The sequence below is a fragment of the Pinus tabuliformis genome, chromosome 6, assembly GCF_031772625.1.
Source record: "Pinus tabuliformis cultivar Carrire ecotype Pingquan chromosome 6, CPIR1, whole genome shotgun sequence".
In the NCBI taxonomy this organism is placed as follows: Eukaryota; Viridiplantae; Streptophyta; class Pinopsida; order Pinales; family Pinaceae; genus Pinus; species Pinus tabuliformis.
This window is the reverse complement of record NC_142292.1, coordinates 1,065,628,951-1,065,917,308: the sequence shown is the minus strand read 5'-3', so window position 1 is coordinate 1,065,917,308 and position 288,358 is coordinate 1,065,628,951. Positions and strand designations below refer to the sequence as shown.

Genomic DNA, 288,358 nt, shown 5'->3' with positions numbered 1-288,358 from the left:
GGACATGCTTCTTCTCCCAACTAAAGACATCCTCATCATCAACGAAGCTTCCAAGGGAAATGCCCGTTGGGGCAAGGCCCGAGACCCCATTCTTTATCCTCTTCTTTACAAGTTGTCCAGTCCTCTTCCTCTTTGCTTCCATGTGCTCACTCCCTTCGCCACTCCTAGGCTCTACAATTCCAGTTGCCACATTCTCCTGGGTGGCCGCATTCTTGTGTGTGACAGTAATCCCAATATTGACTACAACTTTACAGACCTCAACTTGGAAGCATTTTCTACCCCGTATCTGGCACCTGAGCATGATGTGCATCAGCCCTTTATCCTTTCATTTCCCTCTACCATGGGCTATGGTCATCACTTCACCTTGAGTTTTCACGTGGAAAGCTTGGTCAGTCAAGAAAAAGAGAGGATCTATGTCACAATTATGGCACCCTCATTCAACGTTCATAGTTATTCCATGAACCATAGGCTACTCAGACTGCAAATCATTGAGGTTGTGATAATTTGCAATGACAATTATGAGGTTAACGTTAAGGCTCCACCTTATGCAACCTTTACGCCTCCCAACTTTTAACTTCTATTCGTCATGCATGCTAGAATTACCCGCAGTTCCAAATGGGTGCAACTCATGTCTAAAGAAGTAATTATATTTGATGGATAGACAATGCTCGCGACACCTCCAATGCTACCCATGTTGTTATCTCTTATATATGTCAAATTTATATGCCGCACCCTTTTATTACCATGATGGTGCCTGACCCATATGTGTTTGATCAGGTTCTACATAAAAATAATCCAATGCCCAACAAAATATATACAATGTTAAATATGTTAACTTTTTCCATGGAAGTTTTCAGCAGAAAAATAGTTAGTCAATGATATATGCAATTGTAAATATGTTTTTAAGTTTTGCCCGCAAAACTTCTATTTGTTGCGAAATAAATTTTTCCATTTCCATGAAAACTTCAACTTGTTGCAGGAAAAAAGCTTTGGAAATCCTAATGGAAATGTTCTAATTCAAGGTTATTACTAAATGGAATATATTTATCTTCTTCCTCAAAACTTTTTGAAGATGGTCATGCACCACATATTTCAATCACATGATTACATATGAAATTAACTTTATGTTAAATAAATTTGGGAGATAAATAAATATTGGAGATTAACCAAATTTTTTATTTATATTTATGTTTTCAATCTTTTAGTATAATTTTTGGTATTGTTGTGAATAAAAATATATATAATTTTATTACGAATAATTTTTTTAAGGTAAAAATGTGATTAAAATTTTTGATATTATTTTATTATGATTAATTAGAAATATTATATTTTGTTAAATCTCATATTCAATTTCATCATTTTATTTTAACAAGTGCTACTTAGTAGCTTGTCCCCGTCGCTTAGTAAAAAAATACATATGTAAGGTTGATCATTATTTATAAACCTATGAACTTTACATAGAAAGTAAATATTAGATATTAAACAATTGAGATCTCTACACAATAGGAAGCACCAAAAGAATATTGTATATGTTCTGATTAGTAAAGCACATATCTACTTAGCATAGTTTGTTTGCAAAATGCACACAAATACTAATAACATATGATTCTAGGTTATAATGCTACAAATTCATTTTGTCTTTTTAAATTCTGATTTGAGCTTTCAAAAATGAGCCATATGAGCTTAGAAGGATTATAATATATATTTGTGTGTTTGGAAAAAAATAATTTGGGCTCTGCAGATGTTATGACCATAGAGAAGTTGTGAACAAGCTTGATGTTTTTGGCCTAAGGGCTTATCTACATTTTTAGTGCTAAGCCATACAACCTTAGGTATAGGCCTATCATGTTGTCATCCCCTACTCAAAGCAACTTGAATAACTGCCATGTCATAGGCTCATTTGGAAATTCTGATACCATAATACATTAACATTTTCTTATAATGTGTGATGCATCCTGCTGGTATGCCTCGCTATGGTCTAGGATATCTGGAACAACTTGATGAAATAATCCCTCAATCTAGTTTTGACAACTTTGTGCCTTCTAATTGTAAGAAGTCGTCAAAACCATAAATTCACAAGTTCTTTTCGGTTATGGAAGGATGTAGGAAGCATGCAATTGATCATCAATGGATGAAAAATATGCTTAATTTGGATTTATACACTCATCCCGAGGCTAAAAGTTTTGACCTTACCACTCCATACCCAAAAAAAATCAGATTATCCCATGAATGGAAAACATACATGCAAAAGAAAAACGTATGGTTGTATTTTTATGAATGGAAGAGGAAGCAAGAAAATACAGATGTACAAATGGCAGATGTTGAATCATCCTTAGCAAAACATTCTTGGACTACCATATATGGCAGTAAAATTGAAATTCCTACCACCTTCCCTCCTTACAAAGGCATTGTATTAGAATAAGAACACAACAGTGCTAAAGCCATTCCGTTGGTCATAAAAGATGACAGTGCCCTTAGCGTTGGTGGTAGGATACAAAAAGCCAGTGAACGGATAAACTGGACAAATACAGCGGTTAAAGGGCTAGAAATGAATTGTGCAAAGTCCATTGAAGTTAAAAAAGATTTTGACAGTATATAAGTCTTTGTAAATAGTATTAACAGAACTCTGAATGATGTGAACTATTCCACTACGGCATTGAAAATTTTTGTTAAATAATCCTTAACAAGGATAGAAGATGTTGAAAGGAAAGTAGATATGGGAAAACAATCTACTCAGGAATCTATTGAAGAACTGTATGAAAAAATTGATAAACTTCATATAGCCCCCAAAGACAAACCGATTCCTGTTTTTTCTCTATTCAAGAGATCTGTAAATATTCAGCATCCTGTTAAGCCTATTGATATATTTCCTTCTCTCTTCCCTAAAGAAATGGCCGAAGAAAAATATGAGCCAATGATTATCTCCTCATTGTTTAAAGAAGTAGAGCAACCTTAAATCTCAGAACCACGTCTGTTCCCTATCTATGAGCCTCTCCAAAGTCAATATACTAGGTATCCAGCACCTGATCTCAGTGGAAAAGGGAAACTTCCAAAAACACATAACTTCCATCCTGAATCACACAGAGAATGGAATATTGACAATCTAAGTGTTGCTCAGATTTGACAAATGATAGATCTTATGTTTACAGAATACAAGCTCATGTGCCTAAGGGGAAAAAATGAAATAGAAGCTTGTAAATCTATTGTTCAGTGCTTTACTGGAACTTTGTTGAGATGGTGGGAAACAGAGTCATCACCAGCAATAGTGGAAAAAATGGAAAATGAAATCTTGAAAGATGAAGTGGGAGATATCATTCATAATTCTGATGGAGATCCACAAAGCAATATGATTGGGGCACTAACTTCATTCATTTTAGAACATTGGTGTGGAGGAGAACTTGAACTTGCCAATAAGCATGAGATAATTCTCATGAATATTAAATGTAATAAAATGTCTCATTATGAAGATTTTCATAGAGACTACATTTTGAGAATATATGAGGTTAAAGATAGCAAAAATCTCTTGTGGAAACAAATCTACTTAGTAGCATTTCCTTCAAAATTTGTAGATTATCTAAGGAAACAAGATGCTTTTCAGTTGCATTTTGAATCCTTTACTTGGGGAGAAATATACAACATCAGAACAAAAGTTCTGGTAAATTTATGCACTAGTATGAAAGTTAATAAATCTCTACAGAAGATGTCAAGATTACCAAACAACAAATCCATCTGTAACAAGTATGGTCTTGCTATAGATGACCCCATAGTAAAAATAAGAAAATCTAAAAAGAAGGCTAAGAAAGAAAAAATACAAGAATGCGGAAAATATCCACAGAGGAAAAGAAAAGGGACCAAGAAAGGATACTATAGATATGTGCCAAAAACACATTACTATGAACCCAAGGATATTCATCTGCAGACACATAAGAAAGATCAGTGGAATAAATTGATTTGTTGGCTCTGTGGCCAACCTGGACATACCTCCAATTGTTGTCCTTTATCAGAAGAATCTAAGAGAAACAGAGGAAAGAAATCCTTTGAAGTTGCAAAGAAGAAAAGGACAGTAAAAACAGAAGGCATGGTGCCAACCCTATGTTATAAATGTGGTTCTAAGAATCACAAATATGAAAATTGTCCAAACATCTCATTTAGAGAACAAATACAACAACGACAACTCTGTTCAACATCTGAATCCTCTGAAATTTCTTCTTCAGAATGCTCTGATGAAGAATTAAACATGCACATGAATGAATGTGATTGCATTGATTCAGACAACTATCAGTGTGAATCAAGCACTAAATCAGAAATCTCATCTGATGAAGACCATGTTTCTCAACCAAAGGAGAAGATTCTCATGGCACAAACCATGGATGATGCAGAAGCAAAGCTACTTGCCCATATCAGAATATTGGGAGAATGAGAAATGAATGAAAAGTTATTAGAAACTTTTCTAAGCACAATGCAAAAAAATCAGGGGAGCAGTAGCAAGACTACCTCTAAAACCAAACCAAAGGCATTATTCATCGATGCCTTATTTGAAAGAAATACAAGATCTTTCCAAAGAAGCCAACAGAAATCTAAGACAAAATCCCTCACATTAGGAGAAGTCAGCCAAGAGATCCATCATCTTCAAAAAGAGATTGTCTCTCTAAAAGCATAGGTATTTGAGTAGAAAAAGGGAAGAAAACTGAGGATGCATATGATGAATACTACACTAACCCAAATATTGAAATATTTGAAGGAAAAAAGGATGATACTATAGGATTCACTGACATGAGAGTAATGGTTATCTAGTATCAGCAACATCATGTTATGCTATATATCTGTATAAATGGTGAAATGTTTTCCCTAAGAACACTTATTGACTCCAGGGAAGATGTCAATATTCTGAACTCAAAAATAGTACTTGCAAAGTATTGGGTAAAATCCTTTAGACAAGTGATTAGGTTAGGAAACAAATATCTACTATATGAAGTCCCTCGGGCCTCTATTTGCTTTAAAGAGCATTGCATCAAATTAAAATTTGTTGTTGCAAACATTCCTGTTGACTGTATTTTGGGGAATGTATTTTTAGCAGCTGTGGAGCCACATGGATTAGCCAGATTGAAAAATGGCAAGGTTGGTTATTTTATATCTGTACCAAGCTCAGATGGAAAATTACAAACAATCAAGTTACCCTTTGTCTCTACTCCCAGAGTGTCTACTATGGTACAAGCAATGCAACAGATCGAAAAGGCAAAAAATAAAATTGAAGAGCTCAAGGAGCTAAAGACCACCATAAAGATAGGAGACTATCTTCAGACTCCTATAATTAAACAAAGGATCTCAACTCTGAGATCACAGATAGAAAAAGAATGTTGTGTTGAAGAACCAAATGCATTTTGGCATAGAAAATGGCACTATGTAGAATTTCCCTACAAAGATAAGTATGAAGGGAAACCCTGCAAGAGTGGAGCAATCCCTATGAACAAAGAATATAGAGATTTCTATCAAAAAGATATAGAAAGTCTCCTGGAAAGAAGATTGATTAGAGAATCCAGTAGTCCTTGGAACTGTTATGGTTTTTATGTTAATAAACATTCAAAATAGTTAAGAGGTATCCCAATACTGGTCATAAATTATAAACCTCTGAATACTGTCCTCTCATATGATACTTACCCCATTCCTCACAAAGGAAATCTTTTAGCAAGAATAGCAGGTGCTAAAGTATTTTCTAAATTTGATATGAAATTGGGATTTTGGCAAGTGGCAATTAATGAAGATGATAAGTTTAAGACTGATTTCAGTGTCTCAGTAGGACACTATGGATGGAACATCATGCCTTTCAGACTAAAGCATCCCCCCTCCAAATTCCAAAAGGTTATGGATAATATTTTCAAGCCATATTTTGATTGGTTACTAGTATACATTGATGATATACTTATATTTTCTAAAAACATCCATGATCACTTTAAACATATCCATAAATTTGTACAACTTGTCAAAACCAATGGATTGGTTCTTATCAAGAAAAAGATTGAATTATTTCAGACAAGTATCAAGTTTCTTGGCCATACAATTAAACATGGGCAGATCACTCTGCAAAAACATGCTTTGGAATTTGCTGATAAATTTCCAGATATTATCACTAGAAAAACTCAATTATAGAGGTTCTTGGGATGTTTAAACTATGTAAGCAACTTTTATAAAGATTGCGCCAAAGATAGATCATTACTCAACAGAAAACTGCAAAAACATCCAGAACCTTGGTCTCAGACCCACACTGAAGCTGCCAGTAGAAATAAAATGAAGGTAAAAACTCTTCCTATTCTTCATATCACTGGTGAAGATTCTTTCAAAATTGTTGAAACAAATGCCAGCAATGAAGGGTGGGGAGGAATTTTGAAGCAAAAGAAAGAAGGATAAGAATAAATAGTTCAGTTTGTCTCAGGGACTTGGAGCCCACCTGAGAAAAACTATTCTACTATAGAAAAAGAGGTCAAAGTAGCATGGAACTGCGTTGATAAATTTGATATCCACCTGATACAAAAAACATTTCTCTTAAGAATAGATGACTCTGCACTAAAAAGAGTCCTTAGTAAAGCTATAAAGAAATCAAATGAAGCTAAGTTCGCAAGGTGGTAGGCTCTATTTGCAAATTTCGACTTTTATGTCGAACACATCAAAGGCGAAAAGAATTGTCTGCCTAACTTCCTAAGCAGAGAATATTTAAATCAAAAAGACACTGCCATGGTGATAGTAACAGAATGGGACCCTTCCAAAGATACAGAGACTCTGAGAAGTATTTCTGAAACACAGAACTGGGAAGAATATTGTTCCAAATGGAAACCAACATGGCAGCTAAGAAACACAAAAGTGCTCGATGCAAATTTGCAACCTCATTCAGATATTCAGCACTTAGTACCTGAAAGGAAAGTCTACCCCAAAGGTAGCAAATGGATACATGACATGGTGTATCAGAGGAGTATGATGGCCGCACATTTCGCTGAAGAATCCCTAAGCCAAAATTTTAGAGATATCACTATGATCTGGACAGAAGGAAGCAACCAAAGGAGAATCTTCAACAAATATCTTGCCATAAATCGGACCAGATGGCTGGGATGGTACGACATGCCAGAAATGTGGCCACAGGGTAATCCAAGCATTATCTTCCCGGATACCATTTACAACTTTTTAGACTACAAAAATTTGTGGTGGGACATCATGAATGTAGATCGAAAAAACGAAACTCACTACATGAGTAAAATTTGGGGCCACGGGAACGACACAAAGACAACGACAAGGTGAATGGCTTCAACAATGGTGGAACGATTTCAGCCTCAACAAGATTGCTATGGATCCTCTTTTCTTCCAGCGTGACTTTCGATATGAATGTGACACTTGTGGATTTTTAACTGAATGTTGGCATTCTCCATGTAAAACTGTTGGAGATGTCAATAATTATCAAGACAGTTAAATTCTTGGTTATTTTATGAAAAGACACCATGAATGGTTAGTCATGACTAATATTAAACACCAAATCGTCTTAAGAAAGCCTATGATTGTACAAAGAATTTATACAAAGGCTTGGGATTCTTGTTGATATTCTCAGATAATATTTCCAAGGGCCTCACCCTTGGGGGGACTAATGGTTCTCGTGGGCTTGTCCTTAAAGCTTTCACAGTGTAATGATGATGTCTAGTCACAAGATCGAACGTGACCAATTTTCTCGTGGGCTTTTTTGTTTAAAAGCATCCACTATGTAAGATATATTTACAGTATAATGTTTTCCATGGGATTTATTCAAATCTTCCATAGTGTAACCTAGTATGAAGATTCTTCAGTCACGAGACTCGAAGCACTTCTTTGAATTTTAGTGAGCTTTGAGCCACATCTCTTCGACTGATGAAAGATAGTGCTGAATCTTTCTGCCTGACTGTCGGATGTTTGTCCCCTCATTTTCCTGTCGGCCCTACTGATGTTCGATAGATTATTATAATTGTGTATCTGTGTAAAGTGCTCTTACCCATAGTATTAATAGTCCACGTGGGTACTGACTCCAAATCGTCCATCAAAATCACCTAATGTAATAATGGGAGAGTCTAACCTTGAGGAAATTGCTTTTTACTCATGGTTTCCAAGGTTGTATGTTTGGCGAATAACATTTAAAAAATATATATGACATTGTCTAACTATGGTGTATCACTGTATCACATTGGAGTCTGAGCGAAGTTAGAGAAAAGTTACATGAGATTTTAAAGTTAAAAGATGAACGATATAAAATGCCTCGTAGTGTATTGTATTGTTTTGTTTTATATTGATATTGAATTAGTTAATAAATGGAATGAAAATTTGATTAACTTTTAAAAATAAATTACATATAAAGTTCTCTAAATTTTGTTGTTTTTAAAATTTAATTTATTTTAAAATAATTATATAAAATTCTACAAATAAATAGATTAGCACAAATATCTACTTAACTCTAAAAAAAATAGCATAAAGAAATTTGTGAGTGTAATTGACTTTAAAAGAATTAATTATCGATTCATGTATACAAGTAGAAAACATCATATTTTGAAGTATTACTGAAACTCAAAGAAAAATACATAAATGAACATGTATAAAAGAGATCCACAACATGTACATAAATATTAATAAGCATTAATGGAAAAAAACACATGATGATTACCATCAAATCCCTACATTAAAGCCCACCCAATTATCATAAATATTTTAAGTTTTGTCATGACAATGCCCAAAACGCGCCTTAGAGAAGACCCCCTAGGTGACAACAATTTGCTTTGCATTTATCTTATGCTTAATTTTGGCTTTCGTGATACTGATGAACAAATATGTTCATATTAGAGGAGACACAACATACTCTAAAAAATAAAATAAAAAATTGTATGTTACAGTGTAGGGTATCAGCGTACAGGAAGTATGCAGTATAGATGGAGACAGAAGGAAAGACCGATGTACCATCGGATCATACCTTTCTATTAGCCTAGTATGATGTGAAATATGTACTCTTGGCTCACTAGGCAATGACATGTTGAATTTTATAGCCAATCAGGTTTGAGAAAATAAATTAAAATATTGTTCAAAAAATACTGAATTTCAATGTGTAAGGATGAACTATGGAAATTTATGCGAATGGTTTTGGTCAAACTCAAATAATCTGGGTTTGACCAAAAATTCAATGTAATATCATCTACCTATGACAAGCATAATAATAATATCATATCATATATCTAATATTATATATACAATTTTTTCAAATTTGAATTATATATATTAATTAACTAATTAATTAATATATTTTATTTATATAATAAATTAATTATTAATTTAATAATATAAATATTTTAAAATTTTGATTACCCAATTAAAATTATTTTATAATATTTATCCTAAGGAAACAAAATTTTTCTCTATATTCAAGTAAGTACAATGTGATTGAAATTTGGAGAACCGATTCAAATGCGTAATAAAACTTCCGTGAATGCATTTTTATGTTTAGATATTTAATTTATAATATTTTTTTGAGATGAGTAAAAAAACACTATTTAAAATTATAAGTTAAAATTTTTATAAATTTATTTAAAAAATATTGACAAAATTCTAATTGGTATGAGAAATAAAAACTTATTTATATAATTTTGATAAAATATATTATTTAAAATGATATAAATAAAATTGTTTTATATTTGTTTATTTAATTATTTACAAAATGTGACATAATTCATAACAAAATTATTTATATATATATATAAAAGCATAAACATACTTAAAAAAATTATGAGATGAAATATAACTATTGTATTTTGTTTAACTATAAATTACTAACATTTTTTATTTAACAATATGTAAAAAATATTATGTTATATAGTAATTGAAAATGAATTTTTATAAATTAACGTAATCGTTTATATATATATAATTTTTTTTAATAATATTTAAAGAATAAAATCAAATTTATAATAATAAGTGATTTAAGTTGGTTAAAATTAAAATTAAAAAAAGGTAAGTTATTAAATTTAGTTGAAGAAATTAGTTAATAATAATAAATTAATTAAACTAACATCAACGTTATTATTATTAATAGATAACATATTTTAGAGTTGTGAATGTTTTTAGGTATGGATAGGTATTCATTTAATAGAAATAATTCAAATCTACATGGAAATAGATTTTTAAATAAATAAAATATGAAGATCCATAAATTGATAAATGTTATCAAATGGCGGTGGAATTAATTTTTGTTTTTGGGAATGGAAGACTTGGTCAAGCCAAGTCAAATAAATAGTACTTTTTGTGAAGCTTATATAAATTGGATGTTTGAACAGGGCTAACCTCAATTGTTCGAAACAAAGCAAAAGCAAAGAAGAGCTCTGATGTACATGTGTACACACATTACATTGCATTGCAAAAGGGTGTTTGATTTGATTCTGAAGGGTGTTTGATTTTATTTGGGCATCAATCAATATGAAAGAACGTTGGGGAAAGCTAATTTCTCTGATGGTGTTGTGGTTATTGTTGTTGTTTTTTATGATTTCAGTAGCGACGGTGGTGGCAGAAGCTGAAGGTGGAGATAGGAAATGGGAGGTTGTGATGGAGAACTCGGGTGTGTGCACCATGCACATGGCCCTATTTCCCAACAACAACAAGATGATCTTTATATCTGACAATACCGATTTCGGGGCATCCAACATGTCTTTACCGACTAATTCCATTGGGTGGGACTTTGATAGGAATGAGGTCCCCCCCCTTAAACTTGAGATGTACAAATGGTGTTGCTCTGGGGCGATAAATCCAGATGGGTGCTTGATCTAGACTGGTGATGCTAACGATGAAGATCAAATAGTGAGAGAATTAGCAAGGACCTGACCCAGTGGTCCAATTGGATCAGCTAAATCAACAGGATTTGGGCAACTGGAAAATAGAAGAAGAAGAACAAGGCCTCATCAGAAGATCAGACCAGCCTCCTTACTTCCATCCTCACTGATATTTTTGGCAGGAATCTCTGTTTATTGTGTATATTTTCAATATTTTTGTACTGCTTAAAACATTTCAGCAAAAACTATGCGGCCATATTATGTACAGCGATGGGTTGTTTTCCTCACCACTGAGGAGACCCGATTTTTGTTATTTGCTTTTTTCACATGATGAACAATACATAGCTACAGCTATGTGTCTTTTTGGCTTTTAAAAGCTACTGGACAGCACATATCAGAAAGAGTGACAGCACCTGAAGGGAGCAGCCTACAGGTATAAAGGCAGAAATTTTTGATATTCAGTTTTGACAGAGCTCAGTTTTGAGCAGTGATGCCACGGCATATGCAATGTAAACTTTTTATATACTTAATAAAAAGTTTCGTTTTTTCCTTTGGAAAAAAAAATATATATATCTATATATATATATATATATATATATATATATATAATATTTTTTTTAAATATAATATTTATAAAATAAAATAAAATTTATAATAATAAATAATTTAAGTTTTTTTTTATATTATATAAAAAAGTAAGTGAAAGAAATTAGTTAATAAATAATAAAGAAATTAAACTACTATCATTATTATTATTAAATAACATATTCTAGAGTTGCCAATGCTTCTAGATATGGATAGGTATTTATTTAATAGAAATAATTCAAATCTATATGGAAATAGATTTTTAAATAAACAAAATATTAAGAGCCAAATTGATAAATGTTATCGAAATGGCGGTGGAATTTTTTTTTTTTTGGGAATAGAAGACTTGGTCAAACCAAGTCAAATAAACGGTAATTTTTGTGAAGCGTATATAAATTAGACATGTGAACAGGGCTAACCTCAATTGTTCAGAACAAAGCAAAAGCGAAGAAGAGCTTGGATTTGCGTGTATACACACATTACATTGCATTGAAAAAGGGCATTTGATTTGATTATGAAGGGTGTTTGATTCGATTTGGGCATTAATCAATATGAAAAAACGTTGGGGAAAGCTAATTTCTCTGATGGTGTTGTGGGCATTGTTGTTGTTGTTGTTGTTTTTTTTTTTTTTTTTTTTTTTTTTTTTTTTTTTTTCAGTGGCAACGATGACGGTGGAAGCTGAAGGTGGAGATGAGAAATGGGAGGATGTGATGGAGAACTCGGGTGTGTGTGGCATGCACGTGGCCCTAGTTCTTAGCAGCAACATGATGATCCTTATATCTGACGATACCGATTTCGAGGCATCCAACATGTCTTTACTGACTAATTCCGTTGAGTTGCACTTGGATAGGAATGAGCCTCCCCCCCCCCCCCCCACCCCCCAAACTTGAGACAGACACATGGTGTTCTTTTGGGGCAATGGCACCAAACAGGCGCTTGATCCAGACTGGTGGTGCTAACAGCGAAGATCGAACACTGAGAGAATATGCAGGGACCTGTGTCGATTAGATGGAAATACCAAAGGGGCTGGCAAATAGACGATGTTACGCCATGGATAATATTCTGCCAGATGGGAGAATCATCATCGTCAGTGGGTGGGGGTAGTTCAACTACGAGTTCGTCCCAAAGAACCAAATCAGATTGGTCTACATGTTTCCATTGGTTGAGGATTTAGAGGATGATCAGAACAATCTTTATCCATTCGTCCACCTTGTGCTTGATGACAATCTGTTTATATTATGGCAATACAAGTCGGTTCTCTTCGACTATGTCAACAACCGTGTGGTGCATCTTTACCCGGACATGCTTGACTACTCCAGGAACTACCCCACCTCTGGCTCCCTGGGTTCTCCTCCCACTAGATCTAGGAGCTAGAGATGTGGAAGTGTTGATCTGTGGTGGGGGAGTTGAGCCTTCCTATTCTGATGCGACCCGAGGGAATTTCCTTACTACCTCTAACAATTACGAATGTCTGAGGTTCACAGATTCAGATCCATGTTAGCAGATGGAGAGCATGCCCATGCCCAGGGTAACAGGGGACATGCTTTTTCTCCCAACTAGAGACATCCTCATCATCAACAAAGCTTCCAAGAGATTTGTTGGTTGGGAAAGGCCGAAGACCCCGTTATTTATCCTCTTCTTTACATGCCCTCCAATCTTCTTCTTCTTCACTTCCTGGTGCTGACCCCCTTCACCACTCCTAGGCTCTACCATTCTTGTTTTCACATTCTTCGAGATGGTTACGTTCTTGTGGGCGAAAATAATCCAAATATTGTCTACAACTTTACATACCTCAGCTTAGAAGCACTTTTTCCCTTGTAAATGGCACTGAGCACTATGCACATTGATCCTTTATCCTTTTCTTGCCCTTTGCCATGGGCTATGGCCGTCGCTTCACCTTAAGTTTTCACATGGAAAGCATGGACGATCAAGAAAACAAGAGGATCTCTGTCACAATTTTGGCACCCTCGTTTGATGCTCACATTTATTCCATGAACCAGAGGCTCCTCAGACTACAGATCATTGAGGTTGTGCAGCTTTTCAAGGACAATTATGAGGTTACTGTTAAGGCTCCACCTAATGCTTCCTTTGCTCCTCCTGATTTTTATCTTGTATTCATCGTGCATGATGGAATTCCTAGTGATGCCAAATGGGTGCAACTCATGTCCGAAGAACTAATTATATCTAACGAACAAACAATGCTCATGGAGCCTCCAGTGTTTCCCATGGTGTTGTCTCTTATATCCCTCAAATTTCTATGTTGCGCCCTTTTATTACCATGATGGCGTGTGACCCATATGTGTTTGATCCTATTCAACATAAAAATAATCTAGTGGCCAACAAAATATATGTAATTGTAAACATGTTGAGATTTTCCATGGAATTTTTCGACAGAAAAATAGTCATCCAATGATGTATGCAATTGTAAATATGTTCTTAAGTTTTTCCCGCAAAACTTCCATTTTTTTGCAGAAGAAACTTTTTCATTGATATAAAAACTTCAACTTGTTGCAGAAAAAGAACTTCAAACATCCTCATAGAAATGTTCTACTTCAAGATTATTACTAAATGACATATATTTATCTTCTTCCTCAATACTTTCTAAAGATGTTCATGCACCACATATCTCAATCACATAATTGCATTTGAAATTAACTTTATGTTAAATAAGTTTGGGAGATAAATAAATATTGGAGATTAACCAAAGTTTTTATTTATATTTATATTTATGTTTTCAATCTCTTAATATATTTTTGGTATTGATGTGAATGAAAATATATATAAAGTTATTATGAATATTTTTTTCCGTTAAAAATATGATTAAAATTTTGATATTATTTTATTATGATTAATTCGAAATATTATATTTTGTTAAATCTCATATTCAATTTCATAATTTTATTTTAATAATAATATCAAATCATATATCCAATAATATATATACCATTCTTTCAAATTTAAATTATATATATTAATAATACTAATTAATTAATATATTTTATTATATAACAAATTAATTAATTTTTTACTAATATAAATTTTTTATATTTGATGATATTTATCCTATCAAATTAAATTCCATGAAACAATTATTTTTCTTGGTATTCAAGTAATTAAGTGTGATTGACATTAGGAAAACCAATTCAAATGTGTAATAAAACTTCTTTGAATGCATATTCATATTTAGGCCTTTAATTTATAATTTTTTTGAGATTAGTAAAAAATAAAAAACCAATATTTAAAATTATAAATTAATATTTAATAGGAAGTAAAATTTATATAATTTTATTTTAAAAATATTTATAGAATTTTATTTGGTATGAGATAAATAAAAACTTTATATAATTTTGATAAGATATATTATTTAAAATAATATAAATAAAATTGTTTATATATTTATTTGTTTAATTATTTATAAAATGCGATATAATTTATAACAAAATTATTTTTTTATATATATAATGAAATGAAATATAACTATTGTATTTTGTTTAACTCTAAATCACCAACATTTTTCTTTTACAATATATAAAAAAGACTATGTTATATAGTAATTGAAATTTAAAAAGTATAATAAAAACTAAATCTCTTTTTAAAATATAATATTTAGTAAATAAAATAAAATTTATAATAATAAGTGATTTAAGTTTGTTAATATTAAATATAAAGGTAAGTAATTAAATTTACTTAAAGAAATTAGTTAATAATAATAAAGAAATTAAACTATATTATTAAATAATATATTTTAGAGCTTCCAATGCTTGTAGGTATGGATAGATATTAATTAAATAGAAATAATTCAAATTTATATGGAAATAGATTTTTAATGAAATAAAATATGAAGAGCCATAAATCGATAATTGTTATCGAAATGGAGGTGGAATTAATATTTTTTTTTGGGAATGTAAGACTTGGTCAAACCAAGTCAAATAAACAGTAATTTTTGTGAACCTTATATAAATTCGACGTGTGAACATGACTAACTTTAATTGTTCGAAACAAAGAAGAAGCAAAGAAGATTTTGGATTTACGTGTATACACACATTACATTGCATTGTAAAAGGGTGTTTGAATTGATTCTGAAGGGTGTTTGATTTGATTTGGGCATCAATCAGTATGAAAGAATGTTAGCGAAAGATGATTTCTCTGATGGTGTTGTGGGCATTGTTGATGTTTTTTTCTTCTGATTTCAGTGGGGGCGGCGACGACTAAAGCTGAAGGTGGAGATGAGAAATGGGAGTTTGTGATGGAGAACTCGAGTGTGCGCACCATGCACATGGCCCTAGTTCCCAACAACAACATGATGATCCTTATATCTGACGATACCAATTTCGGGGCATCCAACATGTCTTTACCGACTAATTTCGTTGAGTTGGACTTGGATAAGAATGAGGTCCACCCCCTCAAACTTGAGACAGACACATGATGTTCTTCTGGGGCAATGCCACCAGACATGCGCTTGATCCAGACTAGTGGTGCTAATGACAAAGATCGAATAGTGAGAGAATATGTAGGGACCATTGCCGATTGGATGGAAATTCTAGAGGGGCTAGCAAACAAGCAATGTTATGCTATGGATCATATTATGCTAGATAGGAGAATCATCATCGTCGGTGGGTGGGAGCAGTTCAACTACGATTTCGTCCCAAGGAACTAAAGCGGATTGGTCTACGAGTTTTCTTTGGTTGAGGATTCAAACGATGATTAGAACAATCTTTATCCATTCATCTACCTTGCACCTGATGATAATCTATTTATATTATGGAGATCAAAATCGATTCTCTTCGACTATGTCAACAACCATGTGGTGCGGAGTTACCCAAACATGCTCGAATAGTCTAGGAAATACCCCACATCTGTCTCCTCAGTTCTCCTCCCACTAGATCTGGGAGCCAGAGACACGAAAGTGCCGATCTGCAACAGGGGAGACGAGTCTTCCTATTCTGAGGCGACCCGAGGGAATTTCCTTACCGCCTCCAACACCTGTAGATGTCTGAGGTTCACAGATTCAAATCCACGTTAGTAGATGGAGAGCATGCCCATGCCCAGGGTAATGGGGGACATGCTTCTTCTCCCAACTAGAGATGTCCTCATCATCACCAAAGATTCCAAGGGTTTTATTGGTTGGGGCAAGGCCTGTGACCCCATTCTTTATCCTCTTCTTTACAAGTCATTGAGTTCTCTTCCTCTTCGCTTCCAGGTGCTCACCCCCTCCGCCACTCCCAGGCTCTATCATTCCAGTTACCACATTATCATGTATGGTTGCATTCTTGTGGGCAACAGTAATCCCAATATTGACTACAACTTTATATAACTCAGCTTGGAACCACTTTCTCCCCTGTATCTAGCACCTAAGCACGATGCACATCGGCCCTTTATCCTTTCCCTTCCCTACCTTTCTGACACTCACTTCTACAAAATTCAAATGGGGTTGGGAAATGGAACCAAAACTTTTGCTGAACTCATCACCCTTAGACATCTTCTTTAATTTGCATTAGAAAAAAAATGTAAACATTTACAAATTTTTGGGGATTCCAAGATCATAATCAATTGGTTCAATAATATATCTATTTGTCATGCATATTCTCTGAGGCATATATTGGATGAGGCACTTCGTTTAAAGGCACATTTTGATTCCATTGTTTTCCATCATATATACAAGGAACGTAATCAAATTTTTGACCAACTTTCCAAGGAGGTTGTGGTCCGGCCTAGGGGTACATGGATGATTTAGGAGTAGAGAGACGGGAACCACTACCAGTACTACAACAGACCTTACATGGACATCAGAGCATAAGGGCCCGATGGGCATGTTTTTGTTTGTTTTTTTAATTCCATCACAGTATATATTCAGATAACGTTATGATGTATATATTGACAGATACACTATCAGCACTCCCACTGGGAGATTTTTTATTTGGAACACTATATATTTTGAAGGGCGAGTGACCCCAACTTACATCATATACTTTTAAGCATCTACAACATGTAATTTTCTTATATATTAATGAAAATTACGATTTTTCCTTATTAGAAAAATTGTTGCATCTAGGCACATATTTTAATGGAATCCTTACTTATATATATATATATATATATATATCCCAAAACATTTTTCTGATTAATCCATTGCACTTGATAATTTTAATTTACAGTAAAAAAACTAAGTTAACATACTTTCTTTATATATATATATATATATACATTTAACTTCAACCATAACCAAAAACATTTTTCTAATTAATCCATTGCCCCTGATAATTTTAATTTACTTTAAAAAAAAATAATTAAACTTGCTTTCCTTAAATATTTTTTATTCATATCAAAAAAAATCTGAAATATATAAATATTTTGTTACTTTTTTTAATTGTTTTTTAATATAAATTATGTAAAGTGTTTAAAAAATAAAGTTTGAAATAATTCTACTTAGAGGATCTCTCTAGTCAAGTATGATAGAGATGTTGTAACATAATGTAAATTAATGTAATTTGAAACATTTGAATTCCATCAAAATGAAATAAAAATAAAAATAATCCTATAAAAAAAATTAATAATAAAAATAAAAATGACCCTTGGTATTGAGAACTCATGGTATTCATGTGCTATATAGCCTATTTAAAGAGGAAAATTAAACCAGCCTAGATCCATCTTAACTCTAGATCTACCAAGCGTCGAGAGGGATCAAATCCCTTGTGATGCAAACCTCTTTTAGAGTGAAAAGAGATGTGATCCTTCTAGTTGCTTGGAAGATCTAGAGTTTTAATGGATCTAGATTGGTAATATATAAGAGTATTAGATAATAAATTGTGTAATTTTTTTTGAAATAAAATTAAAATAATAAGTCATAAGAATATTAAATTATAAACTATGTAAAAAATTGAAATAAGTTTGAATTAATAATTATATTGAGACGCATTTTTAAAATATAATATGAAAGTTATTTTGTCATATATATATATATATATATATAATTAAAAGTTAAAAATTATTATTATTTGTATTAATAATATTAATAATAAAATTAATTTGTCCACGGGGTCTTGGATAGATGGTTATCTAGTGCTCTGTTAAGGCGCTCCATGATGTGAAGTCATCGGTTCAATTCCCCGCCCTAATCGAGATGATATATTGGACATGATGAAGATGTAGTCCCACCAAGCTTACAATATATATATATATATATATATATATATATATGGAAAAGAGGGAGAGTTGATTAATTATTTTTCAATAATAATAAAAAAGTAATGAAGATTTGCTTATAAATTATTAATAATATAGGTGTTTTACACTTTACTATGGAGAAAAATTGTCACATAATGTTAAATAATTTATATTTACAAAATCTTTAAAAATGAAAAAATAAACCTTAACCTAACAAAAAATTTGAATTCAAAGTATATTTAGATTTGCATTTTTCAATTATAACTAAAAATAAAAATAAATAAATAAAATGTTATTTTTTTTGTAAAGAGAGATGATTTGTAATTACAATTGGAGGAGATGTTACCTAAGAATGTTATATTTAAAAATAATAAAACATTACCATTTTTTCCATGGAAAAAGATGTGTGATTTCATTCATAAAGAAATGAAGAAAAATACATTTTATATATAAACTTTGGAAGTGTATTTTGGAATATAATTGTATATTACTACATAGTGATAACTATTAAGTGGGAACAAACAATTTCCCAAAAAAAACACTACAAAATATATCATGCCCAAACGTAGAAACATCAAAGTGTGGCATATCAGAGGTTTGTATAAAAAGACAAACAAAAACTAGAATATTGTATGAGTCATAGAAAAACCCAAAACCATGCCACAGGCCCCAGAGAGTTATCAATAAAATTGTACGCCGTGTACAGCAGAGATACGCTAGAGATGAGAACAAAAAAATTACAATGTCGTGCATTCACAAGGCAAGGAAAAAATGCATGTCCGAAGAGTGTATGATGACATTTTTAGAGAGAACAAAATACTAATGCCCCTAAATGTGATCAGAACTCCACCATCTGATCCTGATCCTGCTCCACTATGACCCAAATATCCTTCTCTAGATGAAGTTCATCCTTAGATAATTTGTTTACACCATTGTTTGTTTCCCTGTAAATGTGTGAGCAAGAAAAGGCATCAAATAATCAACAACACAAATAATCTCCTCTATAATAGGGCAATGGTAAATATTCCTACAAGACATAATGTCAATGAGTCAGTTGATGGATAACTTTGAGTCCCCAAAGATATGAATACACAAACAACCCTGCACTTTTGCAAAAAGAAACATATTTATGCGTGTAAGAATATTTTCTCTGTTTTAGTGCACGAACCCAAATCCATCTTAACTTTAAGGAAATGTGAAGGATAAAGATACAGAATAAAACCCCCACCACGTCATTGACCATTAGAAATGGATGTTCCATCAAACTAGCCCCACATTTTTGCGTAACCAATACATTTTGTAGAAACCAGGCTGAGGGTCGAACAATACTTTTCTTGGGGAAAAAGGATTAAAATGGCCAACACATCATCAACTATGTGAGAAGGGATAGATATAATATCCTTGAAATTTGTTTGGTTCCTAGCTAACCATACCCCCTAGCATATAATAAGGGGAAGCACTTTGAAAGGACATTAGATGGGTTTTGAGTGCCATGATCGCAAAGCACCTTCTAAGTCAGGACCAGACCAAAGAATGGAGTGTCCAAGAGCATACCCACACAACAGCCTAACTTTCTGAAAGAAAGGACAATCCATGAATAAATGGTGGGCACTTTCCCAATTATTTTGATAGAGGGGACCATCCAAGACCAATCATAAAATATCTTTGTAGGACATCCCAAGTACAGATCTTATTCATGATTAGGAACCACATAAAAAAAAAATGGCAAACATTTTTCCTTCCAACAATCTTCCACCACCATCGCTCCACCAAATTTAATCTATTGACAATTAGAGATACAAAACCCAATTTAGGTGTGTATATTCCAGCAGGGGAAATGCACCAAATAAGTTCATCTAGCCTATCCAAAATATGAATATGACTATCTCTGAGGGGTTGTGTAATCATTCCAGCAAGCTCTATACTCAGCCTCGATACCCAGATCAGTGGTCGAGAGTCATCCTTTGTGCCAAAAAGAGGAAAGGATTGGGTTAGCTACATTATCCAACTTATAGAAACCACAATCACAAAGCTAAAAAATCAAAGGGAGAGGCAACATGTATCTATGATAACAACCCGACCAAGGGTCCAGACCAAGATGAAGCATATCTCCCCTGCCAAACCCCCAAGCAAGTTCACTTCCAATGATGTCAAATGTGATAAGAACAATGTGCCGAATAATGGATATGTTAGATCGAGATTTGACCAGTTTCCTAAGCCAGTATTCTAGAGAGGAAGGTGCTTGTTTAACCACTGAATTCCACATACTGTCTATATAAATCAACCACCAACCACATTTTGTGGCGAGGGATTTTGATAACATAAAAATAATTTTAAGATCCCATCCACCCAACGCTTTTGGTCTGGCTATTAGTTACCACTTGACCCACGTCAAGACCCACTTTTAATTCTTTTTGGACCAAAGAAAAAAGGAACATAGTCTCATGGTTTTTTCTAGAATACATTTAGGAATCCAAGCCAATGAATCAAAATAAACCAGAATGGCTTCCAGAATGGACTAATTAGCACCAGAGGACCCGCTCTGGAGAGCCACTTGTGACCAATGATTCAACTAACTGTCCAAGAAGAGAGATAATAAGTCAACTAACATCTAATATTATCTAACATCCCCCTTGCCAAAAATAAGGATGTCATCGACAAAAAACAAATGGGTTATAGCCAGGTTTCAGGCAATGGGAACTCCATGTAAATCCCCCCTTATCTATTCATCACTGAGAAGACGACTCAAGCCTTCTACCACCAATAAAAATAGAAGATGAGATAAAGGAAAAACTTGCTTCAGGCCCCAATGTGCATTAAAAAGGGGAGAAGTAAAACCATTTATCAACATAGCGAAAGAAATAGATTGAATGCATGGCATAACTTAGTTAATGAAATCAAGGCAAAAACCCAGATGAATGAGAAGGAATCTAATGTAAATCCAATTTACATGATCAGAGGATTTGGAAATCAATTTTGATAATGGCCCTTTTTATATTTTGAGATTTTAGAGTATGCAATCCTTCTTGAGCCACACCAATGGCTTCATGAATTTTATGACCCTTGAGGAAAGAAAATTGTTCAGGAGAAATATATCTAGAAATAATAGGCTTGAATTTGGAAGAAATAATATTTGCAATAATTTTCTATATAGAATTCAAAAGGGTAATAGGTTAGAAATTGAAGAAAGAAGAAGGATGGTTGGATTTTTGAATGAGTGCTATAAAAGTAGAGTTAAAAGTAGGGTATATGCATCCATCCTTTCATGATTCATCAATGACATCATGCAAAATCTTGACCCATAAAATCAATAAGGTCAAGAAAAAATTATACACCCCAATCATCCGATTCAAGACTTTTGTCCATCTAAAAATTGTGTAATGCCAATTTAAGCTCCTCCATATAAAATTCCTCCATTAATTCCCAACTTTCCTCTCCATATATCATTCTCAGGAAGAATTGGGCTATTTGGATGAATTCAACAATAGATGATACCTGAGGGGCTTTAAATTGGTCCTCAAAAATTGGCTTTCCCATATTTTCCAGACCATTTAATGAAGAGATATAAGAAACTTGATTGCCCCAAAGACTCCAACCGGTATTCATAATTTTTATATCCTTTGCATATATCTAAAAAAATGTATTTTCATCCGCACTTTTTAACCAAATATCTCTACTTTTTAATCGCCACTCCTCCTCCATTGATTTTAAGAGGTTGATCCTTCTGCTTTCTAGGGACCCTCGAGAGGCATATGAATCTGGAGAAGAAAAACCTTCCCCATCAGAGGAAGAGATAGCTTCCAACTCTTTTTCAATTGCTTCAATCTCTTGGACCTCCAACATTTTTTTTATTTTTTCCCACCCCCAAATCTTTTATTTGGTCCTTTTTAGATTTTATTCAAACTATGCATCAATTGAAGCCTCTAACAAAGGGGAATACGAGGACCAGTTTGACTTTATCAAAGAGATGAAATCCTCATCACTTAACCAAGCAAAGGTTAATTTGAATGGACTAGCCAACTTTTGGGGAAAAGGGCCTTAATTTCAAGGAAGATATGGGGCTAGTCTGAGATGCCACGTTCACCGACCCATTGTCTAACCAAAGGGAGAGAGTCAAGTAAATCTTCAACAATAAGAAATCTATTAATATTTTTTACAATCCAATCATCCCGAGAAGGCTTGTTCCTCCATGTAGGATATTAATAGGTTCAATGTCCATTAGGAAATTATGGGCAACCCAGCTTCTAAAGAAGTCTGTCAGGGGATCAGGATGGGCCTAGAGGCCCCCAGATTCATCAGGGCCAAGGGATAAATTTAAATTACCACCAATAATAAAAAATTTCTGATGGAGAATTTTATTTTTTATGTCAATTCCCAGAAATTAGGGAAAGTCTGTAAATGGCCATATATGTTGATGAAAGAAATACATTGCCCCAAAACCAAAGGGGAAGCTACAAACACATAATCGATTCTAAGCCCCAAATGTTTGAAAGGATGACTTTCTAAGAGATCCATCCCACAGTAAGACCCCATGATCAGCTAAATGCATCCACAACCGAGAAGGACCAACCCTTCAGTAAACCTTCAAGGCAAGAAGAAATATATGTGTTATTACCAAGAGTCTCCTAGAGAAAAATTATAACTAATGAATTAACTTCCAAGAGCCGTTTAGGAGCAAGTATTTTGGAGGGACAAGAAAAAATTGTACAATTAAATGACATAATTTTCATTGAGGGAGATTCGCAGTGGTTGGGATTTCTCTAAGGGCCCCTTGAGTATACAATTGTTTACCTGCAAAAAGGTTGAATATGGCTTTCTCTTTTGCAATAGAAGGAATAAATTTATGCCCACACACTGACTTTCCCCAGCCAAAAGTGAAGTTGCCCTAAACCTCACGAAATTTCCCCCTGTGGAGGATCACAAGACAAGATATGCGTCTATCTAATGTGATAAAAGAGGAAGATAATGATGAGGAGGATAGGTCACCCGATGCTAAGGAAAAAGGGCACAAAGCAAGACTGGATAAGAGGGAAGATTTGACATTAGAGAAGACAATGTAGTTTTGCATCAATCCACAAAGGACATACAATAGTAGACAGAACAAAGAGAAATAGAAGAACAATCATAAAAAGAACAAAAATATGTAAAAGAAGAGGAAGAACATGAAAAAGTACCTTCACATTCTAAAGTTGAGGCAATAGGAGGAATGGTCTCAAGGTGTGATCCTTCATACAACTAGAATAGATCCATGATCCATAGAAACCGCTTCAAGCGAAACCGAAATAGAGGCTAAGGACGAAGATTCCATAGAATATGATGTCGAACCAGAACCACCCACTATGTTAGCACTCGAGGGCCTGTGGACCTTCCTATTCACAGGAAGGACACAATCCTTCGTGTTGTGGCCATGCTTGTGACAATGTTGGCACCGAAATGGAATTCCCTCATAATCTAGGATGATAAGGTCCATCCTAGGCCCAAGATCCATAACACCGGGAAGCCCCCATGATATCAACATTGATGAGAATATGGAACATCGAGGTATCACCTATAGATACATATGATGAGTCATGCTCCATATAGGTACCAATATGATTACCAATATGACGAAAAATGTTCTCATGCCACAAGTGCGTCCAGAGACGTGAAATGTGAACCCATACTAGAATATAGTCAATCTTCTTGTGCCTAGCATCAAAGTGGCAAGTACACTTATTGAAAATAGTTGGAGAGAATTCAAGTTTCATCACCCTACCTTCAATTAGTTTATCATCCTCCTCATCCTGGAAAATCTATGAACCCATACCTTAGCGAGCACCTGAACAGAGACGGGGCACATTTTCAAAGGCTACACCAAGGATTCTACCCATTCATGGAGAAATGGGAGGCCAAATTTCCGACCACAAATCCTTAAAACCAGATATTTGCAACTAAAATATTCAGCTTATTGGATGGCCACATCCAAGCCCAGAGACGAAGAGATTTGTAGATTATCGTTTACCTTAACAAAGTGAATTTTCTTTTGTTTACCCCAAGAGGGACCCCCTACTTTATTTGAAGGGCCCTCATCTAAACCATTCGAACCTGCCTTTCCAAATCCATGTGCCTCCATACCCAAAAAATGAGACCCGTCCTCAGGTTCTTGAGAGGCCAAAACCTTCAACATGCTACTAGAGAAGAGTAACTCTAGAGGGATGAAAGGAAGAGGGGCCCCCAAACAAACCCCTAGATTTGGAAAACCCTCACAAATGGCTTTACCCTCAAATGATATGGAAATAGGAAATATGGAACCAACACTAAAGTCCACTGGATTTGATGGAAAAAAGAGGTCACTGGTGGAGGATGCAAACCAAAGATCTAAGGGAATGCTTGAAAACCCTGAAAAACATCTAATGCTAGAGGGAAAAGACAAGGAATCGATACCCAAGCTAAGGATAAACCCCCTAAACCACTAGACAACATCGAGCCCATGGGGGAAAGCACTGGAAAGGCCAACGAAATATACAGTGACAAATCAACTTAGCAATTAACAGCTATGCTAGGAGAAATAGCAGAGACCGAGAACGCATGGGCCTGAACTTCATGAGAATCTGAGGATGTCAAGGGTATGTCTGTAAATGTCCCCCCCCCATATTCAATGCCAAGTCAGCACCCTCTCAACCAAAACCTCTCCAAGATGGAGCCACATGTACAGATGAATAAGAGTGGTCCAAACAAGACAAAGCTCACCACAGATAGCGAGGAGAATAGAAGAATCCAATGCAAAAAATGTGATAGGCAAATAAAAAACCATTAAGAAAGGAAAATGAGAACTAAATCTAACTAAATGTCATGGGAAAAGACCAAAACACCCCTAAGATATAGCGAAGCGACGGCCATGACTACTTGCAAGAACCCTAGCCCAAAACCTCGCTCCAGAGTCCCAATTCCCCCAACTTATATTATTTATATTCATGCTTGTATGAATACATAATGAAAAAATAAATAAGCAAATAAAATGTAACAAATTAACAAATTAAAAAAAAATATATATATATATATATGAAAATAAAAATAAAAACATTCATTTTTTTTTGGTAAAGAGAGAAACTAAATAACTCTATATATAGGAAATTTAAAAATAATAAAATAATACTTAATTAACAAATTAAAAAATAAATGTGAAAATAAATTATTATTTATGTACAAATATTTTTCTAAATTAATAAGTTAAAAAAACTTCATCCATTAACGACCATAAAACTATATAGTGAATTGAGAAAATTGTTGAAAATTGATAGCTATGGGATGAATTTCCTTGAATAAAATTTCATTTCCGACCTTTCTAAAGTGACTTTCTAAAAATAGAAAGTCATGTGTATCTTTTGCAACCATGACTTTCCAAAAATTGTAAATCACTTTCCATCAATTTGTAATCATATATATATGATGGAAAATCACTTTGCTTGTCCTTAATCAATCTCAATTGTTTAATTTTTAACTTAATCATCAATATTATTATTATTAATTTATTACTATTATCCTCTTTATGATATTATTATAAAAAGAAATTCAAGTCTCTAAATCATGAGACTCAATCGTGTCATATGTAACTCCCCTCAATTAATGCATATGTTATTCTCTCTGTCTCTCTTAATGGATTCATTCATCTATCTCTTTAATGCTCTTACACACCTCTTACACAATTTAATGACTCGTCATAAAAAATTATCTTACACCTCTTTAATGCATAAGTTACACTTCTCTCCTAAATGCATAAGTCACACTCCTCTTCTTTATGACATAAGTTACACTCCTATTTCGGCATATGTAACTCCTCCTCATGGCATAGGAGTTACTCCCTCATGAATTCGACCTCCTTTCTCTTCCTATATATGTGTGCCTCTCATCCTCACTTGACACACTTATGCTTGTGAGAGGAGAATTCGAACTTGAGAAAGAGAGAGTTGGAGTCTAGAGGAAGATTGAGAGAGAGAGAGTAGATCTTGGAGAGCCAAAGTGATTCAGTGTTTGCATCAGCTACTGGTGTCAGAGATCTTCTTCATATTTGGGTGAACTTCTTCATTCTCTCATTGTACTATGTATCTCTGTTGAACAATTGATTTCTAATAGAAGAAGAATTTGGTTGGGTTTTCCCCTGGTCATTGACTTAACTTCTCTGTGTCTCATTGATTTCTTGGTTGTCTTCAATTGTGCATACGGTTTATATGGTTTATGTTCTATCTACAATTACTTAACTTATTTTGTAGCATAAAAAAGTTCTAGATTTAAGTGATTGTTACAACATAGAGCATCAAAATTTAAACATGGTATCAGAGCTTTGGTGAAGAGAAGCTCCATTTCCAGCTCTCTTTTTGTTGGAATATCTCTTGTTGTATACTCCATTTTCAACTCCTTTTCTGTTGAAATATAGTTTGTTGTCCGCTCCATTTACAGCTCTCTTTCTGTTGAAATATAGTTTGTTGTCTGCTCCATTTGCAACTCGTTTTCTGCTGAAATATAACTTGTTATCCGCTCCATTTGAAGCATTCATTTTCTGAAATATCTCTTGTTGTTTTTTCTACTTACTATTCGTTTTCTGTTGAAATTTCTCTTCCATTTTGTTGTTGAAATATCTCTTGATGTCCATTTCTTTTTGTTGATGAAATTTTGAGTAGATCAAGATGTCTTCCTCCTACTTTAAGAATGAACAGAACTTGGTTGATGCCTCAAAATTCTTCCATTCGAAGGCCAGATTGAATATTACTCTTAAGGAACATGATGTTCTAGAGTATGTTGAAGGAGAGGTAGTAGAACCAACTGAAAACTCCAATGATGTTATCAAGGCCAAATATAAGAAAGGAGAAGTCAAGGCTAAAAAGTGTTATGTGACCAACTCAGAAAATATAAGAAAAGATAGGTAAACGACTTCAAAAGCATCCTCTTCGAGGGGGCAACCTCCTTTACATTAAACAAATGAATAATTATTGGATGATTCAAATGAAGAAACCTCCTTTGTATATATAGGAATCTAAGGGGTCACAATATAATCAAAGTCAACATAACAATAATAATATAAGGGCACAAAAATAACATTAGTGGGATTCTATGGGGCACAATAATAACAATGTGGGGACAACTAGTGTTGAAAAGTGTGCAACAAGAAATGCTTGTTGAGAATGCAACAAGATGATGGAGCTTAGTGAAAAGAGTCGCCTTCACTAAGTGGGCCCGCAGGAAAATTATGGCGCAAGTTCTATTTTTGACCACAATGTGGGTGACCACAGTATGAGTGATCACAGTGTGGATGATCACAGTATGAGTGATCACAGTGTGGGTGACCACAGTGTGAGTGATCACAGTGTGAGTGATCAAAGTCTATTTTTAGACTGGCTGTCAAAAATAGAAAAGTCAAATATTATTGTCTCATAATAATATTTGGACTATAAACTTGATCTTATTCTCTTGGAGCACTTCAAGATGAGCTACGGATGTGGTACATGAAGATCCCAGAGGGAAATACGTGGTTACCTATGGGATGACTAATATTTGCATGCAGGACTTCAGTTAGAACTCAAGTGAGTTGAGTTTAGTGGACTGGAGATGCAGTTAATGGAGTTGTGTTCAGTTTAGCCTTGTTAAACTAGTTGTATTCAGTCTAACTGATCAATAGACTAGAGATGAGTTGGGTGAATTAGTTATTAATTAATTCACAAGTTATTAACTCATAATGCAACTATAGAATACATCAGTTAACTTAGTTGCATGTCAGTGCATGTTCAGTTCAGCAGGGACAGGTGTTAGAGGATCAGATTGCTATCAGTTGTGACTATAGCTGTGCATGATGACTTGCACGATCAGAGGGATTGAGTATGCCAATGAATTGACCAATAACAAGAATTGTAGCCTGTGCTCACATCCAACAGAGTGTGAGTGATTATTTGCAGGTCAAATATGAGTTTGGTAAGCCATTCTCATCAATTCTTGAGCAGGTATTGAGCTGTGGAGGCAGGCAAGCAGCGGGGGAGATTTGGAGATCAGATCTGAGCTGTATTGTGTGTAGCATGAGGAGATAGTACTGAGTACTTGGGATGAGTATTGTACTATGTATTTTTACATGATTCAATCACTATAATATACAGATAGTTGGGGTTTTTAGCGAGATGCTTTCCCCGGGAAAATACAGTGTTGATATGTGTGATCGATACTTCTATGTGCACCTGTGAATGCTTCTGCTTCTGTAAATTGATGATCAACGTAGAGGAGATTATGTATTATACATGTTCCGCTTATAATTGTATGATCAGGATAATCTCTGTGAATATATGTTAAATTATTCAAAATTTCTACATGGTATCAGAGCTGGTTGATTTGTAGAAAAGTTCTACATGGTATCGGAGCGAGCTAGATAATTGTAGAAAAAGTTTCTACATGGTATCGGAGCTGCTTGATTTGTAGAAGAGATTTTTACAGGATATCAAGTGAGGATTGATCATCAGATCTACTATTCAGGAAGTGTTTACATTTTATTTCTTCAGGCAGAGTATGTAATCGGGCCAGGTAGCCTCTGGATTCATCCTTCTTTTGGAAGGTGAGATATCCGGTGAATGCCCATACAGTCAATCTCTGTACGAGAAATGCTTTGTTCTCACGAATTCTAGATCAGAAGTGGTTGAGTTTTGAGCTGGTGGAATTCAAATTTAATTCCAAAGCAAGAGATAAAACTCATAAACATTCAGTGTGAGAATGGAGACAGTATGCCCCAGTATCTCACGAAGTTCATCCAATGCCGGGATGAGCTGGGAAGTGTGGGGGTGACTGTCGGATGAGGATGGTGAGTCTAGCACTCCTTGACCTTCCTAAGAGTTGGCATAGCTACCAGGACTCGGTGAATGGAAGGGAGAAACTGCCAAATTGGGAACGACTATGGTCGGATTTGATGCAAGAGGAGATTAGACGGAGCACCAGAGATAGTTCTTCATCTATGCATGATGAGGAGAACTGTGCCTTAGCGAGTAAGGTGAAGAAGGGGAAGGAGAAGGTTTCTCTTTCCGAATCTAGTTCTTCCAATGATGGGAAGAAGGTTGACAAGTCGAAGGTGAGATGCTTTCGTTGTCATGAGGAGGGTTCACGGGTCAAGAACCTGTATGCTCTTGAGGTTCAAGATGCATGCAAAGCCTTGAGCAGCGAGGCAACTGATGGAGACTTGGTGGTTGAGAGGGAGTGTATATTACCTCTCAACATGCAGAGCCAGAAGAAGTCTCAGACGATTGTGGAGGAGCCACGATTGGTGCAGCAGCTTCAGGAGGTTGTGGAGCAGCCACAACAAGGGAAGCTGAGAGGAGATCGAGTAGAGACATCTACTCATCCAGAGACCTCCAGTAGCAGGAAACTTAGAGCCAGGTGGGCTGAGGGATCGCATGCAGCCATACCTCCAGGTAGGAGGTGGGGTGATGTGGATTGATTGTCCTAAGGAGGAGGGGCAGGATTCTTAAGGTACCCAACCTCTTGGATGAGACCTTGCTACAGGAGCCCCAAATATGTAGTAGCAGGAACTGACTGATTGGGTAGAGATAGATGCGGATGGAGCGGCAGAGAGAGCGACAGTGCAGGGAATCCCAGGACAGTGCATAGCTAGCAGGCTACAACAATGTGAGAGGCACAAGTGTTTTGCACAGTGCTAGGTGGCATAGAGAGGTGTGCAATGGTGCGAGATGCATGGAGATGTTGCAATAGCGCAGATGTCAGAGAGGGAGCACTTGTCAGCAGCATGTAGAGCTTCAGCATTAGAGGATGTTTCTAGTCCAATAGGGAGTTCAGTTGGGAGGTGCAGTGCAGATGCAATGCTGGGAGATAGAACCAGCAGCAGCACGGATGCAGTCAGAGATCAAAGTGACAGAGGCTAGAGCAGTCAGATACTGAAGATCACAGAGATGCAGAGTCTTCAGTCGATAGAGGCAATAGCAATCAGAGACTTTGATGACAGAGCAAGTGGACCGGCCAGATGTGTTGCATGGAGAACATTCCAGAGTTTCAGGATCGGGATTGAGAGGAAGCCTTTCTTGTTGAGAGGGAGTGTTGAAAAGTGTGCAACAAGAAATGATTGTTGAGAATGCAACAAGATGATGGAGCTTAGTGAAAAGAGTCGCCTTCACTAAGTGGGCCCGCAGGAAAATTATGGCGCAAGTTCTATTTTTGACCACAGTGTGGATGACCATAGTATGAGTGATCACAGTGTGGATGATCACAGTATGAGTGATCATAGTGTGGGTGACCACAGTGTGAGTGATCACAGTGTGAGTGATCAAAGTCTATTTTTAGACTGGCTGTCAAAAATAGAAAAGTCAAATATTATTGTCTCATAATAATATTTGGACTATAAACTTGATCTTATTCTCTTGGAGCACTTCAGGATGAGCTACGGATGTGGTACATGAAGATCCCAGAGGGAAATACGTGGTTACCTATGGGATGACTAATATTTTCATGCAGGACTTCAGTTAGAACTCAAGTGAGTTGAGTTTAGTGGACTGGAGGTGCAGTTAATGGAGTTGTTTTCAGTTTAGCCTTGTTAAACTAGTTGTATTTAGTCTAATTGATCAATAGACTAGAGATGAGTTGGGTGAATTAGTTATTAATTAATTCACAATTTATTAACTCATAATGCAACTATAGAATACATCAGTTAACTTAGTTGCATGTCAGTGCATGTTCAGTTCAGCAGGGACAGGTGTTAAAGGATCAGATTGCTATCAGTTGTTACTATAGCTGTGCATGATGACTTGCACAATCAGAGGGATTGAGTATGCCAATGAATTGGCCAATAACAAGAATTGTAGCCTGTGCTCACGTCCAACAGAGTGTGAGTGATTATTTGCAGGTCAAATACGAGTTTGGTAAGCCATTCTCATCAATTCTTGAGCAGGTATTGAGCTGTGGAGGCAGGCAAGCAGCGGGGGAGATTTGGAGATCAGATTTGAGTTGTATTGTGTGTAGCATGAGGAGATAGTACTGAGTACTTGGGATGAGTATTGTACTATGTATTTTTACATGATTCAATCACTATAATATACAGATAGTTGGGGTTTTTAGCGAGATGCTTTCCCCGGGAAAATACAGTGTTGATATGTGTGATCGATACTTCTATGTGCACCTGTGAATGCTTCTGCTTCTGTAAATTGATGATCAACGTAGAGGAGATTATGTATTATACATGTTCCGCTTATAATTGTATGATCAGGATAATCTCTGTGAATATGTGTTAAATTATTCAAAATTTCTACAACTAGGGCATAACAATAACAATAAGGGGCTACAATAACAATAGTAATGGAGGGGTCACTAGTATTATAGGGACCTAACATGTCCCTCTCCTTCAAAAAAGTGTTGTCCTCAATGCTTGAGTAGTTCTTGATGCTTCTATATAAAATTCCCATCCTCCCATGTGGAATCTTCAGCGGGTAAGTTCTTCCACTTTATGAGATACTCTGAAATTGATCGATTTCGTAGCTGCTGAGTTCTTGTTTCTTTGACAGCTTCAAATTCCAATATGATTTTTCCTTCCTCGTCAAGTTTTGGAAATATTGTCTGAACTGGGAGCTTGTCACCTATAACCTTCTTTAAGCATGAAACATGGAAAACTGGGTGCACTAGGGAAGATGCAAGAAGTTGCAATTTGTATTCCATGGTACCAATATTTTGTAACACCTTGTACGGACCATGATACTTTGGTGATAATTTATTATCCTTCTTATCTTTCTTGAGCGACATTTGTTTGTATGGTTGTAGTCGTAGAAATACCCAGTCACCTACATCAAAACTTCTTTCGCTGCAATGTTGATCTACCCATTGTTTCATTCTATTCTACGCCAGAGTAAGGTTATCCTTTAAGAGTTGGAGAACCTGTTGTTGATGCTCGATGTGATCTTCTACTGCTTAAACCTTAGAATTTTCTCTTAAATATGTTGTGATGGACAATGGATGATATCCATAAAGTGCCATAAATGGGGTCATTTTTGTTGCAATATGGAAGGAAGTGTTATACCACCATTCAGCCAGAGGCAACCACTTGACCCATTGTGTTTGTTTATTAGATAAAAAGCAACTAAGATATCATTCCAAACATTTGTTCACTATCTCAGTTTTCCCATCAGATTGAGGATGATAACTAGATGAAATATGAGCTAACTAAGTACCTAGACAAGAAAATAATTCAGTCCAAAATTTCCAGTGAAAATGGGATCTATATCGCTTACAATAATCTTTGGGTTTCCATGTAGCTTTTGAGTTGTTTCCATAAATGCAGTAGCAAATGTACTAGCTTTAAATGGATGAGATAATGCACAAAAGTGTGCATACTTGGTAATTCTATCAACTACCACCATAATGACACTCTTCCCTTCAGGCTTGGGTAAACCTGTGATAAAATCCATTGAAACCTCCTCCCAACATTGATTTCGAATGGATAAATGTTGTAACAGACCCGGGGTCTTCATTGTCTCAACTTTATTTTGTTGGAAAACCAAGCATTTTGCCACAAACCTTTGGTAATTTTTTAAAAGTCCAGAGTGCTCTCCTAAGGGAGAGGTCTACAATTCCAGAATAATCTTTTGTTTGAGTTGGGAATTCTTATAGAGGTATAAGCGATCTTTGTACCATAACAATTCATATTTCCAGCTAAATGTATCAGATGTACTAGGATCTTGCTGCAACTTTTGAATGAGTGCCCACACTTCTTCATCATTCTTTCATTCATACCTTGCTTCGTTTATCCAATCTGGTTGGATGATAGAGATGGCACAAAGCAATGCTTTCACATCCTCATCCTTTCTTGAGAGTGCATCTGCAACAACATTTTGCTTCCCTTTTTTGTAGATGATTTCAAAGTCATAACCCAACATCTTTGTGACCCATTTTTGTTGTTCTTATGAAGATAATCTTTGTTCTAAAAAGTATTTAAGACTATCATGATTTGTTTTTACCTTGAAGTGTCTTCCCATTAGGTAAGGTAGCCATTTCTTAAGTGCATGTAGTATTGCCAGCATTTCCTTCTCATAAATAGCTTTGTTTAAATACTTTTCTTTGATTGGACAACTTTCAAAAGCAATGGGTCTTCCTTCTTGCATTAAAACAACGCCAATTCCATTTCCTGAAGCATCACATTCCACAATAGAAGTTTTAATGAAGTCTGTCGTAGCTAAGACCAGTGCTTGGCACATTTACTCTTTAAGATATTCAAAGGCCTTCATTTCTTCAGGAGTCCAAGAAAATGCATCTTTCTTCAGTAATGTTGTTAGAGGTGTTGTTATTTTCCCATAATTCTTAACAAACTTGCTATAATACCCTGTCAACCTGACAAATCCCCATAGATTCTTTATGGATGTGGTGATTTTGCATTCCTTAATGGCTTTAATTTTGCTAGGGTCTACCTTAACACCTTCATGAGATACAATATGACCCAGATATTCCACCTCATGTACTCCAAAGAAACATTTGGAGGGTTTTGCATATAATTGTTTCTCCTCCAATAGTTTGAGCACCCTGTCAACATGTTGAACATGATCCTTCCAAGAATTGTTGTAGATTAGTATATTTTCAGAAAATACTATCACAAATTTTCTAAGCAAGGGTTTAAAAATGGAATTCATCAAACCTTGAAATGTAGAAGGTGCATTGGTAAGGCCAAAAGGCATGAACAAAAATTAATAATGACCCTCATGAGTTCTAAATTTTGTTTTCAGAATGTCTTCAGACTTCATTCTGATTTGATGATATCCTGAATGAAGATCCAACTTGGTGAAGTAAATTTCTCCATGTAATTCATCCAATAATTCATAAATGACAGGAATGTGAAATTTATCTTTAATAGTGAGCTTTTTGAACTCCCTATAATCCGAACACACGTGCCATGATCCGCCCTTCTTGTGCATCAATACTACTGGAGCAGAGAAAGAACTTTGACTAGGTTCAATTATACTAGCCTCTAGAATTTTTGCAACCATACATTCAATTTCACTATTTTGGGCATAGGGATATCTATAAGGCCTGATGTTTGGAGGAGCACTTCCTAGAATCAAATGAATAGCATGATCATGATCACGAATAGATGGGAGGCATTTAGGAGTCTCAAACACCTTGGAATGATCATCCAAGACTTTTTGGAGATCTCGAGAAATGGATGATTTCAATTTGGGAACGTCTAGTGAACATAATTGTGCAATTACGCCTCGTTGTTCTTTCTTTAGAAGCTTTGTCATGTCGTTAGAGTTGATTATATTTCCTAGTTTCCATGTGATACCCCTTAATTCAACTTCCTTTCCTTCCCAACAAAATTTCATGAAAAGTTCTTGAAAATTAAAAGCTATCATACCCAAAGATTGTAGCCATTAGACTCCTAGTACAACATCAACACCACTCATTGGAATAGAAAGCATAGGACTATTCAATACATATTCTCCCATGGATACCTTGATATTATGGCACTTTCCAGAGCAATTTATGGTTTCTCCATTTGGAACCATCACTTTACACTCTAGTTCTCGATATAAGAATCAATTCAATTCCTTGGCTATCTTATAATGAATAAAATTATAGGTAATACCTGAATAAATCAACACTATTACCTTTTTCTTCTTGAGATGTCCTTCTATCTTGAGAGTTTGAGTAGTAATTCCTGCCAATGCATTACAAGATATGGTTGGATTCATTTCTTCTTTCTCTAGGATTGGTTCCTAATGTATATCCTCTTCTTTTGATGTTTCTTGTTCCTTTTCTTCCTCCTCTTCACAATCTATGTAAATAATTTCTTCTCAGCACACTTATTACCTTCAGTGTATTTACTATCACAACTGTAAGAAAACCTCTTTGCTCTTTTTTCTTCCAATTGTTGTGGTGTCAACCTTGTAGGTTATGGAAGGCTAGGGGTAGCAACGCTTCCATCTTTATAGTTGTGACTGGTAGGCTTCCTTGTTGCCATAATTTTTCTTTCAGTTTTTCTTTCCAACTTGAATGCCTTCTCCAATTAATCAGGTTCCCAAAGGCGAACCTCATGTTAGATGTTATCCTTTAAATTCCCTATGAACACATCAATCCTATGCTCCTCTGGAATATCATTTACCCTTATATTCAATCTTTGGAAGTCCTCAATGCGCTCCACCATTGAACCCTTTTGTTTGAGATTTATCAGTTGGCTAAAGAAGGTGTTTCTCTTTGTATCTTCATAATGTGTTATCATTTCATCCATAAAAATTGACCAAGTGACAATTTTTCTACGAGAGCAAAGTCATCGATACCATACAAACTGATTGGGTTCCAAATATAAAGTTTCAATGCATACCTTTTGTGTGTTTTGCACATTATGGAGATCGAAATATTGTTCCATATATAGTATCCATGTTACGGGATCCTTTCCATCAAACTTCCTCATATCAATCTTTGGAACATGGTGGGTATTTATTCCAAAGTTAGAGTCTATGAAATCATGATTAAAATTTATTTTGTTCTCATCATGAGTTTCCTCTACTACCCTTTTGCCATTAGGAAGCCTTTCTTGTAGCAACTTTGTCAAACCTTCCACATCTTTCTTCAAACCTTCAATGTTTTCCTTCATCAAATCATGATTAACATTTCTTTTGTTCTCACTATGAGTTTTCTCTACTACCTTTTCATCATTAGGAAGCCTTTCTTTTAGCAACTTTGTCAAACTTTCCTTCCAACCGTCCATGTCTTTCTTCCAATATTCAATGTTGTCTTTCAAACCATCCATCTTAGCTTCTGTTACTTTTTGCGAGAGAGAAATTTGTTGCACTTTGTCTCATAATTTTGATATATCATGTTGCATTTCTTCCTCTTCTTCATGTGTCATAGTAGAGATTTCGGGTTGCTTACTAGTTGTTTCCATTTTCTTTCTTCGGGGAATCAACTAATGATACTTTTTTTCACTATTCCCTTTTAATCACTTCAAACTAAGTTTTCAAACAAGACTTATGCAAATTTTTAAAACGACTACACACCTTCTTCTTTTTTGTAGGAGCTTGATATTGAATCTGATGTATCTCCAAAATTTCGGATCTCCAAGGTCTAAAATTGCGAACAGTGGTTGTCCTTTGTGTCCTCTTTTCAACACCACCAATCTGATTGAAATTTAATTCTCCAAGAAAGATTTATGCCCAATCTCCCAAGATGACCTATTTTACACTTTTTCAGTAGAGAGAACTTGTACGAAGTTCCACGTGTCACTGTTTCAGCCTTCAGACCTGAAAACAACGCAAAGAAAACTACAGTCTGTCCTGTTTCTGTAACTTTGTACGAAACTTCAATCTGATACTCAGAGAGAAAATTATGATGATTTTCCCAAGGTCACCTGTTTGAGATGTAATTCGGGATCCTGCAAAACCCTAATTTCCTTGGATCATATCTCCGAAAATATAGCGATACAAGCTCTGAAAGCCGGACCCGAGAGTCATCAAGATTTCAGCTCAAATGGGATTTTTTTAGGCTTCTGAAACATCATCTAAAAAAAATTATAGCAAAAATTCCACAATGGCCTCTTTGGAGCAGCAAAACCCTATAATCCAAAGCTTTGATACCAAATGTTATGCAACCAACTCATAAAATAGAAGAAACAATAGGTAAATGACTTCAAAATCATCCTCTTCGAGTGGGAAACCTCCTTTACATTATGCAAATGAACAATTATTGTATGATTCAAATGAAAAAACCTCCTTTCTATATATAGGAGTCTAAGGGGTCACAATATAATCAAAGCTGCCATAAAAATAATAATATAAGGGCACAACAATAACAATAGTGGGCTTCTATGGGGCACAATAATAACAATGTGGGGACAACTGGGGCACAACAATAACAATAGGGGGCTACAATGACAATAGTAATGGGGGAATCACTAGTATTATAGGGCCCTAACAAAAAGATTATCCTTGGCTCTCTTTTCAACCACCTCATCACTTATGTTTCCTATTTGAAGAAAACAAAATAAATGTATGACAAGCTTATTAAAATGTATCAAGTGAACAACTTGATTCAGATTCTTGCTCTGAAGAATCAAATCAAGGATGTTAAGATGAAAAAAGGAGAAACCATTCAAGCATACTTCATGAGGATATCAAAAATCAAAGATCAGTTGTCAATTTCTAGTGAAGTTGTTTCCGATAAAAAGTTGGTATTGATTTTGCTTGGAGGTCTTCTTTCTTCTTGGAAAAGGTTTAATACTACTATCAGTAATAATGAAAAGTTTCCTACATTTGATGAGCTCCTGGAAAAGTGCAATCAAGAAGAAACCATAATGATTTCCAAAGGGAGAATTCCCAAGCATGAGGAGGGAGAACCTACTGCCTTTGTTGTTCAAGGCAAAAAGAAGAAAGGAAGAAGAGGAATGCACTATTCAAGAAAATTTTCTCCCAACAGCTCCTCTCAATGGACTAGATACTTATCAAAAGTCCAATGCTACAATTGTCGCAAGCATGGCCACTATGCTCGTGACTGTTCAGAAAATAAAAGAGCATCAAAATTGAACTTCAACAATCGCTCCAACAATTTTGATTGCAGAAGAAGAAGATAAGCTTCTTCTACTCACAAAGGAAACAATCGTTCCTCAACCAAATGTATGATAATAATGCAGTTGAGACTCAATCATAGTACTTTCTTGTTTCTTCTCTTTCTAGTTCATCTCCTGCAGATTCTTGTGATAGCTGGTTGGTTGATAGTGGTGCTTCAAGGCACTTTACTAGTTACAAAGAAGTACTCCCTAATCTGGTTGAGAGGGAGACAGATTTGAATATCATTCTTGGAGATAACTCTAGATATCCCATAAATGGATCTGGTTCCATTTCATTCCATGTGGATTAAGGTAAAACTTTGAATCTTCAAGAAGTTTTATATATACCTAGTTTAAATAAGAATCTTGTGTCTATATCAACTTTAGAAGATAAAGGAATGAAAGTTTCTTTCACAAATGGTAAAGTTCTCACTTGGGCTTCGAGATCCAACATGAGAGATGCCCTCACTCTAAGATCTAGATGTGGAGGTCTATAAAAAATCAATGGAAGACCTATTCATGCACTAATCCATGACATCAATCATCCAATTGAACTTTGGCATTGAAGGTTTGCTCACTTACACTACAAAGCATTACCTCATGTGAGAAAGATGATTTATGGAATGCCAAAAATCAGATTTGATCATGATGGCGTTTTCCAAGGATGCGCAAGTGGAATGCAAGTGAAGGGACCATTCCCTTCAAGCAAAAGTAGAACCAATCGATTATTGCATCTTGTACATTCTGATTTATGTGGACCAATGCCTATAACTTCTCTTGGTGGTTACTTGTATTATATTATCATTATGGATGATTTTTCTCGCAAAACATGGATTTATTTTCTGAAAAATAAACGTCAATATTTTAACATGTTCAAAGATTACAAAGCTCTAGTAGAAAAACAAACTGGAAAGCAGATCAAAATTTTTAGATTTGACAATGGAGGAGAGTTCACTTACAATGATTTCATTGACTTCTTCAAAGAAGCTAGAATCAGAAAAGAGACCATTGTACCATATAACCCAGAACAAAATGGTGTGGTTGAGATAAAGAATAGAACTATCATGGAAGCGATCAAAGCTAGGTTACATGATCATAAATTGCCAAAGTTTCTATGGGGAGAAGCTGCAAACACAGTTTTCTATGTTCAAAATAGATTTCCTCATTGTGCCCTAAACAACAAGACTCTTGAAGAAGTATTCACTGGCGAGAAGCCCAAATTTTGGCACCTAAGGATATTTAGTTGTCATGTCTACTTTCATGTACCAAAAGAGACAAGGAACAAGTTGGAATCTTCAGGTAAGAAAGGCATGTTTGTTGGTTATTGTGATAATTCTAAAGATTATAGAATATACGTACATGGTCAAATAAATATAAAATTTAGCAAGGATGTAACATTTGATGAAGATGCATCTCTTGGAAAAGCAAGAGACACTTCTCTTCCTCCTACTAATGTTGATATTCAAGATGATGTATTTGAAATACAAAAAGACCTGAAGCTAAAATTGATCTTGTTGATGAACCCATGGAGCCCATGGATCATTTGGATCCTCCTCCATGTGATCCTCCTTCGAAAATGAGACCTTTATGGCTTCGTGACACTCTTCAAGATACTGATAAACATGTTTCCCCCAAAGGAACTTTCAGAGAAAGAAAGAAGCCTTGTTGGTTCCAAGGATATGTTGTAGCCATAAGCAACATTATTCAAGCTGAACCATGCACTTTTGAAGAAGTTGTAAAGGCCCAAGTGTGGAAATATGTAATGGCTGAAGAATAAATCCATCAGTTATAATGATGTATGGGAAGTGGTTCCAAGACCCCAAGTTAAATCTGTTGTATCTTATAAATGGTTGTATAAAATTAAACATGGTGTTGATGGCAGTACTGAAAATATAAAGCTAGATTTGTGGCTAGAGGCTTCTCTCCGAAAGAGGGAATATATTATGACGAAATTTTTGCACCTGTTGCTTGTTACACCACCATTCGATATATTATTGCTCTAGCTACTAGCCAAGGATGGTCTCTTCACCAAATGAATGTGAAGACTACTTTTCTACATGGCTTCCTTAAAGAAGAAGTATTTGTGGAGAAACCACTAGGCTTTGAAGTACATGATCCAAAACACATGTGTGTAGGTTGAAGAAAGCCCTTTATGGTTTGAAGCAAGCTCCAAGAGCTGGCATGCTCGCATAGATAGCTTCTTGATGAAGCTTGGTTTTACCAAAATCAATGCATATCCAAATCTTTACTTTAAGGAAGTCCAAGGTATGCTTTTCATTTTGGTATTGTATGTTGATGATTTATTTTTGACCGGTAGTGAACCTCTTATTCTCCAGTGTAAGAGGGAGTTAGATTCTGAAATTGAAATGAAATATCTTGGTTTAATGCACTACTTTTTGGGCTTGGAGGTATGGCAGAAATCTGGTAAGATTTCCTTTCTCAAGTAAAATATGTTTTCAAACTACTAGAAAGGTTTGGCATGACTTAGTGTAAGTCCATGAATACTCCATTGGAAATGAATTTCAAGAAGCTTAGTGGTAAAGTTGCAGGACCTGATTTGGCTAATCCTTCTGAGTACCGTCAACTAATTGGGGCACTGATGTCCTTAGTGAATACTAGACCAGATATATGCTTTGTAGTCAATACTCTGATTCAATACATGATTAAGCATGCTCATGCACACTGGGTTTCTACAAAGCATGTGTTGAGGTACCTGCATGGGACCATCAATCTTGGATTGAGATATACTTCCAAAGATGTAAGGATACATGGATACTCTGATGTTGATTGGGTCGGTAACTCTACTGACAAAAAAAGAACATTAAGGTGTTGCTTCAGCTTAGGATCTGCCATTTTTTCTTGGATGAGTAGAAAGAAAAAGTTTGTTGCCATTAGCATGGCTTAATCATAATACATTGTTGCTAGCATGGCTAGCTGTGAGGCAGTATGGCTAAGGAATCTCTTTTGAGAGTTTTTTGAGAAATTATTGGATACTACAGTAATTTACTGTGACAATAAGAGTGGGATTTGACTTGCTGAAAATTCGGTGTTGCATGACAAGTTCAAACACATTAAGATCAAATATCACTATTTCTAGGATATGGTGCAAAGAGGAGCAGTAAGACTTAATCATATATCGACTAATGATCAAATCACTGACATTCTTACCAAGCCTTTTCCGAAATAAAGTTATTGGTTTTCATAGAATAGCTTGGACTAATAGATGTGACCCTTCCTAGAGAGGGTGGTCATGGATGATAAGCCTTGGATGTGCGAGATCCTTGTCATGTGTTGACAAGTGGACCCCCCCAAGCAATGATGAGCGTTAGATGTGTGAGATCCTTGTCATGTGTTGACAAGTGGATCCCCCAAGCAGTGATGAGCCTTGGATGTGCGAGATCATTGTCATGTGTTGACAAGTGGATTCCCACAAGCAGTGATGAGCCTTGGATGAGCGAGATCCTTGTCATGTGTTGATAAGTGGATCTCCCCAAGCAGTGATGAGTGTTGGATGTGTGAGATCCTTGTCATGTGTTGACAAGTGGATCCCCCCAAGTGTGTATAGGGTGATGGATGTATCTGCCCTATGATGATTCTTCTTCATTAGATTGTAACATCATTGTTCCAAAGTAAAGATATCCTTGTATTAGAAATAAATTCCTCCCTAGCTGAGAGGGAGTGTTGAAAATTGACAGTTATGGGATGAATTTCCTTGAATAAAATTTCATTTCCGACCTTTCTAAAGTGACTTTCTAAAAATAGAAAGTCATGTCTATCTTTGCAACCATGAATTTCCAAAAATAGTAAATCACTTTCCATCAATTCGTAATCATACATATACGATGGAAAATCACTTAACTTGTCCTTAATCAATCTCACTTGTTTAATTATAAACTTAATCATCAATATTATTATTATTAATTTATTACTATTATCCTCTCTATGATATTATTATAAAAATAAATTCAAGTCTCTCAATCATGAGACTTAATCATGTCATCTGTAACTCCCCTCAATTAATGCATGTGTTACTCTCTCTCTCTCTCTCTCTCTCTCTCTCTCTCTCTCTCTCTTAATGGATTCATTCCTCTATCTCTTTAATGCTCTTACACACCTCTTACATTCTCTTACACAATTTAATGACTCGTCATAAAAAAATTCCTCTTACACATCTTTAATGCATAAGTTACACTTCTCTCCTAAATGCATAAGTTACACTCCTCTTCTTTATGACATAAGTTACACTCCTATTTTGGCATATGTAACTCCTCCTCAAGGCATAGGAGTTACTCCCTCATGAATTCGGCCTCCTTGCTCTTAGAATTCGAACTTGAGAAAGAGAGAGTTGGAGAGTTTAGAGGAAGATTGAGAGAGAGAGAGAGAGAGATTCTTGAAGAGCAAGAGCAGATCATGGAGAGCCAAAGTGATTCGTTGTTTGCATCATCTACTGTTGTCAGAGATATTATTCATATTTGGGTGAACTTCTTCATTCTCTCATTGTACTTTGTATCTCTGTTGAACAATTGATTGGTAATAGAAGAAGAATCTGGTTGGGTTTTCCCCTTGTGGGTTTTGCCTTGGTCATTGACGTAACTTCTCTGTGTCTCATTGATTTCTTGGTTGTCTTCAATTGTGCGTATGGTTTATGTTCTATCTACAATTTCTTAACTTATTTTGCAGCATAAAAAAAAAAAAAAAAAAAGTTCTGGACTTAAGTGATTGTAACAGCGTAAAGCATCAAAAATTAACATTTTAAGGTTAATACAGTTGCAAATTAAATTAATTGATAAATGCTAAACTTTGAAATCATTAAATAAATTAATAAGTAAATAAATTTATTGTTAAGTCACAAATTAGCATTTCTTGAAAAGTGGTTTGGAAAGCCCAAGTATGATGGACATTATATCACTAGTTACAAGTACTTTATCCATGCAAACCATTATCACATTAAGCATTTGATGAAAAAACCTATTACTAATGGTAGAATAACAATATGGTTATTATTGATGTAGGAATTCAATATCACTGTCATAGATCCACCTAGAAGGGAAAATTCAGTGGAAAATTTTCTTTTGCAACTTAACAATATTGGTGAGATTGTTCCAACATTTTATACTTTTCCAAATGAACATTTATTTTCCATAACTATTAAAACTCCATCGTTTTCTAACATAACAAATTATTTATCTTCTGGAAAGTTACCACCACATTTTACACCAAAAGAAAAGAAAAATATAATTAAACAAAGTGCTAGATATTCATGAATTAAAGGAGATATTTTCTACACAAGGCCTGATTTTATAATTAGAATATGTGTTAAAGAATATGAGGTTTTAGTTATTTTAAAATCTTGTCATGATGAACTTTGTGTTGGAAATTTTGCATATAAGAGAACCACTTAAAAATACTTCATTTGGGATATTAGTGGCCAAAGTATTTTCAAAGATGTCAGGAAATATGTCATAAGTTGTGATAGATGTGAATGAATGGACCAACCAATAGCTTCTGATGAAACACCCCTACAACTACAAATTCTTATCGAGCCTTTTTGAAAAATGGGCTCTTGATTTCATAGGTCCTTTTGAACCTCCTTCGAAAGAATAAAAGTACATCTTAGTATACATTGACTGTGTTACTAAATGGGCATAATAAAAAGCATTATCTAGAGTAATAGAACATACAATAGTTAATTTCCTCTCTAAATACATTTTTAAAAGGTTTGAAGTGCCGAGGAAAATTGATACCGACCAAGGAGCACAATTTACCTACAAACTTGTGCAAGGAATAGTGGGAGTATAAAGAAAAGGATTGGAAATCTACTCCCTATCATCCACGGGTCAATGGTTAAGTGGAGTCAATTGATAATATTTTGGAGACAATTATAAGCAAAACAATTTGACTCCATAGTAAAAATTGGTCAGAAAAACTTCTTGGGGCTTTATGTGCTTATAGAACAACCTCGAAGAGTACTATTGGCTTTACTCCTTGTTTGCTAGTCTATAGTAAGCAAGGTCTTATTCCCATTGAGTTTCAATTTCAAACATTTAGATAAGTAGATGAACTAGGATTGGATGTAACAAAGACATGGAAACAAAGAACTATGTTGTTGAATAAATTAGATTATCTTAGACAAGAAGCCTTACAACAAACCACTTTAATCCAGCAACAAAGTATTGAATGACATGACAAGTTTATAAAAAATATTTAGTTTAAAATTGATGACTAGGCCTTCCAAGTTTAGGGACTTCAAAGGCAATTTTACCACTCACTAACTCGGTCCTTAGGAGGTGGAAGGAATCTTCGATAATGGGTCCCTAAATATAAAGACTATGGATGAAGCGGGAGTTTATTTTGTGGTCAATGGCCATAGATTGAAACTCTATAAAAAAAACCTATCAATCAAGACGATTGTACTTCCCTAATATTTCAAAAAATCATGATGTAATTTGCAAGTAAAGGTAGTGATACTCCTACCCCTGTTCCATCTTGAATTTACTTTCCAATAAAATTATAAAAACAAAACAAAAACAAAGAAACACATATATGAAAAATAAAAGAAAAATAATAAAAAGCTTAGTTGTGAAAATGATCCAGGTGGATCTTCAGATACAATGGCATGGAAACTCAGAAATCAAAGTAATCGGACTAAAGTCAACTCAAGACCAGAATGTAGATCTCGTCTTCCTGATTCCAACGGCACAAACAGTACTTCAATCCGAATTCGAATGATGAAGTTATTGCAAAAAGAAGGGCTCTTCAAAGAAAAAGAGGAATTTCCTTTAAAAATTGGTCTTAAAGCCTTAAAGGCAAATCGCAATCGAAGGTCGCATGAGGGCAGACTTAAGCATTGGGCCATGGAACCCCCGATCGCCGATCTTCGATCAAATCGGATCAGCGGATTGCATGCCATCGCAATCGGTGGATATATATATATATATATATATATATATATATATATATATATATATATATATATATATATATCGGCGAATGGACAATGCAATCGGTGATTAATCGGATCGGCAGAACCTCTAACAGACACAGGGGTGATATATGTGCGGGATGCTGATGCGATCGGCCGACGCCGATATCGGCGATCAGCGGTCAGTCTTTCTCGAGTACCAGGACCTATGGACCAACGAAACACCAATCCACGACCTCAGCACGGACCCGATATAGACTATAAGCCCGATTTAATGGTATTTGAGGTCCGGGTATATGGTTTTTGGGCAGATTTGCAATGTTTTTTGAGGTTTTGGAAGCCTTATCAATGCAACAATAAAAAGGCCATTTTGAGGAACGGTTGCGCCCGCCGATCCTTCCACACTACCAACCTCTCTTATTAACCAGGCAAGCCTTGTTTTCAATGGATCTTGTCCAAAAATCCTTTATAAAAGAGGATCAATGGAAGAGCACGAGAGGAGGAAATTTTAAGGGTGGCAGCATGTTGTTTTGCAGAGGCCGAGAGCATCTGTTGAGCTGTTTTGAACAGTTACACAATTCCAGTCCCTTCTACAGCTACGGGAAGCTTTGGTGTTGCACACCACTCCATCTCAGGCATTCATTTCATAGCCATTAGGCAGATTGGAGGTATAAGCCTCTTTATGGACAAATTGATGAATGTAATTCTGTTTATTCATGCCATTTAATAAGAAAGGCCTCCCCATTGTTGAGCTAGGCCCGGAGACATAGTCCAAATTGGATGAACTCCGTTATCAAGCCTTGGTTTTCTCTTTTGTGCCTTTTTATGTGTCTTCTTCTTCTTTTCATATGTGCACATTTATGTGTTAAGCTGCAATTTTATATGCAATTCTTTTCTATACATCTATAAGCGAAAACATCTTGGATCAAGTGGTATCAGAGTAGGGCTTTTTAGATGTGAATTGCATGTTTGTATGCTAACAAGAGGCAGGCTTCAAAGAGGTGAAGGGAATCTAGAACCTTTCGATCCAGAGGTAAGGCGTGCACCTCGAAGAAGAAACATGGCTAAAGAGGAAGCCTGTATTGAAGAAGAGCGCAATTTCAGAAAGACTTTCTATTCAGTGGCCGAAAATATCAGTCAGCTGGTTATAAGACTAGAAAAAGCTGAAGAGAGGAATCCAAAAGGACAAGGTTCAACACATGGGAATGATGGAGAAGAACCCCCTCCTTCTCCTTCTAGTGGTGAAGGTTCTTCTTCCCCACACCACCATAATCAGAGAAATCCAAAGGATGCATCTAAGAAACATTTTTTTTAATTAGATGTTAAATTTGATCTTCCTGTGTTTAATGGTGAAAGTAATGCAGAAAATCTTAACAATTGGATCAGGCAGATTGAGGTTTATTGCAGGATTCAACAAATCATAGAGGATGAGGCGAAAATCCAACTGGCCTCTCTACGGCTGGGCAGCACAACTCTCGTTTGGTGGGAGAGTAAATTGCAGAGCAGTAAAAAAGTGGTTAAGCTCTTTTCCTTATGGTCTGATTTTACTTTTGCATTAAGGGAACAGTTTTATCCCTTAGGATACAAACAGAAAGCTTTGATGAATTGGAAATATTTAAGGCAAGGCAAAGGGCAGGATGTTCAGAGTTTTACAGAAGAATTTAGGAAGAAAGCACTGAACTTGGGTATTGCACTAGATACAACTAAAGTTGTAACTAAGTATATTGGCTCACTGCATAGTTATATTCGGCATTCATTATTGTTGTTTGAACCAACCACTATTGATGCAGCTGGTGTGAAAGCAGTTCATATTGAAAACAGGGGCAAGAATGAAAGATAGGACCAATCCAGAAAGCCACCGTTTAAACCTCCCAATGGCAAATCCAAAGTGAAATGGAAAGGGAAGGAGAAGAAAACAGCAACAGCCAAAGAGGGAGAGCGACCTTATTGCAATCATTGCAAGAAAGAAGGCCACAATGATGACCACTATTAGAAGCAGCACCCAGAAAAACACCCAAAGAAGTATGGAGGAAAAGGGAAGCAAAACAATGGTAGTAGCACAACAAGACCTTGGATCAGATTCAGGAGATGAAGCGTTGGTCACAGCAGCGGGAACAGAAGGTACCTTTACACCTCCTGATTCCAAATCACAAGGAAGCACCAGTTTTATAGATGAGTCCATTTCAAATGATAGAAAAAGGATTGAATTATTTCATATCAGAGTTGTAGTAAATCATACCAACATAGAAACTCTGTTTGATACGGGGTCCCAAGCAAATTTAATTGTAGAATCCCTGGTAAAGAAGCTTGGCTTAGAAACAAAACCGCACCCAAAGCCTTACCCGCTGGGATGGATACATGATAAAGCTAAATTGAATGTAACCCAACAGTGCAAGGTAAAATTTGTGATTGCTTCTAAGTTGGTAGATGAAGTAGATATGGATGTTATACCGCCAGACATCTATGGCATGATATTGGGGAGCCCCTACCTATATGACAGAAAAGCTGTCTTTTTCCGTCATGAGAATAAATACCACATCAAGAAGGATGGGGTAGAATATATAGTGCGGGCTCATCAGAACAAAATTAACACCAGCCTCATAAGTGTTGGGAAAATGAAACGACTGGTGAACTCCAGCAAGGCATGCATGCTTATGGTCGTCAGGGAAAAGGAGGCCGAATTCGCAGACACGTTCCAAGGCTGCGATGGTAAGCATAAACAAAAATTTATGGATTTAATTGTTGATTATAATGCATTGTTTCAAGAGCCGTGGGGACTACCTCCACAGAGGGAGATCCAACACAAGATCCACCTGTTGCATGACGCCCCTCTGCCAAATATCGACATGTACAGAATGTCAGTAGTCGAAATGGAGGAAATCAACCGTCAAGTGCAGGAATTGCTGGACAAAGGCGTGATCAGGCCGAGCTCCTCTCCATGCGGGTCGTCAATTGTTCTAGTGCCAAAGAAGGACAACAGTTGGAGGATGTGTGTGGACTACTGCGCGCTCAAAAAAATTGGTGAGCTCCAGTATTGCAGAAATGATGCTGCAACTCCTGGGACTCCCTACTTTACTTTTATCAACCCGGTAGTTCGTAATAAACTTGGAAGCGACGCTGCTATATGCACAAGTACTAGTTCTTACTACAGGCTGTCACTTGATCAACTGGCACAAGTTCGCTAGGAGCTTAAGCCAACTTCTAAGAGTTCTTAGAAGAATCTTTTAACTGTGATGGACGAAAGCTAACTCAAAAGAGGCTAGTTTACTTGCAGAAAGAAGATGAAAGCTAAAAGGAAATGCAAACCCTAGTTTTACTGACTAACCCTACTTGTGCAAGAAAAGAGATGAAAGCTACTGAAATTAATGTCGTTGACTCTTGAAAAGGTAAAATGCATGTGTTTAAGCTACTTCTGAAGGAAAATATGGAAAAATCATCTTTTTGTATTTTCGAGTAATTTTATACAAAATTATTATGCATGTGTTTTAACTATTTTTTACTATGCAGAGTTTTATTGGCGAAAGGAAATGGAGTGGACGTTTGCAGGAGGTTGGGAAGGTGAGAAGAGGACCTAAGGGGTCCCTAGCACCCTTCTGGAGATTTCCACCACGCTCAGATCTCAAAAAATCACTCGCGTGAACTTCTACAGGAGGCTGCAGGGGATCTACAGGAAATTCTACAAGAAGTTCTACAGGAACAGGCCGAAAGTGGTTTTTAGAGGGTTGATGGTGGAAAAATGGTGGGAAAGTGGAAATGAAGGATGGATAGGGATGTTAAGGGATCTAGGACCTGGTAAATGAAGCTCAGGAGTGATGAAGATGGTTGGATTTGTTCAAAGATGAAGAAAGCAATGTTGCACAAAAATGTAGAAATTAGGGCAAGTTGGGAAAGTATGGCGAATGAGGGAAAGAAATCTTGAGCGAAGGACTGAAGTAGGTCGTATGATGGAGGAAGGATAGGTTGGAGTGTCTTACAGGTTTTTTGCACACTACTTTCCAAAACTGATCCAAGCAAAGACTAAAAAACAGAGATTTATCTATTTTGACCTAATTTGACCTAAAAACCAGAAACATGATGAACATAAGTTTATAGACAGGAAATCATGCAAGAAAGCTATGGAAACTGAGCAAGAACAAATCTAAACATGAAAACACAACTGATATCAACTTTTCCAACTTAAAATCTAACACTAGCAATTGCATTGGAAGGAAAAAAACAGTGTTTTTGTGGCAGAAAGTGTGCCTTGGTCTCCGTTCATGGTCCCAAGGAGGGAGAAATGAGATCAAGGACTGCTTGATAGCCTTTTTGTGGATATTTTCTATTACCAAACTGTCAAATCAACCTGAAGCAAGAAAAACTATCTTAATCGTCAAAAACAACCTAAGTAACAGAGCAAGATTTTAACCTAAATAACAGAAATTGTTCTATGAACGCAAGAAAAACACATAAAAGTACACAAAGGAGGTACTGAGCACTTGGGTTGGGCCCAAACCCAAGAGCTACAACCTCCTAAGAAAGCTCAGAGCTAGTTCAAAGCTGGATTCATCTTCATTGATCAAAAAATAATAATAGTTACATCACAAAAACTATCTACAAGAAGAACTCGAAAATGTGTTGATACAGGGTTGTACTAAAGTGTGAAAATAGACTATCAATTGGCTAAACTACTAAGGCTTGAAGCCTTCCTACTTATGCAAACGAGGACTCCCAACAGTCCTCCTTAACTTTGGGAGCTTGGCTGCCCAAAACTGCAATTAATCAGCCACTTCACTAGACCTGCTCAGCTGCCCCTTGAAATCATCTTTGGTGGGTTGTTGAACTCTGAGCTGATGGTGGAGAACTTGAGGAAGGGGTCATTTAGTGTAGGAGACACCCCTCCTATAAATCCTCAACCTTGTTTCTTTGTATTTGGCTACCAATCTGCTCATAAATGCCTGCTCTTGGTCCAAAAATGTCCAAAAATCTGCAATAAGCACGTATTAGACTTTATGGTCAAGTGATTATTCCCATTCACTCAATTAACATAAATATATTCAAAATAATGCATAAAACTATGGAGAATGGTGGATTAAATGAGAATAATAGGCAAAATGAGCCCATATAGTTACCCATTTCCGGCGCTCATCATCACCCCCCTGCTAAATGTGTTGTTCATCCTCTGAGAAACTAATCCAGTTCATCATCTTTGATTGCTTTGACTGCCTCTCTGACATCCCAGGCCTCTGAGGTGATGTCCTCTTCTTTATCATGAAAACCTGCCTTTCTGTCTACTTCCTCCCATTGTCTTTGTTCCTCTTCTTCCTTGACCCCTTCTAATAGCCCTAGCAGTAGTGGAGGGCTGAACTTAAGGCCAATCCAATTGGCTTTCAAGTTCTGCATTGATTGTTTGTATAGGGGTACTCTTCTCATAGCCTCCCTCATTTTGGTTGGGGAGTGGTACTCTCTTATTTTCAGACTATGGGACAACGTGTTCCATCTCCTTATGCAAGCATGAATGCAATTATCACCAAACAGTTTTTCCATGTCTTCAAAGTGAGCAATGGCCTGAGCTTGCCTTCCAACATAGTCAAGTGCAATGTGAGGGTTATCTGCAAGGTGCCGACAGGAATATATAAGAGTTGAGGGATCTTTTGGTTCTGCCCTGATCATGAGTGGCTCACTTAGCTCCCTGGCCATAATCTTCTAAATTTCTACTGCCCTCTTTTCCTCATGGCTTAACCAAGAAGCCATCGCCATGAGTTGCAGATCTCCTAATGCAGTGTTCGGGTCCATATATTCATGTTTGGAAGTTCCAAGTTGTGTAAATAGAATTCTGCTAACTTGGCCTTATCTTCAGCTGAGCTACTATCACACAAATGCATAAACTAATTGTAATTCTGGAATGGAATGGGGCCCTTTTGGGCCAATGTGTTAATTTGAAATTGCAACCATTGGTCTTTAATATATAATGCATAGGATTTAGCAGGTTGCCTACATTGTAAGGCTTCTACTGCCCAGCTGGCCATGCAGGCCATTTGGGCTTCTTTTTCTTGCAACTGCTATTTTAAAACCTGTATTTCTTCTGCTGCCTGAGACTCCTTTTCTTGCAGCAGTTTTGTCAGCATCTCAACATCAGCTTGTAGCTCTCCCTCTTTCTGTTGTTTCTCGGTTGTTTCCTTGTCTGCTGGAGGTCCTTCTTGCTGCTGCTGCCCTCCCAAAATGGACAACCTATCTTCCTTATGAACTTCCTGTAGCTGCAACTGCTTTTTCAGCAGCTCATTCTCTTCCTGTAGCTGGGCTCTTTTGCTACTTTCTATGTGCCTCACCATGGCCAACTCCCCTCTTAATTCCTTTAGCTTGTCCTCCATGTGGCCTATGTCCTCAACTCCTTTAGATTTGGCGATTTGCATCCATGTGTGTGTTCTGACCCTCTCTTTTTCTAATTCGAAGAATAAAGGTACAACAAATTTCTGTGGGATGATTTTCCCACCCTCTAACAGATTGTAATATGAGCCCAAATTAGGCTGAGGGGTTGGTTCAGGTATTTCTTTGGCCTTGCTCTCCCCCTGTGACTATTTGGCTGCCTTCTCCTCCAATTTCTCAGTTTCTTTTAACTTGGCTAGAGTTTCCTGTAGAGATGTTTCAGCTTCCTGTAGAACTGCCTTTGAATCCATCAACTTAATTTTCTCTTTCCATGTGGAGGTTTTTGGGCTTCCTCTTTCATAGGTGATAGATATCTTGGAAGGAGACTCTTCCTTCTTTTTAGTGGGTGTGTCCTCAATGACAATTGGTTCCTTTGATGGTGGCTGGGGTTTTCCCACTTTGATCCTTGTGCTTCTTCTGCCTTTAAAGTACATGGAGGTTTGCCTTCTTCTTTTTCCTTGTTGTTTTGTAGGTGTTCTTAATGCAGCAAGCACAGCTGCTGCTTCCCTTGCCAATATTTCAGGGGATTTCTCTTTCTGTTGTTCTTTTCCTAGAAATCTCTATGCCCATTGTTTTTGCCTGTGTCACTGATATCTTAGGGTGTGTCTTTTCGTTCTCTTGCTGGGTGCCTGCTTTGGCTGTGGCAGTCTTCTTTTGAGCTTTCTTGGCCTTTTTCTTTCCACTCTGTGTCTGTTTTCCCTTCTCTGTTCTTGTTGTTGTCTCCTTCTCCGTCTTAGGCTCAGTAGTCTTATCAAATTCCTCTTTTTCCTTCCGTCCTTCCTATGTTTTTCCCATTGCTTGAATGTCTTGTGCTCCCTCATCATTGTTCTTCTCAATTTCTTCAGTTTTCTCCCTCTCATCACTGCTGGATGGGCTAATGTTCTCAGCCAAAGTTCTGATGTCATCATCCCTGGACATATTTATGAATATTTCCCAAGCTATGGGGATAGTATAGGTGTGTAAAGCATCTTCCACCAATAGTTTGATGAGCCCATGGTGGGCCAACTGATCTGGGACCCCTGCATTTAGCTTTGTACCACATTCAATTAAAGATTGAAGGAGGAAATATGGGATGCTCAGTTTTCTAGCTGGAGGCAAGTCCATCCCATACCTCAATTCATGTAACAACCTGAAATGATATCCATAAATGATGTTGAACCTCCCTTCACATGTGATATACTTCATTATTTGATAACTGACTTCACTCCAGAGAGGAGGCAAGCTTGTCCTTCTGACCCCGTTTTTATCTTCTACAGGATGCTCCTCAGGCCAAAAAAATGTTTTCTTAGCAACTTGTCCCAATGATTTCTCCTCTTTGCTCCAAGGGAGCCCCAATGGTAGACCGATAATTCTACTGATGAAATCAGGTGTAAGTTCTAGGGTCAAACCCCTAAAACTAACTGTGGCATGTGTCTTTGAATGTGGTCTTAGGGACATCAAAAACTCTTCAGTCACCTCCTCATCATAACCCTGAATTCTGTCAAAGAAGGATATCCAGTTTGCCCTGGTGAAAAGGTCCACCACCTCAGGGTGCTCGTGCAATTTGCTAGAGTTTAAGGGTTCTTTCCTTATGAATCCTCCTGGCATGGTGTTGAGTGCTCTTTTTGTGTTTTAACCAGAAAAGAAAATGCTCAGGTGGAAAAAAACAGTCAATCACTGAAACAGAGGATAGCTGAATTCGGTTTTTTCTGAACCCAAGAAGGAATTTCCCGTGTGCTTCTTTACAACATCAAATGGAAATAATTCCCCTGTTTTAAACTGCTGTCACCCTGAATTTGACTTTCTGTTTTTGAAAAGAAAGAATTTTTTCTACAGAACAGAGGATAAGGACACAGGTTCTTTTCTCAGCACGTAGATAGATATGCACATTCGTTTTTTTCACACACACACACAGGCTGGCCTTTACTGCTGCATGTATCTTTCTTACAGGAGAATTTGAAAAAGGATGAGGAGATTTCGGAACTGTATAGACTCAGGGAAATATGCAGGTAGACTTTCACTTTTTTTTTTTAATGCACAGGCAGACTTTCACTCTCTTTTTCAATCTACTGCCGTGTTCAATTCACCACCTTACTCAAACAAATCATGCACAGAGAAGTTTTCCCGAGCCTACTTCGTTTTGAGCTTGAATTTCGACAAAAATCTCGGGTTTTCTTTCTGTAAAGTTGTTCTCTACCTTTCCTGTAGAACCCTTCCTGTAGAAATCTCTCGGCTCTTGTAGAATGAAACTGTGCTTCCTGTAGAGCCCGATAGGCAGGAGATTTTCAAAAAACAGGCAGAAAACTGGCGGAGGATGACTGGTTAGCTGCTCTGGAAGTGGTAGATGCATACTCCAGTCAAGAACGTCGTGAGTGCAGAATGAACAAAGGGTGGTGAATGTTTCAACTGAGCTGTCTTTTAACTGCGGGCGTGATTCGTGGTGAGGAGATGAGGTGGCCGGACCGGACCGTTGATCCTACATCATGGTCATAATGTTTCTGCATGCCATCTAACCACCATCACCTCCCTTACTCCCATTATCCGCCGCCACCACTACCAGTCCCGAATATTTCTTCCTGAATGGACATTCCACACGTGTTGGCTGCGTATCTGATCGGCAGTTTTGAATTTGACGGGGCTCGTTTGGATTCCACGAGGATGTGTAACTGACCGAGGGTGGCCAGTTAACTGGCCACTGATTCTATTCAATCTGAACCATTCCCATAGTCACACAGCCTTGAAATATGATTCATGTAATTGAGGAATAGGTTTAGGCACTTACCTGTGCAGTCGCGGCCATGTTATGCATATTTCGGATTTTGGAATCCATTCTTCGTTGTTGTTACTGCTTGCGCTCTGCATGTTCAGCCTCAGGCTGTTGCTGATGTTCACACATTCAAATAGAGCTCCATGCATGTTTCATATGCCATACTTTGTTGTCCCTGTCTCTGGAGTATGTCTTTCAGAGGGATCAGCTGCTACAGGAATCCTGTAGGATTTCTTGTAGCTGCTTCTCCTTCTGAAATTCAAGCTAAAATGAGTAGGGCTACAACTGCTGACGAGGGTCTTGGCTAATAAGGAATCTAGATGGAAGGTATCAGGTATGGTGAGTGAAAAAAACTGCTGCTTTGATTTGTCATTAAATTTTTTGTTTGCAGCATGAAGGAAACAGGATTTCTATGTGTGACTGTGCAGGGACATAAAAACGAGTGCAATGGAGGTGTACAGAGATGGAAAAAGGGCGACATATGGCAATGGATGGAAGCAGGGAGGTTTACAGGCCTCATAGACAGATTCCCAACCCTCGGGTCCTCTTCTGAGATCGATTTTGGCTTTTCTGTAGATTCTACAAGATCCTCCTCTAGAAGATACAGAGTTTACTGTAGGAGGTGAAATTTCAGATCGAATGAGACCAAAGCTTGGGAAAGGGTAATGGTCATGGAGGAATGGATTGTGAGGGCTGCATGCAGCCTGGTCACATCCTTTGTCTTTGTCTTGTGCGATCCTCCTAAAACCTGTAATGACCTTCCTACGACCTGCAATTTATTCAACAGAAATTAGGTTCATTTTTCTTTTTTCCTTCTTTTTCTTTTTCTTTTTTTTTTTTTTAGTCTGAGACAGCTGAGGCACCTCCAGGAGGTTTTCACCCTCACTGTCTGCCCTGGGCACCACAAGAGGTTTTCACCCAAGGATCTTTTATTCCTTTTTTCTTTTTTTTTGTGTTTTTTCTTTTTTTCTGTTTTTCTTTTTTCTTTTTTTTTGTGTTTTGCTCATGGTGTAGGTGGAGTGGAGACAGGGACTTGCTCCACTACCAATACTAATTTACCAAGAGTCTCAATGAACTCTTGCTTAGAAAGGGGCTTCCTGTAGATCTTCAATCTATGGCCATTGATGAGCATGGGGATGGCTTCTTCATCAATGGTCCGAATAAGGACTAAACCATTGTCATTACATGTCTCCACTATATATGGTCCCAGCCATCTTGTCCTCAGCTTTCCCTTGAAATCCTTGTATCTTGAATCATATAACAGCATCCAATCTCCTGGCTGAAATTGTTTTTCTTTGAGGTGTCGGTCATGCCATATCTTTCTTTGAAGTTGGACTACCTCTAAGTGGAGAAGGGCTTGCATTCTCTGTTTAACTAATCCATTCAGCTAAAGTAATCTTTCCTATTGTGCATGGCTGAGATCTAGGTCTAGCTGAGCTGCCAATCTCAATGTGTTATATTCAAATTCTATGGACAACAAAGCCTTCTTCCCGTAGACCAGCTCATAGGGTGTGAAACCTGTTGTAGTTTTCCAAGTAGTGTTATAGGCCCAGGTGGCCTCAACCAAGCAATCTGCCCAATCTTTCCTGCTGTTGCTCACTACCTTAGTCAAAATCCCTTCCAAAGCCCTGTTAGTAACTTCCACATGTCCATTTTCTTGCGGATGATAAGGGGTGGAAGTTTTGTGCTTAATCTTGTGATGAGTGAGCAGGTCTTCAATCAGGTTAGAGGTAAACTGACTTCCTTGATCTGTGACTAATTCTCTTGGGTAGCCAAACTTGTAGAAGATATTTTCCCTCAAAAACTCAGCTACTTTTTCTTCTATTGCTGCTTTGATTGCCTTTGTTTCTGCCCACTTTGTCAGGTAACCTATGCACACAATGAAGTAGGACTTATGTTTTGAAGGAGGGTTGATAGGACCCACAAAGTCCATGCCCCACTTCTCAAATGACTCGAAATTCACCTAAGGCTACAAGGGCATCTCATCCTTTGGAGTAGGTTTCCCCATCCTTTAACATCTGTCACATTGGCTGATGTATCTCCTGACATCTTGATGAAGAGTGGGCCAATAGTACCCTGCCGGTAGAATTTTGAAGGCGGTTCTCTTTGCTGCAAAGTGGCCCCCACAAGGCCCATCATGACAGGTTAGGAGGATGTCAAAAACTTCCTCCTCCCTGACACATCACCTCAAAATTTGATTTGGGCCAAGTTTAAAAAGATTGCCCCAAAACCAGGTGAATGGGGCACTTTTCCTCACGATCTTGCTCTTCTCTTTTGAGGACAGGTATGGTGGAAACTGTGCTGAAACCAAATAATTTGCTATGTCAGAAAACCATGGAGAGAGTACTGAAATAGAAAATAGGTGTTCATCTAGCAATTGATCATCCACCATCCCTTCTTCACCTGCAGGCAGATCTAGTCTAGACAGAAAATCAACAACAACATTTTCCTTACCTGGCTTGTCAAAAATGGTCAAATCAAATTGCTGCAATACAAGTAACCATCTAATGATATGAGCATTTACATCAGGTTTATTCATCAATACTTAATTGCAGCATGATTAGTGTGTACAAATGTTTAATAACCAGTGATGTAGTGTCTGAACTTGTTTAGGGAATGGACTACAGCCAGGAGCTCTTTCTCGGTTACAGTATAGTTTAACTCTGCCTTGGACAGGTTTTTACTAACAAAATATATGGCATATGGTAGCTTCTCTTCAACTTGTCCTCTACTCCTATGGCTTTCTTCGAGGCATCTGTGTGAATGTGGAAAGGTAGGGCCCAGTTTGGACCTCTCAAGATTGGGGAAGTTATCAACTTGCCTTTCAAAGCATCTAGAGCCTCTTGACAGTTGTCAGTCCATACGAACTCAGCATCTTTTCCCAAAAGACCAAACAACTGAGAGGCTAGCTTGCTAAAATCCTTAATGGACCTTCTATAATACCCTGCTAAGCCTAGAAAACTCTAAATATCTCTTACCTTTTGAGGAGGTGGAACACTTTGGATGATAGCAATGTTGTTGGGATCCACTTGTAATCCTTGCTGAGAAATTGTATGCCCTAGCATGGTCCCTTCAGTCATTAGGAATTCACATTTATCAGGACTAAGGGACAGGTTCATTTCACTACACTTGGCTAAAACTTTCCTCGACTTAGTCAATGCTTCTTGGAAGTTAGAACCATAGGGGTAAATTCATCCATATAGATTTCCACTGAATCATGAACCAACTCAGCAAATATGCTCAGTACTGCTCTCTGGAAAGTGGTAGGAGCGTTGCACAACCCAAAGGGAAGGACCCGGTAGGCAAAGGTACCCCATGGACAAGTGAAAGTGGTCTTATCTTAGTCTTCCGGGCTGATTTGGATCTGATTGTACCCACTAAACCCATCTAGGAAGGAAAAGAACTTCTTCCCTGCCAAGCCATCTAACACTTGATCTATGAAAGGAAAAGGGAAATGGTCTTTCTTAGTGGCTTTGTTAAGTTCTCGATAATCTACACAGATTCTCCACTTCCTGTTTTTCTTGGGCACAAGCACCAAAGGAGAAACCCATTCACTGTCAGAGATGGGGTAGATGAATCCTGCATCCAGCAGCTTTTGCAGTTCTTCTTTAAAAATGTCCTTGAGGGCTGGATTCATCCTCCTTTGAGGCTGCCTGACTGGTTTACAATCCTCTTTAATGTAAATGTGATGAGTATAGACTGAAGGGTGGACTCCCTTCATCTCCTTATAGCTCCAAGCAAAAGCATCCACATGGCTGCTCAATAAGCTACACAGCTCTTTCTCCTGAGAGGTGGATAGGGTTGAGTTGATCCTCAAGGTTCATTGTGGGCTAAATTCCACATTCTTAACTCGGAGAGAGGTCAGATCAACCACATAGAGATCAACTAAAGCACTGGCTTGGGTTTCTTTCACCAACTCTTCTAATGGCAACTCACTGGGGGGTGGATTCTGAATCAAATCCTCAATAAGATCATCCTCGGTTTTTGGACCCCCCATGGTAGTTTCCACTGTGCACAATGGTGTGGAGTAAACTTCATCCTCATCTTCCTCCTCCAACCAGAGGGGTAAGTCGTGTTCTAACAGAGTTTGGGCAGGAGGATAGAGGACTAGCTGCTTGAACATCTACCCATTCTTGATGGTCATGCTCCCAGCTCGACAACTGATGTAAGCATCTGCAGTGGCTAACCAAGGCCTTCCCAGGATGAGGGGATACCCAGTGAGCTTTGCCTTTGGCTGAAGAACCAAGAAGTCAGCAGGGTACTCCCAGGAATCAATGGAGACCATCACATCTTCCACAATCCCCTCACGAGTCACAGTGGAGCGGTCTGCCAACTGCAGTACTATTGAGGTCTTTCTCAGGGAACTCTGAAGGTTGAGTTTGAGCATAGTGTCCCTAGTCATTACGTTAATGGCATCCCCTAGGTCAATCAAGGTGTAGGGGATTATGGTGCCATTGATGTGGACATCAACTACGAGACTCCCAGGGTCCAGATATTTTGGACAAATTACCTGTCCCAACATCAGGTCGAACAGTTGTCCTATGACGTTGATAGTTGGGGCATCTCTCTTGTGCCTGCCTGGGTGCCTGAAACACTTCTCTTTGATCAATTTGTTGTAGATTGGTACATCTTTTATGGCCTAGAGAAGTGGTATTTTCACACATAACTGTTTAAGTTCTCCCAGAAGTTCAGTTTCTTCTGGGTTTGGTTGCGTGGTTCCAATTAGTCTCTCAGGAAAGGGTGGAATGGCTTTGGTTTCACTTTCCTGTTTCTCTTCCTCATCCTCCTTAGGAGAAGGTTGGCTATCTAGGAAGACCTTCTCAGATCGTAGATTGATCTCCTGAATCTCCACAGCATAGGTAGGGCATGTTTCTCTCCAGTATATACCTGCTAGGCCTATCTGTTATTGGGGTTCGGGTTCGGTTGAGCAGGTATCTGGGGTTGTCTTGGAGGGGCAGGAGGTAATGGTTGTGGTTGAGCAGGTGGTGGAGGCAAAAGAGCGGGAGAAGAGTTGTATTGGGGCCTCTACCCCTGATGAGGTGCATTCCACTAAGGTTGTGGCTGAGTGTGAGAATGAAATGAGTGAGCAGCTGGTTGAGTATGGTATTGAGAAGGATACAATCAAGGAGGGGGTGTGGACCAGGAAGGATGAGCAGGGGGACCCCAAGAAGGCATGGAAGTGGCTTGATTGGAGTTGTAATAAGTTTGGGATGTCCCTTGCATTCCCTGCTGATAAAGTCTGGGTCCATTTGGCCTCCTTTGGTTCATGAAGTAGAGTGGTTCAGTGGCTCCTTCAGCCCCTTGGTACATAGCTTTAAATCTGGGCAAGGAAGGGCACTGATTTGTAGGATGGTCTTCTTCACAGACAAAACGCACTTCTACAGAGTGCAATGGACATTCGTTCATAGGATCCTTTCTGGTGCACCTGGGACAAAAGATGGCCAAAGCCCTCTCGGTTTCCTCTTGCTTCTTTTGGATTCGCAAGGTATCCATTTGCATGGCAATGGTCTGTCTCATCTCACTTTTGAAGTCTTCCATCTGATTTGCAAATTCGTTTTTGGATAAGGGGGCACTGGCTAAAAGTTGACTTCCCCTACCTCTTTTTCTGGTTGCCCTAGAATGGTTTCTAAACACAGTTTTAATGTCATCATAAGGTAGCTAGTAGATGTCTCCCCCAGCCAGCAAATGGAGGGTATCTAGAAGGTCTTCAGGGACTCCTCTGAGCAGAACCAACTTCAGATATTCGGGATCAAGTGTGCACCTGGCCCTTTTATAACTGGGTTGAAACCTCTCTTCATAGTCCTCTAAAGATTCATCACTTCCCATGGTCATCCGAAATATTTCTTCCTTTGTTTCCTTTGACCTACAATAATCCCGGTATTTGTTGTTAAAGGCTTGTTGCATCTGAGCCCAAGTTGTGATACTGTTTCTAGGTAACCCCATGAACCAGCGTAGTGCTGCATCCTTGAGGGTAGAGGGAAAGAGTTTCAACTTTTTCTCGCCTTCTGCATAGTTGTAGGTTAGGCAAAGGACAACAAATTCAAACAAGAAAGTATCAGGATCTTTAGTAGTTAGGCCATGGAAGTGAGGTAAGGCTGAAGGACTTATGTTTTTCATTTTTGTGTCCCCATTGGTCTCCCGGATAGGAAAGGTACCTTCTATTCTTTCCCCATTCCCTCTAATGTTTCTGTTTTCAGCCATGGTCTCATGAGGAATGCGTTCTTGCTCTTCTTCTGTTATAGGATCTTCATATATATCTCGAGGTTCACCTATATGATCTTCTGGATCACTGCCACCAAAAAAGAGAGAAGGGTGATTTAGTGATGTGTTGGGGGTGTTGGGTAGGAATTTTCCTAAATTGTCTCTGTTCCTACGAGATATGAAAGGAGACCTCTATTTTTTTTTTGTGATTTTTGTTTCTTTTTTCTGCTTGTCCCTACAAAACTGGAATTGATTAAACAACAAATTGCAATTAACTGAAATCTATCTTGCTAAAATGAAATTGTGGAATTGAAATGAAAGCAGGAAAGGACTAATCTATTTTGCTGAAATGAAATTGTGGAATTGAAATGAAAGCAAGAAATATCTAATCTACGCTTGCTAAAATGAAATTGCAGAATTGAAATGAAAGCAGGAAATGTCTAATCTACTTTTGCAGAATTGAAATTGCAGAACTGAAATGAAACAACTACTCTACTCTTGCTGAAATAAACTACTTAGCAAAATGTTGCAGTAGAAAAATAGAAGAAAAGCAGTAATCACAAAATACTTTGACGCTTCCCTGGAAACGGCACCAAAAAGATGGTGAACTCGAGTATTGCAGCAATGATGTTGCAACTCTTGGGACTCCCTAGTTTACTTTTATCAACCCGGTAGTTCGTAACAAACTTGGAAGCGACGCTACTATATGCACAAGTACTAGCTCTTACTGCAGGTTGTCACTTGATCAGCTGGCACAAGTTCGTTAGGATCTTAAGCCAACTTCTATGAGTTCTTAGAAGAAGCTTTCAACTGTGATGGATGAAAGCTAACTCAAAAGAGGCTAGTCTACTTGCAGAAAGAAGATGAAAGCTTAAAGGAAATTCAAACCCTAGAAAACCCTAGTTTTACCGACTAACCCTACTTATGCAAGAAAAGAGATGAAAGCTGCTGAAATGAATGCCATTGACTCTTGAAAAGGTAAAATGCATTTGTTTTATGCAGAATTATTATGCATGTGTTTTAACTATTTTTTACTATGCAGAGGTTTATTAGCGAAAGGAAATGGAGTGGGCATTTGCAGGAGGTTGGGAAGGTGAAAAGAGGACCTAAGGGGTCCCTAGCACCCTTCTGGATATTTCCACCGTGCTCAGATCTCGAAAAATCGCTCGCGTGAACTTCTACAGGAGGCTGCAGGGGATCTACAGGAAATTCTATAGGAAGTTCTACATGAACAGGCCGAAAGTGGTTTTTAGAGGGTCGATGGTGGAAAAATGGTGGGAAAGTGGAAATTAAGGATGGATAGGGATGTTAAGGGATCTAGGACCTGGTAAATGAAGCTCAGGAGTGATGAATATGGTTGGACTTGTTCCAAGATGAAGGAAGCAGCATTGCACAAAAATGTAGAAATTAGGGCAAGTTCGGAATGCATGGCGAATGAGGGAAAGAAATCTTGAGCGAAGGACTGGAGTAGGTTGTATGATGGAGGAAGGATAGGCCAGAGTGTCTTACAGTTTTCTGCACACTACTTTCCAAAATTGATCCAAGCAAAGACTAAAAAACTGAGATTTATCTATTTTGACCTAATCTAACCTAAAAACCAGAAACATGATGAACAGAAGTTTATAGACAGGACATCATGCAAGAAAGCTATGGAAACTAAACAAGAACAGATCTAAACATGAAAACACAACTGATATCAACTTTTCCAACTTAAAATCTAACACTAGCAATTGCATTGGAAGGCAAAAACAATGTTTTTGTGGTAGCATGTGTGCCTTGGTCTCAGTTCATGGTCCCAAGGCGGGAGAAATGAGATCAAGGACTACTTGATAGCCTTCTTGTGGATCTTTTATGTTACCAAACTGTCAAATCAACCCGAAGCAAGAACAACTATCTTAATCATCAAAAACAACCTAAGTAACAGAGCAAGATTTTAACCTAAATAAAAGAAATTGTTCTATGAACGCAAGAAAAACACATAAAAGTACACAAAGGAGGTACTGAGCACTTGGGTTGGGCCCAACCCCAAGAGCTACAGCCTCCTAAGAAAGCTCAGAGCTGGTTCAAAGCTGGATTCATCTTCATTGATAAAAAAAATAATAGTTACATCACAAAAATTGTCTGCAAGAAGAACTCAGAAAGGTGTTGATACAGGGCTGCATTAAAGTGCAAAAATAGACTATCAATTGGCTAAACTACTAAGGCTTGAAGCCTTCCTACTTATGCAAACAAGGACTCCCAACAGTCCTCCTTAACTTTAGGAGCTTGGCTGCCCAAAAATGCAGTTAATCAGCCACTTCACTAGACCTACTCGGCTACCCCTTGAAATCATCTTTGGTGGGCTGTTGAACTCTGAGCTGATGGTGGAGAACTCAAGGAAGGGGTCATTTAGTGTAGGATATACCCCTTCTATAAGTCCTCATCCTTGTTTCTTCGTATTTGGCTGCAAATATGCTCATAAATGCCTGATCTTGGTCCAAAAATGTTCAAAAATGTGCAATAAGCACGTATTAGACTTTGTGGTCAAATGACTATTCCCATTCACTCAATTAACATAAATATATTCAAAAGCATGCATAAAACTATGGATAATGGTGGATTAAATGAGAATAATAGGCAAAATGAGCCCATATAATTACCCATTTCCGGGGCTCATCAAAAATATCAGTAAAATATCGCTATCCCCTCCCATGCATAGATGATTTATTGGATCAATTAAAAAATGTTGTATATTTCAAAAAATTGGATCTGCGCAGTGGCTATCACCAGGTCCGAATTGTGGAGCAAGATTTGTGGAAAACCGCTTTCAAAACCAAGCAGGGGTTGTTCGAATGGATGGTAATGCCATTCAGGCTTTACAACGCTCCAGCCACCTTTATGCGGGGTATGAATCATATATTTCAACCTTTCATTGATGAGTTTTTTCTTGTATATTTAGATGATATACTAGTTTTCAGCAAGAGTTGGTTTGAACATATGAGTCATGTAAAGAAAGTGCTCGATGTGCTGAAGAAAGAAAAACTCTTTGTAAAATTGTCAAAGTGTGAGTTTGGGAAAACCTCTTTGGGTTACCTAGGTCATATTGTTGGTCATGGTCAGTTAAAAACCGCTAAAGTTGAAGCAATTGTAAATTGGCCTAAGCCTACAAGTGTAACTGAGGTCCGTAGCTTTCTAGGTGCAGTCCAGTATTGGAGGAGATTTATTGCTAATTTCTCTCTTATTGCAGCGCCTTTTCACACATTGACGAGTGTGAAACAGGTCTTCCAATGGGGAGGAAGACAGTAGAATTCCTTCGAAACATTGAAGGAGAAAATTAGCACCGCGCCAGTCTTAGCCTTACCCGATCTCCAACATCCATTTGAGATCAAAACCGATGTCAGCAATTATGCTATGGGAGCTATACTAATGCAGCAAAAGAAGCCAATTTGTTACCATTCTGAGAAGTTTTCTCAAGCTGTGATAAACTATCCCACCTATGACAAGGAGCTTTATGCCTTGGTGCAGAGTGTGAAAAAGTGGAAACACTACCTGATCGGCAAGGAAACCATCATCCATACAGATCATCAACCCTTGCAGTACCTTCAGTCACAAACCAAGTTGCAGCAAACTCGTCATTTCAAGTGGATGGGCTTTCTTCAACAGTTTCATCTGGTAATAAAGTATAAGAAGGGCACTAGCAATAAAGTGGTCGATATGCTATCTCGCCCTCCTATTTCTGCTTTTGTTATTTTGCATAATGCTTCGTTGCCTTTTGAAAGTTATGCTGAACAATATGCTAACAATGATGACTTTAAGGAGGTTTATGCAAAACTAACCCATGGTTCACAGGTGGATAACTATCACTTGCAGGGGAAATTGTTGTATCACCTTGGTAAATTGTGTATTCCCATAGGAGAAAGAGTGCATGTAATTTGAGAGGCCCACACCTCTCTTGTGTCTGGACACTTCGGTGTCGAGAAGACTTTAAGTCATGTACAAATATTTTACTTTTGGCCTCATATGAAAAACATTGTGACTCGCTATGTAAAGGGTTGTGTGATGTGTTTTGTTTCAAAGCCCTCTAATAGAAAACTTGGGCTCTACACACCACTCCCTATTCCGAGTCGTCCATGGGAAAGTGTGTCAATGGACTTTGTAGGAGGTCTACCTTTGTCTAGGAAGGGTCACGACTATTTGTATGTCATCGTTGACCATTTTAGCAAAATGTGTATTCTTATGCCTTGTAAAAAGCATATTACTGCAGAGCAGACTGCTTCTCTTTTCTTTCAGTATGTTTGGGTCCACTTTGGATTACCCACATCAATTGTTTCGGATCAAGACTCTCACTTCCTTGGGGAGTTCTGGACCAGCTTGTGGAGGATGATGGATACCAAACTGAAAAGAAGCACGGCATTTCACCCGCAAACCGATGGGCAGACAGAGGTTGTTAACCATACCGTGGTACACCTATTACGAGGCTATTGTGGGAAACATCCCAAGTTGTGGGATGAACATCTCCCCTATATACAACATTCCTATAACCGAGCAGTGCATTCATCAACACAACGTTCACCATTCGAGACATGCTTTGGTTACCTACCAAAGGACCCTTTAGACATGGTCTTTGGAAGGGAGGATGGCTCCAGTGGACGTAATGATAAAGACAAAGCTCAGCAGTTCATTCAGCGAATCCAAATGATTCACCAAGCAATGCAAGAACAGTTGGAAAAGAGTCAAGCCCGTTACAAGGCTCGACATGATAAACACCGAGTTCACCATCAATTCCAAGTGGGCGACAAGGTGTGGTTCCACATCAGTAAAGACAAGATGAAGGGAGAAGGAAAGAATTTGCGGCCAATCCGGTATGGACCATTCACCATATTGGAGAAGATTGGGAACAATGCCTTTCATCTTGACTTGCCGGTATATATGTAGATGTACTCAGTAGTGAATGTGGAGAACCTGAAGCTGTATGAACCACTTTTGATGATGGACTCTGATGAGGTGGGCACAGTTCCTACCATCGATGATTTTGCACCCGAATATCTCGATGAGTTTCCTGAAGACATCATCCTCAATAGAAGAACTAGGACTTCACGGCAAGGAGATGTAGAATACCTTCGACTTGGATTCAAGGGAATGCATCCCAGCAAGGCTAGATGGCTGGAGAAAGAGAAAGTGAGGGCACAGTACCCTCACTTGCCAATTGACTAATGAAAAGCTTTTGGCGGTCCAAAAGCTCCTCAATGGGGAGGATTGATCCAGGTGGATCTTCAGATACAATGGCATGGAAACTCAGAAATCAAAGTGATCAGACTAAAGTCAACTTAAGGCCAAAATGTAGATCTCGTCTTCCTGATTCCAACGGCACAAACGGTACTTCAATCCAAGTCCGGATGATGAAGTTATTGCAAAAAGAAGGGCTCTTCAATCCTTAAGAAAAAGAGGAATTTCCTTTAAAAATGGGTCTTAAAGCCTTAAAGGAAAATCACAATCGGAGGTCGCATGAGGGTGGACTTAAGCATTGGGCCATGGAACCCCCGATCGCCGATCTCTAATCAGATCGGATCGGCAGATCGGAGGATCGAAGGCCATCGTAATCGGCGGTTATATATATATATATATATATATATATATATATATATATATATATATATATATATATATATATATATATATATATATATATATATATATATATATATATATATATATATATATATATATATATATATATATATATATATCGGCGAATGGACAATGCGATCGGCGATTAATCGGATTGGCGGAACCTCCAACAGACACCCGGGGCGATATATGTGCGGGATACCGAAGCGATCAGCCGATGCCGATATCGGCGATCGGCAATCGACGATCAGTCTTTCCCAAGTACCAGGACCTATGGACCAGCGAAACGTCGATCCGTGACCTCGGCGCGGACCCGATACAGACTATAAGCCCAATTTAATGGTATTTGAGGTCCAGGTATATGGTTTTTGGGCAGATTTGCAGTGTTTTTCGAGGTTTTGGAAGCCTTATCAATGCAACGATAAAAAGGCCATTTTCAAGAATGGTTGCGCCTGCCAATCCTTCCACACTACCAACCTCTCTTATTAACCAAGCATGCCCCATTTTAAATGGATCTTGTCCGAAAATCCTTTATAAAAGAGGATCAATGGAAGAGCACGGGAGGAGGCAATTTTAATGGTGGTAGCACGTTGTTTCGCAGAGGCCGAGAGCATCTGTTGAGATATTTTTAACAGTTACACAATGCCAGTCCCTTCTACAGCTGCGGGAAGCTTTGGTGCTGCACACCACTCCATCTCAGGCATTCATTTCATAGCCATCAGGCATATTGGAGGTATAAGCCTCTTTATGGATAGATTGATGAATGTAATTCTGTTTATTCATGCCATTTAATAAGAAAGGCCTCCCCATTGTTGAGTTGGGCTCGGAGACATAGTCCAAATTGGACAAACTCCGTTATCAAGCCTTGGTGTTCTCTTTTGTGCCTTTTTATGTGTCTTCTTCTTCTTTTCATATGTGCACATTTATGTGTTAAGCTGCAATTTTATATGCAATTCTTTTCTATACATCTATAAGAAAAAACATCCTGGATCAGAAAATATAGGCTCTGAGCACAGTCTAAACTCGAATTTTCATCGGAAAACCAAAAAATTGGCCAACGAAAATTCTTAATAAAAGATATATTGATTGATTATTATAATTGTTCAAATTGTCAATGATTTACTATAAAGATCAATTTTTGGTCTAAAGAGGATTTTTCCAAGTTGAACATGTCTTATTTCATGTGAAGAAGCTCAAAGATTATTGTATATATATTTGTACAATTGCATTATATTTCCAACTAAGAAGACAATGTTATATTTTGAAGTATCCAATAAGTTCATTTCTAATCCAAACTACAGGTGAAAGAAGGCTAAAAAGGTCATCTTCTTCTACAAAGTGTAGTATCAATTAAATATTGCTCCAAGGTCAATCCAAGATTGCTCCAACGTCATCAGTCTTTATTTCAAGCAAAAGAGAACTCAATATTACTCAAATATTAGTCCATGTTTGCTTCAAGATCATTAGTATTATTCCTATAAAGACACAAGGTCATCAGTATCTATCTCTAGCAAATGAGAAGTCGCATGTGTACCTATCAATAAGCATAAAGCAAGATTATTAATATACCAATGAAGAGTTGAAGGTCACAAGCAGCATAAAGCCTACAACAACATTACTTACATGGAATCAAAGATTTAGTAAGAGTTTTCAATGCTTTAAAATTTTGTTAAAAATCTTAAGTTAAAAAGTCAAGTGATAATACCTTTGCATTCTTAGTCATTTTGTCCTAAAATCTTGGTGGTTTTAAAACCCCTAAATTTTCAAATTTAATTTACCAATGCAATAAACCTTGTGCTAATAAAAGTTAAGGTTATTGATTAATTACTTTAATAAATATCAAAACCTAACTTAATAAACATACCTATTATAAACAGCCTGAAGGATGAAGCAGAGGTAAGTCACAAAAAAAGGGAATTGACCGTTGAAAGAAGGCAGGGAGCCTAGAACTCGTATAGCCGCCAACAGGAATAATGCAGGTAAATAATATTTCCTCAACTAGTTGCTTGCCGGCCAGGGATTGGATGAATGGTTTGGAGCTGCTATAACGCTCTCTTCCATTCCACTACTCCATTCAATCTTCTGCTAGGACCATCGTCTCCTTGCCTAATCAGCCCCTTCCATTCTCTCTCACACATCTCTCAAAGGACCATGGAAGAGTGGGAGCAGGGACTTACTCTATTATATCCATTCCTAATATCTGTCTATCATTTCTGGCCCCAAAAGGTCTTGAGCTAGCCCTTGATTTCTTCCCCTCAAAGAGATTTATAAGGTTATTACATCATCCCATTTATCAATACCTATCCTATCTACTTTATATGCTCTAATCATTTCATTAGCATACCATTCATACTCTTAATACCTCATTACCATTCATATACCCATTATCACAGCAAATATATTCTAATATATTAGCCCTTGATTTCTTCCCCTCAAAGAGATTTATAAGGTTATTACATCATCCCATTTATCAATACCTATCCTATCTACTTTATATGCTCTAATCATTTCATTAACATACCATTCATACTCTTAATACCTCATTACCATTCATATACCCATTATCACGGCAAATATATTCTAATATATTAGCGAGATGACTTTTGTATTCCAAAACAAATGTATCCAAAGGAAAGGAGTAATGTTTAATTATAATGTTTAATTATAGGTCAAGCTCACTCTATCTTAATTCTTTGTTGTAAACACTCATTCTTCTGCCACCTTTGAGTCTGCGTTCATGCCAATTGCATACCTCGAAACCGGATCTCAAACCTCTATCATTTGACCTGCACTCTCACAGAACCAAAAATTGGTGACAAATATGTGTTTCTCACCACGTGGGAGAAGGAGACGAGAGCAATGTGTATGCTTACAGAGATAGAGAACAGTGGAAATACAACACTCCGATATGTTATGCTTAGATAGATTAAGGGGAAAGGTATTCATTTTTTAAGGTTGTTTTAAATTCATAAAAAAATTGAGCTTTGTGTTACATGAATTTCAAGCTATATATAACCCATAGGAAGCATAGTCTACAAAACATATTTGTATTCAATGGTTGAAACACACAAAATAATTCGTGTTAGATCAGGATAGAAATGGTTTGCAAAAACGATTTTGTGTCAACAATGTTGGTGTAAACATAGAACTCAAAAACGTTGTTTTGTGCAAATTTGAAGTGACAACAATGATTTCACTCAACATTATTATTTCTATTTTAATTTTTATATACATTGGTTTTCCAAAGGCACGAATTTTTGAGAGAATAAAAGTGTATATAGTGTTTTTGGGATAGACTTCCCAATGGCACTCAGAGTAGAACCCTCTAAACTTGAAGTGGCAAAGCTACATCCTAAAATAGTGTCCATTCTTCTCGTTGTAATTTTTCTCTCATTTTCATGGGTATAATCTTGAAGTAACCATAGCTTTTGCTCATAGCTTTGATGGAAAAAGTTCCATTGTAAGAAATTTGATTATATACCTTTTTTAGCATAGGTTATAGGGTTGCCCCTATTTGTGGAAAGATGGTTTAAAAATAAACACTTAAAAGAGAAGGCATGAACCCCATTTTTGGAATAAATCAAAATCAAAACTAAATTAGATTAACGGTATACCTGGACAGGGTTGAAGCATACTTGGACAGGGTTGAAGCATACTTTGAAACAATTGGTTTTCCTAATCCAAAAGTATATCACATGTGAAGGTAGGTTTGGTGTTATATTCTTGTATCATGTTAGGTTGTTGCAACATTTGAAGAATAATAAATACTTAAACATGCTTTATTATCTCTTGAACATCCTTGAAAAAATGGCTAAACATATTCAAAAACAACTCTGAAATGAAAAAATAAGTGTGTATAATCATGGTCTTATCATGCTGATAATAGAATGAGAGTTAGAAAATCATGACCAAACATGGGAGAAAAATTTTAAAGACAATGAATTTTTTAAGAACATTGTCAATGAGGAGGAAGAAACAGCAGAAGAAGAAGAGGTATTTGAGATTCATCTACCAACATCTCAACCAAAGCAATCTCTAAAGAGAGTAGGAAAGTGGGTTATTACATACAATAGAAGAATTACTAGAGCAATGGAAAAGAAAGAAAAAAGTGACGAGCAAGAGAAGTAGCCTTTTTCTAATATTGCAAGAAGGACAAGGACTAATTTTTCAACACCATTCATATCTAGAAGTATATCAAGGTCAACAAGTACTCTATGATCACATTGAATCCTTGGAGACCATGTTAGGCAACCTTCAACAGGCAAGGATACAAGAAAAGAATTAAATATGCCAACAGAGGAAGAACCTATCTTCATTAAAGAAGAAAGGTCCCCCATTGAAGAATAGTTTGAAAACATAGTAAAAAAGTTTCCTCAACAAGGAAAAGGAAAGGATCCTATGTACCTTCCTAAAGAAACCATGAAAAAAGGTAAAAGAAAAATCGGGAAATTAAAAAGGACCATAGAAGAAATGAAAATCTTGGAAAGCTATAGCAAGACACAAAATGAATGGCTTACAAGACGTGGTATGATTGTTGTGGAGGAGAATGAAAATTTAGAGGAAAACAAAAGACTCTAGAAGGAAAACGTAATGATATCTAAACAAGCATATGAGTGGTATCAAAAAAAGAAGGAATTAAAAGCCAAAAAAAAGAAGCCTAAAAGTAAGGGTGTTGATGCATAGACCAAGGCAAGCAGTATAAAGAGATAATGTGGATGTAATTCTTAGAGAAACATGAGCTCTTTGATAGTGAAAAAATTAGCTTTGTGCATGAGGACATGCAACAACTTCTTTCCTAGGGGAGATGTCAATTCTCTTTCTTTTTTTTTTATTTTCCATGATAATAAACTTTATTTCGGCCTCAATAAACTACTTTTCCATCCATTTTACCACATTTTATTTATGTTTTGACTAATAAAATCATCCCAAAGGTATTTTTATCATTTGCTTTTAATTTTTAAATTTTATCAAATTTTATGCATTGTAATTCATTTTTACTAGAGTTTACAGGAAGTTAGGTGTTTTGGTACTCTTTCGTTCCTTGAGGTATTTGCAAGCAGTGTAGGAAAAAGCAAAAAACATGGGTTTTGTTCCTTGTATTCCCTAGATGGTTTGTTTCCTATTGGTTTAGCAAAAATTGCCTCACACAAACCTGATCAAAGTGTGGTCAACTTAGATGATCAACATAAAAATACATGATTTTGGCAAGGAAATCCACCTAGATTTGAGTGCCTACGATTTTTCCACGATTTCAGCCATTGTGGAGGTCAAATATCATCCAAATAAATGTCTATAATATCAATTGGCTAGATGAGCTAAGGATTATCATCTGTTAGTTTCTTTTTGTCTTGTACAAATATGCAAGTGAACCTTGAGGAACAATTAGATTTTGAGTTTTTAACTTCTATTGTGACCACATACTAAATAAACTTCTAAATGGAATCTTTGTTTCATGCTTCATTTTTATTAATATATGCAATCTCCTTGAGTTCCTCCAACTGGTAGTCTTCCATTGTCCAATTTAAGGCATTGGAGGACCCCTGTTGTCTAAACTTGTGCACTATCTTCTTCATTGTGCGTAACTTTTTGTTGTTGTAGTTTAAGTGTTGGTATCTATCTCTGATTTTTTCCTTTTATATTCAGACTTTCATATGAAAATTAACCTTTGTTCTTATTTGTTATAAATCATATTTTTTTTATACACTAATTGTTGTATTTTCCTTTGTTCATAAACTCTTTATTCAATTTATAGCCTTGTTACTTCTTTATCATAGTTTAAATGCTATAGTGTTCATGAAAAATTTGAGATTTATTTCCATTGAATAGCTATTTCTTCTTAAATACAATTTTAGTATTGCATGGTTAAGTAAAACGTTTAGGATTCAAACAAAGTATTGTTGCAATTCCTTGATCCATCTAAGGGAGTGAGCCAAAGGCTCTACAACTAGATTTTCTACCAGTAGGTACCCTAATGCATGCTTGATCAACCAATTAAAACTTGAATCCAACTTGTTTTCTTGGCTTTTAAGTAGATTTCATTCCAAGAAAGTGTGCTAGAATTTATTCTTTGATTAATAACCTACATAAGTGAAAAGAGCATCATTGTGTGTGTCTTCCTTAACGCTTAGAGTCCCACACCCTATTTTTCTACCAGTGTAAACTTTTGTAGTCTAGATTGAAGGAGATTAATTACTTCCCTGTTAGATTGATTAATTAGAATTTTGTTTTGATTTTACCATCTAAAATATGAATTTTCCACTGCAGTGATTTAGCTATTACTCGTGCTTTCAGTTCATAATGGTTTGAATCTTGTTTTCAAGTTACATCTTTAGTCAAAATCATATTAGTCATAATTTTGGATCAAAGTAATCGAGTAAACCTAAGACTTTCCCTTCACATATAATGATGTTCTTCTAAGTTTATGAACTCTCGAATTGACAAATTTATGTCCTAATTTATGCAAATAAATTAGACCAACAATATTAAAGCATTAAAGATAGGAGAGTGATCAAATTTGTGCTACTACTAATGAGCTAGAATCTAATGGTTGGTATTCCAATATTATCTACTACCTAAGGAACCTATTTTCTCTGCCCCAATTAGTTGATCATAAAAGAAGGGCTTTGCCATTGAAAGCTATCAAAAAATTTCTAAACCAAGATGGCCTTGGTTGGAAAAGCCTGAATGGAGTGATCCTTAGGTGTGTAAATAAGAAAGAGGCTGAAAATTTGATTATGGAATTCCACACAGGACATTGTGTAGGGAATTTTGCAACTGAGACAAAATCCCATAAAATACTAAGGGAAGGATATTACTGGCCCCCAATTTTTATTAACACACATAAACATGTGAGAGCATGCTAGCCATGTCAATTTTTAGCTAGGAGGAAGCTACTTCTTTCCCTCCACTTGAAATATTTGATCATTGATTCACTATTTCAACAATTGGATCTTGATTTCATTGGAGAATTTAAAGATAATTCAAGAAATGGGCACAAATGGACTTTAATTGTCACATATTATTTCACCAAGTGGGTGGAAGCCATACCCACTAAGAAGGCTAATGAAGAAGTAGTAATAAATTTCTTAGCGAATAGGATCATCACTAGGTTTGTGGTCCTGGCTAAAATTTTGACTAACAATGTTAAAGCCTTTAGTTTCATTTCCTTAGCTTCCTTCTATTGTAAATATGGAATTGTGTTGACCCATTCCTCTAATTATTATCCCCATGGGAATGACCAGGACAAATCCAGCAACAAGAACCTTGTGGCAATCATTAAGAACATTGTGGGGGGTAATAAGAGGAGTTTGGACAACAAATTAAATACACTCTTTAGTTTTATTGCATGACTATCAAATCATCTACAAGAAGGATCCCCTTTGAGTTGGTATATAGCTTGGAAGGAAAGATCTTGATACACTTGCAATTTCCCATCTTACATTGATTTAAATCCAATACCGATGAAAAATATATTGTGCAATCAATGATTGATCAATGGATTGTATTGGATGACTTTGGGCACCTTTCTTTAGATAAAATAAAAAAGAATCAAGAGAATATCAAGGCTACATTTGATTGGAAACCCATACCCATAGAATTTAAGCAAGGAATTATGGCCTTGTTATAAGACTTGAGAAACGAAAATCCAAGAATGCATACTAAATTTGATAAATTTTGGATAGGACCATACAAAGTGTCTAATAATGTTGATATTAATTCAACTGCATATGAACCCTAGAAGGAGCCCCCATCCCTTTTCTAGAAAATGGGAAGCTCCTAACAAAATTATTCCCTAATGGAACCTGATGCATTCATTAGTAGATAGTTGCATTACATTTGTGTGTCTTGCATTCTTATGTGTGTGCATCCTTCTTTTGATATTATTCATGCTAATGTGTATGCATAGTAGTTAGATACGATGTTTATCTTTAGCTAACATTAGGTTCTATATACATTATATCACAAGGGTGACGATTAGCACCTTGCTCAGTTCCTATCAACAAGTTATTGTGACTGTATAGGTAATAGGTGTATCAGCCCCACGGATTGTTGGATTTTTCATGCACTCCTTACTCAAGTGCATGGATCATGATCTTCAAATGTCCCCAAGTTGGAGCTAGATGCTACCCATCAAAAAATGAGTAATTCATCATATAAAACTTGTTTCCTCCTTAAATAGTTAGAAACCTTATATGATTAGCACATAACATGATGCTAGGATCCTCCACTTCTTGCCATATTCATATTTCTCTCTCCCATCCAGAATTCCTTCTTGAAGGAAGGTGGTTCATCCACAGGCAGGTACTTTAACGATTTTTTAATCATGTGATTTCACTTAATGTTATGGGCATAATGATATGGATCAAGGGAAAAAATAAAAAATTGACTGATCTTGACTGTATTATTATTCTCTTACTTCACCTAGGTGGTTAGTATTTGACTCTAATCTAGTGGGCCTCATTTGAGGCCTCGGGGTTTTAGGAATGGCACTACTAGGGAAGCATTAATTGACGTAGCATGTTGATACATTCCATAGTTGCCACTTTCCATCTTTCTCTGTTATTCATATCCATTCTTTGGTTTAGTGATAATGGTTCATTGGTATTAGCACCTTTGAACCTCATACTTAAGTATAGGCCTAAAAAACTTAGCACTGGAGGTTGTTGCAGTGAAATATATATATATATATATATATATATATATATATATAAAAAAATCACAATGAAAGAAAAAGATAAAATGCAAAAGATGCTTGGGACATTTGTTTAGCACGTGGGAGAAATCATACCATGAGCTCTACCCCCTCATCAGTCATCACCTAGTTCCTCAGGCACAAAATGCTCGATCCATAAAAAGAAAATATTGTGTTGTCCCAACCCTAATGAGAGATAAATTGATTCATCCAAAAGTGGCAATGGAAAATCTCAAAAGAAATCTTAGACTCCTCAGTTATGCACCCAAATAATAGAAAATAATACAGAAGTAAAATGCACACCAAAGGGGTGGAAAATGTAGGCGAGGAAAGGTGTAATGCATGCCTTCATGATTGCTTCCTCTTTTCATCTATACACTCATGATGTTGGACCCCCATTAGTTGTTCACATAGCTATGGCACTTTTCCCTACAGCTGTTTCCATTCTACATCCACCATATTTCACACACACTTATGGGTTAATGAGCTAAAATGGTACATGTCTCTTCCTCGTAGGGTCTAGAAACACCTAATATGGTTATTGACCAACCATCCCTAATATAAGGAGGTAACTTGTTTATGGGACTTGATCTAGTTATACATTTGAAGGTGAGCATTGTGTGAAGTATTTTTGTGCCCCTAACATTATGTATGGTCCACTGTGATGCATTTATGGTTATAGTCCCTAATGATTGTTAATTTCACTTTATCTTGAGAGGGTTTTATTAGGTGGTATTATCATAGCAGCAAAGGCCTCCTAAGAGATGATCTGCATCCCTTGAAACAACATTCCAGAGGTAGTTATACCCATTACAAAGAGAAAATATGACCATGTTGGTGCAACAATACCCCTCCAAAGCATAGTGTTGGGTTATGATATGGTTCCACATGGTACTTAACACCCAGAGTACCCCTGGAGATTCAAACATTGATCCATCCACTAGGGCTTGGTGCTGGATTTATTGATGATGTGCCTAGATGGACCCAGGATGCCCCCATACTAGCCTTGACATTGTTTGATGGGCATTGCTTGTTCCAGAGCCTAGATAATGATGGTTACCCTTTACATTACAAGGGAGGGCTTGCACATCATTGATGAACTGCAACACTTGAGCATATTGGTGCCACATCATCCATTTTGCCTTTAGAAGGGTGACGTAGGGCACCTTGGTGATGATGTCATGGATTTGGAGGCGTGCATATGGACTTTATGTTATTTCTTGGAGTATGGAACGCTCATTAACTATTTGTCACTTATTTGTGGCAGTTTGAGCTCCCTTGGAAGATGGTGGGCTATTTTGGCATTATTTGTTGTGTTTTTTAGCCATTGTGAAGTTGGGTTGTAACCTCTCACTTGTTGAACACTAACAAAATTGCATTAGGGCTTTACTTATAAATTTGTAAGAATCAGGGTTGTAAGTCTCATAAATAGAGGCTCCACTTATTTCAATTTCATTGCCACATGTTTATCACTCTTCTCTTGTGCAAGAGTGTGAATTAGTATTTTTCACTACTTGGGCCAAAATGTGATGTTTTCAGTGGTGTGTGTTCTTTTGAAGATAGTATTTTGCATGGAGATGTTTTCCTAAGTTTGAAAGAAGTTTTTCTTTGGAGAATTTTTTAAGTTTCATGCTTTATCTTTTACATTTTTCATATTGTATTTGTCAAGTAGGGTTTCTAATTTATGCCATGACTAAATGCTAAATCTATGTTGAAATCTTGCTCCATTATAGCATGCAAAATTGTTCTCTTTGAAACATATAAGGAAACTTTGTTTGTGCATTCCTTATATTTACTTTCTCCCCTCATAGGGAAAATAGTCAGGGTTTTCAAAGTGGATGCTCTAGTCATCTCCCCTTAATCCATTGAGATTGTTTTCAATAAATTTAGCCATAGAATACCTCATTAATCCCATTTAGAATAAGTCACTAATCATAAATTGTGTTGATTACTCTCTATCTTAATTAAATTTCTTCGCTTTACTTTGTTCTTAGACATATAAGGTTAGCAACTAAAATTTGTTGTGGCCACAACATTCCCTTAAATCTTTTAAATTTAAAAAGTTCTTCTAAAAAAATTAAATATCCCGTTAACATATATTATTTTATTTTGATGTTTTTGTCCTGGTTGATAAGCTTATAGCTTCATTTGCTCCAATTGCCTTCTTTTTTTAATAAGTCCCCTTGGAAAATGTTGGAGTCACGATTGTCGTTACACCAAAACCCGCAGGTATTAGTAAACAGACACATTGCTAGATTTAAGCACATGCCACGAAACACACGGAGAGCGTTGGATTATCCTTCTACACCACCATTAACGGGGAGCGCAACAACCTCCCCCCAACGCAAGCCAGGTGTGTTTCGAACTTGAGACCTTTGGCTCTGATACCACTTGTTGGAGTCACGATTGTCGTTACACCAAAATCCGCAAGTATTAGTAAACAGAGACATTGCTAGATTTAAGCACATGCCACGAAACACACCGGGAGCGTTGGATTATCCTTCTACACCACCATTAACGAGGAGCGCAATAGAAAAATCTTGTTCAAGCGCATGGCATTAGCGCATGGCATTATCACTTTGATTTAGACATGACAATTTTTTTTTAGCAATATGCATTGACTAGCTCTCACATCTCATCGCATTTTCATATGGCAAGTTTGTGATGGCGTATCATAAAATGATGACAATGTTACCAGGTCGTACCTCAATCGCATTCTCCATATCGTAAATTGTGATGGACACATTTTACCTCTACAAAGTTGTGATGGCCAGCTATATTGGAAATCCCTTGGACAAAACCTCAATATTAATATTACAAATGCATACGGCATTTTCTATATCGGAAATTGCAACGACAACCATGCCAAAGAAAGCAATCTGAATCTTGTATTGCATTTTCAAAAATTGCCATGTAAGATAATTAAAACTATTGCATCCTAACTGTCCTAAAATTGCGATGACATTAAAAAATAGTTATGCTTACCGGAAAATTACAACGTGACAAACTGCGATAGGTAATCTTTCAAGTTTCTCGCATCTTGACGATATGAAATAGAAATGAGAGTTTGAAACATAACAAAACAAAGCACAATCATAATAAATCACCATGCGAAATGAATTACATAATGCGCATAAAGAGTATATTAACAAATGATATGATTATTGTACATATATTTACTGTGCAAATGTGTTCACCCTTATATCGCAATCATTCCATCGTTTTCTACAATTTTTAACTCTCAATGCACCAAATTTTAATCGTAAATTTGCCCAAATTATAAAATATATTAACCTTTGAGTGCAATTTTAGCATGATCTATCGCACTTTAGAGGTTATGATTGCATAAATTTTCATATTCGTTTTATTTATGTCATGTGTTGAAGTCTTAATCCGCGTTTCTCACACTATTTGCAGGTATATTCCAAGTTAGTTTATGGTATTCTACAAAATGAAAAGGATCTGCAACAGAATGAGCTCAGCTGCATTTCAAAATGAGAAGGATCTTGAGATTCTTGCCCACACTTGCTACTCGCAACCAGGCACTCTAATTGGCTATACGCAGAGACAGTTGTTAAAACAGCACTAGATCATTCTGGAAAATTTGAATGTGCAAACAATCATGTTAATATTACTTCAAAAGGCGCTCTTTGTTTTAATTATTTTCAGTTCCATAAATAAATGGAATCATGTCATCACTTGGGGAGTGTCTATAAAAAATGATGATCTAGCTCTGAAGGGGGATTCTGGATCCACAGGGAGGACCTCATGAATGGCACTATTGTAACTCAATGACTATTCTTTGTTAGCATGAGATGGAAGTTGTGAGCTATGTAGAGAGATGTAATTGCACTGCTACAAAAACGTGTTTCGATGGAGTGATGGCCTCGAGGACTGTAAATGTATAAAGCATTGGAATTTATAATAGTAGATTTTCATTTCTCATGCACTATATCAGACTTGCAAATTTAGTGTTATTTTTCAATGTCTTACTCATTCTAGTTTAAATACTTGTACCAGTTAGTATACTAATAGTCAAATGGAGCACTGTTGTCATTTTTGCTTGTTTTATGCTAATTGTTGTGTTGTTAAAACTATCTTCGCAGGACTAACAAAGTTTGAATCAAATTGATAACGAATCCATGGAGACTAATTTATAATGATTGAATAATTATTTATTTGTTGTGTTGGATAAACTGAACTACTTCTTTTTGTTCAATACAGAGCTTACAATAGATTTGTTTTACATGGGTTGATGTGGGTATATAGTTGAAATGTTTTGATAATTATTTGTTGAAATATTTCATTGTATATTTGTTTAAATGGCTTATTAATCTTTAAACTATTTTAATGATTGGTGAGCTTTTCTTAATCCCATATCCAATTCACAATCCTCTTTCCCTATTAGATATCTTTGCTCTTTACTAGGAGTAAGGCTATCATTTTCCTATTAAAGATAGATTTTTATTTTTGTTCTCTTGCACCTTAGGCATAATCTACACTTGCATTTAAATCGAATTCTTTCATTCGTAGGAGCAAGCCTCATTGTGGTTGGGTTGAACACTTATTTCAGCCACCTTGAAAGGAATTATCATTTTTAGAATAATAACATAAATATAATTCTTTTCCTTTATCAACAGGTTTGTAGGTGGAAAATTGCGTAAAAGTAAAATTTGGTTGGATTTCCATGGTTCATTAAGTAGGAATTGCATCAATAATTCATCTAAAAGAAAAACTTAGCATTGTTACATGGTTAAAACTTTCCTTTTGTGGCTTATATCATCTTCTTTTTTGTTGTTTTCAACCATAAAAATTCATCAAAAAAACTTGACCCTTGGCGTCTATCGAAAGACCTTGTTCCCTTTTGTTGATTCAATCATTAGGATTCCTTTTCTTTGGCTATTATATGACATTATATACTCTTATCATTGAAAATCAACAAAACCCTAGATATAACATCCATATATTTGGTCTATGAATAGAGATTTTATTCTTTTTCACAAAACATACGGGCCCTCTAGGCTTTGCCCGTGCTTTGTCCCATTTTATAAACCTTTTATCCATCACCTTGAGCCATAATAATTCAATATCCATTTAAATCATTAAGGAAGCCTCCCTTGTAGTCAAATACCATTAAGGTGCAAGAGAAAGGTTGTTGAGGTGACAATGGAAACCATTTCTCTTGTTACCATAAAGTTTGGCTCTACCTAGTGGAGTTATACATTGGGCCTACTAGATTTTGCTGCAACAATTACCAATGTAGATCCCCATGAATTGGACCCCTCCAAAGGTAGAGTCAAAAATTGATACAAAGGTAAAAGGGGTATTTCAATGGATTTGGATAAAACTAGGGATACTCTAAAGAAAGATCCTCCATCTCAACAAGAATTGAACCAACAAGGTTTGGTGGAAGATGAAAATATTTTCACTCAAACTAATGTAGGATTTAAATTGCCTAGATCAAATTAAAGAAAATAAGAAACATGAAAAATTGGAACCCTTAAATCAATACAAACTAGGAATGAAAATGATATGAAAATGGGGCTCTTAGGCTTCTTGTCTAACTTAAAAGAACCTCTCCCACTTCCAAAACTTTAAATTTTCCCAAGTCTTAATGATTAACCAATGCGGAATTAAGAAATGCTTGAAAATATGGGTGTATGCTTGTATTTGTTTTCAACTGCTTACTTGCTTTAATTTTTGTTGTTGTGTTGTAAATTAGTGTGCTGACACTGATGTATAAATACATATAACAGTGAATAAAACAACAGAGATAATGTAGCAATAAACACACATGTATAGAAATGGAAATTTAATTAGGAGTTCACCCACACTTCTTGGGCTACATCTCCGTGAGCTCTAGTTAATTCAACTAGGCTCTCTCGAATTATGGTATACGTCTTTTTACAAGCTCTTTGCCTCAACTCCTGTTGTTCTACACATAAACAGTGGGTTCAGACACCATTTAATCCTTGGCTCTTAAAGCTCTGGCTCTTGGCTCTTGGCTCTGACTCTGGCTCTTTGGCTCTTGGTTCTGGCTCTTGGCTCTGACTCTGGCTCTTTGGCTCTGGCTCTCAACTCTTCGCTCTTCGCTTTGGCTTCTTTCTGCCTTCTATCAAAAAAATAGTCCTCTTGGCTTTTCACTTGGCTTCAAGTGACCCCGTAGGCTGCTCTTTTGCTTCTGCGCTACTGTCTCAGCGTTGCCTGCTTGTGCTCGGCTTCAACAACAGCTCCTACAATGACCAACAACCCAACAACAACCAACAGTCTCCTCGTTCTGTTGTTCTGTGGCTTTTTAAGCCAAATCGGCGTTGCATGTTCATTGTCCCTCTCGGGCTCTCTGTCTTCCTGTTTTGGTCCACTCGAATCCCTTCTTTGAGCATTAGCAATCATTGTTAAACGCCCTGAGGGATGACTGCCACCTATTCCACAACGAAAGGAGCCATCGGCGCTTTGAATCCTTAAAAAATAGTCGCTATGTGTTTACACAGAGAACGTTGTAAAACACAGGAAAGTCCACAGAAAACACAGTTCCGGACTTCAAAGTTTCATAAGTGCGCCTTATTTTCCTATCGGGTCCGCTCGTAAGTCGCCATCGCATGTCGCCATGCCTACTCCATGGTTTTCCCCTTTGTATTTAAAAATACACTAAAACATGGAAAAATCTCACTTATCAGACTTGAATTTATATGCAACAGTGTTACTAAACCCTTTTGGGTCCGTAATATCGCATTGGGGCTTTATCCCTTTGTGTTTTGTTTAATAAACGAATTACGCAATTACAAAGGAAATTGATGTTTTTCGGATTTAAAAATGTATAGAATATAGTCTATATTTCCATCGGGTCTGGCCATCGCCAATCCGATCATCAGCGATCGGCATATCGCACCGCATATATACATAGGCCCCGCTCCATTGTGTTTGTTGATTGCAATCCGCCGATATCGGCGATCGTAGTATCGCATCGACCCAGTTCCATCGCGTTATGCCTCCGACTGCCTCCACCTGTCACCGCCGATTGCGATTGCCGATCGGATCTGGACCGTTGATCGGCTAGATCCGACGGCCCTTGTGCAAACATTATTCAAGCCTCCAATTGCCTCATTTTCGTTGTTTTCTCATGTTTTTAAGATTCCAATAGTGTAATCCAATATCCTTAAGACTTCCCCTTTTTCGGTGGTTTTGACCTTTTAGGAGATTGATGAAGACTTAGAGGGTTTTAGGACCCATTATCAAGGGATTTTACCTTTTTTTCCTTTGAAAAAGACAGATTCATTTTATGATAGCTTATGCATCTGAAGTTCGTTTTCGCCCATTCAAGTTGTGTTGGATTCAGAATGAGGAGATCTCTGTAATGAGACTATTTCTGGGAGCAGCCTGCGACTTTCAATTTTCTCTGATTTACAAAGGATTTGTGCCATTTGGCACCTTTTACCTCTTGCATGAAGTCTTTTAGACTTAGACGTTTATCCAGGATCCATTTTTGGATCACGCCTTCCCACTAAAAGAACTTTTGGTCTCCAAAAGACTGATATATTGTTCTGAGCAGTAAATGAGAGTGACTCACCCTCTTCTTTCAGCCTCCCAACACTTGCCTTTGCATAGTGCCTCTGAACCAAAGTTTCTGACCACTTCCCTTCCTGGATGGTCTAGTCTTCCTAAGAAGAAATGTCTTCCTCTTCGCCTTCTTGCAGGACTTCTGTTGAAATAGTCATAGAAGGTAGTTTGAACTTCTTTGCCTTGATCATTGATCCAAGGTGGATCAAACAAATTTGAAGTACATCTGCTCCACAAAACTTTCATTTGTACTTGTTTGACAAGCTGCCAACAACAACTGTTAACAACAACAGGCATATAGACAACAACTGGATGGACTAAACTCCTGCTTCAACAAAAGAAATAGATTTTCACATCTTGTGAACACCTCCATGTCTTACATCTGCATACAAATGATGGACTAGATAACAAGCCCACAAAACATGCCTTTAAACAAATGACCCTTCAAGTCAAGCATGTAGAAAAAGACCATTAGGACTCTTTTTCAAAAGATGAAACACTTCATCATTATCTCCATTTGGAGACCAAGTTAACTTCTTCCAAGTCAACATGGCATCACATGCATGTCAAAGCAATCAACCCTGCAAGTTAATTACACATACATGTTCAAAAACAAGGAAATCATCAACATCCCTGTGTTCATGCATCTCATGCTCATGCATGCATTTCATCCTTCAACTTTCACTTAAGCACATTGTACTTTCGAAGCTGAAATGAAATATAATGTAGATGCATCAATAGACATGCAATCTCAATCAGATAAGAACTCTAACCGTTTCTTACCAATCCCTTTCAAAGGTACTACCTTTGTCTGCACATCAGCATCATCATGTGAATCATTCTAAGACACATCATTCATGGAATCTTCACTTCCATTTATGCCATCTTCTCTTTCCACTTTCTTCAGCTTTGGTGGAAGCATTGTTGGATTTAGTGTCCAAAATTTTGCAGCAAGATGTCCTTGCTTATGGCAGTAAGTGCACTGCATGTGCATCCTCTTGATAGCATGAGTTGCCTTGTCCAATGGCCCTTTGGCTGCTTGCTTCTTTTCCTTCTTCTGCTACTTGTATGTGGTCATTCCTTTCGAACATCTAGAAACATTATGGTTATCCAAACCACAAAAGGAACATGCAATTCTTTCCTCATACTTATGTGGAAATTTACCATGCTTTGCAAAATCAAAAGGAATGTGTTTAGAACCAGATTTATACCTGCCTCTTTCACCTTTATTGCCTTCATGAGGAGGTGAAGCAAATGAAGAAGTGGCTCCCTTTGGAATTCCATCAATCTCTTCAAGGCTGTTAGAGTCTCCCCAACTCTCTGGTTCAAGTGTGTGCTTCTGAACACCTGCATCCTGCAAATGATGTTTCAAGCCATTGCATTCCTCTTGAATACAACCTTCACACTTCTGAGGTAGAGGACATGAACTGAAACTCCTTCTTGGGACTGTTTCAATGGCATTCATGGTAGCTTTGGAATTATCTCCATAAGGTTGTCCATAGCCAAGACCCAAATATTTAGGCCTTTCCTCAACCATTATTGGTTCAACAATACCTTGTGCATGCTTTCCCAAGCCCTTTCCTTCATAGCCCATCTTGGACATTAGCTTGGAACCTATGCCTTTAGTATGTTTTTCAAAAGAACCAATATAAGCATTCTCAGAGGAATTTGAAGACAAACTGGAATGGCTTACCTCTTCTTCAAGCTGGTACTTGACTAAGGCTTCTTGGGCAACAAAGAGCTGTGTTTCCAACTCATGCATCCTCTTCAAGTTCATATTTGCAATATGAAGTTGCCTCTCCATTTCCTGCAATTTGTCAGCAAGCAACTGCTTCTCTTCCTTCATGGAATTCAGCTGTTCTCTAAGTATGCTACTCTTCCTTCCATCCTCATACATTTCTCTCACCATATCCATCATGGTGGACAACTCTTGCTTCATGTCTTCATCAAAGAATCTTGTGAAGAGAGCAAAATTTGAGGACCCACTTGTAGAAGTTGTCATTATGCCAATGAACAAAAAAACTTCAACAAGATAAATAAAGAGCTTATTTAAGCAACCTCTTGCAACAAACCTCTTGTGCTTTGGGTTGCCTTGAGGTCCTTTGGGATAAGAAGAGTGCCTTCAGCCCTTCTCCTTCTTGTCCTTCTTGGACTAAGCTATCAATAGCTTTCCCTTCACCTCTGCAAACTTAGAAAATAGTCAGTCTGCAAAACAAGCATACAATCAGCCTCTTGTTGTTCAAACACCTTTCAGACAAGCAATCTTTGCTCTGTCAATCAAGCATTCTGATATAACCTTTCTTGAAGGTGTGGTTAATCAATCTTAAGCTCTGATACCACCTGATCTGAAAATGGGGCTCTTAGGCTTCTTGTCTAACTTACAAGAACCTCTCCCACTTCCAAAAATTTAAATTTTCCCAAGTCTTAATGATTAACCAATGCAGAATTAAGAAATGCTTGAAACTATGGGTGTATGCTTGTATTTGTTTTCAACTGCTTACTTGCTTTAATTTCTATTGTTGTGTTGTAAATTAGTGTGCTGACACTGATGTATAAATACATATAACAATAAATAAAACAGCAGAGATAATGCAGCAATAAAACACACACAGAAACGACAATTTAATTATGAGTTCACTCACACTTCTTGGGCTACATCTCCGTGAGCTCTAGTTAATTCAACTAGGCTCTCAGCTCTTCGCTCTTCGCTCTGGCTTCTTTCTACCTTCTATCAGAAAAGCAATCCTATTGGCTTTTCACTTGGCTTCAAGTGACCCCATAGGCTTCTTTTTTTCTTCTGCGCTGCTGTCTCAGCATTGCTTGCTTGTGCTTGGCTTCAGCAACAGTGCCCACAATGACCAACAACCCAGCAATAACCAACAGTCCCCTCATTCTGTTGTCTTGTGGCTTTTTAAGCCAAATCGACGCTCCCTGTTCATTGTCCCTCTCAGGCTCTTCGTCTTCTTGTTTTGGTCCGCTCGAATCCCTTCTTTGAGCATTAGCAATCATTGCTAAACACCCTCGGGGATGACTACCACCTATTCCACAACGGAAGGAGCCATCGGCGCTTTGAATCCTTCAGAAATAGTCGCTTTGAATTTACACAGAGAACGCTGTAAAACACGGGAAAGTTCGCGGAAAACACAGTTTCGGACTTCAAAGTTTCATAATTGCGCCTTATTTTCCTATCGGGTCTGCTCGTAAGTCGTCATCGCATGTCACCATGCCTGCTCCATGGTTTTCCCCTTTGTATTTAAAAATACACTAAAACATGGAAAAATCCCATTTATCGGACTTGAATTTATATGCAATAGTGTTACTAAACCCTTTCTGGTCCGTAATATCGCATCGGGGCTTTATCCCTTTGTGTTTCGTTTAATAAACGAATTACGCAATTACAAAGGAAATTTATTTTTTTCAATCTATATTTCCATCGGGTCTGGCCATCGTTGATACCGATTCGCCGATCCAATCATCGACGATCGGCATATCGCACCACATATATACATAGGCCCCGCTCCATTGTGTTCATTGATTGCGATCCACCAATACCGGCAATCGCGGTATCGCATCGGCCCAGTTCCATTGCATTATGCCTCCAATTGCCTCCCCCTATCACCGCCGATCGGATCTAGACCGTGATCAGCCAAATCCAACGGCCCCTGTGCAAACACTGTTCAAGCCTCCGATTGCCTCATTTTCGTTATTTTCTCATGTTTTTAAGGTTCCGATAGTGTAATCTGATATCATTAAGACTTCCCCTTTTTCAGTGGTTTTGACCTTTAGGAGATTGATGAAGACTTAGAGGGTTTTAGGACCCATTATCAAGGGATTTTGCCTCTTTTTCCTTTGAAAAATGCAGCTTCATTTTATGATAGCTTCTGCATTTGAAGTCCGTTTTCGCCCATTCAAGTTGCATTGGATTTAGAATGAGGAGATCTCTACAATGAGACTATTTCTGGGAGCAACCTGCGACTTTCGTTTTCATCTGATTTACAAAGGATTTGTGCCATTTGGCACCTTTTACCTCTTGCTTGAAGCCTTTTAGACTTAGAGTTTTATCGAGGATCCATTTTTGGATCAAAAAAGAATAAGTTCAAGGACTGCATTAAAAAAAAATAAAGTTTGGACAACAATAGTAAAGAAGAAAAAATCATATTCAATCATAGGGTTGATGATGAAAGAAGTCAAGCATTTAATTCAACATAGATAGGTAGTATTTATTTCTTTCATTGTGTCAAGAATTTGTCAAAATTTACTCATGTCAAAAATATTAAGATGAATTTGTCCAAAGGAGGAATTGTGGCCTGAAGAGAGCGCTAAGATCTGGAAGCTTTATAGGGTGATAGCTTCCTTGGTTCTAAATAATTTGGGTTGGCTCACAGAAAATCGAAAACGAATCCAACTCTAGAAAGATCAAATCCCTTCGGCTGACCTTTGCTAATGTGAATCAAGGTGTTTAGGAGTTCTCATCTTGGATGGACAAGCAAGGCATTCGCAAACTAGTAGACTTTTTTTCTTGGAACGAAAATGGTATATGGACAGGTTGGCAGTGTCAAAATTGTCCAGCCAATCTTTAGCAACATTGGAACACATTGTTTAAGCCTTTGAAAGGATATGCTCCAGTAGTAACAAATTGGAGGGATTGTAGAATATGGATGGGAGGGAAGAAGTCCAAATACACGATAAAAGAGGGATACGACACATTAGTCCAAAAACTTTTGCATCCCCCTGCTTCGAACATATGGAGCAAAATATGGAACAAATATGGTCTTCCAAAAATAAACCTTTTATGTTGGGTAATTGTCCATGGAAAAATATTGATGTCTCACAATTTGAAAAAAAGAATGATTCATGGTCCTTGTGATGCGTTTTCGGTGGAACTGTTGAGGAAAGCATCAAACATGTTGTTTTGGCAATGCTCCTTCTCCTTGGAAGTTTGGAACTTAGCATTGGAGCCAATTTGGAAAATACAAAAAATCTCGAAGGATTGGAAAGAGATGTTTGAATCATGGAAATCCCATCTCATACTCAGTGCAATATTGACTCTGTTCTAGTAAATTGTTAGGTCACTCTTCCTAAATAATTTTGTTAGTCTCTTTGGTTATCTTGTAACCAAGCCATCTTCAAGGACGTTAATCCTAATCCGGTATCTACCACTTCTAAGGAAGTAAACCTTCTTTTTGAAGCCATTTAGTCAAGGGGGTTCGACCCATATGATTTGGGCAACTTATCCCCTATTGAAAAAGCTTGGATTCAAATCGAAAATCCATCTAATCATGTTGGCAACTTTAGAATTCACTCCTCAAATCCATCATGCATTCTCAGATTAGATAGGGAACGATTCAAGGAGTGCAAAAGTAACAGTGGTCATAATTCTCTTTTCTTCGGTGGCACCTAAAAATTCAATCTAGGGAAGGCAAGAGCAGGAGGGGTCATATTTCGCCTCGATGAAGAAATTGAGATGAAATTTGCTTGGGGTCTTGTCAGAGCAACCTACAATCAAGCAGAAACATTAGCCCTGTGGCAAAGCTTGGAGATTGTTATTGCTAGGAACCTCTGTCATATTTCAATTTATGGAGGCTCTATTATAGTGATTCAAGAATTTCACAAATTTAAAAATGTGTTGAGAACCTTCCCTCCACATTCCTAAGTTTAATTCGTTTACAACTTAGAAATTTGAGTATAGAATTATTCCATGTAAAAAGGCAGCATAACCAAGAGGTGGACCCCCTTTCCAACCAAGGAGTAACGCCTGAACAACGAATGATCATCATAGATCAAGGAGTCTTGCATACTTATCATATCCCATGATAAATCGAGCGAAAGCCCAGTGGGACATCACATCCCAATTTAATGATATAAGGACAAAAATGAGTCGAAATCCGGGAATTTCAAGAGATTAATTGTAATTGTTATTCAGATCTCTTGGAAGGCATATATTTCACGGCCTTCCCTCAAGCTGCATGGCTCAATGTCGTTGGATGCTCCTCCAGCCCGGACGTTAAAGGATAGTATATCCAAATCCCTAGACAGATGGAAAATTCTCTCCATTGCATGAATTCCTTATATTACGGACAAGCATGTTGATGATTTGCAAATCTTGGAGTCTGTAATTTGACTTACGTCGAGTTTCAGAGAGGAGGTTACAGTAATGGTACTCCATGTCAGATGCAGCCAGGAACAGGACGTTGATATTGAATGCACTCAAGAAGGTGCCGAGAGAATACAAGCATGGACAAATGGTTATATATGGGCAATCCAGGCTCTAGATATATCTTTGGAGAGAGGCAGATTTGGAAAACTTGGCAGCATCGGAGAGTGAAGCGAGTCATGGTCGGGAAAAGCTCAAAAATACTCAGTTATCTAACATCATGGAGTTCATTGCGACCCTCTTTGAGACTCAAGGAGAAAATGTGGTAGGGAAGGTCGACCCCACTTTGTTTTGATCTCTCATCAGCTGGAATTTTTGTAGAATTCAGTGGATCGTTTGCGGGTGGCAGTGGAGAATTTAAATTTCAAAGCGGAAAATATCGAACTGAAGGCGGAATCTGCAGCTTTGGATAGTGACGGAGGTGTTTGGGATCACAGATAACCCACCTCGTGAGACGATTACAGGATAGGGGCAAGATATGAATCTAGAGAACCACAGAGAAGCGGCTCTCCCTCAGTGAGAATATATTTTGCAACCAGTGGAAGAGGACAGTCTGCGGCAAGTGAACAGTGTGCAAAATGGGCAAGTTGGACCCTCTAATCCGGAATATTCTAGTTGTGGTTAGCATCCCAAACTCTTGTTAATGCATTGCAAGATGATATAGAATACAATGGTGTTTTTTGGAGTTATTATAAGTTAAGTATAGTGAGTAGTGTAAGCAGAAGTAAGCAAGGCATAAGTAAGCTCTTTTTGTGAAACTTTTGATCTATGAAGAAGAAAAATATGATTTGAATGTAAATCTACTGGCATGTTTACCAGTTGATTAATATATATATATATATATATATATATATATATATTTATGATAAAAATAAAAATGTATGTTCATAATATAAATTGTGGGCATAAATTTTATGTGCTAATAATTTTGCTTGAAATAGAAAGCTGGTAATTATTGTAATATTGTCGTGAGCCTCAATCATGGTTTTTACTAGTATAAATATCTCTTTGATATGGTTCTAAAAAAAGTGATATGCCTTAATTCATAAATTTCATAATCAAATATCTTGTGGATTATGCTCATTAAAATATTGTTGCGTTGAATATCACATTTGCTTGTAAATGAGTCTTAGGTTATGGAAAACACTATTATTTCTTTAGGAAAAAGCAATAAATTTAAGAGGGATAAAAATATATTCCAATCAATTTTCTTTCTTACATTTTCAAGATAAAGGGTGGAATCTGGTACCAAATTCTCTAAATGTGTTTACCCACATTCATGGATGACATATACACCTAACCCAGGGTGATTTGAACTACATGCCTATTAAAGCAGAAATAACCAAAAATATACAGCATTTACAGCAATCATTCAAGATAATCTCTTTAACTATTATATATATTTATGTCAACTATATCCCCCTTCCAACTATAAGTGTTCTTCCCCAATACCACCATCTCCATAACACCACCTCCACAAAGTTACAAGTGTTGAACATATGTTGTCATTGATTTCAAAGTCCATTAGCATGGGAGATTGTTGAATCTATGGTGTCATTGATATTAAATCAAGAAGCATTATAAATAGCATGTTGTCAAAGTTGTAATTTGGGTAGCATATATTTGAAGGCATTCCTTCCCCGACTCCCTAGTCCAAATGAGAGTAATTTCAATGGTTGAATACCCTACTCTAAGACCTTCCCAATAGTGTATGGAATTTCTCCTAACTCCACAAGAATCAAGAGGAAAATGAAGTTGAAGTGAAGAAGTCAAAACAAGGTTCCATCTAATCAAAGTTCCATCTTATAGTCATATACGGGTCTCAACAATGAATCCAAGCCTTTCAAGATGTCCAATGCTTTCAAAGATATTCGGACCCCCTTGCAGACATTTGGACCTTCAACACATATCTGGGCCTTCGGATATGTGGGGTGCACCAAAGTAGCACCATAAAAAAGACCCATTTCTCGATTTCCTTGCCTTAGCCAACAAGTAGACCTTAGTTGACATGGCAATACAGGTGGGATGGCAGGTGGTTCCAAGTGGTAGAAGTTGTCAACGTTGCATCTGGAGGTGACAACACATTGCACTCACTTTCGCCACTTTTAGGTGGCAATTCAGACAGGTGATAGACGACACATAGTAGGTACTTGGACGTGCTATTGGAAGAGATTGACATGTGGAAATGTGTTGACTTGGAAGATGACATGTAAGTAACATGGCTAAGATGACGTGGCAAGATAACCATGTGGCAAGTTTTGATTGGTTCTTGAATTTTTGACGTGGCAACTGCTAAAGTCTCAAGATTTGCGCCAAGGACTGGTTTGGCATAAAGTTTTCTTTGTATTTTAATTTTCCCAAGTAGGGAACGTACTAGGCCATCAGGGCATCCAGTGGTCTAGGGGTGAAAGTAGCATGCACGTGAATTTGAAACCTAGATTTGGCTACAATTGCAAAGGAATATTGCTCAAGGTTCCACATGTGACATGGTTATGCGCATAAGAGGTTATCTGTTATCCAAGCCTATGGGTGTGGAGTGAGTTAGCATATTAAATTTTAAGCCTGAATCCGGATACAAATGAATAGGTGAATTAGACGTTAAAGTTGTGGTCCCCTCTCTCAATCATATGGGATGGAATTGAAGCCCCTAGAGTTGGAGTTGAAAGCAATCCAAGTAAATGAAAATCTGGATATGCAGCAATTCATCAAATGCAAGTGGACCTGGATCTGGATTTACCGGAATGTCTTTTTAACCAGGTTCATATCATGTGATTTCGTGGAACTAAGGTTAAGCCTCTAAGGACCCAAAGAGTCATTGAAATAACCTTTATCTGGGTTATCCGAACCAAATTTTGAGCAATAGAAATAAAAGGAATATTCCAAGTCTTCTATATCGTCCTCTATTGCATGTTGGCCCTGCCAAGATTATGTTATGTCAATGTATGTAATACGAAGAGGGTGTGATTTTCAGTCGATTGATGCTATAGTGTTTTTATTTTACATAATCATCGATGGTGATTTTATTGTGAAAAGTGTGAAACAAGTCTAAGAAATGATGTCTATGGAAGACGTGTGAAGTTGTTCAATATGGTTGTAGTTAATATTATGAAGTCTAGAATGTTGTCTAACTATTGAATTTTGAAGAAGAATAGAATGTAGCCCCAAAGAGATTAGATTTGGTAAGTGTAGAATAAAGGAGGAGCATACGAGGATTGTGGATAAAAAAAATCTGAAGACACAAAGTTGGGAATGTTAAGTAGCAGAAGACAAGACCTTAAGAAAACACAAATTGGATTAGAAATAAAGAAAATTGTATAAGCAATATTAGTTGAAATCTTGTGGATCTAAGTTTGAAAATGTATGAAAAAGGGATATAATAGGCAGCTCAGGTTGGTGCCTGCATTTCTTAGGGGACTGATGTCTCCTTATGGTTGGTTCCAATAAATCATTTTAGGGTCGTGTCTGCTTTTTTCAGGGGATTGGTGTCTCCTTTTGGTTGGTTCCAGTAAATAATTCTAGAGGGTTGATGCCTCCTTCTAGTTGGTGCCAATAAATAAATGTAACAATAGGTTGGTCCCTACAAAACATATAATAATTAAAGAAGTTTTCATGCATATGTAGTGTGTTCTTATGTTGCTAATATGATTAACAATGTATATGCATTGAAGAGTTTTGATTGGTTTAGATTAGCCATTACACTGAGTCACCCCCTTCCTCTCAGTATAATCATATTTCCAACAATTGGTGTCAAAGCAGGTTCCTTCAATAAGCAGTGAACTACTAAAAGGTAGAACACAAGGGACCATGACTAGCCATAAGGGATCTTCCTCAAGCAAAGCTCTATTGTTTGATGGATCAAATTATGTCTTTTGGAAAGTAAGAATGAGTAACTAAATTATGTCTCCAGGTACTGATGTCTAGCTAGCTATTGAAGATGCATATCAGGTTCCAACAACTCCTCCAACTAATGGAAATGGAAAAGTGCTCTATTCAAATAATGCAAAGGAAAAAATTCCATATTATGTAGGTTATTAAACACGGAATTTGTCAAAGTGATGCACTGCAAATCAGCCAAGGAAATTTGGTACAAGATTCAAAGCATATATGAAGGAGATGACAAAGTAAGAAAAGGCTAAGTTGCAAACTTATAGAAGTCAGTTCGAAAGTTTGAAAATGGATGAAGATGAAAATGTTGCAACATTATTTCTTCGTATATGTGGGATAGTCAACACTATTAGAGGTCTTAGTGAGATAGTTAAGGAATTTGAAGTTTTTCAAAAAATACTAATATCCCTTACCTAAAGATTCAATCCAAAAATTTTAGCTAAGGAGGAATTATCAGATCTTCAAAATTTAAATATGGATGCTCTTCATGGAATTCTCATTACATATGAAATGAGAACAGAGAAAGAGAAGTTAGAATCAAGAGAACCAACATTTAAAGCAACGAAAGAAACAAACAAGTAAAAGATCCATGAAGACTCTAGTCATGAATTAGACGAAGAGGAACCTCAATTTGTGAGAAAGCTTAAAAGGAATACAAGGACCCTACCAACTATGTTGATGCACTCAATAATAGTTTAAAGAGACAACAAAATAATGAATCTTCTTTCATCAAAACAGGGTTGAGTCATTCAGAAAAAGCTATGAGAGATATCAAAAAAAGGAGAAGACAACAACCATGCAAATACGCTAAAAGGCACGAATGCAACTACGAATCAACAATTTTTTTCCAAAGAAAGCGGGAAAAGTAGATTTTGCAAAGTTATTCCTTTCATAAAGAAATATACATCCAAGTACCAAACATCTTTTTTATGAATATTTCTACTCATGTAATAACTTTGGTCATAGATCAATTGATTGTAGTGCCTATTCAAGAAATATTATGGAAAAAATGAATTTCCTAAAACTCCAATGAACAGTTATTTAATTGTCAAATCTAAAGGTATGAAAGTGGTATTAGAAATGTGATTCTTTTTCTCCTCTATTGAATTAAGTTGAATGCTACATATGCAACAACTATGGGCACAAAGTGTGGGATTGTAAAATTAGTCTAAACAAGTCTCAAAAACAAGGCAAGGAAGAATGTACCCTCAAAAGTCAACATCCAACAAGATGGAAAAAGAAACAAGAGAAGCAAGAAGAGTGTAGTCTTATGTTATATGTCCAAAAACAAGAAAAAAAATGGTATATTGATAGTAGATGTTCAAGACACATGACAGGAGATCAGAGTAAATTCATTAAATTAAAGGAACAAGACAAAGGCAAAGTGATACTTAGTAATAATGCATTTGTAAGAAAAGTTGGAAAGGCATAGTTAGCATAGATAATAGAAGAACTAAGGCCCAAAATGTTTTGTATGTGGAAGGATTGAAACATAATCTCTTGAATGTCAGTGAAATGTGTAGATCAAGGTATGATCTCACATTCAATTCCAAAAAGTGTGAAATTAGAAATGTTGATACAAAAAAGTCGGTGGCAAAGGCTAACCAAACTTCAGGAAATGTGTACATTCTTGATGGAGAAAAAAGAGAAATGTTGTATGGAAAAGATAGACAAGAGTTGGCTATGGCACTGAAGCTTGGGACGCATTGGTTTTGATAATTTGGTAAATATTAGAAAAACATAGGCCATGGACATGCCAAATATATCAAAATTAGATAATGCTCTCTGTAAGGCATGCCAACATGGAAAACAAACCAAGGTATTCTTCAAAACAAAAGAACAATCTACATCCAAGCATCTAGAACTCGTCCATACAAACCTCTATGGACCATCTAGGACTTAACGTTCATTGATGATTATAAAAAAATGACATGAGTTACCTTTCTTAGAGGAAAATATGAGGCTTTTGAGAAATTCAAATATTTCAAGCAATGTTGTGAACATCGGCATCGGGATAAAATTGGCAAGGGTTCGAAAAACCAAAAAATCGTAAAAATCAGGAAAATATCGGTAAAAAATCGGCAAACATCGACAAAATTAAGATACCATAAAAATATATTTAAAAATCGGCAAAAATCGGTTAGGACAAAAAATCGTGATTTTAAGATAAAATCGGGATGTTATCGAGATGTTCACAACACTAATTTCAAGGCTTTAGTTGAAAATGAAACTAATCTAAAAATCAAATGCTTAAGAACTGATAGAGGAGATGAGTTTACATTCAATGAATTCAACAGTTTTTTGTGAAAACCATGGACTTATAAGACAACTAACTATTGCAAGAACTCCACAACATAATGGATTGGTTGAAAGAAAAAATTGAATAGTGCATGAAACGGCCAAAACCATGCTCATTAAAACTCAGTTACTATATAGACTTTGGGGAAAAGCAGTTTACGCAACAATTTATATATTGAACAGAGCACAAATAAGGGTAAGTATTACCAAAACACATTATGAACCATGGAAAGGTAGACCATCCAGTGTCAAACATTTTGAAGTTTTTGGAAGCAAATGTTATATTAAGATAAATGAAGACTAGTTAGATAAATTTGATTCCAGAACTGAGGAAGGAATATTCCTTGGATTTGCATATAGAATCAAGGGATACATATGTTACAACAAAAAGACATGTAAGTTTGTTGAATGTATTGATGTAAGAATAGATGAATTGTTTCCTTGAACCCAACCACAACCAAATAACAACCAAGAAGAACAGGAAGAAGAAAATCAAAATGAAGAGCATGATGAGGAACAAGAAGAAGAAGGTGAGCCATTGCATCCAAAAACCCCATTCAATTATGTCCAAAATAATGATCTAGATAGCCAAATTCTTGGAGATAAGGAATCAGGAGTTTAGAGTAGAAGGAAGCTTGTTAGTACAACAAGCCCTGGTAGCTTAGCTCTATTGTCCCTGATGGAATCTCAAAACTTTCCTCAAGCTAGTCAAGATGAAAATTAGGTTAAGGCTATGAATGAAGAACTAGATCATATTGAGAAGAATGAGACATGGGAGTATGTTCTGAGACTAGAGGAAAAAATTGACATTTGAACCAAGTGGCTCTATAGAAATAAGTTGAATGAATATAAGCTAGTAAGGAACAAAGAAATATTTGTATGTAAAGGATATGCACAAGTCGAAGGTGTGGACCTCAAATAAACATTTGCTCCAATAGCCAGACTTGAACACAACTTGAAGCAATAAGAATTTTCTTGGACGTAGCAAGCTTTAAGGTGTTTAAAGTTTATCATACTGATGTGAAATCAGCATTTCTAAATGCAGAGCTACAATAAGTATATATTGAGCATTCGAAAGGATTTTAGCTATCAAAATACAAGGATTATGTGTGTAGATTGAAGAAAGCCCTACATGGTTTAAAACATGCACCTAGGGCCTGGTACTATAAATTGGATAAATATATGTAATAAAAAAGATTCAAGAGAGGGGCGGCGAATAGTACTATCATTTGCTAGTACTATTATTTACATCAAGATTGAAAATGATACTATCAATTGTTGGGCCTGGTACTATCATTCGCATCAAGATTGAAAATGATAAGTTCTTAATCATTGTTGTCTATGTGGATGGAATAATTTTTGGAAGTGATGTTGACTCTATGAGAATTTTTTGCAGGTTCATCACTCAGAAAAAGGCATCATTATTTCCCAAACCAAGTATCTTAAAGAAATTAAATAAGCATGTTATGGAAAGATGTACACCCGTGAGCACTCCCATGAAAATAGCATGCAAGCTTAGTAAGGATGATGAGTCTCCAGAAGTAAATCAAAACCATGTATAGGTCCATGATTGGAAGACTTCTTTACTTAACAACATCAAGATCAGATATCATGCTAGAAATCGGTTTAGTGAGCATATTTCAGTCAAGCCCAAAAGAAATGCATGTTAATGCAGTCAAAAGGGTATTTAGATATTGACATGGTGTGATGTAGGAAAGAGTTCCCTCTGCGGACAGAGGCAACCCCTTTAGCCCTAGAGTGGGTCTAGTCACAAACAAGGACAGATCAACAATAGCTTTCCTTAAACAGTCATAGTTGGAGGCTTACTTCAACCGGTAGTTGATGGAGTTTCGTTGCACTGCTCCAGCTTCCGCTTCCTTCTCCTCGATGAGTGATCAACCTGAAACACTACAAAGGAAATACAACAAAGCACGTAACCGGAAAACAACAATGATCTATTTACTCACAAAGTCAAGAAGTCATGAGCTACCAAGTAAATTACATACAAGACATAGGAAAACATCATTGATTGTATTAATAATGAAATAAGAGCAAGCTTACAACCAAAGTCTTGACGTCGCAAGCCTTCTCAGAGGAATCCAGCCAGCATGTCCTTCAAGCATTCACTCTTTGGAGATAGATCTCCCAACATAAAAAGTTCTCTCTCACTCATAAGTTTCACACAAAGTTAAGGGCACTTCACAACCTTCCACAAGCTATCAACAATCTCACACTTGTCACACTCACACTAGCTATCTAGCAAACTGACAAACAGCACAACTCAATCCAAGAATTTACCAACTAGCCAACTAGCAGAGCATAGCAATGGTGAGAGTTTAAATAGGAGGAGTCTCCATGAAAGGTGGAAGAGAGAGCTTATCCCCAAGGAAGGTATCACAAATGATGGAACTGCCATACCAGAGGAGGAAAGGCGAAACTATGCCAACAACCAGGTTTGGAGACATCCAAAAGGCCGACTGTTGGAACGAATTCGCTCAATCTGGATCATCGCGAGTGTATAACAGATCCTTAGCACTGACATCGCTAGTGAGAAATGTATCCAGTCAGATCATCGCTAAAGATAATAAATCTCCTCACGCTGGAGCATGAAATCGGTCCGTCGTGGGAATCAGATGTACTTCCGCGCTGGAAGCGCGGCCGGACTATTTACAAGCGCTGTTCATCGCGTATATTAAGCCCAGAGTCGCGATGAGGTAGAAAACCTTAGGAAAAGTGGGTCACTTGGCAGCACAAGAGAGAATTTGTTCAATATGAGCATGTTTGACTTGGACACATGACACAGTAGAAGGACTGGGATGAAGGCAGTGAAAAATTACTGTGTAACAGATGCCACATAAAGTATGAAGCCTGAGAGAATGGGAAGGGTGAAATGATTTACGAAACTGACTAAGCTAGAACACCATATGGAAGAACCTACAGACGCAAGTACAACTGATATCTCTGATAGTGAAATACATGTAGTCTAGGCATGGGCGCAGCCATCCAAAAGACATACGAACTAGGTCTGTGGTATGGACACAGCCATCCAGCTAATAAGACCATGATAGTGATAAAGGTATGGTCGCAGCCATCCATCAATGAGTCATGTAATCACGAACCAATCCACGCAGCCCGAACATGTGTAATCTGAGTTCGGGGTCTTGAACCCAACCGATCGTAGTACAAATTCTAACATGCGAATAGATGTGCTGAGGTCGAGCATGATAGAAAATCGCTTGATTACCAGTCAATGATGAAAACCGTTAACAAGCGTGAGAGAAACCACCAATAATGCCAATGGTTCTCAAGGTACTGTCTAGCACAATCCACGAAGTGTGAAGAAGGAGCTGAAGTCGAACACTCGTGGAATCACCTAATCGACGACCAATGATGAAAGTCGACCGTCGGGTGCGAAAAACTTTCCATTGAGGCATGCAAGCTCCAAGGTACCAAAGGGGATCTCTAGATCAATTTAATGGATAATGAGTTGATGTCGACAGGAGATGATCCGTCGCAGGAGGGCCATAATGTTTCCCCCATCAACGACACGAGATAAGGAACAAGCGGTAGATGGCGAAACAAAGTATCAGAGGAGGAGGCAAGGATGTAAACTATAGAAGGATTATACTCTTGAACATGTCGGCGACACGACTCCAGAGGGTGGCAGCATTCAGGTACCAAGGGATCAGAGGCTCGATGGAGACGGCGTGAATCGGATGGAATGAGGCTAAATGGCAACCCAAACCCACGGAAGGCCAAATGACGATGTATGGATGTCCCAACCCGACAAGAAGCAAAAGTGTTGATGTTCAAGAGTGACTAGCTGCCAATGATGATTTCCAAATTTCCCCCACCATTGCTGGCGAGTACCCCAATTATTTTTGAAAACAAGCTTGAAGGGGATGGCATATGCTTGTAATATAAGTTTGACCGTCGGTCGAATCCAACCTAGTAATAATTTAACGAGCCCTAGGAGGAGAAGCTCAAGCCTTGTCATGATGACGAGTCCAATGTCGTCAGGGTTTAACGAGTCTGACATAGGTAAAACTCAGAGTCTTTTTGATGTTTAGAGAGTTTGAAAAAGACACGGAAAATAAAACTCCCGGGGGGGTTTTTTTTCGTAGATTTGTGTCTTTCGAGCCCGAAAAAGTAAAAAACGATACTCGAAAGAACCGCTTGACCATTACGATCAAGGAGTATTTTTCGTGATTAGTGACCTCGACCCCGAAAAAAGTAGAAAAGTGATCGAAATCACGTCGTTTTGTAACCAATAACGAACCCGAAACGACAAAGGCCCGGCAATCTTTTCATGTTTACACGGTCAAAAAAGAGCTTAAAGCCGACCGCCTCTTATTTCTTTTAACGAGTCAAAAGGAATAACTCGGCTATCTTTTCATCTTTTAAGTCGAAAAAGAGCGTTAAAGAAGACTTTACGAATCAAATGTACACGAAGCATGAAATACCTCTGCTATCAGTAGTTCTACACAAAACACGTTAAATGTAAACCCATTCGACGTAAAATGATCAATATATGCGGAAACATAGTTAAAAAGCCAAAACTTTAATTAACCATGTGATAAAAATGAGGAAAAAACCCACATTTTAAAATATAATTTTTTAATTTTCAAAAATTACTATAAAAAGGGGGGGTAATCCATTTATTTTTACCATTTGCACTGTTCATTTTACCTTGGAGTGTTTTGGAGCACCAACCTGAGCAAAGTTGGCGAGCTGATTTCGGCCTCATTCGTCCACGGTTCATCTTGAAACTTCTACCAAGTAAGTAGACTTCTTCCTGCACTTCATTTCAGTAGCTTTTTAATGCATTTTAGCGTTAGACATGTAAGTTTAGACGGATTTTTGAGTCGGAGTCCGCCGCTCGGTCATCGCGGGTATGTCGCTCGGGTCCGCGATGACCGAGCGCGCTTTACACGTAACGCTTTCCGATCATCGCGAGAATATGATGTATTCTCGCGATGACCGCGAGAAAAATGAACTGTCAACTTCGCGCCATCGCGACTGTTTTAAAAACAGTCACGATGACGACGCAAAATTATTTTTTTGTGCAAATTATGGATTGAAATTTGTAAACGAAGTTCTAATTCATTTGTTCTCGTCATGCAGGGCATCATGGCATTTGTTTGGCAGGAACGAACTCACGATGATAATGATGTGGAAGCTTTTGCTGATGCTGGGTGCCGAAATGCTTTACGTGCGTGCGGGTTGCTAAAATTCTTCCTCACTCCACACCTTCAGGCCCAACCCGATTTGCTAGAGCTACTGATTCGTGCCTGGAATCTGACAGACGGAAAATTCATAATCTGAGGCCGAGACATTGAGTTCGATGCCACGGATATATATTTCCTGACCTGTCCCGTCGCGGTGAGAGGCCAATTCTAGAGGGGCAGTGACCTGGGGGCGAACCTCTAGAGATGTTGATGGCACGAGTGTGCCCACGGGCATGCAAAACGAGAAGCGGGAAGGTGGCAATCCTGACGGTGGAAGACGTGGCTCTTCGTGCAGTGCTATTTATGGTGACGAGGGCAGTGGGCTCCCAAGCCCAACACGAGGCATCGAAGACCCATCTCCGGTTGGCTCTCGAATGTCTCAATCCGACCATGTTCAACTGGGCGGAAATAGTGATGGCCAATATGAAGAGACAACTTACCAACTGTCGTCGAGGAGAGACGAAACAGTTTGGCTACGGGTCCATCTTGGTCCCGCTCATGCTGGAGCGGGTGTCGGCACTACAGTTGCAGGACATGGACTTGGATTTTCCTAGACCACGGGAGACCAGGATCACATGGTGGGCACACGTTATGCCACGAGGAGGTGGCGGACGACCAGTGTCATGGGGGACACTATTCCGTGAGTGGCTGGATCGCCAGACGATCTTCGTCGAGGACTGGCCATATGCTGGCATGGACTTTCACGGAGACCCTGACATGCAGCTGCCCGCTGGCGAGCAGTGGGACGATGGCGGTAAAGCACTTGATCGTATTTTGTATTTTGTATTTCTTCTTCTTCTTCTTCTTCTTCTTCTTTTTCCCGTGCATATGTCCTAATGATGAACTCTATGGTATTTGCAGATGTGGGACCAGTGAGGCCTGTTGGATTGGCTCTAGAGGCACGAAGGGATCCAGAGGGCATTAGAGAGCTAGCCTTGGCTCTTCCAGCCGACGATTCTGTAGAGACAGTGGCCCGGAATCTCGAGGGTCTAACGGCGGGGATCCCTGATTACATGGGGATTGAGGAGGTCCCCATAGAGTTCTAGATTCGCACAGTAGGGTGATACCCAGGGTGCACCGCTTGTTGAGGTGAGTGGCACGAGCGGTGGTGTGCTATAGGGAACATAACCCGCCACAATAGACGCCTAGGTTTTATTTCCTGTTGATTTTTTGAGAGACGTGTCTCGGATGTACGGAGAACACAGACTCTATTTGGACATATACACTTATTTTTTGAGCGCCTTGGTGCACCACACGAGATATATATATACATATTCCTATGGTTCATTATTGTGTTTTGCATGTTTTTTATATGCTATTTTGATTACATGTTACGCAAATTTCTGTCTAATACATGGTTTTCTAATGCATCAGTTAACGTGTTTAATCTTTTGGGAATGTGCCGATATGTGATAAAATTAAAATTCATTTCTAACAATTTAACACGTAAATACAACTTTAAAATTCGACGGTCTCTGACGAAATAATGCCCATTAAGCTGGTGGACGACAAGCTGAGAATCCAGATTCACAACCAATGTACAAATACCGAGGTTGATAGCCTCAGTCAGTAACTCAATAACAGCACTATATTCAGCGACATTGTTTATGGTACAACCCAGACAAACACCTTGAAGGTCTACTAACTCACCGTGAGGATCATAGATCACCCATGCCGCAGAAGAAAGGTTGCGGGTACTGCGGCAAGCACCATCAGCGAAACCAACGTAAGGTGTACCAGACATCTGCACAAGAAGCAAAGGACACAATAAGCGGCAATTATGCCTACACACCAAGCCAAACATGAAAACACACACACAACACACCTGCTGAAAACACACGTATGTACAAATTAGAGTGCATGGAGTTCACGCATAATATTTTTTCAAGTAAAGCCCATTTCGGGGCTTATCTAGAGGGTTCCCTTCATAATCAATCAGCTCATAGGCCCCTTTTTGCAAAACTTGCTTTACAATATAAGGCCCATGCCACATGGGCTCGAATTTTCCTGCCCCCAGCTTATCATTTGCTTGATCATAGAGCAGGACTAAATCTCCTTCAACGAAAGAATGAGGATGGACAGTATGATCGAAGTGAGTTTTCACTCTCTTCTTCTGTGCTTCAATAGCTAGAGAGGCTAGTCGACGAGTCTCGTCCAGCCGCTCTAGGTAGAGAAGGCGTTCTTCTACCGGAGTAGTGTTGGGGAGTAATTCGATGGCTAATTTCAAAGAAGGGATCTCACACTCAATCGGAAGGGTAGCCTCTAGCCCGTAAACCAATTGGAACGGGGTGAATCCAGTGGCATCCTTCACAGAAGTTCGGTAGGCCCATAAGGCGGAGAACAACATCAAGTGCCAGTTGGACTTGTGCATGCCAATGGTGCGTTGAAGCATCGTAACTAGAACCTTGTTGACGGCTTCTACTTGGCCATTGGCCTGAGGATAGTATGGTGTCGAGCTATCATGCCGCAAGCCTAGCTGGGTTGTTAACTTAGTCATCATATGATTACAGAAATGCTTGTCGTGATCAGTGACGATAGCCTGAGGGACTCCGAACCGTGAGATAACATGATTAAATAAAAATTGCACCGCTATGTGACCGTCTTCAGATAGTGTAGGCATCGCCTCGGCCCATTTTGTGAAATAATCAACAGCAACGATGATATACCCATGCCCCCCGGTCGAGCGAGGGTTACAGGTCATATAATCAATGCCCCATTTGGCAAAAGGGCCGACGGTAACGACAGGGTGCAATGGAGCGGGAGGCGCGCGCATCTTCCGTTGGTAGATTTGGCACTCATGACAAGAGCGGACGGCAAGAATGCAATCTTTTAGATAGGAGGAATGACCTGTTATAGAGTTTTAGTGAACCCAACGTTTCGGACTACCAAGTGAGTCCATCATTAGGGGATGCATCAATAGATATTCTTCAGATCTTAATGATGTATCCAGGAGCTAGATTTAGGTTTTATATATATAGGAAATTGAAGAAAAGATGTAAAAGAAAAATAGGTCGGCTAGATTTTCATTTATTTAATTAATTAATTAATTATTATTCTTTATTTAATTTATTTATTATGATTTTTTCTTTTTAATTAAGTAATTAATAGGTTTATAACTTGATTTTATTATTTACTTACTATGTTTATTAATTTTATTTAAATATATGGTTTAATTGATTTATTAATTAATTTATTAATTTGATTGATTAACTAATTAATTTTATTAATTATTCTTTATTAATATGTTTATTAAATTTATTGTATTATTCGCTTGTTAGTTTGATTAATTGAAGATGGAGGGCCAAAAGTAACCAGCACGGAGGATCTTTTGAGCAGTAGCATACCCGGACATGTGACCACCACAGGCGCCAGAATGGCAGTCATTTAGAACTCGTTCGGCTTCCTCGAATGTTAAGCATCGGCGGAGAACAGAGTCGGCGCCGAGACGGTACAGGGTGTCCCCAATAATACGATAGGGCTGAGAATGATGGCGAATCCGTCGCCGAGCATCCTTGGACAAATCGGGACGAAAAGAGGACATCTGAAGATAGACAATGATATCCCCGTACCAAGGATCGAGGGTGCTAATTAAGAACAGAGTTTCATCCGGAATATGGTCCTCTAACCGAGAGGGCGCGGTAACAGATGGCAGAGAGCAAAGCAACTCAGCAAAGACGAGGGACTTCTTAGACTTGGCAGTGGTGAATTCCAAGTCGAACTCTTGGAGGATGAAAATCCACTTTGAGTATTTGCCCCCCAGTAACTGACGTGACAGGATGTACGTCATTGGGTTGCAATCAGAAACCACCGTCATGGTGTGCAATAAAATATAGTGGCGGAAACATTGAATGGCACAAACGACGACCAATGCCAATTTCTCGACATAGGCATATCGAGTTTCCGTATCTAGTAAATTGCGGCTGAGATAGTAAACGACATGCTCAGTGTCATCGTCATCATCTTGAACTAGAACCATGCCAATAGTGGTATCGGCAACGGCTAAATATAGAGTGTAGTCACGATGATAATCAGGAGGACGCAACAACGGAGCAGAAACAAGGAGAACCTTGAGGCGCTCGAATGACTCTTGTGCAGCGGCATCCCAAAGAAAAGGGGTATCCCGCTTTAATAACCGCGTATAGCCTTTGGCCACTTCGGCATAGTTCGGAATGAATCGTCGTAAAAAATTCACTTTACCCTGCAAACTCTGCAATTGCTGCAAAGAAGCAGGGGGAGGGAGATTCAGGATGGCTTCGACTTTAAGGGGATCCAAACGGATACCCTCTCGGGAGACGATGAACCCGAGAAGTCTACCTGACTCAACACAGAAGACACACTTATGTGGATTAAGCCGGATGCGGTAGTGTCAACAGCGGAGGAAAATTTCGCAAAGGTGAGCTGGATGGTCCTGGCGCTTTGCTGAATGAGCTGGCAGATCATCCAGGTAAGGCTGCAATGTGTCGAATATCATGGAATGCATAAGACATTGCGCGCTGGAAGGTGGCACCGGCATTTTTTAAACTGAAGGGGAGCTTTTTATAGGCGAAAGTGCCCCACGGACAGATAAAGGCGATCTTGTGTTGATCTGCAAGCGCAATATTAATCTGGTTATAACCAGAAAAGTCGTCCATGAATGAGTACATTTCACTCCTGGCACACTCATCAATGAGCTGGTCAATGAAGGGTGTAGGGTAGTTATCTTTGGGACAAGCCCGATTAATATCACGATAATCAACACATACCCTGATAGTGCCTTGTTTTTTAGTCACAGGGACAATATTAGAGACCCAATCTGTGAGTGGGATGGGGTAAATAAAACCAGCCTTAAGAAGCTTTTCAACTTCCGCTTTAATAGCTGCAGCCTTTCGGGGGTGCATGGGGCGTAGACACTGCCGAACAAGCTTAGCACCCGGATATGTAGGTATCTCATGCACCACGATGCTAGGATCGATGCCGGGCATCTCTTCGTAAGACCAAGCAAACACATCACGGAATTCGCGAAAAAGATCAGTATAAAGTTGAATCTCCTCCGGAGTACAAGTTACTCCAACATGGATGTGCTCAACAATCCCTGGTTTAACAGAGATGTCGATTGGTTGAGTTTGCATGATGTTTCCCATGTTCCCTTCAAAAGACACTTGATGAATTTGAATGGGTGTCTGAAGGGGTTGGGATGGGAGACAAGGAGCAAACTGCTCGAGACAGGTAAGCATTTCCTAGTGGGCAGGGAGAAACGAGGAACGATGGTGATGATCAGACCAAGGGGGTTCCTCGAAAGACATGGTCTCAATAATCGCTTCATCAGAAGGAAAAATTTCCTTTAAAGGGTCTGAAGAAGCGCCATCTCCAAGCCAAGGGGAATGAGCGTACGAGTCGAGAGCTCTGCTTGAAGGAGCAGATTCAGAGGGTGGAGCCGATGCAGAAACAATTTCGATGTAGTTGAGCTCGATAGGACTCAATGGCATCTCATCGCCCCAGGATTCTATCTGATCAGTGGGGGGAAGAACCCAAGGATCAGAGCGAACAGAAATCATATTAATAGGAGTGACGTTGGGAGGCGGGAGCGAAAAAACACCCATAAGGGCAGGATCTTTAAAGAGTCCAGCTCCCACACTCTCACATGGAACGGAGGTATGCTCCACAAAAGGCACGTTGCCATCAGAAGAGGAGGAGGCAAAGAAAGACAGTTGGTCTACTGTGACGATCTTCCCCTGATGAGGGAAACGAATGACACGAAATAGAGATGAAGCCACGGCTCGCATGGCATATGTCCAGCTTTGTCCCAAAAGGAGGTTGTAAGTTAGATTGGCATCAACGACTTCAACCTCCACTTCGACTGTCTTCCCTTCCAAAGTAATAGGCAAGCATTGGAGTATACCATAAGGGCGAGACTCTCTCCCATCAAAGGCTTCCAAGGTCGTAGGAGACTGGCTCAGAGTCGGAGAACCGATAGCCTTCCAACAAGCAACAGACATTATGCAAGTAGAAGCGCCTTCATCAATGACGGTACGATGAATCGTTTTAGAATTGATGATGACCTGGATAAGGAAGGCAATTTGGTGAGGCAGTCTCGGTATATGACTGTCTAGGTCAAAAGTGATCAAATCCGAGTCGGCTGGGTCAATGCCACCGATAGCTGATAGCAAGGACTTCCTCTGAGAGGGGCAGCTCTGGAGAACTTCTAAAGCGGACATAGCTGACGGAGCCTGGGCTAAGTCCTCAACGATGCTATAGTGCTGAGCAGCACGAGCATTAGGGTTGTAAGAAGACTTCCGGAGTACACCTTTAGGAGGGGGTCAGATGGTCGTTTTAGTGCTAGGTCTCTCGATATGGAGGGGACCAGAACTGGACGGAGGAGCGCTAGAGGGGACCTCAGGCTCTTTCTCGGCAGGTGACGGATACTCTTTTGCCCGAGTACTAATGTGGACGGGAATCGTCCCAGCCATAAACACTTGAGAACCAAAGGGAGAAGAGGATTGGGATGGATCAGCCACCATTTGTGTTTTTTGCGAGGGAAAAGGTTCTTTGAGCACGGCAGGAGTCTCGGGGGCACCTTTCAACAAATGACTAACTTCAGACTACCTCGGGCAGTCTTTGGTATAGTGATCCTCGTCACAGATAAGGCAAGGATACTTAGGCTTGCGTTTGGCACCTTCCTCGGGTGGAGGTTTAGGGGAATCCTGCTTCGATTGATCAGCTTTATTCTTTCCTTTTCCCTTCTTTATTTTTGAGGCTTTGTCCGCCATGGTGGACTAGATGGTGTTAACCTCGGAAGTATTACCGGAATTGGATACAACCTGAGAAGTATTTTCATTCGGAGCATTCGACTTTTGCTTCCCAGGGTTCGCGGAAGATTTCTTAGAGGACAGATTAACAGAACCAATGACGCCATCAACAGATGGTGTTGGTGGGGCTTTGGAAGTTTCGGGCCTCAGGGCATCAGGAAAATAATCATATAGTGTACCGGACTGGGAGTAAACCAAGTCAAGGTACTGAGCACGCACAATAGCCTGCTCTTCAGTTACACATGCTCCCATAGCAATGTCCCGCACTATCGGACTGACAAATGAGGTTGTGAACCAGTCAGTCAGAAGCTGATCGGGAATCCAAAACTTAATCAAACGGCGACGTCGTCTCCATTCATGGATATGATCGGAGATATGTGTGGCCGTAGTCTGTTTTAAGGATGTCAGGAGATGTGTGCCCGTTTCATATCGAATCGGCAACTGAAAATGAGTTAAAAATGCCATAGCCAATGAGTTAAAGTCCTGAAAAGATCCGCAAGCTAACTCAATATACCATTTAGCAGTAGAGCCAGTGAGGGTCCATTGAAAAAGGTGGAGCCGGATTGAATCATCAAGCCATGAATTTGACGAACACCATAGATGATAAGTCATGACGTGGGCTTGGGGATCTTCTCCAGCTTTACCGTCAAACTTGGGACAATCACCGGAATCTTAGTTGGAACCGGTGGCCAATACGGATTATGAAGAATAGGATCATTGGTCAGTTTTGACACATCCGGTAATTCCAACGTTGCTAAAAAGGGTAATTGAGGGTTGAAGGATATTTGAGGCCGTGGGTAGGAGGTAGCACCAAAGTTCCAGCCAGCTGCTTGTTTCCCCCATCGATTCTGTCCGAACGGATTTGGCCCAAAAGGGTTCTGTCCATAGGGGTTATAGCTATAATTGGATGGCTGACCCTGGATCTGCCCCCCAGCATTCCATTGATTACCAACTTGGCCTGCAGGAGCAACATACGGTTGCTGGTAATTCTGGTAAGGACTCACCTGTAGTTGTTGATAATTTTGGTACGGGGAAAATTGGGTTTGCCCTTGGGATTGCTGGAAACCATAAGGCAGCTGGGCTCCAAACTGAGCCTGGGAGCCAGGCTGCATTTGATAAGCAGGTTGAGATTGGGATCCAACCTGCATTTGAGGACCGGATTGGGTCTGGAGCCCAAACTGGGACTGAAAACTGGGTGGAGCTTGAGAAGCAATAATCATTTGAGTGCCCGGTTGAGCCGGCCCAGATGGATGTCCTTGAGAGAATTGAGGCTGAGCCATCTAGCCAGAAGGTTGACCCAGTTGAGATTGAGGTTGACCCATTTGCCCAGAAGGTTGAGTTTGCTGGGTATTGGGTTGTCCTTGCACAACTGAGGGTTGTCCTGATTGACCGGATGGCTGAGCAGACTGGACAGTTGGTTGGCCTGATTGGATTTGAGGCTGACCAATTTGTCCAGATGGTTGACTAGACTGGACAGTGGGTTGGCCTTGCTGGACACCAGGTTGGCCTTGTTGTATGTAAGGTTGTCCTAGATTACCAGAAGGTTGCCCAAGATAGGTAAAAGATGAACCACCAGAGGCTGAAGGTTGTCCCTAGAAGGGTTGTCCTTGTGGGCCTCCAGGTTTCCCTGGATAAGGTTGTCTGTAATATTGTTGTCCATTAGAGGGCTGCACGTAAGACGGCTGACCTTGATAAGGTGGTCCTTGAAAATTCGCAGGGGGTACCTAGCCACCATGATAAGCGGTGGTACCCCAAGCAACGGACAACGGAACTGAGACCTCAACCGCAGGTTGAGATGGCAAAGGTTCGGGGTAATAAATATGAGCTCCTCGAGAATCGTAATAATGAAACGGATCTTGGGGATCCGGATTCTGAAGAGCTTGTAAATATTGATCGTATGCCCCCCCTCTTGGAATGGAACTAGAAGAAGGTGGGGCATTTAGTGTAGGATCAACAACTCCAGATGTAGATGCCGATGGGCCACTATTCGCAGATCCGGACGAAGGTCCAGCAACAGTGGTCACAACTGAGGATGCAGTGACGGCACTAACAACAGGGGCTGAAGAAGCCACACAAACAGTTGGAATAGTCGGGACTGAGGTGACAGACACATTGTGAATTTGAGGGGTAAAAGGCTCTGAAGTCGGAGTGACGGTACGAGACCACATGGAACTCGTAAGGGGAGTTCTAGAACCCATAACATCCCTCAAAGCCTTATAGCGTAAAGGCAGCGTGACACCGAGAGGGGTGACATGGAAGGGTGAAGTTTCCGTTGGGATAGGAATTTCATTGCTCGTCACAACAGATTCTTCACTCGTGATGGGAGATGTGTCATCCATGTCAGAAGAAGACATTGGGACTGAAACACTAAAAGGAGTATCGGGAATATCTTCTTCAGAAGGCTCCCAAACAGGGTTCCAATGAATATCGCAGGACTCGTCTTCTGGAGCGCGAGAGTTAATCGGTTGGATACTCGGAATAACAGGGAGAGTATCACTAACAACCGCTATCTCAGGAGCAACAAAAGAGGGAGACCCTTAGTCACTTGGAACGGGAGACAAGATCGGTGATTCCGCCAAGATGATTCAATTCAAAAACCCTAGGAAAACTTAACGAGAAAGAACCCTACACAAGCTAAAACGCAAACAAGATCTAACAGGGTAAATGTGAACGTGGCCGAATAAATTTTAAGACACAGGAACAGAACTTGACCTTTTCATCTTTAAAGAGTCGAGAAAAGGACGAAAAGATGACTCTAGTCGCCTTCGAATATTTAATGAGCCTGAAGTGACAAGTGCTCAGATGGACCTTTTCTTTTAGGGAGTCCGAAAAGGAACGAAAGTGACTACTCTGGAGAACTAGGCAAAAGGTTTACCAAACAACCCGTAAAACTGCATATACACCTTGGTAGTCATATGAAAACCAAGGACTTTCCGTATGGCAGTCAATCTTCCCAAATGTTGTGTTTGGTGCGTTACGGTTTGCAAGGCGGCAGACACGGCTTCCTAAGGATAAAAGATGATAACCTAGTGGGGTATCCCAACATATATTCGATGGTACATGGGAGCATAATTCTGTACTAGACCGCTATTGAGTCACAGAAGGAGGAATCACCCAACCTTGAGTGCAAACAATAGTGACTAGGTTTAACGACGTCAGAGCACGTCTCTAGCCTAGACCTCTAAACAGTGTGCGTTATGTTCCAATGCGTTGTTAGGTTTATTCAGTTCATTTTAGAATTGATCTTGAATTATGTTTCATTTTCCAGGCCTTACCGTATGTATACAACAAATCCTAGGATGCAGCTAGAATGAGCAAAATATCTTTTTTTTTCAATGAACACCTACTTACGGGAGGGTAGAGAGATCATTCCCAAACCAAGAAAACCAATATAAACAAAGACAGTCACTCAGTGCATACAGACATCAATTCCTAAAGTGCACGGATACTACTAATGAGAGATTTAATTATTCGCTTTCTGATATGCAAACTTGAAATGCCAATTCACTTTCACTTTCGTATACTAAATAAATGCAATCTTTTTTATTTTGATGTCTTTAAATCTAGAAGAAACAAATAAGCAAACAAGCAAGTGTGGAAAAGAGCGGTTGATCCAAACAATTGTGATCTATGTTCGGTAGTGAAAAATAAATCCAATCAATACCAAGGATCGGTTCAAAAACAGTCACTAAACAATCAACCGAAACCAGCAATGAGGAAGGCTCAATCAAACTAACAAAAGCTGCAAACGAACCTTGAGCAAACCAGTAACCAAGCCAATTGATTCAAGAAACTTGAAATAATGAACTAGGTCACATAGGCAAAAATGCAAGATTCATTCAACAAAGCTAACGAAAGAGTGCCTTAACCATAAACAGTGAAAAACAAGCTACTGAGCAAGTGAAAAAAGCAAGGGACCAGCAGGACTGATGGACTCAGGAGGCAGAATTGAAAAAATCAATTCTACAGCAATCAGCGCAGGACGTACACAAGCAACTAGCGCTGATAAAGAACTAACTGCAGCAACAGAGCGATGTTGTCGCGGAAGTACACGACTTTTCCGCGATGGACGGATTTTCAGAGTCGTCGCGACTGTGTGACGTTATTAAGCGACGCACAGGATCTTACAAAAGGGTGAGCGCGATGACAGCACGACTGTTAAATTTTTATCCGCGATGATGTTCAAAACAATGATAGGCGAACAAAAACTCCCAAACCAAAACCAGTCAATCCTTCAATCAAATAGAGGTATTTCCCAGATCAACCCAGGAAACTCAAAAGACTGATAGTTAATCCCCAAACTTCAAGAGAGACCAAATCAAGATCAAAACAAGAGCAAACAAGAGAAAAACATAGGCCAAACTCCCCAGTGGAGTCGCCAATTTGTGATGCAGGAAAGTGTTCCCTCTGCGGACAGAGGCAACCCCTCTAGCCCTAGAGTGGGTCTAGTCACAAACAAGGACAGATCAACAATAGCTTTCCTTAAACAGTCATAGTTGGAGGCCTACCTCAACTGGTGGTCGATGGAGTTTTGTTCCACTGCTCCAGCTTCCGCTTCATTCTCCTCGATGAGTGATCAACCTGAAACACTACAAAGGAAATACAACAAAGCACGTAACCGAAAAACAACAATGATCTATTTACTCACAAATTCAAGAAGTCATGAGCTATCAAGTAAATTACATACAAGACATAAGAAAACATCATTGATTGTATTAATAATGAAATAAAAGCAAGCTTACAACCAAAGTCTTGACGTCGCAAGCCTTCTCAGAGGAATCCAGCTAGCATGTCCTTCAAGCATTCACTCTTTGGAGATAGATCTCCCAACATACAAAGTTCTCTCTCACTCATAAGTTTTACACAAAGTTAAGGGCAGTTTACAACCTTCCACAAGCTATCAACAATCTCACACTTGTCACACTCACACCAGCGATCTAGCAAACTCACAAACAGCACAACGCAATCCAAGAATTTACCAACTAGCCAACTAGCAGAGCATAGCAATGGTGAGAGTTTAAATAGGAGGAGGAGTCTCCATGAAAGGTGGAAGAGAGAGCTTATCCCCAAGGAAGGTAGCACAAATGACGGAACTGCCATACCAAAGGAGGAAAGGCGACACAAACTATGCCAACAACCAGGTCTGGAGACATCCAAAAGGCCGACTGTTGGAACGAATTCACCCAATCTGGATCATCGCGAGTGTATAACAAATCCTTAGCGTTGACATCGCTAGTGAGCAATGTAGCCAGTTAGATCATCGCTAAAGATAATAAATCTCCTCGCGCTGGAGCATGAAATCGGTCCGTCATGGGAATCAGATGTACTTCTGCGCTGGAAGCGCGACCGAACTATTTACAAGCACTATTCATCGCGTATATTAAGCCCAGAGTTGCAATGAGGCAGAAAACCTTAGGAAAAGTGGGTCACTTGGCAGCACAAGAGAGCATTTGTTCAATATGAGCATGTTTGACTTGGACACATAACACAGTAGAAGGACTAGGGTGAAGGCAGTGACAAATTACTGTGTAACACATGGAACAATATATTATATCTTGTGGTATCAAAGGGGTACAAATATTACTCTCAAAGATTATATAGATGCATATTGGGTTGGTAGTGTTGATGATAAGAAGAGCAACAGTGGAGGGGCCTTATTTTTAAGGTAGTTGGTTGGTATGTTGGCTCAACAAGAAACAAACCTCCATTTCTCTATCCACAGTTGAGGCAAAATATATTGCAGCAACATCATGTTGCACTCAAGTCCTATGGATGAAGCATAATCTCAACTATCTTCAAGAAAATGGTCATCAGTGTTTGTCCATCGTATGTTATAATACCACTGCTATAAATATCTCTAAAAACATTATTATGCATTCTAAAACAAAGCACATTAATATAGAATGTCATTTCTCTAAGAACAAGTTTTTGATCAAATTATCAAATTGGAATACATTCCAACAAAAGAGAAAATTATAGACATATTTACCAAACTTATACCCAGAGAAATTTTTGAATATCTTAGACAAAAAATGGGTGTAATTTCTTTCTCACAAGGGGGAGTGGTCGAATAATTTCAGCCAAGACGCATGTTGATGACAAGGGGAGTTCAACAAAAGAGTATGCATCAGTGTGGGGGGAGTATATGCCCTTTGTCATTGATGTCAAAGGGGGAGAATAAGAAGACATCATGAAAAGAACAATCAGCAAGTAAATAGGGGAGTCTAACCCAATATCATCAATGACTAGCAGATGTCTAGTGGTGTTGTCAATATGCCAAAGGGGGAGATTGTTGCACATATGTTGTCATTGATGTCAACTACAGTACCATTGATGCCAAAGTTCCGTAGCATGAGAGATTGTTGAATGTGTGTTTTCATTGATAGTACAACCAAGAATCATTATGAATAGAATCTTGTCAAAGTTGCAGTTTGTGTAGCATATCTTTGAAATCATTTCTTCTCCAATGACCTAGTCCAAATGAGAATGGAATTTTTATGGTTGAATAGCGTATTCTAATACCTTTCCAATGATATATGGAATTTCTCCTAACACCACAAGAATCAAAAGGAAAATGAATTTGAAATGAAGAAGACAAAACAAGATTCCAACTGGTCAAAGTTCCATCTTATAGCCATATCCAGGTATCAACAATATATCTAATCCTTTTAATATATTCAGTGCTTTCAAGATATTTGGACCCCCTTGCAGATATCTATACCATCAGCACATATTTGAGCATTCGGATATCCGAGGAACACCAAAGTGGCACCATAACAAAGACCCAGATCCAAATTTGCTTGCCTTATCTAGCCAGTGGACCTCATTTGACATAGCAATACAGGTGGGATGGTAGGTGGCAGAAGTTATCGGCATGACAGCCAGAGGTGACGACACATGACACTCATTTTCGGCACTTTTAGATGGCCAATTGGACAAGTGGTAGATGACACATGGCACATAACCAGACATGTGGCATTAGCATAGAACGACACATGGAAGTGTGTTAACTTGATAGATAAAACTGAAATAACAGAGAAAATATGACATGGCAAGAGAACCACATGGAAAGTTTTGATTGGTTCTTGAAGTTTCAATGTGGCAACTTCCGAAGTCTGAGGATTCGTGCCAAGGACTGGTTTGGCAGAATTTTTCTTTGCATTTTAATTTTTCGAAGTAGGGACCATACTAGGCCATCCAAGCATCAAGTGGTCCGAGGGTATAGGTAGCATGCGCATGAGCTTGAAACTTGGATCCATATACAATTGCAAAGGAATACTAGTCAATGTTCCATATGTGACATGGTTCCACGCGTAAGAGGTTATTCAACTATCCAGGCCTTCGAGTTTGGAGCGAGCTAGCATATTAAAGTTTAATCCTAGATCCGGATACAAATGAACAGGGGTACCAAATGTTAAATTTGTGGTCCCCACTCTCGATCATATGGGATGGAATTTAAGCCCCTAGACCAAGAGTTGAAAGCAATCCGAGTAAATGAATATTCGGATATCCAATAATTTGTGACATGTAAGTGGACCCAGATCCAGTTTGTCGGAATGTTTGTTTAACAAGGGTCATATCGTGTGATTTTTTGGAACTAAGATTAAGCTCATAAGGAGCCAAGGAGTCATTTAAATAAGCTTTATCTGGGTCGTCCATACTAGATTTCTAGTAATAGAAATAAAATGAATATTTCAAGTTTTTTGGATCGTCCTCCATGGCATGTGGCCCTGTTAGGATTCCGTTGTGCCAATGTAATATAAATAAGCCAGAGAAGTTTGGAAGTGGGTGTCATTTTCGATCGATTGATAGTATAGTGGTTTTATTGTAGGCAATCGTCAGTGTTGGTTCTATTGTGTAAAACAAGTTTGAGAAATGAATCCTATGGAAGACCTATGAAGCTAACAATCTGGGTGTGGTTAATACTATAAATTCTGGAATGTTGTATGAATGTTGAGTTGTTAAGAAAAATAGCAGTGTGGCCTCAAAGAGATCAGAGTTTGTAAGTGTGGAATAGAGGAGAAACATATGAGGACTATGGATAAAATAGAGTTGAAAACACAGAGTTAGGAATAATGATAAACAAAATCGGAGGAGGCCTTAAGGAAACACAAATTGGATCATAAATCAAGAAAATTGTATAAGCAAGATTAGTTGAAACTCTATGGATCTGAGTTTGAAAATGCATGAAAAAGGGATTTAACAAGTAGCTCAAATCGGTGTCTGCATTTCTTAGGGGGCTGTAACTCCTTCTGGTTGGTGCCAGTAAATCATTTCAAGTTGGTGCTTATCTCAGGGGACTAGTGTCTCCTTCTCATTGGTGTTGAAGTTGTAACTAGGTTTGGTCTTCATAATATAAATTTATCATTGATGTATTTATTATATTTAATATATTTTTGTCAAAGCATTTTCTTTATTCTTAGAAAGTCAAAAAGAGTCAAAATAATTTACTATGAGTCAAAAGAATTTTTTTTTTACTCATGTCTCATTTGGACATTTGTAAGAAAAAGGAATTTGAATTTTATGTTGAGTCATAAGTCCATAAGATGACCAAGTCGGCCCTCCTCAGACTAGTCAGCCTAGCCCTCCAGAGTGGCACCCATTCGACCCTCCTGGACATCTATATATAAGAGACAATTTGACCTACTTGGAGGACACACATACATCATCATGATCATCATAGTATCTTCTACGCCTAACGAAGAAGAAGGTTGAAGTAAAAGGAGAGAGATAAGTAAAAGACTAGAAGAATATTCTTTGTTGACCAAATTTCAGACTTACTACAGCTCACACGTGTGAAGAAACTGAAGTTTTTTGAGTACTGCAAGCCGAATTTCGGCCCCCTTGTTGCAGGACCGAAAATTTCAGAAGTTTGACTAGATTGGAGTAGGTTTGACCAACGTTGACTTTGAGTCATGGAGGTGACTCGGAGGAGAATTGGACTTGGTATCTTGGTGAAAGTTTGGTCTTGGTCTTGGTCTTGGATATCTCTCATTTGATTTGATTCTATAAGAGAAGGATTGTTGGGTTTTCCCCTTGTGGGTTTTTCCCTAGCTAGCAACGTAATTTTGGTGTCTCTTGTCTCTTTGTGATATTTATATTTTCCTGAAAGATTGAACATTTGTATAACTCTTTGATGAAAAAAACACTAGTAAGAAGAAATCTAACATTCACAAGTAATTATCAAGAAGAGAAATTAGGTGTTAGACTTCATTGCACTTGGTTTCTCAACATGATATGAGGGCTAAGGTGAAGGAAGAAATCTTGAAGATCACTCTCTTGAAAACATCATTGTAGCATCATTCTCTCACTTTCAAAAAGGATGAACTTATAAGACCAAAAAATCTGAAGTATCTCAATTATCATTTCTGCCTCGTTCTAGCATTTCTTTGAAGAACGAAGTCTTCCTTATATTCATGTGACCAAGAGGATCTCCTGTGGAGCATAAGTCAACTATGATTCACATGAAGTTCAAAAACTATTCTCATTGTGGAAGTATCTGAACACTGTAACAGAGTATTGAGGATAATACAAAGTTTGTGGGATCTTATACTTTGTGATCGATGGCATATTCTCTGTCACGGTATCCTAATTCTATATCTGGGAAATCCAAAGCCTTTGAATTTCATCCTATGTGAAGTTCTGAAACTATATTACCTATGGAAGGACCTAGAAGAAAAGGTTTTCTTGAAGACATATAAAAAATATGTTCTCATATCTATTTATGAACAGAATTGAAAAAAATAACTTTGTATCAATTAGTTGTCATGATACTACAGAGCTAGTTTGAAGGAGTTGAAGAGAAGTCCTAAAAAGAAAGGCATCCAAGTCACATGATCTGAATTCCTTGTGATATGAGAAACAAATGAAAGTTAAACTCATCTTTGTGAGGCATCTGAACTCTCTCTATGATAGTATTGATCAAAGCATACCTTTGGAAAAGTTTAATCTAACTCAATTGTCTTGTAATATAGTTTGAATTATCCCTGTCTGGAGGTTCTCAAGTTAAGGAATAGCAACATGATCACGCTCCCTTTGAAACAATATTCAAGCCTAAGAAGAATGATTAAATTTGAGCACTTACCGCTTTGTCAGAATTTTCATGTGAATAAAGATCTGAGCCTTTGTGATCAAATTATAACCTATTGTATTTCCGGGTTATGATAAAATCCATCCATCTGAGATAGTCCAAGTCGCTTCTCTTTGTGGTTCAAGTTTCGAGCATCTGAGGAAGGAAAAGAAGTTTGAGCTACATTACTGTTGCAAATAATGAAATAGGTCACTATCTTTAGAAGAAGTTTGAGGAAAGATTTGAAGGCTCTAAACATAAGTTCGAGCAAGATCTTTGTGGATAAGTTTGTCTCTATAAGTACAATACGAAATTCTACCTTGCAAGGAGCTAATCTACCTCTCTTTGGAGGAGCTTGATGAAATTGTAATTTGACGCCATATTCAAAGGAAGAAAATTCTACCTTGCAAGAAGCTAATCTACCTCTCTTTGGAGGAGCTTGATGAAATTGTAATTTGACGCCATATTCAAAGGAAGAAAAGGAGGATAGGTAAGGTTCAAACATTACTCACATTCTGCAATTTAAGAGGTACGTACAATTTTTGTTCTTATATCTAGGATAGCAAAAATCTAGAGTATATATCTATTTCAAAGATCTCTTAAACCAACGACTTCTAATTTCATCAAAAAGAGCCTACTAGATCATGTCCTCTCTCTTGTGGACAAATATAGAATTGATATGGTAGATACTATGTTTTAACTTGTACAAGAAGATTAAGGTTTTGTAGGTTGGACATTCAGTGATCGCAACATTAATGAGCTTTATCTCATGAATAGAAGGTATGGCAATGACAATTCTAGGGTTTGTATAATGTATGCTTGTAGAACTTGCAAATTTGGAATATGGCAAGTTTTGAAGATTTTGAATCTTAAAGCATCTAGGGTTTGTAAACCCTAATTAATGCACAAATAAGAAAAACCCCAAGTAAAAAACCCTAGGGCTAATCATTTCCGCTAAAAGAAGAAACCTTAGCTTTTGCAACAAGGATATGACATCATGCTGAGGACAAGGATAATGATGTTGCAAGATAAAATACAAGAAGTTCAAGAGTAAGAGGGAGTTGACTTTAGATAAAAAGATAAGTATTCTATATCTTCTCTCCTTGATTATTGCTAATTGTTATTGTCTCTAACTTTGAAAGTCTTTTGTCTGATGCACTTTGTTTAATTGTATGTGTCCTAATAAAGTCTACAGGTTGATGATAAGAGATTACTAAAACTTTGACAAGTAGATGGAACAATTGGAAGGACATAGCAAAGCATTTATACAAGAAGAATAGGTAGTTTTAAGTGAGCATTAAAGAAGCCAACACTTAGCATTAGATGGTAGCATGGAAGTAAGACTTGAGAAGGTTCTCCCAACAAAAGGAAGAAGTTCACTTACCTTAAATGGAAAGGTTACTCTTGATTCTTGAAAGACATGAAAAATGAGTCTCGTGATTAAAGAAGATCTCGTAATTTGGAATCGAATTGAATGATTCAAGAACTCATGAATTAGATATATTGTCTTCAGAGGGAGTTGAAAGTAGAATCTAACATATCTTGGATGGATACACTACTACTTAAGGTTTGGCAGAAAAATAAGAGGAGCTTGTAATCAAGATCCTCCAAAAGGACACATCAATTGGGTTGTCAGTGTTGATAATACTACTAATGGTTGGTTCTACTTGGGATTTGGTTTCTTGGAAAAGCATGAAGCAATATGGTGTTTCTTTACAAGGGAAGAAGATATGGAAGTTTGTACAATTAGTCATGAAGCAGTTTGACTCCATAAAATGATTGATGAACTATTTGATGACATGTTGGATTCGATTGATTAAAGCTATATGAAGATTGTCAAAGTACCAGGAAGGTCAAAGCACATTATGATTTGTGACATGATGCAGAATGGAGCCATGAAGCTATAGTATATCTCCACTAACAAACAAGTAGTTGATGCATTGATGAATTTCCTTCCTAAGGGAAAGGATGATTATTTTTGTGACAAGCTTGGCCTTGTGGATATCTCCTCCCCGATTGAGAGGGAGTGATGTTGGACACCTTGTTCTCCATGGGTCATGTAGTATGGCCAAGATTAATAGCCATAAGTCCAGTACATGAACACAGATAGGGAGAATGGTGAATTGGGTAAGCATCATGGACCGACATTCTCGAGACATGTACTATGACCAAAACTAACAGTTGTAAGTCAAGTAAATCGATCTAGTATAAAATTGTCCAGGGATTGATATTTCCTTGTGTCAAGTATTGTGACAATGGATTAGGAAATGGTCATGTGGAGGACATACTTTGGTGAACCTGGGTGGAGTATGTGCATCGGAGAGGCGGTGTGGTGTCCTAAATGTCTCCCAGCATTGTGCTCTAATCTAGTGGAAAGATAGAGTTTACTTGTCAAGTCCTCGGTATTTTGACAATGTTGGTTATAATGATGTTATTATCAACAGTGCTTATCAATCTAGATTATTTCTTATAGAAATATTTCAACTTGAGACTATCATGTTGAGTCATTATAAATACCTCCCTAGTTAATAGGGAGTGTTGAAGTTGTCACTAGGTTCAGTCTTCATCATATAAATTTATCGTTGATGTATTTATGATATTTATTATATTTTTGTCTAAGCATATTCATCATGCTTAGAAAGTCAAAAAGCGTCAAGAATTTATTACGAGTCAAAAGGAAATTTATTTGAGTCATGTCCCTTTTGGACATTTGTAAGAAAAAGGAATTTGAAGTTTATGTTGAGTCATAATTCCACAAGATGACCAAGTCAACCATGCTTGGACAAGTCGGCGTAGCCCTCCAAAGTGACACCCATTCGACCCTCCTAGACAACTACATATAAGAGACAAATCGACCTACTTGGAGGACACACATACATCATCATCATAGTATATCCCCTGCACCTAACGAAGAAGAAGTTTGAAGTCAAAGGAGAGAGAGAAGGAAGTAAAAGAATAGAAGAATATTCTTTGTTGACCAATTTTCAGACTTACTACAACTCACACATGTGAAGAAACCGAATTTCTTTTAGCCATTGCAGGTCAAATTTCAGCCCCCTTGTTGCAAGACCAAAAATTTCAAAAGTTTGACCAAATTGGAGCAAGTTTGACCGACATTGACTTTGACTCTTGGAGAAGACTTGGAGAAGGATTGGGCTTGGTATCTTGGTGACAGTTTGGTCTTGGTCTTGATCTTGGATATCTCTCATTTTGATCTAATTCTATAAGAGAATGATTGTTAGGTTTTGCCCTAGCTAGCAGCATAATTTTGGTGTCTCCTATCTCTTTGTGATCTATATATTTTCCTGAAAGATTGAACATTTGTATAATTTCTTGACGAAGAAAACATAAGAAGTAGTAAGAAGACATTTAACATTCACAAATAATTATCAAGAAGAGAAATTAGGCGTTAGACTTCACCACACTTGGTTTCTCAACAATTGGTGCCACTGAACATCTCAAGGAGTTGGTGCCTCCTAGTAAATCAATGTAATAATAGGTTCGTGCCTACAAAAATCATATAATAATTAAAAAAGATTTCATACATATCTGGTGCGTTCTTATGTTGTTGATATAATTAACATTGTATATGCATTGAAGTGTTTTGATTGATTAAAATTGGCCATTATATTGATTCACCCCCTCCCCCGTATTATAATCATATTTGCAACAACAAGTACAACATGTACTTGTGACATTTTTTATTATTAATTTGAATGCTAATGCAATGTACTTGTTTGGGGTATCACTTTGTTTTCTTACTATCATTAGTTATTTGGATAAAAGTTCGCCGGGCTGCCCATTATTATGATCACATTCATGGACATCTTTATTAACTATGTGTTGGGGGCATCATTGCTCTAATGACGTGATGTGAAGCTATTAATTTATAATTGCAACATTTCCACAATTTGTTATAATAGTCTCTATTGTTTTTGGAGGATGTTAGTACAAAATTTTGCACAATGATAGATACCAAAAATCATCCTCCTAGATAACATAAATATTAAATATTAAATGTGTGCAATTCAATTCACCATGGGCAAATACTCTATAACTTTGAAAATATTGTATTACTGCCTCCAGCTTTGCTCCTGTGAAAAACGATCATGCATGTGCCTTCCCATATTCATGACGATACATGATGCTAGAAAATACTACAAAAACATGCTCAGGACTATATATTATGTATGCCATATCCTCTCAAAAAAGTATCCAATAACGAGAAAATACTACAATAACATGCTCAGGACTGTTTATTATATATGACATATCCTCTAAAAAAGTATCCGATAACGAACATTCACGCATCGCTTAAACTATGTATTATGTGATTGTGGAAGCATGAGAAAACAACTCACATGAATCATACAATTTTATTAATATCAATTTGGATCACCACTGAATTGTATTTACACGCACTCACCTACCTTCCCTGCAGAATGATGCATTCTGCACTCTACACCAATTTAGAAAACGTAAACGGCAGACGCTACTTTAGAAAAAGTAAACCAAGTATCAAATCAGTATCCAAGAGATCGTTTTAGAAATGTTGAATTCTTATCCTGTTGGTAAAAAAAACACATTCAAATGTGCACAAGAGATTAAGAAACTTGACAGTCATTGAATCAGAAAGGTCCTTTGGAAGGTTCCAAAGCAAGTCGAAATTTTGACAGGAACAGGACACCAGCAACCAGTTATGACGCATGAACATTGACCAAGCAAACTCTCTCACATCTTTTGATCAACTTAATGCTAGCAAACTGTCATTTTTCAAGTCTGGTTACCTGAAATAAAGTTGTACTCGCAAAGACTGTCAACTGGATATGTGCACAAATAAGCATGTCATCAATTTTGCAATTTTAAAATCTATATGAAGTCTGATTTAGAACATAAAAAGAAGTATTAGTCATTTCCTGATTAAAGGTCCTGACTGCCGATAAAATCGTCGAGCAACAGACATTTGTAGCTTTCCAAGCGATACTTCATGCATAAGGCTTTAAATTATGGGAACTACATGGAAAATATATCCAAGTTTTCAACTGTTCCCCAGATTATCCAAAAATATCTTGATGCTTAAAGAAATAAAACATAATTTTGGACAAATATACAGCATAAATAAATAACAAAAGCATGCATTGGTAACACCGAATAAAAAGCATGGACTCACTCGCAGTTAATTCCTTTAATGCCAGCCAACCTACTTTATAAGAATTAAGATAGTACCCCCAGCACCAGTTCACTGGCATGGATGTGGGGTAATAAGATTTGATAGCAGTCAGTATCTTGAGCGCCATGCTTTAGACACCTTCTTTGCTAAATAGGATGCGGCATTTACTCCACCAACTGCAAGGCAACCTGACAATGCCTGCCTTAGGCTAGAGGCCCGGACTAAACTTTTAATAGCCTTTTGCATACACCTTGCCGCTTCTTCTCGTTCTTTTACAAGTACTTCTGGTATTTCCCTACCTGCAATAAAAGGAAGATGTGCTTCAAGGAAGATACTTTGTAATTTCGAGAATAATAGGATTTAGATTGTGCACATACCAACTTTGTTGAGCTTTATCTTCTCCCCTAATTCAGCACCCATTCGACTCCTTATTGCAGAAGGAAGAGCCGAAACTAGAGAACACGTAGCAGAAACACTTGAATCCTATATATTTTACAAAAGAACAAAATATAATAAGAAGAAAAGAACAAACATTTAGTAAACCACAAAATCAATTATGCTGGGATGTTAGATCCAATAAGTAAAAAAATTAATTAGCTTTCCTTGGAAAATGAAACAACCTGAACAAACATTGCCTGAGGATCACCAAAGGACGATGGTAATTTCAGCAACCCTGTGTCTGCAGTGCTGCAAATTTGATCTTTATAGAGTGCACGAAACCTATCGGCATTCCCTTGTACAATCTTCTTCACCTGCAAGAAGATTATGACTTGAATATGAACTTACAGCTGGATTATCGAAAGGAATTGCCAATGGAATTTCCTCTTTTTTAATCGACTTCTTGAGAAGACATATGTATTGTAAATTATGCTTAGCTGCCAAATTGCAATCTCCAACTATGTTCCTCCCTCCCTCTTTAGAAGGCAAAATCTCTTATGCCAAGGAGTCAATAGCATATCGACAAATTAAGTTGGCTCTAATTAACAAACCAATAGGATATACATTAGTTAAACTTCAAAGCAGAGTTTTAGATATCTTTTTGAAGCATTTTTCCTCGGCTGGTTATTGACCTCTCATATGTATATTGCATTCAAAATGAGTGATTGTCAACCCTGTTTGAACAAAAATGCAAGACCATTCTCAGACATTGAAGTTGTAACTATAATGCAATCTATGATCATTAGACAAATTTTGAGGTCTAAAATGGGTTTTCTAAGGAAAATAATATTGAAAACAATAAAAGAAGATTCGTTAGATCTGGAATTAAATTCTGCATCCTAGGAGTGTCCACTCTGCATACTTCTGATCAACCCACAGTGAGATAAACTGGAAATACGTGACAAGTGTGATAAATTGGAAATACAGAAATTTTAAAGCTGATGTTGATAGCAAATTTTTGTTTTGAGGCCCATTTTTTTATCTCAATTTCTCTAATAATTTGTAATTAAGGCCTACGTCAAGGAAGCATGGTAGCCATATTGCACAGCCACCAATATCCTCGCTAAAGGCTTTCCCCACTTTATATTTAAGGATGAAATGATATGAAGCCTTTTTCTGTGAATGAAGGGATACATCTTTATTGCCCAATCTAGTTAGAGTTCACAGGCCTGCCTCTGCAGTTTTGGGACTTCCCAGGTGGATTTATGCTCACATAGGGAAGTTTATCTGCCAAATGCCCTGTAGATTCTTTAACCCTTGCCCGTAAAGTGGGTTTTCCATAAGGTCAATCTCTCCAAGGATCTTAGAGAATTTGTTTACATATGTGTCAAGATTAAGGTCTCAAAACAATCGATTAGCTACATCAACCCTTTGAGTATCAAGTTCAATAAGCTGTCATCTCTAGTGGTGAAGAAGGGTGGGTAAAAGTGGTTAGAAAGGGCAATAAAGCACCATCTGCACCAAAGCTTCCCTTAGCTAACAGCCAACCATTCAAGGTCAGCTCCTTCCAAACCCATGGTCTCAATGACGTTGAAAGACCCCACTAGCTCCACTTGGGTTGCCTCCAATTGGGAGGGGAAGGGTTGCGTAGAGCACAATCTCTACCTCCAATTTGAACCCTCAAGTTAATGACAAGGCTAAGAACTCACAGTGAAAACCCACGAAGAGTACTCTAGACTCATGGGTGATGCCTGTTATAGCTTTGCAGGGTGTTGTTTCTCCAAACCCTTGAATGCTTTAGCAAGAATCAAGGACAAGGTAATGGATTTTCATGTTGAAGGCTCTGGATGAAGTGTGCATCATCAAATGTTCAAGGTCTTACAGACCCTGTCAAGAAGACCATAGTCTGAAGAATTCATTTTAATTTCAAACTTAGACATCCTTTGTTTTTAGGAGGTTAAAGTTGTTGATATTTTTTAAGCATGATCTTGCCCTTTATTTCGCCTCAGGTTGTCATTTCTTATTCTAGTTTCTAAGCATGCATAAGAGGCAAAGTGGTCACCCTTATCCCACCAAAGCTTGATGTCCATGTAATTGATCATGGATCAGACCCCTCACACCAGCTGACATGGTTATTACTCAATCTCAATAGTTGGGTGCTTTAGCCAATATCTGTGCCCTCAATGATGTTAATGAGAACATGGTCTTCTAGGACAGGCTCACTAAACACCATCCAAAATTCCCCTAGCTATTCTATGGGAAACTCAGTAATGTTGAAACCCATGATGGGAAAAAAGGTTTGAATCCTGCGCATATGCTTCTGCAAGAGAGAACAAAAAAGAATGTCCATAAGGCCAAGCTTCACATGAATGACCCAAATATTTCTAAGGCATGAAACATCCAAGTTATTGTTTACCTAGTCTAATTCCTAGAAAGGTTCAAAGACAATTTTAGAAGCTTGATCGAGTAATGTTATCAAAACATAGCACTTTTTTCCTTTGGCTGTGAAGGGGGTAGAGTAATGCAAATGCTAAAGGAAACTACCCACTCTAACCATGAACCCATTGTGTCCTCCATTTCATGAGGAATTGTTAGGATTTGAATGAAAAAAGCAAGATATCACCCTAACGTTTCTCATTTGAAGCACCCAACTTGTGTCCATTCCATTACAAGAATTTGGAACCTATTGCGTAGGCTAAGAGGTATTCTTGGCTAAATGACTAGAGGAATGATGTAGTTGGTCCAGATACCAAGTTGCAGAATCAAGCACAAGCGCTATGAGGCTATCAAAAAAACATGTGAAGAGTTGTCTCAACCCCTTTAGTTTCTCCCATCAACCCTTCCAAGCTTAGGTGGATATGCTCAAGCACTTTTTAAAGGTTAATGAGATTCACCGAGTCTATGGCACTCAAATCTAGGTCTAACTACATTATCTTGAGACAGTAAACTAGCCTACCAAGGCCTTTCTTAAAGTGTTAGCCATTAAGGAGGTTATAGAATGGCATGTGCCTCTCAAAACACCCAAGGTTGAGTTACCAAGCAGGAAGATATTGAGAAAGAAGTCAATAGCTACTATAGAATCACTATACAGTGTCAAGGGCTGCCAGATGAACATAGGGTGGCCATGCAAACTTGTATTGACATTATTACCCAAACAACTGACTCCTAGTAGTAAAGACTATGTGACCAAGAGTTAACTCGGATGAGTTGATAGCAACTTTTATGGCAACGGTAGATGATAGGCCTCTCAATCTAGATGGTTTTATGTTTTGAGTTCTATAAAGCAACATGGGATCTATAAGGCCCAACCTTCTAAATGTTAAAAAGGAACTTGTCCTTAAATAATCATTGGGGAGCTTATGTAATGTGCCTACAGAGGATAATAATGTAATGTGGCCATACTCATAGAAAATGTAAAGTACCTAGGGCGGTTAATTAATGTACAGTGGTCAAACTCATAGAACAAGGCCCACTGAATTCTTGGTGTGAACTCATTAATTAATGCAATATGACGATACTCATTGAATAAGGACCACTAGGTAGTTGGTTGGTAATAAATGTAATATTGAGGCATAGTTGGCATAAACCCCTAGGAATATTTCATGACAACATGCATATTATTGTACATAGCATGTTGGAGTTATATTGTAACAAGCATAGCTTGTGGACTGGTTCCCTCCATAAGGTCAAATTGATGGTGTTACCCTACCTTAAGGGTATTCTCTATATTCTCGCATCTCTTATTATGTTGGAATCATTTGTTATTCGAAAGTATATTCATTTATTATTCTGCATGATATCTCTAATTCTGCCAAGGATCATTACAAATTATCAATAGAGAACTGATCAAGTTTATTCCTAAGGCTAGTGACCCCAAATAGATCACTAGTTAGCAATGTATCACGTGATTGAATGAATCCTACAAGATTTTGGCCAAATCCCTTGCTTTGCATGTGAAGCACAACCTATACAAGTTTTAGAGGTTGGTTTCTTTTAGATAATGTCATCAACATCTTGTCAGGACTGGAGTGCACTATGCATGGGCTTGAACACCATGTTCATTAAGATCAACATTGGAAGAGATATGTGATTGAATTGAATGGTTGTTTATCCTATCTATGCTTAAAACCCTTGGTTTCGAGCAATGTTGTCTTAGAGATGTGGAGACTACCTTGGCAAATGTTGCAGCTTACCTCTCTAAATCAGAGGAGATTCGCTTTTTCAAGGCAATTAGGCAAGGTTGACTACTTGCATTGACATTGAATGTTATGATTGTTGATGTTATAGGATACTTCCTCATCAAGGGATCTCACAAGGGCTTATCAAAGGCAATCCCCTGCCTATGCCAAATGCCATTCAAATGGTCAATTGCCATTTCAAAGATGATTATCTTCTCACCATCATGGACGAAAACAAAACAATAGATAACACAAAGGATTTCCTTTGTATTTTAATATTGTTTGTAGTTCTAAGTGTTGAGAAATCAATGCTTATAGGAATTAGGGTTTGATTCCTCTTTCTTAATAATTACTTGTGAGTTATGTTGGCTTCTTTTACTTCTTTATTAGTTTATCTTTCATCAAGCAATTACCAAATTAAATGTATATGAAGACCACAAGAACAAGAGACACAAGATGTAGGCACTCAGCCAGGGCAAAACCCCTCCAAGGGGAAAACCCAGTCCAACTCTTCCACTAGTAGATTCAAATCAAGATGAGACAATCCAAGACTCTTTAGACCTAGACAAAGACCTCCTCCAATCACCAAGTCAGCCCTTCCTCCTTGTAGATGACCCTTGCCAAAGTCTCCAAGTGTCAGCTTCCCCAGTTGCAGCTACAATCCGAATTTCGGCCCCCAACTACAGAATTTCGGACCTGCAATAGATTCAGAATTTTGACCCCAGCAACTGCCCAGAAACTTCGCATGTGTGAGAGATAGATAGCCCAAGAACTCGTTTTAGGTCTTCCCAACTTCTTTCTTCCTTCTCTAGCTACTTCGCTCTTCTTTTCTGCTTCTTCTTCTTGTAGATCAAACTTGATGAGTGAGTGTGCCAAATAGGTCAAATTGCCTCTCTCTCTATATATAGCCTTTCTGCTGGGTCGAATTGCCCTAATTCAGGCCAACTTCATGAGGACAGGGCCGACTTGGTGTGGAGGTGACAAATGACCTTTTTAACTCAAAAATAATTATTTTTACATGATACAAAAGCCTAAGAAGGGTCTAATAAAAGTGACAATGACTTTATTGACTCAAGACAAAACCTAAGAGCCTTCAATGGAGGCTTTGACCTAGAACACATTGACCCAAGCATGAAACCCATGCTTCAATAAGTCATTTTCTTTAATAATAAAAATTATTTTCACAACTACAATTATGAAGACCGACACTAGTTACATTCTTCAACACTCCCTCTTAACTAGGGAGGTATTCATAATTACATACATATAAAGGTACATGGAAGATCTCAAAATGATATGAACTATGAAGAGTTCTAGCACACGCAGTGCTATAGATTAGATACTTGACCAAGGTACTCTAATCAGGTGGGACTAAGGTGTACTCAAGTTTTAGCTTCTCTAGGTACCATCAAACTTTTAAGCTCTAACACCAACCCAGGGATCTAGGTGTGTATCCAAGGTCGAAGCTCCATGACCAACACCACCCTCCCTACTTCGGGATCTAGACATCAACACATAGGCCAGCCAAATGTCCTCCCAAGCATCTTGTTGCCACAAGATGCTTCATCTCTCCCTATCAACTAAATCTGTAACATCAACCAATCCAAGCATGCTTCTGAAATATTCAAACTTCTTATTCGGAAGAGATTTTGTCAACACATCAACTACATGTTCATCCGTCAGAATATATTGTAGCTTCACGACCCCATCTTGTACCAAACTCCTAATGTAATGGTACTTGTTGTTGATATGCTTCGTCCTAGCATGGAATATGGGGTCTTCAGACATCTTGATGTTGCTTTGATTATCACAATTTATCACTGTAGGATCTAGAGGCTTTCCAAACAAATCTGACAAGAGTTTTCTTAACCAAACAGCTTCTTTTCCTACTTCACATGCAGCAACATATTCTGCTTCAGCACTACTTAATGCAACGGGATCTTGTTTTCTACTTATCCATGAAATCATTGTAGATCCCAAACTGAAACAGCCACCGGTAGTGCTTCTTCCATCAGTCTCACTGCCACCCCAATCGGAATCGGTAAAACCTATTAACTTAACTTCCTTTCCATCATACTTTAGGCAGTGATGAATTGTACCATGTAGGTATCTCAAGATATGCTTGGCAGTTATCCAATGGTCATGACGAGGCTCCAACTGAAATTGACTAAGAACATTTACAGCAAAGCATATATCAGGTCTTGTATTCACCAAGTACATCAAAGAGCCCACCAACTTATGATAGCTTGTAGGATCAACGAGACTAGAGTCGGAGCTTCTCAACTTCTTGAGATTAGTGATCATGGGAGTGGTCATAGGCTTGGAATCCATCATACCGAACTTTTGTAACATCTTGATTATGTACTTACCTTGACCAAGATATATCTCACTGGGTTTCTGCCAAACTTCCAAGCCCAAGTAATAGTGCATGAGTCCCAAATCTTTCATTTCAAATTCTGTTGCCAACATTTTCTTGCATTCTAGAATTTTGCGCTCCACACTTGTAATAAACAAATCATCCACATATAGTAGTATAATGGTTGGTTCATTCTTCTACGTAGAGGTTTGCATCAAGACGAACCCAGTTCTTAAGAAATATGCATTCATCCTTACATACCAAGCCCTCGGAGCTTGATTCAAGCCATATAGAGCTTTCTTGAGTCTGCAAACATGAGTATCTTTGTTATTTATCTCCTTCCGGTTGTTCAATATATACTTCTTCATCAATGGTTCCATTTAGAAATGTTGTTTTGACATCCATTTGATAGATATTCCATCCCATAGTAGCAGTTAGCGAAACCAAAGATCTAATAGTAGTATACCTAGCAGTAGGAGCAAAAGTATCTTCATAATCTATTCTTTCCTTTTGTGAGAAACCCCTTGCAACAAATCTGGCTTTGTATTTAAGTACGCTTCCATCAACGGCATGTTTGATTTTGTAAATCCATTTAGAAGTGACAACCGATTTGTCACTAGGTCTAGGAACGATTTCCCAAACCCCATTCTTCATGATGGATTGATATTCTTCCTACATCGCTTTCTTCCATTCTTCTTGATGAGCGACTTCTTCAAAGGTAGTTGGTTATGTTTCGATTAACTTCATCATGTATGTTGCATATCTTAAGTATCTCTTCAGTCTTTTGTTTTCTCTGAAAGTTCCTTTAGTTGCTCCATGTCCTTCGGCATCTTCAAGTGTAGCTTTTAACCAATTTGGCCTCTTCTTTGTTTCGAGAATGACTATAGGTTGAATAGGCTCACTTCGTCCTTCTTCTTCTTCTTCTTGGTTTGCAGGTGCCTTGTCATGTTGCTCTTCTTCTTCAAATAGCGGTACATCTTCTTCATCGGATTCGATTGGTATATCCTTGGATCTTTTGTAGGCATGGTTTTCATCAAATATAACATCCCTGCTAACTTTAATTTGTCTTCCTTCCTTGATGTAGATTCTATAAGCCTTTGATGAAAGGCTATAACCAACGAAGATACCTTTTATACTTGTAGAGTCTAGCTTCTTTCGCTTGTCTTTTGGAACATGGATGTATGCAGGACACCCAAAGATTCGGAGATGGTCTACACATGGCTTCTTCCTTGTGAATGCTTCTTTCGGTGTCATATTGTCAAGGATTCTATGAGGACTTTTATTTTGTATATATATTGTTGTCATGGTTGCTTCTCCCCATAGAAATTTAGGTAGATCTTCGATCAAATATCATAGTCCTTATGCATTTTCAGTGGTTCTATTCTTCCTTTCCGTTGCGCCATTATGCTCGGGGTTGTAGGGAACAATGAGCTCCCTCTTAATACCTGCTTCTTTACAATATGCAATCAGTTCTTTTGAAGTGTATTCCCCTCCATTGTCGGATCTCAAAGTTTTTATCTTTCTTTCAGTTAAGGTCTCAACTTCAAATCTAAATTCCTTGAACTTTTCAAATACTTCGTCCTTTGTCTTGAGAAGATAGAGCCATGTCTTTCTAGAGTGATCATCAATGAAGGTCACATAGTAAAGATGGCCTCCAAGAGATTTATTAGACATTGGCCCACACACATCGGAATGAATGAGGTCTAATATCTCCTTAGACCTTGTATCACTGCTTGTAAAAGGTTTCCTAGTATTCTTTCCCAAAGCACATCCCTTGCATACTCCTTCATGATCTTCCTTGATGTTGGGGATGCCTTTTACCATTTGACTAAGAGAGGGTATTATCTTGTAATGAATATGCCCATATCTTCTATGCCAAAGTTCAATAGGATTGATCTCCATGTGAACTAGGGCTTGAGGAGATGGTGTTATAACTCTATATAGTCTTCCCTCACGAACTCCAATAACCATAGCCTTTTCAATACTTGAATCCTTTCCCTAGACCAAAACGTTTCCATCTACAAAAGCAACCCTATCTCGTTTACCTTCTCAACAAGAAATGGAAAGTAATTTTTTTTTCAAACTTGCGACATAAAGGATGTTGTTGAGGTGTAGCTTTGCTCCATTTTCCAGCTTCAATGATATAGATCCAAGGCAGCCCTTGACTACGTAGTTGTTGTTGCCTCCTAGCTCCATTGCTTATGATGATGGCTCCCTTGATAGTGTATGAAGTTGTCCACTTTCTCCCATCATATGTCTTGAGGCTCCACTATCAATGATCCATGCATTGTCATCATCAAGTGTACCTGTAAGTGCAGCCAAGAATCCTTCACTCTTGACTCTCCTAGATAGATTGTAGATGATCCTTCCAATCCAACTTCATGCAATTTTTATGACATTGAGTCCCATTTTCAAGTAAGTTGTCATAGAGGGAGTAAGCTTTCCTTCCAAGACTGCTTTTCCCTTCTTCAAATGATACCCAACACAGTCATCTTCAATCTTCTTCTACCTTAGCTCTGAAACCATGTTGAGAAATCAATGCTTATAGGAATTAGGGTTTGATTCTTCTTTCTTGATAATTACTTGTGAGTTATGTTGGCTTCTTTTACTTCTTTATTAGTTTATCTTTCATCAAGCAATTACCAAATTAAATGTATATGAAGACCACAAGAACAAGAGACACAAGATGTAGGCACTCAGCCAGGGAAAAACCCCTCCAAGGGGAAAACCTAGTCCAACTCTTCCACTAGTAGATTCAAATCAAGATGAGACAATCCAAGACTCTTTAGACCTAGACAAAGATGTCCTCCAATCACCAAGTCAGCCCTTCCTCCTTGTAGATGACCCATACCAAAGTCTCCAAGTGTCATCTTTCTAGTTGCAGCTACAATCCAGAATTTCGGCCCCAAGCTACAAATTTTCAGCCACCCAATTAAGGAATTTCGAACCTGTAGTAGATTTAGAATTTTAGCCCTAGCAACTACCCAAAAACTTCGCACATGTGAGAGATAGATAGCCCAAGAACTCATTTTAGGTCTTCCCAGCTTCTTTCTTCCTTCTCCAACTACTTCGCTCTTCTTTTCTCCTTCTTCTTCTTGTACATCAAACTTGATTAGTGACTGTGCCAAATAGGTCAAACTGCCTCTCTATATATAGCATTTTTGTTGGGTCGAATTGCCCTAATTCAGGTCGACTTGGTGTGGAGGTGACAAATGACCTTTTTAACTCAAAAATAATTATTTTTACATGATACGAAAGCCCAAGAAGGATCTAATAAAAGTGACAATGACTCTATTGACTCAAGACAAAACCTAGTTGCCTTCAGTGGGGGCTTTGACCTAGAAAACATTGACCCAAGCATGAAACCCGTGCTTTAATAAGTCATTTTCTTTAATAATAAAATTTATTTTAACAAATACAATTATGAAGACCGACACTAGTTACATTCTTCAACACTAAGTTGAGGATGGCCAACACCCAATGATATAGGCAATGTCGAGATGAGGTCCCAAAAGGATTGGACAACATGGGCTACTTCTATTACAAATAGGTCAGGTCTTTATGTTCCTAAGAATCCTCTTTTCCATTTAAACATCTTTGAAGGTGCTTTTGGACGTTGTGCTACAAAGGATTGTCAAGCTTGTGTCATTGGCATCCCACTTCTTGGTTTGAAGTATGGTCCATGTTACCATGCATGGCTACCACTCGCAATAGCTCCCACATGTTTTAGGCTATCAAAGGCTTGAAAGTATCCTTTGGTATTTTCTTTGGATTGGTTCAAATGCCAATAAGGCTTCCCACTAAATTAAATGGAGCTTGTGTTGTAACCCCAAATACTGGGGGTATGGACATTATTGACACCTATAGGTACACACAAACTCTTTATGCTAGATGCATTATCAATGGAATTGAGGGTAAGGATAAATGAAAGGTGTCATTTTGGACTTGTATCCCACAAACAACTCCTTTGGGAAAATGATATTGTTGCAATATAAACTTGCAAACCCTTTTTCTTACATATGTTTGAGTGAAAATTAAGACAACTTCTATGGTCGAGAACATTTGGAATTATATTTCTTAGATGGCTCCTTTAGGAAGATGAAATTGGAGCAATATAAACATGCAAAACCATCGTCATACCTCTGCTAGAGTCAAAATTAAGCATACTTCGTAGAGAGCATGACAGAATATTAAACCCAAACTAACTTAGAAAATAGACTCGTTGCATTGTATGTAGCAATCAACTATTGTGCAATATAATGGCAAATCTTTGGTAAAATCTACTTGATTATGGAAAAATACCTATATAACCTAGGCAATATCATGGTCATGATCTTTTAGATGTGCAAATCAAAGATTGGAAAAGATGGTGTGCCTTGAAATTTAAGTTCAACTTAGCCAACTCCAATAAGTTGATTTTGGATTGAGTTAAAAGCCTCATCCCAAAGCATAAGTTTCTCAAGCTTGGTCTGAAACCTCCAACCTCTTGTTTGTGAGACTTGGGAAAGAATTGAACCAAAGCGTACAGGAAATATTGCGCAGTAGATGCTTATTGTTGGTTTAGAAAAAGGCCTATGTTGGATGTCTAACTCAACACAACCTAGAAAATACCTTTCAAGCAAAGGACCCATTTGTTCCATTTAAATCATTTGGAAGGTGAGCCTAAGAAGGGTGCCTTTGCCTGATCTTTGATTTTGGGGTCTAATTGTTTGGATTTACATTTATCTACACAAATATATATATATATATATATATATATATATATATATTAGTATTAAATAGGTATATTTATGTATTTGTTAAGTAATCAACTTCTTCAATCCTCCGATCATTTCCAATCTAAACCTTATCTGACCCTCAACCAATTTTGGTTTCTATTCTAATAACCTTTTTCCAAACCTTCAAATTCTTAGTCCTCACCACACCTTTGAAATTATTTGCCCCTTAGGTTTAATCTTTTAATTAATATTTTCCCTGTGAATTTAAATTTAAATTAAACATATGAATTTTCCTTTGTCTCTTTGCATATTGTTAATAGTGTCGTCTCTAGATCATTGTGTCAAACTTTGTCTCAGGGATGACTCTTGAATGTCTATAGATCAACAATGCTTTAATAACATTGTTCAAAATATTCAAACATACATGAGCATAGATGTGTGAAGAGAACCAATGACGTATTTCATTAATGAAGGATGTACATTCACACAAATATGTCATCTTGTTTTGGTTTCCCATATGGAATGACTCACACAATTATGACTTTACTACATCCCAATGATTTGCTACAATGTGTCCTAACACTAAAATTTATTACATCATTAACATTTTCCTAGCATTTAGCATCTACTAATGACCCTTTAGGACTTATATCTTAAGTAAAATAAACGTTACATAAATGTGTCCAACATAACCAACATCCTTATCCAACCTTATTTACCATAGCATTATAAATAAACAAGGACAGCGCAATTGCCTTTGTTTTCAATAGGAGGAGAAAGGAATTTGTTGAGGGGATAGCAAAGATTGAAGATATTATAGAAATCAAGCACGTAAAATTTGAAAAAAAAAATAATAGTAAATAAAAATACAGGAAAACTCAAAAGAGTTCTTTGTATTGAATGAATAGTGAGAAAGCAAAAGCTTTCTTATATAGATGACAATGGAGTCGAGTCAATCTACTTTATGAATGTGGGATAGACCAAAATACACACTGAAGTGAAATAAAACATAAAAAGCATAAAATAAACTTAAGTCAAATTGATTTTATTAATGCCCAAGTCTAGTGCCTAATTAACCATTATTAAACTAATATTTACTTTAATACCCTCCCTTAATGGTCAATCTACTAACTACACCAAGCTTATCTTAGAATTTTACATACTTTTCTGAACCCAAAGCCTTGGTGAGAATGTCTGCAATTTGATCCTCTATACAATGGTACAGCAGTTACATATATCCATCTTCTACAAGCTATCTGATGAAGTGGCAGTGTACATCAACATGTTTAGTATGGTTGTGGAAGATTGGATTCTTGGCAAGTTTCATCACCCCTTAGTTGTCACATAATAGGGGTGTTGGCTCTATTTACTACATCTGCATATCTAAAAGCATCCTCTTGAGCCAAACTACCTCACACGCTCCTTTCATTACTCCTCAATATTCTGCGTCTGTTGATGAAAGGGCTATTGCATGCTACTTCTTGCTAATCCATTGACTGCACCCATGCCAATGCTGAAAACATATCCAAAAGTGGATTTCCTGCCATCAATAGAACCTACCCAATCTGAAGCTATATACCCACACGGCCTAGGTCCTTTGCTTATGTTGTAAAAAATGCAAGTCAAGTGTTCCTTACACATATCCCAACACTCACTTCGTTTTTGTGCAGTTCTCTACCTATGGCACTATCATGAATCTGGAAATGAAGCTCACGATGAAACTCAAATCACGTCTATTGGTTGTAAGATATATCAAGACCCACTAGTTGCCTGTATACTGACTCATTAACTACTTTAGATTCAATTTTGGCTGAAAGTTTCAACTCTTTCTCCATAGGTGTAAACGAGATTTTGCAATATGTCATTTTGAACTTGTCTAGCAAACTCCTCGCATATTTTGTTTGTGAGACAGAAATGCTCGTGCTTGTTTCCCAAACATCTACACCTAAACAATAGTGTAGAAGGCCTAGATCAATCATGTCAAAAGCATTGCTCATACTAGAGATGATTTGTTCTATTGCCTTTTCCTCACTACCTATAATAATGATAACCACATATATAACAAGAAGGATGATATCAATACCAACTCTTTTAACATACATGTTGGAATCTAAAGGACTCTAATGGAAACCATGTTCATCCATATACCTGTCAATCTTGATGTACCATGCCCTAAGTGCATGTTTCAGAACATATGCCTTCATCAATCTGCAAACCAAATGCTCCTTCCCTATATAGTAAAAACTAAAAACCCTATGGTTGATACATGTAGACTTCTTCCTGCAAATCTCCTTTGAGGAAGGCACTTGTCACATCCATTTGACGACTTTTTCAACCAAACTATTCGTTCATGGCTAGAACAAGTCAAACAATGCTCATCTTTGTTGTAGGAGAAAAGGTCTCCTCATAGTCAATTACCTCTTTGTTAAATTTGGCAACTAGGGCCAAACTTCACATTGGACAGCTCATATTTTTATTGGATTCTCCTCTCGGAGAGGTGCAGGGTTGATCTAAAGATCATCCCATTTTGACATGTACAAATGGAATTATGAATTTATTTTGATTATGGACAAATTGTCAAGGTCAGTCAGCGAACTCATGTAGGCTCAGAAGCCCAATAGTCACGTCTATTCATCCTCAACGTTTGCATATAAATACATGGTGCCTCCTCATTTGGACACTTCACTCACTCACAATCTTCTCTCTCCTTCATTGATTGGGTACGAAATTTAGAGGCAGCTCTCCACACATGCGAAGAAAGGGAAGGGTTTTTTGTTCCAGTCGTTGACCAGAGTTGATTGAAATTGCAGGAGGTTGATTTGACCTGTGTTGACCAAGCATTGCCCTGTTTTGAGTGCGGTTTTGGGTGGAGGATTTATGTTTGAGCAGGCCACAGTTCTAGGCATGAAATCCAAGGCAGTTTGACCTTTGTTTGACCAGTGTTGATTGTGCTAGGGTTTGCTACAGCGTTGACTTTTGTTGACCAGTTTTGACTGGACTTTTTCGCACTGTTCTTAGACTATTGGACTTGTTGATGGAGGTCGAAGTTCACTGGGTTTGACCGAGCTGAATTGGAGGAAGAATTTTGCCCTGTTGACCAGTGTTGACTTTCTGGTTAGGGCTTTTTGTTTCTGCTATTTCACTGATCAGATTTTCACTGTAATTGGGCAAGTGAATATTATATATTGTGCTCTCTCTCTGTGTTGAACTTTTGAATAATTATAAGAAGAATTGATCAAGGGTTTCTCCCCATTAGGGTTTGTCCCTGGCTAGTGCCACATCTTGTGTCCTCTTGTCTTGGCTAGTCTTCCACTATTATCGTTTATGTTCTACCTGCATTTTACTATCATGATGATGTGATTGTTGAACTAGATATTAATATTGGGCTAATAAACAAATTGAAGTAAAATTGCTCTAAGCATAGAACATACCATTGTCATTAAAAATTAACATGGTATCAAAGGTGAGGTGAAAACAAAGTCCAAGCAAGAGTGAGAAGAGCAATCACTAAAAGGAGCAATAACTGATCAAAGACAAGATTCAATGGCCTCCACATCTTACTTCAAGTTTGATGATAAGCTACATGATAAGTTTGATTATCATGCACATCGAAGATGCCTCTTGATTTGACATTAGAAGAGCAAGATGTTATGGATTATGTGTAGGGAAAGATTTCGGAACCTCTTTCAAATGCACCAACTGCTACTAAGACAAAGTACAAGAAGGGTGAAGTCAAAGCCAAGAAGATCATTAGGGATTCTATTCATAACAATTTAGTTGCTTACATCTCTAATTTGAACACATCAAAGGAGATATATGACAAGTTGGTTGGCATGTTCAAATCTAGCAATGCAAACCAAATTCTTTTCCTCGAGAACAAGCTGAAGGATATAAAGAAAAGAAGAAATGAAGATATTCAATCCTATTTCATGAGGATTACTAAGATCAAAAATGATCTTCTTTCGATTGGGGAAGCTATTGTTGATAAGGAGATTACTCTCATTGCCCTTGGAGGACTCCCTCGCGAATGGCACGTGTTCAACATTACTATTCTTAACAATGACAAGATTCCAGGTTTTGAAGAATTGCTGACTAGATGTTCTCAAGAAGAAACAAGGATGATGGAATTAGATATGCCTTCAAATAGGAATGATCCCACTGTGTTCTCCCCTCATGCTAAAAAGAAGAACAATGCAGGTTCAAAGAAGCAATGTCTAGGAAGGTCGGGTTTCAAAAATGGAAGGAAGGGAAGATGCTTCATTTGCAACAAGTTTGGCCACTGTGTTAGGGAGTGTCCTAATAGAAGGGATACACCTTATGATGATGACAACCACAACAACAACAATTTCAAGGGCAACAACAATCAAAGGAATCGCAGATTCAACAACCAAGGAAAAAGGAATGCTCCCGCTCCTCATCAAGAAAATGGTCGCCCTCCCAAGAGATCAAGAAACACCAGGTATGATGAATCTAATGTTGTTGATAACAAGCAAAAAGAATTATATCTTATATATGCCCTTTCTATTGCATCTCCTCCGGACACTTTGGGAAATTGGTTAATTGATAGTGGTGCCTCAAGGCACTTCACTGGGTATAAGGAAGCTCTTTCAAATCTGATTGAAAATGATACAAATTAGAAATTATCCTTGGAGACAATGCCACCTATCCCGTAAAGGGAGTTGGGAATGTTACTCTTCAATTGAATCAAGGTAACACCATTCATCTACAAGAAGTACTATATGTACTCGATCTAAAGAAGAACCTGGTATCTATCTCGGCGATGGAGGACAAAGGATTCAAGGTGGCATTCATCGATGGAAAGGTACGTGTGTGGAATAAAAATTTCAAAGATGCATTTACACTTGGCTTCAGGGTTGATAGCCTATATCAAGTTGGAGGAAGCCCATTGGGAGCTATGTCTTGCGACACATCACTTCAATCTGAATTATGGCACCGGAGGTTTGCTCATCTACATTATAAGGCTCTACCCGATGTGAGGAAGATGGTGACAGGTATGCCCAAATTTAAAGTAGAACATGAAGGTGTTTGTCAAGGGTGTGCCGAAGGAAAGCATACAAGGGGACCATTCCCCTCAAGTGATAGCAAGACTACTAACATATTGCAATTGATTCATTCTGATCTATCTGGTGCAATGCCCGTGAACTCATTGGGAGGATATTTATATTATGCTATCTTTATGGATGATTTCTCTCGCAAGACTTGGATATATTTCTTGAAGAAGAAGGACGAAGTATTCTCATGGTTCCGTTCTTTCAAAGCTTTGGTCGAAAATCAAACCGGGAAGAAGATCAAAATATTGAGGACCGATAATGGAACCGAATATGAATCAAATGAGTTCAAAGATTATTGTAGAGAAGTTGGTATTAAGAAGGAGACTACTACCGAATATACTCCTCAACAAAACGATGTTGCTGAAAGGAAGAACTGTTCTATCATAGAAGCCACTCATGTCATGCTTCATGATCAAAGCCTTCTAAAGTTCTTATGGGCCGAAGCTGCAAACACCGCCGTGTATGTTCAAAATAGATGCCCTCATCAAGCATTGGACTCCAAAAATTCCGAAGAAGTTTTCACCGGTAAGAAACATGATGTTTCTCACTTTAGAATTTTTGGTAGTCCCACATATTTTCATGTGCCAAAAGAAAAGATAAGCAAATTGGATGCTTCTGGGAAGAAAGGAACATTTGTGGGCTATAGTGAAACTTCTAAGGCATATAGAATCTATGTGCCTGGTCAAAGAGAAGTGGAGATAAGTCATGATGTCACCTTCGATGAGGATGCTGCCCTTGGGAAGATTAGTAACCTTCCTCTTCCAAGGAAGGACAAAGAAGCAGATTCAGGAAAGCAGGGAGAACCGCAGGATGAGCCAATGCCCGATGTTGAAGGACCAATGGATCCCATTGATCCACCCCCTCATGAGCCCTCCTCCTCGAAAAGGAGACCCTCATGAGCCCTCCTCCTCAAAAAGGAGACCCTCATGGCTTAGGGAGACTCTCGAAGATGCCGAGAGACATGTTGCACCTAGGGGGACATTTCGTGAAAGCAAGAAGCCGAATAGGTACCAAGGGTACTTAACTGCAATGAGCACCATTGTTCAATCTGAGCCTTGCACATTCGAAGAAGCTGCCAAACACCAAGTTTGGAAGGATGCAATGAACGAAGAGTATGAGTCGATTATGAAGAATGATGTCTGGGATGTGGTCCCTAGACCCAAGGACAAATCCGTTGTCACCTCGAAATGGCTCTTCAAGATCAAGCATGGAGCTGATGGAAGTGTTGAAAAGTTCAAGGCCAGATTCGTTGCTCGAGGCTTCTCTCAAAAGGAAGGTGTAGATTATGATGAGATATTTGCACCGGTTGCCCGCTACACCACCATCCGTTCGATTATAGCCCTTGTTGCCTCGCAAGGATGGAATCTACATCAGATGGATGTCAAGACTGCCTTCTTGCATGGTTCACTTAAGGAGGAAGTCTATGTAGAACAACCTGAGGGGTTCGAAGTTCAAGATCGTCAAACACATGTATGCAAGTTGAAGAAAGCCCTCTATGGGTTGAAGCAAGCACCTCGAGCTTGGTATGAGAGGATCAATAGCTATCTAATGAAGCTGGGATTTACGAGAAGTGAAGTTGATCCAAACCTTTACTTTAAGGTTGAGAATGATAGACCTCTCATCTTGGTACTCTATGTGGACGATCTCGTTCTGACAGGTGTACAAGCACCTCGAGCTTGGTATGAGAGGATCAATAGCTATCTAATGAAGCTGGGATTTACAAGAAATGAAGTTGATCCAAACCTTTACTTTAAGGTTGAGAATGATAGACCTCTCATCTTGGTACTCTATGTGGACGATCTCTTTCTGACAGGTGTAGACCCTCTTATTCATCAATGTAAGAGGGAGTTGGCTTTCGAATTCGAGATGAAGGACCTAGGAATGATGCATTACTTCCTAGGGTTGGAGGTCTGGCAAAAGCTAGGTGAGATTTTCCTTTCTCAAGGAAAATATATTGTGAAGATACTTGAAAGATTTGGGATGGTGGACTGCAAGTTTGTGACTACTCTGATGGAACTTAACTTCAAGAAGTTATGCAGAAGTGCTGCTGAGCCCGATTTGGGAAATCCTTTTGAGTATTGTCAACTCGTGGGGGCCCTGATGTTCTTGGTGAACTCTCGTCCGAACATATGTTTTGCAATGAATACATTGAGTCAGTTTATGGTCGAGCCTCATCACATACATTGGATTGCTGCCAAGAATCTCTTGAGATATCTTTGGGGCACAATCACTTATGGACTGAGATACATTGTCGAGAATGTGAGGCTCCATGGTTACTCTGATGCAGACTGGGTTGGCAGTGTGGTGGATCGTAAAAGCACATCTGGATGTTGCTTCTCTCTAGGTTCTGCTTCGATATCCTGGATGAGTAGGAAGCAGAAGTCGATTGCCTTGAGCACCGCTGAGGCTGAATACATTGCTACTAGTTTGGCCTCCTGTGAAGCTGTTTGGTTGAGGAAGCTCTTTAGTGAGTTGTTTAGACGTGTTGGATACCACCGTGATCTTTTGTGACAACAAGAGTGGGATTCGTCTTTCGGAGAATCCCGTGTTTCATGACCGCTCCAAGCATATTGATATCAAGTACCACTTTATCTGGGATATGGTACAACGGGGAGCAATAAGGCTCCAACACATTGGGACTGATGATCAGGTCGTCGATATTCTTACGAAGCCCCTGCAGAAGGTCAAATTCTTAACCTTTCATGAACGACTTGGAGTCATGGAGAGACCCTCTTATGAGGACCCTGTGTGAGATGGATGTTAAGCTCTGGAAGCTTCGGGGGGCTTGGGGTACTTCTTGGAGGGATGAGCGACCATAGGGTGAGTGGTTCACCTTCCCCTAGTGGTGCGTGATGTACAGGGTGAGTGGTTCACCTTTCCCTGTGATACCCCATGATGACATATGCATAGGTTGATTGGTTCACCTTCTCCTATGGCATATGAGCCAAATGAGTGGTTCACCTTATCTTGTTGGCACATCTTACCCATGCAGTTCGGGACTCGTGGGAAGTACCTCTCATCTGGCCAATGAGTAGGGAAATGAGGATAGGGACCATAGTACTATTGATGGACGCATTGTGTGCTATCGTACTCCCTATGCTAGGATGTTGATATTGATCTGGGATCAATGGAAACTGACTTCGAGTCTATTAAGAGTGGTATGACACACTCTCTATTATTGGAGACTGACTTTGGGTCAGTGGACAACGGTATGATACATTTTCGATCATTTCTTCTTTCTTCATGGTTCAGCAGAGCAGAGTTAGTGATGGTCTAGATTTTCAGACAATTTGGCAGGTGAAGTTCTCCCAAGTTGAGAGGGAGTGTTAAATTTGGCAATTAGGGCCAAACTTCATATTGGACAGCTCATATGAGGCAGCTCATATTTTTATTGGATTCCTCTCTCCAAGAGGTGTAGGATTGATCTAAAGATCATCCCATTCTGACATGTACAAATGGAATAATGAATTTACTTTGATTATGGACAAATTGTCAAGGTCAGCCAGCAAACTCATGTAGGCTCAGAAGCCCAACAATCACGTCTATTCATCCTCAACGTTTGCATATAAATACATGGTGCCTCCTCATTTGGACACTTAACTCACTTACAATCTTCTCTCTCCTTCATTGATTGGGTACGAAATTCGAAGGCAACTCTCCACACGTGCGAAGAAAGGGAAGGGTTCTCTGTTTCAGTCGTTGACCAAAGTTGACCAAAATTGCAGGAGATTGATTTGACCTACATTGACCAAGCATTGACCTGTTTTGAGTGCATTTTGGGTGGAGGATTTCTATTTGAGTAGGCCGCAATTTTGGGCACGAAATCTGAGGTAATTTGACCTTTGTTTGACTAATGTTAACTGTGCTAGGGTTTGCTGCAACATTGACTTTTGTTGACTTTTGTTGACCAATTTTGACTAGACTTTTTCGCACTGTTCTTGGGCTGATTGGACTTGCTATTGGACGTCGAAGTTGGCTGGGTTTGACCGAGCTGAATTGGAGGAAGAATTTTGCCCTATTGACCAACGTTGACTTTCTAGTTAGGGCTTTTTGTTTCTGCTATTTGATTGATCATATTTTCACTGTAATTGGGCAAGTGAATATTATATATTGTACTCTCTCTCTCTGCTGAACTTTTGAAGAATTATAAGAAGAATTGATCAAGGGTTTCCCCACATTGGGGTTTGTCCCTGGCTGGTGCCACATCTTGTGTCCTCTTGTTTTGGCTAATCTTCTATTGTTATTGTTTATGTTCTATCTGCATTTTACTATCATGATGCTGTGATTGTTGAACTGGATATTGATATTGGGCTAGTAAAGAATTTGAAGTAAAATTGCTCTAAGCATAGCACATACCATTGTCATTAAAGATTAACACTCTTGCTAAGAGAACCCTTTTGTAACCAACCATCTTTTGCACTTGTCTTGTGTACCATCTACTTTGTACTCGACCTTGTAAACCCATTTGCAACCAATGGTTTTCTTCCTAGGTGGAAGAGATGTGAGATCCCAACTCCGACTTTTCATCAGACTCTCATTTTTAGATGCCATGGCCTTTTCCCATTCAGGTCTTCCTTTCACCTCCTCAAAGTGTTGTGGCTCATATATTCCCTGTATATTAGCCATCAAACCAAAGTTAATCATGTGTGGTTTATGTTTGCTCTTTCCTCTCAATGATCATCCTTCAATCATTTCTCCTATCTGAACATCTCCAATGGTGTTGTGCCACCACTTGGGTATCCTCTTGGGATTTTCCTCATCCAAGTCAGTATCACCACCATGACTTGGACCACCAATATTTGGATCATAAATTAATGGTCTAGGAAACTCCTCATGCTCAAAATCTTCCCCTCCTTCAAGTGAAGCTACCTGAAGGTTGTCACATGAATCCTTCACTGCTTTTGGCAACTTGGTAATTTTGAACTCATAAGAAATTTGGCAAGTCCAACTTCCTTATCAACAACAACATCTTGGCTAAAGTTCATCTTATAAATGTTAGTATCAACCAACCTGTAAGCCTTATGAGTATCGTCATACCCTGTAATCACAAGCTTCTTGCCCTTTGGAATCCAAGTGTAGGCAGTAGAACCAAAGACTTTAAGATGACTTACTTTGGGCTTTCTTCCAAACCATGCTTCCTTTAGGGACTTCTTCATCACCACCATCATAAGAGATGTATTCAGTAGGTATGCTACTATGAACACTGCCTTTCTTCCAAACCATGCTTCCTTTAGGGACTTCTTCATCACGACCATCATAAGAGATGTATTCAGTAGGTATGCTACTATGAACACTGCCTCAACCCAAAACCTGTTCGGAACAAATCTATTCTACAACTTGCACCTGGACATCACTACAATAGTACGATTTCGCCTCTCAATCACTTAAATTTGTTGTGGAGTATATAGGGTGTAATATAATGTCCTTATATCCCATGTTTAGTGCAAAAGTTATTGAATTCTTTGAAATAGACTTCTCCACCATCAGCAAACCTAAGAGAGGTAATTTGGCAACTTTACACTTTGAACTTTTGAAATTCATTAAACACTTCAAATTTTACTTTCAAAAAATACACCCATGTTTTACTACTGTAATCATCAACAAACAAAAGGAAATGCTTCACATTGGTGATTGATGCCATGTTCATTGGTCCACAAATCTCTACATTAACCATTTGAAGGACTCTCTGTGCTCTCCAAGTTTGCCCTTCATCAAATGGCACGCATTGTTGCTTCCCTACCTGGCAAGCTTCACAAACTCCCTATATTTAATTATGAATGTCTGAAAGTCCATCTACCAATTTCTCTCATGTAAGATGAAAGAAGTAGGACAAGTTGAGGTGCCCATACCTCTGATGCCACAGTGTATTGATGCCAAATGCACTCTTAGTGACTAGTGCGTGCTCTTTGACCTGTCCAATATCCACTAATTTGAACAACTCGTGGTCCTTCACACCAGGAGCAACAATCATCTTAGTCCCCTTATCAACTATGTAGCATTTGTGATTGTTAAAGTGGATGAGGGCAATGCCTCATAATCTAACTAATTGAAAGCAAATTAACTCCATACTTGGCACATAGTAGACATTGAGGAGCATCAACATAATCCCTCTAAAGAAAATATGTACATTTCCTTTGCGAAATACTGTACACTCTTCCCCACCACTAAAGATCATTGAATTCTTGGATGAATGAGGCTTGTATTATGTGCACCAGTTCTACCTGTTGGTGAAATGGCATGATGCATCTGAATCAATAAACCAAGCAAATAACCTAAGTTGATATGCTTGTGTCGTGGCCACGAATGTATAGAAGGTGAACTCCTCTATCTGCTATGTGACATGAGCCTATTGTTGAGGCCCTCCCTGGTTGGTCTTCTAGTCAACCAACCTCTTTCTAAAGTGCTTCTTCATAGGGCCTACCCTGCCACAAGAATGACAAGTAATGGTATTTTGACCCTTGGTGTCATCTTCACCCCTACTCTAGCCTTTCTCCTTGGCCCATTTTCCTTTGCCTTTGAAATTAGCAACAAAGACCCGCTCGGAACCCTCTGCCTCACTACTACTACCGAATTGTTTCTTCCATCTGTCTGGTTTAAGAGTTTATTGCAAAGCTCTCCTAACTTGAGGTCAACAGTGGTAGCAATGATGTTCAAAGTCTCGAGAAGTGCTCATAAGCACATGGTAAGCTTTTCAGCGTGATTACCACAATGTCCTCTTCTTCCATATTTTGACCAATGGCCTCCAACTGTTCTCAAATGTCCTTGATCTTGAGAAAGAGCTATTGTAAGGACATACCCTCATTCATTGTGATCAAAAACATGTTCTTCAAAAAGAAGGCTTTGCGTTTGTCTGAAGTCTCATGCAGATCTTTCAAATGCTTCCAAATTATTGTTGAACTTTTCCCTACATGAATCTTACGAAGCATTTCCTTTATCATAGACAATTTAATCAACATTATGATTTTCTTTGTCTTAGCCATCAAACTTGTATTGGCCCTTCTTACGAAGCATTTCCTTTATCACAAACAATTTAATCAACATTATGATTTTCTTTGTCTCAGCCATCAAACTTGTATCAAGTGGGGTGGGTATCCTCGCTGAGAACGATGTCTAACAAAAACTTGTATTCAAAAATGGCCAACATATGTTGCCTGCACATATGGTAGTTCTTCCAAAAGAAATTATGGTTGCCTTCTAGCATGATGTTGGACAACGAAGCCATAGATATAAGTCATGAGTGCCGAAATATAGATGGCTCTAAATAGTTGTACCAATGTTATTAGAACAAAACAATTGATCGAACGTGTAGACCTCCCCGAACGGAGAACTGATCAAAGTAGGACTCTAACTGGTAAAAAAGGGACCAAAAAACCAGTACCATAAAATATTCAAATTTTAAAGAAAACATATATATTCATGTACCTCCATATGAATCCAAATCATTTATACAAAAATATGCAAAAGTTTTCATTTATATTGCAAGAAAGAGTGCATATAACCAGAATAGCACTTCGTGCATTACATCATTGAACCAAAATACATCAAGAAGCAAGCTCTAAATGGCCACTAGAGTCCAAAAATTAGCTTGGTACTACAATACCACAACTACTAGTGCTAATGGCTATCATCAAAATCACCTTCTTCCTCATCCTCATCCTTAGAATGAGTAGTCTCTAAGTCTACAATGGGATTCCAACTCGATTCCCCTAGCCTTGAAAGTTGTGATATCTCTCCTTGTCAACGTAGGTCCAAGTCAATCCAAGAAAGGCCTTCATTGTCAAATGCTAGTGCCTGACTCTCCACAACCCATTATGATGTTGGATCAAAGTCACTCAAGACCTAAGTCACATGGTTTGGGTTCGACAACGATTAAATTCGATTCGGGTTCAAATGTTTCAATGAGGTTTGGATGAGGCTCGGGTTTAGGTTCTATACTATATACATTTTTTCAAATATATATATGTAGATAGTTGTAAAATTTATAATAATTTAATGTTTATATTTATTTATGTTATACTTTATATTTCATACTACAAATTATTAATTTTAATTTTATGTAATTTATTATTTCTATTTTATATAATTTAATATTTTTTGTTATTAATTTATAATAATAAAAAATATACATATAATTTATTAATATTTATCGTTAACTTATTATTATTAAATGATATTTTAATAAATAATTTAAAGTCTAGATATATAGAATAGTATACAAAAATAATAATAATAATCTTCTAAAATATATATAATAATAAATAAATAAAATTAAAAAAGCCATAAATAAACACATGTAATGGAGGGTAGTTTGTGCTCGTGTGTCATGACAGTGTGACCATCTCCCACAATGAATCACATCCTCCCAAAAGCCTACGAGCCACAAGTAGGAAGCAACAGTCACCCAGCGCAGCAATTGACAGCTGCCACAACACAAATATGAGGCTCGCTGCTTAAAATTGGTTTGGTCGGCAGTCTGGATAAGACATGAAGAACTGGCAAAGGAATGAGAAGACTCCAATTAAAACCCATAGCAAGGGATGTGAAAAAATCTTGTTAAAACCCACAGCAACACAAGGAAGCGGCTGACAGCGGAAAACCTAGTCAAACCCTTCCTCAAACCACAACGAACTTTAATTTTTCTTTGCGGTTCATCGAATTTCGAACTTTAGCCTAGAAGTTTAACGAACTTTATGACTTAGCCCAAGACTATGTTCTTGATTCAAGGGTTTTGTTCAACAATTAGTTATACCTCAATCTAAGGTTGTACTGAACATAAACCATGTTGTTCAACTATTTTTGGCTCCAAATGATTCTTCTTAGTGTGATATACACCCAAAAACACTCCAATTTTGTTCACACTCTGAACCATTGCATGCCTGGTTCAATATCAGAATTGCAAATTTTTGCAATTCATGGCACTAGCTACCAAATTGTTGCCACCAATAAGCTGCAAAAAGGGTTTAAGGAAATGAAGTGTTAGCAAATGACTTGGAACTTTTACTCAACTATTGCAATGAGTAATATAATTTGAAAACTTTGACACTTCTTATCAGATGGATCCTTTGTTCTGCTTCTTATAGCCATAGACATGTCAAAGTTACCAATACTCATTGAAATTCAAGAGTTTGCTATGTATCTCATCTTAATTCCTGGGATCTGGGACCATGCACTCAATGCATCTTTACAAATCCCTCTTTTACCTCTCCATCTGCCTCAAAATCTTTAGTGCAATGCTACCTTCAAAGTTTAAAAACAAAAAATATTCATTAATTAATTTTGGATGTTTGAGAAAGCTTTTCTAATGAATAATGAAACTTATAACTTTGAAAATTCAAATTACATTCCTTGGATTTAAGTAGTAGCCAACTGCATGTAAAAGTCTATGGAGTTGTTTGTTCCCTCTTTCATCAATGGTTCTCCATAGAGGAAGGTAATTCTGCCTTTTATCTTGATATGCTAACTTTATTTTTACTTTGGCCTAATCCATATTCTCATAAACAAAACCCATAGCGGGTTTATCACCATCCACCCTCTACAACACTCTCATAAGAGGCTCACTAAATGGCATTATCTCTTCTGCTTTAATCTAGAATTATTTGTCAAACACTTGGTTAACCATCTATTTCCCTTCAATCTTTTTACTACAATGAGATGCATTCCTTTCATTACAGGAAAACATCTTCCTCAAGTTGGTTTTTTGCTAAACAATGGATTGCAACAAAAAAAAGTTTGTTGCAAATCATATAATGGCGGACTGAACAAGCTCTTTACCCCCACTATGCTTTCTCATAAGGTTTAAAATGCATGAGTGGTTGTAGATGTATCTAGTTATGGATTTTTCTTCTTCCAAACACTACTTCACCCACACAATTTTGCCAATATCCTCAAGCATGAGGTCCAAACATTGGGTTGCACATGGAGTCCACCAAATGGTGGGGTGTTTTTCCTCCAACATTCTTCTAGCTATAACATAATTGGATGCATTATGTGTGATCACTAGTACAACATTCTCTAACCCTACCTCCACAACCACCTCGTCGAAAAGACAAAATAATAACTATGCATCCTTCACCTGATCAAATGCATTCATAGGTTCAAGAAAAACAGTACCTTTTCGGCAAGACATTAAGAAATTCAAAATGGTGTGGAATCTGCCATTAGTCCATCCATCAGACATAATTGTGCACCTTGTTTTGGTCCATGATTACTTGAACTCCATAAGAAACTCATCTATTCTTTGGACTTTATTTTGTAGAAGTGGCCCCCTGATATCATGAAAACTAAGGCCTTTGAAGCCCGAACCATATGAAGCTATAGCATCAATCATAGGCTATAATATGCACAATTAGTGGCATTCAAAGGTATATCTATATCATACCACCATCTAGCAATGCATTCCCATGCAAACTCCTATCTTCTTTTGTTTAGCATCAATAGTGGGTTGAGCACCAAGGGTGGTGTGGGGTACAAAGAAAGAGTCAATCCCTTAATGGGTCCTCTTCAAATTAGATGAACTAGGGGCAAAAGCATGTTCATCTCCAATTCTAATAGGAAAACAGGAGGATTCTTCAAAACTAGGCACACATCCTTCAAAATCAAGGTCACTAAAAGGAGCATCATCTTTCTGACTTTTGCTTATATTTTTTTTTAATCTTGTTTTCTCCCTTCTCTGCTTAGTAGCCTTGAATCGGACCTAGCATCTCCACTTTAAGCTAATCAAAACTTTTTTACAAGGTTTTACTTGACCTCGACAATGTGCTAGGGATTCCTTAATCTTATGGATCCCCCCACCTTTAACTTCCTTTCCACAATAGTTGCATATTCTTAACCCTTGTTCATCTAAATGGCAATGAACCCATGTTGGATCATTCTTGCTTTTAGGGGCCATGGCAAATTTTATAGCAACAAATAAAAATCTACATAAAAAACCCTAAAAAAAAAATTATAGAAAAAACAACAATTTTTTTAGAGAAAAATAGAATAATAGATGCCTTGAAATACTTTGAGAAGCTTTCCAAATGTTGAGAAGAAAAACACCTCTTGTTGATTTGGGGTAGCATCAGATGTGCTCTAGGCCTCAAATTTTGCAGGGAGGCTTGGGCACATGTATTCCAAAGCACCCAGAAAGCATTTAGGGAAATTCCACCCCAAGACGATTATATTAAAATAATTAATATTTTTAATGGAGTTCCTAGATCTAAACTTAGGGAAATTAAAATATTAATGGGTATTAATCTAATTGTGGGTGTAACTTCTAGAAGAAGACGGAGATCAAGCCAAAACGATATGAGCCTTCGATTAGGAGTTAATCTAGGTCGTTGGTTGTCCAATAGAAAAATATAAGAAAGGGCTTGACGGTCATTTGGAAAACACACCGAGAGATCAAGAGATTGAATTTCTGAAGTGAAAAGTTCTTAAGAGGAAATTTTGATCGAGTAGATTTCTTGCAGTTGACGGGCAGGGATAGCTAGGATTGAAATATCTTCTTCGGGATCCCAAATACTCAGCAGAGAGGCAGAGAAGCACCAGTGGAGGCAACCCTGACCCAAGAAGCACTGATGTTGGGCCAGGAGGGCCCACGCAGTGCTTGACGCAGAGCCAGAAGGGCCAGCGCAGAGGAAGAGTTGTCTTCCAGCAAAAGTCTGAAACTTGTTGGGGAGTTGTCAGATCAGCCAAGAGGGTTGATGTCAGAGCTCCAAACGGGAAGGAGACCCAGCACAGAGCTGACGCAAAGCCTCAGAGAGCTCCACGCAGGCCCACGCGGTTATTACGAAGGGCGGCGTAGTTGTAGCCAGAGAAAGTCATTACAGCTGTCGGATCAACCAAGATTTGCCAAGTGAAGTGAGGTAATCTCACTAAGTTTCCTGCCAGTGTCTTTTTCTTTGTAATTGGATTGCCGGAAGGGCATCTAGAGTTGTATTCAAAACTACTACTTAATAATAATAAACCCTCAGAGTTGTTGCACCGGTTTTCCCGCATTGGGTTTTTCCAGGGACATTTGTCCAAAAATAACAATGTCTATTGTGTTGTATTTTCTTTCTTGCTCAGTATCTTGTTTCCGCTTATAATTTAATTAAGTGAAGGTTGTAGTAGTATTTACTTCGATATTTACCGTAGAACACAATAAATAACTTGTATGGATTAACAAGTAGGAGAAGTAACATCAGTTTGCTGCAGTACAGTTTCGGTTTAGGAATTTTTACATGCTATCAGAGCTGTAGGTGTAACAAGAAGAGCAAAACCAGTAGATCCAACGTTGAGCAGAAGAAAGAGTTCGAAAACGCTGTAGGAGGCAGCGATTCGAAACTCCGGAGGGTTTGCACAGTTCTTAGCTGGAGGGCTGAAAGTTCGAGGCAGTCTCTCTCCGAGTGAGTCGACGGAGAGAAGGACTTCCAGTTCGAATTTTTGTCAGGGCAGAGGGAGGAGCGTTGAAGCCTCAACGTGAGAGAGCTGGTTGGACGCAAATTTTCAACAAGCAGATTGTTGGGTTGAAAAACGTTAGAAGGAAGAGAAGCACCTTGAAAGAACTTTTCCTCAGCAAACTTCCCATCAAGAAGTCTGTTTTTTCATTGGTTGAGCAGCAATAGTGAGAAGCAGAGGGGATTTTCGACATTTTTTGCAGATATAGCAACCAGTGGCTTGAGGGATCAGGACAAGTTAGACAGAGCATCCAACTATGTCATCAGGAAAGCTAGAATGTCTTTCCTTTTAGATGAGCATGCCCTCAAGACGTACGTTGACAGCATGGTGGTTGTGCCTACAGATGCAGATCCGCTAAAAAAGTATAGAGCTAAGATGGCAAAGGCCAAGAGGATGATCACAGATGGAGTCAAGGATCACGTGGTGTGTCACATTGCTAGCAGAGGGACTGCTAAGGAGATGTGGGATGCCTTGGCCACATTATATCAAGGATCTTCCAAGCAGCGAAAGATGTACTTAGAAAAGAAGCTGACATTTGCTCAGATGCAGAAGGGAGATCGGGTGGATCCATTCCTCACGAAGCTGAAGGAAACCCGAGATGAGTTGTCTGCTGCAGGGCATACACCTTAGGATTCAAAGTTGGTTAGACTGGCCCTCAATTTTGTCTCGGATGAATAGCAAGTCTTTCTCCAGAGTATCCTCGGCAGAGCAACATTGCCATATTGGGATGAGATGTTGGCAACGCTAAAACAAGAGGAGCTAAGGAGAGACCTGATCAAGGTCAAACTCGACGGAACTAGCAGCAACAATGGGTCAAAGCCCAAGGAGGAGGAGGATAATGCAGCCCTTGCATCGAAGGGACAGCAGGGGAAACAGAGACGTAAGAAGGACGTCTCCAAGGTGAAGTGTTTCAGATGTGGCAAGATGGGCCACTATGCATCCCAGTGTCCCTTGAATAAAAATGATAAGTATGAGAAGCATGATCCTAAGGTTGCAGCCACGAAGATTGCATAGTAGGAGTTCGCCATGACAGCCGATATATCTCCAGAAGGGAGGTGGGTTGATTTGGAGTTGTAGTTTGAAAGAGCTACAGATGGGTAGAATCCTTGAGGTGTCCACCTCTTCGATGAATACACTGCTACAAGAGCCCAGATCAGGAGTAGCAGGATGGACTAGTGTCGGTTGGTGCCGAGGTGTGTCGGGGAGACAGTTGCAATGGCTAGGAGCGCCAGAGACTGAATAGCGTAGAGTAGAGTTGGCAGCAATGCAGATGGCACAGAGAAAAGGTTAGCGGCAACGCAGTAGATTCAAAGGGTCAACGCAGAGACTAGTAGTAGTCAGTACCAGCATTCACGTGGTATCATACTGAACATAGTTCAGTGATTTTGGATGTTTTTTAGTTGCTTCTCTCAGCAACTGAGTTGCAGTACGGATGCAGTGTTAGCAGTGGTCATGCTAGCAGCATAGCAGATGCAGCATTTGAGAGGGAGTTGTAGTACAGATGTAGCATTGGTAGTGGCAGTGTCAAAGGTAGCAGTACAGTTACAGCAGCAGCGTAGTAGTTGGTGGACAGCATGTCAGACATCAGTAGCGCAGAGGACGATGCTTCAGAGTCAGAGCAATATGCAGCAACAGTATATTGTTAGAGCACATTCCTCGCTAAGAGGGAGTGTTGATTTGGGGTAGCATCGAATGTGCTCTAGGCCTCAAATTTTGTAGGGAGGCTTGGGCACATGTATTCCAAAGAACCCAGAAAGTGTTTTGGGAAATTCCACCCAAAGACGATTATATTAAAATAATTAATATTATTAATGAAGTTAATGGGTATTAATCTAATTGTGGGTGTAACTTCTAAAGAAGACGGAGATCAAGCCAAAACGATCTGAGCCTTTGATTAAGAGTTAATCTAGGTCGTTGGTTGTCCAACAGAAATATATAAGAAGGGGCTCGAGGGTCATTTCGAAAACACATCGAGATATCAAGAGATAAAATTTTTGAAGTGAGAAGTTCTCAAGAGAAAATTCTAATCGAGTAGATTTCTTACAGTTGAGGGGCAGGGATAGTTGGGTTGGAGTATCTTCTTCGGGACCCCGAATACTCAGCAGAGAGGCAAAGAAGCACTAGTGGAGGCAGCGCAGACCTAGGAAGGACTGAAACTGGGCCAGGAGGGCCCACGCAATGCTTGACGCAGAGCCAGAAGGGCCACCAAAGAGGAAGAGTTGTCTTCCATCAGAAGCCTGAAACTCGTCGAGGAGCTATCGGAGCAGCCGGGAGGGTTGACGTCAGAGCTCCAAAAGGCAAGGAGACCCAGCGCAGAGCTGACGCAGAGCCTTGGAGAGCTCCATGCAGGGCCACGCAGTTACTGTGAAGGGGCAGTGCAGTAGTAGCCGGAGAAATCAAAAATTTCTCTCGAACGGCGTGTAGCTCACAACATTCAATGTTGTTCGTATTGTACCTTCTGTTGTCTTCTAAACCTTGATTTCCATGCCCAGCTTTGACCAGAAATCACTCCTTCAACTTGCTGCAACAAATTTCTCCTTCAAAACTTTTCTCTAGCTCTCAGCCTCCTTTCTCCAATATGCTCATGAAGAATGAATGCAGTCTCTCTTTTCTTTTCCCCCTTTTGTTTCCCTAAATGACTTTTGGGCAACCCTAAGATCTAATGGCTCAAATTCATTTAGATCAAGGGATGAGAATAAATATGCATTTAATTCTCACCTTCTATTTTTTAACTCACCCATTAAATGAAGTACCCACATTGTACTTTATGTCTAAAGTCACTTTTCACTTTATAATTTAACATTGACTTTACCACTTATAAAGTCACTTTCACTTTACATTTACCACTTGTCCAAGGTACATTTAAAATCAACACTCCCTCTTATCGAGGAAAGTGTTTCCCACCACACCCATTTTGTCCCTGAAATGGACATGCTGGTCACTTGGCAAGGACTTTGGGAGAACATCGGCCACTTGCTCATCTGTTGATATATACTCCAGCTTCACTGCCCCCTTCTGAACATAGTCACTAATGAAATGATATATGATGTCAACATGTTTTGACCTCTCATGAAACACTGTATTCTCTGTGAGTTTAATGCAACTCTGATTATCACAGTGAATAACCGTCGGTCTCAATTCCTGATCAAATAGGCCATACAACAACTTGCGAAGCCAAATGGCCTCACAACTAGCTTAGCTAGCAGCCATATACTCAGCCTCAGAAGAGCTCAAAGCAACTGACTTTTGCTTTCGACTGAACCACGACACAACTGCCAAACCCAATCCAAAGCAACACCCTGAAGTGCTTTTCCTGTCAAAAGCACAGCCTACCCAATCTGAATCTGTGTAACCTACCAACCTCACTCCATCTCCCCGCCTATAGTCCAGACCATAATCAACAGTCCCCTGCACGTAGCGAAGAATGTGCTTTGTAGCTACCCAGTGCACCTTCCTGGGCTCAACCATGAACTGGCTAAGTGTGTTCACTGCAAAGCATATATCTGGCCTAGTGTTGACCAAATACATCAAGGACCCAATAAGTTGCCTATACAATGTGGGATCCACCAAACTAGAATCTGAAGCATGAAGCTTCTTCGAGTTGGTGATCATAGGTGTAGACATGGGTCTACAGTTTGCCATGTGAAATCTACTCAACACATCCACAGCATACTGCCCCTACCCCAGAAATATATGTCCCTCCTGCCACACCTCAAGCCCCAAAAAGTAATGCATCAGCGCAATGTCCTTCATCTCGAACTCCATAGCAAGATCCTCCTTGCAACCACTAATCAGTCTCTCTGCCCCAGTGATGAACACATCATCAGCATACAACACAAGAATGAGCAGATCATCCCCTGCAACAATGTAGTATAGGTTTGGATCTGCATCACTCTTCGTGAAACCCATCTGCTGCAAGTAAGTATCAATCCTCGAATACCAAGCTCTCGGAGCTTGCTTAAGTCCGTAGAGTGCTCGCCTCAATCGACATACATGGGTCTCCCGCCCAAGTACCTCAAAGCCCTGTGGTTGCTCAACATACACCTCCTCCTCTATAACTCCATTCAGAAATGCGGTCTTCACATCCATCTGATGGATCTACCAACCCATTTCTGCAACAATAGAAATAGGGGACCGGATAGAAGTGTACCGAGCTACAGGAGCGAAGGTCTCATCATAGTCAACTCCCTCTATCTGTGAGAACCCTCTAGCCACAAACCTCGCCTTGAACTTCTCAATGCTGCCATCCACAGCATGCTTGATCTTGTAGAGCCACCTGGAAGTCGCAACTGACTTGCCCTCAGGCCTAGGCACCACTTCCCAAACATTGTTCTTAGTGATAGAGGCATATTCCTCCACCATAGCCTCTCTCCATACCTCCTGGCTAGCGGCCTCCTCATAGCTAGTAGGCTCAGAGTCAACAATGTTGGTAGCCTTGGCTACATAACTGCAAAACCGCTCAGGTGGCAAACTCTCCTTGTTCACCCTCTTCGGAGGACCAACGGGCTCTGCTTCCTTCAAGTTGTCTTAAAGCCACTTGGGCCTCCTCTTCCCTAAAGAAGCTCCCCCATAGGGAACCTCATCCTCTGCTCCCAAGTCTGGTGAACCTGAAGGTCTACCAACTGACCCTGGTGTGCCTGTACCAACACCTATCCTCGAAGAACCTGTACTGGCACCTGTGCCTGTGTTAGCTGAAGTGCCATGTGAACTCTGTACCAGTGGACTCCCTAAAGAAGTGCTCGGTGAACTCGCCATTGGTGCCCCAGATGTCACTGACACTGAAGTACCTCCTGTACCAATCGATCCAGAACCCTGAGGTCCTGCTCCCTATACCTGACCTCCCTGCTGAGGAGAAGTCTGTGACTCTCTCTCATCATACTCCCGTGATCTCCGATAGGCCCTCTCCTCCTCGAACTTCACATCCCTCCTAATCACCACTCTCTGTTTAGAAGGAATGAAGATCTTATAGGCCTTCGAAGTCTCGATCTAACCCATAAAGATACCCTTCTCTGTTATGGGTTCCAACTTCGTCCTCTGCTCCTTGGGGATATAAGAATATGTGATACATTCAAAGATACGAAGATGTGCCACATGAGGCTTCTCTCCATTGAAAGTCTCCTCCGAAGTCATATTCCCCAATACTCTGTGAGGACTCCTGTTGTGAAGATAAACAGCAGTATGCATGCCTCAACCCACAAAAACAAAGGCAACCCCTGATCATGAATCATCGCTCTAGCATCCCCAACAATAGCTTTGTTCTTCCTTTCAGACACCCCATTATGTTGGGGTTTGTAAGGAACCGTGAACTCTCTCCTAATGCCCTCTTGTGCACAGAAGTCAAAAAACCCACCATCGGTGTACTCACCACCATTGTCTGACCTCAAGACCCGAATCTTCCTACCTGTCTGCTTTTCCACAAGAGCTTTGAACTCTTTAAAGCGATTGAAGACCTCACCCTTTGTCTTCAGGAAATATATCCAACTCCTCCTAGACTAGTCATCAATGAATATAACATAATACTCATAACCACCCAAAGACACATGAGACATACGGCTACTAACATCAATATGAATCAAGTCTAGTATACCTGTAGATCTGTGGTCGCTCACTGGGAATGGTAACTTGATGTACTTGCCCAAAGCACACCCTCTGCAGACCTCATAATGCTCGACACTAAAATCAAGGACTCCAGTAGTGATCTCTCTCAGTACTCTCAAAGCTCCATGATGCATATGTGCCATCCTCCAATGCCATAACTCGCACAAGTCTCTACTGTTGGTGGTACTAGTGTGAGTGCTACCAGATGTGCTACTCACCAATGCTCCTGCCGACTGAAAACTGAACTTGTATAGTTTCCCAGAGCAGACTCCAATCACTTTAGCCGAAGTGATGGAAGCTCCCCTGGGATGCATCAATACCTGCCCTCCTGAGAAAGTGACATCAAACCCCTTCTCCTCCATAGCAGACACTGAAATCAAGTTCTTCTTCATCCCCGGAACATATAAAACATCCATGACCTTCAAAGGAGGCAAAGACTCCCTCTCAAAGGTCACAGTCCCCACACCAACAGCTCTCACAGTGTGATCATCTCCTAGTACAATCTCAATATCAAGTGCCCTCTCTGCAAGCTCTGAAAAGAACTCATGTGCACCTGTCATATGGCGGGAATCCCCGCTGTCTATGTACCACACATCGGATGATGTACTCCTACTAGATGTAGAAATAATAAATGCAAAGTCCTGGTCAAACTATGAAGCAAACTGCTCCACCTCTGTTGAAGCTGCAGTACCCTTCTTCCCCTTGTTCTTCTTCTCAAGACACATAGTAGCGTAGTGTCCCATCTTCTAACATGCCCAACATTTGACTTTGGACATATCCATATCTTTCTTCTTCTTCTTCTTCTCCTTTCCCTTAGCCCCATCTAATGAGGCCCCTTTCTTTGCCTTCCCTTTGTTCTTCCTGTTGGCTGTCAAGGCTACATCCTCCTCATCTGCTATTTTCACCCCACCACTGTCAGCCTTCCGTAGCTCATGCTGCACACAATCATCCCAGACTTTGTCCCAAATGGGAAGATTCTCCTTACAGGTAACAACATCTCCAAAGACCTCCCAAGACTTAGGAAGTCCCGCTACAGTGATCCTAACTAACTCTGTGGGTGCAACTGTCTCACCAATAGCAGTCAAATCATCATGTACATGTTTGACCTAGCCAAGATAATGAACTACACTTTCAGCGTTTGTCATCCTGATGTTCTTCAATTGTTCTTTGAGTACCATCTTCCTGCTCTCATTGGTACTCTGATAGAGAGTGGTTAGAGTTGTTCACATCTGATATGCATATGTGTTTCCACTCACCTGAGGAACCACATGATCCTTCAGACTGTCCATCAAAATCCTTTTTGCCTTTGCATTACTTTTTATGAATTCAGCAAGTTCATCTACAGCAGTATGAGGTACAACCACTTTCTGCACTATGTCCCAAACTGTTGCCTCCTCAAACATTGTTTGAATTATGTCCTTCCAAATGGCGTAGTTGGATATCCCATCCAGTCTGTCCTTTATCCCTAAGAACATGGCCATGACTGCTATCCAAAATTTACAAAGCTATAGAAATGAACTTTCCAGCAAACCTTGTTGTCCCAAAAGTTCAGTCTATGTGAAATTTCACCTTGCTGTCCCAAAATATCAGTTTTCTGTCCAAATTGAGTTTGCTGTCCAAAAATTCAGTTTGTTGTCCAAACCACTATTTGTTGTCCCAAACTATTGTCTGTTGTTCAAACTGCAATTTTCAACCTATACCTCTGATACAATGTTGAAATTTGATGACTAAAAAAAATTCCAACAATTCCAACCCGATTTTAATTTCACCTTATCACTCTCATTCAGTTAAATGCCCTTTCCCATAAACATACATTCAACATATAGAATTTTGGAAATGATATTTTCAGATTAAAACACATGGGACTGTCAACACATACTGAAAATAAATATGGACATAACCAAACCAACAACACACATAAAAATACACACAAATTTTTGGTCAACTTAGCCCCAGTGAAAAAACCCCTTCAATCTTCTCCAGGAAGAACCTGTTAGAGAGCTCTTCAAATTTGTTTATCTTTCAAGTTGAGGAAAAATACATTTGTATACAAAACAAAACAACAAAATACAACTTGTCTCTTCAGCCCAAAAATCCTTGAAAACTGTGCCCACTTTGACTCAATTTTCGTGCCCACTTGAAGCTGAAATTATGTATTGTACAGATACAATTGTACGGACTGTACGGATTTCCATACCGCTATACGGATTTTTTTCAAATAAAAAAAAATCAAAAACTTCTCTCGAACGGCATGCAGCTCACAGCATTCAATGTTGTTCGTATTGTACCTTCTGTTGTCTTCTAAACCTTGATTTCCATGCCCAGCTTGCCCAAAAATCACTCATTCAGCTTGCTGCAACAAATTTCTCCTTCAGAACTTTTCTCTAGCTCTCAGCCTCCTTTCTCCAATCTGCTCATGAAGAATGCAGTCTCTCTTTTCTTTCCCCCTTTTGTTTCCCTAAATGACTTTTGGGCAACCCTAAGATCTAATGGCTCAGCTTAATTTAGATCAAGGGATGAGAATAAATGTGAATTTAATTCTCACCTTCTATTTTTTAACTCACCCATTAAATAAAGTACCCACATTGTACTTTATGTCTAAAGTCACTTTTCACTTTATAATTTAACATTGACTTTACCACTTACAAAGTCATTTTCACTTTATAAAATCACACTTAGGAAAAGAATTATTTTGAACACTTTTCCCTAAGTAGAGACTAACCCATGGGAAACCACTTGTCCAAGGTACATTAAAAATCAACAGGGTTCCCTTAGATGTAGGCCACCTCAACAAATTAAATTAGATTTAAAAAAATCATTTTTAGTTATTCCGAGCCACACCATATAGATATGTACAAAATCAATCGGTTCGATACCAAACCAGCGTTTTCCAGTTCTGAACCTCCAACCAAACCAATTTGGGGTTCGAACTAATCAGTTCCACCAATTCTAATAACATTGAGCTTTAGTAGCCACACACAACTAAGAAGCACGCGGATTTGTAAGAACAGCCCCAAATCAACGAAAAATTACTTAAGATCTATTAATTTTAGATAACAGTGGTATGTTCTATGCTTAGCACAATTTACTTCAATGTTCCTTTAGCAGTGCAATAACAATTTCCAATTATTTCTAGTAGCAATCACATTAACCATTAATCACATTGACAGTAAATGCAAATAGAACATAAAACAAATGCAAAAGACAAGCCAAAACAAGAGGATACCAGATTTGGCGGATGCCAGGGAAAAAATCCAATGTGGGGAAACCCTTTGATCAAATCTTCTTAATTATTATTCAATAGTTCAGTAGAGAGAGAGAGTACACAAGTCAAATAGACTAGCCCAATACAAAGTCAAATCAGCCATGTCAAATTCGGCAGTCAAACTTCAGCGCTAACCAGAAAGTCAACTTTAGTCAAAACAGCAATAAATCACCTCCTTTAAAGCTCAGTCAAAGGCAGTCCAATTCGGCCTTCAGCAGTGGTCAAAGTCAATCCAAAGTAGTTAAAAAACTCTGGTCAAACTATGGTCAGCTCTGCGGTAGGGCAACAAAAGAGGTAGGGTATGTAAATTATTGTTTGGTGTATTCTGGGCAGAAGAGGACCTAAGGGAATTGGCCTCTGCCCTAGGAGTTTTTGGTCAAAGGATTGACCTGATTATTTAACATTGTACAGGGAATAAAGGGCTGTTATCCCTGGTATGGGAGCCCTATGATTTCTCTTATTAATGGACTGATAAGAAGCAAGTTTGGGCATAAATCATTGTGTACTATCATTGATCTGATTGTTGTTATATTTCTGTTGTGCAAAATTTTTAAAGTTAGGCACTGCTAGTGTGTTTATGTTTCCTAGCTAAGGCATAGACCAGACCTAGAGTGCATGGATTTCTAACATGGTATCAGAGCTACTTTGAAAAGCAGTTGGGTCAGAGTTATGCACAGGTAGCAGCTCTAAGAGGGAGCCAAGTTGTCTTGCTTTTCAAGGAAGAGCGGCTCGTCAAAACGATTTCTGGATTGAGGTTTGAGGACTGGTTGGAAGGCCTTTCCACCTATATTCCGTGGAAGGAAATGATCAGGCTAGTGTTGATGGCGAATGATCTATGGGATTATGCCAACACTGAAATCAAGGCACCATTTGATGCAGCAGATTTGGCTATAAACACCTTAGCAAATGCAAAGTCCAAGCTGATCATTCTTGATGGAGTCAAGTATCACTTGATACCTCATTTCACCAAAAAGAACATTGCATAGCACATGTGGGAAGCTTTGAAAGATTGTTTTTGAACAAGAATGAAAACCAAAAGATGGTACTGAGATAGAAGCTCAAGGACATCAAGATGGGAAGTTCAAATAACGTGACTTCGTATCTCACAAAGATTTCACAAGTTAGTGATGAGCTTGTAGCTTGGGGGCAATGTGGAAGAACCAGAGTTGGTGAGGACTCCGATAAAGGGCTTGACAACGCAGTGGAAGCCATTCATCAAAGGAGTCGTTTCATTGGATAATCTTCCAAATTGGAACAAGTTATGGGATGATTTCATCTATGAGGAACTTCAGCAGAAGACTGATGCAGAGAATGTTGCTCTTGCTAGTAAGCTAAAGAAGGGCAAAGAGAAGTTCATCATCAAGGACCTAAGCAAAGTGAAATGCTTTGCATGTGAAGAGTATGGTCATTATGCGAGCAAGTGTCCACACAAGAAGAAGAAAGGAGGGAAAGAGAAGCCTGAGATGGCAATGGTTGCTCCAACTACAGTCGATGAGGATGAGTTCACTAAGAGATTTGACAAAGAGTTTTCTCTAATCTCTCATTTCTTCGAGAGCACCATTCATGAGGGTGCTTGGTTCATAGATAACGGAGCGTCAAAGCATATGACAGCATTACGAGAAGTATTTGAGAGCCTAATCGAGTAGGACTCTAAGTTACATGTGAAGATTGGTGATAAGAGTCAGCATGAAGTCAAAGGAATAGGGACTAAACCATTCAAGATGAAGTCAGGTGAATTACTGCGAGTCCAGGATGTACTTTGGGTACCAGAGCTTAGATGTAGTTTGCTTTCAGTCTCAGAATTGAGGCAAAGGGGTCTGATGTTATTTTTCCAAATGGAAAAGTGATGCTCAAGCCTAGTGGATCTAACTCTAGCCCAGGAGTGGTTCTTGGAGTTAGAGAGAATGGTCTTTACAGGCTTAAGGGAAAACCTATTGACCAAGGAAGGAAGAAGGTTTCTGAGACTCAGAGGGAGTTCACAAATTTAGAGGGGGTGTCAACAACCCCATAAGAGCACAATAAAGGAGACCTCCACATCTAAGAAGAAGGAGACATAGAATGGCTTATTGGCCTATCTGGAAAAGAAGAAGCAAGAGGCTTCTGTTGAAAAAAGGTACAAAGGAGGTGTTTCTTATTGTTATTTTCCTAAGCCTGTGAACACAAAGTGAAACCACCTTTTTAGTGACTTTATAAGTTATTTAAGTCATGTGACTTTTTAGTCACTTTATGAGGTACTAAAAGTACATTGTACTTTATTATATTAAAGTGACTTTATGTTTTTAAAGTGACTTTATGAGGGAAAAGGTACAAGGTACAAAAAGTTATTAAAGTGACTAGGGAGGCTCATTAATGAAGGGGGAGACATAAGAGGGGGTCAATGGGAGATTAGATCTCCACCCTTGATCAAGGAGAGCTGAGATCTAATCTCAGCCCTTGATGCTAGGGATAGGGCTTCTCATCATTATGAGACTAAAAAGGAGGAAAAAGGCAAAGGAGGCATTCATTCTTCAAGTGTAGAATTGGACAAGTGACGAGGAGAAGAGGAGAAGTCAAGAGGACAAGCTGAGATAGCATTTGCTGAAGTAGAGATAGAATTGCAACAAGGAGAGGACCACACTCAGGCTCGAGTTTGAAGCCCGAGATAGTGGCATGCAACCTGAGGTAAAGGCAGAGTTTCCAACGCAAATTTCCAGGCAAAAAGGCGGTCTGATAGGAACGAAAATCTAGGAAACTAAACATTGAAATAGAGGGACAGCAATCAACTCAACGCTAAAATCAAGGAGATTCAGTGCATTAAATGTTGGGTTGACTGACATGAATTTCAAGGCAGAAATTATGAGTTTGTGGCCTGAAATTCAAGGAGGAATTTCCTGAGCAACGGCACAAATTTTGGGGTCTCAGTACTAAACAGTGGCATGATTTTCTAGATCTGAAAGTCTGAACAGTGGCACAATTTCCTCAGAAGTGATTGCTAGACAGTGGCACACATTTCCAGATAGTGGCATGAATTTCTAGAGGACTAACTCAAATTTCAAGGGAGAGATAAGCAACCTGTGTTGTGTATTTAATGTTGTAATAAATTCTCTAAGAAAAGCAAAATAAAATCCTCTTCCAAATTGGTTTTCCCTTCACAGTTTTTCCAAGGTCTGTGATTTACCAAAAATCCATCTGTCCAAATTTGTGTATGCATGTGAAAATAATTATCAGCTAAAGTGAAAAGTAGAGGTAGGCCCATGTGTTTCTATTGAGATTTTATATTCGTGTTTAAATCAGCATTTAACCATGGGATGTGGGCATTAAACATGATTTGTCAAACAAATTGAAACTGGGTGGAGCTATAGGACACAAAATTTTCTACAACTTCTAGTAGCAAGGACACTTCCAAGAAGGGTTTTGTTCTGGCAGCAGGTTTTGCTTCTGTGATGGAAGGAGAAGTGTATGATGAATGTTGGAGAACAGTCATGGAAGAGGATTGTGTTCCAGTATGGGAAGAAGATAGACTTCCAAGGGATCAAAGTACCTCCCTCACTAAGAGGGAGTGTTGAGATTAGGTAGTCGGGAGGTACTCTCACATGCCCTTGGTGCTAGGCTTGTGAGAGAGAAACACCCACAAAGTGGCTGTGTGTGCTTTGCACCCGAGTTTGGGGTTTTGGACCCAAAGGTGTGGGCTTGGAACCCAAGGAAATTCTAGTTTAATGTAAAGGTTGAGTTGGAGGGCTCTTGAAGTAAAGGAGGGCTTCCTAAGAGACCTAAGGACAAGTATAAATAATAAACCAATGGAGAGGTTTGGAGACACGAGAAATCAAGGATCATTTCTTCTTGGGTGTGGTGACAAAGGCAACAAAAGTAGTCGCAGTAGCGAAAGGACCGTTGTGAGGAAATTCTGGCCTAAAGAAGAAGACCGAGTTCTAGGACAGCTGGACAGTGTTTTGTGTGCAAGTTGCAAACAGAAGAGGTAGGGCAGCTAAGTTTGGACTCTGGAGGCCTGGTTAGAGGCCGCAGCAAGAGAAATTCAGGGCCACAGGGTCGAGCCTTGAACAAGGCTCCAAAAGGAGGGGCCACAACTTGAAGGACATTAACTGCAGCCAAGACCGAATTGTTAGGGCTAACCAAGGGCTGCAAGGAATTACCTGGTATGTAAATTATTGTTTGGTGTATTTGGGCAGAAGATGACCTAAGGGAATTGGCATCCACCTTAGGAGTTTTTGGTCAAATGATTGACCTGATTATTTAGCATTGTACAGGGATATAAATGGCCATTATCCCTGGTACGGGAGCCCTGTGACTTTTCTTACTAATGGACTGATAAGAAACAAGTTTGGGCATAAATCATTGTGTACTATCATTTTGTTAATTTTCCTTGAAACTCTGCAACTACTTAAATGAATTACTGAAAACAAGGCAACTGAAAACTGAAACCAGATTTACTTTCACCAAGATACAGAGTTTCTCAACAATTTATAAGCAGCGGAAAATAATAGACAGATAAAAACACATTCACACAAATTGACACACTTGTACTACCCAGGAAACCCAAAAGGGGAAACCTACTTTCTTTGTTGTGGTATTTTATGATAGCTCTTGAGCAATTGGATCTGTTACAAAGAAATCTGTCTCTGAGAACACATCTGTTCTCCTGCTGAATACCCTGGACCTTCCCTAAAGAATTCCTGATCCCTGCTCCTATTTCCGACGCACTAGAAGCCCCTATTTCTTTGCGCACTTGGACCTATTTCCTAGCGCACTAGGCCTCCTATTTCCTAGTGCACTTGGCCCCTATTTCCTTGCACAAATCTCCTAAATTTATGCACACTTGCTCCTCAAGAATGTGCACCTCCTACACAAAGAATGATCTCACAAAACTTGTGAATTATGTGCCTTTGTCCTCCTCTTTATAGATAAAATTTGAGCATGCAAGAAGGCCCAATTCAATTTAGAAATTCAAGTTATGATTGCGAGTTAACTGAGAGTTCTACTCGTTCTCTCTCCAGTCAGCTCTGGAGTCGTAACTCGTTCTCCCTTCAATCAAGACTAAAGTCTCAACTTGTTCTAACTGAACTTGTAATTGCCACCTTGTTCGATAGTCAAACTGAAGAAGACTACATGTAACTGAAGCTCCAACACTACGCATGCAATCTTAATGATCATTCCAATAAACTGGAAATAGACTCATCATAACTAAAGTCTATCTCATGAGCTCGCACTCATGCTAAAGAAAGGACAAATTTGTGTTCTTCACTAGCTAAAGCATAAGCCATAAGACCTTCCACGCTACATTTTCAACACTCCCTCTTAACAAGGAAGGGAATCTCCACAACTCCCAACTTATCTCTGAAATAGACGAAATTGCCTTTTGCCAATGCCTTGGTCAAGATATTTGTTGTCTGCTCCTTTGTTGGAATGTACGGTAGCTTCACTATCCCTTTCTATACACGGTCCCTGAGATGATGATACCTTATCTTGATATGCTTGGAGCGATCATAAAACACTGGATTATCGAAGAGCTTGATGCAACTCTGATTGTCACAGTGTATCATAGTAGGCTCCATCCCCTGCCTAAAAAGTCCCACAAGCAACTTCCTCATCCAGATAGCTTCACATGCTGCCAAACTGGCAGCCATGTACTCAGCCTCTACTGAATTGAGTGCAACTAATCTCTACTTCCTGCTAAACCAGGAAACAACTGCTAATCCAAGTTTGAAGATGCAACATGAAGTATTCTTCTGATCTGTGGAACTCCCTGCCCAATCTACATCTGTGAAGTCTCACTCCATCAACATGTTTGTACCATAATCCATAATTTGTTGTGCCTCTGAGATACCTCAAAACATGCTTCACAGCAACATAGTGAACTCTAGTGGGATCCATCATGAACTGGTTCAATTAGTTCACTGCGAAACAAATATCAGGTCGTGTATTGACTAAGTACAACAATGACCCGATGAGTTGCAAGTACAATGTAGCATCTACTCGCTCTACTCTGCTAGCGTCTACCTTCCTCCAATTTGCGACTAGAGTGGTCATGGGCCTGCAATATGAAACCTCCTGAGAATCTTTGTAGTGTACTTCCCCTGCCCCAAGAATATTTCTCGTTCACCCTGCCATACCTCCAGCCCGACAAAATAGTGCATAAACCCTATATCCTTCATCTCAAACTCCCTTGCAAGTTCTGCCTTGCAATCCTGAATCGAGTTGTCTGCTCCAGTCAAAATAAGATCATCAATATAGATCACTAGAATGAGTGGAAGCCCTCCAACCGTTATGTAGTGCAGGTTGGCATCCGCCTTAGTCTTAGTGAAGCCCAATCCTTGAAGGTAGTTGTAAATGCGAGTGTACCATGCTCTCAAACCCTGCTTGAGCCCACAAAGAGCTTTCTTTAGCAGATAGACATGAGTGTCTCTGTTGAAAGTCTCAAACCCCTCTGGTTACTCCATATATATCTCCTCCTCAACCACCCCGTTGAGGAAAAATGTTTTCACGTCCATCTAGTGGATCTTCCATCCCATCTGAATTGCAAGTGCCAAAATCGTCCTGATGGATGAATAACGTGCCACTAGAGCGAATGTTTCCTCATAGTCGATGCCCTCAACCTATGAGAAGACCTTGGCCACAAACATGGCTTTGTACTTCTCCACACTCCCATCTGCTCCATGCTTCACCTTGTACATCCAACATGAGCCTACTACTCATTCTCCCTCTAGCCATGGCACAATCTCCCAAACATCGTTCTTCATGATGGAGGAATATTCCTCCACCACAGCATCCCGCCAAACTTGCCAAGAGGTTGTCGCCTCATAACAAGAAGGTTTTGTGTCCAACAACTCAGTCATCAATGCCATGTACTCAGTGTACCTCTATGGCTGCTTACTCTACCTGAACATAGAGCTAGGAGTCTCAACTCACTCCTGGGCCTCCTGAATCAACCTCTCAGCCCACTTGGCTCTCTTCCTCCCTGTGTTGGGAGTCACTAACTAAGTGGTTGCCTCCACTCGTCCAGGTCTCTCCTCATCCTATAATGACTTCTCGTCATCCTAATATGTGGCCCTCTTGCCACCTAGTTGCAACTCAATCTGTGATCCCAGTTGAGGCTCTTGCTTGGGAGCAAGTAGCTAATCCTCAGGTACTCCAACCTGCCCTCGCTCCAAGGAATCCCTCAGAGCTCTTCCCTCCTCAAACCTCACGTCTTGCCTTATAATTGTCTTCTTGAGTGATGGTATGTAAACCCTGTATGCCTAAGATGTCTCACTGTAACCCACGAAAAATCCCCTTTTAGCTATGGGCTCCAACTTCTTCCTACTCTCTTTGGCCACATGGCAATAAACTTTTGTGCCAAAGATGTGTAAGTGAGAAACATCAGGCTTCTTGCCTATGAAAGACTCCTCTAATATAACTCGTCCAAGCACTCTGTGTGGACTCCTGTTTTGCAGAAATAATGCAGTTTTGCATGCCTCTACCCACAAGAACATAGGCAGTCCCAAATCATGCAACATGGCCTTGGACACTCCAATTATGTTGTGCTTCTTCCTCTCAGCCAACCCATTTTGCTGAGGGTTATGGGGTGTTGTAAGCTTTCTCCTAATGCCCTCCTTCGCACACACGTCCCTAAAAGCATTGAAAACATATTCTCCGCCATTGTCACTCAATGATTTGATCTTCTTCCCGGTTTGGTTTTCTACCAAGGCCTCAAAACTCCATGAACTTGGAGAAGGCCTCCTCCTTCTTCATAAAGAAGATCCATGTCTTCTAGGAATTATCATCTATGAAAGTGACATAGTACATGTGCCTCATAAGAGATTGAGAAGAGCAGGGCCCACATATGTTTGAATGTACCAACTCCAAAATCCTTTTGGCTCTATTGTCTCAGCCCTGAAAAGATGGCTTGGCATACTTGCCAAGTGTGCACCCCTTGCACACATCATGTTGATCAAACACGCATTGTGGTAGTCTTGTGGTTATCTGCTGAAGGATCTTCAGTGCCCCATGCATCTGTGCCAAAGTTCCCCATGTCTCTGCGTTGCGCACTTCCTGCCTTGTTGCTCAAGGTTGCGCATGTCTCAACCTACAACCTATAGAGATTCTTCATCCTCACACCAATCTGCTTCACTGATCCAGAAGCTAAGTGCTTGAGGTAAGCCTTACCTTTGTTGAAGATGACATCATAACCCTTGTCCTCTAGGGTAGCCACTGAAACAAGGTTCTTCTTCAGGCCTAGAACATAGAGGACATCCCTGAGATGGAGAGAGCTACCAGACTCCCTCTCAAAACTGACAATACCAACTCCCCTAGTCAAGTACTTGCCATCATCTCCTAGCTCAATGTGAAATTGCATGTCCTTCTCCTTCAGTTGGCTGAAATATTCCTTGTTCCCAGTCATGTGGAAGGATGCTCCAGAATCAATGTACCATACGTTGCTACCTACTAAGCTTGCCATGCAAGCTATCAATGAGAAATCTTTCTCGAACTAAGAAGAAAACCCATCTACCTCAGTTGATGCAACCACATGATCCTTACTGGATCCCTTCTTTTGATTAGGACACTTAGTGGCATAGTGCCTGAACTTGTGGCAATGGAAGCATTTGATCTTGCTCAGATCTTTCTTCTTCTTCTCACCCTTCTAATTGGACTCGGCCTTTCCTTGGCCCTTCTGGCCCTTGGATCTGTTGCATTTGCTTGCCAGGGCAAAGTTCACCTCTTCCTCTGTCTTTGTTGATATCCCACTCTCTTCTTGGACCCAATCTGACCACACCCTTTCCCAACTAGGAATATTCTTTTTGCCACTGACTACATCCTATAAATTTTCCCAAGACTTATGAAGTCCCAGTAGAGCAAGACTCACAAGGTCTTTATCTACTACAGTTTCTCCCACTCCGGCTAGCTCATCCCAAACCTGTGGGAACTTGAAAGGTACGTAATGATGGGCTCTCCTTTGCTCATCCAAATATTTCTTACCCTATTCTTCAGAGCAAGCTTCCTGGTATCACTGGAACCCTAATACAAATCTAAGATGGCTTTCCACATCTCATATGATGTCTTCTTCCCATGGTGATGAGGGATAAAATGGTCTTTGACCCCCTAAAGAATGATCCTCCTGACCTTGGTGTCATTCTTGTTATGTTGGATCAACTGTTGGGCATCTTGAGGTGGAATTATTTAATTCGCCACAAATTCTAGCACCCCAATATCTTCCAACACCATTGAAATTCGCTCCCTCCATGAGCAGAAGTTAGACGCTCCCTCTAAATAGTGATTTGCCCTCAATCCTTGGAACGACATTTTGCTATCCAAAAATTGATCTTCAAAACTCTAGCACAAGCCTCTTGCTTGAACTGCGCTCTTCACTTACTAAACAATTTGGTGTTGGTCATTATGTTGAACATTGCTTTGATACCATGTTAATTTTCCTTCAAACTCTGCAACTACTTAGATGAATTACTGAAAACAAGGCAACTGAAAACTAAAACCAAATTTACTTTCACTAAGATATAGAGTTTCTTAACAATTTATAAGCAGCAGAAAATAATTGAGAGATAAAAACACATTCCCACAAATCGACATGCTTGATTTGCCGAGGAAACCCGAAAGGGAAAACCTGCTTTGTTTGTTGTGGTATTTTATTAATAGTTCTTGAGCAATTGGATCCCCTAGTGAATAGCCTGGACTTGCCCTAAACTTTAAAGAATTCCTGATCCCTGCTCCTACTTCCTTGCGCAAATCTACTCCTATTTCTTAGTGCAAATCTCCTCAAGAATGCACACATCACACACAAAGAATGATCTCACAAAACTTGTGAATTATGTGCCTTCGTCCTCTTCTTTATAGATAAAATTCAAGCATGTAGGAAGGCCCAGTTCAATTTAGAAGTTCGAGTTGTGATTGCAAGTTAACTAAGAGTTCTATTCATTCTCTCACCAAGCAACACTAGAGTCTTAACTTGTTCTCCATTCAATCAAGACTGAAGTCTCAACTCGTTCTAACTAAGCTTGTAACTGCCACCTCGTTCTGTAGTCAAACTGAAGTAGACTCCACGTAACTGAAGCTCCAACACTATGCATGCAATCTTGATGATCATTCCAGTAAACTGGAAATAGACTCATCGTAACCGAAGTCTCTCTCATGAGCTCGCACTCATGCTAGAGAAAGGACAAATTTGTGGTCTTCACTAGCTAAGGCACAAGCCATAAGACCTCCCACGCTACATTTTCAACACATTGATCTAACTGCTGTTATATTTCCGCTGTGCAAAATTTTTGAAGTGAGGCACTACTAGTGTATTTATGTTTCCTAGCTAGGGCATAGACCAGACCTAGGACGCATGGATTTCCAACAATATGCATGTCCAAGAAATGCCTTACCTTATGTTTGTCTTCTGCAAAGAACATCCGTAAATCACCCATGTATGACAGGCCACATATTTTGGCAAAAAGTTCTTCCTGCATTCACAAGATAAGCATCAATAGCATGCCTTCACTAGTTAAGCAAATACACTAGCACATATTCACCATAAGCAAAGATAATCCAATGGTAAAAATCACCACTTGCATCAGTTCAGAGGGAAGTGAAATCTGATTGTGACATGCAGCACCTACAACCTAGTTGAAGTCCAGGCAAATGGAATTTCAACAATATAGGAAATCATTGAAAAAGCATATAAAAATAATTAGATTTGCAGTGAGTTCAGATTGTTAGATATTAGTTTTACAAATATAACTGAAATTGACAGAAACATCAGTAAGGATTATGAAAATCACCTCTGAGAATTGAGGTGGCAAAAGCAGAAGTGCAGCTGAAATAGCTGCCTTAAGGTTTGCTGCATTGACATCTTCTATATCCAACGTATCTATAAGAATATGCACCTACAAAGTGAAACAGCTAATGGTTGTTAGATTGAAATAATCCCCTTCAACTATTAATTCATCAACAATTATTTCCTTTGAAATATCCAGATTTCTCAAACTTCATTTAGACATGGTACATCATACTCAGTTGTACAGTACCACAACTTTCCTATCAAACTTACTACTTTTTCTTGAGGGTTGATGACTATCAAGTATTACATGGTTATTAGTCATTTCCCGCTATCATTACAGAACTCAGAAAGCACATCCCTGGAAAATGTACAATTCACTTAGACATTAGTCGATTGGTAATTACTAAGGACATCACTTTTATTGCCAGTATCAGAGGACCAGGCATGCTCCTTAAAATAATAAATTTATTATAATGGCTCTTCGCATTCCCACAGAGATCAATACAAAAATAAAGATAATTGGGAAGCTCGTTGAACAAGTTATTCCAAACCAGGCTGCCAGTTGGTAAAAACAGATAAAGATGGCTTTGAACCTCTACTATGATTGTTCCTCTGGCATGTTTTAGCTGTGGGAAAACATTTTCTAGACATATTATCGTACATACTTGCACATATTTGACTCTTGATAAGTACCATGGGATTGGTGCTGCACTAATACAACAAAAATGAAAAGACAAGCATGGTAACCCTAGCGTGAAAATCCTTACTATGCATGATACAAATCTTATTGGTATCAAAATATTGTTAACTCTTTTGTTGGTTCAAGCCTGTTCTTCAGATAATTTATGTAATCTCCTAAAATTTAAGGTTTCCCAATTTTAGCACCAACTATTTTTAGACTGTTCATGGATTAGTGATCAACCCTCATTTCTGTCATTTTATATTTTTTTTAAAGATTTTCTATTTCTTGACTGCCTATTTTAGCAGGGTCTATTTATAGACTAGAGTTGACCGATTGACTAGTGATTATCCGTTAATGAGTTAAATGCATCTAATAATGAGTTGAGCAGTTTAATTAGCAAAGATATTATCTCCACTACTGCGCCTCAGTCTAAGTCACTGCGTTCGTGTTCGAGTTCGACAACTTTGAAATTCGAATCAAGTTCGACACCTAAAAATTTTCCAATAAAGTTCGACATATAGAAATTTGAAATATATATATATATATATATATATATATATAATGATAATATTCAATTTTAAGCAGGCAAAAAAACACGTGACATATATAAACCACTGTTACAGCCTACAGGGTTGATCCATCAATGTATGTTTAGTGAAGATGACATCAAATTCCAGTGCTCATACTTGGTGTATCAGTGCCGCAGGAATAAATTATCAGATTAAGGAGTTCAGTTTAGTGGGTTATTTGTCATGACATTTAAGCTTTTAACCATACAACATATGCTTGTCATAAATTACAATGCTCTTTAAATTTGTGAGGAATATTGCAACAGAATTATGAGAGATCATTCATCATAGCGTGAGCCACATTTATGTTCCATAAATTAACACACAGATGAAAAATCCTAGAAATGTCCACATCTTTCAGTCTTGTCAATTACCACTATTGGATTTGTAAAATTCTAATGGAGTGTTTATGTTGAGAATTATTAACATGAAACAAAATGACAATGAAAATTCTCACCGGCTCTCTTCTATTTATGTCCACTCTCACTAACACCTGCTATTGCTAACACTGAACAGTCACAGGCGTATAAAATAAAACGCAGCCTGTGGCTGCAAGGTGGAGACTCGAGAGCCAAGATGAGCTGACAGTGGAGACTAGAGAGCCGAGAGTGAGTCTGGACGCGTGAGGGATCGAGTGAGCGCTGAGGGTCCAGGGATGGGTGTGCAGGCAGTAGTGGTGGGAGTCAATGGTCGTATGCGAGAGTGAGAGTTTCATGGCCACCTCACTTTTTACCAATTTTAATTTTTTTAATTATAAACCCTGGAAAACACCGAACCAAAAAACTCTTAAAACGAACTCCATCGAATTTCTTGCGAATTTTATCGAATTTTTTACAAATTCATCACAGGTTTGTGTTCAGCTTGAAGTTCAGCGAACAAAAACGAATTTGTTCGAATTGGTTTGAGATTCAGCGAATTTCAAGTCTGAAGGATTAAATTCGCCAAACCCGGTGACTCAGGCGTCAGTCATCATGCAGTCAGATCTAATTCAGTTTGGTTGGCTCATGCCAGCAAAACTTCAGTGAAACATTCTCTCAGGTGGGGTGACCTACTTAGTATAACCAGTGTGTCAGTTTAGAAGAGTTAATTTAGTCTTTTTTAGACTTCCTTATCTGTTGGTCTATCTTGTTTCACCATGTCTGCTTGAGATGAACAAAGGGTGAGTTGACCTGAGATTACCAACCCAAGTAGAGCAACTACCTTCTGTTAGTGTTTCTCCCTAGTCCTGTATATTTGTAGTCGTTATCCTGAGGTGAATAAGAAGAAAGGGGCTTGCTTTTTGAGAATTTCTAGTTGTAGGTTTGTGGTTGCAGAATTCTCAGTTTTCAGATCAACAAATCACTTACCAGATTGATCCAAGATTCAGATATGCAGTGTCTACATGCCTAATCTGTACTCCCATTCATTTTATTTTTTACCATCAGAGATTTTGATTGTTATTCTTTAATATTTTAAGTTTCAGCAGTAGAGTAGAATCTTTGGGTGCAGATCTGTTATCGTGAATTAAAAAAATTAACAGACATGATGTCACTCATGGTCTAGAGAGAAGTTTTACTTTCAGAACAAACTTTACATAAAGGGAAAGAACACACGCACAACCCTATCCAGCCACTTAAAAGCAAATCAAGCGCTGTAGAATCTCTAATATTATGAACCTTTAGGGATTTAAATCATGACAATATTTCACATATTTCATACAACCAAAGGGAAGAACATTCACAATAGCATATGAAATAAACTTGATCAAGTGGGGGATTGCAACATTTACAGCCTACAGGCTATAATCAACACACCAAAAAGCAAGGAAGCAAGGACTAACTGGGCATTTTATTAACATCAAAAGTCCAAGAACAGTTACAAACTTACAACTGAGAGGGAAAATGAAACTCTTGGGATCTAAGCATTCCTCAATCTCTCGACAATTATTAAATAAAATCCTCTTCTCTAAAGAATTTTCCCTTCATTGGATAAATTAAGGAGTGCAAGTGTTGTGCCTACATATGCCCGGATTAGGCTTGCAACTACTGCCACTAGTGAGCCGTCATCATTGTTGTTAACTCAATGCATGGATAGCTCTAAAGATGGGTTAGGAATGCACCCTCCTCATCGATCATGCATGCAGAGATCAAACTCACTGAACAACACGAGAACTGGTCCACTTCCACCTGATAGCAGAATCCCTTAAATCCATCTTGGAAATAGAAAGTAACATGTGTGCCTTCTGCTACTGTCATGAGGATGGAAATAAGAGAATAGATGCTATGAACAATAGTGCCTGAGGATGTATTCCATATGTGGCTGCCATTCATTGGCTAGGAGAAAAGATAGTAGAACAAGTATAAATAAGCACTACACCCCACTGCTGCAAATAGAAATCGTACAGTCATAAACCAATCCTTTCATGTCAAACATTTCAAGTGAAGTGGCCCCTATCCAAACCCTGACGAGTGTGCCACATTTCTTGGTTTGAAAACTGAACTAGGACTAACAATAACACCCAGTTATCAAAATGATTTCAATTTTCAACCACAAAAGACAACCTTAACAATTATTGTACCCACCACCTCAATTCCTCTAACTCATACTCAGGACAAATACCTTCCTTGTCATGATTGTACAATAAATGCTAACTCAACAAACTCATCCTCAACGACAAGTGTTGTCATATCCAAGTAAAAATAGGAAAAACAGCTTATTGACTTGGAATATACCAAAATAAATCAAATCACCTCTTAGAAAGAGTTTTCTTCAAGAAAAAGCCTAGCTAATTGTGATGAGATCATTTCAAGGATTACACCTACCTTGTCAATCGGGGTTATCTTGGGTGGTTGGGTGGAATGGTTGTTATCTTCCGCTCCCAAGTTCAAATCCCTGTTGGTGACATGATGAGCTATAATGTCTTGTTGAATATTGTTGCAATGGCTTCATGCCTATGAATATTATTGTGTTGGCATGGAGCCTTGTGAACTCTTGAGTATACCTGTGGGCTAGTCTGGTACCAGCGACCTCACTCTAGCCCTTGGACTTAGATGGAGGCAGATTTCTTTCCTCAAAAAAAAAATTACACCTACCTTGTATCCTTGGGCATGCTTTACTTACATCCCACGACAATTTGAACTCAAGCTCTATGGTGCATTAAAAGTACAAATCGTTGATGCCACAGAATCCCTATCAAGGCCAACTCAAACAAATTGACTTGCCTTCCTCACACAAGCGCTAATATTGAGGTAACATCACAAATCGATGGATTTCAAATAACAGTCCTAAATGTGATTGCTTGGCTTGCATGGAATAGAGTATTCATGGAGAAAGAACTAACAAGTTTATTCATTTTTTGTAAAAATCAGCACTCACCGTCTCCGTCCAGGGAAAGAATGATATCTCTAACAATGAAGCCAACTTTGATGATAATCCTACAGACCTTATTTGAAAAAATCCAACCCTGCTAGCTAACCTGCCCTCATGTGCTAGTTCAATTGATTTGACTTGCTTTTATGTAAAGAATCCAATCAACTCTTCATTCTATCAAACTCCATCTCAAAATAACAATCAACTTACTTACAAGGAAAAGCTAAAACTAATGCATGTCTCAAGACTCTCAAGTAACATATGGACATTCAAATGTGCATCATATTCATCCAATAAGTGCTCTTGACCTACTACTAAAACATTGACTATGATTAGATCCTAAGCTGATTTCAAAGTCGGCAACACAATTACGAGGGTGTAATCTCCAAATACAACGATAGCTTCATATGGGGGTCGCATTCCCCTGCAAAATGGCAAGAACCTTGGAAATCTCCAATCGAGTGATCAAATCTGAGAAATTGCACCAACTTGTTAGTATGATATCCCTAAATTTGGATAAGACCTCCAGTATAATAAGTCAATGCAAGCATGACTAGAAAATACATGATGAGACTACAATGTTCAAAGGCTAAAGACAATCTAAATCTCATCAATCATCTATGCATGCCTATCCTGACTCAAACGATTGAACAAAGACATATCAAAACTCCAAACAGCAAATCTTATCCAAATTTTTACCTAGAACAAAGTCTCAAGTCCAAATCAGCCTCTCATGATATCTTTAACTACAAAGAAAAACATATATGCAAAGGAAACTTCTGACCTACTGCCTGAAAGACCCCTAAAGACCTAGAACTACGCAATTGCAAAACAACTTATTAAATTGCATAGCAAACTCAAGGGAAACAATCAAAAGAAAGTAAATAAACTGGAAAACAACTAACCATCTAAATATTCAATCCAAAGATAATGAATTTTTATTCACCTACAGTACCCCAAAAAAAATGTTAGGTTTAAGGCTATACTAAATAATTTACACTTTCAAAACCTTCTTCAAATGCTCAATATGATCTTCACTATCAAGAAAAATGGTGAAAGCAGCTCGGTAACAACAATAAATTAACTAAGAAAATCAGCAAAGGCATAATCCATTGCACGTTGAAAAGTAGTCCTCACATTCACTAGTTAAAGAAAGACTATGCAAACATAATCACATGTTCCCCATAGTTTAGTAAAAAAATGTCTTAATTTGACTTTTACAGCCATTGACACCGGATAATATGATTCATATCCTAAAAAGCCATCCAGCATGGACATCTCACCACTCTTTTTTCAAAAAGGTACAGCATTCACAACCCACTACAAATATCAGACTATAGTAATGATTCTTGCTTCCAATAACTTCTGCAACTCCCTATATGATTAGGGATCGTTTTGGGTTCCTATGCCTCTATCTTTCGCAATGCAGCTTAGCCTCCTATTTCACCAAGATAGCATGCTTAAAAACCTTTGTGTGCACTGTGGTAGGTTCTAAGCTCATCATAAGACCATGCAAACACATATCTGTAGTCCCTGATTCTATCCTTGATCTTTTTCCTCTCATGAGTGCAAGCATGCCAAATTTTTACAACTCTTGGGCTCTCAACAGATTAAATATTCACCTCAGCTACCTGCTCAACAACATCAGAGATGAAAGTCCCTTTCAAAATATCAAATTTTTCAAACAATATAAAGGCACCAAACCTCTAGGGATTTTGTTACCCGTCAAAGTGCACCACTTGCTTCCCAAAACTACAAAATCCTCAGAATTGTTATCCTGTGTTTGGTCAATATGGGGAGATGCAAACTCAATCATACAATTTAGAACCCTCGAAATATGCATGTCATCATAAAAAACTGCTAACTACCAATATTTTTCAGGCACTGAAGAGCTGAAATCTTATTCAACCTAATACTTGGCCAAAGACACAGTCCCACGTGGCTCAAAGCTAGTACTTGTTCCCACCATAGCATTTGCCTACTAGTTTATCTCTCATGAGGAAGCAACAGTAGAAAATGCATCGAAAAGCTCAATCTCATCCAGACTACATACTGCTTCAGTAGTGGATTCTTTGGCTCACAAAGATTTCAGACTTCTCAATCACCCAAAAGTTAAAACCTTCAATGTCTTGATCTCCAATTATTTTACTTGTTTGAACCCTAACAACAAGGCCTCATATTCAGCCCCAATTCTCTTGCTTGCTTCAACCCTAACAACAAGGCCTCATATTCAGCCACATTGTTAGTAGTATCAAATTCTGACCGGAAGGGGTAAGGAAAATATTTAGCACCAAGGGAAGTGAATACCACTCCTGCACCAGCTCCATATCTTGAAAGTGCACTATCAAAGTGCATCATCCAAAGCTCTTCTGATCGTATTCCTGCTAGTAAATATGCAGCTTCTACTGTTGGTTCATCAGTCACGACATATGTACCCAATCATGAACCCAAATCTGGCTCGGTGTAAACAAGGTCATTTGTTTGTTGCCTTGGATCTTCCACAGTATGCAGACATTGTTGCTCACAATCCAATCTTACCACAAATCCATATCATACTAGCATGCTGACATAAGAACAATCCATCCGAAAGAAGCCTGCCCAACTTGGTGTGTCAATCTACAACCACTGCATTCATTGTTAGCACTTTATCAAGATAAACAAGCAAACGAACCTGAGATCCTGAACCATACCACATACCTTAACTCCCCAAAATCATAGCACAAAAAATTTTATAAGGCCTAGAAATCTTTAATCTGGATTCTGGATCCATTCCTTAACTCCAAATTCATGCCACTAGAGAGGACCTTGGAATCCAACATACAGTTATGCAACAATAGATCATTGACAACTAATGTAACGAAGGAGCATCATCTAATTTTTGCATACCAAATTATACATGTGGATTGTCATCTCTTGAATCAGTGAGATCACCCAAACAAAGCAACTTAGCTACATTCTTTTTCTGACCCAACATGAATTGCACAATGAAACCAAAATCTTAAGATTTGATAAACTCATGCGCTAAATCAAATTTAGACACACAAACATGTGAGAAAAATCGTCACCATGAATCAGCAAGTTGTTGCTGATTTTTGGAGGGTGTGGGTTATGCGCTTTGGTCCTCATTAATGACCTTTTACCTCATACTTTTATGTCCTTTGACTGGCGCCTACCCTCTCAGCTATGGAGTCAACAGAAAAATCAAATAAGGCTCTAAGTGATGATGGAGAAATCCAATGAGGCATCCACTTCAAATCAATCTCAAAGGATCAAGGCATCTTGATCGTCATGTCAATGTTGGGTTAGATGAATCTCGACATGAAGGAAAGAATACATGCACATCCCTGTCCATCTGCTTAAAATCAAATCAAGGAATAAAATTCCTAATACTATGAAATGTTGCACATATCGTGATAATATCAAAATTGTTGTGATATTACACCGACCCCTCGCCGATTTTATCACGATAATTTGTCTGAAATGAAATTATCGCGATAATTTCTGTAATTATTACAAGACAATGGAAATTATCACCCTGCTGCACGTAATTTCAGTGTAAAGCGTCCACGTTCACTTTTTTTTTTGTCATTTGGGTTTTTCTCTCACTGAGATTGAGCTCTGAGAGGAAAAGCGACCTTGTGACTATTTTTCAACCAGCAATTAAGGGGAATTCCATATTTTTATTTGCCATTAGCTGAGTATTTGTGTAGTGGATATCTAGTCCAATATACCATTTCCATATTTCCAGGTACATAAAAAAAGATTCCCTTCTTTTTGTTTGCTTTTCAAGATCTAGTATAGGGTATGCAATGTTCCTTAGATATACCTATTTTTTCTCTCTTTGAATGGATGATTTAATACTTATGTAGCTAGGGTATTTTAATTGGATCATTTTTCATGTTTTTTCAATTTTGTGGATTTGTATTCTATTTCAAAATATCTAATTCTAAGTTCCCCTCATTTTTTTGTCCCATAGGTTTACAAATTGAATTAGTGCTCTAGACTCTAGAGTCTACACATTTCAAGAATCAAAATGCCAAAGCCATTGGATCCAATGTGGGAGTATGATCTACCCTATGAGGGTCATAATATAATGAGATTGAATTCCAAGTTATGTGTTATGGAAATGTTTGGTGGAATCAGCCGTTTGAAACACCCACCTTGCCAGAATACCAAGGAATGAAGTGGAGCTTTGCCCAGCATCCACCCCAGAAATTATCCATATTGCAAACCAATACACTTTACAAATGCATAAGAAGAGAGATCAAAAGGAAGATGCAGGATTGAGCTTGCATATATATCCACAAGCTTCTCTAGAGTGGGGAAAAGCTAATCCTTGGGCTCACACTCTGCAACATCTGGCCCCTCAGCATCCTCACCTTTCTTTGGGCCAAGATCCGTGCCTAGGGAGCAACCTTCTATTTAGTCAATGCTTTTTATGGAGTGACATACCATTCAACTTTGCCAAGAACAACTCATTCTACCATTCCATGTTTGAACTTTGAGAATGCTACCATTGTTGGTTCGGGCTACAAGGGCCCTTCTTATAATGACTTCTCATTAAGGAGAAAAAGCTGATTGCACAAGAAGATTGGCTGAGTTGAAAGAATCATGCAAGATCACAAGATGCATTGTTATGTCAAATGATTAGACAAAGGGATAGCAGGTCCATTCTGAATTTCTTGGTTAATTGTCCTAGTGGGACAATGTCTATCAAAGTTTCAAATCTATTGATGCAACTGCATATGTTAAAGATGCACAGTTATTATGTGAGTTATTGGATAACTTCATTCAGGAGATAGGTCCGCAGTATGTTGTCCAAGTCATCACAGACAATGTTGTTGGCAAGTTTCTCATGGAGAGGTATCGAAGCTTATATTGGACTCCTTGTGCCGCCCATTGCAATGATTTGATGTTAGAGGACATGGGAAAAATTCCTTGGATCAAGGCTATGTTGCACGAAATTTCTAGTAATCCGACATTTCCGGCAATACCTGTACCCGAAACTCCGAAACTTGATTGAAACTCGGTCAAAACTCGACCATCATGTAATCATCTATGAGATTTAATATAGACTTGTTTTTCCTTCTAAATTGTCATCTATGGGTCTTATTCCCTTTTTTATTGCAAAGATAATGTGTTATTCACTTATTTATTTATATATGTTTTTTATATATACATATATGACTTTTCGGCTGACATTTCGACCAACGTTTCCATTTTTGGGACGTGACGTTTCTAAACGTACCCGTTTCGGAAACTCCGAAATGTTTCGGAGTTTTGTGCAACTTAGGATCAAGGAAATTGTTGAGTCGGCTATGAGTGTTACAAAGTATATTTACAATCATACCTTTGTTCTAACACTCATGAGACAGTTCACAAGGGGAAAGAAGTTGGTGAGTCTTGTTATCACACGTTTTGCAACTAGCTTCATTTCTCTTCAATCTCTCTGTAATTTGATGTTGGAGTTGTAGAGGATGTTTCTCTCAAATGAGTGGAATGCTTGTGTCTATAGCATTAAAGTGGATGGGCAAGCCATAGCCCAACTTGTGATACACAACCAGAATCTTTGGGTGGGAGTGAAGGAGTTGTGTGCTATCAGTGAGCCTTTAGTAAAGGTTCTTCGCTTGGTTGATGGTGATAAGCCCGTAATGGGCTACTTGTATGAGGCCATGTATAAGGCCAAGGAAGTTATCCATCGATACTATGAGGACAAGGGGGAAGAGGAATTCACTAGACGAGATGAGATATGAGATGTGATTGATGAGCGATGGAACAATACTCTCCATCATCTGATTCATGCAACAAGGCTCTACCTCAACCCTGCATTCTCTTATGCATGTGGATTTAGGTTTGATGCAAAGGTTATGGATGGATTTTACCAATGTATTCAGAGGATGGTACTGACTTCCGTTGTATGCAATGAGATTTCCAAACAACTTGAGGTATATAAGTTGAGTTATGGGACATTTGGGTATGATCTGGCTATCCAAGACAGGATCGCTAGGATGCCAGGTAAGCTACAAGTAAAATTTATTTCAATTTTCATTTTCAAATTTCAATGTGTTTCCTTTCTATGACTATTTATGATTCTATTTGAAATTTTGACATTTGTTACTTAATAGAAAATTGAAATATAAGGCATTGTCTTTCCTTGGAATTTGAATCCTTTCCATTTAGTTGTTGTAGATGTTTGGAGGGCATACTCTGGTAGAAGAGTCCCAAAGTTGCAAAAACTTTCCATTCGAGTGCTAAATCAAACTTGCAACTCTTCAAGGTGTGAGTGCAATTGGAGTGTCTTTGAAAAGATACACTCCAAGAAGCGCAACAGCTTAGAAACTTAGAAATTTTCAAATTTAAATTTAATTTTTTTAATAAGTTCATTAATTTAATTTATGGCATATGTGGGACATCATCCTGAATCCTAATTCCTCTAATGATTAATCACAAAATGCCCCTCATGCAAGTTAGATGTCCACCGCCTCAATGACATGGTATATGTCTACTACAATCTCAAGTTATGGGTCAGGCAAATAAACAAAGTACCTGATACAGATGCCATTTCATTGGAGGCACTTGACACCACAAGTCTGTGGAGGGTGGAGACCAAGAAGCCTATCATGGAGGAGGCACCTAAGTGGTTGGAGCAAGAGGAGGAGGAGGAGGAGGATGCTCCACTTGTAGGAGAGACAAATTTAGAGCATGGGGAGGATATTGAATTTGAGAGTGTGCCGCAACCACAGCCACTACTACCACGACCACCTCCATAGAGATTGCCAACTAGGGGAAGAGGCAGAAGACATCCCACTTCATCTTCCACATTTTCCCCAAGAGTTTCACCTTCCACTTCAGGCTTAGGCTCAACACGTCCACCTACTGCTTCTAGAGGAAGAATGACACTGGTGACCTTTGCCCGTAAAAGGGGTAGAGGGAATCATTGAAACTTGATATTTTAGTGCATCATGATTAGCCTTGTAGGCTTGTAGTATCTAGATGCCTCATGATGATCATCTCATGAGATACACCTTTTTGTTTTGATGCAATTTTCTTTGATCTTATTAAGACTTGTGACTCAGGAGAGTCAGGACAGATATCATATTTCAGTATCAATGTTTGATGTACCACTTGACATCTTATACATTTTATATAGTAGTTTTATCTTCATATTTATGTTAGATTTCCTTAAAACCTAGTAAACTGATTTGCATTTTTCAAAGTGTAAAAATCCAATAACACAAATAACTAATATTCTAGAAACTTAAATCACAAATACACAGAGTTTTCTAACTTAATATGCACAACGAAAAATAAATCAAAAGACAAGCACATCAAACCATAGAACACAATATATTAAGGGAAAGTTGTCGCAATGAGGGAAATATGTTGTTAGCGTGTTCCGGATGATCTATGTTGTTGTGTCGTCAAAGTGTTTGAAGTGTGTGATCACTGTTCACATCAGTCTCTTCGGTCCCACACAACCAATTTTTGGAAATTCCCAGCAACCTAGCCTCATCCGACCTTCCTCAACTGCGCAATTCCAACCCTCGAGTTGCATCCTTGTCCCTTGACACTGCGCAATGTGCAGTTCTGGCTTCCTAGGACTATGCACTGTATAGTTCCAGTGCTCAAGCCTGGCCTTTGGCTCCTAGAATTGTACAATCCAACCCTCCAGCCTGGCCCCAACTGCGCATTGCGCAATCTCTGAGCTCAAGCTCAAACTGAACTGCACAATCACCAAGCCTACTTTGGCTCCCAAAACTATGCATTTGGTTGAAACAGTGCAAAATCCCTTCAGCCTGGCTCACTAACTCCAAAATTGCGCAATTTCTCTCTCATGCCCAATCAGTATTGTGCATTGCGCAGTCTCAAGGCTCAAGCCTCAACTCTGAGCTCTTAAACTGTGCAATTGCGCAATCACCTGGGCTCCTTTGTCCTCCAGAACTGCACAATAGGCTGATCCATTGCCCATCCCCTCAACCTGTCACATTGAGCTCCCAGATTGCGCAGTTTTCTTCCTCAGTCCAACATGAACTACGCATTGCGCAGTCTCAAGGCTCAAGCTTCACTCCTAACTACCTAAGCTACACAATTGCGCAATTACTGAGCCTCTTTCCCAGCGTGTCACCCAGTTCCATCTCAGTCATTGGATCAATATGCACCATCTTAGACTAAGGGTTTATAGGACTGATGTCATCTTGTCATGAGTGGACTGTAGATGTAGGTACTCTATCATGCTATGGCAAGATGATGAAGAAGCATATGGAGAAGGAGGACATGCTAGAAAACACATATGGAGCTGAAGAGATAAGATGATCATCAGGCGAGAAGACGAAGGAACACCAGACTATAACAAAAGATGAAGATCAAGATCACATGGAAGACTCCTCATCTTCAAGTCATAAGGTGGAGGAATAAGAAGAACATGTACCATCGTTTCAAGAAGACACAAAGAAAGGAGCAAGAAGGACAACTTGGAATTGTCACATCATCATGCAGTCCATGTCATCAGGGTTATGACATGTCCTGTCACAAATCATCATGTGCCACATCATTATTGTGGATTATGTAATTACCTATTCAAAATGTATTGTAAAGTGGAAGTCCAAAGGACACATTTAGAATATGAAGAGTCATGTAAAGTCGAAAATTCATAGGAAGTCAAACAGTCATGAGGGTAGTCAAAGAGTCACAAGGAAGGTGAAGCATCACCTCTTGGTTATATATACACCCTCATTGTATGAGCAAAGGACTTTTCACCTTGGCTCCTCCCGCAAGGCATTAGAGAGATAAACTAGTTCTTTTGAGGAGCAAGGAGTGGCTCCAATGCTCCACTATTGGAGCTAGTGATGTTCATTGTATACATGTGTCTTGGAACTTTTACTTAATAACAAAAGCCTTCATGGCCAGCACGTTCTTCATGCATGGATTATGAATATTTGTAAGACTATTCTGCAGATGTTTGTATTTCATGTTTGCTTTCATCTGTGCTAAAGTAGTTGAACTATTTCGGTTATTTTAGTACTTATCATATTGAGAATGTGTTGTAATGGTTGTTATTGTTGTCCCATCCTTGTGGACTATTCCACAAGATACTAGACAGATCTTTCTCATTCATTGGTTGTAATGATCGTCGCATCTTTTGTGGACTATTCTGTTGGATGTCAGACAGATCCTTCTTGTTTGTGTGTGTCTCTACTTGGGTGGTACTATTACCTCTCTCTTAGAGGCTCACTTTACTCTTTTCCTCCGCAATAGAAGAACTTTAACACACTTACAACCGAACACTCACTAGGCACACTTACTTGATTTTCGAAGGCACACATGCATTCCTCTCTCTTGCTGACAGTTAGAGCGAGGCAAATCTATAAGAATACATGACAACCAAGCTGATACTCCAAATGGGGCTCCTATTCCAAACTGTGTGAGGTCTAATTGGGACTTCACATTGGGGAGACCCCTTGGTTGACGGATTTCCAGCACCGTCAACAATGGCGCTAGGAGGGCCAGATGACAAGCTATGCCCGTTGAGTCTGTTTTGAACCTCTTATCTCAAATGGCTCATCCTCAAATCTTACTCCCGAGGTGTTTCTCTAATTTATCCATTTATCAATTTTCAATCCCTAATGAGCCTCTCTATCACTTGTCTTAGTTAAAGTTTGATGGTGAGGATGGAACATCCATAACCGCGCACATTTCTGATTTTCTTAAATTTTGTGAATCTTACGAAATCGATGATGAAGAGTTTGTTTGTGTGGTTTTCTTCATCACCCTTGAAGGTCGTGTTAATCAATGGTGCCATACCTTACCACCCGCTCCATCCATTCTTTCCATCATTTCCTCAAGGAGCTTTATCAAGCCTTTGATAGGTATGATTACTGAAATGTTTATAAAAGAATCAATCAATTAAGAATGAAGCCTAATGAATCAGTTGAGGATTTCTCTAATCGATTCCTTCACCTTTGTTATGAATTTCCTGAAGAAGATACGGATTGGGATTTCTTTAAACAAAAGTTTCAACTGTTTGGTTCATGTCTCTTTGCACGGTGAACCTGAACCCCCTAATGTTTCTACTTCCCCAACTCTTGTGAATCATGAGACACCTCTAATTTCAGAGGAGGAATTTACTGTTCCTTTTGTTCTTTGTCCTCTTCCTTTTCCAGTTCCAATGAGGGTGTCTCTGTGCGATGATAATAAAGTTGGGAAATCTGCAAATCAAATTCCTAATCCATCTTCTCATTCTTCTTCTGCTTTTCATGACTCAGATTCAATGGAGGAAATCCCAGAATGGCTCATGAAGCCCATGGTGAAGACTAACTTCTCCATTCCGCAATATGATGTTATTATTCATAACTCTAGCCTCAAATTTGATCTGGATTTCCGTTATCCTCTATCATCTACATGCCATGACTCTTTGTACTGTGATCCGCCCGATCAATCTGCTCCACCAACTAGTTTTTCACACTCTCTTGATTTTCAAGTTGTTGGTTCAAATTGCGACCAGGTACAAGGTAGTCACATTACACAGGTAGATGAACAGAAAGGTAAAGATGCTTTCAATATTTGTTCTCTTTTTCAAAATCATCCATGTCAAAACAATGCGCTTCCACTCTTGGATGATTCTCAATCTACTAATCTCGGTAGTGAATCAAATGCAATTAATTCTTTCAATCAATCTGTAGCCTTGGGCAACAATCATTGCAATGATGATTACTTTGTTGTATGTGATCATGAATGCCTAGGTGCATCAACTGATCTTTTGGTTTCTCGTGAATATTTTAATTTAGATCCAAAATATAATTCGATCAAAGAAGATGTGCTTATCGAAACTTCCTCTTCATCTCACTATCCCTTGTGCTCTATTGTTTGTGATGCATCTACTTGCGACGAAGGTACTCCATGCTCTTCAAGTCCTTCATCCGATGAGTTAACTTCTCAATTGGCACAAGGTGGTGAGATTATCCATGATGCAAATGAAAACAATCAAATCATTGAGTACTCTTCCCATCCCTCATCATCTCTTCTCTTGCATGAAGACAACTCTTCAAATCAGCTTGCTCATGAAATTTCCCCGATTCATTCATCTTCGAATTTGCGATCAGAAGAATCTTTCAACTTGAGTAATCTGGTTGTTGAAGTTGAAAAATCCAGTCAAATCAGTGACAGAGATGGCTGCCATCCGGTGAGCAGTGGTCTTATTGAAACCAATAGTAGCAGCTATCCTCAAACCATGCACAATCTGGTTCAATCTTCAAAATGCAATTTTACAATCCTAGAAAGTTTTGGGACTTGCCAGGGAGTTGAGGCACTTCAACTTTCGTTGATGGTTATGTTAGGATCTCGTGACTCTGGTAAGCCCCCCAAACTAAGTCAGATCTGGTTTCTCTTGCACAATCCTTCTCTTTGCATGGTTTCACTCGATGAAAATTTCTTTTTGAAAATTGTTTGATATTTCGGACATAATCTTCCAAATTTTCAAGATTTTACTTCTGACCAGATTCAAGAATCTTTTTTAGTTCATTCATTTTCATGCAAATCTATCGCATCAACCTCGGGTTTGGAATGTGTATCTTTCATATAGACATGGAATTGTGAATCAAATTCATTTCTTAGTAATTAGCTCCTGGTTTTCCTTGCGAATGTTGTATTGCAAATCTTTCCCTTCATCACACCTGAAATCCTCTTGAGTGATAATGAATGCACGAGTTATCATGCGAATCAAATCCTTCTCTGCTCACTATGTCCTGACTGGTCTCATGTGTTTGTTGTGCTGGCATCCCTTTTAAATTCTTTCGATGATTACGATGCTTGTACAATTCATCACCAGTTCTAGGAAAATGATTCATCACATTCGGCATGCGAGGAAGTTGGTTCGATTTTTCGGGGCATCCACATCGCTATTCAAAATGATTTATCTTTGTTAATTACAAACTAGGAATTTGATGCTTTAACCAGCCCATCTAATCATAGTTTTATCTCTGATGACTGTCAATCAACTTACTATTTTCCCATCAGCACATCCAATGACAGTTGCTTCTACATCCTTTGATCTTTATGATACTGGTCGAGCAGTTGAGGCACTTCAACCTTCGTTGTTGGTTATGTCAGGTCCTCACTGTCTCGACATGATTGTTAAATATGATCAGATCTATTTTCCCTCACAAGATTCTCATCGTAATCCCGTGCCTCTAGTTGAAAATTCATCTTTTCAAAGATTTTGGGGTTTTCAAGAGGATTATCATGAATTTTACGATCCAATCGTTGAATGGTTGGAACAGTCTTACCTGGCAAGCTCTGTCGAAAATAACAAGTTTTGATCTTTCCTCACGCTTGCTAAGGAGTTTGGTGCAGATGGAGACACATTCACGAGAAGCTTCAGAGGTTTGTTGAATGATGGTTCTCATAAAAAAGGTAAGAATATAAATTGGTTAGAAGTGGTGGCTATGGCCTATCTTTTTGCTGACAGGCAAGACCTTCAAATTTTTGTGCAAGCTATTCAAGTTCTTATCTTTTCTATTGCACATTGTTTTATATTTGTTTTAATCGATCGCATCTTTGTGATTGCAGGTCAAGAACAATTACGGTGGCTACATTGGAAATTCCATTATATGTGACCCTGGTTAGGTTAGGAGTAGGTCTAGTTGCATTTTAGTTTACCTGCACATCCATCTTGCATTCGTTTCCTATAGTTTGTCTTATGTTTTCTGGTTTTGGTTTCACATCATGTTTTGATTTAGCCATTTTTTGTCTTGTCTTCTAGTTTTGTTTCCTTGTTGTGTATTGTCTTTCCTTTCGTTTTGTGAGGGCGTGCATGAAGATGTTATGTTGGCTCAAAGGGAATGTGGCAAAATAGAAAAGGATTGTGTAACACTACAACATTTGGCTAACTCTTTGTCCTTCTTCCTTGTCTTGGTTACATTTGTTTGGTCAATGATGTTCCGACGGAAAATACAATCCTTGCGTTAAGAAAGCCTTGTGTCGAACCATGACCTCCATGTCTATTCTGGAAACCTCATGCCTGCACTCGAGTTTTATATGTTTCAGTGTTTTCAAGCTAATCCAATCAAGTAGAGAAGGACAAGGGAAAAATCTAAACGAATAAACCAATATCAGAGGTCTTATATATGCTTCTCTGGAGGGACAACCTCTCTTGCTCTCAATAAGTCGGGATCCCTCTTCCGCCTATGAAATAAATAAGTGTTAATGCACAGTCCTATATAAATAGATAAATAAAGGCGAAAGAAGAGAAAGGCTTCTTGTGTAGAGAGGTGAAGCAAGCAACTCTGCTGGGTACTGTCGAGGCTCGCTGGCAGTGAAGCAATGTTTGTGTTCCTAAAGTGACTTCTTCGGGGTACTGTTCAGCCCTGCCGATAGTGGAGCAACACCAGAGATGAAAAACTATTCTCTGAAAATCTAAATCTCACGAACTTCATTACCCTATCATGATTTGAAACATTGTGTGATTGTTGATCTTATATTTTTGTTTAATGGAGTAAAAGAATGAAGGGGACTATGTTTATGCACGGGGTATGTGGGCAAGCCATGGTAATCTCAACGATGAATGAATACATCCTAAAGGACTAGACTCTACATGAAAGAAACTAGAGTTCTACCAGTGTGTCACCAAGTGTTGTCGCTGTGACAAACACCCTCCAAAATTTTGCATACACTCAAATTTTGGAGCCTATGGTAGATCTTGCAATCAGTCGTTTTGTAGTCACTTCTTGGTCAATTGATGCTTTTGAGCTCCCTTCTTAGATCGAAAGTGTCAAAGTCACTTGCTCACACATGCTCAGTCCGTAACAAGTGCATGAGCGCATTCTTTTACGCAAGCTTGAACAAGCATAGCACAATCCATCAAGACTGTGTCTGTGCAATGTCCAATCCATGTCGACGGTCAGTGCGCACTGACAACAACAGTTTCTCACATTCTAGCTGCGTTTGTACTTCAATTTTGGTGAGTTTTGCAAATTGTCGCTTTTGTGCACCTTTGTTTTCGCGAGTGTTATTTTCATGTTTTCAGCTGTCGCTTTCGCTTGTTTTCACTTTAATTAGTGTTGTTTTCATGTTGTCTTTGCTCTGGCATGTGTTACTTTCACTGTCGTTCACATATAGTCGTTCGCACATTAGCAATTGTCGTATCTTCGCATGTTAAGTGTCGCACAATGTACACAAGCTTGTTTAAGTGGAGTCTGATGCGCTCTAGAAGTTGAAGAACTAGAAGTAGGAGCTATAGGAGGTAGACCACGTCCTCTACTGGTGGTAGTGGTAGCCCAGGCAGGCGATGTCACCTCCTCCTCCTGTTCCTCCTCCTCCTCCTCCTCCTGCTCCTCCTCCCCCTCAACTACATCCTGCACTAACCAATCATCAGCAGAATCCATGAGAGGCCTCTCGGCCTCAACCCTCCATGCAGCAGTGGTGTCAATCCCATCCAATGAGATGGCATCCACATCAGGTGTCCTCTCAAGTTGCCTCACCCACAATCGAAGATTGTAGTAGACATAGACCATGTCATTAAGTCACTGGGACTCCAACCTGTACAAAGATCATGAAATAATAATTAATAAATATAAAACAAAAAAACAAAAAACAAAAAACAAAAAAAACAAAAAAAAAAATATATATATATATATATATATATATTGTTTAATGAATTCAAAAATTTATTTGGAAATTTGCAATATTTTAAATGTTTAAGTGTTAACCTGTTGCGCTTCTTGTTGTGTATTTTTTCAAATACACTCCAGTTGCGCTCACATCCTGAGGAGCTGCATGTTTGGCTGAGGATGCGAATGGCAAGCTTTTGCAGAAGGGGTACCCTGCCACCATGCATCTACAACAAAATTACAAATAAAATTTTAAATAAACATAAGAAAAAAATGGAATTTGAAGAGACAATGAAATTTGAAACAAAGTTACAAACTAAAAAATACCTGGCATTTTAATCATCCTATCAGTGATAGCCATGTCAAAGCCAAATGTGCCACTTGCCATCCTATATGTCTCAATTTGTTTAGAGATCTCTATACGTTGCTCTGGAGATCGCACCATCTTCTGGACACAGGATAAGAATCCATCCATGATCTCAGCATCAAAATCAAACTCACATGCATAAGAAAATACAAGGTTCAGGAAAAGCCCAGCAGCATGAATGGGACAATGGAGTGTGTTGTTCCATCGCACATCAATCACTCCCCATAGAAGGAGTTGTTTCTGAAACCCATCATCTCCCTTATCATCATAGTAGGCCTGAATGGCTTCTTTGGCCCTGTCCATGGCTTCATACAAATAGCCCATTGCGGGCTTCTCACCATCAACCAACCAAAGAACCTTTACCAAAGGTTCAGTAACGGCGTACGCCTCCTGCACTCCCGCCCAGAAGTCTTCCTGGTATGAAACTAGTTTGCATACGGCCTCTCCTTCTGGTTTGCGGCTCATTGCCAAAGCACGCCACTCCTCTGAAAGAAACATCTCTTCACATTCCACATAAAAGTCAAGAGGGATTGAAGAGATATGAAACTGGTGGCAAACCGTGTAATGGCGGGGCACACCAACTCTTTATTGTTGGTGAATCTTCTCATCAAGCTAAGCACAGATGTATGATTATATATAAATTTTGTAATGCTTTTTGATGAGTCAACAATATCTTTGACAAAGGGAATTTTCCCTATGTCCTCTAACATCAAATCAATACAATGGGCAGCACAAGGTGTCCAAAATAAAGTAGGATGCCTGTCCATAAGCATCCTACCAGCAGCAACATAATTCGCAGCATTGTCCATTATGACTTGGACAACATGTTGTTCACCCACCTCCAAAATAAACACATCCAGCAAATCACATAAAGTTCTTGCATCTTTGATTTGTGCAGATGCATCAACAGATTTGATAAACATAGTCCCCTTGGGACAACTAACCAAGAAGTTTATAAGGGTTCTCCCCTTTTGGTCAGTGCAACCATCTGACATAACAGTGCAACCTGTTTGTGCCCATGATGCCCTAAAATCCTCCAATCTTTGGGTGCAGTCACGCTTTTCATTTTGAAGAATCCGGCCTCTGAAATCATGATAAGAAGGGATTTTGTACCCCGGGCCAACACTGGCAATAGCATCAACAGTAGGTTGGAAAAATGGATTATTCCTTACAATGTTGAAAGGAATATCACTCCAGAGGAGAAATTTTGCCATCAACTTGTCAGCTTGTTCTTTCTCAGTTCTTTTTAGCATTGAACCGATAGATGGCTGTGAACCAGGTGTGGTTCGAGGAACAAAAAATGATGATGCAGCTACCGAATTGGCTGATGCTGCAGTAGAACCAGTGCCACTTGGCCCACTTCCTTCAGCTGACCTTTTTAGTTGCCTTTTGAGTTCTTCTTTGGCCTCTCTAGTCTGCTCTAATTCTTCCAATGCTCTCATGGCTCTTTGGATAAGTTCAGCATTTGTATTTGTACAAGGCCCCACATCATGTCCAGGGAATTGTGTAAGGTGAAACTTCAACCTGTACACCCCCCCCCCCCCCCCCGAACATCTCCTTTCCACACAACTTGCAACTCAAGTTTTGTCTATCATTCGAAGCATGAGGTACAGCATATTCCCAGAAAGGATCCAATTTCCTTGGCATGTTTGTTTTTGAACTTTGAAGTTGCAAACTTGAAGTCTTGAGTGGTGTTTTGGTGCAGTTGTGAACTTATGGGAAAATAAGGATTAGAATTACAATTTAGCATTTACAAAATTACAAGTTACAAATTTACAAATTACAATTTAGTATTTTAAATTTTTTAATTTTTACATTGATGATTGTACAATGAAAATCCAAGTTACCCGTAACCCAACCTAAAACAACCATTCCAAAGTTCAAAGTTTCAAAATTCAGACACAAATTACCCAACCATTCCAGAATCCAAACCCAAGTTACCCAACCAAATGGCAAAAACAATGAAAAAAACATAAACAATGTTTTAAAAAAATGAAAACGAAAAAAAAAATTGGTTCCCATAGTCATACCAAGTTACCCATCCCAAATCAATGAAGAAATACAAAAAATTCTTTAAAAACAATGAAAACAAAAGAAATATGGTGCCCATACCAAGTTTCCCAACCAAAAACAATGAAAAACATACAAAAACAATGTTTTTAAACAATGAAAACAAAAAAAAAAAAAATTAATCCTCATACCGTTTCTATGGAGAAATCGGTGGTCTCCTCTTGATTTTCTCCTCTAAGCACTTAGATTTGGCTAAAAACCCTCTTCAGCTTGGTCTCCAAGAGCTCCTCCTCCCTCCGCGCACGACTATCCAAATGAGCGCATGAAAAACCCAAAAAAAGGTTATAAAACCACGTTGCCGCGACCCCCGATGATTTTTTAAGAAAAAATCGCGATTTTTTCAGTTAAAATCGGCAAAAAAAAATACCGGCGATTTTTTCGTATAAAAATCGCGATTTGATCGGCAGAATGAAAAAATCGCGATTTTCACAACACTAAGAAATATGTTATTAATGTGTTCTAGATGATCTATGTTGTTGTGTCGCCAAAGTGTTTCAAGTGTGTGATCACAATCAAGTCATATCAATGTTCACATTAGTCTCTTCGGTCCCACACTTAGCCAATTTTTGGAAATTCCTAGCAACCTAGCCTCATCCGGCCTTCCTCAACTGCGCACTGCGCAATTCCAACCCTCAAGCTGCATCCTTGTCCCTTGACACTGCGCAATGCGCAGTTCCTGCTTCCCAAGACTGTGCACTACACAGTTCCAGTGGTCAAGCGCGGTCTTTGGCTCCCAAAATTGCATAGTGCAATCTTTGAGCTTAAGCTCAAAACCTGAGCTCTTGAACTGCACAATCACCAGGCCTACTTTGCCTCCCAAAACAACGCAGTTGGCTGAAACAGTGCAAAATCCCTTCGCCTAGCTCACTGACTCCCAAAACTATGCAATTTCTCTCTCCTGCCCAGTCAGTATTGTGCATTGTGCAGTCTCAAGGCTCAAGCCTTAGCCCTGAGCTCTTGAATTGCGCAATCACCTAGGCTCCTCTGTCCTCCAGAACTGCGCAATAGGTTGATCCAGTGCCCATCCCCTTAGCCTACCACACTAAGCTCCGAGATTGCGTAGTTTTCTTCCTCAGTCCAACTTAAACTACGCATTGTGCTATCTCGAGGCTCAAGCTTCACCCCTGACTGCCTACGCTGCGCAATTGCGCTGTCATTGAGCCTCTTTCTCAACCTGTCACCCAGTTCCAGCTCATCCAGTGGATCAATATGCACCATCTTAGACTAGGGGTTTATAGGACTGATGTCGTCTTGTCATGAGTGGATTGCAGATGCAAGTACTCTATCATGCTATGGAAAGATGATGAAGAAGGAGATGGAGAAGGACATGCTAGAAGACACATATGGAGTTGAAGAGATAAGATGATCATCAGGCGAGAAGACGAAGGAACACCGGACTATAACAGAAGATCAAGATCAAGATCACATGGAAGACTCCTCATCTTCAAGTCATAAGGAGGAAGAAGAACATGTACCATCTTTTCAAGAAGACACAAAGAAAGAAGCAGCAAGAAGGACAACTTGGCATTATCACATCATCATGCAGTCTATGTCATCAAGGGCATGTCATGTCTTATCACAAGTCATCATGTGCGACATCACTATTGTGGGTTATGTAATTACATATTCAAAATGTATTGTAAAGTGGAAGTCTAAAGGACACATTTAGAATATGAAGAGTCTGTTGGTCAAAGTTGTCATTAATGTCAATATGGCATTGTCGGAGATGGCAAATATTCTTGTGATGCATGAATAACCCTTTTGTGATGTTGCCCTAACCTCATGCAAACCCTAGGAGATACCCTAAGCATGAGATGATGTGAATTCATAGCTTGTCTAGACCATGAAAACCTAAGGCATGAGATGATGTGAATTCCTAGCTTGTTTAGACCATGAAAACCTAAGGGTTGTCATACAACACTCAAGCCCTAAATAGTTGATGCATGATCTAATGATGGATGAAGAAGCCCTTACCATAAAACCCTCCTAGGCACATGCATGCATAATAATGACAAACGCTAACCCTTTGAAGTGATATTTCTTAGCTACATGATTTGCCCTAGAATGATGCAATGTATAAAGTCCTAAAATCCCTAACATGAATGAATGAAGCCCTAGATGCCCATGATGCCTTTGAAGATGCCCTAATCCTAATAAATGAAGAACACATGTGAAGAAACCCTCTTCTTGCATGTCATAAACTTGAAGGCCAAAAATATAAAATCCTAAAGCCCTAACCCTAAATGCTTGATTCATGATGCCCTAAGGAAGCCTTAATCCTTATAAATGTCTTAATCCTAGAGGAAGCCCTAACATTGTCCAAAACACAATATCCTAAAGGCTGCCATGAATAAAATTATGATGACAGTTCACAAAAATAATTTTATTGGTGGTAAAATGACCTCATTTAAGGATGAAAATGGCACCAACTTGTAGAGGACATTTTTCCCTTTCCAATGAGCTATTACTCGCCCTCTAACTCCTTCTAGATTGAGAGAAATTGATTTTACAAGTTGAAAAAAATATATTTTTAATGCTGGCCGACATGAGCCTACATGTGCAAGTCGGCTCCTTCACCCATCAGACGTGTTTATTCGTTGAAGGTTAAATTGTGTATAAATATAAGTTGAAATTCATCATTCAACCATCCAATTCGGTGATCAATTCAGAGGAGCACAGAAATAGGAAGGAGGTCGAAGAGGATAGAGAATCATTGTTTGGGCAATTTTTTGTGCTAAGATATCCATTACAAAACAGAGGACAACAACATGTGCACTTCGGACCTATGACAGGCTTGGATTGTAGCCTCAATAACTCGGATCTGTGGATAAGAACAGCTCAGACAGCTACCAAAGCACTGTTGCTCAAACTTGTAATCCTATGCCTCTAACCACAGACCTTCAATCATAGACCTCGAACCTGTGATTATAGCGACCTATTGCTACTTGTGACATCAAACTCGGATTACTGAATTCAGATTGTTGACTAGTTGTGGACTTAACTCGGATAAGGATTTGTGACAGGTGCCTCAGGCTCAAACTGTGTGAAGGCACAGACTTGTGTATAGAAGTTCAAGGTTACAGTCTTGTAGCTCGGACTAATACTCAGAACATTTGGGTAGTGACAGTTGGACAAGGAGCTCGGATCACAGACCTTATTCAGTAACTCGAACCTGTTTTCATTTGCCAAGAAGCTCGAACTTTGGACAGTAAAGCAAGAGGCTTGTTAAAAGCTCGGATTATAGTCCTTATTGAAGGCTTTGTCACCTTCAGACCCTTGACAGCCATCTGTGGAGGAAAGCCACCTGTGACAGCTACCTAAATTAGCTCGGACCGAGAAGCAGTCTTGTATTGTGCCTTAGACCTGTGTGTGAAGCCAGCTCAATTATTGACTATGTCACCCTCAAACCTGAGGACAGACCTGTTGAGGACCTGACCTCAGATTAGTATAAGAAGGTTCGAATTTGTGGAAGGCTCAGAATAAGTGAAACAGTCACATAGTAAGCTTGACCTGTGGAGGAAGGACTTGTGGGAGCCTACATTCCTTGAAGACTTATGGTGGCATGTTAATTTGAAGTATCCCTTCTTTGTATATAGGTTGAGACCTGTACTTGAAGATTAATGGTGGTTTGTTGAAAGAATCGTTTGGTGCAAAACTTGGAGCAACCTATTGAAGATAGTTTGGGCTTTGCTTGACACATCACCAAAGCATTATTGAAGGATCTTTGAAGTCTTGGTAAAGCAACTTGTTGAAGGAAATTGTATGCAGACTTAGTGCAACCTATTGAAGACATCTTGTTGAGAAGCTTTAGCTGATCTTGGAGACACTACTGGAGACCATGGTGCATTGTTGAAGCCATCATGAGGTGACCTTGGAGAAATTGTTTGGTTGAAATGAAGAGTTGTGGTGACGGCTTCTAAGAAGATAAAGTTGTCATTGATGAAGTGATTTGGAGATTAAGTGAAGGCAGTGTTGAAGGTGAAGATTTTGTCAAGGCTAGTTGCAGAAGATATTGGGAGTCTTGAAGAACTATTAAACTTATCTTGAAGAATTGAAGTCGTGGGTTGGAGCCCTAGAGGATAGGAGTCCTCAAGAAGACCAGGTTGGAGCCTATACCAGAGAAGGGTTGGTACCTCATAGAGACAAGGTTGGAGCCTTGGGAAGATAGGGATGGAGCCCTAGAGGTTGGAGCCTCGTGAAGTCCAAGTTGGTGCTTGGCAAAATACAAGTTGGAGCCTGGTGTATTGGAGATTGGTGTCTTCATCTAGGGTTGGAGCCCTAATTATTATTGTACTTGATTTGTTGTAAAGAAGAGGATTGAAGTCCTCATTATTCCCGATTAGTAAAAGTATTTATTCTTATTGTTCATTTTGTGTTTATCTAAGTAATCTTAACTGGTAAAGTAACAATTGGAAAAGAAATATTGATTCACCACCCCCCCCCCCTCTCAGTATTTCCAACAGAGCCATGTAAAGTTGAAAAGTCATAGGAAGTCAAATAGTCATGAGGGTAGTCAAAGAGTCACAAGGAAGGTGAAGCGTCATCTCTTGGTTATATATACACCCTCATTGTATGAGCAAAGCACTTTTCACCTTGGCTCCTCCCGCAAGGCATTAGAGAGATAAGCTAGTTCTTTTGAGGAGCAAGGAGTGGCTCCAATGCTCCACTATTGGAGCTAGTGATGTTCATTGTATACATGTGTCTTGGAACTTTTACTTAATAACAAAAGCCTTCATGGCCAGCACGTTCTTCATGCATGGATTATGAATATTTGTAAAACTATTTTGCGATATGTTTGTATTTCATGTTTGCTTTCATCTGTGCTAAAGTAGTTGAACTATTTTGGTTATTTTAGTACTTATCATATTGAGAATGTGTTGTAATGGTTGTTATTGTTGTCCCATCCTTGTGGACTATTCCGCAGGATACTAGACAAATCTTTCTCATTCATTGGTTGTAATGACCATCGCATCTTTTGTGGACTATTCCGTTGGATGTCAAACAGATCCTTCTTGTTTGTGTGTGTCTCTACTTGGGTGGTACTATTACCTCTCTCTTAGAGGCTCACTTTACTCTTTTCCTCCGCAGTAGAAGAACTTTGACACACTTACAACCGAACACTCATCAAGCACACTTATTTGCTTTTCGAAGGCACACACGCGTTCCTCTCTCTTTCTGACAATTAGAGCCAAGATAAATCTATAAGAATACATGGCAACCGAGCCGATACTCTAGATGGGGCTCCTATTCCAAACAGTGTGAGGTCTAATTGGGACTTCACATCGGGGAGACCCCTTGGTTGACGGATTTCCAACACCATCAACAAAAATTTTACTTTTTCCTAAGTCTAACTTTAGGAAATAGTTAAATAAATGAACACTCTGCTAAAGAGGCAATCTATTGTGTTATTCTACAAGTCTTAGCACTTAGACAAGTAGAAGACTTCCTCTCTACTCCAATCGACACTCTCTCTTATAGAGGAAGGGAGGAAGGTGTTCTACACTACACCCAACTTCTCTCTTAAGTAAACAAATCTGGTCCCAAGCAAAGCCTTGGTCAAAATGTCTATTGTCTACTCCTTTGTTGGTACGTACTGGAGTGTAACAATACCTCTCTGGTTAACATCTCTAATGTGGTGATAACGTATGTCGATGTGCTTGGAGCGATCATGAAACACAAGCTTTTCAGAGAGCTTGATGCAACTTTGATTGTCAGAGTGTATCACTGTAGACTCCAAATTTGTCTTGAACAAACCCATGAGACGTTTCCTCAACCAAATAGCTTCGCACCCCGCCAAATTGGCAACCATGTACTCGGCCTTGGTTGAACTCAATGTGACTGATCTCGGCTTCCTGTTGAACCAAAAAAAACTGTTGATCCAACACTGAACACACATCCCGATGTGATTCTCTTGTTTGTGGAGCTCCTTGCCCAATCTGCATCAGTGAAGCCCTCAAGCTTCAACTCATCAACCTGTCTATACCACAATCCATGCTCTATTGCCCCCCCTCCCCGAGATATCTCAACACATGCTTTGCAACAACCCAATGCGGTCTAGTAGGCTCGACCAAAAACTGGCTGAAAGAGTTGACTGCAAAACATATGTGTTCACCAAATACATCAATAACCCAATCATTTGCTAGTAAAGTGTGGAATCTACTCACTATGATCTGGATGTATCCACGTTCCTCCAGTTTGTGACTAGAGGCATGGTCATAGGTCTACAATCCTACATGTGAAATCTCCTCAGAATCTGCAAAGTGTACTTGCCCTATCCCACGAAGATCTTTCCATCACCCTGTCAAACCTCCAACCCCAAGGAAATAGTGAATCAACCCCATATCCTTCATCTGATACTCGCCTGCAAAATCTCTCTACACTCCTAGATGAGCTTATCTACACATGTCAAAATCAAGTCATCCACATATAGCACCAGAATAAGCAACTCATATCCAACAACAATGTAGTAGAGGTTGGGGTCTGCTTCACTCTCGATGAAGCCCAATCGTTGAAGTAATTGTCTATACAAGCATACCATGCCCGCGAAGCTTGCTTGAGCCCATATAAAGCTCTCTTGAGTCTACATACATGTGTATCTCTACTGCATATATCTCGAATCCCTCTAGTGTCTCAATGTAAATCTCCTCCTCAACAACCCCATTGAGGAAGGTTGTCTTTATGTCCATCAGGTGGATCTTCCACCCCATCTATGTTGTAATCGCCTTGACATATGAATACCTAGCAACTAAGGCAAAGGTCTCATCATAGTCAACTTCCTCTATATGCAAGAACACCTTGGCCACAAATATTGCCTTGTACTTCTCAATACTCCCATCAGTTCCATGCTGGATCTTGTAGACACAGTAAGACTAACACCCTTTAATTAATATGCTTAGATAGACAAGATAACTTGCAAAATTGAAAAGGTAATTGCATGAAAACTATGCAGAACTTGAGCCATCTACCTCTATGGGACGGTTGTTCCTTGTTTCTACCACTAGCACCAAAGCCTAAGGGTAGCTACTCATGCATGTGCTTGAAAAGAAGCCTCGTCTCCCTTTGATTGAAGACCACATTGTCTAATATCTGTAGGATTTGTTCTTTTTCCTCATGTTTGTCCATGATTACTTTCCTCAATAGCAATTTGATATTTTAGTAGATATATATAATGAGCTGGTGGTGGTTTTGTCTTCTTTTGGTGTGATCTAATTTAGGAATCTTGTTTGAGATATGAAATATAATTATTGAATCTATGGTGCAAGAATGGTCAATTTCCACTTTGGCCTCAAGATCCCACAACTCCTAATGAATAATATTAGGTATTTCTTCAACAAAATCCCATGCAGAGTTGTCCACATGAAAATGGGCCAATGAGCTTATTGGACCCCCTATTATTTCCATCGTTATAGACATAAGCACGTTAATGGACCATCTACATATACTCACCTACCTAAGAAGCGAAAGAATAGAAGAGTCTAGTAAGCACTACATAGGATGGGAGAAGAAAGGTTCGAGTAAGAAGAAGGTGAGATCCTCCTTCGCTCACAAAAGATAAAGATGAAGAAGGACCTCTCTATTGTAGAGAAAATATAAATGTGAAGAGAGCAAACAATCGATTAGATAATACTAGCCATAAAAGCATTGCGTTATAAAATAGAAATAGACATGACCTACAAAGGACTCAGACAGGAATAATGGCAATGGTGTAATGGAGCTAGCATGATGGTCATCACATCCCACATAGACTATCGTTCAAAGGAAATAAATGTTCTTTGTGCTCTCCAACCCTTGAATGACCACCACCCCACCAAATTCAAAACTTGCATGCTCCACATTTCAGTATCATTTAACCTTGAGAGGGCACATTATCTATATTTGTTTCACTAGCCTACCACAGATTTTCCCTCTAGCCTCAGCACCACCTCCCAAACATCATTCTTCATGATAGAGGCATTACTCCTCCACCATGGCATCTCTCCACACCTGTTGTTGCCTCCTAATAACTAGAAGGCTCGACATCTAACAACTCAGTCATAAGTACCATGTTATTTGTGTACCTTTATAGTTGTCTACTGAAGTACTTGGAGCACAAACTTGCTCCTATGTCCCCTAGATCAACTGATCTACCTGTCTTGCTCTCCTCCCTATGCTGGGAGTCACTAACTGAGTGGGCTCTACTCGCTCTTCCATTTGTGTGTCCTTCTCATCCTCATCCTGTCCACACACAGTTGTGGTATGAGGTACTCACTAAGCTTCCTACTTGGGAGCTCGCTACTCCTCCTCCTACACAATAGCCTGCTCACACTCTAAGGACTTTCTCAAAGCCCTATCCTCCTCAAACTTCACATCTCTCCTAATGACTATCTTCCTGTGTGCTGTAATGTACACCCTGTACGCCTTGGATGTCTCGTTGTAACCCACGAAGATGCCCTTCTCTGTTGTGGGCTCTAGCTTCTTCCTTTTCTCCTCGGGTACATGGCAACATACAAGGCTATTGAATATGCATAAATGTAACACATCTAGTTTCTTCCCTGTAACTGCCTCCTCTGGTTTAACTCGCCCCAACACTCTATGTATGCTCAGGTTCTACAAGAAAATTGTTGTATTGTATACCACCACCCAAAGAAACTTAGGCAGCCCCTGATCATGCAACATGGCTTTGGCCGTCCAACTATGCCTTTGTTCTTGCGCTCTGCCACCCCGTTCTGCTGAGGATTATATGGTGTGGTCAACTCCCTCCTAATGCCCTCCTTGGCACATAACTCCTTGAATGCATTTGAGGTGTACTCCCCACAATTGTTTGACCTCAGCACGTTGATCTTCCTACCAATTTAGGTCTCAACTAAGGCCTTAAACTCCAAAAACTTTGATAATACCTCATCCTTCTTCATGAAAAATATCCAGGTCTTTCTCGAGTGATCATCTATAAAGGTGACATAGTACTTGTACCCACTAAGGGAAACTGTAGAGAAAGGACCACATACATCTGAATGAACAAGGTCCAAGATACCCTTGGCCCTGTCGTCTCTACTAGGAAAAGATGACTTGGTATACTTGCCAAGTGTGCAACCCTTACACACCTCATGTTGATCAATGTTGCACTCTAGCAGACTTGTCGCTATCTCCTTAAGAATTTTCAGCACTCCATAGTGCATATGCCCCATGCGCTTATGCCACAACTCTCCAAGTTCGTTGCTTGAGTCACGGCCTCCTCTGCTAGTCAGTGTTTCGATTGCCTCAAACTATAGTCTGTATCATAGTTTTAAAAACCGGCCACAAAAACCGGTAACCGGTCTAACCGGCCGATTAGAGGCCTGGCCGGTCCGAACCGGCCTAAAAACCGGGTTAGATGCCTCATGTGACCGAAATCTGGCCCTAACCGTCAAAACCGGCCGGTTTAGGGCGGAACCGGCCGGTTTGTAGCAAACCGGCCAGTTCCGTCCTAAACCGGCCGGTTTATGGACAGCCTGCCGAATTATGACAAAAAGCACTGTGGTTTTGTGGTTTAGGGGTTTTGGGGGTGAGGGAAAGGTATTTTCCCTCCAAAAGCACCCTCACACTTGCTATAAGAGACCCCTCTCACTCTCATTTGTCTCACACAACTGATTTGGAGTGTTTGTGAGTGTTTGTGAGTGTTTGTGAGTTTGTTTGTGAGCTTGGAGAGTGTGGAGTTTTTGCTGAAGTAGTCATCTTGGAGTTGGAGTTGGAGCTATTTTGGAGATAGTGTGTAGCTGTCAGTGGAGTTGCCATCTTCAAGAGGAGGCTAAGGGAGCTAGTTTGCATTTCCAGGTAAGGATTTGCACTTGATAATTCCTCATTTGAGTCTGCTGTCCATGAATTTTTTTTTTGTGTTATAAACTTCTCACTTCTATGATCTACCATCCAGGGAGTCATCATGCCTCCAAAAGCCGAAGATACTGCATGGGCTCATTGTGATATGATTGATGGCAAAATGATCTGCAAATATTGCCAAAAATCCATTCAAGGAGGGGGTATTAACAGGTTCAAGCAACACTTGGCTGGGATAGGAGGCCATGTAAAGCCATGTGGAGCACCAAATGAAATAATAGGGCATATTAGGGCAGAATACCTTCAGAAGTTTGAGACTCAAGTCACTGAACCAATAGAGAAGTTTGTGGCTACACAGTTTGGGAGTCGAGACTCAACCAACTGAGTTTGATCATGATGACTGAGACTCATGAGAAGTTTCAACTTCAAGTGATAATGTTGATCACTATTATAGTATTACTATTATCATATATGTAGAGTCTAGACTGAAGTCTTGTAGTAGGCCATTGGCCCCATAGTTTGTAGGCTTTATTTTTGCACTCTAGTGGCCATTTAGAGCCTCATTGCTTATGTATTTTGTCGATGATATGTATTGCACTCGGTGCCATTTTGATATATTCACCTTTAAGGCTTTACATGGTATATCAATGAGCAATCTTTGCATATTTTGTCTCTATTGGCTTGGAATCATGGTTTTAAATCTTAAAAATAGTTTTTTTCATTAAAAAATAATTATTTAATGTATTTTTCTAAAACCGGTTCGTTTAGACCAAACCAGTCCCGGTTAGACCGGTTCCGGTCGGTAAACCGGTTCATTAGGTGGACCGGTCCGGTCACCGGTTCCGGTTTTAAAAACACTGGTCTGTATAGGCTCTTGTGCCTAAACTCGATCTACTTCGGCACCTTAGAGTCTGAGGGTTTTATAAAAACCCTTCCTTATCTGAAGGTCACCTCGTACCCCTTATCCTCCAAAGCTAAAACTGAAACGAGATTCTTCTTGAGCCCCGGTACGTAAAGAACATCTCTGAGATATAGAGGGTTTCCAAACTCCCTCTCAAAACGAACTGTACCAATACCCTCGACCTAGTACTTCCCATCGTCTCCCATCTCAATATCAAACTACATGTCCTTCTCTGACAGTTTGTTGAAATACTTCTTGTTTCTGACAAGACACACCACTGTCCACATACCATAAAATCTTAGTCACCGAACTTGCCATACAGGCAATGAGTGAGAACTCCTTCTCAAAATGAGAGGAAAACTCATCTATCTCTGCAGAGGCTGCTACTTGGTCCTTCTTGGACCCTTTCTTCCTATTAGGGCATTTAGTAGCATAATGCCCAAACTGGTGGCACGAAAAACACTTGATCTTGCTAAGATCCTTTTTCTTCTTCTCACCCTTAGAACTCAGTTCTCCACCACCACTACTCTTTTTACCCTTGGACTTGGTCCCTTTGCTGGCTAGAGCGAAATTTTCTTCATCTTCCTCGCTTTTAACACGAGATCTAGCTTGAGCTTGTCTGTGAATCTCCTCTTGGACGCAGTCACCCCACAACCTCTCCCAATCTGGAAAGTTTTCTTGGGCACATATTCCATCCATGAAAGCTTTGCCACGACTTGGTGAAACCCAATAGAGCAAAATTCACCAAATCTCTATCTGGAACTGTCTCACCCATACTAGCCAACTCTTCCTTTACTTTGGAAAACTTGGTGAGGTAAGAAACCACCGAATCTGACTTGGACATTTTAATGCTCCTGAGCTTGTCCTTCAGCACTAACTTCCTAGCCTCGCTCGAACCCTGATAAAGACCAATGATGGCAATCCACATTTCTTTGGCTTTCTTCTTCCCAGTTAGGTGAGGGATAATGTGGTCTTTGACTCCCTCCAAGATAATCCTTCTTGCCTTGGCATCCATCTTGTTATGTTGAGCCAATTGTTGAGGATTTGTGGGTGCGGCTGGGACATTATCAACAAAATCCCAAACCCCTTGTTCCTCCAGCACCACTATTATCCTTTCACACCACGAACAGAAGTTGGATGCACCGTCCAGTCTGTTTTCAAATTTGAGACCCTGATATGCCACACTGCCAAATTAAACTAATGAATACAAATCAAACCTCTAACGTCCAAATCGATCTGATAACTTGTTCCCTCTTAATCGCAAAAACTACTCCCGAAGATAAAATTTGTGCTTGTTTTTCAATCACAAACCTGAGCTCTAATACCGTGTTAGATTTCCTTAAAACGCAATAAACTGATTTGCAATTTTCTAAGTGTAAAAACCCAGAAACACAAATAACTGATATTCTAGAAACTTAAATCACAAATGCACTGACTTTTCTAACTTAATATGCACAGCAGAAAATAAATCAAAAGACAAACACATCAAACCATAGAACACAAGAGATACCCAGGAAACCCCAACTTCGGGGAAAACCTGCAACATTGTGAGTGTTTTATTATTCTTCTACAGCAAAAGATTTTCTTCTGTGAATTACAACAAGGGAGAAACTTCCTAGTTTATCATAAGAAAATACTTGTCCACTCTCCAACTAAATTGATTCCCTTCGTGCGTGCTATATCTGCGAAACTCTTTCGCGGATCAGCAATTCAACCCATACGTGCGAGTGCACTTCTCTCCTGCATGCACGTGCGAATAGACCTCTATGTTGGGCTATAAAGGCTCGGCCCTCACTCGATTTCCTTTTCTTGGATGTTGAGTTGCGCAATCTATTGAAACTCTCGCTCTTCCTTTATTGCTCTCTCAGACCTGCTTGAGCTCAACTAACTTGCCATAAACTCACTCTATCTCCTCTTATAATTTCAATCTCAACCCTATTAGAAAATAACAAAGGCATAAAGATTTTCTTATGTTGATAATTATTTGTGATATTCTTATGTTCTTATTAACTTTCTTATGTTCTTTTATCTTTGTTTCATCAAGCAATTATCAAAAGCAAAGCATGAAGATCAGGGACACCAGATGTAGACGGAAAGCCAAGGCTAAAACCCCTATATAGGGGAAAACCCAGTCAAGAACTCTTCCTTCAGTAATTCAGATTGAGATGGACCAAGACCCTAGACCAATAGACCTTCCTCCTCCACCAAATAAGCCTTCCAAAATGTAGTAGTCTCTTCTTATCCAGCAGCTTCAGCCCAGCAACAATCCAACACTTTGACTTTCCAGTTGCAGAATTTCAACCCCCAATAGCAGAATTTTGGCCTCCTAGTAACTGCAAAATTTCGGCCCCCTTCCAGCAGCTACATAGCTTCACACGTGTGGGAAAGAGAGAAAATTTCGACTTCTTACGCTTGTGAGAGATCTCTTTCTCCTTAGTTATCCCTCTTCTTCTTCTTCAATGAAATTCGTACTTTTTCTTGCCCTAGAAGTTGTAGATCGAACTTGTTGTGAGTGAGACCCAAATGAGGTCGAGTTGTTGCCTTTATATAGTGATTTTGTTGCTCAAATTTAGGCCGACTTGGAAGAGGCCTAAATGACTTATTTTACAATTAAATAAATTTATTCTTTGACAAATAAATCCCAAGAAGGGTTCTTTACAATATGACATGGACAAGGACACTTGACATGAACCCTAGAAGTCTTCAATGGAGACTTTGACCTAAAAACAATTGACCCAAGCATGAAACCCATGCTTTAATAAGTCAATTTTAATAATAATAAAATTTCATTTTTTTTTCTTTTGACAAATACATTACATTGTGACTTAAATATATTTATGAAGACCGAACCTAGTTACATTCTTCAACACTCCCTCTTAACTAGGGAGGTATTCATAATTACAACCATATAGAGGTACATGGAAGATCTCCAATATGAACTACGAAGAGTTCAAGCACACTCAGTGCCACGGACTAGATACCTAACCAGGGTTATCTATCCAGGTGGGACTAAGATGGACTAAAGCTTTCAGCCACTCTAAGTACCATCAGGCTTACTAACTAACCATCAACCCAGGGATCTAGGTGTGTATCCAAGGTCAAAGCTCCAAGACCAACACCACCCTCCCTCTTCGGGATCAGGACATCAAACACACATAGGTCGGTCAAATGTCCTCCCAAGCATCCATTATTAGATGCTTTAACTCTCTTTATCAAACTAGATATATCCATGCTTCCAGAGTGTTCAACCTTTCTATGGAGAGAATTACATGTACAAACACAAACCCCAATCAATAACAAACTTTCAAATATACATACAAGTAGACACAAACCTTCGGTGTCTTCATTCATTCGGATGTTGGTTATATCAATTTATACAAATACATCTTGTCGGAAGCTTTCTTCTACCACTTCTTCCGCAACACCAAATATAGCCTCAGTACTTCTCAAGTCTTTTGTTTGCAACTTCATATACATCAATAGTGCATTTGCTTACTTTAAAGTATTCATTGTCATAATATTCCCTCCCTCTCAACTCGGGAGATATACCCTTTCTTCTATCCTGGCTCCCTCTTCACTTATGTAGATCAACTACTTTCTTCTTTTATAACATTAGAGAAGCTTCAACCTTTCATAACTTCATCAAAGTCATCTTGATCCTGCTTATACGGACATCATGGGTACCTGCAAAACTATAATAGTAAGTACAACCACATATATATATAGAAGCATGAAGTTAACAATATCAAAGTTATGTCAATATAATGGAAGCATCAAAACAATCAAATACTTTAGACATCAAATACCTAAACCTAGTTAGGTTCATAATCAGTAAGAGACATATACTTCTAAACTTCAACTTCTTGCTAGGGTTTTGTTACAAACCCTAGACTACAACATAAAGTAACTTAGATCAATCTCATTCTATCTAGGGCCTCAATATTATTTTCAGAGATATATGACAGATTCTACTATGATCCATTACAAACCTTATCTTAGAGACATAAAGCCTTAGATATTAGTAATTCAATCAAATAACAATTTCACTATACAATTTTGACTCTACTAGGGTTTGGAACTTGTTCCAAACGCTAAATTTAATCATCATATCGGAAACAATATCATCATATCTTAGAATATCAAACTCCTACTAGGGCTTAGTTACAAACCCTAACACTAAATTTAATCATCATATCGGAAAGAATATCATCATATCTTAGAATATCAAACTCCTGCTAGTGCTTAGTTACAAACCCTAGAGTTCATCAACAATTAGGTTAGCATATATACATATCTAGGATTTCATAATCATGCACAAGCATATCACAACAATATCTACAAGGCAAACCCAAGACACAAATATCAATACATTAAAGTTAGACATACAATAATTTTGACCAGGCAAGGGTTTTGACCAGACAAACCAACATACACCAAGGGCTCCATTCTTAGGATCTTAATATAGATATTATAAGGGTTTTGGTCATAAACCCTAATTTACCAAACCCTAAAGGTCTAGGGCTTCATTTTCAACATTAACGGAAAACCCTAACGGACTAGGGTTTTTATCATAACAATACCAAGATTCTAAACAAGATAGTAGGATTTCTAGACTTCATCATTAAACCTACGTAGACTAGGGTTTCATAACTATGGACATACCCTTAGGTTAGGGTTTTATATAGAACCTTTCAGGGTTCCATACAAATGAATATAATGAGGGTAGATTCAATCTAATGATTAATCACCCAAACAAGAATCTCTTACGATTCAAAACCCTAGACATAACGATGTTAGTAATGTAGAGCAAAATTTAAAAGAAAGAATGATTGTTCCTTTTTGCATGAAGAGAACTTTATAACAAAACTTATAGTTTTAAGACATACCTCGAGTTGTTCCTTAACAAACCTTGTATGACAACAATTCTTAAAGGGCAAACCTTCTTCCATGCTTCAAGTCTATCCTCTAAAGTATTATCCATGATCCTTGAGCAATTAGCAAGCTTTCCTAGCCAAGGAAAAATATAAAGAGAAAGGTTATTAGCATATAATACAAACACATCTTGATAAGAGAGGGAAACCAAACATAAAAGATAAGACAAGGAGTAAGATACTTATCTTTGGTAAAATGGTGAGGGCTCCCTCTTAATCCAATCTTGAGGGATACCTACAACTTTATCAAAATAAAAGGTGTTCTAACAATACCTGTTAGACCTACAAATTCTAGAGATCAAAACATAAATGAAAACAATTCAAAACTTAGAATAGAAGATCAAGGGAGGATATGTGTAAGGGAGGACTTAGTAGTATAAGTCCTTGACTTTTGATTCTTCTTCAGTCTTGTTCTTCTTTGGTGGTCCTTCATCAGCAACATTTGCTTGATCCCTATTTCTTTTCTTATTTCTTGGATTCTCAGGACAATGACTCTGGTAATGTCCCAACTTGTGGCAATTGTAACATTCAACCTTGGATAGGTCCATTTTCTTCTTTGGTCCATTGAAATTCTTGAAGGTTCCCTTTTTTTGATGAGCAGAGTAAGCATTTGAGGTGTTTTCTTCTTCATTCTCTTTCTTGTTGTTCAACATCGATATTCTGGCTTCTTCTTGGCTACATGCATTCCACATTTGTTTAAATGTTGGTATATCTTTCCAACTATTGAGTCCTGGTGCAAAGGAACTCGAAGATTTAGGTAGTCCTAAAAGGGCAGTAATTACTAACTTCTTTTCCGAGACAATTTCATCTATTGCTTGGAGTTCATCCCTGATTCTAGATATCCTTATGAAGTATGATGAAATAGTATCATCATTTGTCATTTTGACAGTTCTTAGTTCATTCTTGAGGCTTGCTATTTGTCTAATGTTCTTGATTGTGAATAACTTGGAGAGAGCCTCATACATTTCTTGAGCAGAATTTATGTTAGATATGTATGGAATTAAGTTATCCTTAACTCCATCTACTATTAGATTCATAGCCACGATTTCAAGTTCTCTAAACTTCACTTTATCTGCATTGCTTGATTCATCAGTAGGCTTCTTGACTCTTCCTTGAACAAGGTCTAAGACTTTATTCTTTTCGAGAATCAGATCTATTCTCTTTTTCCAAGCCCTGTAGTTGGAGGCTCCTTCTAGTTTGTTCTCTGCCTTCATTGAGTTTGTCATTATTCCTATAGATGGTAGACTTATCAACTTATATGATCCTCTTGAATGACATTTCCTTGATTCTTTTCTTCGATAGATCTGCAGGCTGCCTTTTTCCTTCCTTTCACCTTAGCTCTAAAACCATGTTAGAAAATCAGAAAGGCAAAAAGATTATCTTATGTTGATAATTACTTGTGGTATTATTATGTTCTTATTGACTTTCTTATGTTCTTTTATTTTTGTTTCATCAAGCAATTATCAAAAGCAAAGCATGAAGATCAGGGACACCAGATGTAGGCCAACAGTCCAGGCTAAAACCCCCTATATGGGGGAAAATGCAGTCAAGAACTCTTCCTTCAATAATTCAAATTGAGATGGACCAAGACCCTAGACCAATAGACCTTCCTCCTCCACCAAATCAGCGTTCCAAAATGTAGTAGTCTCTTCTTATCCAACAACTTCAGGCCAGCAACAATCTAGCACTTTGACTTTCTAGTTGCAGAATTTCGACCCCCAACAGCAGAATTTCGGCCTCCCTTCTAGCAGTGGCACAGCTTCAGACGTGTGGGAAAGAGAGAGAAAATTCTGACTTCTAATGCTTGTGAGAGACCACCTTCTCCTTAGCTATCTTTCTTCTTCTCCCTTGAAATTCATATTTTTTCTTGCCCTAGAAGTTGCAGATCGAACTTGTTGTGAGTGAGACCCGAATGAGGTCAAGTTGTTGCCTTTATATAGTGATTAAGTTGCCCAGATTTAGGCCGACTTGTGAAGAAGGCCTAAATGACCTATTTTACAATAAAATAAAGTTCTTCTTTGATAAATAAATCCCAAGAAGGGCTCTTTACAATATGACATGGACAAGGACACTTGACATAAAGCCTAGAAGTCTTCAATGGAGACTTTGACCTAAAAACAATTGACCCAAGCAAGAAACCCATGCTTTAATAAGTCAATTTCAATAATAATAAAATTTCATTTTCTTTATTTTGACAAATACATTACATTGTGACTTAAATACATTTATGAAGACCTAAATCTCCTTATAAACGGCTAAGATTAAATCGTGATCAATGGTTGAGATTAAATCATACGTTAACTTAGGAACTTTTACTGTTTCCTAAGTCTAACTTTAGGAAATAGTTGAATAAATTAATATTCTGCTAAAGTGGCACTCTTTTGTGTTCTTATGCTAATAGCACTTAGACAAGCAGATGACTTCCTCTCTACTCTAATCAACAATTTATGTGACATTGTGTTTCCTGATAATTTCCAATAATTTCCACGATATTTCCTATAATTAAAATTTTGGACCCCCGCGATAAATTGCTAATAACGATAAATGTAACATTGTTGCACACCCTTGGCCACTCCTATGGTTCCAAATCTACAGTCATGTTGATGTAGATTCAAATTTGGTAGATCTTTGTTAGTATAAGGATAGGAACGATTCCCTTATGTATCTTGTGAATATTCAACCTAGTATATGCTTTGTTGTAAATACATTGAGTCAGTTCATGGTTGAACCCAAGTAGATTCATTGTGCTCCAATACTTGAAAGGCACGTTTCATAATGGCTTCAGGTATGTGGGAGATGGTGAATTGATGTTGCATGGTATTTTTTACTTTGATTGGGAAAGAGTTGCTAGTGCTAGGGAGAGCAATTCAAATTTATATTTCAGCTTAGGATCAAGTACATTATCTTGGTTCAATAGGAAGTAGGCAACAATTGTGCTTAGTTCAACAAAGGCAAAGTATATATTAGTCAATTCTACTAGTTATGAGACCATATGGCTTTGCAAGTTGCTAGCACAATTGACCAATCAAATGTTGGAGTCCACTATAATGTATTCTAACAATTAAGGTTGCATCAAGCTCTTTGAGAATCTAGGGTTTCATGCTTGCTCCAAGCACATAGACATTCGGTATCAATTGCTAAAAGACAAAGTTCAAAAGAGAGTTGTTGTTTTGAGTATGCCTTCAGCATATTGCAGATATTTTGATGGAGCCCCTAGCAAATGTGAAGTTCAATATCTTGAGGGAGAGACTTTGGAGTTGTGGAGAAAACCTTTCTCACAAAAAGGGATGTGTTCTCCTCCTTCAGTAACATCACAGTGATGTCAAAATAGCTATGTTGCTAGGAAACGTGGGTTCGGGGACGGGTACGGGTGCGGGGACGGGTACGCCATTTTTCGAAATAGGGTGCGTGGGTTCGTCGGGGGTATATTATAATTTATATATATATAATATAATATATATAAATATTATATTTTATAAATTATAATATATATGAATTTGTATATTTTTCAACTTTAAACAAGAAAATTAAAATATTTATGATTTAAACTTTAAATATTTAAACATGCACATCATTGAACATTCAACATTCACAATGAAATTTCAAAATTTCTAGTTTGATATCAAGTGCAAATTGGAGTTTACATATTAATAAGAATCATGATATATGTCCATTGTCATACTACATTCAAAATTTGTCTTAAGGCATCTCCAAACAAGAACTGAGAAATTTTAAAATACTAAAATAAAAATATCTAATAGTGAACAATGGCTTCCTCAAGCGATGTCATCAACATCACTCAGATCTTCAGTTAGCATGCTCTCCAAGTAGGGATCACTTTCATCCTGAGGCTCTTGCTCATCCATAGCAATTGGAGGTAGCTCAATAAGGCCATCTAGTTGTATCTCCTCGTCCACACACATAGCATCGTTTGTGTATTGGTCCCATCCCTTGAAAGGACCCTCGTATCCAGGGTCTTTTCGAGATATGAGACGAAGTGTGCTATGAACGTACACTAAGTTCTCTGCCTTCTTTGAGCCCAACATATTTCTCTTTACTAAATGGATAAAGGCATAAGTACTCCAATTCCTCTCGCAAGATGAAGAACTAGCTACCTAGAATATTAGGGGAAGCCCATTAAATTAATTAAAAAATAAAATATAAAAACTAAAAGAACCCCATAGAACCCAAAAGAACCTAATTTTGGCATTCCAAGTACCCATCATGAGGGTTCTTCGTACCCGTCAGGACAAAAGAACCCAATTTTTTTTAATGAAGAACCCGGTTCTTCATAGAAGAACCCGGTTCTTATGGGTTCTTCTCAGAAGCACCCGAACCCGAATCCGATACTTGGGGACGAGAACCCGGGACGAGTTCGAGAACCCCACCCCCGGGTTCGGGAACCCATGCAACATAGCAAAATAGGCATATTGGTTGAGGGTGTAGCTATTATTTTTCCTTATTTTGGAATTGCTTTTCCAATTTTAACATAGTACATGGAATAGGGAGTATTTCCAGAATTAGATACAGCATTTTTTCAAGGATAGAAGAAGCATGCACACATGCCTTTACTCTTCTCCAATGGGCATGGTAATCTACACAGGTTTCCATGCAAGTTGGGTGCACTTTTCTATGAGATTGGGGTTTGGGTTTCATACAGTCAAAAGCAAACCATTATTGTTGCTATAGATCCAAGAAGTGTGTATAACTTTATCAATATTGATTCGGAAAATCATCTACATGTTCATGCAAAGAACATCAAGGAACCACACGTATATGGTAAGAAAGCTCATATGTTTAAAGATTTGACACTCATTATAGACAAATATATTTTGCAATTAATTTTCATGCTATTATCGATGATTTAGACTTTGTTCTTGGACCCCAATTTTGGAAACAATGGGGAGTTTCTTTTAATTTGCATTAGAAATTTATGAAGTTGTGGTAAATGAAAAAAGGGTGTCCTCAATCAAAGCCAACACTCTACCTGTAATGCCATATGCATTCAGTCTTGTGGTCCCTTACATGGCCCCTTTTGTTTATGAATCTAGAATTATCCCATATAGAATAATAAGTTAAACGGGAGTAACACTTAGGACTATAAATATCTCATATCCTCTTTAGTAGGGCATAAGAGAGTGTAATTTTATAAAGAAGTTTTACTCTTGTGAAAGGAATTGTGGAGTTTATTATTCCTTATGAAACATTTGCTTGAAACCCTGCCAAAAGGGCACTTCTATAATATAATATAAACTTTTTCATTGAAACAGTTTGTGTATTGTGAGTATTCTCCTCTTATTTTGGTGCATTTATACCAATCTTTTGCAGTAGAAATATCATTTGCATGATAAAGTTCATAATGTCCTTATCTTCAGCTTTCCAGTTTTAAGACAGATAGGCACAGTGAATCTGTGTTCCTTAGCAAATATGAATTGACAGAGTTTAGTGTGAAATTTATCTCTAGTTCTCACGAGTGTGTGCTCTCAAAAACCAACACAGCTAAAGTCTAAGAGAAGATATAAAGCATTTTGTCACTCGAGCAAATGTATTTATCAATTAGTGAAACTAAATCAACAAATAGGTGATACACCAACCACAGCAACCAACAATCTGTGTCAACTGTTGTTGAAAGTTGAGAGGACTCTAACAAGACTCTTGCTAAATAAAGGTCATTACAGTTGTGACGAGAATGAAAGTGAATTAGTGAGAAACATTGTAACACTCTTATTTATACTGTTGTAGGCAGTGTTAAGTAAGTGTTGAAGGATCTTTGCAACTATTAAGGGCTATAACATGCACTCGCCATATTGTTTGTCAATTGTCGTTGTACAAGATTCCTTGACTAATGCATTCGGTAGATCATTGCCCTCCATCTCGCTTGTATGGAATGGTTTCTTAGTCTTGACATGTGCTCTTTTAAGTTTGTGATAAATCCCGATTCCCTGCCAGTGAATCTCTCCTATTCTTGCATTCTGCCTAAAAATGCCTTGTGTGTTTCTCCATTTTTTCTTTAAGAGAGATGCAAAATGTTCCTAACAATGTCAATTGTTAACATGATCATAAAAAGTAATGTGCTTTGCAATGTCTGCATGGACAAATGAGTTAGCCATAAACACCGTACCAAACCACATGAGTAACAGATTGCTGCCTGTGCTTCCCAATAACTCCATGTCCGACAGACTAAGGTACTGGAAAATGCTGAAGTTAATTACGTAATATATTTAACTACAAATAAACCTGGATATGTGAACGACGCCCTTAGAACTTATGGGATAGCCTGATAGGTAGCATTTAACCTCCTTGATCTCTATCAAATATTATAAAAGTAGAATTGTGTACACAAATGTTATGAAAGCACACAGACCGATGAGATTGTCAATTTGTATAAAACTGGTAAATGGCAAAATAGACAAGCAGGACAGGATTACCACATTAACACAGTTAATCTAGGAAATATTTTTCATTGCAACTTAGAAACCACACCTGCAAAGTACACGTACAGGCTTCTGAAGACGGCCACTTATATACAGCCGGTGCCAATTCAGTACGTCTCGAATCAATTCATGCATGCGAATCACACCGTACTTGATTTTCTGCAAATAGAAAATGCACAGCAATCTAAGTTCATCGGGATGGGCCGAAGCGAAATTGATTACAAACTTCATGGGGTGATGGATAGAACACATTGCCTGAGCCAAATTTAAGAGCTGGATAAAACAGGAGCAACCTATGAAATATAGGATAAGAGTTAAAGACAGACCTTATCTTTCCAAGGCACAAATGCATTGAAATGAACTCCAGCTCCAATCTCCTCTGCAACTTCTGTAATCTGATACCATTAAAAGATCAAAAAAAAGGAAGGCTTGAGTATCTTATATCTGTAAATTGGCTTGTTTTGTTCATTTTTTCAAAAAAAAATTACTCTTAAAGGCGAGATTTTGATTTATACAAACACACAACACACAAAGAATCCTACTCTTCTCCGAGCAAATCGCTTTTATTATGCTGCAAATGCCAAATATAATAATTAACAGTGCAAGAAGAACTGACCGTTTTAGCGCCCAAAAACGCCATCAAGAATGAGTAGTGATCCCCGTTCCTCTGTAAATTCTGTAAAGCATCATAGGCATCGTAACTGAGAGTTCTTTCCTTGCATCACATGGTAAATTCAGGAAATACGGAGAAGAATATTTACTGACCTCTGTGTGCCATTGAATGGGATCTGCAACTCCCAAGATATAATCCACCATGGGCTCCTGTAATCACAAACCACAAAGAACGAATTCAAAGTTTCGATCCAAAGAGTGCCATTTTGCAATGCAATGGCATTTTGTTATGTATATACCTCCTCCTCCTCTTGTGTGCGGACTAGACCAAGCTGAGGAAAAACTCCTGATCCGTAGGCACACGCAAATTCAACTGGGGGCAGATCGTTGAGAGGTGCCCCTAGTTCACTCATCTTGCTCTTCATCGTTGATGTGTTTTCCATTCTTCTGTCCACCACAAACTCTTAAACCCTAAACCCTGTGAAAGCCAGGTGCCTCACTCACGCGCCACAGCTTGGGAAAATCAAGGTTTCAAATGAGTTCGATGCTTAAAATCATTCGATACACCAAATTCACATTTGAGGATCCCGGGAGGTAAACCACGACCCCGTGAGCTAGAACAGATGTTAGGTTGTGATGTTGTGCTTTCATGTGGTAAGAGTTTTTCCAGCCCCTTTGGCAAAAAAATCGGAATTTCGTAACTCAATTTTGGTGACCTGATTTAATATATCACTTAATTAAAAATGAATTTAGTGTTTTGCAACCAAAAAAAATGTTTAATTTTAAACAAAATCAACTGAAATATTTGATTTTTCAACTTAAAGTTTAATTTTTTTGCTTTGAATTTATTTATTTATTATTAATGGTCCATGATGTTTTAGTATAAAATTTAACTTTTTAATTTTTTTCTTTGAATTTATTTATTTATTATTAATGGTCCATGATGTTTTAGTATAAGGTTTAATTTTTTTTGGTTTATTTTATACAATATAAAAAACATATATATATAAAATATGATGTCAAGTTTTAATTTCTCTTTGTTTAGAAAGTAGTAAGTATTTGCTATACTTTAAATGTTTTTAAAGTGTTAAATGTCTAAACCAGTGTAGTGGACGTCACTCTTCTGTCCATGAGATCTCATTCGGGCGTTTGGTCTACTTATGGGGCATTCATTACCAGCATTAATAATGTGTTGGGCAAGTGATTATATTTGGATTTATTTATTATTGTGAAACATTAATAATGTGTTGGGCATGTGATTATATCTTTATTTTTTGTGTGATCCAAAATTAAAAAGTGAAGGTTTCATGAAATGATTTGCAAGCTAGTTTATGTCTTTTAGGCAATGGATCGTGATTGCAAAAGCACACAAACTTAAGTAAATTTTGCAGAATTTAAACAGTTAAAAATGGACAAACATGTAGCATCAAACATAGCAAATTGATAACAGAGTTCACCTCTCTTGGGCTATGTCTCTAGGTCCAGCTTCCAATGGTATTATTTTTTATTATATGCTCAAATGCTCAATGCATCATCATACAAGCTTCAATCTGCAAAAATAACACTGTCATTGTGTCCATAATGCCCAAAAAGCCCTGTCTAGGCTCTTCTCAACTCAAAAACGTTGAAAATTGAGCAAGATAGGCCTCCTTGAAGTTTTACTGCAAAATTTCTCTACAAATTAGTCTCCCTTTGTGATCTAAAAATGGAGGAGAACTTCTCCTCTCAAAAACTAACTGTCCTCTGACGCTTTACAAGTAAACAAAATGGGTCTTTAAAAGTAAACAAGTTTCACAATCTCTTCAAAATGGTGAGTTTGGTTTTCACATGAACTTTAAAAATAACACATTCATATGCAACTCAAAATGACAAACATGAAGAGAAGACACCAACATTTGATGACGGAGTTCACCCCTCCTGGGCTACATCTTTGGGCCTGCTCCAACAGCTAGACCGCTCTATTGATTTCAACAGCAAATGAGTACATACAAATTGTTGACAGTAGAGTGGCTTGTTTCTCCTACAAAGAATTTCTCACTCAGAAAAATGACTCCCTATAGCAAGTCATGAAAATGTCAACATAAAAAGGACTCACACAACAAGTCCTTATACTCCACCTGAAATCCAAGCACAAAAGCATACAACAACTCCACAATGAGGTGTTGAAAAGAGCTTCTCTCATGAACACATATTGAGAAAAGACTAAAAAGAGTTGCTCTACTGAAGTAACATCTACTGTAGATGAAACTAGAAGGTTGGAAAACCTCTAACTAGGCTCTCTCCATGCTCAAAATGCCTTCATATTGCTTCAAAACTTTGATTGTCTCTGACACTAAAAGACTTGCTTCTGCAAAAAGTCCATCAGAAAGTGCTCAAATCATAAAATTGAGGCTACAATTGAGTCCAGGATGCTCAAAAACCCCCATTTAGGCTCTTCTTGAGCTCAAAAAGGTAAAACATTGAGCAATTTATGCTTCTCCAAGCCAAGCCCTGCTATTTGTCCTGCAAATTCGCCCTTTACACAGTCCACCGAGCGACAAATTCGCTCAGGACCGATTCCTGTTGAAAAATGGTCAATTTGTTACCTTCTTAATTTTTCTAACAACCCCATAAGCGCAAAATCAGTGCTACATGGCACCCATAAGGTCGGGGCTTGGGCCAATTGTCTGCCCCTGTCGGCTTTGGCTCCCGCCACTCCAGAAGAGGGTCATATGGTAACAATAGGATCGAGGGCCAGGTCAACTACTCGCCCCCTCCATCGTAGCCCTGGGTAATGGTCACGATGGGCGTCGAAAACCGAGGGTTGGGGTTTATCCACCCACACCCTCCGACACAACCCTCTTCACCCAGTCATATGGGTTTCCATGTGGTTGGGGGCCAAGGCCAAGTGCCATGCCCCTCTCTGCTAGCTCCTTCGTTGTGGGCACATAGGTGTCAGACGTCACTAGGGCTAGGGCCAAGTGCCCAACGCTCTCCCTTTTCCCTACGGTCATGTGTGTCGGTAACGTGACATTGGGGTCGGGCATGTGTGCCGGTAAAGTGACATGGGGGCCAGGCTAGCCGCCCGACCCCTCCTCCCAATACCAAAATAATATGACTTGAAATATAACCTGACGACTATAGTTGTTAAGAAACACTATGTGGTCCACCGTTAAAGCACAGATTTTATACATAGTAGGTCGAGGGGGCGAACCCCGTCGAGGCCTTCAGGCCTCCTTTGCAAATTTTTGGTCAACCATGGGGCGCCACATGGCCCCTTCTCATTGACATGGTGGCCTCTGATTGGACCACTTCACACCAACAAACCAATAAGAATTTTCCAACTCACCCCTATACAGACCGACACTTGGCAAACTCTGATTGGCCCCCTGTACGCCCAGTTAGCATGACATCAACAGTAAAGATTGCCCAGTCAGCAACCCAATCAACCCATCTGCACAATTTTTTTTCGCTACTTTGCGAAAACTTCAGAACATCATAACTTGAGCATACGATGTTGGTTTGAGGCAATTCAAGCGACGTTGGAATCAAGACAACTAACACTATGACTTGATGCCAATTTTGGGAGATTTTGAGCACTTCCATTTTTTGCCTATTTTTTTATCTTCGAATCATACCTCCCCACTAGGAACTTTTGGACCTCCAAAAGTTTATCCTGTATCAATAAATAAGTGAGGAAAAAGCTCATTAACTTTCCCGATCTCAATCCTTTCTGTTTTGTTTGAATTGGTGCCTTCGAACTCCAATCAAGGTACTCCACCTTGCCTCTGCGTGAAGTCCTTATCTTCCTGTCAAGAATTAAGCCACAATTCTTCTAAACATGCAGGAACAAAAACTTTGATGGATGGAATCTGAACATTCTCTCCAAAACCATCTTTATTTGGCTCAAACAAACTTCATCTTGAAGTCTCTCTTTGCTAAAGACAAACTTGATCTTCCATCTGGAAATCAGAAGCAAGTATAATCTCACCATACACTAATTCATACTTTGCTTTATTGTCCTCAAGTTTCACTTGTACTCTTAGGTACATTGGCAGCATTTTTCAATGACAAATTTAGAGCACTCTCCAATTTCTCCATGACCATAACCCATTCCTTCATATTGTGGTCTTTCCTTCACCTCGATAGGATTAGTAATACTTTGGCCATTGACTTTGAGGCCTCTTCCTTCATAACCCATCTGAGTTAAAATATTTATACCAATACCTTTGGTATGCTTTCCAAAAGCTGCAAAAGATGTGTTATCAACATTAGTTGAGGGAGTAGAACGAGAAATCCTAATTACCACCTATGACTTGTCACCAACAATGGATGATGACTCAAGCTAACCACTTTTACCAATTGGCACATAAGGAGAATCTTTCAGATGATGACAAAACTCACAAGCATTATTCTCAACATAGGGTCCATATCCTATGTACAGACCATGTCCACAAATTGGCTTCATCTTAGATGGATTCTTTGTTGCTTCCAGGATGGAACTCTCACCATTTTGGTCCTCCACTACATGTTGCAATTGTAGGTGCATTTGTCTTTTCTCTTCCTCTGTAATTTCAAGCAACCTCCTCAACTCAACATTCTTTATTCGAAGAGACAAATTAATATCCTCCAACTCTTGGAGTCTTTCACACTTAAATTTCCTGCCCATATTTGCAACTTGGTCAGAACCAACTCTGATACTAGCATATCTGAAAATGGAGTAGAACTTCTCCTCTCAAAAATTGACCCTCCTCTCATGTTTTGCAAGTAAACAAAATGGGTCTTTAAAGGTAAACAAGTTTCACAATCTCTTTAAAAATGGTGAGTTTGGTTTTCACATTAACTTTAAAAATAACACATTCATATGTAACTCAAAATGACAAACATGAAGAGAAGACAACAACATTTAATGACGGAGTTCACCCCTCCTCGGCTACATCTTCGAGCTTGCTTTAACAACTAGACTGCTCTATTGATTTCAGCAGCAAATGAGTACATACAAATTGTTGACAATAGAGTAGCTTGTTTCTCCTACAAATAATTCTCACTCAGAAAAATGACTCACTATAGCAAGTCATGAGAATTTCAACATAAAAAGGACTCACACAACAGGTCCTTGTATTCCACCTGAAATCCAAGCACAAAAACATACAACAACTCCACAATGAGGTGTTAAAAAGAGCTTCTCTCATGAACTCGTGTTGAGAAAAGACTAAAATGAGTTACTCTATTGAATTACAACTACTGCAGATGAAAATAGAAGGTTGGAAAACCTCTGACTAGGCTCTCTCCATGCTCAAAATGCCTTCATATTGCTTCCAAACTTTGATTGTCTCTAACACTAAAAGAAGTGCTTCTGCAAAAAGCCCATCGTAAAGTGCTCAAATGATAAAACTAAGGCTTCCATTGAGTCCAGGATGCTCGAAAACAACCATCTAGGCTATTCTTGAGCTCAAAAAGACTACAAATTGAGCAAGTGATGCTTCTCTAAGCCAAGCCCTGTTATTTAACAAAACCTGCTAATTTTCCTGCAAATTCACCCCTCACAAAGCCTATCGAGCAACAAATTTTCCCGGGACCGGCGCGATTCTCACTGAAAATGGGCAATCTATTGCTTCTTTAATTTCGTTAATAACCCCTTAAGCGCAAAATCAAGGCCACATGGCGCCCATAAGGTCAGGGGTTGGAGCCAACTATCTGTCGTTGACGGCTTTGGTTGTTGCCACTCTGGAATAAGGTCATATGGAAACAATAGGATCGGGGGCCAGGCCAACTACCCACCCCCTCTGTCGTAGTCCTGGGTAATGGTCGCAATGGGCGTTGAAAACCAAGGGTCGAGGGTTATCTGCCCACGCCCTTCGACACAACCTCCTCCATCGGGTCATATGGGTTTCCAAGTGGTCGGGGACTAGGGCCAAGTGTCCCGCCCCTCTCCTCTAGCTCCTTTGTCATGGGCACATGAGTGCCCGACATGACCAGGGCTAGGGCCAAGTGCCTAACCTTCTCCCTTTTTCCTGCAGTCATGTGTGTCGGTAACGTGACCTGGGGGTCAGGGCTAGCCGCCTGGCCCCTCCTCCCAATACCAAAACAATATGACTTGAAATATAACCCGACGACTATAGTTGTTAAGAAACACTTTGTGGCCCATTGGTAAAGCGCGAAGTTTATATACAACTGGTTGAGGGGTCGAACCCTACCGAGGTCTTCGAGCCTCCTTTGCAATTTTTTGTGCAACCACGAGGCACCACGTGGTACCTTCCCATTGGGCCACGTGGTGGCCTATGATTAGGCCACTTCACACTAATGAACCAATGAGAATCTGCCAACTCACCTCTATATGGACCAACACTTGGCAGGCTCTGATTAGCCCCTCGTACACCCAGTTGGCATGTTGACATCAACATGAAATCAATAGTACGAACTTCCCAATCAGTAGCCTAGTCAACCCATCTGCACAATTTTTTTTAGTTGTTTAGCCAAAACTTCAGAACATCATAACTTGAGCATACGATGTCGGTTTGAGGTGATTCATGCGATGTTGGAATCAAGATGGCGAACACTACGACTTGACATTGGTTTTGGGAGATTCCAAGCACTTTCATTTTTGGGCCTAATCTTTTTTTTTTTTAATCTTTAGATCACCTTGCAAATCTAGCAACAAAAGTGACATAGCTCGTTTGGTTGGTGCGTTGGAGTGGTATCCCGCAGGTCACAGGTTTGATCCACATCTTTGAGCAGAGGTTATGTTGGTTTTTTAACATTAAAAATAATAATAATAATAATCGTGGGTCGAAGCCCCCTCTTGAACCCGCGCACATGGTCGTATGTGGCCACATGAGACCAAGCGACACGGGTCATAGGCCACACGCTCTCCCTAGCCCAACTCCTAGTCTCACGATGTTCATAAGGCTTGGGCCTAGTGAGCGGGAAGGGTGCCACGTGCCCCACTCCCTTCTCTTCCGTCGATGGTCATATACGTTGCCGAAAACCCATCCCGCCAACCTCTCTGCCTTATGACTTTAAATATAATTTTCCTACCATAGTTAATAAGAACCACTTGTAGCTCGGTTGGTCGGGCATTTGTTGCATGAACGAGAGGTCATGAGGTTGAACCCCGCGAAGCTGGTCTGTAACTAAACAAAATTTTGGCATCATTCTTGAGGCCACGTGGCAACCTCTCATCGGGCCATGTGACGCCTACGTGGTGGCCCGGGATTGACCGAGATCACAATCCTTCAAACCAATACTAGCGTGTCACATGTCCTCGTGGGATTAGATCATTTACCAACCGTACAATCTAATCAACCTACTAACATCATCACCACCTCATCGTATGATCTACACAGTCAACCCTACAAGTTGACTTTCTGTTGTTTGCCAAAAACTTCAGAACGCGTTAACTTCCTCATACGGTGTCATATTGAGGCAATTCAAATTTCATTGGATTAGAAACGATGAGATCTACGCTTTGTCTTTAGTTTCAGGAAATTTTGAGCGCTTTCAATTTTTAGCATATTTTTGATCCCTTGGATCAATCCTCCCCACTGGAAGCTTTTCGACCACCAAAAGTTTCTTTTTACTCAACAAGTAAGTGGGGGTACAACTCCCTCACTTTCTTGATCTCTATCCACCTTGCTTTGCTTGGATTGGTACCTTTAAGCACCACACTAAGACAATCCACATTGCTTCTGCATGAAGTTCATATCCTCCTATCAAGAATAGAGTCTTCCTACAACTCATTTATATATTCAGGAGCAAAATCTTCTATAGATGGAAGCTGAACATTCTCTTCTTGATCAACAATCATAGGAAGCTCATATAATCTTAAGTTTTCCACATTCACAACAGAGTAAATTTGCATGTAAGGTGGAAGATCTAATCGGAAAGCGATGTTACCAATCTTCTCCAATATTTTGAAAGGACCATATCTGATTGGCTTGAGCTTTTTACCTTCAACTTGTAATCTTTCCTTGCTGATGTACAACCAAACTTGATCTCACTCTTGGAAATCATGATCAACCCGATGATTATCATGTCTTGCTTTGTACTTGGCTTGGCTTTTCTCCAGTTGTTCTTGTACTCTTTGATGCACTAATTGGATTTGTTCAATAAAATGCTTGGCTTTGTCCACATCACTATGTCCATCTACTGTAATACCTTTACCAAAGATGAAATCCAAAGGAGACTTTGCAAATAACCCAAACAAGCTTCAAATGGAGATACTTGTGTAGATGAATGCTTGGCACGATTATAGGCATGCTGGATGTAATACAAATGCTCATCCCAAAGTTTAGGATGCTTACCACAATATCCTTGAAGGAGATGCACTATTGTTCTGTTCACTACTTATGTCTGGTCATCGGTTTGTGGATGAAATGTTGTGCTCTTCTTCAGCTTTGTGTCTATGAATTCCCATAAACTTGACCAAAACTTCCTGATAAATCAAGAATCTCGAAAAAAAATAATCGAAGTAGGTAACCCAAAATGAACCCATACATTTTGGAAGAACATCTTTGTAGTTTTTTCAGCTGTAACATGTTTCTTACAAGGCATCAACACACACATTTTGTTGAAACGATCCACTACAACATATAAATAATCATGATCTTTCATATACATTGGTAGTTCCCCAACAAAATCCATAGAAATACTTTCCCAAGGACGAGAAGGGATAGAAAGTGGAGTGTACAAACCCAATTTCCTATTGTTTGGTTTGTTATTAGTGCACATAGAACATCCTTTTACATATCTTGATACATTTTCATTCACGTGAGGCCAATAACAATACCTCTATAATTGAGCAATTATTTTGCCTACACCAAAGTGACCAACAATAAGAGAAGTATGGGATTCCCTTATGACATTGACTCTTTCACCCTGTGGAACACATAACTTGCCAAGAGGATACAACAACTTGTTATGAACATGATAATCCAACTCTTCGACATGGTTGCCTTGACTCAAAGTTGCATAAATATCTTTAAAATATTCATCTTCAGCATACCACTGGGGCTTCACTGAATGAACCTATCACATATCACGTGTGTTTGGGGCATACTAACAATACCCTTAATTTGACTACATAATGGAAAATACCTTTAAAAATCACTTTATTTAACCCCCTACCAATACAAACCCAATACACCTTCCCAATTTTAAAAACCCCTACTTTCACTAGATATTGTAGGTATCCATTTTTCTGTTTAACATCTTTTATACCCCTTTATATTTTTTCATTAACTTTGAGCTCCATTTTTTATACCTGCCAATATAAAAACCATTTTCCCCCTATTGTATGCTTAATATATTATGCCATTTTTTCCTCAATATATATCCCCCAATATGAATGCATGTCTATGGTATTGAAACCCCGATGAAGCCCCCGTGGAGCATACTATTCAATATAGCTTTTATGCACAATTGAGTTATGATTAAGAATGACAGATGCATTAACAATAGGCCTTAATAACATATCTGCAACTTTGTTGTATATACCTTTCTTATACCTGATTACCAAATGAAATTGCTGCAGGAATCCCATCCATCTGAAATGTCTAGCTTGTTGTAGGTTGGTTTACAATTGTAAATATTGCAAAGTTTGATGGTTAGTATGAATAATCGTTTCTTTTCCCATTAAATAGTGCTTCCATTTCTTCATGCTTTGTACCAAAGCATACAACTCTTTATCATAAGTTGGATAGTTAATCACTGCATTGGAAAAGGTTTCAGAATGATAACATATTGGCTTACCATGCTGCATCAAAACTGCTCCCATAGCATATTCGCTTGCATCGGTTTGAATTTCAAATGGTTGCTTAAGATCTGAAAGTGCTAGAACTAGTGTTGTACTGATTTTCTCTTTCAAAGTATCAAAAGCTTTATGTTTCTTGCCTCCCCACTGAAATGTTAGCAAATCAGAAAGGCAAAAATATTTTCTTTATATTGATAATTAATTGTGATATTCTTATGTTCTTCTTTTATCTTTAGTTCATCAAGCAATTACCAAAACAATAACACAAATGTCACAGAGACCAATTGTAGGCGGGCAACTAGGGCAAAACCCCTATCTAGGGGAAAACCCAATCAACAACTCTTCCTTAATAATTTCATGAGATGATCCAAGAATTATTGAACTAGACACAAACTTCCTCCACACCAAGTCATCACTTTCCTTCTTTTGTTGATATCTTTCCAGCAACAACTTCGACCTAGATGCAGCAACAAAAATTTGACCCAGTAGTAGCCCAACAAAAATCTTCGACCCAGTAACAACCTAGCAAAATCTTCAACCCAACAATATCTTCATCCTTCTAGCAAATAGCCCAATAAATCCACATGAGTGAGAGAGAGAGAAACTCAAAAACTTCAATCTTCCTTCTTCCAGCAATTCTCCTCCTTCTTCTGCAACTGCACACTTTTTTTGCTCTTCTTCTTGGATATCAAACTTGTGAGTGAGTGTCTCCAAATGAATTCAAACTGCTTGTATATATACCCTTTTGGTGAGGTCGAAATACCTTATTAGGGGCCGACTTGATCTCCTTGAGGCAAACTTGGTGTGGAGGTAAAAAATAACTTATTTGACTCAATAATAAATATTTTTACATGATTCAAAAGCCCAAGAAGGGTCTCTTTTAATGGAAAATGACTCTAATGACCCAATATAAATCCTAGAAGTCCTCAATGGGGACTTTGACCTAAAACATGATGACCGAAGCATGAAACCCATGCTCTAATAAGTCATATTAATAATAATAATAAACCTTTTTCTTTCTTTTGATAAATATATTTCAGTATGACTTAAATACAATTATGAAGACCAACCCCAGTTACATTCTTCAACAATCCCTCTTAACTAGGGAGGTATTCATACTTACATATACTTACTTAATAATTTCATGAGATGATCCAAGACTTCTTGACCTAGACACAGACTTCCTCCACACCAAGTTAGCGCTTTCCTTCTTCTATAAATGATAACTTTCTAGCAACAACTTCGACCCAGATGCAACAATAGAACTTCGACCCAACAATAACCTAGCAAAAATATTCTACCCAGCAGCAACCCAGCAAAATCTTCGACCCAACAATATCTTCATCCTTCCAACAAATAGCCAAGTAAATCCACAAGAGTGAGAGAGAGAAAAAAACTTGAAAAGTTTGATCTTCCTTCTTCCAACAATTCTCCTCCTTCTTCTACAACTTCACACTTTTTCTACTCTTCTTCTTGGATATCGAACTTGTGAGTGAGTGTATCCAAATGAATTCAAATTGATTGTATATATAGCCTTTTGGTGAGGTTGAATTACCCTGTTAGAGGCCAACTTGATCTCCTTGAGGTTGACTTAGTGTGGAGGTGACAATTTACTTATTTGACTCAATAATAAATATTTTTACATGCTACAAGCCCAAGAAGGGTCTCTTTTAATAGACAATGACTCTAATGACTTAGTATGAATCCTATAAGTCCTCAATGGGGAATTTGACCTAAAATACGATGACCCAAGCATGAAATCGATGCTTTAATAAGTCATATTAATAATAATAAAAAAATATTTTTCTTTCTTTTGATAAATGCATTTCATTATGACTTAAATACAATATGAAGACCGAACCTAATTACATTCTTCAACATGAAAGACCTGCATCACACTTGCCAAATCATGTAATGGTGCTATAATGAATGAGAAGTTAGCAATAAATTTTCTCCAATATTGGGTTGCTCCCAAAAAATTCCTAACTTCTTTTATATTATTGGGTTTAGGCTAATTCAAAATTACATCAACTTTGGATGGGTCAATATGCAATTCATCGCCTCCTACAATATGACCCAAGTAAACCAAAGAGGTCTTCCCAAAATCACATCTAGACATCTTCAAATACAACTTTTCCTTTTTCAAGACATCTAGAACTTGCTTGGAATGCTCTTCACGAGTCTTACTGAAAATCAAAATATCATCTAAGTAGAATATGAAAAAATCATCAAGGAATGGTCGCAATAAATCATTCATAACTCTCATGAATGTGGTAGGTGCATTTCAAATCCCAAACAACATAACTAACCATTCAAACAAACCTTGTTTTGCCTTGAAAGCAATTTTCAAATTATCATCTTCATCAATCCTTATATGATGATAACCGCTTCTCAAATTTGACTTGGTAAAATAAAAAACATCCTTTAAATAATCTAGAAAACCATAAATACAAGGAAGAGGATAACAATTCTTTATCATGATATTTGTTGAGAAGTGTAGCAAGAAAGGCTCAATTTGACTTTACCTTGGTCAAATTGAGCAAATTTGAATTTCCACATCAACAGGCAACTTGGAGGTAGTTAACTTGTGTGACATGGATCTTGTAACTCAGTTAGATTAGTAAATTCGAGTTAGAGGGCATGGAGTTCAGTTAAGCATGTGTGATTGCTAAATTTTAGTAATCGAGTTCAGTTATATCCAGTTGTATTCATTTAAACTTATTATAAGAGTTAATGGAACTAGTGGAAGGTCAGTGGTGCAGTGGGACAACAGTCTAACTCAATGATTATCCAGTTGGTGCATGTGGAGAATTTGAGTTCCCCAGTTGTGGTAGATATTCCAAAGCAGTGTAACAAGCAATTGTAAACTAGTTTGAGTGTAAAGGTGTTGCATGCAATCAGATGATCAATCCTTGGGAATTGTGTGATCAATTGGAGGAAAATTCCTAAAAATTAGGGGATAATTCCCCAGGATTTGTGCAAAGAAATAAGGGCTCAAGTAGAGGCAAAAATTGACTAAGTCTAGGCCAGAGCTTCTCATTAATGCAAAAGAGGCTTAAGGTGTTTTTCCCAATTGGGTACCCTAGAAAAAATATTGTGCATGTGTGGTTTTTCTTATTGCATGTTTGCGGATGTTGTTGTAAATTGTCAATTAAATGTCATAGATCAGTAGAGTAGAATTGTGTCTCTTGATTTAAATTAAATTTCTTGAGTAGTTGCAATTCTATCACAATATTTCTACATGGTATCAAAGCAAGATTCACATTAGAACAGGAATTTTGAAGTAGTTTCTCCGGAGGCTTGAATTTGCAACTTCAATGTAGCAGGATCTCTTCAGAGTTGGGAGAATGGCCTTCAATGGACTAAGATTGAAGTATGCCTTGGAAGGTAACTTGAATTTCATTGCATGGAAGGATCACATGGAGGTGCACACTTGGAAAGCAGAGCAAGATTAAAGCGTCTGGTATCCTTTATGCCCCATCGACCCATCTCAATTAACCGGGTAATAGCCTCAAGCCTAATTAAGTGAATTTTTTTGTTATTTTTTTTTAACAAGGTCGGGTAGTTGATATATTACCAAAAGTTGTGTTGGAGCAAGCTCCTATTACAATCGACTATAGCATGATAGTAAACTGAGCAATGAGATGGGAGCGCAGTCCCCTCTCCTATGCTTGAGTTCAAAATTTCATGTATTTTTATGACTATTCTTGAATACTACCTAACAAACTGACCTACTAGGAAAGTAAATTTACAAATCATAGATTCATTGTAACTTCTTCATGGCTTGTAGACTGATTGTTCCTGAGTTGGCTGGTTCTTCTTGTCGTAATTGATCGAGTTCTCTCCTTCATTGCTCATTGTGTTATTTTTGTAGTATGCCACTGCTTCTTCTGAGATCCTTGAGTGACTCTTGCAGTCGATGAATCATTCTTGATCTTCCTCTTGTGATGCTTATTGTTCCTTTCTCTGCTGTGCTTCCTGAGTCTTATTTTGCCTGAGCTACTGCTTCCTTCACTGTTGTTGTCCATGCTTCTTTTGTTCTGCGCTTTCCTGACTACTATTCTGAATGTGACATAATAGAACTGAGGTCAAGTTCTGCTTAATGCCTTCCGTGGGAGCACTGCTCCTTTGTAATCTTCGATCTCCGATTTGCGCTTCATCGGCCATCGGAGTATCGGCCCATCGCAAATCGGCACATCCATTCCCTGCCATCTCTCTGTTCTGACAGTCCAAACTTCATCGCATTTCCCTGCGCCGCTCTGATCTCTGCCGTCCATTACTCCATCAGATCTAACTCTCCGTCGTTGATCTGATTTTAGATCCGACGGTAGTGACTTCACCCGGTCAACAAAATGTTCGACGTTCCTCCACCGTTGATCATCACCACTGGATCCGACGACTGACAGTGATTTTGGGTGGACCACTTGCATGGTGGTTACCCACCCGAAAAGTTGTTTTTTCCTCTCTCCTCTGCTGCTACGTGTCGAGCAGTTAATGGAATCGGGTGCCCAACCCGAATTACCACTTACTACTTTTTGCTCACCCGAAATACCATTTCCTGTATGAAAACCACCTTTTCACTGGCTATCTTCTGCGTGCCTTCCCCATGCGATGACCGTTAGATCTGTCGATCTATCGATCAGACGACTCTCGCTCCCCTTTAACAATCCGCCAATGCAATATGAATACTCCGCTCCAAGCCGTTGATCTGATTTTAGATCCGACGGTAGTGACTTCACCTGGTCAACAAAATGATCGACGATCCTCCACCGTTGATCATCACCACTGGATCCAACGACTGACAGTGATTTCGGGTGGACCACTTGCACGGTGGTTACCCACCCGAAAAGTTGTTTTTTCCTCTCTCCTCCGCTGCTATGTGTCGAGCAGTTAATGGAATCAGGTGCCCAACCCGAATTACCACTTACTACTTTTTTCTCGCCCGAAATACCATTTCCTGTAGGAAAACCACCTTTTCGCTGGCTATCTTCCGTGTGCCTTCCCCTTGCGATGACCGTTGGATCTGTCGATCTATTGATCGGACGACTCTCGTTCCCAAACTCCGCTCCATGCGAATTAATTCGCAGAGAGGCAGGGAAGGTAATAGATTTGCGTGAAGGGCTTGGAGAGGGCGACGACCCTGATCGCTGAACTGGGGAGCAAAGAAACTCTGAGTGAGCACAAATTTGCATGAAATGCTTGCTTGAAATATTCGATTTCCTTATGCTTTTATAGCATTTCTGAGCACTCCAGTGACTGCCTCCGATGGGATGGTCTGCAGCATGATTCTCGTGACCAAGATTGTAATCTTGCTACCTTCCTATACTCATGCAAATTTCTGAACTATTGATTTGTTTCCATTGCGTTCTCATGACTTTCTTCCTTTGTCTGCAATGGAGTGTCCTTTGATGATTTTTGACTATTGATTTATTTTTTGTTTCTTTTATCATTGTGATTTGTTCCTTATTTTTGGGGATCCTCATACTTATGATCTTTTGTTGATTATTATGGGACTGAGTTGTGATATTCCTCCTGATTTTCATGAATATTCCCTTCAATTTTTTCCACTACTTGATTTGCAAAATAATCTACCTGTTGATTATGTGTTCTCAAGACATGTCTGAAGATTACATCGCCAGAGTCTTCAAGGTTCTTCCTGATTCTTCTGAGAATTCTGTTCATGAACTCATTACTTGGGCTTTTATTTCGTGCCATTGCCTCTATTATTATGGCTGAATCTCCTATTATTATAGGATTTTGTATTTCTCTTTTTTTTATCATTCTTGATCCCATCAACAGGTTGTATGCTTCAGCCTTATTATTTGAGATTTGTCCAAGTCCCCATTCATATGTGACAATTTCTCTCCCATTAGGATCAAGGATTAATCCCCCTGCCCCTGCCTTTCCCAGATTATGCTTTGAGGCCCCATCAAAGTAGAGGCAGTATCTGTTCTGATTTTTTTTCCATATTTCTAGTTCCTCTTCACTCATTCTTATTTTCCAAATATTTCCTGAGTTTGCTTTCCTCTGTCCTTTTTGTCCATTGTTATTTATTATGGCTTTGCTGAGCCAATCTCACTCTTCTTGTTGTAGAATGTTGTGATCTGTTGGTGCTGTTCCTTTAACGTTGAGGATTTCAGAAGTTAATCCCCACGTTTTTTATAGAGTTTTCCCTATTCTTGGAGTTTGGTTTTTGAAGATGCACTTATTTCTTGTCAACCAAATTTGCCAGCATAGTACTGCTGGGATGCATTTCCATATTCTTTGAATTGTGACTTTCTTCTTTGTTGTATATGGATAGGCCTTCTCTAGTGTTTGTAGAAAATCCGGCAACGACTTTTCAAAATTTATTCTTATTTCCAAGGGGCTTATAAGCTGTTGCCAACATTCTTTGGCAAAAATGCATTCTTGAAATAAATGTTGAATGTTTTCTTCAGCCTGTTGGCATAATGGACATCTTGATGGACCTTGGAAACTTTTTTTTGTTTTTTGTTTTTGTTTTTGTTTTGTTTTGTTTGTTTGTTTGTTTGTTTTGTTTTGTTTTTTTTTTTTTTTTTTTAGTTTTCACTGGTTAATACCTTCCCTTTTAAAAGAGTCCAGATGAACATTTTGATCTTAGGCAAGCTTTCAAATTTCCAGGCTATTTTCCAAGGGTCCCAATCTTGTTGGTTTGGTTGTTCTTGTAGGATTTTGTATCCCGTCTTGACTGTGTAATGCCCACCACTAGGATCCCAGAGGTATCCATCTTCTTCATCATAGTTGATTGGTGCTGCCCCTTTTAGGAGTTGCCTAATTTTGCTCCATTGCCCTTCCAGATTTGCAGGTATTGTTGAGAGTTTCTAGTCTTTCCAATCCTTTTGATTCCATAGAGAAATTGAGAATAGAGTGTTAATACCTTTTCCTTTCATCCACTCTTGGATGCCTTCTATTTCTGGATGAGTCTTCAGTGGTTCTTTTCCCATTATTCTGTCCTCCCATATTGAAATTGTTTTTCCATTGCCTGGGGTTTTAGAGATGTAGCTACTCATTAGAGGAATTGTTTTTTTTACTAGCTTCCAAGCTTGAGTACATTGTCTTGTTGGGATATTTCCATTGAGCAATCTTTCCCTTGAACCATCCATATATTTTGAGATGAGAGTTTTTTTCCACCAGCTCTCTTTTCCCGTGATCAATCTCCATACTATCTTCATTCCCAAGGCTGCGTTCATGAGTCCAGGTATCCGAATAGAAAGGCCTCCTTGTTCGTATGGTAGCACTACTTGCTCCCACCTCACCAGGTTGAATTTTTTGTTTTCTTGTTCCCCCCTACCATAGAAAGCTTCTTAAGATTAACTCCATTTGTTTGTGTGCACTTGTTGGGGCCATGATTATTGCATATTGGTAGATAGGTAGTGTTGCAAGGAGTGCTTTGATTAAAATAACCCTTCCTGCCATATTTAACCACATCATACCCCAGCTCTAAATTTTGTTTTTCATTTTTTCAATCTACTTAGTCCATATTTCTGCCTTCATGTTCTCTTTTGAGATTGGAAGTCCCAGGTAAAAGAAATGGGTCCATTTTTCCTGTACTGGGATTTCTAATATTTGTGAAATCCTTTGCATGATTCTGGGGGGGGGTTGTTCCATCCATATATTCTACATTTTGTGTTATTCAGAAGCCCACTTGAAACCTGTAAAAAATCATCTAATTTTTTTTTGAACCTTCTTGCTATTATTGTTGATGCCCCTCCCAACAACAGGGTGTCATCCGCAAAAAGTGAGTGGTTGATTGTTTTTACTCTTTTTTCTATTCTAAGCCCTGTAATGTTTCTTTCTTTTCTTTGTTTTTCCAAAGCTCTGCTTAGAGTTTCAGCCATTATAATATATAGGAAGGGTGAGAGAGGGCATCCTTGCCTGAGTCCTCTTGTGCTTTGAAAAATTCACTTGGCCTTCCATTTATGAGGGGGGCAATCCAAGGGGTGGAGATGCATGCCTGGATGACTTCTATTATTTCTCTTGAGAAACCCAGTTTCTGAAGAACAACCATGAGATATGGATGGCTGACCCTGTCAAATGCATTTGCCATATCTAATTTAATTATTATGCCTTTTTCTTGCCTTAGCATACTAGAGTGTACAACTTCCTGTACAATAATTACATTATCTATGATTTGCCTGTTGGGCACAAATCCTCCTTGATTTTCAGATATGATTATTGGTAGCACTTCCTTGATTCTATTTGCAATTATTTTTGTTATTATCTTATAAGAGGAATTGCACAGAGATATAGGGCGATACCTATTGAAGGTGGAGGGATTTGACTCCTTTGGGACTAGAGCGAGGTAGGAGGATTTTGTGTTGCTTCCTATTTTTTTTTTTGAAAACATTCTTCACCATTCTTAAGAAATATTTTCTGATTGTATACCAATGAGATCTGAAGAATGCTATTGTAAATCCATCGGGCCCTGGGGCTTTATCCAGATGCAGGCTCCATATAGCCGCCACTACCTCTTCTTCTGTGATTTCTTTACACATTTCTGCGTTTTGATCTCTTTTTTTTTTTTTTGCTAAAGGAAATCTTCATATTCAGCCATTTCTTCTTTTATTGACAGTAAATTTTTAAAATGCTTGTGGGCCATTTTTTTAAATTCCTCCACACCTTTTACCTCTTGATTTTCCACTTGGATTTTTTCTATTTGATTTCTTGCTCTTCTAATCTTCATTGAGTTATGGAAAAAAGATGTATTTTTATCCCCTGCCTTGAGCCACAGGCTTCTGGATTTCAGTCTAACCTCTTCTTCTTCTTTCCTGTTTTCCCTGTATATTTCCCAAAAGATTTCCTTTTCTCTTAGATAATCTTGCTTGCCTTCTTCTCTGCCTTCTTTTTCAATTTGCATGCTGTCCATTCTCTGCTGTAATTTTTTTTTTTTTTTTTTTTCTTTTTTTTTTTTTTAATTTCATTTGCTCTTGCCCATTCCTTTAACTTGATTCTTGCATTTTTTAATTTTGTCTCCCAAATATATTGTGGTGATCCTGATACTCTTGGCTCCCATGCTTCCTTAATTAATTCATTGATTTCTGTATTGCTGTCCCAAATTGAGCTGTATCTAAATGGGAGCGGTCCTTGATTTTCCATTTTGCCCATGACTATTGCCACTGGTTTATGGTCGGATGCCGTGGTGTGGAGGATTTTTGTTTTAATGGCACTATACGTTGCTGCTATGTTTTCTTGTATCAGGATTCTGTCCAACCTTTCTTTTATGTTGCTTTTGCCCACTCTTTTATTGCTCCAGGTGTATTTCCCATTGCTTGGGGGGATGTCTAAAAGATTGTGTTGTTCCATTATTTCTTCTAGTGCATCCCTGGATGGGTCTGTGTGATATATGCCTCCAAACTTTTCTTCTATACTTCTTACCAAATTTAAGTCTCCTCCTAGAATTATTTTTCCTATTTGCGTTTCTTTTAGTGCTTCTTTTATGGTGGCCCAACATTGCTCTTTTTCCTTGTAGTGGTTTGGGGCATATATATTGATGACACTATACTTCTCTTTTGTATTGATTTGCATTAGATCCGTTTGTATCCAGTGCTGATCTTTTTTGTGGTGTATTAATTCCCATATTCCTTTCTTCCATATTGTGCAGATACCTCCTAACGCTCCTATTGCATGTATTGCTTCACCTTCATAATTTATGAAAATTATTATTATTATTATTAATTTTTTTATTTTTTTTAATTAATTAATTAATTTATTTTAATTTTTTTCCAGTTTCTTAGCTATTTGTTTTTGTCTCCTGAATCATAAGGATGTCTGGGTTTTCTTTTGCCAGAATGTCTCTTGTGGCATTTTCTTTGACGGATGATCCCAATCCTCGGCAATTCCAGGAGACCACTATCATTATTTGCTTGTTGGGTGGTGCATGGCTCCTTTCCCTCTTTGCTGGCTTTTTTCGTTGTTTCCTGTGTTCCTTCCTAAGAAGGTTTCCATAGGTTGCTGCGTTCCTAATGCCATTTCCTTTGCTGCTGCTTCATCCCTCAGCTCTTTGTTTGTCTTTCTTCCTGCTTTTTTTTTTATTTTCTACATTTGGGAGAGCTTCCTTTGACTGCTTTCTAGTTAGGATTTTGTCTACTGAGGGAGGGGGTGAGATTTGGGTGGTTGGGGCCAGAGGGGATGGGGGAGGGGAGGGAGTGTGGTGAGGGGATCTGGATCTGGGTCCGGGGGATGGGGGGACAGAGGGATCCAGTGGCTCAAAAGGGTTGAGGCTAGCAAGAGAATTGTTGTTAGCTTTTGGTGATAGAGGATGGAGATCAGAGGATATGGAGGGTTGCGTAGAAGAAAGATTTGGTTGTTTATGGATTGCCTTCTTTCTTTTGACCTGTTCCCAGTTGTTTTCCGGGTCTTCAATCTTTTCGTTTTCATTATCTTTTTTTTTGTACATCTATTAGCAAAATGACCATATTCATGACATACCTTGCATTTGAAGGGGATTTGTTCATAGTCCAGTTGTTGTATATGCGTCCACTGATCCACTTTGATTTTGATGGCTTCTGGAAGCCCTTTTCCTAGATCCACCTCTACACAGATTCTGGCACATGCGTGCATGTTTTCCTTTGGCTCACACCTGTCTATGTATTTCCCAACTGCATTTCCTATGGCTTTAACTGAATCGTCTCCCCAATAGTGGAGGGGAAGATGCGGCAATCTGACCCAAACGGGGACGGCATTGGGTATATCCATTTCTGGGTCGAAATCTGGCGTCCATCTGTTTAGATACAAACCCCTTGTATCCATAAAGTACGGGCCATTCCTAAATATTAGATCTCGATCCTCCTTGGTTTCAAAGTGGAAGGTGTAGTATCCTCTTCCACAAAACCTGATTGAGATTTTTTCGTTTATTGTTGCAGACCAGTTCCTTTCTACCCATTTTTGGACCGTTTTGGGTGATGGCCATAACCCTGTAAACTGCCCAACTAATCCACGTTCCGCCAGGGAGAGTGCTACTTTACGAGGAAGAGCTGGAGGGAGTGATATTTCCGGGATGTCTTCCAATCTTTTAACAAACTTGGTGACTGATGGTCGGTTCTTTGCCGGACCCATTGCAGAAATGAGAGAAGCGAAAGCTTTTGTTGTTCCTTCATTTTCTCGCTGGTTATCTGAGGGAGGCTCTTCATCCTCTAATGATTCCATGTTGATCGTTCCTCAGTGGCAGGAGGCCACTGAGGGTAGATGCGTGAGCATGCTGCGATTAGAGCTGCTGCGAACCCTAACTTCAACTCAAAAACTAAACTACATGGATTTCTTATATCAAGACTCTATCGAGTTTTTCCTTGCAGACATTTGTGCAAACTAAGTGATTTTTTTTGTTATTACCAACACTTGTCGAAAGAAATTTTGCTATGATCGCATGAACCTTGTCGATGACTACCGAGGGTAGATGAAACAGGTGCATCCAATATACCGAAATTCCTTGCAAAACCACCTCAATGTCACTATGTCCCCCCAAAGTTATCCATTTATGATCCAATAAATCCATTTGATTTTTGTTGTTGTTGTTGTTGTTTTTTTAATATTAATTAGCCAGTTCCAGTGCATATTTCGTATTTTCTAGGCTTGAAATGAAAGCCTAAATACTTAAAACCTCCAGACAGATCTCTGATTTTAATCCCAAATAGGGATGCAATATGTCTGATTACCTTTGAATCTACCTCGTCTGAAATGATTTCCGATTTCTCTTTATTAATAACGAGGCCCAAAGCATAACCAAATTTGGTAATTATTTAATTGAATACCTGCCATTCTGAAATTTTTTCTTCTCCAAAGCAGAGTAGATTGTCTACAGACATGAGATGTGTCATAGATGAGTTTCTAATGACCCTGCAACTAGTGATTAAACCTGACTCCTTCGCTTTCCTAAGTCCTCTGCTAAATGCATCAATGACAAGTAGCAATGAGAGAAATCCAGAAGGAATATGTCGACTGGTCGTTAATTAATATTGTCATAGATGTCGAAATTACACAAACCATGATCGATTTAATGTGCCTATAGGGAAAGCCTATTTTATGTAGGATCATTGTTAGAAAATCCCAACCTACTATGTCATAAGCTCTAATGAGATCAATTTTCATCAAGCAAGCCTTTAGATTGCATGATTTAATTGAATGTATACATTCTTGTGTAATAGCCACTGCATCATGTATTCTTCTGTTAGGGAGGAAACCAAATTGCTCCGACGTGATGTGCACTGACAAGATCCTCTTGAATTGTTGTCTATAATCTTTGAGATCATATTATAAACAATATTACACAGAGATATTGGTCTATCATCAAAGAAATATGAGGAAACAAATATTTTGGGAATAAGAGTTAAGAAGGTTGCATTGATTGCACTTGATAGCAACAAGATTCTCCCACCATGTGAAGTAAATCAAATCCTATTAGGTCATATAAAAATAGAAAAATCTCCCATGGCCATCCATCTGGCCCTGAGCTCTTGTCCTTCTCCAGGTCTTTTAAAGTTTCAAGGAGTTCCTCTGATGAAATTGGTCTATCCATCTGCACAATGTCTTCATCATTTACCATTTGAGGAAACATTGTTGCCAACTCCATTTTAACAGCAAATAGTCTCCTCCAATGCCTTGTATTGATTGTTGAAAATTTGAAATGCCTCTTTCTTGATGTTCTTCAATGAAGTGAGAACCCTACTTGCCCCATCTCAAATGTCCCATATAGTATTAGCACATTTACTTTTAGTGGCTTCTCTATGAAAAAATGTTGTATTCTTATCTCCTCCTTGAATCCATGCCATCCTAATCTTTAGCCTCCACTCCTCTTCCTGATATTTAATAATTTTATTTTTCTTTTCCACTAGATCCAAGATGATCTTCTTAGTCTGTTCCGAAAAATAGTCGGGATCTGAAGGGTCCATAAGTGAAAATATTTCCTTCTCGATCTTAGATAGTTCCTTCCAAAGCTTCTTCTTACGCATATTAACCCAATCACGAACCTCTTTCTTTAACTTCTTTAATTTATAACTCACTCTCTCCATCTACCTTTCTTGGGTTGATGAAGTAGGCAAATTCCAAAAGCTACAAACCAAATCTGCAAATTCCAGTTCTTGCAATCACATATGATTGAATTTAAATGGAAGGGAGATTGGCTCATTCACATCACACCATTCCAATAAAATGATGTCATGATCAAAGATTTCAGAGAAGAATCATGTAGTCCGAATCTTTTCTAGTCTCTCATACAAAAATGAATTAACAAAGAATCTATCCAATCTTTTCGCAATACCTTCCACACCGGAACACCCATTCTTTTAGGTTGGGCATATAGGGCAATGGAGAATATCACTTAGCAATTTCTAATGAAAAAGATCTATGAAGGGATTGACTAACGAGTCCATCTTAGCTCTTTTTGCCCAACATTCCTTGGAATCCATTATTAAGTTCAAATCCCCTGCAACAATCAGTGAGTGAATGTTTAATATTCCACTTGCATTAATCTTATCCTTAAAAGATTTTCTATTGTGATAGGGAGAATATATGTTCAAAATATGCATGCAGTAGCATAATCCTTTACAATATCAAGATAATATAATACTAGCATACGATCTGAAAGCTTTTAGGGAGAACAAATTTGGATTCCACATAGCCACAAGCTCGATAGAGATCCCAGAGTCGTTGGTAGTGCAGACTTCCCATGTAGGACATATCTTTAGCAATAGGTCACGAGCCTTCTCCTTCTCTACCATAGTTTCCTGTAAAAGAACTAAGGCCAACTCTTTGTATTGAATAATATTGTTAAGGGATAGTTTGGTTTGGGACAATCCCAACCCTCTTACATTACATGACATAATCTTCATCAGGAGGAGTTATGAAAGAGATACTTTGATCTAAAGTCCCGAATTTTTGAGTGCCCTTGAAATCCATTTACATCGCTGGAAGGGATAGGATCAAAGGGAGGAAAAAACGTCTCCCCTAGAGATTCAAAGAAATGAGAATTTAACTCCAAGTCAATTCTTGAACATACATAGACTTTCTTATACTTAATATTCTTCTTCTTTTTCCCGCGAGCACCAATCTTACTTTGTTCTTGCCCAATATTCGATTCTCTTTCTTTGAAAAAGGTCTTCTTGATTGCCATTGGTTCGAGATCCAATGACAAGCTACTTGCAAGATTTTCCATATTGACAACCTCTAAAGGGGAGGATTCCTCATCCTGTAAAGGCCTATAGCAGATAGGCGATAACAATAGATTTCTTGTAATTTGTCTTTTTGTTGTATCCTTGCATTTGACTTGGTGTATGGGAAACTAAATATTTCGATTTGATTTGGAAATCATTGTGTCCTTTTTATCCTTCCCCTTATGTTGCATCTCACTAATATGTTCAGAAGTCGCCCTACCTCTATACTGATGTCGATTACCGTTATTTGGGGATTCCTCCAGGGCCAACATCTAAGGGACAAAATTTTGCCTTCCACACCCCTCCAATCTATTGTGTTCCGAAGGGTATCTGTGAGCCAGAGTTTTTAGCCTGTCCTTTTGTTGATTACCACCTTGGAATCGAAGGGCTATCAATATTTGTGGAGCTATAATTAATGCACTGGGGCAATATATGTCAGCCATTGGATTTAACCCAGTACAAAATCTAGTGAGTGGCATATACTGCCCTAGTGTATTAATGGAGCTATAGTTCCTCAAATGTTGGTTGCCCCATAGAAGAATAAAGAAGTAAGCTATACTTGCGAAAAAATGAAGTGGTAGCTGGCCTTTTTCGCCTGATGTGACTCCCTCACCGACGCTCATCCACCCTCTAATGTTCGATGGAGTCCTCGGTTCTTTGTGGCCCCTCCTCCTCTCATTTGTGGCTCCACCCTCCAATGAGAGCTTTGGCACCTCCACATTAATGCCTACACCTTCACACAACTCATTTGAATTTGGTGCCTACCGAAACACGAAATTTGAATTTATATAACTCCTCCACCAATGTTTTTACAGCTTCCGCTGCTTTCAATGGGAAGTGACACCATTCGCCAAGATCCATTGGGGATGGGGATATTCAATTGCTATAGCGATGACTAGAGGGTGAAGCGGAAGGCTGCTAGTCCCGCTCTCTACTTAAGTTTGTTATGAAGTCGTGGAAGAGGCACATATCTCCTTATTTCCAATTCTAAACCACACCATGCTACTGAGAGGGGCAGTGTGTTAGATTTGCAGAACATTCTTCAACAATTTGAATTTGATATTATTTGCAAGTTTGTGTTTGGATTACATTTGATACTATTTGTAGGGTTGTGTTTAGAGTCAATCCAACGTGCATGGAGATGTATCTTCCAGGGTTGTGTTTTTTCTTTGCCCTAATCTCTCACTGTTGTACTTGAAACCCCAAAGTAGGGGGTGGGGCTAGATTCTCCCTCCCCAAGTTATGAAGTCGTGGAAGAGGCACATATCTCCTTATTTCAAATTCTACACCACACCATGCTACCGAGAGGGGCAGTGTGTTGGATTTGCAGAACATTCTTCAACAATTTGAATTTGATATTATTTGCAAGTTTGTGTTTGGATTACATTTGATACTATTTGTAGGGTTGTGTTTTTTCTTTGCCATAATCTCTCACTGTTGTATTTGAAACCCCAAAGCAGGGGGTGGGGCTAGATTCTCCCTTCCCCAGCTTTTTGATTTATATCTATAACAAAATAGGAATAAGATAAAACCTTGTAAGTCGATATGCTCAAGAAGTTGCTTATTTATTTTTGTTACGCGGACTTAGAATGTGTGTTTGATCTCTTTCACTTCAAATGGATAATCTGGATTGCCACATTACTAAGCAGATTTGGCATGTGACTGGGAGGAGCATTCAGACGATGGTTACAATCCTAAAAGATCATATACTACTCAAAGGCATCCAGTAATTCCCTAAGGTCTTGATATTCCCCAAAAACAACATATTTGTTTGGTAATAATAGCTAACAACATGTATATGTCTATATATTTGATTTATAAGGTTACTCATGTTATGATACTAATTGGTTTTGTGTTATTGTAGTGTAGGCGCTTTGTGTTTAGCATGCGCACAACCCGATGGGAGAGTGAGTGAAAGTTCAACATAGAAGATAGGGTGGCCATCAAAAACAAAAATAGCAAGAAGTGTAAAACGAGAGATGGAAGGAAAGGCAACGAAGGAAAAGGGAAGATGTCATGGAGACTGGGGAGGGTATTTTATCATAGGTCGCCTCCAATTGTTCTGCTTTCTCTTTGAAAAAATAAAGCACCCCGTCCCATTATTATATTTTTTAGGGGTTTCAAAAAGGTTAAATCTGAGATAAACACAATATCTATGTTGTACAAGATTGAATATTTTTTATAGGTTAAGTCCAAAGGCGACAACCTTAGTTTGGATATATGGATGGTTTCAGTAAGATTTTGTATTTCTCCTCTTGTTGTACTTACAGATTGGTGAATATGAAAACTTTTAAATGAATCCATGGTGAATTCAAGGTTATAGAAATTAACTGCAGAAATATCCATATGTTGCCTCAACTAGTAGAATAGAAATGAACATTGTTCTGTTAACTTTATTATATTTGTTTCATAATTTGGTTAATGTTTTTTAACATATCGCAGTATATATTGGTTTGATTAGTTGAAGGTTGGTGAATGTTGATTAACAATTCTTAAAAATTAAATTATGATTAAACAATTTAATTAAAAAAAAAAAGAAAAAAGAGGAATTGAATTTTTTCAATCAAGTAGAGTAATTCACAATAATAAAGTAAATTTTCCCGTGGGAATAATTCACAAGAATAAAGTAACCTATCATAAATTCATTTGAAAGTCTTTATTCGGGGAAAAAAACCTTTATCAGGTATAGAATAGATGTTTGGAGGCTGGTTCACATTAATGAAAGAGGAAAGTGATTTATTTAAAAAAGAGTAAATTAATAATTAATAATATTTTGTTAATACTATGGTTTTAATGAGTGGTTAAAGGTTTTGATTTTTAATTTATTTTTTTAATATATATATATATATATATATATATATATATATATATATTATTTTGGGCAGTTTGGTGGAATAGTTGTTATCTTTACCGAGTTTCAAATCTCTAGTAGTGATATGATGAGTTATAATTCTTTGATAAATATTGTTGTATTGACTTTGAGCGTTGTTAAAGATTCACTATCTTTAACAATTAGCATAAGCCTCAATAGTGTTTTCTGGATAGGGACTTCAAACTCGAATCAGTTGACGGGTTTGAGAAAGTCAAAGTGCTCGTCTGCCGAGGATGCCTTGACAACAATTCGCTTCACCACAAGCGGGTAACTTCATCGACACAAATAAATTACAAAATCAGTGTGTGAAATCCATAATCACTAGGCGAATTAACTTCTAGACAGTTTCATTATTGGGCTAAGAGGCGAATTCTACAACCCAGTATGACCCCAATGTGTAAGTATGTCACGTCCTCAAAAAATAATAAAAATATTTTTTACTAATGTCGGCCAAAACATTAGCTTCAATATTAAACTATATATAACTTTTTAATCTTATTAATGGACTAAGATTAATTATTAAAATATAACTATGTGTTATTAGATATAATTTGAATGGATAGTAAATGATTTCATGCGTTTAATGGTTCTTTTATCATATACGTGAATTTGGATGGATCATAAATTTACCACTTTAAAATCCCAAATTAGGTCAAATATTAAACATCTTTACTCATATTTACTAAAGCTAATAACATCTCTTAAATTGTAGGAAAAAGGTTAATTCAACACAAAGAATCGAAAATCTTGCTCCAAAATCTTTTAATATTTCTTTTGATTAAATATTTGTAAAATGAATCTTTAAGGGGAAAAACCATATCCTATGGATATCAAAGTCTTTAAAGACATAAATATTTCTACATCAAAATTCTAATATTTGAAAATATTAATTGATGTAGTTTTATTATAATTTTTGTTATCGTGCCATAAAAAAGCATTATTAAATCTAATATTAATATTATTAAATTTAATAATTTTGGATTGATACTATATTAAATTTAATATGATATTCAATTTGTTATATTATAATATATATTAATATATCATGATATATATTAACTCTATATATATATCTAGGGAAGAACAAAGACATAAAGTGACAGTGGTGGAGAGATAGAGCGAGTGACAAGGGAGAGATGGAGATAAAATGAAAAAGAAATACATAGAGAGAAGAGTGGAGAGAGAGATAGAGATGGGAGAGATGGAGAAAGAGTGTGTATGTTTTGCGGGTGATTGTGCCGAGAGGCGCTCTACAACGGGTAGATCTCACATAAACATGTAAACGTAAACATAAACATTTAACATTGTAACACCCTCTGTTGCACAAACTTTTATTTTGTTTTTACCAAGTTTTACGCAGAACTTTAGAAACTTTTATTTTTGCTTAACAAAGTTGTTAAAGAATTAAGGTTGGAAAAGCCAGAACATTATGATATTTTGTTTAAAGAATTTAAACAGTTTTGTTAAGGAAACTGAATAAAAACAGTTACATAACTCCTTGGACAGTTAGAAACAGTTGCCATCTTTCTTCCCCAAAAGAAAATGAAAAGAAGCAGGAGGGTTGCTTAGATTTTTCTTCCTTGAGCTAGGCAGATGGAACCAATGGGAAAACAAGACTAAGGCAAACAGTCGAATTGGTATGCGACTTGAGACTGGACAATAGTCCTGAAGCCCAAGATACTAGGCTGTGTATGCTTAGTGACTGTCAGGAGCAGGAAGTGCTCGGTGGGGGACACTGGACGTAATTGCCAGGTCCATGGCTGGGTGGTGAGACCTTCCAGAGAAACAGAGAGTATTTATACAACTTTAAAATAATCATAAATAGATAAGTGACCAATTCTGGATTTCTTATTTAATTCTTAGAAAGGCATTATTTTCAACCAGGAACAGAAAATCATTATGATAGCTAAAACTTTAAGCATATTTTGATGTATTAAGAACGGAAAGGTAGTAAGTAGATTTTATCTTTTATTAAGATTATGTTCACTTCGTTGAAATAACGAAATGATATAATCTATTCAATAGCTGATAGAAATATAGTAACTCTGTTAATTTCATTCTAAGCTTGAATTGTTTATTTCTAGGAACAATAAGATAAATAACACATTACTGTCTCAAGCAATTACACATAAAACATTTTCAAAATGCCTGTAGGCTAATTTCCTCTCCTAGGAATTCTGAAATTTCAGCAATAGAAATAAATATAAGAATGATAAGAAACAACAACCATTTGAGAATAAAATACAAATCAATGTGAATGCAATGCTGGAACCCTTATCGCTACCATTAAAATAACATAGGAGTTCATTCCATATATGAAGGGCGACAGTCAGTGCGAAACTATTGGACTTCGCTTCCATTTAAACATCAACAAATTACTATATATATATATATATATATATATATATATATATATATATATATATATATATATATATATATATAGGACAAAGTAGTTAAGGTCTGTTCCGGATTTCAGTCGAATCCTTGAGGATGGACCGAGAACCGACCGACCTTCGTATCAACAGAATCTCAAAGAAAACCTTAAACTATAACTTCCAATAAATCAAGAAAAATAGCCAAGTATAATATTACAAATATAAACCTTTCGAGTCATAATTGATAAATACACAATGAATACATTATGCAGTCGGGTTGAATACGCAGAATGATTTTAAAATCAAATAACCAAACTGTATATCGAGGTAACCTCGTATGGAAATCTAATAACTGCTTATACGACAAAGGATTGACCGATCTTCACTCAAGGCCAGCAAACCCACTCTCAGCTAAAGGAGCAAACACTTAGGTACTTTCAATATAGACAAAACTGAAGTATTTTTCCCTTTTCTCAATGTCGTTGAAGGGTTTCATGACACCAACCTGAAAGCATCGAGGACGAGTACTCTGTTAGGGGATCTTCCATAGATACGCTTCAAGAAAGCTGCTGGATAAAGGATGTACCTGCGAGAACAAAACAAAAGATTAAACCCTCGATATTCATGACCCATTTTTAAAGGGAAATCTAATTTATGACCAAACGTTTCACGTTACCTCCTTACCTAAGAAAGAGTCGCTCCAGGCAAGGTAGAGCCGAAGGCCTGTAGTATCAAGCGATAGTTAAAACACCTCTACAAGAATAAGCAAGAGAAATAGCGGGGTTTCCAAACGTGAGACTGAAACCTTACCTCGGAGGGAAGACATTCCTCGCACATTGCGGTCTGGCTGGAAGGGACGAGGCAACAACTAAAGCAGCACCTGCAACATGGTAACCTCAATGATCATCGTTTAAAGTGAAGGAATTAAACTGAAAGTAGAGCAAGGGCAGAGAACCATTACCAACTCACCGGTGTGCTCGCCAGGGAACAGCGGAATGTGGAGGCCCGATGCCGTCGCAATATCTGCCATGAACCCTGAAAGTATACACAGAACCGCCATGGTTTCTCCTCTGAGATTGACAAAGTTGCAGAACCCACACTCACGAAATACCACGCGCAAATGAAACATGAGCGCATTGACAACCAGATGAGAGGTTAGGGTTAGCAGGGAGCACTTAACTGTCGGATCCATCCATTATGGATCTCACGGTGGAAGAGCCTTAAGCGTTAATGCTCTGACCCTCTAGCAGTAGGCCGAACTATCCGCATTGAAGTCGATGATCAAGTGGCAGCGCCTCATCTCAGTGAGTTGTCTGGGTGGTGTAAATGCCATAGTTTCCGAGCAAGTGCATGGCGGGGCAGAGCCAACGGCTCTTGTGGATTTACCAGACAACCATATATTGGCATTTTATTAAACCTTTCAAATCACATTTAATCCCTTTGTAATTATATGCATGAGACCTTACATTTAAATGATTTTCCAAAGATTAGGATAGGGTTATTTTAGTAACAGTTTAATAGGTATCAGTTACAAAGGTAAATGTTTTTTTTATAATACATATATTACAACATTGACGTGTTACAAATATGTAATATTTCACATTTAACATTTATCATTTTTAATCTAATCTCAGGCCTATTTAAAAATCAATCTAATTATTATTATGTATAAACAGAATATACATTTAAAATATAGAGGTTTGCCAACACTCAAAAAGAGGTATGATAAATAAATAAAAATATAAATAAACTAGAGGTATGGTAAATAAATAAAACCTCTTTTTATACTTACTCGTGAGGTATGGTAAATAGGTAAAATATCTTTTCATATTTACTCTATAAAGCTCTTTATATTTACGAAAACTCAAAAAAGAGGTTTTATTTAGGTGAAGCCTGTTAGTGTCAGTCTTTGAAACTTTCCATCAGTGATCAAACATGCTTTTACAAAGTGGTCTTAGGGTGTCAAAGTCAAATTTTGTCATTTTAGTGAGTCTTCAAGTAAAATTTGGTCACTAGGTATTAGGTATAGGATTTGTTTTCACTCCTTTTGAAGTTTTCCAAGTGTCGGTCCATGTCACCATTCGGCTAAGTGTGCCATCATTCAAAAAGTTGTCGTCTTTCAGTTTCCAATGGGTCATTTTACACCTTGTTTGTGCTTTAGTTGTGCTTAGGTAAGGCACATTTCCCTCTCCTAGGGTTTTTGTTTCTGAGCAAGAAAAAATGAATTTGGAAAAAGTGAGAGAGGTTTTTGTCCACAATAGGCCAAGGAAGAAAAACCTCCTTCACTTTTTACACAGGTGTCATGGTTTTAGAGAAATGTCAAAAATACAGTTGCCTCAGGAGAGTTAATGCACCTCTAGAGTGACCTTGGGAAAATCAAGATTTCTCCTAGCCTGGTTGGCCAAATGACTTGCTTTATGAGTCAAATGATAACTAGACACAAATATATTTCCAATGAGCTATCATGAGCTCAATTTGGAGTTGAGGAAGACCTTCAAAAGTTGACTGCAACAACACTTTGCGTTTTGGCAGCCTCATTCTGCACGTTTTGACCAGTCTTGGGAGATTGGACATTTGAAAAGGCAAATGAACTCCAAATTGGAAAATTAAAGATGTTCTGGAAAGTAGACTCGATAAGATTTCCAACAAGCTATCACACGCCCAATTTGGACACTGGGAAGGCCTCCAAAACTGGGTCTGAAGCGGCATTGCGCATAGGATAAATTTTGCAACATAGGAATTTGGCCATGGCACTGCACTTTTGATTGAGACACTTTTTGAAAGAATGGCTTGCATATTCAAATTCAGCATGATGAGAACATAAATCCCTAAAATTTTCAGCAATTTTGGAGCAAATCTTGGTCACCTAAAGGTCAAAAAACCATCAAAAATGCCCTCTCTGCCTCTTTTTGGACACACACGAAGCAGTCTTGGGAGATTCCACTTTCGAGGGGGCAAATGACCTCCAAATGAAAAAATTCAAGATGTGCCAGAAACTAGATTGGAATATGTTTCCAACGAGCTATCTTGGGCTCAATTTGGTCAAGGGGAAGGCCTCAAAAACTGGGTCTGAAGCGATGCTGCGCATAGGATAAATTTTGTGAGTTTTGCTCAAAAATCAAAATTTCGCCTAGTTTTTCAACAAGTTTACTTTTTCTTTCATCTTGGATGAATTTGTGATTGTAAATGATGCTATGCTATGTAAATGTAATTGCAAAATGACCTTAGAGGGTAGATTCATCATTTTGAGGTGGTTGAGGGGTAAATGAATCAGTTTCCATGGTTATAGAGGCAAGTTGTTCCACTACCTATATTCTTGTTCCTAGTTTAGATATGGTTGAAACAACCCCTTATCTCTTGGATTTGACCCCTGATGGCTAGCATAGGTGGTTTTCATGTCTATATTATGTTTTTCCTTCTTCATTTATAAAGGTTGGACTCTCTTGGATGCTCTGAGCTAAATTGTACATCTCTACAGCAATTTGGCAAGGAAATAAACTAAGATTTGCAACTATTTTGTGGGATTCTTGTGGTAATGTGTTTTTGCATTGTTTCTCCTTCTATCATTATTTTTCCTCATGTGTTATGTGTGCCAAAATCTAATTTATTCTTCTAAACTAAATGAATCAAGATAGATAGGTATAATACATTGGTTACAGTGCTTTGCCTTGGGAATGCATTTAGTTTTTGATGTTTTCAGCTGTTTGAAGAGGACTCATGATCTTTGCATGCCCTCCTCAACTCCTCCTCAGTCTTAGACCTATCATATCACTCAATTCCAAGTGCTTAAACACCTACCTACCTTGCCCCACAGAACACCCTACATTCCTAACTTGATTTCCCGGACCCAAAGTTGTCTGCTCCATTTGATCCAGCAACAAAACCATCAAAATCAATCAAAAACCCTAGAGCTACCATACCTAGCCTAAAATCCATATTTGCAGTCATCTCGACTAAGATTGACAAGGAGAGAGCCCTCTGCTGACCTAGTAGGGGTAGCTACCAGGTTAAGCTTGGTTTGCGGTTATCCTAAGATTACCTCCCTTCATCTTGAGGTCAATCTAGGCTCTAACAAAGCCTATGGGCCAAATACCATTTTTAAACCATTGACCAAATACTATATTTATAAAAGAGGTATGGAAAATAAATAAATATAAAAGAGGTGTAAAGAGGTATGCTAAATAAATAAAAATATATCAAATAAGATTAGAAATCAACATCTAAACTCCTAGATGAACCTAGATCAAAAATACCACGGGCCAAATTATTATTAATACCATGCAAAATAACATTATTAACCATAATATTATTATTATTAAATATAATATTCGTATTGATATATTATAATATTAATACTATTAAATTTAATAACTTTGGATTAAAACAATATTAAATTTGTTATATTATAATATATATTAATATATCATGATATATATTAACTCTAGATATATATGGGAGAGAAGAACAAAGACCTAGAGTGAAAGAGGTGGAGAGATAGGGGTAGTGACAAGGGAGAGATGGAGATAAACTAAATGTGTGTGTGTGTGTGAGAGAGAGAGAGAGAGAGAGAGAGGTAGAGAAGGGTAAGAGAGGGAGAGGGAGACACAAGGATGGAGATGGGAGAGAGAGAAGGAGATAGTGAGAGAATTGGAGGGTGGAGAGAGAGAGAGAGAGACAGGGGAAGAGAGAGGAATTGAGAGAGAAGAGGAGAGAGGGAGGGATAAAGATATGGAGTTGGAGGGGGAGAGAGGGAGAGAAGAAGAAAGACATAGAGAGTAAGAAGTGGAGAGAGAGAGGGAATGACAAGGGAGAGAGTGTGTGTGTGTGTATGTTTAGGGGTGAGATAAAGAGACAAAGAAGGAGAGATGGAGAGAAGGGGGGAGAGAAGGAGAGGGAGGGATATAGTAACATAGTTGGAGAGGGAGAGAGAGGAATGATGAGAGATAGGACTTGAAAGAGAGGAGGTAAGTGATGGGGAAAGAGAGAGAGAGAGAGAGAGAGATGGGTGAGGAGAGAGGGAGGTAGGAGAGAAAGAGAGAGAGAGGAAGGACGAGAGAGGACTTGAGAGAGAGGAGGAGAGAGGGAGCGAAAGAGGAGGAGAGAGGGAGGGATAGATAGATGGAGTTGGAGGGGGAGAGAGGGAGGGAAAAAGAAAGACATAGAGAGTGAGAAGTGGAGAGAGAGAGGGAGTGATAAGGGAGATATGGAGAGAGAGTGTGTATGTTTGGGGGTGAGATAAAGAGACAAATAAGGAGAGATATACAGAAGGGGTAAGAGAAGGAGAGAAAGAGGGATATAGTAACAGAGTTGGAGGGTGAAGAGAAAGGGAGAGAAAGGGAGAGAGATGAAGGAAAAGAGAGGATGTGAGAGAGTGGAGAGAGGTAGTGAAAGATAGATGAAGTTGGAGGGGGAGAGAGAGGGAGGTAAGAAGAAAAACGTAGAGATAGAAAGGTGGAGAGGGAGAGAGAGGGAGTGATAAGGAATATGGAGAGAGAGGGAGAGGGGACGACAGGAGGAAAGAGAGAGAAGTGAGGGAGAGGGATAGAAGGGGGAGAGAGAGAGAGGGAGAGGAGGAGGGAGGGATAGATAGATATATTGGAGAAAGAGAGTGTATGTTTTGGGAGTGATATAGAGACAAAGGGAGATAGAGATCTTTAAGGAAGGTGAAAAGAGGGAAGAAGACAGAGATGGAGAGAGGGAGGGAGGGACAAAGAGATTGATAAATATGGAGTGAGTTGTGTGTTTGGGGGGGAGATAGAGAGACAAAGAAGGAGATATGGAGGGAGATATAGATATAGATGGAGGGGGGAGAGAGGGAAGAAGATTTCTTGCACTAGATGCATTAATTTCAGTGTAGATGGTGATTTCTAATCCTATTTGATTGCTTGCACTAGATGCATTGATTTTAGTGTAGATGTTGATTTCTAATGATATTTGATTGCTTGCACTAGATGCATTGGTTTCAATGTAGATGATTTCTAATCCTACCTTATTGCTTGCACTAAATGCATAGATTTCAGTGTAGATGGTGATTTCTAATCCTATTTGATTGCTCGCACTAGATGCATTGATTTCAATGTAGATGTTGATTTCTAGTTATATTTGATTGCTTGTGTTGGATGCATTGATTTCAATGTAAATGATTTATAATCCTATTTGATTGCCTGCCTAGAAAGGGTTGTTGGGTGGGACATGGCCGACTTTGGAGTTGTTTTATGAAATGCACTGGGCTGGTGTGAAGCCCAGTGAGTCCACCTTTTCCCATGTCCTCAATATATGTGCAATTTATATGCTTTAGAAAATGGGAAGCAAGTCCATGCTCTAATAATCAAAACTGGTTTTGAATCGTTTATTTTCGTGGAGGATGCCTTCTTGAGTATGTATGCCAAGTGCAAAAGCATTGATGATTCCTGCCAAAATTTGATAGAATGGCTGATCGAAATGCTATCTCATGGACTGAAATGCTTGCAACCTATACTCAAAATGGGAGACTGGAAGATGCACACCAACTGTTTCTTCAGATGCCTGAATGAAATGTGATATCATGGACTGTTATCATTGCGGGATATGTCCAGGACAACAATGGTGAGGAGGCCTTATGATTATTCCACTTCATAGGACAAACGGGCACAAAGCCAAATCATTTCACCTACGATAGTGTAATCACAACATGTGTTAGCCTTGGGGTCCATGACATAGGGCAACAAGTTCATGCTTCCATTGTTAAGAGTGGTTGGGAATCATATATTTCTGTTGGTAGTGCCATTATTGATATGTATTTTAAATGCAAAAGCCTAGAAGATGCACATCAAATGTTCTTGAAAAGGGGAGAACAAAATGTGATCTCGAGTAATGCAATGATTGGAGGGTATCTCTCGCTTGGGAGAGTAGAATATGAATCCCTAGTGTTCCATCGAATGTCTGAAAGAAACGTTGTCTCAGGCAATATGATGATTGCAGGGTATGGTAATAATGCTAGAGTTGAGGATGCACACAACGTGTTTGAGAATATGCTGGAAAGCTAGAATTTATTCTAATGGTAGAGTTGAGGATGCACTCATGTCGCCAAAAAGCTAGAATTTATCATAACATAGGTTTTGGATAGAAGATTTACAAACCCTTTTCCATGTCTGCTGGATCTGGCTTGGGAAATTCATTTACAGACAATATGATAAATAAAGAGACCATCGTCGAGCTATAATCGAACAATGGATATTTATGGGAAATGCAAGATTGGCACTCCTATTGGTTGGATATCAAGAGGAGATTGAAGCAACTATGGCCTTTGTATTTGGAAATACCTTTGTTGGTAGCAGTATGAAAGTTGCGAAAGAGGTCATTTAATAGTTGTAAACCTTCCCAGAAATGCGCCAAAGAGGGAGACAAATATTAACACCAGCTTTCAGACTAGGTTTGGAATATCATGGGCACACTGTGGGGATTGCAGAGTTTGACCATAATGGCCTTGATGAGGAGATTTTCTTTACACTATGTGTTTAGTTAAGTGCGCATGAGAAGCCAGAAGAATTTAATTATTTGCTTATGGTGCACACACATGTCACCACAAAGCTAGAATTTATCCTAACATGTCTATGGGAATGCTCTTGCTGGTAGGTACACAAATTTGAAGGCGTTGTTTCCTCAAATGACATGTTAGAGGAAATGTTGTTTTTAACTCTAAGAGATCAGGAAAATATGGCACAGATTTGGCATATAAGAAACAAAGATGAATCCCACGCACAACTCATGAGAGAATTGTGTTCCCACAGGACAATCATCATCCTGCCATATGTTTGATAAAATAGATTCATTGATAGTTGACTTGGTCGTAGTAATGGTTCTAACAAAAACATTTTACATCTATCTTTAGGAGAGTGCTTTATGGTGGTTGAAAGTACTCTACCTCATTTTCTACATGGTTTAGATGTTTTTGTTGGCATGGCAATTTTTCTTTGTGGAATTTATGGAATGCTCTCTGTTTGCAATATTCCTAGAAATAAGATGCTTTGACCAATGCCTAGCTATATTCCTATAAATAAGATGCTTTGACCAATGCCTAGCTATCGTCAAAGTGTACAGGCAATGGAGACGTTCAATGAAGGAGAAGTTGCAGTTGTATTATTACCATATAGGCATTGTACTCTTTGTAGTATTGGTTCAAAGAAATCAAAGAAGTGCCCAATTTGTAGGATTCCCATCATGGAGCGTATGAGTATTTATGATTAGCAAGGATCTCATAAATACTCAGCATCCCATATTTACAAATGCCCTGAAATATTTTGTCTCCTCCACCTATTTTTGGTTGGATTTTTATGATGGACATAATTTAAAGTAATTCAACGAGTTGTTCCATTTTAGTCGTTTGAGGCAACTATACAATTTGTTACGAAGTCAACTTGAGTTATAGATTTATTTTGAAGTCAATTTGTCTTGGTTTAGCATTAATTAATTATTTTTTATAAAGACTTTTAAAATTGTGTAATGTAATTCCATGATTCTTTCTAAATCGGCGGAACCATGGGGAAGCATTTAGACTATGATGAAATGCAGCCAATGCGTTGGTCAAAATCCACAAGTTTAGTTGATTGCCGTAAATCAACATCCCATATTTCAAGTCAAGGCATTTGTAAATAGATGGAAAGTTATTTCAAGGTAGAATATCAGTCATGAAATCAGGTTTTGCTTTTAACAGTTTCATAGTCAGTTCTAGTTTCAAATATAGTGGGCAGAGCACCCCTATTTTTGGCACAACTAGGGGTTATATTTTGATTCGTGAAAGATTAGATTTTATGTATAGAGACAGACATATGAAAATGCTTCTTTAGGTTATATTTTGATGTGACATGTTTAGATTTTACATTTGGTATTATTTTAGTGAATTTCATTTTTGTGTATTTGTTTTATTTTTGTTATTCCATTATTTAAAATTAGAGAATCTAAATTTTATGGATATTTTATATTTTATTATTATAAAAACAGAATTTAAATTTGTTTACATAATTCTAATTAAATTTAGCATCAAATTACAGTATATTGGTCGTTAATTAAGGTATTTAAGTGTTGTCTGATTGTAGATGTTAGGCAACCTCTCAAGTGCGGTGGAGACGTTGAAATTTATTGCTTGGGATCTTGTAATTAATCAATTTTCCTACTAAATCAATATTTAAAAATAAAGATTGGATTGCGTCTATGGTTAGATTACGTGGGATTTTTTTTCGCTCGCTGTTCCACGACTCTTACTGAAATGTTTTTCCTTGTTGCTCTTTCGTGGTTTGCGCTGCATATTTTCTACCATGAAGATTAACCTAAAGTGAAACTACACACATGGAAAGTTTTATACTTTGTATTTTTATACGTCAAATTTTCCAATCCCCAAACAATTTTTTTACATCATGCTTACAATTTCTGCGAACCGTTTCTAGTTTGGTTTTTAAACTAGTTATAGAGGAGGGTTTAGGTTAGATAATCAAACACAGTTGGTAGGATTTAATTAAAAAAAAGTTACATCATGCTCATGGTTTATGGTTCCCATAATACGCTTCTTATTTTGTTTTTAAACTATTAATGGATGAGGGCTTAGATTAGATAATAAAACATATAGTTTGGTAGAATTTCATAAATGAGGATTATATATATAATATTTTTTCATTAAAAATGATTCTTTTTTATTTGGACATTATGGGGTTTTATAGGAGTCCCTTGGTTTGTTTTGTATGATATTTATTTTTTTATAGTCAAAATATCTCATATTTGTATATATTACATAATTTTTTTTTAAAATTCTTTTTAAACATAAATTGAGATACTTTTGTAAGTGTTATTCAAGATATTGAAGTGATTAATTAAATGTCAGTGAAAATGTTGAAATGGTTAATTAAATCAAAAGCAATGAGAAAATTTTGCATTAAAAAATAATAAGAAATGAAAAATAGTGAAAGTAATAATAAAAATAATAAATTGATTTATTTCAATTTGTTATAATATAATTTTATTTATTTTAATAAAATTATAAATAACTTATAAAAGAACCACAATAATAATTCATATTAATCATTATAATTATTAATATTTCAAAGTTTCAAATTTAAATGTTATTAACATATAATTGAAAATAAGAATATTTTATATATAAAAATATACTATTAAGTCATTCTATGATGTGAAGGTTATGGGTTCGAAACTTTGTGGGCAAAAATCCAGTCATGTTAAGGGATGGTGTGGCCTATGCCGGGTGCAATCCCCAGGTGATTGACCATTAGGTAAGGAAGCAAGTAATTCCTAAGTCCCAACATCCCACTTCTCACCCTTCACCTTCCCACCCTGGGGCCACCTACTCCTTGAGCCTAATCATAGAGCAAGCCACAATCCCAATTATCCATAAAATTTTATTGATATTTGTTTTTATAAAAATAAAATTTAAATTTTTTGACATAATTCTAATTAAATTTTGAATCAAATTACATAAAAAAATAAGATATTTGAGTGTTGTCTATCTTATATCTAAACACATTCCAAGTCTAATTGTAGATCTCAGGCACCCTCTTTGTCTTTGTCAATGTATGTTAAAGGGTTTGTTAATGAATAAAGGTGGAGGGTTGTGTTCATCGTGTCATTTTATGATTGAAAATGAGGTGTGTAACTTTGAACATTTGATTATTAAGGAATGTAAGGGTAATGTGTGTATGTTATTAATTCTCATTCCATTTCTTAGTCAATGTAGTGTGTAATTTTCAGGGTTTGACAAAGAGATGATTGAATAACATGCATACATTATTAAATTATTTTCTTTCATTATTAGTTGGTAATGAAAGTGTTCCATCAATTTGACAACTCTGGTTAGGGTTTAGTGCATGCAGGCGTAAGCTCTAATACGAATGGTGCTCAAAGGAGGAGCGAGCGGAGCTCCCTCCTATCAAAATGTGGTTACTGACAAAGGAAAAGGCTTCAAAGTGGAGGTCAGATATGCGACAAAAGGTGCAAGTGGGGAAGGTGGAGTAGGTGCAGTTTCCCTAAGCGAAAAGGGTCAAAGGCAGGAAGAGGACAAAGAGGATACTGATGCCAAGGCAGCGCATTAACAGAAGTCAACAGGGGTAATAGTGAATGCTCCATGCAAACCCAAAATGGTGGTAATCCAGACATTTGTGATTACTGACCTCGAGACCCAGGCTTTCCAGGAGCATATGAGGTCATATGCCCTGATTTGCAAATTTATGGGTTTGTGGCCTACAGAAAAAGCTTTGCGTGATTGAATTAAAAAACATTGGAAACCACACATGGCGATTGAACTATATTTGGGGTCAAAAGGTTTTTTCACTGTAATGTTTGCAAACGTGGAAGGTCAGGACTGAGTTTTTTACGGGGGCCCATATTTTTTTGCCTCAGCTGGCCTATATATGAGGTTGTGGATAGAGAACTTCTCCCCAGAAAAGGATACTTTCAACAGAGTTCCAGTTTGGGTCAGGATATACTCCTTACATTTAGACTATTGGCTCCCTACAACTCTCAAGTTGATAGGTGATACACTGGGTAAATTCATTATGGTAGCAAATACGATGATGCAGAGAACACATCCTTTGCAAAGATATGTGTGGAAATGGATGTATCAGGGGCGTTACCTGAAGCATTTATACTAGAATTTTGAGATGAGAAGTGGATCCAACTAGTAGACTACGAACAAATCCCATTCTGATGTAGACATTGCCACGAACATGGGCACCTGATCAGGGAATGCCTTTTGAATAAGATGAAGGAACAAAAGAAGGAACACGAGCAAAAGGATGCATAAGGTTTTGTGTGATTGAAACCTAAGGGGTGCTCAAAACGAAGATAATAACAGAGAACCTAGGAGGCGGCACAACCACAAATAATAGTTTTGAAGTCTTGACAGAGGAGTAATAATAGGACCAGAGGAATGAGAGAAATGAAGGGTCAAAAAATGATAAAGAGGAAGAAATGCCACAATAGATAGAAGGCCAGCCAGAGAATGGAAAATCATCAGATCTGACCAAAGACCTTGAGGGAGATGCGGAAATGACCCCTAGTGAGGTTTAAATAGAGGTACTCAACCTCCATGAATTGGTGGAAAGAGAAGGGATCGACTTACATAAAATGGTTGAACAAGCTGACATTAAGGGCTAGAGGCAATCTTGGTTGAACAAATGGACCAGATCTAATATTTGTTTATGATGCGAGAGGAAGCTAGATTAAGGGGACCAAAAAGATCGCATGTGAGAATTAGTGAAATAGGGGTAAAGGCGACAGGGTTGCTCTCAGTAACAACAACAGGTCCAATGAAACGTAAAAGAGGAAGGAAAATCGAACAACATGGTGCTTCATGAGCTAGGAGCTATGTTGATTAACTCAAGTAAGATGTGAGCCTTAAGCTCGTAAACCAATCTTTGTAGTTAAATATGAATATTTTAACCTGGAATGTAAGAGGTATAAACATTCTGAGAAAGCAAAGACTACTAAAGAAAAAAGTTAAAATGGAACACCCATATATATTGTTTATGCAAGAAACTAAGTGTGATCGAGAAAAGATAATGGAAGTAAGTAGGAAATTAGGTAGAGGATACACTTTCTTAGAAGTAGAAGCACATGGAATGGCAGGGGGATTGGTAACATGGTGTAATCTCCATATCCTTAATTTGGTTAATGGAAAGGCTACAAGATCCTAGATATCATTATAATTGCAAGTTATCGAGGTTCCGGGCATAATAAAAGTCACAAATATCTACGGACCCTAAAGGGTGGAAGATAAGATCTGATTTGTAGAAGGGCTAAAGGAATTTAGGAACATAACCCGACATCTTCCCTGGATCTTAGGAGGAGACTTTAATATGATAGCAAACCTCTCGAAAAAGAAAGGAGATCAAATACACATGGAAAAATACTCTGAAGCCTTTAGAGAATTCATTAAAGAATCCAAACTAATTGATATGGAAACATCCAATGGACTCTTTACCTAGAGTAACAAACAAGGAGGTTAGTTCCATGTAGCATCAAGATTGGATAGGTTCTTAATATCCAAGGATATTTTGATGCAAGGGCCAGACATAGAGTCTAACTTGTTCCTCTATGGGAGCTCTGATCATTGGCCCGCCATACTAACAATTTCTTTGTTGGGTACACTTAAAAATCGACCGTTTCGATTTGAGGCCTTCTAAATAAATCATCCCTCGTTTATGGAAAATATCAAGACTTGGTGGAAGGACCCTCTTTTGTTAGATGGATCAAAGATATATCTTCTTCGAGCCCGATTTCATTATAGTAAAGGAATATTAAAGAAACGTAATACAGAGGTATTTGAAAATATATTTCAGGTGAAATGAGACCTAGAGTTAAGGATGTAAGTTGTCTAGAAAAAGCTAATTGAAGAAGGTTATTCAGAGGAGAGGAAAAAGGAAGGGGCATAACTTCTGACGCTTTGGGAGGAGCGATGTAGGAAGGAGTAAATTTTATGGAGTCAGAAGTCACGGGTGCAATGGCTAAAGGAAGGGTAAAAGAACACTAAGTTCTTCCATCGATCAATAGTAGAGCACAAAAACTCTAATAAGGTCCTTAGGATAACATATAAAAGAGGACAATTACAAGAATCCCTTAAGGACATTAAACAAGTCTTGGTCCAATATTTCAAATAGAATGCAGAAGAACCATGTATGGATCAGTCGACAGACATCCAAAGGATTGTAAAGAATATACCAAGATTGTTAACGGAGGAACATAACAAAAATATCAATAAACCTGTTACAATGGAGGAAGTAGCTCTCGCAGTAAATAAGCCAAAAGGTAAAGCACCAAGACTGGATGGATTCACCATATATATTTTCAAGGCATGTTAGGAGATCATTAAAAAGGATATATTTGAAGTAGTTGACGACTCTAAAAAATCAGCTACTATGTTGAAATCTCTTAATTCTATGTTAATCACACTGGTCCCAAATCAAGATAAGGCAAGTACTCCCGAAAAATTCATACCTATATCCCTATTCAATGTGATTTACAAAATCATCTTAGAGGTGGAAGCCAACCAGTTCAAAGCAGTCCTCCCTACCTTGATATTGAAGGAACAATTGGGATCTATGGAAGGCAAATAAATTATGGACAATGTGATCCTATCTCGTGAAATTGTTCACTCCCTACAAAGCCATACAAAACTAGGTATGACAATTCAATTAGATTTGTCCAAATCATTTGAAAAAGTTATTTGGGAGTATATGGAAGCAATACTCCAAGCTTTATGTTTTGATGAGAAATGGATCACATGGATGATGGCTCTAATATCTTCTCCTACCTTTTCTATTATGGTAAATGGGGCCCCGACAAAACCTTTTTTCCCTTCGAGAGGAATTCGCCAAGGAGACCCCTTGTCGCCCTTTATGTTCGTGATTATGATGGAAGGACTCAGTCAAGCAATCTTGACAGCTAAGCAAAAAGTAGATATCCATGATCTCCAGGTTCATGAAGGAGTGCAAGCAACCACCCACCAACAATTTGTGGACGATACCATGTTACATGGTACTCCCACTATAAAGGAAGCTCGATCCTTTAAGCTAATTCTCGACTCCTTCGCATTAGCTTCAGGTATGGAGATTAATCACTCAAAATCAATGATCTTCTTCTTTAATACTCATATAGCTATTCAAATGAACTTTACAACTTTTTTAGGATTCTATTGAAGGCCCGAAAATCGTTGCCTCAACAATGAGGGATAACCATCCGGTTTGGACCTTAGTTGGCAACTCCTTTTCCGTTTAGAGTAGTGGCTCCGACTGGGGATGATGGGACCAGTTTCCCAATCTATTTTTATGATTGTGCAAATGGGGTGATGTTTGAGATTTGGAATAATGCTTATCCTAAAACTAATTTAATTTAAACTAAAAATCATGTGCAGTTTATTATAATCTAAAACATTATCTAAATATAACTATACTGGGAGTAACGTGACATATGCGATTTACAATAATGTCTGAAAGCAATTGATAATAAAGATTACTCAATTGCGATGAGAAGTGAATCCATTTAATAATAATCGTTTCGTATAAAAAGTTAGCTGAAACGATTGTGAGAGATATATCGCATAAAAATCATTCATGTACTTAGCATAAAATATAGATCATCATCATATAAAAGTGCAATAATGGCAATCAACAATTCAATTTTTCATACATAAACAACTTGAAGATAAGTTATTGCTTGACCTATAAGTAAAAGGAATTAGGAGATAAAAGTACCATTAATAATACGTCCTACTCATATGCTCCAACAATATTGATCTACTTTCAAGTTACCCAACATCATCTAAGAGTACATAAGTGCGATTTCAGTAGAAGATGTTAAATCAAGTAGAAAATAAATCCTGTTCCATTAATTCCACCAGAACTTCCGCTTTGTCTTCCGCTTCCTGTTTCCATTGTTGATCGAGTTATTTTGCATCTGGAAGGAACCCTGGAATGGAATCTGCTACTAGATTGGCACCATGCAAATTCTCATTTATATTTTTTATGATAATGTTTGTTGCTGCCGCCATGTCCGCCATTGCCTTTTCTGCTTCTTTTAGCCGAGAATCCCAGCTTGCAAATAGAATTTCCTTATGTGATTCTTCTAGTTTGGGCAGGTCGGCTTTTCTCCCCTCCTCTGTATTTTGCCAGGCGATGTGATCAGAGACCTTTTTAAAGATCTCATCATATTCAAGTTGCATTTCTACGACTTGAATTTTCAGTTTATCACTTGTTTCGCAATAATATTTCCAGTGTGAAATCTTCAGACACAACAATTCTTTCTGATGTGTCAACTGGGAATTAAGTGCGAGTGCTTTGGTGATAAATTGATCAAGTTTGGATTGTCTTTATGAAGATCAATTATCTCCTACACCTATGCTTCCTTCTCGGCTAAGCTGATTTGATGTTCTATTTGCATCTTTTCAAATTCCTGTAGAATCTTAGCCAACTGTATCCCTGCCTGCTGATCGGATTTAACTTGCTGTAACTGCTGCTCGAGCGATGTTATTTTGTTTTCCTTGTCTCTAAGCAACGTTTGGATTTCTGTTGCTTTATCTATGGTCGCTGTAGCATAAGCACCTGCAAACTACGAGAGTCTAGTTAAGTTGGCAGATGGATCAACTGGCGAGTCCTTCCATAGAACATCCATTAGTTCATTTTCGGGGGTAGTAGCAGCTATAGAGTCCAATTTTCTTTTCTTTCTTTGCCTTTTCACCACGGCCTTATGTTGTGGGCTATAGAATACATCTAGAGGGGTATTTCTTCAATTTTCAAAATTATCTCAGAGGTGGGGGTGACAGGGGTATGCCCTACTTCTGGTTCATTTGCAGTTTCTTCCACTGTAATTTCCAGAGCTGTCTAGTGTTGTAGCGTTTGTAGCTCTGGCACCTATTCCTCTATATTAATACTTTTATTAAAATTATCCCACTCTTCCTCTAAATCAATTACCGTGGGTTTTATTGGTTGTGCAGAGGTAGTAGGGATTTCAACTTGCTTGCTAGCTGAAGCTTGTTCAGCTATCTTTAGTGTGGATTGGGTCGTATCCTCGATGCTCCTGCTTTTTCCATTATGTGATGAATGTCATGATTATCTGATAGATTTTCTTGAGACTCTGCTCTAGAATCGGATTTGGAGTCACCCTCTATAGTCACGCTGGGAGTAGGCTCCCTTATTGGTTAAATTAACAATTGGTCCAATGGGACCGTTGCGAGCCTTCTTTCTTTGTAACTGTAAAACTTTTCCAGGTCTTCATGGTCAAAAAGTAGTTGGGCCATATGTTTCACCTCTGAAAAGGTGTTTTTCTGCAAAAATATATCATCAAAAGCATCCTCCTCATTGGTGAATACTTTTATTTTCACCATGGTGGTGAAATTCTTGACTGTTCCAAATGGGTCATACTGTCATCCAGGGAATTTGGGTAATTGCAGAGATAGCATGTTCTCTGCTTCTTTGAGCGCGTGTCCCAGGTCGTGTAGTGCAAATGCTTCGCACTATACAGGGAATGCAGGCCAAATGGCCTTCTTTGACTCTTTCAATGTATGGCTCATTCCTCCCTCAGTAGCTATCTGGTAGGCTATTTCCCTAGCCATCAATTTATCTGGAACATAATATGGGAGGATGTGGGGGGAGGTGATGCTGCCAAAAACTCTGATATATGTAAATGTCTCCTCCCCAAACCATCTGGCCACTGGGAGGATGTCAACTTCAGCTTCTTGGGAAAATCTGGGGGTGTCTCGATTATACAGCCGCTTATAAATAGGGAGCATAACTCCATGGCAAATCTTGAAAAAATGTGGTTGAAAATTGGATTCCCACATGACCTTGTGGTAGACGTGAATGGGAAGTGGATTTTGAACAGTCCATTTCCATCCCATGATGGGGAACTTTGAACTAAAACAAATAGCATCCATAACATAGGTGCTCATAAAAAATGGAGGGTAAACCCTCGAAGCAATGCTTCTTCTCCTTCTATACTCGATAATTGTTTTTGCTAAATTATCTGACAGGATTTGGGCCCAATTCATAGTAGTTGTGTTAACAAATGCTTCAATTAATGGCAACCAATCCGGGGAGAACTTGGTACTATCAGGTCTACCAAACAGTCAACATAACATAGCCACAACAAAACTATAAGGGGGACAAATAGATGCAGTAGTGTACATACCATTTTTGTCTTTCTTGATATTTTCTTCATTATTCGACTAGGCACGGGTGCAATCCACTGGGTCGTTGTTCTCTTTAACAAACTTTTCCACGAATTTCCTGTTGTAGATGACCTGTGGCTCTGGTAGGTGGTACATAAGCCATAAATTGTCCGGGGTGAAAGATCTGATGGCCCCTTGGCTTCTCGTCCTGAATTGTCTATCTGAAATATCTGCTTCATCGATAACCCATTTTACCATATCGGTATAAGGGATTATCTTCGGCTAAGCAGCTATGCGGTGTAAAAACGAGCAAGTCGTCTCTAGCATGGAAGCGTCTGAGGAATCTCGACCATCAACTGTAATATTTGTTTCCATAATCCTCGCTGTTCTTCCTCCAGTATGTTGTACATAGTCTCCCATGTAGAGGTTCCTCCCTCTTTACTGCATGTGGTGTCTGTGAACAGGGGAGTCATCTCTGTCTTCTCAGAGGCTACAACCTTGCCTTTCTTCCCCATTCTTCTCAACGCTCTGCTCTGTGGGTTTTTTCCTGAAATGAAGAACAAAAGCTATCGGATACTCAAAGATGAACGTAAAAATGAAATAATGCAGATAGCTTGTAAAGGTGGTAAAAGAAGCATTATTTGAACGCACGTAACAAGATATCGTATCAAGCTAAATGGCTTTTCATACATAAATGCAGTTATTTCCCACTAATGCCCACTAATGATTCATTATCCCTTAGCTTTATTGCTCATAAATGTTTGCGTCGAAAAATGGGATGAAATTTTTTTAGGGTAGCGAGCCATTATATTGCGATGATAGTGATTGTGTGATTTGCGAAGCAATATCGCAGATCACAATATCGCAAGGTGTGCCTTTCAACATTCTTACCTCCTGCTGTGTGTCTGCGAGATGCGAGTTGTCCATTAGTTGTTTCACGTATGGTTACTTACTGGGCTCATCTTAGGCAATAGACTTGATGGACTTGAAATATTTGCTTTTAATACTCTACAGTGTGGGTCCGGGCGCAAATCACATATCACAATATCGGCTTATGGTAGGTGCAAAGTGTTTGCTTGAATACCCGAAATGCAATGCGATAAAAGCCAAAGCGCCATCGTGATTTCGCAACTCGCAAACTTTGCTATATCATATTTAAGAGAAAGCTCTTTATGGGTCATGTTATGTGATGCGAGTCTTAAGCCTAAAAAGTTTAAGGAATTCCATTTTTCGTCGGATTTTATGATAATTTAGACCATGGAGCCCTTATCTTAAACGCTTTGCTTGACTTTGAAGGTTCTTTAGAAAGTTCCTTTAGTGGATTTTTTAGACGTGCTATATATGAAAATGTGAGTTTTTAGTAGTTCCCAAAAAGGTCTTGATTATTATTTTGCTTTATTCAAAAAAAAAATGACTAAATGCTAAGTTATATTTTTTGAATAAAATTTTTAAAGGGTCCCCATTTAATTAATGTAACATTAACTACTATTATTACTAAATGGGGGTTGTTGAATACCACAACAGATTCCAAAGGAAGAACCTCCCTTCCAAATACTTGGGCATCCCATTAACAACTCAAACATGGAAGAAAGCCAATTGGGAGAATGTGATATCAAATTTGGAAAATCGAGTCAAGAGATGGACGGTAAGAGCCCTGAACCTAGCTAGTTGCTTGATATTGACCAAAGCAATGTTTCATGCAATTCCAGAGTATATGGTGTTCGTTCTCCTATCCCCAAAAGGGGTCATATAGAAGATTAGGGAGATTCAAAGGAACTTTCTCTGGAGGAGAGCAAATGACAAAAGGAAATAGGCACTGGTCTCATGGAACACATTATGTAAACCAAAATCTGAAGGGGGTCTAGGCCTGCAGGATATAGAAATAAAAAACTGATTGAATGGGGCAAAAATATGGTGGAGATAGCTAAAGGAAGGGGTTATGTCATGGGCCCAGCTATGCAGAGATAAATATGCTCCACAATGCTTAGAAAAGGATCTGGTCTGCTTAGCAGGAGCTAGATAGGGATCAACGATATTGAACTTGAACTAGAAAAATAGGGAAGTGATACAAAACCACTTTTTTTGGGAGATCAGGAATGACAAGTCAACCCTCTTTTGGGACAACACTTTGCAACAGTTATCGAAATTAAACAAGGAGGAATGGTGAGATATCAAAACATATACTGAAAATAAGGGACTCAAGGAGGTTCATCAATACTTGGAACATGGGTAGGTAATAATAAATGTAGGAAATGGAATCTCAATATCCTTCAAGGGACAAATCCCCACACCCATGAGGTGCAATGGATTACAGAAGAATTAGGTGGTAGGAAGAATTTGTTAAGTGACGATTATGACCAATTAAGATGGGGGAAGAAGAAAAGAGGAGGATTTAACCTCCAGGAAGTGAAAGCATATCTAAGGGGTGGGCAACAAGAAGAGAAAGACCCAATATGGGGAAAAATATGGGTTGCCCCTCATTGGCCAAAAATTAAGACCTTTCTATGGGTAGTCTTGCATAATTTTTTTTTAACTTAGGATAACCTTATAAAGAGAAGTAACAGTGGAACCTCATGGTGTTGTCTATGTGAAAACGCTGAGGAAACCAAAATCATATGTTAAATACCTGCAGTTATACAACAAAATTATGGGACTAGATGGAGTACATTTATAGGCAGTCAGATCGATTTAGAAGCAACATACAAGAGACAATAAAGAAATGGCAGATGCAACATGCGAAGAATGAGACAGTGAATCTTACTTGGTGTCTGGTGTTGGGTTTCAGTATTTGGGCGGTTTGGAAGGAGTGGAACAAGAGAATATTTCCATAGAAGAAGCTCCTGACCAGTCGTTTGATAGAGGAAATTCAAAGGCAATTGAGGGAGACGATAAATAGCATAGGGCCATGCATTTCAAATGACACACCATCCCCTCAGGACCTCAGAATTCTAAAAATGTTGGATTTGGAACATCTGGATACACATGTGCAAAGGGCCAAAGATTATAAATTTCAGCTAGGCCCGACGCAATGGATACCTTCACATCAAGGCTTCCTGAAACTCAATTTTGGTGGGGCATCGAAAGATATCCCGAGGAGAGCAGGGGTAGGGGGGTTTTACGAGATTGGAAAGGCCGAATATGCAGAGTTTTCTACATGAATTTGGGTCTGGCATCCAACAACGTGACAAAATTTCAGGCCTTGGAGCAGGGCCTAGAAATCTTGATCCGAGAAGGAAATGTAAATTTTATCATTGAAGGAGATTCAATGTTGGAAATACAAGAAACAGGAAGGCTGCAATGTGGCACAAAGGCGGACAAGGTAACTAGGAATTGGCACTTGTCGCAATTGATACAATGAATACACGCTGCCTTGGGAATTTTATTGTGGTGGAGTTTATCCAAGTGCGAAGGTATGCCAATGCATTGGTAGAAAAGTTAGCGAAAAAATGGGAGATAAGCAATCAAATGGTGGTTTACGTTAAGTGGGAGGTTCTCCATGAAGGCCAGGTCAAGAGAGATTGCCATGAGTTGGCAGGGCGAGACAACTCCATGACACAACATAATGAAAGCGGAGTGGAAGGGGTCTCGAGCCCCAACGCAGGCCCACATACCCAGTAATTGAATTGATGATGGAACGACAAGGTCTAGTTAACCTAATGGTACTGATGGACAAGTGGAATCACGACATGAACAAGATGAAAACCAAAGTCGAGGTAAGCCGAAAAGCCTCCCGCAAGGCTAACCTCGTAGAACAGATCTTTAATGATCAGGAGATGTGAGGGAGAAGGGTTGGTACGTCCGCATCAGAGATGGAGTACAAGAGCAAGCTGAAGGGTATTATTAATTGGTATAGGCTAAGGAAATGGATGGTAGGAGCAATGATCGACCACACACACACACACGAGATGGATAATCTTTCTTCAACGAATTTGAGTGGGAAAAAATATCGAGGTAAGGTGCCATTAAGTATGGAGATATAAGATGGAAAGTCCAATTGGCTTTAAATGGACCTCTGGAGGATTATCATGATATCATTTGCATGCTATTAGAGTGGATTTCTAGAGAGGAAGTGCTGAGGGGATCTGCTAAGATAGAGGGCGAGGATGTTGTAAGAAATATGGTGAAGGGGAAGCAGGCAAGGGTTGGACAGTGTAGGAGACCTAGAGGGAGTGCTTAGGGACAAAGCTTCGGCAAGCACTCGCGACTGGAAATAGCGACAAGGAATGCAATGAATTCTTACCACACAACTATTCCACAAGAGGGTAAAGACATTATGGAAGAATGGGAAAACGAGGTGTGAAGACTAAGAAGAGAGACTTCTGACCTCAAAGTAAAGGAGGAGTTGAACTGGGTTATTAACATAAGGGAAACGTTCACTAGGTCGACAATGTAACAAAAGACCGTGGAAACAACTTGGCATGTAAAAATAATGATGGACAAGCTCCAAGCAGAGGCTACGGTGGAATGAGAGCAAGAGCAATAGGAAACTCAGGAACGAGGTCAAGGAAATAAAACAACGGCTAAGAAAAATAAAGTTGGTGATGAAAGAATTGATGAACATAGAAAATATGTAGGCAGAACATATAGACTCACTGAATAAAATTTTCCTAATTTACCTGAAGTATATCCATAATGTGGATATCACACGGGGACTGTCAAAGGGGAGTCTGCACAACTGCGAAAGTATAAGGTTCGAGAGGTCTCCGCCCCACGTCAATCGTTCCTATGACCCTTGCAAAGCCTTCTACAACTAATCTAGAGGCAGGCCGAGTGGCAGCAATAACTCTAGAGACTTCAGGTCAGGTTATGGGAACTCCTGCTATTGGTTTTTTCTTTTGTTTATGGCTAATAATAGCACTATAGTTATGGGCCAATAGAGGCAGTATAATAGTTTTTTGTACTAGATAAGTATGTTAATTACAAATCAGGAAATAAATCAAATGGACAGACCTAGAAGCGGTTATATTACAAGTAGTTTGATGTATAGTCTAGTCAAGTACTGTTGAATTCAGAAAACTCTGTTGATATTATTGCATAGAAAGACATATTAATACAATCTTTTTTTGTAGCTAGTCTAGTTTCCAGTTTGGCTGACCAACCATTTTGTATACGGACTTTGTTTATTTGGTAATATAAATTCAGTGTCCTACAAAAAAAGAAGAAGATTGAAAGTGGTCCATCAAGTGCATAAATGAAGGTGGAGGTAAGGGGTCTACAAAATGTTTCAATAATATGCACTTCATTCAATATCAATTGGGAATAAAAGATATCCATGAAATGCATAAATGAAGGTGGAATAACGAGCTTATAAAAGTTTCAATAATGTGCATACATTGTTGAACATTTTTTTCATTCATTATTACTTGTGAACAAAAGAGACCCATGAAGTATATGAATTAAGGATGGAGATAAGGAGATTACAAAATACTTATAAAAATATCTTAATGTTATTATAAATTTAAAAGGAAAAGTAAAATAATTATTAAATTTGATTAATAGTGAATGTGTAGTTTTGAAAAATAAATGTAAATAAAAAAGAGAAGAGAACACAAATAATTAAAAGACAATTTCTCAAAGTGCACTCACAAATACATAAAGATAAAAACAAAAGAAGAAGAAGAAGATAGTGGAGGATAAATAAAGACTCCCACAAACAATAATAAAAACAAGATGAAATTAAAACTCTATTAACCCATTTCCCTTCCACACTCCCTTCCACCTTATTTGATCATTCCCTTCCCCAAAGCATTAAAATATGAATTAATTAAAAAAAAAATCACCCATCCTCGCAATTCAACTCCTTTTTATCCCTTCCTTCCTCCATGCTCTTTCTTTAAAAAATATTAAACCAAAAAGACAATGAAAAATGGCCATTTGATGAATAGGGGGTTGGTCCAGGGTAGGAAGGGGTGAGGATTCACCTCCTTTTTGTCTTGTCCTTCCTCCATGCTCTTTCCTTAAAAAATATTAAAGCCAATGGTTCTTAGCTCTAGTGGTTGGGATTGTGGCTTGCCAGCCCATACACCCAGGTTCAAGTCTCTGAGTGAATACTCTATGATTAGGCTCAAGGAGTAGGTGGCCAAATTAAAAAATAAAATTATGAAATATAATTTAGTAATATCAATCATTCTAATTTTTTTTGTTTGTTTGTCAAGTGACCCAAGTTCATCAAAGATTACAACAGGCTTGATTTGTGGCTTGAGAAATCGCGACCCAAGGGCATCTAAGTCATCAAAATGTCGTCAAAATCACTTGGGGATCACACCCGACCTCGACCACACCAGCCCTTAACATGACTAGATTTACACCAGGCTTGACTTGTGGCTTGAGAAATCGCGACCCAAGGGCATCTAAGTCGTCAAAATCACCTGGGGATCAGACCCGGCCTGGGCCACACCAGCCCTTAACATGATTGGATTTTTGCTTGAAAATTTTTGAACTCTTGACCTTCAAATCATAGAATGACTTAATAGTACACCCGATCACCCTCTATTCTACACCTCTTAGACATCAATCATCATATATATATATATATATATATATATATATTATATATATATATATATATATATATATATATATATATATATATATGATGATGATGATGATGATGATGATGGTTAACGCCCGCTAAGACCAAACATTTGTCTATCGGACCTAAAAAAACAAATTATTTATTTTGATTTAAGATTTTATTCCTATGCTCAAAAAGCTTGGAGAGAAGCCTCCCGAGCTCACTATAATTTTGACATTGTAAAAGGCTAGGAAGGTCAGTATTGTAACAAAGATTGTGAAACTGAGATCTAATGTGGTTGTACGTGGGGCACTCTAAGAGGAAATGATTTTCATCCTCGATGTTCCTATTCTCACATATATGGCAGATCCTTTCCATCGATGGAATTTTAGGAACTGCCCAACGACCTATTTCACTATGGAGCTCATGAGAATTCGTTCTAATCTTTGCTATATTAATTTTCTTCTTTGAGCTAGTTAAAATAGAAAGATACTTTTGATCTTCTAGGGTGGGGTTGATGACCTTCTTATAATAACTTAATTTTCTTTTAGCTGCTAAATCTTTCTCACACCACATTTTTTCTTTGAACTTAGAAGTAACAATATCTTTAATGTTATTTATGTTTTGCAATGCATCATTCTCGTTGATCTCCCAATAGTTTAACCACGCCCTTATGTCTTTATGCCACCCCTAATTGAGCCTTAGGTGGTTTTGGCTGGAATTTAAAGCTAGCTTAGGAAGTCTATGATCGTCTATGTTATTGAGTTTGTGCTTGTACAACAGAAACCTAATCATAGCTAGGCTCTCAATAGGGGAAATACTTGCTTCTATAAGGAGAAATGATAGGGTTATTACTTTTAATTTTCAGGTTATAAGTTATAAAAAGCTTCTGGATTTGCTCAATCTTTCTCCATGATTCTCTGGAGATGCTGCAACCCCAAACCTCACAGCCATATAAGATAACAGGAGTGACTAAAGTTTCAAAGAGGAACTTCTTTTTATCCCACATCACAAGGTTTGCTATTTTACAATTATTTTCAAGACCAAAATAAGCTTTCCACCCCCCATTAATCCTTTTCTCAATGCTATGGTTCCAGTTGAGCTTGTGATGAATATCAATTCCTAGGTACTTGTAAGAATACACTTCCTCCAAGTTATTATTGTCATACATAAAATTAGCGTAAGTGTCCTTCTTGGATTTGATAATCATAACTTTTTTTTTTGTCAGTGTTAACAATCATACCCATGGTAGAGCAGAAATCCTTAAGAAGCCTGAGTTGCTTATCAAGATCAGATGGGCACCTTGCCAAAAGAACAATATCGTCAGCATAGAGAAGAAGGATGACAACTATCCCAGCTAAGATCGTGCCATCACATCCTGCTTCCTCTAAATAGCCTTCGAGCTTATCGATGTAAATGCCAAATAGGGTAGGGTAGAGGGGGAAACCTTGTTTAACTATGATGTTACACTTAATATCTTTCGACCACCCCTCATTGCTCTGTAGCTTGGCAATTACATTCTCGTATAACCTTATAGCGGTAGCTCGCAACTCGAGAGGAACCTTTAGCTCTTCTAATCTATTCCAAAGGTTGTATCTAGGATGTATCGAAAGCCTTTCTAAAGTCCACAAAGCAACAAAATAAATTGGATTTATCATTACGACATTCCTCCGCAATGATCCTCAGCGTAACGAGGTGGTCTATTGTTGAGTGATGCCTTTTGAAACCTGCTTGGCCTTTAGCCTGCTTACCTTCACTTTCAAGCCATATTCTTAACTTCTTTTCCAAAATACTACCATATAACTTGGCTAAGAGAGGGCTTATCATAATTGCCCGATAATTAGAGGGGTTATTTGTATCCCCACTTTTAAAAATAGGGATAATGAGGCTCTCAGTCCAAGGTTTAGGGAACCCTTGCTTGACTGCTTGATTGAAAAGCTTGTGGATGTGGGGGATGAGGACAGGACCTCCAATTTTTAAGATTTCTGCCTGGTAACCTTCAATGTCCTTAGCTTTCCCATTAGCGAGGCGATTAACCCCAAACTTAATATCTTCTAAAAAGGAAACTTCTTTCGTTGTGAGCAGGGTTTCCAAATTATCCATGACATTTGGAGATTCATAAAGCTTTTTAAGATAGGAATTCCAATTGTGAAGAGCAATTTTATTATTATCTTTAGTCTTCCTAGTCAGAATCTGCCTCCAAAATTTCTTAGGAGCTACCTTAGAGAGGTGTAAGAGATTCTCCTATCTTTGACGAATGTACTGCCTCTTTTTCCTTTTAGTTAGGGCTTTATATATTTTTATCTTGTCCATTTTAAGAGATTCATCAACAGCTTCCTTAATTGCTCTCCTCTCACTTTTACAATCTTTGTCATACCATGGATTGGTTTTGCTATTTCTTATATTATTTTGAAACTTCAATTGAGAACTTGTTAATAGAATATGAGAGGGTTGTAGTAAAATTATGATAACGGTCTTCTATGTTGTCTATACTAGATAAAGGAAGCAAATTAGTTTTTAATTCATTTAGAAAAAAGATCATTTTTATTTCTATCAAATATTAAGTTCTTTTCGCTATAAGTATTTTTTTCTGTGGGAACTCTATGCATGACAAAATTAAGAGTTATAAGTAAAGGCCTAGAGTCAGGTTTGTGGTCATTTAAGATGTCAAAATTTATTATTTCGTTGTATAATGGGAGATCGGAAATAACGTAGTCCACCACGCTGCTACCAAGTCCATGGATGCAGGTCATCTTGCTGGAATTGGGCCACTTCTTTAGACCGCTACAAATTATGAGATCCTGAGCACTACAGAGCTTGACTAGCTCCGACCCAAACAAATTTTCCCCGAGGTCTTTAGAGCTTCTTTTGTACCTACTAGCCAGAGTAGGGTCTTCGTCTAACCAAACAGGATTAGGGTTGGAATGATTGCTTAGAATAATAGATTGGTTCTTTGAAGTTCAAGCATTAAAGTCACCTATTAAAAGGATATTACCGTCATTCCTTAGGCTAGAAATAATTCTCTAAACCATTGTAAGGGTTAGTTTTATCTAGATTCTTCTTCTTATATAAGTTAGAATTGATGGGGGGAATAACATATTGCTATGTAGGATTTTTTATTATTAATGTCTCTGATCTCTATCCAACTATATTGGTTGTGAGGGTCGTTTTTATAAATCCTAGCATGGGGGGAGATGTTCTTCTTAATGTAACAAGCTATTCCCCCAATGCCTCTATGGGAGGATCGCTTGTTCCAAGTAGACCATAGCGTAAAGCCATCTATGTTAGGGACTTTAGATTCTTCGTGCTCCCAAGTTTTAACAAGCAAAATAATATCAACATCATTTGAAATCCAACTTAGCTTGGGGCCTTTGTTCCATGGGAAGCCCCGATAGTTCCAAGAAAGGATTCAGAGCATGTTTAATTGCTATTGATTACTATCTTTTTGGTTTCTATCTTGAATAAAGGCTTTTCTATTTCTGATTATTGCCCATTTTCTTTCCTTTCTAGCTACTTTTACCTTTTGAACCTCCTTTCTTAATTCTGCTTGATCTTTTGGAATGAGATCTTCATTTATGAATATTCCCGTTCCTTTTAGACGTGAGGTTTTACTAAGTATGTTGTACTTATGATAAGTGGAACTCACCTTTATGCGGATTAGTCTTCCTTTATTCTCGATTAATTTCCCCAACCTTGTTGCTTCTGTGAGACACACTGTTTCAATTTGTAATCTATTATGTAATTCTGTCTAGGCTAAGGCTAAAGTATCCTCATCTACTTCCTCTTTTAAACCGAAGATTATAAGATTCAAGGCCCTTTTGTTACGTTCGTGGTCTAATTCTATTAATTTTTTCATTTCATCTTTAATTGGTTTGGTATCTAACTTATCTACCACATTATTTAGGGTGAGGCAGCTATTAACTTTTTCTTCTAGTTCTTTAATCATGTCTTTCATTTTAAGACTCTCTAAAGTATCAACATCTCCTTGCTGGGATGGTTGGTTAGTATCTTGGTTTTGTTTTTCTATAACCTGCAATCTAGTCTCCATTGCCTCCATTTTATTCTCCAGTAGTTCTATTTTAGTTTCTATTTGTTTTTGGATAGTGTCTTCAAGAGATGAAAATTTATTTTCCAGCAAGGCTTCTAACTCTTTTTGTAGCTTGGCTTCTCTTTCTTCTCTATGTTTCTCTAAAGACTCTATATACTCATAAAAGCCTTGTAGAGTAACTGTGCTAGGTCTGCCCTTGGTAATATTTGGTAACTGTGGTGAAATATTCATACTTGAAATTATATGAGCAAATATGTATTAGAAAAAGAAAAAGATAAGGAATGTGTGCACCTGATATTAGCAAACCTGACTGTAGATCGCCCGTGCCCACCCCACCCCGCAGACCGAAGAATATATAGAGTACGTTTTTAACTCTTTCACTGAGCCTCATAACTCTTTCACCGAAGAATGTATGCGAAGAATATATAAAGTACGTGTTTAACTTTTTCACCGAGCCTCAGAACTCTTTCACCGAAGTATATATAGAGTACGTGTTTAACTCTTTCACCAAAGAATATATAGAGTATGTTTTTAACTTTTTCACCGAGCCTTGAAACTCTTTCACTGAAAAATATATGCGAAGAATATATAGAGTACTCTTTGTATAGAGTAATTTAACACTCTTCAATTATATATATATATAAAATTGAATATATATATATATATATATATATATATATATATATATATTCATATTCAATTATAAGATAATTATATTTAAATTTTAAGCTTTGAAATATTAGTAATTATAATGCCTAATATAAATTATTATTATATATATATTTTAAATAAATTGTTTATACTTTTATTAATATAAATAAAATTACAAATAGATCAATTTATTATTTTTATTATTATTTTCACTATTTTCTATTTTTAAATGTAAAATTTCTTCGATGCATTTCATTTAATTAACCGCTTCAACATCTTGAATGGCTTTTAATTAATCACTTCAGCATCTTTAATGACATTTTTTTTACAAAGTATTTTAATTTATGTTCCAAACAAATTAAAAATTTAGTTAACATATAAAAATATGAAATATTTTGGTTAAGAAACATTGAATGTTATGTAAAACAAAGTGAGAAACTCATGATGAGGCCTCCCTCATGTCCAAATGAAAAGAATTATGTAATTAATTGTTTTTAAAATAAAAATAATATATATATATATATATAATTAATTAGTTAATTTAATATTTGTATATCCATTCTATTCGCATTTATTAAATTCTATCAAACCATGTGTTTGGTTATCTAACCTAACTTCTTTATTCATTAATAATTTAAAAACAAAATAGGAAGCGTATTATGGGGACCACAAAGTCTGAGTATGATGTATTATTTATTTTTTTATTTTTTTAAATCTTACCAAACTTTGTGCTTGATTATCTGACCTAACCCCTCCTGTATAACTAGTTTAAAAACAAAATAAGAAACGGTTCCCAGACATAGTAAACATGATGAAAAAAATTTGTTTGGGGATTCGAAAATTTGACGCAGAAAAATACAAAGTTAGGTCAATCTTGCTGGCAGAAAATATGCAGCGCAGACCACGTAAAGGGCAGCAAGAAAACACGTTTCAGTAACATCCGCTGAGCGGCGACCAAAAAAAAGTCTCACATATAGTCACAATCCAAACTTTATTTTTAAGTATTGATTTAATAAAAAAATTGATTGATTATAAGACCCTAGCTGTAAATTTCTACGTCTCGGTACCTGAGCTCTACAATCACGCAACGCTTAAATATCTTAATTAACAATCAATATATTGTAATTTGATTCTAAATTTAATTAGAAATATATTAAAAAATTTAAATTCTATTTTTATAAAAGAGAATTAACCATAAAATTTGGATTCTCTCACTTAAAAACCACCTAAATCATCAATTAATAAAAATAAAAAATTAAACAAATACACAAAAATGAAATTCAGTGAAATGATACCAAATGTAAAATCTAAACATAAACATATCGGATCAAACATCAAATACTCTTACATCAAAATATAACATAAATAAGCATTCTCATATGTCTGTCTCTATACATAAAATGCTTCATGAATCTACATAAAATTGCTCCTTGTATCTCATAAGATTGAGCAACACGTTTATCTAAAATTGAGCAACACTTTTATCTCATGGCAGAAGAAGGGCCCATCAGAGACATAAAATTGAACAACACATTTATCTACATAAGATCCTGAGCTGTAAATTTCAACGTCTCCCCCACGTAGTGCTAGTCGTTGCAAATCGCCTTCGGGCCCATTGCTCCAACTCAATCATTGATGTTGCGGCAACTCACTTACGACAACTCAATGACTCACGGTTGAGACTCATTCACAACCAATGCTCTGAGTAAAAGACAGACGAAGAGACACAGCAAGGCCAAGAGTCAAAGCAAGCTTGTGACAGAAAGCCCTACTCTAAAATTGGTATCAGAGCCAGTAACATCTGGTTCAAGAGGTTGGTATTCTAAAAAATTACTCATATTGGAAATGGATTGATTTTGGAAGTCTGTTTCTTTCTGAGAATTAGAAGACAGAGAGTCATCCGCAGAAGAGAACCCTCTTAGGGACATGTTTGCATCAAGTTCTAATCGAGTCTTAAATCAAGCAGAACTTGAATATGAGGAAACCCAGCCTTCTGCACGTTGGCAATTACCTGCTATTTCTGCCTCTGAAGTTTATAAAGCCACTACTAGAATTAGTATTAAGGAATCTATAAGTCAGGTCTAGGAAAACTCTGACAATATCCAGTCTATTCCCTTATTGGATCCAAAAGCCCTACAGGTCGAGGCTAAGAGATTGAAAACAAAATATCTTCATTTGGGATGCATCAGAATAGGGATTAACCCTTTAACTCATCAAGGGTTAAATATTTTTGTGTTGGCCACAGTCCGTGATCTTACCCACAATAAGTATACTGATTACCTGATCGGAGGTATAGTTGCCCCTCTATTACATGGCCCCTTTTACTTTGACTCTTACCCAAACTTTTTAGTTTATGTCTTCGATGAAACCATTGATCAAATTTTGCAATTGCAAATCCAAATCACAGGGTTTGATATGCATCAAAAGAGACATAACATAGCCATACAGTCAAGGGGATGTTTCAGGCATACTAATACCTTATGGCCAGCCATAAAACATACTCCCAGTCGTGATTCTAAATCAAGTGTTGTTGTTCTTACTGATTCCAAGAACCAAAAAATAGAACATCAAACTATCAGATGGGAAGAACTTACCTTTCCCGAACACTGGGTAGTCAATAATTCCAAGCCTCCTGTTCCAAAAAGAATAACCTCTGCCGATATTAAAGAAAGTCAGTCTTCTGCAATTTTGTCTTTTCCCAGAAGATCTACCATTGATTACAGAGGTATTGAGAAAGCCTGTAAAAACTCAAAATATTATAGAGATCCTTCCATTGTTGATACCGCATGTTCTAGCTCCACTTCTTGTAAACATATTTCTCTTTTTGAGTTTACCCAAATAGTTAACTTCAATCCATTAGAAGTTACTTGTCCAGAATGTAAAGTTGTTGTAAATTTATGTACGCTTGCCGAATTTGTCATACATATAAATCATCATCCCAGAACGAGAGAAGCTCCTCCTTCTACTTCAGTGAATCCATGCCCGAACCCAAAATGTTCAGACATACTTTTTCCACATGAGCCAAAGTCTGATCATGTCTTGATGATGCATGAGATAATTACCCTTGAAGGAGAAGATCCTAGATTGACAGAGATGTTTAGTGTCATGAGACCAGCCAAACCTAAATATGGTTTAGGCTATCTTGAGCAAGCCAAAGGCCTTATCCCTGCTTGCAGATTTGGTCCTGTTCCTGATGACTGTAAAAAGCCTGCAGTCATGGAGATGCATAAATTCTTTACTCTTATGTCTGGTAGTCTAAAATCATAAATAAGTTCTAAATGGATGAAGGCTATGCTAAATTGGGACTTGTTCACCAATCTAGAAGCAGAACAATTTGGCCTAAGCCATACTATAAAAGAAAAGAAGAAATTAGCTGAAGATTGGAAACATTATATGGAGGTGACAAATTCATGGATTTCTTTCTATGAATGGAAGAAAAATGTTTCCCCTGAGAATGTATTAACTGGTTCATCTTCCTCTTCAGTTAATAAACATGCTTGGACTGCTTTGGATGGCGGTAGAGTAGAGACTCCATCTACATTTCCTCCATACAAAGGAATTATTATTAGAGAAAATCAAAATGCAGCAAAGGCCATTCCTTTGGTGCAGAAAGATGACAATGCTTTAGGCATAGATGGGAGAATCCAGAAAGCCAATGAACAAATAAACTGGACCAATACAGCCATTAAAGGCCTGGAGATTAATACAGCGAAAGCAACAGAAATAAAAGAACAGTTTGACACTGTTCAAGTTTCAATAAATCAGGTTAATAGGAACCTCAATGATGTACAATATACTGCATCTATTGTTCGTTCATATGCCAAAGAATCTTTAACCAAAATAGAAGAAGTAGAAGATAAGATAGTATATCATCTTGATACTACTAAACATCTCATATCTGGCTTGACAGAGAAAGTTGGAAAAATGAGTATATCCAAAGAAGACAAACCAGTTCCTACCTCTTTTCTTTATAAAAGAAATACAAAGATTCAGGATCCTGTAAAGCCAATTAACAGGTTCCCAACATTGTTTCCAAAAGAAGTAGCCACATCTTCTGAAGAAAAACCAGAGGTTACAAAAAAAAATACTATTGCTTCCTTGTTCAAAGATGAAGAAGAAGAAAAGAAAGATCCTGACTTTCAGATATTTCCTATCTATGAACCTCTTTCAGAGTAGGTTCAACAAATATCCTGCACCTGATCTAGAAGGTAAAGGCAAGCTTCCAGAAGCTCACACTTTCTTCCCTGAATCACATAGAGAATGGAATATTGACAATCTCAGCGTTGGCCAGATTCGTCAATTAATTGATATGATGTTCACAGAATATAAGCTCATGTGTTTAAGATGGAAAAGTGAAATTGAAGCCTGCAAGACTATCATATAGTGTTTCACTGGAACACTGCTCAGGTGGTGGGAAACAGAATCATCTCCAAAATTGCTTGCAAAAATGGAAGCATAAGTTCTTAAATATGAAACTGGAGATGTGATCCATAATTCAGATGGTACTACCATAAGCAACATGATAGGTGCTTTGACATCTATGATTTTTGAACACTGGTGTGGTAGTGAAACTGAAATAGCAGATAAGAATGAAGTCATTCTTATGAATCTAAAGTGTCACAAGATGTCACAGTATGAAGACTTCCACAGAGACTGGATGCAGAGAATCTATGAGGTAAAAGATTCAAAAAATCTGTTGTGGAAACAGGTTTATCTTGCTGCTCTTCCATCTAGGTTTGTTGATTATATCAGATTGCAAGAAGTCTTCCAATTGCCATTTGAATCTTATACCTCGGGTGAGATTTATGCTCACATCACAAAGACTCTAGTGAGTCTATGTACAAGCTCCAAAGTGAACAAATCTTTAGAGAAGCTTTCAAAGCTCCCAGACAAAAAGTCCATCCGCAGTAAATATGGACTTACAGTAGATGACCCTTTGGTCAAACGGAGGAAGGCAAAGAAATGGGCCAAAAAGGAGTATAAGCAGAAGTTCAAAAGCTACAAAGATCGCAGAAAATATGCTCAGCCATCCAAAGGCTACTCCTCCAAAGCCAAAAAGGGATATTACAGGTATGTCCCCAGGACTCATTATTACAGACCTACTGATATTCATTTCCATACATCCAAGCAGGAGAAATGGAACAACCTTACTTGTTGGCTGTGTGGAAAAACTGGACATACATCTTCAAGGTGACCAGAGGGAGAAGAATCTAAACAGAACAGAGGTAAGAAATCTCAAACCTTTGTTCAAAGGGGGAAAAATGTCAAGCAAGAAGGACAGGGATCCATACAATGCATGAAATATGGTTCCCATTCTCACAAAACAGAGCGCTGCCAAAATGTGGTGATAAGAGACCAAACTCAGCAACACCAACTTGAAGAATCATCTTATGATTATTTTAGTTCTTCATCCCATGAAGAATTACAAGCACATGTGCAAGAATGCGCAGACTCAGACGCTACATCATGTTCCTACCCAAGATCTGAAGAATGTGCTTGTCAGGTAAACTATGATTCTGATTTAGAAATTTTAAGTGATTCTAGTTCTGAAGAAATCACTTTCAAACCTTAGAAAGAAAAGATCTTGATGGCCGCCACAGAAGAGCATGAGATAAAATTTTTATCTCAAATACGAGCAATGGAAGATGGTGATATGAAGAATCAGTTAACCGAAGCATTCATGGATCAACTTAGATCCAATTCTTCTAGGAGTACAGGTAAGAAGCCATTGTTTATTGATGCTTCTTTTGACAGAAACACTAGATCTTTTCAGAGACATCAAGAAAAACCAGACAAGGTGCGTTCACTCACCTTGGGGGAAGTGAGTCGAGAGATTCACAATATTAAGTCTGACATCTCTGCTCTAAAATCTCAGATTGCAGAAATAAAGAAAGGAAAGTAGGTAGTTGAAAAAGAAGAAGAAGATCCTCATCCATGGGACACAACACAATATGACAAGATTTCAAATCCAAATCTTGAAATTATTGAAGGTAAGATAGACCCTGTGTATGGATTTAAAGAAATGAGGCTTCTAACCATCTCCTACCAGCAACATCATGCCAAAGTGAACATCTGCATCAAAGGAGAAATGTTTGAACTCACAACACTCCTTGACTTAGGAGCTAATGTGAACATTTTGAACAAGAAAATTATACCAGCAAAATATTGGGTCTCTGCAAAAAGGAATGTGGTAGTATTGGGAAATAAAACGCTCAAATATGAGGTTCCTAAGGCCTTTATCTATTTTGAACATCACTACATAAATCTGAAGTTCGCAGTAGCAGATATCCATTAGATTGCATTTTAGGAAATATTTTCCTAGCAGCTGTTGAGCCACATGGATCAACAAGATTAAAAGACAATAAAGCTGGTTATTTTATTTATGTCCCTACTTCAAAGGGGAGAACAAAAAGGATCGAGTTGCCATATATATCCAATCCTCGGGTATCTACAATGGTTCATACTGTCCAAAATCTGGATAAAGTAGAAGCAAGACTGTCAGACCTAAAAGATCTGAAATCTACACTCAAGGTTGAGGAACAGCTCAAAGATCTTCAAGTAAAAAGAAATATTGAAAACCCGAAGAAGCAGATTGAAGAGGAATGTTGCTCAGAAGAGCCAAATGCATTCTGGCATATAAAGCAGCACATAGTAGAGCTCTAATATAAAGAAGGGTATACAGGAAAACCCTGTAAGAGCAGAGCCATTCCTATGAGCAAGGATTACAGAGATCTCTGTGAAAAAGAGATCAAACAACTTTTAGATAGGAAGCTCATCAGAGAATCTGACAGTCCCTGAAACTGTTATGGATTCTATGTTAACAAAAGAGCCGAACAAATCAGAGGTATTCAAAGACTGTTTAAACCTCTGAATTCTGTTCTTGCAGATGATACCTATCCTATTCCTCATAAAGGAGATCTGATAAGTAGGATAGCAGGGGCTAAAGTTTTTTCTAAGTTTGATTTGAAAGCAGGATTCTGGAAAGTTGCTATTGCAGAAAAAGACAAGTTCAAAACTACTTTCAGCATTCCAGCAGGCCACTATGAGTGGAACGTCATGCCTTTTGGATTGAAGAATGCACCATCAAAATTCCAGAAGGTAATGGACAAGATCTTCAAGCCATACTTTGATTGGCTGATTGTATACATAGATGATGTTCTGATTTTTTTCTAAGAACGTTCAAGACCATTTTAAGCATGTACATACTTCAAGAAACTAGTGAAGTATAATGGTCTAGTACTGAGCAAAAAGAAGATAGAAGTCTTTCAAACTACTATTAAGTTTCTTGGCCACACCATCTCCAATGGCCAAATATCTCTGCAAAAGCATGCACTGGAGTTTGCTGAAAAATTCCCTGATGTCATTACAGACAAGAATTAGTTGCAGCGATTCTTAAGGTGTCTGAATTATGTCAGTAATTTTTATCAAGATTGTGCTACTGACAGGAGTGTGCTAAATAAGAGGCTTAAAAAGAATCCACCTGAGTGGACAGAAGTTCATACCAAGGTTGTTCAGAATATTAAAGCCAAGGTAAAGTCTCTTCTTATACTATATATTGCAGATGATAACGCATTCAAAATTGTCGAAACAGATGCAAGTAATATTGGATGCGGAGGAATCCTCAAACAAAGAAATGGCGACACTGAACAAATTGTTCAGTATGCATCCGGAACTTGGAATGCAGCTGAGAAAAATTATTCCACCATTGAAAAGGAAGTCAAAGCTGCATGGAACTGCATCAACAAATTTGATGTCTATCTCATAAACAAATAATTTTTGCTCAGAACTAATGCTTCAGCTCTTCAGAAAGTTTTAACTAAAAACATCAAAAAAATAGGTGAGAGCAAATTTTCCAGATGGCAAGCACTCTTTGCTAACTTCGACTTCCAGGTCGAACATGTAAAAGGAACCGAGAATTGTCTCCCGGACTTCCTCAGTAGGGAGTACATCCAGCCTCAAGACCATATAATTGTCATAGTGACTGAATGGGACCAGAACTCAAAGCAAGAGGTCCTGCGCACTATCCCAGATAATCAGGACTGGGAAGAATAAAAGAAAAATTGGAGGCCTACGTGGTAATTAATAAATAGAAAAGTACTAGATGCCAATCCACAAGCTCATACTGATATCCAGCATCTTGTACTTGAAAGACGTGTGTATCCAAAAGGAAGCAAATGGATACATGATATGATTTATACAAAAGCAAAAAGAGAAGCCAGATTTGCAGAAGAAGCTCTGCAACAAGATTTTCATGATATATCAGGCATATGGTGTCATGGCGGGGTCCGCAGTGGAATATATGCAAAATATTTTTGCATTCATAGAACCAGGAATTTGGAATGGTCATGGCCTACACATCATGCTGCCCTTTGGCCAAAAGGAGATCCAAAAATTATTTTTCCTGACACAGTTTATGATTTTGCAGGATATAAGCAATTATGGTGGGATTTCCTTAATGTTGATGATAAAGAAGAAACCCATTATACTAAATTAAAATTTAGTACAACGGGAATCTTTCAGAGAAACCAACAATGCGACTGGCTCCAGAAATGGTGGATCGACTATGGTGTCAACAGATCAGCAATGGACCCAGTCTATCATGATTCATACTGCCGAAACCACTGTGATATATGCTTTGAACACAATATTCCAGAATGTTTTCACACCATCTATAAAACAACCAAAGAAATGGCAGTTGCCGAAGAATGGACACCTTTTCATGACAATAATAAATCTCTCAAAGAATACATGAATTGTCATTATGAATGGTTAGTTTTAATCAAAATAAAGCATCAAATGATTTTGGGTAAACCTATGATCATCCGTAGGATATTTACTAAGGCCTGGGACGAATTATTGTACAAAAAGAAAAGATTCTCCGAGATAACTATTTTTTGACGGTTCTCATGGGCTTGTCCGTTAAAAGCATCCATTATTGTAATAATGTCGTCCAGTCACAAGGACTCAATTGTGGCCAGCTTTCTCGTGGGTTTTGCTATATAAAAGCATCCACAATGTAAACAGTGGATCCACTAGACAAATAAGTGAGATAGCATATCCTCTCGTAGGATTTACTTTTCCAGACAGGTATCTTTGTGCGGATGTCACCTCGGTGTTACCCAAAGCAATGATTTCTTTCACCTGTCCGATGCTCTACAGGAATGTTTGTCCCCCCTCAGTTGCTGTATAATGAGGGTCAGGGTCATTCATGAGGCATTCACATTCGGAGAGTCTTAGAGTCCTAGAGAGTCTTAGAGATCTGAGAAGCCTGCGTATCAGTGTGCTCGGCACTGGTAAGAACCTAAAGTGGCCAGATCTATTAGTAGTTAGTCAAGTCTGTATATGAGTCGAGTCTGTATATTCTGCGGCGGAGTCTATCTGTTGCCAGGCAGCCTTCGGTATTTCTTGTTGCTCTGTGAACGACATAAAGTTCGATAAATGCAACGATAGTCCATCTCTAATAAAGAATTCTCTCTGTCACATCTCTCTGTTGCATATGATTTGTAATCTGAATCCATTCCGGGAAATAATATGAGTATACATTTCCGCATTTGAATACCTTTGCGCAATTTTTTTATCTATTGTGGTAGTAGTCGTCTTGTAATCTTCATTCGAAGTTCATAGGAAGTTCATTAGGGGTTCGCCAAAGGATCGAAGGGATGCTAGACTGTTGTTAGGCGAGGCAGCCGTGTGTTGAGGTCGCAGAACGTGAAAGATCTAAGTAGGTTCGCACTAAGTTCACCATTGGTTCACCAGGAGTTGGTTCGTGAAGAAAGACGAAGAGACACAGCAAGGCCAAGAGTCAAAGCAAGCTTGTGACAAAAGCCCCTGCTCTAAAATTGTAAGGTGAACGGAGGTAAAGTTAGCTTACTCCATAAATATTTGATAGTACATTACATTAAGAGCATTGGTACATATTGATAATCATTACACAATAAGGCTATAACCAATAAAAAATATATAAAATAAAATTAATTTTGTTTCTAATGTTAATTTTATACACTACCATTTAAATTTTAATTAAATATAAAAGTAATTCAAGGTCTAAAGAAAATTGAATGTGTTATCTTCTTACACGTGGCAGAGATGGTAAGAGGGAGGGAAATATTGCTTACCAAATTATTAATATGGAGGAATATGTTACTTACAAATTTCGCAAGGTGGTTATTTTTTTATTTTTATTTTTGTAAAAATAGCTATTTTATTAACTATTTGTAGCATTATACATATCTAAGTGTTTGAATGAATTCAATTAGTTTTAGGCACTAATTTTATTATTATTTTTAATCTCTCTTTTATTTATTTATTTATTTTATCAAGTATCTATCCAAAAAGATCATTTCTTTTTTTTGTTTATTTTTTCTTTCTTTCCTTTTTATTATTATTTTTTATTTTTTCTCTCTTTTATTTATTTATTTATTGTATCAAGTAGAACTATCCAAAAGATCATTTCTTTCATTTTGTTTTTATCTCTTTTCTTTCATTTTTATTTTATTTTATGATTAATTGTTTTTTTTTTCTCTCTCTCTTTCTTTCTTTTTATTTGATTTTTTTTTTTCTTTCTTTCTTTTTCTTTTATTTATTTATTTATTGTATCAAGTAGATCTATCCAAAACGATGTTTTTCTCTCTCTCTCTTTTTTTTTCCTCTCTTTCTCTTTTATTTATTTATTGTATCAAGTAGATCCAAAATGATGTTTTTTCTCTCTCTTTCTTTCTTTGTTATTTTTATTTTTATTTTATTTTATCATTTCCTCCTCCTCCTCCTCCTCCTTTTTTTTGGGTATCAAGTAGATCTATCCAAAAGGATCATTAAGGATCATTTCCTTCCTGCTCAAAAGTGTCAAGAGAATTGTGACCTCTCAATAGCAAAGGTGCTTAATAATAGGGACTTGACCAATTAAGCTAGCCATTGGGGCTTTAGGGCATTGTTTATAATTCTACTATGATCCAAAAATAATTTAGTAGAAGAAAAATTAATGATGCATACTAATCCTCATATAGAATACCGTTTGTACCTACCCATAGAGGGAAACAAGGCTTGAATATTTAAGGGACATAATAACAAAAACTCAAAAGAACCCAAAATTAAGGAAGTTAGGCTTGTAGAGGTATCTAATTTTTTTATCATAGACTAAAATTTAGTAAATTAAACCATTCAAAACTAAAAGATGAAAAGGGTGGTTGCAACTTGGTTCCTATAAGGATGAACAAAGCTCAATTGGGGATGCCTTTGATGTTCCTGGAGCAGCTTGAACTTGAAATTATCTCTAGTGTTTTTCCCCAACCAAGAGACCAGTGTGAGCAGAAGTTTGTTCTACTTCTCGATCAATATACTCAATCACAAAGGTCCTTTCCAAACTTGTCCCAAGAAGTGAATGCACGGGCCACAAACTCTTTTGTGTTCCAGTAGAGTTCCATTGTTCGATGGTACTTTGTTTTCCTTGTATGAGTCAAACTAAGGTCCATTAAAAAACCACTGGTTGTTTCCTCAGTTTCCTTTTTTGTAAGTAGAGACCGAGAGAGTTTAACTTTTTCGTCCACAACATTTACCCCTTTGTTGACACTGGTTGGCGTGGCTTGAATATATGTAGAAATAATTCCCACATGTCTACTTCTAATCTAAATAAATGCATGGGAGCCTTTCCCTTGCAGGCCAAGCGAGTGGCCATGATTCTTAGGAGATAACAAATAAAGAATCCAATTTCTAAACTAAAATTCAAGGTGCAGACATAGACAATAAGAATAAAGGGGGAAAAGTTGGCAAGGAAAGTTACCTTTACTTTCCCCCTTAAATCTTGCTCAATATCCATTATTATGCAACATTATCAAGGGGAGGACAATCTTCCACACATGTTTTTTACTACAATTTGCTTGTGCTATCATGATGGCTGTTGTGTTTTATTTTTATTTTTTTTCAATGAAACAGTTACGAGACTATCCAGTAGAACTCGTTTATATGACTTTTTTTTCACAATTTTCACCAAATAGAGCATGTCTCTAGAGATTTGAATCACCACGGCCAGAAATCCAATATGTGCCTCTACTACTTGAGCTCAACTCCTTTGACATGTTCGCTATGCTTATCACCATTTCCCTTGTTTTTCCTTTAATGTGCCAGGATGGAACCTTCTCCAACCTATGGAAGGGTTGTAGTCCCGATAACTTGTTCAAGCATGGAGTCTTCAATACCATGCATGGTAACCACTTCCAATATTTCATTGCAATGGTAGTTAACAACAACTAGGTGAGATCTCATGCCATTCCTTTGCCTCATAACATCACCTCCAAGAACCCAATGAATGGGAGTTATAAGAGGTTTTTTTTTTAAAGAGACAGGTAGGTTGTTTCCAATATATAAAGCTGGTTTGAAGGCCAGAAAGTTTTACAGTTGATACAAAATCTTCTTATGCTTTGCTAAAAAAAGTCCATAAATGTCCTAATACACCAACGATCTGATTACATATAGTAAGTCTAACACAACTAAACTTATGAACCTTCCAGAAAACCCTTAATATTTCTACATATCTGCATAACATAGAATACTTAAAAAAAAAATCAACCTTTAACCATTGCTCCTGACATAGAGACATCAACATTTTTAAGCACTTCTAAGCATTGGACTCGTAGTACATTGGCCAAGGCCTCACTCATTTTGTCAATCTTTAAATCCTGTTGCTCCAGTGCCTCCACAATGGGTGCCTCGTGCTCTGCGAACATCCCCTTTTTATTATCAACCAGTGGCACTGTGAGGTCAGTGTTGATTTTTGTAGCGTCAAATGTGCTCTAGCCTCAATTTTGCAGAGAGGCTAAGACACATGCATTCTCCAAGACCCAAAAATCTTGGTAAAATTCCACCTAGAGATGGTTTAATTAAAATAAATAATCATTTTTAATGTATTCCTAAGTCTAAACTTAGGAAATGTGATTAATTAAAGGGTATTAATTAAATCTGGTGCGAATCTTCTAGATAAAGACGATGATCAACTTTGACTTAATCTTAGCCTTTGATTATGTTTTAATCTTAGTCATTGGTGCTCCAACGAGAGAATATAAGAAGGAGTTTGATGGGCACTTGGAGAACACACCAAGATAGTGAGATTAGAGACATAATTTTCAAGAGTAGCAACATTGAGTTGCCAGAGAGAGATCGAGTGACCTTCTTACAACGAGGGGCAAGGATAGTAGACCAGAGGGGATTTTTCCAGTTCTGGTGAGTGAAAGGCATAGAAGGCATTGAGAGCTTCAGAGAGGTAGCACAGTTCCACACAAAGGCAACACAATGATTCAGAGGGAGTCCATAATTTTACTAAGGAGCAGTTGAGATCCAGTGCTAGAAGCCAAGATGTGAGTCCGGAGGGCCAGAGGGTTGAGTTTCCAGTCAGAAGAAGGTCAAAAGGAGGAGGTGGCGCAGTCCATTGGGTTGTGACGTAGTAACTGCATAAGCCCATGCAGAGATTGCATAGTAATAGCATAGGGTAACTCATCCAGAGCCCGGATCTCCCGTGACAATGTGAGAGATCTTCTCACTACCTCTTTTGCTAGTTTATTCTCTGTATCGGATAGCTAGTTTGGGCTTCCAATGATTTGTACTCAGAAAACTACTGCTTAATAATTAAAAAGCCTCAGCTGCTGCACCGGTTTTCCCACATTGGGTTTTTCCAGGGACGTTTGTCCAAAAAACAATAGTTTATTATTGTGTGTGCATCTATTCTTCCAGTGTTTTCTATTTCTTCTGCAGTATTTATTTTGTGAAGATTGTAGTGTATATGTTTTGATATTTTCTATAGAAAACTGCAAATAATTTGTTCAGTTAATTTAACAAATAGAAGAAACATTATTAGTTGCTACAGTAGGATTCAGGGTTTTCCGAATTTTCACAGTTATGAATAATTTGATCAAGTTTGAAGATCAGTCGATTGAGAGCTATCTACACACGTTCCATCTTGTCCTGCCGCCAACCATTTTTTTGATGCAATAGTCCAAGTTGGACTTGCTCTTGAGTCTACTTCATTTCCCCTTGTTTAACCATAAAATTGATTATAAACTCCATAGTCGTTGTCATATGGACCAGGTGTTGGGCTAATTCATTGTTCTTTGCGCATGATAGATCCATCCTGTAATCATAATATACCTCTATAACTTTTGCACTGTTAAGATTCATGAACCTTGACTTTGGATTAACAATGGAACTCACTTCCTTTTTATAGAAATTCATGGTCAGTCTTGCTGAGTGCATGCCTCGCTCTATGATTGAATGTCGATGGTCCTCGTAAAAACTATTCATAAAACAATTATACCATGTATTAAATCCTCTGTCATGATCACCTTTCACCATTAATTCTGGAGGCTTGATTCTGGATTGTTGCTTCTCTGAAGTAGAAATTGTCACTAATCACAATCCTCCAAATTTAATATTTGGATTCTTTCCTTCATCATCGCATACTCTCGACATGAGCTACTCTCCTTCACACTTGAGTATACCACCACTAGAGAGCATATCCATTAATGAATAGGGCTCGACAAAAGACATTATGGTTCCAAGGATATGACTAACATATTTTTGCATCCTTTCATATCTAACATCACTGTGAATCTGCGTCCATGTGACTAGCATCCAAACATTTGACACATGATCTTTGGATGACAACCCCCAATTCCATCATTTCAATATATTTGTAGACAACCACTTCAAGGTTGGGAATATCAACCTAGACCTTTGATATTTATTGATTTTCCATTGGGATTTCTCCCATTTCCCGTCTCCTTTAATTCTCTTGTTTAGAGAAAGAACCAACTTAACTGAGTTATGCAATTACATGCTCATGGGGTGTATTTGGTTAAGGTGGGGCCATCTATTTCCATCAATCCTGGTTCAAGATTGACTCCACGATTTTCCAATGAGTCATCATCAATGTTGACTTTTGACATGAAAGAACACAATTATTTCAAACTTGGAGATTTGTAAACATATTCGATGTAGTATGGGAGATTGCATAAATAATGGGTCCTCTTGAGCTTTACATAGTTGTTGGATTACAAGCATAGAGTCACCAAAAACCATCAGTTGTCATATTTTCTTTACTAGTGCCAATTCTAATCCTTTCCAAAGAGCTAAGAACTCAGACTTATTGTTGGTTGAGATCCCTAACCCCCATGCATATTTAATCTCTGGTTCTTTCTCAAGGCATAAAATAACCCCTTTCTCTCTAGCCTCCCCACAAGACTGGTTATTATTAGAATGTTCATAAATGTAATTAATATATAAAGGACAACAATTAAAAATATCATTAACATGTGTATTTGTCAAGTTATTAAAAGTTATTAACACATTGATCACATATCTTAACATTTTTTTTAGCAAAGTCGGTTACTGGATTTCTATTCAAAAAAAAAAAGGAGGAGGGAGACATGCTCTCATTACATCAAGCCAAAATGGGATAAGGCATCCTGGAATACAAAAATAGGGCCAACAATCCTTATCTTTCAAGCTCTTCTCCTTTTGTTTC

At 38.3% G+C, this 288,358-nt stretch overlaps 1 protein-coding gene across 4 annotated transcripts; it reads right to left on the bottom strand.

The window, feature by feature from the left end:
- Nucleotides 1-121,256: 121,256 nt before the first annotated feature.
- Nucleotides 121,257-215,532, bottom strand: LOC149262621 (translocator assembly/maintenance protein). 4 transcript variants are annotated; one of them, XR_016259178.1, is made up of 12 exons: nucleotides 215,413-215,532; nucleotides 215,151-215,355; nucleotides 215,005-215,061; nucleotides 214,856-214,915; nucleotides 214,566-214,634; nucleotides 214,306-214,398; nucleotides 170,547-170,651; nucleotides 170,151-170,228; nucleotides 122,434-122,565; nucleotides 122,191-122,296; nucleotides 121,848-122,112; nucleotides 121,257-121,463 (listed from the first exon to the last, which is right to left on the bottom strand). XR_016259178.1 is itself a non-coding variant. In XM_089424977.1 (11 exons), the coding sequence occupies exons 2-11, from the start codon at nucleotides 215,292-215,294 to the stop codon at nucleotides 121,922-121,924; spliced, it is 1,035 nt and encodes a 344-aa protein (XP_089281103.1). In that variant the 5' UTR covers nucleotides 215,295-215,355; nucleotides 215,413-215,532; the 3' UTR covers nucleotides 121,528-121,921. The 4 variants fall into 4 exon arrangements, 2 of the variants coding, with proteins under 2 accessions (XP_089281103.1, XP_089281106.1); XR_016259179.1 differs by lacking the exon at nucleotides 121,257-121,463 and adding an exon at nucleotides 121,528-121,656; XM_089424977.1 differs by lacking the exon at nucleotides 121,257-121,463 and having other exon boundaries at nucleotides 121,528-122,112.
- Between the last annotated feature and the right edge of the window lie 72,826 nt (nucleotides 215,533-288,358).

Excerpts from the sequence above, each read along its gene's own strand:
- LOC149262621 (XM_089424977.1), bottom strand. The coding sequence starts at position 215,294 with ATGGAAAACACATCAACGATGAAGAGCAAGATGAGTGAACTAGGGGCA. Across the intron at positions 214,399-214,565 it reads TTGTGCCTTGGAAAGATAAG|AAAATCAAGTACGGTGTGAT; the intron begins GTCTGTCTTTAA and ends TTCTATTTGCAG. Across the intron at positions 122,113-122,190 it reads GATAAAGCTCAACAAAGTTG|GTAGGGAAATACCAGAAGTA; the intron begins GTATGTGCACAA and ends CTTTTATTGCAG.